Source organism: Ambystoma mexicanum, chromosome 3q, assembly GCF_040938575.1.
Source record: "Ambystoma mexicanum isolate Mex_15411 chromosome 3q, UKY_AmexF1_1, whole genome shotgun sequence".
NCBI classification, from domain to species: Eukaryota; Metazoa; Chordata; class Amphibia; order Caudata; family Ambystomatidae; genus Ambystoma; species Ambystoma mexicanum.
The window spans coordinates 1187728716-1188017073 of NC_090926.1; positions in this window are offsets into that span (position 1 = coordinate 1187728716).

Below are 288358 nucleotides of genomic sequence, written 5' to 3' on the forward strand. Positions count from 1 at the left end.
CAACATTCAAACAGGGCCCCAAAGTGATCGTGTGCAGGGCATAAGTAGGTGCACAAAAGTCAATCAGCCTGATTGATGAAATCATTCCCATAATAAGTAAAGAAATTTGGACCATTGTGGGGTGAAATCTATGTCTGAAGTATGGTGAATTTGGGGCCGAACGTCACAAAAATGTCTGTTAATCATGCAAATGATTCCATCAATCAGGCAGAATGAACAGGAAAACAGTATCAACAATTTTGTGGCAGGATGGCAGTTGAAAGGCAAGTGCAGTAATCAGGTACAAATTGTTAACTGCGGTCAGAAGGGATACTGTATAACCCAAACCCAAGGCCGGGGGATGGTTTGGACGCACTACATGCTTGGCCCATAGGTATCATGACTACACAGCCTCACCTTGCACTCAATCAGAAAACATCACCCAAGCAACATACACATGTTTTGCACACACATGCATGGCCACTCACCGGACATTGCCTCAAGATCTGGTAGGTCTCCCACGCCTTGGATCTGATCCTCTGTGATGAAGCCTCCAGCGATTGACACATGTTCTGTGAGTACTTCCTCCTCTGGTGGAGACCCACTGCCAGTCACCAGAGTAGAGGCATGATTGGAAGCCAGCTTGTTTTTTGCTCTGCGTTTGAGGTCATTCCACCGCTTAGAGCAATCATCGGCTGTGCGCCTCACGAATCCAAGGGAACTAATATGGTCCATGATGTACTGCCAGTGGGCTCTACATTGATCAGTCGTAGTCTTGCACCATGCAGTCACCAGCATTTTGCGTCCATGGGCCGACACATACCCCACAAGTGCGTCCAGTTCCATATCATTGAAACTCTGCTTCCTTGACATGCCGGAGGGGGGAGCCATGTCTGGGGTCTCAGCCTGTACCGCAAGAGCACCCTTCTTCCTCTTGAGAGGTAGTGCGGACCCTGAGTGGCTGACGCCACTCTGGTCGGTAGGGGCTGAAGTGCAGGTGGACTGGGCACTGGAAGGAGCCAAAGGCACAATGACCAAAGGTCTCACTGCAGGCAGTGGCTGCTGGGTGATGTTGGCAGGACCAATGTTGGTGTGATGTTCTTGGACCAACACTGTCCCGGCTGGGTGACTCGGAGCTGGGGTGGATTGAGCTGCAGCTGCCCCTGCAGCCTCCTCACCCTGGCTACTTGGGCAGCAGATGATATTGCTGCCCCAGATCCACGTGGCGTGGTGACAGAAACTTTCACTGCCACACATGGCTTTGACTTGGTGACACGGAAGTCGGCCTGTGAGTCATCCCGTGCCAGTTCAGTGAACAATATGGACCGGGTTAACAGGGCCTGAGCTGGGATGGTGTCAGCTGCATCTCCCCGACCCATTGGGGGGAGGGGGGCATAGGTGTCCCTGATTGGTCCTTCACACACTGTCATCTTGGACCACCCTGCACATCCTGGCCACGTCCCCTACCGTGGACACCTCTTGGAGGTCGGCCAACTTTGCCTCCCTTACCACTTGGTCGGCTCCCAACCATGGCACTGATGTTCTTGTGCGAATGGGAGGTGCAGTAAACAATTGTCCTGGGCAATTAGGGTGAAGGGGGCAAGGTACTAGATGGAATACATACCCTAGTGCTCTAGCAAGGCTGTCTGTGACCCCTCGGAGAAGATGATGGGTCACGCATCCCGAAAACAAAATTCAACGTGCACGCGACCCCTGGTAACCAACGTGCATGGAATAAAGGACCTTCACTACGCTGTGGCACCCAGAAACACAAAAATAAGCATACGCATGGTATATGCAGGCTACAATCACCTCTGAAGGGGTACGCAACACACGGGGGCAACCACAGTTGAAAAATACGTGCGCGACTCACAGTCTGCCTGGAAAAATTCTTCTTTGGGCAACACCCCCGCCAAAAGAAGAATCGAACGCTATCTGAGTATACAAGGAGTACGAACTGGAACCGTTGTGAAGTAATCGTGTGTGAATCGACAAGAAGTACAAGAATCACCCACTCGCTCTCCACAAAAAGCACACACAAGAAAATGGCATCCTACGCATACCTTTTAACCCTGCCCACACGTGCCACGTCACTTACGCGCTTACGCGCTAAGGGCCTTTCCTCCAGTTACACGCAGTGACACCCGGACGTGCAGTTTTGGCACATGTAGAATCACTATGTAGAATCACTATGCACCCGTGTGGAGGGAAACGCGCATGCGCGTTAAATCACAGACGCGCTTACAAGAGCCTTTCCCCGAATTACACGCTGATGTGCAGTTTTTCCACAATCCAAATCCAAATCACTCTGTATCAAGTTGGCCACGCGACAACACACGGAAGACCACGCTCCTGCCCAGAAGGCCATTTTCCTGCCCCCAGAATCCTGTGCCTGCTCCCACCTGCCATCTTCTGCTGCCTGCTTGCCTGCTGGCCACGTGCCCTGCTATTTGGTGCCTGCACGTCAGCCATCGGCAGGTGTCCAGTTGCTGTGACCACCCCTGCTGGAACAGTAGACTCCAGACTGAAGTTCCATCGCTCCACAGCCCAGCACCAGGACCCAGTTGCCCACCCACAACTGTGGGTTGCCATGTTGGGGGGAACACCATCACAGACCACTGGCAACCCCCAGGCAGAGGGCTACCAGCTTCAGTGCCGCAGAAGTTGGTATCCTGGTTGAGCAAGTCCTGGTGCATTATGATGCCCTCTTCGGAAGACCACGCACCGACAATGAAGGACGGAAGAGGATCTGGAAGGACTTTGTGGCTGCCATTAATGTGGAGGGGTTGGCAGCCCGCGACATACAACACGTCCGGAAGCGCTGGGAGGCAGGTCCAGGTCCAGGACCCTCAGCAAAGCCCAGCATCTCTTGGAGGCAGCGCATGCAGAGGGGTGCCGGGTCTGCCTTACCAACAACCAGATGAGGGTCCTGGAATGTATACTGCCAGCACTCCACCTCCAGGTCCTTCAGAGGCAGACCCGTCTGGAGTCGAGCGGTCAGTGTCCATGCGTACTGATTGGATGCAGTGCATCTTGAGGTGTGCCAGGAGTGTGCAGCATGGACATATGGCTTGAAAGGCCCATGTATGGATGTGTATGTACAGGGACATGAGCCTGCCACATGTGAGTCCAGTCATGTGTGAGTCACATCAAGCGTGTATGTGTTCAAATGCATGATGCCCAGATGCATGTGGGGATGCACACATGTTTACAAATCTGTGTATGTACTATGTCATGGTTCGGGTGTGACACATGGATGTTGGTTACACCTTCATGTACGTGCACAGCATACATGTGCGTGTGTGTGTGTGACATGTGCGTGAATGTGATACGCCATGGATGCATGTGACACAGACATGTAGGATGCTGATTGGCAGATGTGACATAGTTGCTGATGATTTCACTGTGACAGGTGGTGGAGATGTACAGATGCAAGTATGCCCATGCAGTTGTATGTGTATGGATCTTGCTGTCTGCTGCAACATTCTTGTTAATTTGCGCATGTGTGCGGGTTCAAATGATATGTGTGTTGGGAAGTGTGATGCCATCTGTGAAGTTTGACACTGCCACTCATGTGCAACTGTCATGTGTGTATCAGACCATTGTACAGTGCCCTGATGCCTGTGTTATGTCTCTCCCTGTCTGCAGCGTCAACTGATGAAGAGGGCGGAGACAGTGCTGTGGAGCACAGCGGCAGGGATCCCACCGCCAGCCGGAGACGCAAGGCCCAGCTCCCCTCCCGGGTTGTCATCTCTTTGGGGAGTGAGGAGTCTGGTGCCGTATCCTCAGCCACAGCTGCCGAGGGTAGGTCCAAGAAGTGGGGGTGGGAGGTGGACTCCTCGGCAGCAGAAGGGGCAGCTGAGCCCCCACAGGGGCCTATGGAGGAAGATGGCACAGAGTCATCCAAGTTGGTGGGGGGTTGGTTGAGGAGGAGGCCGTGGAAGGCCCATGCATGGGGTCTGGAGGGGGGCATTCCACTGGTGCTAGTGGTGCAGTACAGGGGCAGGGACAGGAGGCAGAACAGGCCGCCGCGGAGGTGCCTGTGTGTAATCCTGTCCCCAATCCTGTGACTGCATCATCCCGCACCAGCAGGGATGCCTCCGTCCAGACCCGTTTTCAGGGAGGGGATGCGCGAGCAACAACAGGCCTTCCTCTACCTGCGGACGTGGCTATCCGGGACTGGGTTGAGCCTGTCCTGGCTGGGGTGGCGTTGCGTCAACGTGGCATTCAGGATGACATGCAGGGTTCTCATGTGGACAATGCACGTCATTTTGAATGCCTCATTGACCGCGTCAACCTACTAGGACGGGTCAGCAGTGCTGGGTTCCTCCATGTGCTGCAACTTCTATCGACCCCCTCCTCAACTGAACCCCCTATGCGCCAGTCGTCCTCCGTGCCATCTTCCTGCCCATGTATCACCTGGGCAACCTGTGGAGCTGCCCCTGGCCCAGCGGCCAGGCTGGTGGAGGAGACATCCCTGCCACAGTCGGGAGTCAGAGGTCCAGCAGGGGTGGCCACCCCAACAACTGGACCCCAGCAGGAGGAAGATGTGCAGGCATTGACAGGCAGGGCACATGCACAGCAGCAGCAGGCTCAAGGTGGGAGCAATGATGGCTCGGGGCCATCAACATCACAGGGGCAGGCATCAGCCGGAGAGCAGGAGGACCCTGGATTGGGTGTGTCTTCCGTGTGGCAGCAGTTGGGCCGGCAAATAGACACGGAGTGGCGGTGGGTGGAAAAGGCACAGCTCACTATGGTCAGGGCGGAGAACTCCATGCGCAGGGCGTTGAGAAGTGCTGAGTGCCTCGAGGCAACTCACAGGGAGTTGGAGGAGGCCATGGCTGCATCCCTGCGAGACCTCGGGTCCAGGGAAGAGGCCCGCCTCCAAGACGTTGAAGAGGAGTTTGATGGTTCCCTGGCCAGGGACATCAACAAGTGAGCCGTTGGACTTGCCCGCCGCCTTTGTACATAGTTCTTTAGGATTAGGTTTCCTTTGTTTTTTCTTTATTTTGGAATTCATGGACTTTGCTCCACTTTTTGTATATAGTTATTTTTATAGAATGTTTGTTAGGTTTCCTTTTGTTTGGGCATCATGGACCCTTCGGACTTGCAGTGTATATAGTTCCAGACTTGTACATACTTTTGTTATTGTTACATCCCATGGATCAATGTTTTATTTACATTTTTTCATGTACTTTTTTTGGACATTGGATATGGACCACTTCACTTTTTTGCTCTTGTGAATTTTTGTTTTACATTGGATTTTTTTTCTTCTATTTCATCATTTCTTCTTTACAAGTTTGATATTTCATTATGTTTTTTCATTACGTATTTTAATAGAAATCATATATATTCATTATTGGTGTTGTGTACTGTCACTGGTTTTGTGCATATCTCAATGAGCATTTCCTCAGTCATGTGTTGGCACTGTGTGGCTCTGTTGTACATTTCTCCATGGCCATGGTGTTTTTTTTAGGCTCTCATGGCATGGGTAATTTGGGAGTGGGTGCAGTGGATGGTTGTGTGCTTGTACTGGAGGGGAGAGGGGATTTGTGTTGGCATTAGTGTTTTGTTAGAACATGGTTTTTGGCAGGCCACATATCGGGGCCTGCCGGCAGGCGCCCCTCAAAGGATTGGGTGGGGGACATGAGTTGGGGCCTGCAGGCATGTGCCCCTTATTCGGGGGACATGAGTCGGGGCCTGCTGGCAGGTGCCCCTCAATGGTGGGTGTTTGTAACGCTCACCTGGTATCCACTGGGACGTCACTCAGCCTGTTCTGACCTTTTACGACCTCAAACCCTTCACTGGAGGCTATTTGACTGGAGAATGGGCCTGAAACACAGGATTGGTAGAGTTTAACTCCCTATTGTCTTTGTGTGCTTGAACCGCTTCTTCCCCGGGGTCCAACCCTTCCCTTTGATCCACAGCTCACCTTGTTTTCTTGGATAGTGTGCTCTCCGTCCTGCCTTCAGCGCAGGGGTGCGTTGATTGATGCGGGCTCATTGTTGCCTAGTTACTTCACTGGCAAGAGTCCGACAGGTAAGTATAATGAGTCTTTTGAACAGTTCTCTGACTTCGTTACTTTCCTTCCTTAGATGATGGCCGGCGTCTGGGGATGGCGGCGTGCTGCTAAGATGAGTAGCGCTGAAGGTGAGTGAGAGCGGGATGCGCGATGCACCCCTTCTGTATTTGCATTGAACTGAGTTCTTTTTCTGTGTCTTTTAGGTGCCGCGACGTTTTCAGCGTGGATGCAGGTTATGAAGAACAAATGCGGTGTGTAAGCGCGGTATGCAGCGCCTCTAGATGTTTCCACGCTAACCTGGAGTGTCTTTTCCCTCTTGCAGATGGATGAGAAGTTCCGGAGACAGAGTTCCCCCAGAGCAGCTGGGATTCAGGTAAGCGTTTGAAGCTCGGACAGTATTTAAAAATAAGCGAAGGTTTGCAGAATGCTTACTAATGCCTTTTTTCTGTTCTTTTCCCTTTTCCTTAGGAAGCGGCGTGCCGGGATGGGAATGACACCGCCGAAGATGCCCGCAGAACAGAAGGAGCGATGACTGATGGGCAGAAGTGCCGCAAGGTAAGGCTGTTCCTAACGGTGTTCTTGTTCTTGCAGGAGCTGAGTGCGGAAGAAAGATGCAGGCCTACTGGAGACTGATCTGAACACGGTGAGTGTCACACTGCAGGTGCAGAAAACGCAAAGCATGTTTCTCAGCCTGGTTGTGGCTTAAATAGTCTCTGGGTATCCCAGGTGCCTCTGGGCTGAACCACAACCAAAACACTAGACCGCACATGCAGTTCTGGGAACCGAAATATGTGGGGGCATCCATCTTGTCCCCATCAATGCACTACAAGTCCAATCCCCAATGTTATCCTATGGAAGTGAGTGAGTCTGGTGTCACAAGCGCCAAGTCTGACTCCAAGTGGGTCTTTGGAGGGATGGAGAGGCCCTTGAGAGCCATGTAGGTGATCGTGGCTGGCTCCAGCCTGACATCTTGGAGGGCTGGGGCCATGAGGGGCAGGAATCATGACAGTTGTTCTGGGGGACACGAGTCGGGGCCTGCTGGCAGGTGCCTCTCAATGGTTTGGGTGGGGGACATGAGTTGGGGCCTGCTGGCAGGTGCCCCTCAATGGAGGGCGGGTAGGTGGGTGGTTGGGGGACATGAGTCGGGGCCTGCTGGCAGGTGCACCTCAATGGTGGGTTGGTAGGTGGGTGACATGAGTCGGGGCCTGCCGTCAGGTGCCCCTCAATGGTTGGTGGGAGGGGGACATCAGTCGGGGCCTGCTGGCAGGTACCCCGGAATGGGGGACATGAGTCGGGGCCTACTGGCAGGTGCCCCTCAATGGTGGGTGGGTGGTTGGGTTTCGGATGGGGGACATGAGTCGGGGCCTGCTGGCAGGTGTCCCTCAATGGGTGGCTGGGGTACATGAGTCGGGGCTCACAAGTGCATGGTGCCATGTGGGCTGCCTGCAGGGCATGGTCAGGGGTGTAGGTTACTTCCCTGTGGTGTGGGCTGCCTGCAGGGCATGGGGACGGGGGGAAAAGGCACACCCGGGAGGGCCGACAATGCCAAATCACATGTGAAACTCCCCGCGCACCCCTGAAATACACGTAGCCCGCTTGCGCCAGGCCTATCGCGTGTGAAACTCCCTGCGTACCACCGAAATACACGTAGCCCGCTCGCGCCAGGCTTTTCGCATGTGAAACTCCCTGCACATCCCCGAAATACATTTAGCCAGCACGCGCCAGGCCTATCGCATGTGAAACTCCCTGCGTACCCCTGGAATAAAAGTAGCCCGCTCGCACCAGGGCTATCGCGTGTGAAACTCCCTGCGCACCCCGAAATACACGTAGCCCGCTCGTGCCAGGCCTATCGCGTGTGAAACTCTCCGTGCATCCCTGAAATACACATAGCCCGCTCGTGCCTATCGCTTGTGAAACTCCCCACGCACCCCCGAAATACACGTAGCACACTCGCGCCAGGCCTATCGCGTGTGAAACTCCCCACACACCCCCGAAATACACATAGCCCGCTCGCGCCAGGCCTATCATGTGTGAAACTCCCCGTGCACCCCGAAATACACGTAGCCCGCTCGCAACAGGCCTATCACGTGTGAAACTCCCCACGGACCCCTGGAATACATGTTGCCCGCTCGTGCCAGGCCTATCGCGTGTGAAAATCACTGCGCACCCCTGAAATACACATAGCCCGCTCGCGCCAGGCCTATCATGTGTGAAACTCCCCGCGTACTCCCGGAATACGCGCAGGCACCCCATACACCCTGGGCATGCCCCACAGGCAGCCCACTCACCCTACCCATGCCCCGCAGGCAGCCCATCCACCCTGGGCATGCCCCACAGACAGCCCACACCACAGGGGGTACTTTTTCTATGTAATTTACCTGGCGCGAGCAGGGTACGAGTATTCAAAGGAGTGCGTGAGTACATTTTCATGCATTTTGACTGCCGTGAGCGGGGTACACATAGTATTTTCACGCAATTACAGTGTAGCAGCCCTGTAAGCTGGTCCAGGGTTAGCATGGCCCTTTGCGCCTCATTGGGGATTTCAATGGCTTTTCCTTGTGCAAGGGGCGTTCTTGGGTATGTAACTGGCGCTGCGGGATGTTCACTGCACCAGCACTCAAAATGGCTTGGAGAATCCATGAATACGCGATGCGCCAGAATGCTGTTTAGCGCACAAAGCTGGCACATGCTGGCGCAGGCTCCCTCTCTGCGCTGCTCGCGTGTGCTGCCTCTGTGCTGAAATCTATGAATTACCCCCTTAATGTTATCTCTTTCAGCCATTTGGCAAAAGATTTTGAGTACTGTATCATCTGATTCAGCTCATGATTGGTGATTAGTATCCGGGTAAGTACCCGGTTGTGCGCATGGCACTTTAATTTTCTCACCATGTCATTTCAATGTGTGAGCACTTCCCCTCATGAAAGGCTTCTCTCAACTTCAGCTCAGTCGAAGATATTTGCAAATGTGGAGACTTTACCCGGCAATAAATGTCATGCCACTACTAATATGCACATGTGAGAGGTACACACAATTATGGCATGCATTTTATGGCATGCAGTATATGGGGACCTATAATTGAGTGTGGGGCAATTTTCCAGCTGTCTTGCATGCTTGCTTTTCCTGGGTGACCCACAGCACTGAACCCTCCAAGTTGTTCTGGTGCATCCTTGCACATAACAATGGAACTCACGCCATGATAGGTTTTTATAATTAAGGCTGATGTCCATTGGATATACTAATTTGTGGTCCATTGTACATAATTTGGATTCTGATCCTGCTTTCTGTTGTTTGAAAATTTGGTATGTAGACATCATTTACTGTCTGTTTTATTTCCTGTAATGCAGATGACATTTATTGACACCTATATTTCTGTTATGATTTGGTAACATAATTGTTTCTATCACTTCTGTATTGTGCATTTTGAATGACAACCAATTTCATCTGCACTTGGGTTTATGGGAGCCTTGAAAAAGACCTAGGGTCGAAACACACGTTGGCTGCAAATTTGTGTGTTTTTGAGACTGAGCCATCAATCAGTCTCTTTTGGATTAAACGTTTTTGGAATTTAATTTTCCTCAAGCCTTCACTACTCAAGCATATGTGTTTTTAGAATGTATTTGCACTATGTGCGATAGATCAGCTGCATTTCTTTCTGTTTACTAAAGGTGGTTTATCGTATTGTCTCCAGTTACTGAGAAATGCTGCAAGCAACCTTATACTCTAGTACACAAACCACAATGCACGCTACACAGGCTATACCCCATGTCTTCTTTATCTAGTCAGAAGCCGGATTGGTGCCAGCTAAGGCATTTCTCTTGACAAGCATGGCAGAGTATCTACTCAACAGAGATTCAGAGCGTGCTGCCCTTTTTGTGCCATGTGATAGCACTGACAACGATTCTAGTTCCAATTTTACAGCGTCTGAGACTTTGCTGGACAAATGTATACAACTTGATTGCTAATCAAAAAAATAAATTAATAAGTACTGGGAACAAGCATCTATGAGTAACTACTTAGAGAATGATAAAATCCCAGGGGGGCTTTGTTTTATGATTTTCCCAATTTCTAGAATAAGTATGATCAAGATCTAGCTGATCAGTGGGAAACCAATGTAAATCAAAGTTCTAAAACTATGATATAATGTTTAGTTGAACACACTACATGAGAACACAAGCGAATTCAAGAACAGATCGAGAAACTCAAAGAGGAAATAGCTAACATTCGTAATGCTGATACTGTTAAACAGAATAACCACACCAAAATGGATGAGATTCTGAAGGTTCATCAGGACAAGATTAAACTGAGGAAAGCAAGAAAATATTTCCGGGATGATTGGGGCTATCGGGATGATCGTGTATACACTTCCCAACCGAAATGTGATGTTATACACAAATCACGCTCTACAGATAGTACCCCCAACACCACACCAGGTACCTCTGATGTTGAGTATGATGGGGATTTCACCAAATCTTCCACATCAATGGCTTCCATGACATTGACAGGCACTATCTATCAGAGAAAAGGTTTTTTGGAACAAATTCAATGGTACAAGAAAGTCTCACAGCGTAATCTTCTCAAACAAGTATGGTTCCAAGATCCTGTCACATTGTTTATCTCAACTCCAAATTGCCACATCAGGGGCAAGAGGGTGGCCTGATCAAGCTCAGATGAAGAGCAAGGGCAATCCAGCATTCTGACCAGTTCAGGAGCCAAGAACCAGCTGAGGCATTGACAACAACTAATCTTGTCTTCAACCTATCTGATAGGGAACTTTATACATCAGAGGAACGAGTGTTAAACAAGACATCGTCCTTCGCTCCAACACGGAGTGCACATTTTATTGATTTTCAAATTGTTGTTTTCAAATTTGTTTAGCTCCATCTTAAAAAATGCTTTGCTACTCAAACAAAAACATATGTACCTAGAACTATAGAACAACCACTTAGCACACTAACTATTGGAGACATTGAGAATGTCCACTTATTGATGTCTCAGAAGCCATTCTTGAGGTCGAGACAGCTCTGAAAAGTACATTTCTGTTGTCCACTAATGCACAGTTAACTGGGAGACATGACTTTAAAGGTTATTTCTGCTAGCTGTGTGAAGTATTGTGTTATCAACAATTCCCACAATTTTGATCTAATTCTCTGTTATTTCTTTGTACTTCAATCTGAATCAGGCCTGTTTTTCCTGGTGGGCCGAGCCCAGGTCTTGAGTTCAAGGTTTCAAAGGCACAGACCTTTCAGTTCATTGGGGAAAACACCAGCTTCATCCATACTTCAGAAAATACAACTTTAAATCGACAAGATGTGCTTACATGTAATAGTTAACATTATATCTGGACATGTTGTTTATAATACAATCTTTCTTGACATACGGTTTGGACAGATTTAAGTTCCCCTTAGGTATTATTCACACATAGGGCACAGTTACATAGACAATCCTACAAGTGGACCTTTCCATTTGAATGTCAGTTTATTTGTGAAAAGTGGGGGTCATTATGAGGTTGGTGGTAGCCATGCCGGTAAATGCAGGAGTCATTCATTTTATGGCACCGGGGATTGGGCAATTACCGGGGCATTGAAGCCCCAGCAGACCCGGTAATTGCCCATTCCCAGGCACCAGAAAAAGCTACTCCCCATTCCCATTGAGTCCCATGGGACTCAATGGGAATGGGGAGGACAGTAGCACCAGCACCATCTAGAATGGTGCCGTTGCTACTGTCAGTGTCTGCGAGCAGGTTCCGTTCTGCCCGCCAGGTCAGACCTGGCAGGCTGAAAGGCTCCCACTTGCAGAACCCGTAGTTTGCCGGTCTGGAAACAATGGTACCGGCAAGCTTATCGGTACCATTGTTTCCGAACCGGCAACCTTGTAATGAGGCCCTCCGAAATAAGTCACTTGGCTTCACTTTTTAAATGTAAGACACTATTTTTCATATGCCTATCATTTCAATGTATCATTTACCTGTCTGTACTGCTGCAGTTTTGAATTTGTCAAAAGCTGCCTTTTCCCAGTTTGCACAAAGTCAACACCTGCAGCTCCACATGTTATTTCCCCTTCATTGCACATATCCATCAGTTTTAAGCTCTCATATAGATTCCCCTTCACTTGTGCACCTGTCCGTTTAAGTGGACTTGACTAGCCCCCTTTCTTTCCATTTCCCTAGGCCTTATGTCGGAAATCACTGTTTTGTACTCGCTATTATATTTCAATGGAACTCTAGTCAGCTTCACTCTCACAATAGGGGCCTAGCATGGCCTCTCCATCTCTATCACTCTGGGGCTGTATTTGCACCCCACACACAGCCCTGGCATATGTCAATCATCAGGGTGGGAACACATCCATAAATCTGGAATGTTTCATATTTGCTCCGTACCTATGGACAGAGAAAAACCTGGTGACCCCTCTCAGAGATGCACACCAGAGAAGTGGAGAACATCCTTGTGGATCTTCAAAATCTCACACAAAATGTCAGTTCACCCAATATCCTTCTGAGAATTTGCTAGTGTCTTTGGGATGCTAAAAATGAACGTGTTTGAAGCCAGCTAGAACCCCCTCCTTCCTCAATACTGCTCAACATACCATGGCCTGAGGGTGTGGGGCATGGATGTGCTGGCAACGTCCTGTATAAATGTATAACTCTACATGTTACCACACAGTCTTCTGGGACCAAGGATAACCTTTCGAGGAATGAGAAACAAGAGTGCCAAAGTTCTACTGAAAGCCCCTTTCTTCTAGGTCATAAAAACTTGGTTCCCTCTCCTTATGGAATTATTACCTGCTCCTTTATCCTACCCCACCATCTTTCACCTAACCAGTTAATATGTTCCTCCCAGATGTGCAACAACTGGAGCAGAACAGAGGGGTCCTTGTAAGGGATTGGCTTTCAGACATCTCAAAGGCCTTCCAGGGATACAGACAATGATTCACATTGAAATCCTATGTCAGGGTTTGGCATTCTATCATGTCTTGATGTAGGGGTAGTTGGCTCTTTCCCATGGTAAGTGAGTCCCAACTATTAGCAGTACATTTTGTGGGACTTTGAGCCAGGGCTGGGACACTCCTTCCACAGAGCTCTGTGTGCTGCCTTGCTGCCTCCTGCTGGAAATCAGGGTGATCCAGAGTCCCCTTTTGAACTCCTGACCCAGACAGACACTAAATTCCTGTCCATGAAAACAATTATCTTGGTTGATGTAACATCAGCCTGATGAATTGAGGAACTGAATTCATTCCTATGGTCCGTGCTTTAACTTGCCATACCTTTAGAAGGTTCTCACCCTTATATGTAACCCTACCCTCAAACCAAAGGTAATCACTTCCTTTCATGTGTTCTTTGACATCATCTTACTTGTGATCCCTCAAGATCTTCCTGATGGGAAGGGTGTGTCGTTTTGTGGATGTCAGATGCATTCTTAACCTACCTTTAGTGATCAATGTCATTCTGTATAACTAACAGCCAGTTGATCACCTCTGGGGCCCCTGACAGGAGTTGCAAGGCCTCATTGCTAGCTTTCATAAACCACATGGCTAAACGCACAATCACATTGGCTTATACCTAGCTGTCTGACCACTACAGGAAATGTTTCAGGGTTGCCCCATAAGGGCAGACAGACATGGCCAGACATGTGTAGGGTGGCCACATGGACATCGGCCTCTTCCTTTGTTCATCACTGTTCATTCCACCTTCCACATTGGGCTGATCAAACTTTGACACATACTGTGCTACATGAAGTCCTACCTTGAATACATTGATATTGGGTAGTAACATTCACTGGGTTTGTAGAATCCATTGGTCTCTTCTTCCTTGTGATTGGTTGGACTGATTCAGTTATTAAGGACACTTAAAGAAGGTAAGTACTGAGACAAGGAAGTGGGACGTGGTGGCAATGCTAAGATTACTTGCTGGTAGTCACCATTACTCCTAGTCCTACTATTCCGCATAAGAGTACTCACACTCTCTGCACCCAAATGGGCCTTAGATGGCAACTATTTCTTTGCTACTAAACATGAGATTAATGTGTAAGGACTGTTCCTTCACACCCGGAATGGAGATGAGGTAAAAATAAAAAAATACATCTAAATAAGGGGATGTTTTGATAGAAGACACATAATCTTCACAAAAGTAGGAACTGTTACGGGGAAGAGTAGGTCTATGAATAATGAAAAAATGCTGTTAATTCTACTAGCACAGCCGGCATCCCCAAGACAGGGCAATCACCCTCAGAGACTAAGATATGTTTCTATCCCTTAAACAATGTTTTGATACCTGTGACCAAAACATTATAATCATGGAAAACGGTCTGACGACACCCCGAAAAAAAATCCAATAAACCTGAGATCAAGTATTTACTTAGAGTTCTAGATGTGGAAAGTACTTGCTTCACAGAGTGGCAGAAAAGAAGCACTATTTAATGGAGTTCAAATGCTGATCTCAATGAAGTAATTTTTTGTCATTCTGCCTGAATCACCTGCTGTCGATTGCAATGTTATCTCCTGCCCAAAGGGCCCTAGGTTTCCTTGTCATCACCCACCCACAGGGCCCTAGATTAATAAGACTGGTGCAATTTGAAAGAGTATTGCATGTCTTACTTTGCTGAACCAAGCTTCAGATAGGAATATATATGAGACCCATGGTTGAGCAACCATCCTCTTGTTGGATGGCGTGGTGAATAAGTTGCTCACTGAGCCGAAGGATTCATAAGGTATGGTGTCTCTGTGAACCACAGACCCAGAGATGATTCACATCAAGGGCAATGATGTGAAAGCTATTAAATCTGTGCAACTGATTGATTATATATATATATATAGCTATATCCTTAGAAGCAGTCTTATTCTACCCATGGTATGGAACCTCTGGTAAGTCCTGGTAGACATTGACAGACTAGTGTTAGTGACGCTGATCCTGCTGGTTCCTACATACCTTGTGTGAAGGCCTACACCCAAGCACTGTACCCTATTCTCCAGATACATCCATCTTTCTGGGTGAAAATAACATACATAATATAGATCCCTTTCTCTGCCCAGACACCTCCGCCTCCGCATACTTCACCCAACCTTTCTCTTCCCAAACAGTTATTTAGGGCAGCCCCAGTACCCCGCTGCCCTCTGAGCTCCTCACAGATTCCTGTTGTTCTGGTGTTTAATTCTTGGCTATATCTTTGCTCCAGGGATTTAAGATGGGGGGAAGTCCACCTGCATTGCATCTGTTTACAAAAAATATATTTCTTTTAACTCCTTATGTCTCTATTCCTCTCTCCTACACCAATTTTCTTTTTCCTAAAATGTCTTCCTAAAAATGTTTTCCATGTCACCTTTTTTCTATGTCTATGGTCCCCCTAATTAAACTCCTTCCTAGTTGTTAAAGCCTTCTGGACTATCGTAAGGCAACTGACTTTTATACACTGTCAGATATAAGTACCCTTAAAATAATTAAAAACTTTGTGTCATATTAATAGCTTTGATTGCTGCATTACTTATCAATATAAATTGGGTGCGTATGCCATGCAAATGAACAGTTGATAATAAAAACATTCTGAGTACAATCATAATTAAAATTGACAGTGTTCCTTTTATGTTTCTTATGCAATATTACTTAGCTTTCATACCTCTTCTCTGTAAGTTGGTTTACTGAGCCCCCACCAGGGAACTCCAGGTGGGGGACTGCATAGGAAAACAAGGGAGAGGACCAAGTGTGGGATTAGTGGTTAAATATAAAAACAAAAAGGCATTCAAGCGCAGGTGTGTCAGATAAAAGAAAGGGGAGGATGTTATTGGTAGTTTGTGGTCATGTTCATCCAGCCCAGAGTGGATTGTGACTCAGGAGTCTAGCAGATTGAAGCTGTGCAGTCAAAGGTTTCTGCAGGAAAAAGGGAATATGTTCTCAAATGTAGTTATAAATAATGATAGATAAGTATTAATAATTGAAGAGGGGGGCTGTGTGATTAACTTGAGATTTGCTCAAGCGAACCCCTTCAAGGCTGGAGGCATATTGCTGTCAGGAAGCAGACATTTTTTCTCACACCAAATAAACTCCATAATAGGAATTATGATACTTCCAAGCTTAAAGGCCAAGAAAGGCCGAGTCAAGAATATACTGTTTGATAGCAATTTTGTGTGCAATCGTTAGAGGAGCAATGGGGTGTCCTCTTTTTTTAGGGGCGTGTTGGGAGAGGACTCAGTAACATGTCAAAACAACTAAGGTCCACAACAAACTACCTGCTAATGTCGTATTTGGCTGAAGATTGCATAGCACCAGAGACAGGCGAGGTCAACTATCATCTTTCAGAACAAATATGAAGAAGATAGGGTTGGTGTATACAAAAATATATATCAGGTTTTATTTCTTAAGACATAAAAAGCAAATGGACAAAAAAGAATGATGTCCATTTGATGAAACCTTAACAACAAATAACATCAAGATCACAACAGAAAAGCATAAACACTGGTACTGTGTACCAAACAAAGTACTTGTCCTAGACCCACAAGGTGGTGTTAGTAGATAATGAGTGACTTAATAGGCATTTCCTTTTACAAAAACACAAGTTCCCATTACAAATGTGTCGACAGTAACAAATCTGTTTCCAGCCTTAAAAGGGGGCCCCAAATGACCAAAAACTCGGGGTCAATAGCAGATGTATATTTTTCCCATTAGGCTTTCATCAGGACACTTGGAATCCAAAGTGAGACGTTTTTTGGATGTCACTTTGATGGTCTTTAAGCACTCCCAACCAGTGTTTCTAAAAATAAACATGGAAAAAGATTTTTAACGATCAATTTACAAAAGTGATGGTTTTCGCCATATCATACAGAAGTGACAGTCTCAATTCTAAAACAGCCAAAAAGACAAATCTTTATACGCATCAGCGTGCTTATTTATGTATAGGCAAGCTCAACAAAAGTGGCATAATTTTGGCCCATGTGACTTCAAAGTATCATCACCTTATTTTGTTTAATTTATGAACCATGCATAATAATTTACAAAATACTCGTGTGGGGGAGGGGAGGGGGGGAAGGAAAGACAAGAAAGGAGTTAGTGACTTAAACCTTTCCCAGACAAATCAATTCTGTGCAAAAAACTAAAAGAATCAATATGTACCTATCAGTACTTTCCATAGTCATCAGTCGCGGTTATTCTATTTCAACGACCACTTCTCGTGCCCAAAAGAACTATGTGTCTATTGCGCATTTAACTGGAGAAATGAAAGGGAGAGGGCCCCTTTTAGTTATTTTACCCAGATTTAATTTCCTATTGTGTGCTCTGTTTGTTTGAAAATTCTAAGAGCCTACCTTAGCCACAACCAAAGAGGTGTGGGCTACATGCCGCTTGGGAAACGCAGTGTTTCGAATCTCAGGTACTTATTACTTGAATGCGGGGATACAGTGTTTCCACGTGAGCTGTATGTCAACTGCATCAACTTCAAAACGTCTCAAGGCACATATGAATTTCATGTCTCTCAGAATTTTGTTTTCAAATGCCAAAATTTCCGGGGATACCATGGATTGTATAGGTGTAAAGGAAGAAGGAGGTTTTTTGCCTAAATAGTTATCCTCCATCGTTTTTGGATTGTCTTTATCATGGAAGAAATACTTTAGCCTGATTAGGCGAAAGAAATTCTGCATTTCAGTTTCTGTCTGGAAAACATCCGCCCTGCATACTGGAACAAAATACAGACCTTTAGTGAGCACAGTTTCCTCAGTTGGTGATAACACATGTGTACTGAGATTAAAGATGGGATTTATTGTGTTTACCACGGTTGAGGGGGGATCCATTGTCGAGTCCGCATTGCGTGATTGCCCCACTGTATGTTTTTTTCCCCGATTTCCTGGCCGTGGACTAAACTGTCCCCTTTGTGGCGGGTTGTTCCCGCTAGTATTGGGGAGTGTTAGAAGTAGTGGTATCAGAATCACTACTATTGGAGGAATTTGAAAAGGTAATGAGCTTCTTGTTCCTTTGAGGTCTGGTGTTTGTCTGCCCTTTCCCGCCTGTTTGGTTGTTATTGTACAGTTGAAAGAAGCCTGGGACCAGATATGGATACATAATTTCTTCTTTATCATTTGAAATGTCTTTTTTCAACTTCCAGATTTAGTGCTTCCATTTTAAAGGCTTTACACACCTCTGCTGGGCGTTTGGCACAGCCAGTAACTGTGTCTTATTGAGTGCTCCCCCGTGAACTCTGTTACACTTCTGTCAGGTGGCAGCCTATATGCAGGGTAAAAACCCTGTTTTTTGTATCACCGCCTCCATATGGCAACACACCAGTGGGTCACTGTTATGCCTCCTCATCTAAAATGGAGGAGCGCTTCATTTGTTTCGAAGCGGAGCTCGCACAATCAGACGCGCTCCAGTCATTCATCACGCAGTCACGTGACTGGGCTTTTAAACACCAGATCACGTGACCGCAGCGGACGAACGTTGATTATTTCTTCGGAGACGCTACCAACAGACAGCGACACGCTGTGTTTGGTTTTCTTCGAAATTCCAAGTAAGTTTTACCCGACGCTTGTGCATACACGTTTAGCCAGGAACCTCTGGTGGTCTTGCATGCGTGGCTTCTATTAATGCAAGCATGTCTTGTTTATTTACGTCATCTGTGAGACTGTGAGACGTTTTGAAGTTGATGCGGTTGACATACCGCTCACCTGGAAACACTTTATCCCTGCATCCAAGTAATGAGTACCTGAGATTCGCAACACTGCGTTTCCCCAAGTGGCATGTAGCCCACACCTCTTTGGTTGTGGCTAAGGTAGGCTCTTAGAATTTTCAAACAGAGCCCATAATAGGAAATTAAATCTGGGTTAAATAACTAAAAGTGGCCCTCTCCCTTTCATTTCTCCAGTTAAATGTGCAATAGACACATAGTTCTTTTGGGCACGAGAAGTGGTCATTGAAATAGAAGACCCACGTCTGATGACTGTGGAAAGTACCAATAGGTACATATTGATTCTGTTAATTTTTTGCACAGAATTGATTTGTCTGGGAAAGGTTTAAGTCACTAACTCCTTTCTTGTCTTTCCTTTCCCCTCTACCCCTCTCCCTACCCTTGTCCTTTTCCCCTCCCTTCCCCCACACGGGTATTTTGTAAATTATTATGCATGGTTCATAAATTAAACAAAATAAGGTGATGATACTTTGAAGTCACATGGGCCAAAATTATGCCACTTTTGTTGAGCTTGCCTATACATAAATAAGCACGCTGATGCGTATAAAGATTTGTCTTTTTGGCTGTTTTAGAATTGAGACTGTCACTTCTGTATGATATGGTGAAAACCATCACTTTTGTAAATTGGTCAGTAAAAATCTTTTTCTATGGTTTTTTTTAGAAACACTGGTTGGAAGTGCTTAAAGACCATCAAAGCGACATCCAAAAAACTTCTCACTTTGGACTCCAAGTGTCCTGATGAAAGCCTTAATGGGAAAAATATACATCTGCTATTGACCCCGAGTTTTTGGTCATTTGGGGCCCCCTTTTAAGGCTGGAAACAGATTTGTTACTGTCGACACATTTGTAATGGGGGACCTAGCCTGTCTCTGGTGCTATGCAATCTTCAGCCAAATATGACATTAGCTGATAGCAATTTCGAACATCGATACAAAGGGAAGAAGAGTAGAAAAGGACGGGTGTCTGCCCTTCTGTGTACAGTGCGAGGCTAGCACCCTAATTGTATGAAATGTTATAGCCCAGTACCCTATTGGATGATGTGCTAAGGGGAAACAATAGTAAGTTATTGCCATGGGTCCCAGTGGGGCTTGCTTAAACAGTGCTATGTAGTTTTAGTCTAGCCAATGATAATCCTGTCTTGCTCTAGCAGCAATAAACTAAGCATGCCTAATTGACTGAGTGCTGATGTGGGAAAGACACTTTTGAGAGTTATCTAATCTCATGAATTGTTATTAAACACAGTGTAAACATAGGAATAGTGTCTCCAGGTGTGTTAGGTACAGTGAATAGTTCGACCATAACTTAAGGAGAATATCCACAAAAAGTCAAGCCGTTTTTAGTATATACTCATTTTAACACAGTTTATCAAATCAGATATTGTCCTCATTCCTTTAGAATTCTTTATTTTAACAACGAAAATATCACCTAGTAGTGCCAGCCATTCTATTAGTGCACATGAATAAGCAACATAGAAAAAAAAGACAACATTAAAGCAAAGAAGGACAAAAGCAGGCTGCAGGTTTTATAACCCACAAGTACATTAAGCTTTGATTTTAAGCTTCGAATGCCACCCCCTCCTGCATGCCCCTGATGCACAGAGGGGGGGGGGGAGACAGGCCTGGTGACCCTGGAATTTGTGGGACAGGACCAGGGACGCCATTTCACCAAAATGCCAGGTGTAGCCGAAGTGACATCACACGACCCTTGACCACTGATGACATCACAGGAAGTGATGACATTTGACCCCATCCCGAAGTGACATCATGGGAAGCGATGGAACATGACCTTTGACCCCTTGAAAAATAGGAAGTGGCATCATATAGCATTGTATCTAAGAACACTACGAAAAACATGCTTACGATATCACTGTAAAGTGACATACATTTCATACAAGAATGGATCACCATATGCATTGTTAATATCAGTGCGTATAGGCTCATATTACTTTGAATGCAAGCAGACCTCCAAGGCCAAACGATAATGATGTGTTATTATATAGCACTTACGCCTGAGCGTAAGTGCTATATAATAACCATAACCACGTAAGCCCCTATGGCTCGCAAAGTGCTCTGTTGCTCCGCTAAGCTAGGTCTGTACTGAATAAATACCCTAATATTATTTGTATTATTCATGAGCTCTTAGATTCACTAATACTTCTTGAAGTATCATGCATATGTTACTGCATAACCATCCTTTTTCTTAAAGTTATAGCGAAACACTTATTGGTTGACCTTTACATATACAAGAGTCGTCTGTTTGGAAGGTCCTCTTACCTCACTTAAGATATGAAGCAGACCTGAAATTCTGCACGGCTCCAAAGATCATGTTGAGTTTGGCACGAAGCGTTACATCATAAAAGGAATTGGATAAGCATACAGCAGAGCATGAAATCGACATTGCTTGTCTGTCAGAAGCCTATCTTTAGCCGGTTTCCTGCCGGTACTTGCTTAACACTGCCCCTGACTGTCTCTCCGTCTAAAAGTTTGGTCCACCTAGATCCTTCCTGTGCTTAAAGGATCGCCTTATAGGTCTTAGATATAACATACTTTCTATCGACTGTATGGTACTAGTTCACAACTGTATTAACAGCAGGAGATTCAGCCTGTGTTCCTAGCCTCCTGATTGGCTGGCTCGCCTGCGCCGAGGGCGCTAATAAATGATAGTCCTTAACACCTTCACACTTGTGCAATGCCACCTTGTTTTCTGTTGTTTAGAGTCAGCAATAATCAGCTGCATGCATTGCATTCCAAAAACTTTAAAATAACATACTTAAGCTGAGACCCACAGAGCTTGCTCAAATCAGCAGCCCAAAATATTTTGGTGTGCTCAAGCTAACGTCTGCCCCAGGGCTATTTAGGAGAGGTTAAGGCCCCCATTTTAAGTTGGCCTATCAATCCGGCTGAACACACCACATGCACAACTGGGTCCACGTTTGTCGTTTGCTTGGCTGGATTTTCATGATTTCCCAGCTTGGGGGGTGGGGTGTGCTCAACAAGGCATGGGAATCAAGGAACCACCTTGGATCCTGAGTCTTTTGCCATCTCAACCGAGAAATTGGCTGAGTGGCGTGGCATCCATTAGCTTGCATGGTAGCCATCATTACAATGAATCCCTATGGACTCCACCCACACTTCTCAGGTCTATAAATCATTAGGAATCCACGTGAATCCAATATTCCCCACTGTGGGCAGACTCTTTACCATAGGGGTATGCAACCTGTGGCTCTCCAGATGTTTTGGACTACAGATCCCATGATCCATCATCATTGACTATGCTGTTTAGGGCTGATGGGATCTGTTGACCACAACATCTGCAGAGCCAAAGGTTGCAAAGCCTTGCTCTATTGGTTCCCCACAAGGAGTAGGGAAATGTGCAGAGCTTATTTCCTACTCCCGGCCCCTCTCCATCAGGGGATTGGAGCAGATAGGAGAAAAAGAAACTCAAGGAGAGCTTGTCTCCTAGTGTTTTCCCAACCTCCATGTAATGCCTGTATAAAATAAGGCTCCTAATGCACAGTTGTCGAGTTTGTTTATGCACCAGACAGAGTAATGAATTCACAGGATCGCTTACTTGCACGGCACAGCTGGGAGAGATGGGAGCTATTACTCCACAGGGTCTAAATTTCCATTGCCTACAAGAGCCGTAATCTGAGGTGCATACAGTCTGTCTTTTAAGACAGGTCTGTCAAGTTGCTGAGATATCCCTGCGGTATAAATTGATTCAATAAAGCCCATAAATACTTTCTAATGTATTCATTAAAACACCTCGCAGCTGCAACACTTTCCTAAATCGTTCTGAAAATGTAGCTGTATGAGCAACATGGGAGAAAAACAGTGATTCGTAGAAAGTGAAGCTGAACCGGCAGTGAATGTCAAAGCATACACCATCTCCTTATCAGGAAAGTTCTGCTCCACTATAGTATATGGCAAATATTACGCAGATGTCCAGTGGTAGAAGTGTACCAAAAAAAGCAATGGAGCTGTGGCACTTGCAGAGGACAGTGTATTATAGTTGGGTATTTATAGAGGTTTCTAAGCACGGACCCAGGGATCAAACCTGGGCTGCCCCGTTGCCCGTGAGCTATCCTCCCGAAATAAGAGTAGTTAGGAAGGGAGCAAAGTGCAGCACATTTTTCAAGGTTTGCAGCAATGTTCGCTTACAGCCAATTGCGTTGAAGCAGATCTAATTTTAGCTGTAACTGCTATCACGCGTTAAAGTGGAGAAGTGTGAAAAAAGTAGTGGAACTGTTAACAGTAAAAATACAGGTAGAGGAATGCCTCTCCTGACCATTACCGCTCACTTCAACCACTGCAGATGTCAAGGTATTAGTTCCTTTCCCCGCCCCTTCTCTGCTTACCCTAGTGGTGAAGTAGCATGGCAATAGGGTGGTCCACAAGGGGAATGGCCACCCTTACTCTCTTGGAAGCCGTACCAGCACAGGAGTGGGCACACCTAACCGTGTCTCAATATTGGGTAGGTATCCCTATCAGGTCCTAATGAGCCCCTGTATTTGAGGGTGATATCTTTAAAACATGGAGTGATGATGCCTCTTGAGAGCCAGGCATGTGGAATCCTGGATAATCTGAGATCTTCATGGAAACAAAGCAAATTGAAAGGTCCTGTATCTGGATGAACAAATAACAAAATGTTTCCTGTGTAACGCAAACACTTGCATTGAATTACATTGTTTGAGCTCTATGCTATGGTAACACTTAAACTGTGTTCTTAACTTCACTGCATAGCCTAGTGGTCTGCACATCTCAACAGAAGCTCAAAAGAGTACCTATGCAGAGCGATGGCCACCAACCACCACCACTAAAGCGGTGGGGAGGTTTTCCTTTGTAATTCTGGACAAACATATACGTTGTTAGCACTTAATGGGTTAAAGCCGTAGTCATCATTTCCAGGCTCTTTATCAGAGCATTGCCCTTACTGAACTCCCCCGCGCCCATCTCCAGAATCAGTAGGGAGTAAATCTTACATGAGAGTAGACCTGCTCTCCAATCTTGACTCTAACATCCCTTATGTCCTCATCCTACTTGACCTCTCTTATGTCTTTGACACGGTCAACCATGCCATCCTGCTCAACCGTCTCAGTGATAACCTTGGTATCACCGATCAGGCCCTTGCTTGGCTGACCTTTTTCCTCTCTGATTGACCATCCGAGGTCCAACTTGGGTCCTTCCATTCCTCCATCTCACTCTCTAGTTATGGTGTTCCCCAAGTATCTAACCTCTCTACCTGGCTTTTCAACAAATACCTGGCACTCCTCGTACACCGCATTGCCACTCTCTGTTCAAACTTTCATTGTTATGCGGATGACACTCAGCTCATTTTTCAAGCTTCCCTTCGCCTACTCTCTCCCTCCATTATCTCAGACTGTCTGTTGGCCATCCAGGAATGGTGTGCCGCCAATGATCTCTGCCCTAATGCCAATAAGACTAAAACTCTTCTCATCGGCACACCTGCACCCTCCTTTCCTGTCACCCTCTGGCCGGCCTCCCTTGGGCCTCGCCCTGCTCCCACCTTTGAGGCTAAGAACCTCTGGGTCATCTTCGACTCCACACTCTCCTTTTACCCCCACATCTCTAACGTCTCTAAGAAGTCAAACTATGAACTGCACCTCCTCAGAGGTTTTCTGCTTTTCCTCTCCTTCCCCCAGAAGCTTTCTGTCTCTAGAGCTCTGGTTCTCTCTAGGCTAGACTACTGCAACATCCTCTTTCTAAATGGTTCCATGTCATTTCATTGCAGGATGTTTTTTCACAGGGTTTTTTACCCCAATTTTTTTTACGAATAAAACCATCAAATTTGTTTTTGTTTTTTGGGGGCTGTTCCCCCCAACCCCCTCGATTTTCTTAAATGTGGATTTATACCAAAACACTGACACCCCATATATATAATTTACTAACCCCCCCTAAAAAAGCAATGGGTTTTTTCAAAAGATTTCACAGCAAAAACCCTGCGAAAAACATCCTGCGATGAAAGGACGTTGTGCCTTATAAATCTACCTACCCTCCACCCTCTGCAACTCATCCAGAACAGGACTGCGAGATGTGTCCTTGGCTTCAAGCCCTGGGATCGTATCGCTCCAGCTCTGAAATCTCTTCATTGGCTCCAAGTGGGTGCAAGGGTTACATTTAAGACCCTCTGCATTGTCCACAAGGCTTTCTGGGGACTGGGCCCTAAATACCTTCAACTCTCCCTCCGTAAATGGCCTCCCACTCGAGCTCTTCGCTCCCCCACCTCCAACTCACTGACGGTCTGTCCCTTCTCCAAGCAACGAGTTGGGGGTAGGACTCGTCCTCGGCTGGGCCCTCCCCCTGGAACACCCTCCCTGCCACTCTGAAACTTGAAGATTACCATCTCCAGTTTCGGATCTTAAGACTTTCCTCTTTGCTTCTACCTTCGCTCTTCCTCTGCAGTGCTGATCTGTTCTTCTTCAGCTTTGTGCTCCTGGCACAGGTCCTGCCCACCCAGCCAAAAACCCACACTGCCTCTTGGCAACCCCTGCACTTGGGTCTGTTTATGTAAACATACTGCCCCCTTAACTGCACTTACCAGACACCCCTTGCCCATGCCTGAAGCCCCACACTTGCCACCCTGCTGGATGCACTACCATTTGTTGTGTTATACCTTGCTTAGCACTTTCCCCGTTCCTCTCCCTTGCACTTGCGCGTTCTCAATGTCACTTGGCCTAGTAAGATTGTTGTTTTGTTCTCCCTTGTTCCCTTCCCTTGTCTCATCGCGCCCTGAAACACATGTGTATGAGTGTGATACAAATACAATATCATTATCAATTACAGTTTATCTTTAAAGAAAATGCTCAAATAAATCATAGATGTTACTTCACAGGCTTAAAATGTACCAAGCATACCTAATTCCCAGTTTTATAGCACAAATGACAGGGAATTCATAAAGGTATACAATGAAAAACATAAACCCACTTTATACCACTTGTTTTGGCTTGTACCCTGAGGAGACCTGTGTATTGGAGACTGGACGTACGCACAGCCCTTCTAACCCTGAATCCTGTCAAGGGTTTTGACCCATGTTGAATCAATAGACTGGGTAGATGTGGGGACGAGCTGTAGCCGCCCATTATTCTATCCCAGAACAAACTAAATCAATAGACTGGGTAGATGTGGGGATGAGCTGTCGCCGCCCACATTCACGCCAGAATCCAGGAGAACTGCGCAGTTGGCACATGACCACTCCAAAGATACAACCTTCTTGTGGGGGGTTCCACATCACCACTCTACTGTAAGGATGCCATCAAAACAATGTTAAGCAAGGGTCCTATACTGTCAAGCAAAAGACCACTCTATTGAAATGCAGTAATTCAAGACAGATCCCAAAAATGGATGCAATACCGGTACTCACCACTATCAGAAAGCCAGCGTTTTAAAACCACCAGACTTTTGTGTAAAACTGAACAGAGGAACCCAAACCAGGCCAAGGAAAGACTTGCTAAGAGGTGGATACAATGTAAAACTACATTCTGAAATGACTTGAAGGAAGTAATTATTTAATGTATATGTAAAAATTGTAAGTTTGATTTAAACTGGGAACTAAAGTGACATTTAGCTTAATTCTGCCTGACAACAACCCCCGACAGGAGAAACCTGCTCAAACTGCATTCCCAGGCAGAATTATATAAGTAATATCATTATTCTTGTGATTTTTCTGTGCACGTTTTAAGAGGCGTTAGGACCCTGTGGTGTATTCTGGGGGGTTGCTAGCGGAAAATAGGGTCTTACTCCAAATGTATGCATGTTAAAAATCTGACACTTCATCAATTAATGTCCATACTCCTTGCGCACATTTGTGTAATTTTTGGTAAATGTCTGATATTGGTAAACCGACCAAAAAGCGCAAAATGTTGTCCTTTTTGAATGCAAGCCCCCAGGAAGATCAGAGGCGGACAAGCATGGACCATAAGGAATATATAATGTGTACATGTAATTTCAACAAATTGTGTATCTGGGAAATATGTATTTGGATCAGAAATAGATTTGTGTGCACATTGACAAGGGGAGTGTCTTTCTGTAAGCCATAAAGATGACACCCAACCCAGCTCCCTAATCAAGGGAGAGGGGAGAACTGGGCCAATGACATGTAGAGAGGGGCAGGCTCAGTTATGCCACGCACACACCCACTTCCAAAACACATAAAAAGAGACTGCTGGGACAGGTAGAGACATTCATTTTCCATTTCTGCGGAGCATTTTGACGGCCGACACCCCATCCAGACAGAGACCAGAACGAGGGACCCATAGACTACAGAACTTTGAACCTAGAAGGCCCACTGCAAACAAAAGTATTCTCAGCAGGCCTTCAGAATCCAGCAAACCTAACCAAACTATTCAACAGCCTGGCGAGCTGTTTGAAATCTTTGCCAAGAACTTTTGCCGGAACCGCAGACCGGACCCAGACCGCTGTGAGCAGAACCAAAGATCTGGATCACTGTGAGGAGAACCGGTGCCTGATTGACCCGCCGAGCAGAGAGAGCCGCCGCTGGACGTGTTGACCAGATCCTTGACAAGGCCTATTTCAAATTTAATTTATATTGTGAGTACCTAGCAGAACTGTGCAGAACCAATCACTTAGTTAAAATAATAATCTAATTCAAACTATTTTAGCCTATTAGAACTGCCTCCTACAAAATCGTGTCATCTGTCATTCTACAGCTGCGAGCTGTCATCTGTCATTCTAAAGCTGCAAGCTGTCACCTGTCATTCTGAGTTTTACTTTAAATCCGAAAAACTACCTTTACTCAATTGTCCGTATCTTCGGAGCCGTTTGTCCTAGGAACGTGGTTTAACTTTCATTTTAAAGCTGAGATTCTAGAACCGACTTGCTACTTCCTCCGTAATCACGATTCACGCACTCGTGAAATTTTACCGCGATTTGCGATTTGGCCTGATTTCTTCACCTGTAAAAGTCAGCAGCTCCTTGCTTTCCTTGGCTAAAATCCGTTTAACCTGCTAGTTAGTCATAGGGCATTGCTAAAGTGAGCCTGAACTAATATAAAGTATCTCTCCCTCACCCTGAACCTCCTGCAGGGAATTAAAATCAATTTTAGCATCTTTTCACTTCATTGCCACCACATTTCAAAGTAATTTGCCTGTGTTTAAAACTCATACCTGTTTTCTCTAAGCTTGCTGGGGGAACTGGAACTGTGTATTGCATTATAAAGTGTGATTTGTGGGATTCTTGAAGACTGTGTGATCTCCTTTCCATCTCCTTATATTGTATAAAGGGGGGGAGTGAGTTGCCAGAGAAAGGTGATTACATTGTTGCTGGTTGAAATCCTATCAAGTTTATTTGCTGTACTGCATCTTATTCCACCTTTCATTTCCTTGAAACCATCAAGCATTTTCAGCTACCTCATCCTCTATACTACTCCTAAGTAATCAAGTATACCACTGTAACATTACCCATTGTGGATCCACATCATATGTCTAAGTATACTATAAGATATTAATTTATTATAAAAGTGTGATATATATATATATATTGTTTAATTTTTCAAATAAACCTTTTAATTTGCAAAACAAACCTACTTCTTGGCTCAGTGGGGTCAGGGGGATTCTAAGAGGGGGGTGTTATACAAGGGTTGTCATGCAGAGTACTGAACTGGACATAAAAATACATCAATAAGGGTTTTCCTCAGCATCCCAGACTAGGCATTGACTTAGCTGTAGTGTTGATTGAATATCGCTTACAGAGTGGGGGCTCGATCCCGGGATAGTCTGGGTTAGGTTTACCACTTGTGCAGCTTAATACAGTGTGCCAACTGACCAGATACACATATCCGGTTAGATCACCACGCTGTTTTACACTGTGAAAGCACCCCTCAAAGGAACGCTCTAAGGAAATGGTCTGTTTTGCAAAATAAAATACAAACTTCTGTAAGTCAGGAAGGAACTCAAATTCCAGAATGACGACACTGGTAGACATCAAAATAGCCAGAGAGCATCTCCCACATAAGCTATTTGTGAGAGGTGAATGGATTGAGCAGGGCCAGGATGCCTGGTTGCAGGCAATCACGCAACAGGTCACTGCAACTGGGTTAGATATCTGTAGAGATCAGGGTCCCTTACATGTGGCCCTGAGTGAACTATACATGGCTCCTAAAGCTAAAGATGAACACAACAAGATGGTTAGGATAGCGGCATATTTTTATCTATATATGGGAGCCATGCAGGACAAATGTGCTGAAGGCCAAGATCTGGCAAATAGGCAACAGATCGCGTTAGAGAAGGCCCAATCTGACCTGGTCTCTTCTGAGCAGAGGATGCACAGAAGCCAGGAGTCAGAAAATGAGAGCAGACAGTATCTCATTAAAATCAAAGAGGACATGTGTATCCTGCAACAGGAAAAGTCTGACCAGGATACCACATTTCTGGCCTTGCAGAAGGAGTACCAAGAAGGTTTGGACTCCATACTGCAGAGCCAGAAAAAGCTGGAGCAACAATTAGATTTCAATAGGGCATGTGCTGAGCAGGGAGCCACCCTGCAAATCCACCTAGATATGGAAAAGGCAGAGAGCAATAAACTGATCCTGAAAGACCTGGATACCCAGGCAGAGTTTGATCAGGAGCGCCAGAAAGCTGGTGCCCTTCAAAGGCAAAGGGACGACCTGGCGGCACAGATGCAGACTCTTAGTCAGGAAAGGGACACCTTAGGCCAGGAAGTCTGCCATTTAAAAAGAAAAACTGAAGAAAATCACTTGGCCCTCCAGGGGCTGGGTGACCTCCAAAAAGAGCATCAGAACCTGTTAGAGCACACCAGGTGGGTGGAAGAGGCTCTGGCAAGAAAGGAGCAGGCCCATAGGGATGTGACGCAGGAGGTAACCCTCCTGCAGCAAAGACTGGTCCAGTACTTCAGGACCAATCAGGAGGCACAGAGAGAGAATGAGGCTCTCTGCCAGCACAATGATAGGCTCCAGCAACAGGTAGCGATGCAGGAGAGACTGATAGAGTCTAGTAAGGCCTTAACCGAGGAACTGAAGGCGCAGGCTCTTGCATTGCAACAGGGAGCAGGGGCTGATAGAGATGAGGTTCGCTGGGAAGGGGAAATACCTGAGCATAACCACAGGAGCCCTACTGCCAGAGGCCTTCATCCCTCCCAGTCCCTGGACTCTGCCACCCCCATGTCCCCTGGTGCACATGAGCCCAGGGCCACGGGGATGGCAGATTACTATCCAACCAGAAGTATGGGGCTCATAGGCCAGGAACTCCCAGTAATGGATGGGTGGGCATCCGGGTATGGGCACCCAAGCACTGTGCACATTAGTGGGGAACCCCAGGAGAGTAGGCCCATTAAGGGCATCCTGAAAACCTCTGCCCAGTTAGGTCAGTAGGGGGGTACCCATCAAATCCTGGCAGCAAGGAGGGATCTGAAGACTCCTCTGAGCGTTACAGGACACAGGAGACCAGGTCCCCACATTCTACCAGCCATTCCCAGGCTCGCAGAATCCGGGAAAACCTGGAAGATCAGACGGGCACCTCTGGGAGCAGTGCTTCGGAGTCAGAGGATGAATGGACCAGGGTGACCCGAACCAAAAAGGCCAATAAGGCAAAAAGGGTCTTGCTTAAGGACCCATTGAAACAAATAAAGGCAATAAGGAGTGTCATCACGCCTTATCATGAGAAAGCCAAGTATTCTGTTTGGGAAAACTTGGAGCTCTATGAACAAATGATGGAGACTTTCCATTTGGAGGACAGCAGTAGCTGCATCCAGTACGTCAAATGGACATCCTCCCCTGAATACTCCAGTTTCTTTGCGGGGCTGGAGGACCAAAACCATTCAAGGTGGTCCACATACAGGGCGGCCATCTTGAAACATTTTTCTGTGCACAGAAATCCTCAAGAGGCTCCCAAGGCAGCCTACAATTTGCAAAGTGGGGAGGATCAGGCCCCACAAGAGTTTGTGCAAGAATTAAAGTGTGCTTTTGCGCAGACCACCAGAAGGGTGCGCACGGATAGCAGAGAATTTATCAATACGTTTTTCCATGCGTTACCCAAATACATAATGACCCAGCTCGTGAGAGATTTTCATGAGAAAAGATCTTTAGACTGGGTCATTGAACAGGCTACCCGGATCTACGAGGTGCAGAAGCCCATCAAAAATAGAAATAATGAGCAGAAAAACCCCAAAACCAACAGCACCCCTGCTGCTGCCAAGGTTGCAGAGGTAAAGGTCACCCCGTTTTGGATTTGGAGATGGGGGGCCTAAAAACCTACCTGCACCTAATAATGCCAAGCCCAGAAGGCCCTCGGGCCAGTCACAGACAGGGAGCCAAGGAGGTAGTCCCACAAATGGGGTCACTCACTCCCCTGATTATGTCAGTCCCCGCTGCAAGGGAAACCGACCCATCCTGGGTTATGTATGGACTCCTCCAGCCCAAGGGGGGGATCCAGCCAAGCACCTGACCCGGGGAACTTCCCTCCTAACGTCCCCCAGGAGGGGAGAAATTCACCAAATCCTGGGCAGAACTTTTTCCCCAAGTATCCACCCAATACCCAGCCCCAAAATCATCCATCCTTCTTTCCCCAATTCCCTGAGCCCAGACAACCTAATCCGGGAGAGGGGAGGCCAAGGGTGGAGGGGTACCCGAATCTTCCCAACCCAGGGTATTACCCGAGAAGAGATAGCTACCCTTCCTGGGATCAGCCCAGGGGAGAAAATAGAGCCCCGTATCAGCCTGAGCGGGTTTCCCAACTTGAGCGCCAGGTCCAAAATATGGCACGGGATCTGGGTCACATACTGAGGGCTCAACAGAACCCTCAGATGAGCATGCCACCGCAGAATGCCCCAAACTCTGGACCTGGTGCTCCAGAACAATGACGGGGCAGCACCCTGATAACCCACCGGTTCCCAGGGAGGAGGCACAAGGGGAAGGGCGGTGTAAAGCCTTGGAGGAAGCTTCCTTCCCAACTTGTAAACAGCCCCTAGAAACCCAGGAACCGGAAACGAAATCTCCTGCCCCTGAAAGTCTGCCTCCAAAGGAGCAGAGGGGGGGTAGGAGAACAAAGTACCCAAAGAGGCCCAGTTTGTGGAGGAGGTACAGATCTTCCAATTGGAGGGAGAGGAATCCTCAGAGGATCCTGGGAAAAGGATCTTCTCCTTTAGAGACGGGGGAACTCCTCCCAAAGAAAAATGGGTCCCAAGGGATTCCAATCCAGACTGGGGAGATATGGAGACTGAGCTCCCGCCGCCCATCTCACCCAGAACCGACAATACCAAAATCCCATGGGTCAAACCCATGCTGATGACTGCCTCCAAAAAGGGGGGGGCGGCCCAGAACCCGAAACCATTTCCAGTTGCCAACTTTTTCTTTCGGATTCCCCAGGTTCTCCACAGAATTCTGCCCAAATCTCTTCGCTAGCAATGTCCAAAACCAGAAAGTTAGCCCACCAGTTGTCCAAAAATGTGCATTATCTGTGCCCCCTTGAGGAGGAGGAGGGAAGATATTATGCCCCGGTACAAGTACAGGGTACAATTTTGGCACTGGTGGACACTGGATCCCAAGCTACCCTTCTGTCCAAAAGGGCCTTTGATGAACTAAATGCAAGAAGGTGGGAGAATTACCGTATTCCTTTCACCTCTCTTCCTGGACAACTGCAGAACTTTGACTGGAAGGAAATTCCCGTTGAAGGGACTGCAGACTTGGACATTAAAATTGGGCAACACAAGGTGAAAAACCCGGTCATAGTAGTGACTCCAGAGGTCACCCCTTGTTTACTAGGGAATGACCTCCTGAGAACGTTGTCACCCCTAATAGATTATGTAAACAAGGTCCTCTAAACCCAGACTAGCCGACCAAAAAAATTAAAACAGAGTGTCAACCATGTTAGTTTAAACGGCACCTGCCACATGGTTGAACAAAAATCTGACCAAGTAGAATTTCACTTCCAGAACAACCAAATTCCAGACGTGACAGTAATAGCAGTAGGACAACAGACTGGTGATGGGGGGTCCTCTCTATTTCTGAAAATCAACCTTCCTTCCAGTTTAAAGTGGTACTCCACACTGGAAGGAAACACTGTGAAATGTTATACTTATTCACAATCAGACACTCCCACTCCTATAGTCCAGAAAGAGGTGAAATCAGCTCAGAGCCTGGTTGATATTCAGCAAATTGGAGATCAGTTGTTCATCTCTGTTCAGTTAAATGATGGGAAGGACTCTGTTCTCGCTCGCGTGTGTCTGAAAAACGGTAAGAGCTTCATCAGCGAAGCCATGTTCCGCCAACTCCCAAAAGATCCAGCCATTCCCACATTCAAACTGATAGATAAATGGGAAATGGACCTGGAGGCACCCATTTCCAAACATCTCCGGCCAAGCAGGTATATGCTCAAAATCTCCATTGGCAACAAGAGCATAGTATGTTGACTAATGGTGGCATAGTCCATAATTGTTGGGTCGTGCGAGACGTCACTGCCTCCTTCTACTTAGGCGGTGACATTCTCAATCGCTTTGCCATTAGTTTGGACCTAATAAACTTCAAAGCTTGGTCAAGATTAGCGGATAATCCCATGGGCTTTGATGATTCAGAAAAAGCATTTAGGTCAGCTCAATTGCTACCTTATGCAGTTGAAATTCAGAGTAAAGAGGAAGTCACCATCCCAGGAAGGACCCGACAATTCTCCCTGGAAGAGAAAGTTAAAAGAGGACAAAAATTGAAAAACCCTGATGCTTATATTCATCTAAATGCTTCTCTCCAACAGCAAGGGTTAGGGGTAAACCCAACACCATTAGTCAACATAGAACATGACACCATTCCAATAGAGGTGGATAACAGCGACTTACAGACTATTACTCTAGCCGCAGGTACCATCATTGGAATGGCGGTTGATGACCGACATTTTTGACCGACATGACCGACATTTTTCCATTGATCTAGGAAATGAACTGTTAGGACCAATCCCCAAGGACTGTTTTGACAGTGACAGTGATGACAACACAACACCAGACAGGATTTTCACCCGGCATGGGGGGAAGTTCCTGGTGTACACTTCTTGCCCTTATGGTAACGAAGATGTGACTTGTGACTTCACGAGGGATGAGGTGATTTTCCAGGTCCATGAGGGCTGCCTTTCCCACCTGAAGCCTCCAGTCCAAATCAGCACTCTGACCAGGGACTTTTCCACCCAGCTGGAAGAGGCCTCTTAGATAGGCAAACAAGAAGTCTTTCCAGGCTTCAGGCAGATGGTGGAAGAGAGGGTCAACCTAGCTGATGCCTGCGTGACTCTGGAATAGAAGCAAAAGTTGAAACAAGTTTTCTTGGATTTCCAAGATCTCTTTGCGGTAGACTCATATGACTGTGGTCGCACCAACATCCACACAACAACAATTCCCACGGACCCTGTCATGACTCCAGTCTTTGTGAAGCAATATCGCTTGCCTCTCGCATTCATGGAGTCCCTTACTGAAATAATTAAGAACCTTGAGTCCCGGGGAATAATGCGTCCAGTCCACAGCACCTTCAATAATCCGGTGCTGGGAATATTGAAGCCAAACGGCCAGTGGAGACTCTGCGCCGACCTTAGGGAGCTCAACAAATGGGTCCATACTTCCTGATGGCCTCTGCCCTACATTGACCAAGGGCTGGCCCAGATTCGAGGGTCACAGGTATTCACAGCAATAGACCTGATCAATGGATACTGGACCGTGCCTGTCAGTAGGGTGGACCAATACAAACTGGCTTTTACCTTTGGGGGCCAGCAGTACACATGGACCCGGACTCCCTTCGGATACCTCAACTCCGGCAATGAATTCAACATTTTCCTACATAAGGCCATGCCCGACCTGGGTGCGAGGGGTAACCTGGCTTATGTAGATGATGTCCTCATCAAAAGTTAATCGGTGGAAGAACCCATAGCGGAGATCTGTTATGTTCTGAGACAGTTGAGGGCCGCAGGAGCAAAACTTTCCTTCCAGAAAGCACAGTGGTGTAGAACCCGTGTTCATTTCTTGGGGCATGAGATTACTCCTCAGGGTCTCTGTCCCCAGGAAAAGAAAGTGGAAGCACTCCAGAAACTGAAGGATCCCACAACTCTGCGGGAACTAAGGAGCCTCCTTGGACTGACTAATTACAGCAGAAAGTTCATTGAGGGCTACGCAGAGATCACTAGACCCCTGATTCATCTCTTGAAAGGGGGGGTCAAGTGGGAATGGGGTCCAGAACAATCCGAGGCAGTAAGACAACTCAAGAGAAGCCTCTCACAAGTGCCTTGCCTAGCTTACCCTGTCAGGAACAAGGAGTTCTTCCTGGAGACAGGGTTCTCTAATACGTGCTTGACGGCAGTATTATACCAAAAGCATGACAAGGTCAATAAAGTAATCTCCGATGCGAGCAAAACTTTATCCTCTGTGGAGGAAAAATTCAATGATTGTGAGAAGGCACTCCTGGCAACGGTGTGGGCATTGAAGAATTACCGCCCTTTTATCCAGGGGGAACACATCATAGTGGAGACTCCACACCAGCCTCTGCAATATCTCCAAAGTGACAGAATCCGGGCCGGAAATGTGAGTAATTCCCGAATTACTTCCTGGATTCTGTCAATGCAAGGCTTTCCTGTGGAGGTCAGATATGGCCAAAACAAGAAGAGTCCCCTCGCGCAAGGTCTGGCTGACTTGCATGATTGTGCCAGAGAAAACTGTCTTGAAGACGAAAGTCTAAAAATCAAGGACAACATGGAAGCATACCTTAATTCCCCACACAAAGTCTTTGAAGAAGACAAGTGTGAGGGAATGCCCATTGTCTATGTAGATGGATGCTCGTACCATTTTGACAACAACGGGGAGAAAGAACTGGTAGCCGGCGTAGGGAATGCATGGGTGAAGGAGTTTCCAGAACCCTCCGCTGGATACAAAATTGGTCCCCGAAGTAGTCAGGTGGCAGAATTGATGGCTGTGCATCAAACCATCCTCACTGCTGTCCAACATCAACTCCACGAACTGGTCATAATCACAGATTCGGATTATGTACGGAACGGGTTTGTGGAGCACCTGGTTAATTGGAAAACCAGATGCTTGTTATGTGCTAATAACAAACCCCTGAAACATGGGAAGCTAATCCTAAATATTGATGATCTGGTCACATCGAATGGGATGACCATCTACTGGAAAAAGATCAAGGGTCATTCCAAAGTAGAGGGACCAGACAAAACGGGAAATGACTTAGCTGATCAGCTGGCCAAAACCGGGGCCATCCAAGGGGATCTAATAGAAATAGAGTCCCTGTTGGGGGAAATCCAGGTCACTGCTATCACTAGGTCCCAGACAAATGCTCACAATGATCTTTCAATTGCATAATGGAGTAAGGAGACCCCTGATGCCGATTTAATTACAGCTCAGAAGGGGGATCCAGTCATTGGAAAGTTTTACCAACACATTGAGGACCCTGAGAACTTTCCCCTGACGGATACCAATTACATTGGGAAAGAGGACCTAAGAGTGTTGATGAAATGTCCAAAAATGTTCTGAATCCAAGATAATGTTTGTTGGTAAGGAAATCCCAAGCTGGCCATGATCAGTGGGTGGTTCCTACCTCATTCCGAAGCCTGATGTTAAGTCACGCCCATGATGCGGCCACCGCCGGTCATAGGGGGTTTCATACAACACTTGAAATCTTAAGAGAGGTTGCATACTGGCCACACATGGAGCAGGTCCTCGACCAATACTTGAAGGGGTGTCTTGCGTGTGCACAATTTCAGCCAGCATCCCTCACACACCGTGCGCCTCTCCAAAAGAGGGGGATGACACTGCCATGGTCAGATTTGCAAATCGACTTTGTTGGCCCTGTAATTCGCTCGTCTAGAGGAAACAAGTACATGTTGACCGTTACATGCTTGTTTACCAAGTGGGAGGAATGTCACCCGGCCCCAAACTGCAAGGCAGAAACAGCAGCTGCCCTGATGATTAACCACATCTTCTCCCGTTTTGGTCTACCTCAAAGGATTGAGTCAGACAGGGGTAGCCACTTCACCAGTGAAGTAATGACAAAGATGTGGGAGATACTGGGGGTCAAAAGAAAGCTACAAATTGCTTACCGACCAGCTTCTTCTGGGGCAGTAGAACGCTACAACAAAACCATTGTGAGCATCTTAAAGAAGTTTGTGGCAGATTCTGGGCCAAGTTGGGATATCCGATTACCTCTGGTCCTAATGGCCATCAGATCTACCCCTTCATCTTCAACCAAAATGTCACCATTTGAGTTGATGACCGGACGCAAGATGGTGCTTCTCCAGCATCTGCTCTACAGGACCCAAGAGCAGACACTGATACATGCCTCCACGGTGTGCAGTCATAATGTCGACATCAATAATGTCGACAGTCAAAATGTCGACAAATTAATGTCGAAAATCTATAATGTCGACATACAAAAATGTCGACATTATTTTTTTCGACATTAATTTTTTCGACACATAAATAAATACATAAATACATTCATTCAATACATGTAATAATTAATAAAATAAGCAACTCAGAAGGTAATTTAGTTTCATGTTTATTAAATAGTAAAAATTAATTATAGGTAATATTTAATTCAAACATAACTGTGCAACGTATTTTTTTAAATAAATTAATAAATAAATAAATAAATGTAACAATGCATTTTTTTCAGATAAATAAATAAATAAATGCAACATTTGTTTATAATTTAGTTCAACATGTAATATACTAAATAACCAGTTGATGGCGCTAGCGCGTTAAAAATGTATGTTTATCATTACTAACATATTTTTGTTTTGGTTTCCTACGCATGATACGTAGTACAACGTAAACGTGAGCGCCATTTTTAAAGCTCACTATCGATTAGTTTCTACCTCGGATTGTTTTTTTTTTTTGGTTTTTCACCATTTTCTTCTGGTTTTTCATCGGATGGACCGGGTCTACTTGGATTCCTTGGATTTTGCCTTCTGGATGTTGGACTTTGCATTCCTGGATGTTTCCATTTTTTTGGATTATGGTTTTTTTGGTAGTCGTTTAGTATCGAGTTTACCTGGAACAGATATTTGGATCATGGATTAATGCGGATTACGGATACTTTACGTGGACTTTGGACAGTTTTTTTACTCAAGCTGTGGATTTTAGCCTGGAATCGGCACTTTTTCATGTTCAATGCAATTTCGTTTTGCACCAGGATTTATGGGGTTTATTTTTCGGAGTTTTCACCTGTTTCAACACGGATTCCTGAGGACCATAAACTGTAAGTGTTTTTCTTAACATTTTAAGTTAAATGCAATAGAATCTAAGTAACTGTCCTTGTTCTCTATGCTGAATGCGTGTACTAGTTGCATTAATTTATTGTCATAATCTCTGTATTTTTTTGTTTTTGGCGCTTGATTTGCCAATGAAATTGTTTGTGAAATTCGCTATTCCTGGTGCTGTTCCTCTAATTTTAAGTCTCGTAAGAAATGCCATAAATTTGGATGTAGGGTGTTGACATTTTTATTTATGCGGCTATGCCAGCCTTCTAACGCGTTATTTGTTCTTGGTTTGTTGTCCATGGTAGACTGGTAGCAGTTCCACAAATCAATTGGGTATTTCGGTCTGCGTCTGTTGCCACTCCTAGTTAATTGGCCTATCCAGGTATTTTCGAAGTAGTCCAGTAAATTTGTACATTCATCCTCATGATTTTTATAGTATTGACTTTCAATTAAATGTTCGTAATAAGTAATAACATGATTTTCCAGTACAAAAGCCAAAGCAAAAAGTTTCTTAACGTTAATTTGAAAGTAACTGTCCTCCGTATATTTTGATCCCAAACCTAATTTTTGTATTTTTCTCCAAACACTTTGTGTGAAATGAAAAAAACATCCTTTTATTTTAGTTTCTCTGTACACGCTAGAAAATCCCTTGATTTGAGCTGTTTCATAATCCATGATTATTGTCTCTGGTTTTGAATCTGGTGTTGTTTCCTTAATTTTATTGTATATGATTTTGTATGCATCCTCTGTTTTTTTTGGCATCAAAAAGTAAATTAGTGGTATTATTTTGTCATTGATTGTTCCATGTAAAATTGAAAAAACGGGTGAGGGCATACCTTAAAAGTGGCGTCACTCTGCCAATTTTTGCTTTGACTCAGATGTTGAAAGTTTTTTGCGGTAGCGAACACCAAGATTTTGTCATTGTTTATTCCAATTGAGTCACAGTAAAAATGTTCTCCTCGTGCAGTAACTTTAAAAATGTCCGGAATAGTTATATTTTCAAAGGATGTAGGTGGAGGGGGTAGGTTTTCATTAGTATGTTTGGCTCGGTTAATAGTGCGCTGCATTAATTTTTCAGCCGGTACTTGCGCTGTTACATGTGTTGGTAATTGGCCACAAACTTCTCTGAGTACAGATCCACTAGCTTCCCCCTCATGTTCAATTGCTTTTCTTTTTAGTTCCGTTAAGGTTTTCCTGATTATTATATTCGTCTGATCAGGCATATGATTGTGTTCAGCTTTTCCCTTTACCTCTGTTCCGACTGTTACTGCGCGTGCTGTACATTTATTTTTTGCATATTCTGTGCAGCGCCAGTAAATCCTCTCTTTTCGCTGAAGCTCCTTATAGAATATGTAACCATTGCAAATTAACTGCTTTCCTCCTTTTTGGCTTTCTATAAATTCTACTTTGTTTTCCATTTTATCACCTGAAACGATACATAAAATTAGTTTTTTGTGGTATTTTATACTATGTGTTTTATAGTACACATTATTTTTTATAATGGTAGTGTGTCTTACCTTTTCTCCTGTTATAAGTATGAATGAAGTGTAATCAATTGCCCGAAGTACCCTCTCAAGAGATGTTCTGTCAGGTAATGACGGTTTTCCACAGCCGTTACTGGTTTCCTGCTACCAAATCAAGGTGCTTTACTCAGGAATGTCATCTACTGTGTTAACCATTTCGTAACCTATCTTTATCTAGTGTAACAGACAAGTGGGTGATTAAGGACGAAGGGAAGGGGAGGGGTTGCTGGGATGGTTCGTGATGTAGGTTGAGGTTGGGGGGTTGGGGGGAGGGATCCCCCCCAATAATTACTTCGGGTTATTGTCTATGTTAATCGATCATTTTTTTTTGTCGACATTTTTTTTTTGAAAAATTGACTTTCTCCATTATATGTATGGGATGCCGACATTACTGTTTTCGACATTTTTTTTTCGACTTTTTTGCTTGTCGACATTTTTTTTCGATATTATGACTATACTCATGAGTATGTGGAGAATTTAAGGAAACACCTTCAGCATGCTTTTGCCTATGCTCAGCGGAATCTAGAAAGATAAGCTGATAGCATGAAAACCCACAACGACCTGAAGACCACCAGGAAGGAATATACTGTGGGGGACCGGGTCTATCTATACAATTTCCAAAGGAACCAGGCCAAACAGCGAAATGTGTTGCCTACATGGAAGGGACCGTTTGAAATTATAGACAAAATCTCCCCTGTGGCCTACAAGATCTGCATCCCCAAAGGCGGTTTGGCGGAAGGGGAAGACAAGTGGGTACATATAAATCAGCTAAAGTGTTGCCATCCCAGGCACACGCTGCAGCAACTGGGGGAGTCCTCTGCAATACCAGAGGGGACCGCTCCAGATTAATTCAGTTCCAACCCTAAAATATCCCACATATAGTCTCTAAAATATTATGACGCTTGTAAGCCACTGTCTCTGAATTATATCTTGTTTTTCAAAATTGGAATGCTATTTCTATTAAAGTATAAAATGTATATGTCGCCCCACTATATCAATAGCGGGGGAGAAATGTCTATGAATAGGTATTGCGGCTTTCCTTTGTCATCCTATGAGAAAGAAAACCTGGGCACTGGCCAAGGAGGACGACCGGGGACCGGGAGCAGAGACCCGAGGGGCCCGGGATACCGCCCAATATTCCCATCAGGACCGGCGAGGAGAACCGATCGATCCAACTGGGTGGAGGTAAAGATGCTGAACTGTGCCATCTACAGAATTGGAAGAAGATAATGCGGACATACCAGCACAGAGCTCAAAACATCCTTTGCACCCAACCTCCCCTCGACTCGAATCAAAGCGCAGTCGGGCGGGGGGGTTTGTCAAGGGTTTTGACCCATGTTGAATCAATAGACTGGGTAGATGTGGGGATGAGCTGTCGCCGCCGATTATTCTATCCCAGAACAAACTAAATCAATAGACTGGGTGGATGTGGGGATGAGCTGTCGCTGCCCACATTCATGCCAGAATCCAGGAGAACTGCGCAGTTGGCACAAGACCACTCCAAGATACAACCTTCTTGTGGGGGGTTCCACATCACCACTCTACTGTAAGGATGCCATCAAAACAATGTTAAGCAAGGGTCCTATACTATCAAGCAAAAGACCACTCTATTGAAATGCAGTAATTCAAGATAGATCCCAAAAATTGATGCAATACCGGTACTCATCACTATCAGAAAGCCGGCGTTTTAAAACCACCAGACATTTGTGTAAAACTCAACAGAGGAACCCAAACCAGGCCAAGGAAAGACTTGCTAAGAGGTGGATACAATGTAACACTATATTCTGAAATGACTTGAAGGAAGTAATTATTTAATGTATATGTAAAAATTGTAAGTTTGATTTAAACTGGGAACTAAAGTGACATTTAGCTGAGTTCTGCCTGACAACTACCCCCGACAGGAGAAACCTGCTCAAACTGCATTCTCAGGCCTGCCTGCCTCCTGCTTCCCCACCAAAAGGAGATGACACCTCTCTGATTAGATTAGGGGTGGGGCACCTGCAGAGGGCAGAGACACAGAACAATGCACTGTCCTGGGCTCAGGCAAATGTTATATAGGGGGGGTCGTAAAATAGCTTCCTCTTGGGAGAAGTGGGAGGAGGAGTGCCTCTGGGAGCCACCTGAGCTGGAGGCGGGGACAGACAGAAGCTTCCCCCATGTGCTTTGGAACCTAAACCACACCCATCTGGGCCAGAGCATAATTTTAAAAAAGATGGATAATTCATAGTACGGACTTATATAAGTAATATCATTATTCTTGTGATTTTTCTGTGCACGTTTTAAGAGGCGTTAGGACCCTGTGGTGTATTCTGGGGGGTTGCTAGCAGAAAATAGGGTCTCACTCCAAATGTCTGCATGTTAAAAATCTGACACGTCATTAATTAATGTCCATACTCTTTGCGCACATTTGTGTAATTTTTGGTAAATGTCCGATATTGGTAAACCGACCAAAAAGTGCAAAATGTTGTCATTTTTGAATGCAAGCCCCCAGGAAGATTAGAGGCGGACAAGCATGGACCATAAGGAATATATAATGTGTACATGTAATTTCAACAAATTGTGTATCTGGGAAATATGTATTTGGATCAGAAATAGATTTGTGTGCACATTGACAAGGGGAGTGTCTTTCTGTAAGCCATAAAGATGACACCCAACCCAGCTCCCCAATCAAGGGAGAGGGGAGAACTGGGCCAATGACAAGTAGAGTGGGGCAGGCTCAGTTATGCCACGCACACACCCACTTCCAAAACACATAAAAAGAGACTGCTTGGACAGGTAGAGACATTCATTTTCCATTTCTGCGGAGCATTTTGACGACCGACATCCCATCCAGACAGAGACCAGAACCAGGGACCCATAGAATACAGAACTTTGAACCTAGAAGGCCCACTGCAAGCAAAAGTATTCTCAGCAGGCCTTCAGAATCCAGCAAACCTAACCAAACTATTCAACAGCCGGGCAAGCTGTTTGTATTCTTTGCCAAGAACTTTTGCCGGAACCACAGACCAGACCCAGACCGCTGTGAGCAGAACCAGAGATCCGGATCGCTGTGAGCAGAGCCGGTGCCTGATTGACCCGCCAAGCAGAGAGAACCGCCACTGGATGTGTTGACCAGATCCGTGACGAGGCCTATTTCAAATTTATATTGTGAGTACCTAGTAGAACTGTGCAGAACCAATCTCTTAGTTAAAATATTCTAATTCAAACTATTTTAGCCTATTAGAACTGCCTCCTAGAAATCGTGTCATCTGTCATTCTACAGCTGCGAGCTGTCATCTGTCATTCTAAAGCTGCAAGCTGTCACCTGTCATTCTGAGTTTTACTTTAAATCCGAAAAACTACCTTTACTCAATTGTCCGTATCTTCAGAACCGTTTGTCCTAGGAACGTGGTTCATTTTAAAGCTGAGATTCTAGGCTTTCCAACGAACCTAGAACCGACTTGCTACTCCTTATACTTCCTCCGTAATCACGATTCACGCACTTGCAAAATTTTACCGCGATTTGCGATTTGGCCTGATTTCTTCACCTGTAAAAGTCAGCAGCTCCTTGCTTTCCTTGGCTAAAATCCGTTTAACCTGCTAGTTACTGATAGGGCATTGCTAAAGTGAGCCTCAACTAATATAAAGTATCTCTCCCTCACCCTGAACTTCCTGCAGGGAATTAAAATCAATTTTAGCATCTTCTCACTTCATTGCCACCACATTTCAAAGTAATTTGCCTGTGTTTAAAACTCATACCTGTTTTCTCTGAGCTTGCTGGGGGAACTGGAACTGTGTATTGCATTATAAAGTGTGATTTGTTGGGATTCTTGAAGACTGTGTGCTCTCCTTTCCATCTCCTTATATTGTATAAAGGGAGGGAGTGAGTTGCCAGAGAAAGGTGATTACATTGTTGTTGGTTGAAATGATATCAAGTTTATTTGCTGTACTGCATCTTATTCCACCTTGCATTTCCTTGAAACCATCAAGCATTTTCAGCTACCTCATCCTCTATACTACTCCTAAGTAATCAAGTGTACCACTGTAACATTACCCATTGTGGATCCACATCATATGTCTAAGTGTACTATCAGATATTAATTTATTATAAAAGTGTGATATATATATATTGTTTAATTTTTCAAATAAACCTTTTAATTTGCAAAACAAACCTACTTCTTGGCTCAGTGGGGTCAGTGGGATTCTAAGAGGGGGGTGTTATACAAGGGTTGTCATCCAGAGTACCTATCTGGACATAAAAATACATCAATAAGGGTTTTCCTCAGCATCCCAGACTAGGCATTGACTTAGCTGTAGTGTTGATTGAATATCGCTTACAATCCCAGCCCCTATTCTTCTACACTTCTGCAAGGCACTTCCCACACGGGAGAGGAAACATTATCACCAAGAATGAGAAGCAAGTTTGACTTCAGAACGCAATAACGTGACAGATGTAAGAGCCATTTTATTCTCGCATCTAAATCCTGAGGCTGTCTGAACGAGTATACGGGGTCTGGGGTTACAAACACTTTAAAGTTCAGTTGAATATTGTGGAAAAGTAAATAAGCACCACACCCAGCATGCATTATTCCTTAGAGATTAAAGGATTCAACTCTTTTATCAAAACCTATTTCTCAAATAATATCAACAGTTACAAAAATGCTTTTTGATTGTATGCAGAACAGCCAGGAATCCTCATTAGTGGTATTTTCCCCATTCCATTTTTCAATAGGTGAATTTAGAAATTATACAGCATGAGTTTACCACACTGTCCATCCTGAAATAATAAAGTTCTTTCAGAAACTGTTTGTATGCTTCTTTTAGTTTGTGATACTGTGCTTTGCTTGATAACACCAGTTTTACACTCTTATGACTGCAGTATATACTGGATGAGACGATTATGAAAACACATTTACAATGTTAGTACAATTAAATAATTTCTTTTTTAAAAGCTTCTTTTTGCACACAAAAAATATTTTCTCCATGAACATATTCTTCATTCTTGAAAAGGGTCAAATTTACATTAATACCAATGATTGGTTCCTTCTGTAAGCACCACGATAATGTTTAATTGTGTGTGCTGGCAAACAAATTGGTTGGTAGTTCTGCAGAACATTGGTTGGTATGCACAAACCCTAATAGCTGAGACTAATCATCAGTTGGCAACAGCAGTATGCAATGTGCAGTGGAAGACGAGTTGGAGCCGGTGTCAGTGCACGTCATCTATAGTCTGTTTTCTATCTCCATTTCGAGGCAGACTTAAAACCACCATTACCCAGCGGAATGAAGCGGAGTCTAGCTGAGTCTAATCAGCAGTTGGCAGCAGCAGTGTCCAGTGTGCAGTGAGTGGCAAGTTGGAGCTTGTGTTGATGCACGTCATCTATAGTCGGCTTTGTATCTCCATTTCGAGATGGACTTAAAACCCCAATTACCCTTTGGAGCAATGCAGAGTCTAACTGAGTCTAATCAGCAGTAGGCCGCAGTTAGCGGCTGGAGCGGATAGCGGCAAGGACTGTTCTCAGAAGCTCAACCCCGCCTTTTTCACCGATGAAGGAAGGGGATAATGAAGCAACTTTGGGATAATTTGGGAAGCAACAACCGGAAATAACAGATAAGGAAATGCTGATTTTGCAGGGGGATAACCGTCCGGCCTGAATACTTCGATCAGTGCCATGGATCTGGTTCCTGTTAATATGGGTGTGGAAACCTGTGCTTTGTCAGTACTTTTGCGAGGCCCCCCAGATATCTACTATGTTAGGTCCCCAGACCAGGCAATTGAGTATGCAGTCATCGTCCATTGTTTTAGGCCTTGAGCTAGGATATCCTGTTTAGCCACTGAGTGAAACCCTGGTTAATGTGGACAAAGGGGGCCCTACCTTGAAGAGTCCCCAGGTGGCTGAGAAGGTCGTTACTTCTAGAGATCTGTGTCACTCGGCTCTGTTATCTTCAACGTTAGCACTCCATTTATCCCAGGAAATCGCCCTCATTCAGGCTCCTTTAAACAACATACTGGGAAAGGACCAATCAATCAGCCAAGGTGAACAAACTGATAAAGGAATTGGCATCCTCTATTCGCCCAGGCTGGCAGATAAGCGCAAGTGTTTCAGAAGGGCCCAGTAAAGCGTTGTCTATGCTGGGAACCACTATATCAAATAGTGAGATTTCCACCCCTAAACCTAGGGTTGTGATTGAGGCGAAGGCGATAAATCAGTCTGTTACTTCCCTGAGACCGGATTGTCCGGCTGGGCGGTCACCAGTAATTTTGCCAGAGTCCACGCAAGCTTCGGAGGAATCAACTTTGAGTGATTCTCTTTTCTCTCCCAATATGCACAATGAAATGCTGTATGCTGGTGGCCAATATCTTGAACAAATCCGAGCTCTTATTATGTCATTGTTATCAATTTCTCTGGCCCCTTTAATACAGCTTTGTGAGACTGTCAGCGATGACTCTAAGGACCAAGCCATTCTGCTGGCTATGGTCCATTCAAAACTGATTTATCTGGAAGCAATTCTAATAAAATGCAGGCAAGACTAGACCAAGAAACGGAAGCCTCAATTCAATGGCTACGCGATTTGGCTAGCGCGGAGCAGGCCGATAAAATATACCTGATTGAAGCAATTTTGGAATCACATAGGTGAATGCGCAAGTATACGGAGCAGAGAGACAGGGCCGCAATGGGGAGTGGGAGCTGCTCAGTAAACATCTGGCCTCTTTTAAAAAAACAAAGCAACAAGGGAGATAATGGGAGTTTGCCTGGTGGTCCGGACTCCCCGAATAAGGATGGTGGAACCCAGTTGAGGGGAAATTATCTACCCAAAAGCATGGCAACTTCTTGGAGGCTGGAGACCCCATGGTTGTGGGGTACTTAATCATGCCCCCATTGTGACTGCATGCAAAGAGGAACCTGCTCCTTCTTCCGGGTATTAGATCCGCTGAACCATCGAGTTATTAGATCAGGAGGTGTTAGTGCCGGGGCCGAGAAATTAATTAGCGAAACATCTAGGGGCCTGGAGTCCAAAGATTTAAACTATTCTATCTTCAGTAAAAAATAGAAAGTTAAACAGGGAAGGGCGCTCCTCCAAAGGAAAAAAACAAAGGATATGGTGTTGACCCATAAGAAGAAGTCTAACACTTCGAGAGTATTTATAAGGAACCTGAAATCCCAGGAGAATGGTACCCAGCCTCTTTCCGAGCAGAATCGGGTAAAGGAGACCCTACTGGTGGTTCCAGCACGAGAGCCCATATCGTAACACCCCAGAATTACTGAAGATGGACATGAAGATAGCGCAAGAAATTTGATTTCTATCTTAGATCTATCAACCTATACGGTTGAGTGATACGAGGAAGATATTCAACCAGCACAGTCTAAGTCCGTTCTTCTGTGGAAGCTCTTAGGCCGGGTGAGTCCGCCTGTCCCTGTCCTGTCAAGTCCCCAGCAGCAAAGTGAGTCTCCTGAGGCAGAGGAATAATTTTATGACCTTGGAAGCAAGAAAAGCTTCACTGGAAAAAGAAGTGGACTGACATGAGCCACCTCCGTTTGTTAAAATCCCAATTCCTCAAGGGAAAAAAAGTCTGGAGGTGGCCAAACTGGACATACGGAAAGGGTCTCCTAGAATATTATCACTGGAGTGGCGCAGGTTTGAACGTGATGGCCTAATTTTGAAACACTCTAATGTGAAAGTTCTTCTCCATCATATAACGACCTTGAGTTGTCTGTCTTCTAAGCAGATACTGGTCATGGAGTATGCCCAAGAAAAGAGAACGGACTGGGTTTTGCTTCACCTGAAATCAGACCAGGTTATGACAACACTTTGGAGTCCTTCCATGGCTTTTCGATCACATGGCTTTGATTTATCTCTTCCCCCCACTCAAGAATTTCCTAACACTGAACTAATTGAAAAACCTAAAGGAATTTTGAAAGGAATCATGGAAAGAGATGTTATGGGAACTAGAGATCATAACCAATGCAATGAAATATAGCAACACCACTGCTGGCGCAAAATAAGTGGCTCCTGCACGGGAGGTGAACCTATTGTTGAAAATGACTTTCTCTGTGAGGTCGTAGAGTGAACGGGCGGTGGAATTTCATTCTCCGAGGATGGCACCGCCTCATATGGAAGAAGACTGGTCTTGGATCCATGCGGCTCTGGTGCCTACAAAAAAACATTAGTGCAGAGAAAAGTTAGGGACAGACTACTTGAAAGTCGGTTCCTGGAATACACAGGGTTACCAGCAACTTATGAACACTGTTTTTATAGTCTGGTGCTATATGAGGTACTTTTATTTCAGGAAACCTGGCTCAGACAATTTCCGGTTTGTGACAGATACACTGACCTTTTAAATTCACCACAAAAGAGGTGGAGTGGCCATCCATTTTCGACACTTGTAAAAACTGATACCCATATAAGAATCCTACATCTCGAAACTCCCAATCCTTGGGTGCAGGTCACAATGACCCAATTGCCTATTGGGGCCTCTGGGGCTCTTAAAATATCTGTTTGGATTAATGTCTATTGGGACTCGGTGATAGTGTGATACGTTCATAGCCTCTGTGACGAAAGCAATTGATGAGGCAAGATTGAATAATGATGAACCCCATATTTTTCTAATGGGTGATCTTAATATCAATTCTGTGAGTGCTCTGGGGGTGGAATTTGGAGGAAATGGGATAAATCATGCTAAAATGTCAGGTCGAAACTTGGCTCCATGAAATGAAAGTGAGAGACCTGTTTATGCTAAATAACAATACAGCTGGTGATATTGCAGCTAAGCATACCTGGAGTCGACCTTCAGTGAAAGCAGTTCTTGACTATAACATTGTCTCTCACAATGTTCAGGAGACAATAGAGTCGCTGATGGTCCTGGAGTCTGAGCAAAGTGATCACGATTTGTTGCGGGTGAGTTGGGATGTTTTGTCGATAAGAAGAGGATTTCCAAAGACCATACAGGTCCAGGTTTTGCAAGGAAGAAATCGAATTTGCCTGGTCCAGCAGAATATTACTAATTTAACCACTGAAATAGCCAACAATAAGAAGCAGGGCATTGACATCACTAATTATATACCACTTCTAGGCAGCTATGAGCAGGTAAGTTACAAGGGAGATCGACCAGAATGTGTCCATAAACACAGCTTCAATAAACAACTGGTCACTGAGCGGAAGAATTATAGGGCTGACACTAATAAACTCAAGTAGATACCCCTGATTAGCAGAGTGGTGGCGATAAAAAGGAGAAAGCAATGATATAAGTACTGGCTGTGTTTCTTTATAGTGGCTAGAATGCATACTGAGGATGAACTGATGCTCAATGTCCTAAGTAAAAAGAACTGTAGGCTCGCCTGGGAATGGTTAAATAAAATATGAACTTCCCAGAGAGCTGTGCAAACACAATGGTAGTGGAACAGGAATGGGTTTCCCGCTTTGAGCTTCTCTTTACCTACAACACTACTTATCCACCGGTTCCTCAACATAGAAAGGCAATGGTCCTGGAATCTGAATAAACAAGAAGTGCTAGATGCCATCCTAGGACTTAGCGCATCTAGGAAACCCGGCCCTGACGGGCTGTCCAACTATGCTGTAAAGATGGAAGTGGAGGAAAGGTCAGATTTTGCTTATGTTCTTTTTGGTGAAATATTGAGAGGAAAAAAGATTCCTCCAAGCTGGGAAAAGGCAGTGATTGTCCCTATTTTTTAAAAAAAGGATCCAGTTTGGACTCGGCTGATTACTGCCCCATAGCACTGTTGGACAACCTGGGGAAAATCTTTGGTACTATCTTTCTGGGCCTATCTTTGGTACTATCTTGCATTTGACAAAATGGGCTAGAGATTCGGGCCATCAAGACCCAAGACAATCAGGCTTTGTTAAAGGCATAGGCACTAGTTTGAACCTGTGTTTGTTAAATATATAAAAGCTCCAAGCAATTGAGGGGAAAACTAAATTGTGTGTAGCCTCAATTGACTTGGCAGAGGTTTTTGACAATGTAGATCACGGTCGATTGTGGGCCTAACTGAGGGAGTGGGGTTGTCTGGAAGATCTGGTTGAGCCAATGGAGGCATTGTATGAGGATACAACAATTCAGGTGTGTCTAAACCTGGGGTGGGGGGGAGTTTATCGGAAGTTATTAAGGTTGATAAGGGATTGAAGCAAGGGTGAGCGCTTGCGCTGATCCTTTTCAATCTATATATCTCAGATTTGGGCGAGCAGCAAAACGGTCTTTGGGGATTTCCACCTAAAATCAAGCGGATGCCGATGCTGGGGATTATCTACGCACATGACTTCCTCTTGTTTGACCAAACCCCAATTGGGTTACAAAGCTACCTGGATGCTTTACACTCTTACATGTCCCAGAGCAAATTGACAGTTAATGTTGGGAAAGCTAAAATTCAGATTTATAATGGGAAGTTAGGAGAGAAGCATATACAAGCTTACAAATTGGACATACATTTAATTCCCTTAGTATGCGTTTATACCATCACTTATTTGGGAGTCTGCATAAATCAAAGTTTAGCAGAAAGTCCCTGGGCACAGTTGCTAATGTCAAAGACTAAAAAGTTTACATTTAAATGTTTGATATTGCATAGGAGGTTTGGAAAATTCTCTTTGGCCCGATTTATTATCTTCTATATGCAAAGTGAGATCCCAATAATAATGTATGGATCAGAATCTACTTTCAAATTGACATGGCATCTATGGGAGATTTTAGAGAGTGCATTTTGGAAGTGAATATTGCGTCTTCTGAGAAGTCTACTGGCTTCGTGTATAAGAATTGAATTGGGCTTGCCATATTTATACTCTGACTGCCTGTGGAAATCTATATCTCTTTTCCGCAAAAGCTTACTCTCAATTGAGCATTTTGGGTGATAACCCTGTATTTCTGGGCATTGACCATCTGAAACTGTTGAAACTGAAATATGTAAATATCCTGCAGTACTTGGGCTCTTCTGTGAAGCCTTAATAGCCAATCCCGTATCTGGAAAAAAGAAACTATGTAGACAGGATTGTATACACAATCAAAATGAAATGGGTGGCTCTGATGAAAGACTATGCGTTTGAATGCAAGTCGCTGAGGGTTATAACCAAATATCTCGAAAGATGTACCTGTCCATTTATTAGGGCTAACTTTCTAAGAGTTTGTTTGAACCTCTATCACACCAAAGAGGTTCTGATTGCCCAAACGCTGCTGTCCCGCAGGGAGACGACATGTAGATTCTGTATGAAACATAGTCTTTGAAACATCTGTTAACTTCATGTACAGGCTTGACCGGTAGGTGCACCCAATACCTGGGGGACAAAATAACATTGGCTCCTACATTGTCTGGGTAGGAATGGTGGCAGATCTTCCTGCAGGGCACCCATCTACCCTTGACATTTGCTGTGGTAAAATGTCTAGAGGGCTTGATGGAAGAGAAGAATGATGATCAGGAAGGACAATACATGTTCAGCTTCACATGATTCCAGCCTCTGTTTATTCAGCCCACCAATACATTCCTGTCATGCTCTGGCCACATCCTTCTGCTTGGGCTTGAAGAGTTCAAAGTTATTGTTTAACAACTGGGAAGGCCTGAGCAGAACCAGGAATGTGGGAACTATGTTTTGAATCTCTGTGTTGCAGTCAGCCCCACTGTCCATTAGAAATGTAGCTTTGGCTACTCCAGAGTCTTTCTTTTACTTTGCAAACAGCAATCTTTATTAAAGCGGCAACTTTAAATGAAGTGCTGCTGTTCATTTTGGTCACTCACAAATATATATTTATGTATCTGCTGTCCTTTTTGATAGGAACCTCCTGGAAGGAAAAATATCCACATGTCTCTGAATTCCACCTGCAAGGCCAACGTATTTAAACTAAAGGTGGACAGCATTTTGATGTTTGACAGTTTCAATTAAATTGCTGCATTTATCTCCCACTCAACAATGTGCTATTGATTTTGCAATCCCTCTTATGTGATCTGCAGAAGTACCAATCTTTGGATTTGCTAGGCATCTTTAGAACGATTACAGTTTTAAGGTTAGCTGCCACTCTTTCCTTCCTTCAGGCGCAAGCATTTTGCATAGGAGGTCTCACTTGACCTTTCCTTTTGTGTGCTGGGGCTATCATTACACCCCACAAGCTATCAGCAACTGCAAGGTTGACTCTAGTTAACACACACTGGAAACTTACCTCACACCCATATATAGAGAAACACAGAAACATGAAGACAGAAAGAGTGCAGAGAGAGAGAGCAAGAGAGAAATAGAGAGTGTGTGTGAGAGAGAGAGAGAGAGAGAGAGAGAGAGGGGGGAGAGGGTGTAGAGGGAGAAACATGGGTAGATTGAACATAAAAGCACCACGATAAAATGTGAAATGCTGTCTTATGTATGTAGTATAAAATGTACTTGGCTGTGTGCATCTTACACTTCCACCCCCCTCCGCGCCAAAAGAAAACTAGTTTTTTTCTCATTTTTTAGGGAGCCTTTTGAATCTCAGGAAACTCGGATTCCTGACCTACAATCCCTACCAAATGTTGTTGGGGGGCAAAGGGGAGAAGGGGAGTAACTAAAAGGTCTGTGTCATCTGTGTTTTCTTGGCCATGGCTTCAACATGCCCCAGCTCACCATTATACCGTGGAAGGCTCACACGTCTGACTACAGCTGAGATTAAGCCAGGCTTTGTGTCCATATGCACCTTCTACAGAAGCACAAGCCTAGGGTCTGGGCAAGTATTACATATTTGTGGTAACCATGACTTCAGATGCAGATACAATACTGGTGGTAGTTTAATGTCATTGTTATGGTCATCTTGTCTATGAATGTGATTCTTTCCATCGTGTTGCTGGTGATGTTGACTAACTTAATTGGGTAGAACAAAGAGTAAACTTGTGTTGCCTTAAATTAATAGTTAATAGATATCCTTGTCATTTGGCCATGGAATCAGCATTCATTAGAAGGCAAATCGCCCTACGGTTGCTTTCGGTCTGATCTTAAGGATAGTACTGTGGGATATCTAGTAAGTCTTGGTGTTTATCCTGCAGGATGCTATTGTCTTCCTAGCTTGAATAGCTGGTAGCTTGAGCTTTTTTTTATGAAGCTCATAGCTTACATAACCCAATGTTACTGGAAACCAGTCCATCATGTCTCCTGCTCTGCTCCCCTACCACTTACCCCATGTTCTTCCCAGGCATACTTCTATAAATCTCCAACTCTTGGCGCCAACACTCCTGTTAGCTGACTCGGCAAGCCCAGTGCTCTCCCTTGCTATAGGGAATGTTTCTTACAAACTAACCTGGTGAAAGCCTCCATTCTACTGGGGTCCATTTGAGCAGCATCGTTGGTTCTAGACATTACTAACAAAATAAAACCCTGTTCGAATCCGAGCTGTATCCTCCTGAGTCCTACACTCATGCTTACCAATAACTTATCACATTTGATAAACACACATCCCTACTTTGACAAGCATATCCCATCCCACTCATCCCGATTGTTGTTCCTCTCTGTTTTTGGTCCTTCCTTTTCCTAGTTTCTCTTTCCTATCACCTCCTCCACATACCTCCCATTCTTTTCCACAGATTTGGTGTCTTGTGACACCCTGACATGGTCATAATGTGGCATGTTTCAGACAAGGGCAGGCGCAGCAACACCACTATGGCGATGATGAGTGAAGTATACATATTGGAAATATAATATAACATTACCTGTGAGTTTATAGAGCTCTCCCTGACTATGGCCCTCTCTCCTTCTCAATGCTGCTATATCATCAGAAATGATACATTCGAATGATGACTCACGAACCTTCTTAAATTGGGTATAGTCTTGAGAGGAAGGCCTTTGAAGCTTACATACCCATAACCAGTGTCTCCATCCAATTCCTAACCTGCTTATACCCTTCTTCATTCCTCAATAAGCAAGGATTGTTTCTATTGTAATTCTTGGTGTGGTACGTGAGCTGGATGAAGACTTTAGTCGTAACATCTGTGATCAAACCCCCTTTTCATAACTGGTCACCCTCTACCCCTTCCCAGGTACCTCGACCTGCTTCAGGGTGTGCAGCCCCTCTCAGGTTATAGCATTTGATCTTTCATATTGGGGAAACTTGGTCCTCCACCCAATAAGGGTCCGAATGAGCAGATAGCCCTTTTCCTATGAATCGTTCCAGCAACAGGTGCCCAGGCACATACATGCCCAGCTCACTAATAATACGCAGCTATGTTATCTGTTATCTGTTGATGACTTCCTCTAGATCTCTTCCCTGGTCTGGCATCACTGTCATCAAAGAGATACAATCAAAGTAGTGACTCATTGTCTGGAAGAAAACATCCCAGGCTACGTTTTTGGAAGATCTTCAGGAGGATATGCTTATTTACCCATGCAGGTAAATCAACCTCTCGCCCCCTGCTGCCTTCAAATACTGGAGCAACCTTTACCAGACTCCAAACACATGTTCTCCATAATTAACATATCCTCCATTCCCTCAGAAGCAACCATCATCAACTACCATTATGCAGTCAAGATCAGTCAACCAGCAATGAACAACCTGCAGGCAAATGTACCAACATGTGCCCCTTTCAGCAGGATTTAGTCTCCCTTGCCTATGCCCCGAGGAACTAACTCAATGCACAGTCACCCGGACAAAGTGAATGTTGCCCAGGGCAGCCCTCAAAAACTCCTCCAATCCATGAAACACAATAATACATAGGTGCCAGTCTATTATGCAAGTCAAGCAAAAGGGACGGTCATACTCGTCCTTCGTACTTAAGTGGTTAAAATAAAACCTCAAAAAAGAGGAATACCTATGTAATTATTATGTAAAGTCCTCCGTAACAATGTGATGATACATGTATCAGCTTTTTCCCACTGCATTTACATGTGTTTCAACTGCCCTAAAGTAAGTTATTATATAGTTTTGCCATTGCATGCAACAGTCGTCCATACAATTTGATACTCTATGGATTTCATAAAGAATTGACTCATTCCATAGTTGTTTCAGACAGTTTCCTTCACTTTATTTGTCTTGTTGGCATCTGTGTTCTTGAAACAAAGAATATCTTATAGGCAATCTTTGGGTTAGTTAGAGTGTAAAGAGTGTTGAAGATGATTCCCTGTCTCGCTGGGATACTTTACAATATTTTCAAGGACATCGCTAAGGGGTCACAAAGTTCAAGGGCTAATATATGTCAAGAACCCATGTGTGTTGATGTTGCAGCTGTTGGTAGGGGTCCTTCATGGGGCGAGGTAAGGAAAAAGGGGACCAAAACCACTAGACCAAACAGACTGCAGCAGAATGCTTGACACCCTGAGACCCCATCACGTCACGGTGGAGGGAACCTAACAGTAAGATGTCGAATCAAAAGCAAGCTGTTAGTCTTGACCCAAACCACACCAGAGATGGGGAAATGGGGCGTGGCTCTGACATGCAAACCCCGAGTAGAGAAGAGAATGAGATTGGTCCATGATGTCAGGTGACCAGAGAGAGCCAGGCGGAGTAACAGGACGAACGAGGCCAGGCTATCAAAATCCAGTGTGACAGGAAATTAATGAAATGTGTGTGGATGTTGTCAGAAGGGGAGTTGGTGGACCAAGAGGCCAGGCGGAGGAGAGCGGAAGGTTGAGAGGAGTGCTTAAGAGATTGTGAGTGTGTTGGGAAATGGTAAGGTATAGTGTGAGAGATAATGGTACCAAGTTTGATAGCACAGTGTGGATTGTGAGATTGACTAGGGGAAGAGCAAGAGATAGCTGGAGACAGAGACTGTGAGTAGAAGTAGAAGAGTGTTTAGCTAGTCTGAGGAGGTGATAGAAATTGTGTGTGGAAGCAATGAGCTAGTGGAAGTGGTGAGAGTGAAGAATAGGTGGGGGGAGGTAGAAGGATGAGAAGGAGTAGATGGAGAGAGTGTAGTGTGAGAGGGAGGAGAGAGGGGGAATGCAGACGGGATGAGAATATAAGGGCACAGAGCGAGAGAGATAAGGAAGATAGAGGAAACAATGAGGGAGAGAAGGATGTGTAAGATAAAAGGCGGGACAAGTGTGGAGATAGAGGGATTAGAATTGTAAGAATTAGGTGGAGGACAGCAGGGAGAGGAGAAAGGTGTGAGAGCGTGAAGGAGAAAGAGTAGTGGAGACAATAGCTACACGCGGTACTCTTAACACCCAACAGAGTGGGAAACCCCTTAGAAAGTCTCAGAGGAAGTGAAACAGAGGCCACGGCATGAAGGTCCACACTTACTCATAGAAGTTGATCATAGGCATTACTTGGTGCTAGTAATACATCTCCTGGGCTAGTTTGGAGGGAGACCTTTAAGGACCCCACAATTCTGGCCCACACCAACCTTCCGAGAACTATGTCACACACTTCGATACATTATAGTAAACACGTTTTCCTTGTCTGTGGATGCTTGAGGGCATCTGTGAGCCAAGTAAGTAGGTGGATAGGTTGCCCATTATGGGGCATTATGGTACTGTTGGAAATCTCTATATTAGAGGATAAGGGAGCAATAGGTTTGACTAAGGGGTCTCCTTTTCTTTCCCTCCATTTGTTGTAGATACCATTGGAGTACTCACTTATTGATTTGCAGACATTTCCACAGTTCTCAGTAAATAACACAAGGGTGTGTGGGCTCCTACATTGGGAGGTAAGCCACATGGTTTTGGTAATCTATGGTAATATATGCAAACATCTGAGTTTTTGGACAGTTAAGATCGCTTGATAACCAGGATTGGGAATCCTTGTTTATTTCAGAAATGCGAGAGGGTGATTTATTATGACACACTTTAGGTAATGAAGGTAGCGTGCAAATCAATTGATGTTGAAGGAGGTCTGAAGAATTTTCTGAGACACACCAGTAAGATATGGAGAGGTAATGTCCCATATGTATATACTTGGAGGTTTCCTAGAAAGTTGTGGATCAATTATAGACCATTTTTAACTATATATATTTGGTTCATGTAATTAAGGAACTTTGGAAGGAATATGATGCACTGATGGAGTCAAGTAGACTACACTTACATACTATAAAAGCCCCTGATGAAAGTCTGGCAGAATCAAGCATTGAGGACAGAATCTTGGACAGGTTGGGCTGGAGGAGGAGTATAGAATGTCATACTGTCTGTATATCACTCCCTCTCTTTTTCAGAAAACAAAGGAGTGCCTAATGGCACATTTGGTTTTAATACCAAAGAAGTCCTGGAAGCGAAGTTTAACTGTCATTTTAAAGCTAAGATCCTCAGCTTTCAAAACGACATTCCAACTCCTTATAGTTTTTCCATACTCGCTATTTACGCACGGGGAAAAAGTGCAGCGAATTGCAATTTAACGCCATTTCATTTTCTGTCAAAATAGCTGGCTCTTGCTTTCCACTGCTGAAATTCGTTTTCAATCTGATAATCATTCATGAATCATTGCTAGCGTTGACCTGCACTAATCCAAAGTAGTTATCACTTATCCTGAATATCTTTAAGTGAATTAAAATCATTTTTAGCATATTTTCGCTGCAATCACATTTAAAAGGAGTTTGTCTGCTTTAAAATCATCCCTGTTTTCTCTAAGCTTGCTGGGGGAACTGGAATTGAACTTTATAGTGATTGTATTCTTGAAACCTGTGTGCTCTCAATTCCATTTCTTCCTATTGCATAGAGGGGGGGAGTGAGTAATCACAGGGGAAAAAGTGACCATATTATCTTGTGATTGAAACCATACAAGTTTATTTCTGTGCTGCATTCTTTCATATCTTGCATTTCCTTGAAACCATACAAAGTATTCTCTGCTACCTTATCCTTTCTATACCAACTCATCATTGATTAAAGAGAGTGTGCCATTGTAATATTACCCATTGTTGATTACTATTATATTCATAAGTGTGCTATCAAATATTAATGTATTCATAAAAGTGTCATATATATATATATCAATTGTTTAATTCTACAAATAAATCTTTTTATTTGCAAAACAAACCTACTTCTTGGCTCAGTGAGGTCAGGGGTATTCAAATAGAGGGGAGTTATATAAGGGTTCATCATCCAGATTTAGGAACTTGACATAAAAATATATAAATAAGGGCTTCCATTGGGCATCCCAGACTAGGCATTGACTTAGCTGGATTGCTGGATTGAAGTCACTTACATAGTGCTTCCTAGACTAGACTATTGCAATACCCTATACAGGGGAATCCTCAGGAACACCATCTGGCCGCTGATTCGTCTCCTAAAAAAGGTTCCCAAGCGCTAGTGCTTCCTAGACTAGACTATTGCAATACCCTATACATGGGAAGCGCCATGAACACCATCTGACAGCTGATAATTCTCCTAAACAAGATTCCCAAGCTCTAGTGCTTCCTAGACTAGACCATTGCAATACCCTATACAGGGGAAGCCTCAGGAACACCATCTGACAGCTGATAATTCTCCTAATCAAGGTTCCCAAGCTCTAGTGCTTCCTAGAGTAGACCATTGCAATACCCTATACAGGGGAAGCCTCAGAAACACCATCTGACTCGCCCACACGCTCCTACAATTCAGAAAATAACTCAAAACCCACCTCTTCAAGGAGTCTCTCCTCCTCAACACCTAGGACATTATGTTGCCCCAAGAGCAACCTGACCTGCCTGACTCTGCCGCCACCCAGTAAGCTGTCCCCTCCTATGCATCCTACCACTCACATTATATCTGTTCTGATGTTAACTCTGAAAAGCTCTCTGTTATGCATCTGTATTGTTGTATACCTTTGTAAAATGTTCCGCCAGGTCTTTGCGCATTAAATTCTGTAATAATAATAAAATAATAAATTCCTTGAACATACCATTAACATGAAAACATTTTTCCGTCTTACAGCATCCTTTACTTTAAAACTTTGACCAAGAAGCAGCTAATGAAAGTATAAACTTTGACACCGTTGCTTAGAGGTATCAAAGTCAGGGTGAGGGTCTCACATTGTTCCACTCATTCCGCTTTTCAATGAAAAACAAAATGCAAAACTGATTTATTTTTAGCTGCCACTTTAAATTGAAATTTCCTTGGAAAAGTAAAATATTATTTGAGAATATAGTCAGTGGTTTTGAATCGGTTCAGAGTCACGTCGGGTCATCGTATAAACGCATGGTACTATTACATGGACTGACATCACAGACTTAATGCCACAGAGAAGAACAATACTATGGTATGGATATTTGCCCAATGAAATGTATGTTGAAAGAATTAATTATATTCAATAAGAAGTATGCAATGTTCAGATCCTCTGCATGCTCCCATCTGTCGGTGCCTAGGCAGTCAGCTTTAGTGTGGGAGGGGAGACAATGTTTAAGTAAATATCTGTCACTGGAGAACAGTACACCTTCAGGCCCAAAATGTAACTAGACAGAAAATCTCACATACAGGCCCCTTTAAACTTGTATATCATTCTGGATAAACAGAATTCCATTCATGTGCCAAGAAAATCACACACACACACACACACACACAGACACACCCACGCATACATATATACCGATAAATGAAAGAACAAATCTTGATTTAATGAAAGTCACATTTACATTTCTGTATGGAACTGTATCCACACTTGCAGGAAATATCGTGTTCATGTGAGTTCATAACCCAAAATATAGATTCCTACCGAGGGACAGCATATGTGAATGTAAACAAACATGAGCCAATGCAACTTTTTGCATGTAAATGACTTAACATCCCTATGTTAGCAGGTCCTTTAATATAAGTCAAGTGGCCTCTACATGGTTAATATATTCACTACCTCACACCTACACAGGGGAGTCGGTGCATATCTATATATTCTTTATTGATGTATTTTTTTCTCCGGTGCCATACTTGCCTTCATGCTGGGGAACATCAAATGTATAACCATATTTGCATTGTGTACTTGGGCTTGTAATACTGAGAGTTATACAGGCATGTATATTTTTGTTTTCTATGATAATATTTATACTACATTCCAGTGCTCTCTAGTGTAAAGCTGGAGACCTAGTTGTATAAAATGTATCTAATTATTTTAAATACATTTCAATCTTTGAGTACCTCACTGTTCAGTGCCCTTAATTGTGGGGTAGGATTTCATAAATGGTGTTAAATTGTTGGGTCACATATATTTGAACCCAGGCAAACATATATGAAATACTCTTAAAGGGGAGCAATCCAAACGCCATACAAAGGTGCCACCTAACAGAAGAAATACAGTCCTTACAAATTAAACAATTTAGCAGCTGACCTACACAGGTAAAAGGTCACACATTGGATGTCACTTTCTATGGGTGTCTTTATGGTAATTTGTGGGATTCAATTACTAGGGTGTGTCAAGGGTTTTGACCCATGTTGAATCAATCGACTGGGTAGATGTGGGGATGAGCTGTCGCCGCCCCTTATTCTATCCCAGAACAAACTAAATCAATAGACTGGGTGGATGTGGGGATGAGCTGTCGCCGCCCACATTCACGCCTGAATCCAGGAGAACTGCGCAATTTGCGCACACCAAAATCGTCACCTAACCTGCCACCCACGAGTGCAAAGAAAGGTGGTTCTGTTCAAAATCCGTTTTTTAATGTCAAAAAGTTGCTAAAATCATGGGCACAAGACCACTCTAAAGATACAACCTTCTTGTGGGGGGTTCCACATCACCACTCTACTGTAAGGATGCCATCAAAACAATGTTAAGCAAGGGTCCTATACTATCAAGCAAAAGACCCCTCTATTGAAATGCAGTAATTCAAGACAGATCCCAAAAATGGGTGCAGTACCAGCTTTGTCCACAAACCGGCGCTAGCGGTCTAAATTCTAACAGGGAAACTGTATTTAGGAGTTGCAAGAGGGGCAGGGACTTCAAAGCCTGTTGGTTAATTAAAAATCTTAGCCACCTGCTGTTCCCAGAGGCCAAGAGACTGAGAACTCTTAACACCCCAGAGACTCACAATACGAGGCAGGATATCACATGGCCCTTCTGAGTGAGAGGGAGGGGGTTTCCCCTTCAGCCTGGAGGAGAGAGACAATAGCCCCTTTCAGTTGAATGGGGTATGTTAATTTTGAATGTTGACTGTAATCAGAGAGCTGCCTGTGAGCAGAGACATGTGATCCCTGACGCACCCAGCTTCAAGGGGCGGGCCAGACTTGAGTGTGGATTCCTATTGCAGCAAATATATATAATGACAGGAATGTACAACTTTGAGATTCTTAGTATGAAAAATGCCCTCACGATTTGAGTCCAAACTCCAATTTCTACGGTGTTCTAGGACCAAACCCTGCTATTTATTGATATTACAGACACCGGGTTTATGCTAGAAACCTAGTAAATAGCTGGAAAGTGTGTAGAAGGCGGGTGTACATTGGTGTAATTTTTGATACAGGTTTAACATTGGTAAACCAATTAAAAACGAAATTAAGTTGTCATTTTTTAATGCAAGCCCCCAGGAAGATCAGAGTTGGACAAGCATGGACCATAAGGAATCTGTTATATGTACATGTAATTTCAACAAATTGTCTATCTAGGAAATATGTATTTGGGTCAGAAATCATTTTGTGTGCAATTTGACAAGGGGAGATTCCTCTGACCATAAAACCTACAGCATCACTCTGACACTCCATTTCTTCCCCCCAATCAAGGGAGAGAGGAAAGCTTGGCCAATGATAAGTGAGAGGGGCAGGCTTAGCTAGGCCCAGGCACACACCCATTTTCAAAACACATAAAAGGAACATTGAAACCCAGGTAGAGACATTCACTTTCCACTTTCTTGCGGGACGCTTTGCCGGGAGACTTCAGACTTCACATCCAGAGATCCATACTTCAAATCCATCAATCTCCAGAGACCAGAAATTAACTCCAGAATTTGTAGCAGAGAGGCCTGAATCCACAAGCTGAATCCTCTTCAGCAGGCCTCAAAACCAACCAACTATTCAACAGCCGGGCGAGCTGTTTGTATTCTTTGCCAAAAACTTTTGCAAGAACCTGTAGCAGTATCCATAAAGCAGTGCTGTATCCTGAACCAGAGAGAACCAGAGACTGTCATTTTAAAGCTTAGAATCAAAGCTTTCCAACGAACCTAGAACCGACTTGCTACTCCTTATAGGGCCTCCGTAATAACGCTCGACGCACGCGGTTAAATTTGCCCTGATTTGACATTTTGCACAATTTCAGCCACGTGTAAAAATCAGCAGCTCCTTGCTTTCCTTTGCTAAAATTCGTTTTAACCTGCTAGTTACTCATAGAGCATTGCTAAAGTGAGCCTGAACTAATATAAACTAGATATCACCCACCCTGAACCTCTAGAGGGAATTAAAAGCAGTTTTAGCACATTTCTCACTTCATTTTCATCACATTCAAAGCATTTTGAGCCTGTGTTTCAAACTTCTACCTGTTTTCCTCTAAGCTTGCTGGGGGGGAACTGAATTTCGTATTGTACTTGATTGCATTCCTGAGAACTGTGTTCTCTTATTTCCATCCCCTTATATTGCATAAAGGGGGGGAGTGAATTGTCAAGGAAAAGTGATTACATTGTCTTTTGTTGAAGCCATATCAAGTTATTTTCTGTACTGCATTTCATTCATCATTGCGTTTCCTTGAACCATATAAAGCATTCTTTCCCACCTTATTCTTTTGTTCCTATTCATAAGTAACCAAGAACTGTGCTACTGTAGGATTACCTCTTGCTGATTACTGCTCATATTCACAAGTGTACTATCCATTATCAATTTATTTATAGAAGTGTGATATATATATATATTGTTTAATTTTTCAAATAAACCTTTTAAATTTGCAAAACAAGCCTACTTCTTGGCTCAGTGGGGTCAAGGCGGATTCTAAGAGAGGGGTGTAATACAAGGGTTCATCATCCAGATTATAACTTGCCATAAAAATACATAAATAAGGGCTTCCCTTGGGCATCCCAGACAAGGCACTGACTTAGTGGGAATGCTTGATCGGAGTCACTTACAGGTGCAACCATTTTGCCATACTTTTGAGTTTAAAGCCTTTTTCAACAATTACCCAAATACTTTTTAGTTTGAAGCCTTTTTCAACAATTACCCATATCCCCCAAACAAATGGTGGATCATGGAACAAATATTTCTTCTAATCAAATAAGCAACTTCTTGGATTTGCATCCTCTCTCATTTCATTGAAATCAAATGCTCACTGATGCAAATGACCAATTCAAAGGTTGTCTGAATCAGTGTTGTGCCATTGTTATGCTGAAAACTTCTTTTACACTTACAATCAAGTCGACAGATTTAAAATGTTTTCTGCTCAAATTAAAGAAATTCAACTTAAAAAGACAGCTTCAAAAACCTGTGAGGACATCTTCAGAGCCAATAGCCAAGAATAATCGTGTCCTTCATGTAATACTACAAAACATTATTAAGATAGAGAAACAGCAGCATTATAACAATGGCCTTTACAAGAGTAACCAACTACAGAAACTCATTTTTAAAATAATTAGTGAGCTGTGTGACACTCAAGACCTGGCTACAACAATTCCTTCCTCTTTAGAAACGCGACAACTGGACGGCAACATTAAAATTAAGCAAATAGCTAACATGACATCCCAGATGATACTACAACTGGAATTTGTACACATCAAAAGCTTGCTGCTTTTTTTACCCAGTTTACGTGACTAGTAAAAAAAAGTCAGTGGCGGCTGGACTGTTGGGACGAAAGGGTGCTGCCCTGCTTTAAATGGCAGGTCACACCTGGCCTGGGGTGGCTAACAAAATTGCTGCTACTGCCTAATTCATAGATTAAGAGGCAGACAGAAGAAGCAATACTTGGCCACACCAGGCCACCCAAGGATGTGACCCTGCCATATTTGCTTTTATTTACAGCGCACATAACCCATAGGTATCTAGGCGCTAGTTATTGTGGAAGGGCAGGTGATTTGTAACTCACTTTTTTTTGTCTCCCTTTCCAAGCACGGGTGCGAGATTCGAACCTGTGTTTGCTTAGCGTGGTCTTGCTTCCAAGATCCGCGCATTGCCACAGAGCTATCCCCCCACCTTATGGAACGTATTTCTTGCACAGCCTTATGGGCACTACGGAGAACCTGCACTGCTGTGTACACCTTGAGATCTCGAAAGTCATTCAATTGAAAAACCTATATAAAATGCGTGAATTCTTTCCGTATGCTATCTAAAAGGAAGGTTTATAACACAATCACTCCTATGTCCCTGGTGTCAGACTATTGCAACAATGTCCTGAAATATATTGCAACAATGTCCTGAAATAATGGACTTTCACAGTAACAGTTTACTGCAAAGAAACCATCCCAGTAGAGACTGGTGAAAGGGGTATTGTTACTCGTTTGCATCCTTGTTCCAAGAATCCAGTGTATTTACAACTAATGAAATTGCAACTATGTGGATATGATATGTGTTGTATACACTACAGTTGTTAATAAGTGTATCCTAAAAAATATGGATTGTGCCATGAGATTTTATCAGACGTGAAACAATTGTACTTGTTTATACAATACAAGTTGTACTTTTTTATTTTTGGAGTAAACTGTTAAAGTTAAAATCCATTATTTCAGGACATTGTTGCAGTGGTCTGACTCCCGGACATAGGAGTGACTTATGTTATAAGCCTTCATTTTAGATAGCATACTATTCCTATTACCAGTGGGTAGGAAGGTTAAATATCCCCCAATGTGCTGGTTTAGCTATATGTGTACTGGGATTGCTTCACGTCATCACAATTACATGTTCAATATGTTGCCACGGTGCCTCTGCACCCATAAGAACTGGTGAATTGCAGAAGTGATGGCCGAAGGGAAATTACAAGCAAAAACGGAAATGTATAGTCAATGGTGCACTTCTGCAGAGGGTGACATCCGGATTGGGCGTCCTGGCAGTTGATCCTGTGCCTACTGGTTCTACACTGATATTTGGGTTGGTATTTTTGAAAGTGATAAAGGAAATACTTGCTTAAGCTGCTTCCAGCAGATAGTGTGTTCATGGCTTCAGGAGACCTAGTTAGCTCTGTAAATGAACATATATTAGCTCATAGCTCAGGGGTTAAAGGTGAGAAATTGACCAGGCACATGACTTACTGCCATAGACGAGGGGGTTATACCATGCAATTGGGTTCGTGCCATGATGGGGTTGGGAGAGAAGGTAGGGAGGAGACTGATACGCCTATAGGGAAGGACCATGTTCCATGAAGACAGAAATTAAGTGTGGATTGGACGTGGATGTTGGTGATATTTTGCATCACATTGGTGAAGGATTTCCGGAGATCTGGGGCAAGCAGAGAGAAGGTTGTTGCCTTTTGCAACAAGTAGTCAACCCTCTACGCTAAAAGTTACAATATGCAACATATAAGGGGCAGAGTCACAAAGTGATTTTCAATTTTTCAATGGACATACAACTTGCCAATATTTGCACATCACAGCCCACTTTGCTTTACAAAATGTCACAAATTGAGCACACGTAACCTAAGCAGCCACTGAAGTCAGTCATCTTGAGTGGGTGTGTTAGTGAATGTGTGTGTCATAGTACATCTGTGGGTGTATACTAAGGGGGGGTGTCTTCATGAGATGGACACACCCTCAAATGTGCAACATAGAGAGTATTCACAGAAAGTTACTACTATCTGCAAAAAGCCTACTTATTGCTTTGCTCATACTACATATGGTTTGTTTGAATGCAGGTTGAGAGGTGTGAAAGGTAAAACGGTGTCTTTCAAATGAACATCTGTTAAATGGGGAATATTATATGTGATTCCACCTAACACTGCACTGGTGCAGTGCTTGCTGATTGACAGGTGTATCGACCCACGTTCAAGTTATTATGCTGCAACATTTGGTGCTGTGGGCGTAGAAAATCCAAGATGGCTGAAAAGCCCACATTTGCTCCAGAATCCAGGAAAACCGTGCAGTTTTTGCGCACACCAAAATGGTCGCCTGACCTGCCACCCACCAGTGCGAGCGTGATGGGCCAGAAGCGCCATGAGCGAAATCAGTGCAAAGGAATATGGTGCTGTTCAAAATCTGTTTTAATTAATGTCAAAAATTGCTCAAATCATGGGCATGAAACCACCAAGCAAAAATCCAACTTCTGGTTGGGTGTTCTACATTAATCCACTGCAGAATCCACATCAATACAATGTTAGCCATGATCATATGTTATCAAGTAAAATCCCCTTTTTGAAATGGATTGATTCAAGACGGCTCCCAAAAATAGGTGCAGTGCCGGTGCTTGACACTAACTGGCGCTAGCGGTCTAAACTCTGACAGGAGACCGGTATTTCAGGATCTGCAAAGGAACCTGAGTTAGCTGGAAACTTCAAAGCATTGCTGGTCAATGGGAAGCCTTCACACCTCAGAACTCCTCACAAGAAGACAGTCTGATTCAATTAAAAGTTCAAGAGGCCTCTGTCCATGGGAAGCCTAGACACCTGCTCTTACCAGCAACAGCACAGGAGATCACATGGTCGTGTTAATCAGATGCAGAGTGGCACCCTGATCTGCTGACCTCAGTCAACACAATAGACTCTTTCTACTGAATAGGATATGCTGACTTGAGGTATAATTGTCAACAGTTGCTCTGGGGGAAGGAAAGACATTTGATCTCTGAGTCAAGCCAAGTTCCCAGGGCGGGGACAAGCACATGGGTGTACTGAAGGAGAGGCAAATGTATGTTTTATTAAATTGCTTATATAATATTGTATCTCCTATACAAAAATGTACAATTTGGAGATTCTTAATATGAAAAATGTTACCTACAATTTGAGACTAAACTCAATTCCGTACGATGTTCTGAGACTGAACCCCGCAATTTATTAATGCTGCTGACACTGTACTTACACTAGAGAATTGAAAACTTATTGTAATGTTCCCAGAGAGGGGGTGTACCTCCGGGGAAGATTTGATGAGAATCAATATGGCGAAACCTACTTAAAAGCACAAAATGCTCTTAGAAAGACCAGGGTTGATCAGAGACCGGTCTTAATTCATCTATCATGTGTATATGTATTATGAACCACTTGTGTATCTGGGAAACATGTTTGATTATGAAAAATTGGGTTCTAAGTAAAAGCAAAGGGGTGTTTCTTCAATAGATTTTAAACTGTAGCAACACTCTGACTCACAACTCTGTTCTCCAGTGAGAGCACAGAAAATCCTTTAACCTATCAGGATCCTCAGAGGGTTGGGTATAGAAAGTCAGCCTAAACACCCACTTTTAAAAGACATAAAAAGAACTACTGAAAGCCAGATAGGGACATTCACTTTCCTCTTTCATGCGAAGCACTTTGACATAAGACATCCAAATTCAGGCACTATCCAGAGACCAGAACTTAGAAAACCAGACTCCAGACTCCAGAACTTTGAAGCAGAAGGCCTACTGCAAGCTAAAAGTATTCTCAGCTGGCCTTACAATTTTGCAAACAGATTTACCCCAGACTTCCAAGGGGCACATCAGAATAAAACAGCCGGGCTGTGCTGTTTGATTCTAGCCAAGAACTTTTGCTAGAACCAGAACCAGACCCAGAAGCAGAACTGTATCCAGAACCGCAGACCAGACTAGACCAGACAGCTGTGCAGTGTCAAGAACTTTTGCCAGAACCAGAGACCCAGACCAGCAGAGAAGATAGAACCGCAGCTAAACCTGTTGACCAGATCTGTGACGAGGCCCATTCCTTCCAAAATTAGGAGTGAGCATCCAGACAGAACTGTGCAGAACCAATCTCTTAGTTTAAAATAATCCTATTCAACCTATTTTAACCTGTCCAAACTGCATCATAGAAATCGTGTGTCCATTCTGTGATTTCAAACCTGTGAAATTGTCATTTGTCCTTCTGAGCTTTACTTTAATTTGAGAAACTACCTCCACTAAACCGTACGTATCTTTTGAACCATACATGCTTTCATTGTAAAGCTAAGATCCTCAGCTTTCCAACACGCCCAAAACCGACTTTCTACTCCTTATAGTTTTTCCGTAATCGCGATCGACGCACTCGGAAAAAGTGCCGCGAATTGCAATTTGACTCAATTTCTCCACTTGTCAAAAATAGCTGTCTTTTGCTGCAACTGCTGAAATTCGTTTTCAACCTGACAATCCCTCATGAATCAATGATAGTGTTGACCTGAACCAATCTTAAGTAGCTATCACCTACCCTGAATCTCCTATAATGAATTAAAATCATTTTTAGCATATTTTTCACTTCATTGCAAATCACATTTAAAAGTATTTCTGCCTGTTTTAAAGCATACCGGTTGCTCTAAGCTTGCTAGGGGGGAACTGGAATTTGTATTGTATTTGATTGCATCCCTGAAAACTGGGTGCTCTCCTTCCATCTCCTTATATTGCATAGGGGGGGGAGTGAATTGTCAAAAGAAAAAGTGATCATATTATCTCTTGTTGAAACCATATCAGTTTATTTCTGTGCTGCATTCTTTCCATCATTGCTTTTTCTTGAAACCATAAAAGTATTCTCTGCTACCTTATCCTTTCTATAACTCCTCACTGATTGAAAATAGTGTGCAATTGTAACATTATCCATTGTTGATCCACATTATATTCATAAGTGTGCTATCAAATATTCATTTATTCATAAAATGTGTGATATATATATATATATATATATATATATATGTATATATATATATTGTTTAATTTTTCAAATAAATCTTTTAATTTGCAAAACAAACCTACTTCTTGGCTCAGTGAGGTCAGGGGGATTCAAAGAGAGGGGCGTTATACAAGGGTTTATCATCCAGATTTAAGAACTTGACATAAAAATATATGAATAAGGGCTTCCATTGGGCATCCCAGACTAGGCATTGACTTAGTTGGAGTGCTGAATTGAAGTCACTTAACATGATATAGATTGTCACTGGTGGAAACACTACCAAAATAGACCTAAGGGGCCACTTTTGAGGATTCTAGTGTAATTTACACTATTTTATTTTTTTGGTAAGCCGAAGTAGCGCCAAGACTCACTTGCAAACTTTGCGAATTCCATGTCCAGGCAAGTAAATTATAAAAGGTACACGTTTTGCGAGATAATTGGACATTTTTGTGATTTGCCCCAAAGGATTTATCTAAGCGTGTGTTGTTTGCTAAACATGTTGCTCTAATCCACTTCAGAGTGCCTCAGACCTACAGGCTTTGTGGAAGAGCGGTCATTTTGGTGTATGTCCTATGCCTTATCCATTATGTGTCCATTAGCTTTACTCATTATGTGGCCATCCAGAGATAGTGGACTTCAATTCCCATCATCCTTAACCAGCATTGTCAGTGGTGAAGGGTAATGGTTGGCATAGTGCACACAGGGCCTGCTAAAGGTGTGTCACGGCTGGTGGGGGCCCACCTTGCCTTGCAGCTGGGACAAACGGTCCAAGGTACCTGTGGGGGTGCTTGCATTATAATGAAGACAAAAGAATCCAACGAGGTGGTTAATAGCTGCAGATTATCACGGGACAGGCATCGAGCAGGCAGCAGAACCAGTAGAGGTCTGCTGAAGAGCTGCATATCCCTCTTTGAAACTAGATAACATGGTGATAACAACAGTGCTGGGTTGCGAGGTGACGGCCCGAGAACACCAGCAAACACAGATTGTAACGTGTGTGCTGTGCCAGTTTAATGTCCCGAATTAAAGGAGTATGTTTCTGTGGCCAATGCGAGGGCAGATGCTTATGGGTGTACAAGAGCCCATGGAACCATTTCATCTGAAAAACTTGAAAGGCCCTGACACCATCCCTGAGTCTAAAACATCTGGATGCGAGTAAATACGCAGCTGGAGCAATAGGCCAGGGGGTCATTTTCGCTACCACAACTACAGTAAGAAAAAGCCCCACCCGCCTCTTAAGAAAGAGGAGATCAGTGGAAATGTGGCACTTGCGTCATTCTCTGAACATTGTCAGCTCTCAGAGGCAGTCACCCTGTAATGAAGGTACCTGAGTGGCATTTCAGCATTGACAAAGCCCGCCAGTAAGGGCTCCTTGGCACACACTGAATCCTGCCTGGTATTAATCACAGCGGACAGGGTCTGACTTACTCGAGTACCGTAATGCTCCTGGGAATTGCTGTGAAAAGCAACACGTTTTTTTTTTTTAAATTATTATTATTTATTTATTTATTTATTTATTTTAAAGCGACACACACGCACACGTCGAAATGTTCAAGGCAGAGCGATGTTTGATGATGCTGTGGGGGAATGAACCCGTTTCCAGAACGAGCAATGCCAGTGCCCAGAGATATATGAGCAGTGCCCGAGGAAATGAGCAGCGAGTACTGGGGGCATATTCACAGGGGCCTTGTAAATAGACACGGCGTCACAGATACGCAGAAAAGGAGCGCGACATATTCATGAAGGCCCTGTGAAATATGAACAGGGACACACAATATCCATGGAGGGATTACGAAAAATGCGCGCGGCGGCCTAGTGAAATGCGCAGGCGGACATGCGCGCGGGCAGAGCGAACTATTCAGAGGCGCAGGGAGATATGCAAACAAGCCCTGCTGAAATATCTATAGAGGCAGAGAGACATATGCATGAACTGTCAGCGACATATGGACAGAGACACAGTGACATATGCATGGAGGCATAAGGAAATATGGAAAAGCCCCTGTGAAACATGCAGAGACACAGCGAAATATGCATGGAGGCATAAGGAAATATGGAAAAGCCCTTGTGAAACAGGCAGAGACACAGCGAAATATGCATTGAGGCATAAGGAAATATGGCGAAGCCCTTGTGAAACATGCAGAGACACAGCGAAATATGCATGGAGGCATAAGTCGAGCATACTCCGGTCAAGTGGCACTGTGAGTAGAGTCTGCTAACGCAGGTTCGAATCCCGGCGGGGCCAAACTCAGCCTTTCATCCTTTAGAGGTCGATAAATGAGCACCACACATCGTGGGTAATAATAAGCAGCGATCAGATACCTGAGGGTTCATAGCGCTATATAAATGTGAAATTATTATTATTAAGGAAATATGGAACAGCCCATATGAAATAACTTTTGAGGCAGAGTGAAATATTCATGTAGGTCATCGACATATGGAACAGCCAGTGTGAAATAAGCATAAAGACAGTGACATATGCACAGAGACACAGTGAAATATGCATGGAGGGTCAGCGACATATGGAGAAGCCCTTGTGAAATATTCAGAGTAACAGTGAAATACGCTTGGAGGCACACGGATACACGAACACGCCCTTGTGAAATATGCACAGAGACACAGTCAAATATGGATGGAGGGATACGCAAATACAGAAAGTCCCTTGTGAAATATGTATAGAGACATTGAAATATGCACCGAGACACAGTGAAATATGGATGGAAACATAAGGAAAGATGCAAAATCCATTGTGAAATGTGCACAGAGACACAGTGAAATATGGATGGAAACACAAGGAAAGATGTCAAATCCATTGTGAAATGTGCACAGAGACAGTGAACTATGGATGGAAACACAAGAAAAGATGCAAAATCCATTGTGAAATGTGCACAGAGACAGTGAACTATGGATGGAAACACAAGATGCAAAATCCATTGTGAAATGTGCACAGAGACAGTGAACTATGGATGGAAACACAAGGAAAGATGCAAAATCCATTGTGAAATGTGCACAGAGACACAGTGAAATATGGATGGAAGCACAAGGAAATATGGAAAATCCGTTGCGAAATGTGCACAGAGACACAGTGAAATATGGATGGAAGCACAAGGAAATATGGAAAATCCGTTGTGAAATGTGCACAGAGACACAGTGAAATATGGATGGAAGCACAAGGAAATATGGAAAATCCATTTGAAATGTGCACAGAGACACAGTGAAATATTGATGGAAGCACAAGGAAATATGGAACAGCCCGTGTGCAATATGCACAGAGTCACAGTGAAATATGCAAGGACGGTCCACGACATATGGAAAAGCCTGTGTGAAATATGCATAGCGAGAGTGAAATATGCACAAAGGCACAGTGACACATGCATGAAGGTATAAGGAAATATGGAAAAGCCCATGTGAAATATCTTTTAAGACACAGTGAAATATGCATGCAGGTGAGCGACATATGGAACAACCAGTGTGAAATAATCATAGCGACAGTGAGGTATGCACAGAGACACCATGAAATATGCACAAGGAACAGTGAAATATGCACAACAACACAGTCAAATATACATGGAGGTATAAGGAAATATGGATAAGCCCTTGTGAAATACGCACAGAGACAGAGAAATATTCATGAATTGCCAGCAACATATGGAACATCCCTTGTGAAATAAGCACAGAAACAGTGAAATATGGAAGGAGGCATAAGGAAATATGGAAAAGCCCTTGTGAAATATGAAGAGAGATGTAGTGAAATATGCACAGAGATAAAGTGAAATATGCATGGAGGCACAAGGAAATATAGAAAAGCCCCTGTGAAATAGCGTTGGAGGCACAGTGAAATATGCATGGAGGTCAGCGACATATGGAACAGCCAGTGTGAAATAAGCATAGAGAAAGTGAGGTATGCACAGAGGCACAATCAAATATGCACAGAGACAGTGAAATATGCATCGAGGCATATAGAAATATGGAAATGCCCTTGTGAATTATGCACAAAAGCACAGTCAAATATGCATGGAGGCAAAAGGAAATAAGGAAAATCCCTTGCAAAATATGCATAGACACAGTGAAATTATGCAAATATGAATATGCAAATGGGGTCCTGACAGCATGGGGGAGACATGTCTGGAAAAAGGGGCTAGAAATAAACTGTGTTTCAGAATGACGGATGACTGTGCAGTGTCCACCTTACACAGGGCACTGAACAAAATGCCAGTGGAAGGTGTAGTGTCAGGTGAATACATGTCAGAGATTGTCAAATCGCAACAGGACGCTTTCAGGGCATGTGCACCAGAGAAGGACATTGACAGGCCCACATATAAAGAAGGTGGTCAGTGTCAGTGTCACCTAATCATGTTTCAGGGGAAGAGCACCGTATGGTGAATTGCAATCCGTGGTGCTGGCTCTGGGAAGAAAGAAGATACCTGCATCTGAGCCTGAGCAAGAGTGGCCCATGACATCTGACAATGACCTAAAGGGACAGATAAGGAGTGGCATTTGATAGAGGGCCAACAGCTGGAAGTGGTGAAGATTATCCTACAGAAGAGCAATAAGGAGGATCGAAGGAAATGTGAGCGGCTCCTGGCCAATCCAAAAGGGGAAGATGAACAAATGATGCGACATACCAAAGAAGAGAAAGGGCAAGACAATGCATTTCAGTGCCTGGCAGAGATGGGCTGGTGGAGGATGGCAAAATAATACTGGCAGGAGCACATGGACATGTGTGTGGCTCATTGGAAGAAAAAAATAGAAAGAGTAGCGAAAGAAGGAGCAGCTCAAGCAGATGGATGTGAAAGGCACACAGTGGGAAGACTTGCTGTCGTTTGTTCTCCATGGACTACTGAGAGAGTGGTCACAAAACTGGTATTAACCATGCAAGATGCTACTTGGGAGAAATATGACAAGCACTGACAAGTTGCTGCTGACACTGACTGCAGGTACACCTAGGAACTGGGAGGTACTAGAGGATTACTATATACTGGTAAGTAAGAGAAACATTGACTTTGACTTGGACAGTGCAAACAAACATGACAGACACATGAAGCGGGTGTTGCAGAATGTGAGAGTAACAGGGATGCTCAGAACTAGAAAAGTGAGGACATGTAGTTATTACTTTTTTTGTTGTTTTAGATGCACCATAGATTATGGCTGATGCTAATAGGTGGGGGTGTTTATGCAATACAGTGCAGTGAATGATAGGATTTAGATGAGTTAAGACATACATAATTTGTCTTAGTTTGATAATGTTTTTTTATTTTTTTGTTTCCTTATTGAGTATGTATGTATCAGAATAGTTTTATTGCAGTGTGCTTTGTGTAGAAGTAGTGTAAGGCTTTGGTCAGTGATTCATAGATATAATGAGAAGAGAGGAAAAAAAGTGGGCACATTGTAGAGAAGGAGCCAAGTAACCCCACCTCAACCATCTCCCCCATTCTGTCTATATGTTGGGAACCAGAGTGTGAGACACATGCAGTACCAGTGAAAATACAGATACCAAGGAGAATCCTGGAGGCAAGTTTCCCATTGAGAAAGCCATATCTGCATATGAGACAGTATGATGGCCATTTGAATGAAATCCCAGAAGAAGCAGGACCAATGAATGAATGGGCAGATTGGTGACATCAAACAAAGCCATACTATAATCTATATGAAGTATTCTTGAGGCTATCTTTATAGTGAATAGATTGTGGCATGCGCCAACGTATACATATATAGGAGTAAGTAAAGAATGGATGTTACCACAACGTATTACAGCAGAGCTGGACCAGAGAAGGAAGGCCTTCTCCAGTGTGTCGCAATTCAAAAACAATTAAATTACAGAAGTGAATCTCAGAAAGGCGGGACTGGATCAGCCCCAAGAAACGAAGGTCTTTTTGAACTGGGATGAGTAGACATTAGTTACAATCGTGTAAAAGAATAAAACTCCTGTTCAGAAGGCATGAACGAAAACAAGGAAGACGTCAGAGGTCTATTGAAAAATAGTATTTTAAATACACCAGAGCTCAAATTTGTGGTCTTCAGTCACGTGAATGGATGGAACTGGACAAATAGGACAAACTACTCCAATGCAGAAGGGCAGAGCGTCTCTCTACTCCCCCATATTCTCCAGAGCAAAGAACATTTCCAAGGCCAAGTTCATAGCCTTAATTGACGTGCAGACCACTTAGGTGATGATAGATGATATGCTAATTGGTGTGAAGCAATGGTTATGACCAGCTCACCAGCACCTGGAAGTTCATACTGCGTGCTGCTAACGTGGGTGGAAAAGTACTGACGATGTAAGAGTGCCAACCATTTGTAGGCGGCCACATGATTAAGAGCACTAGAGTTTGTGTAACCAATGGGACGCTGTGTATTTAGTGATGTTCATAGTGACTAGTTTGAGCGGAGGTCTTAGTAGTCCCACCTGATGTTAAGGAGCCTATTGCTTTCTTAGATTAATATGGAAAATATACTCAGATGTTCCTTCTAAGCCTATTACATTTGCCACTAGGTTTATGTAGCTTGCCACGTAGGATGACGTTAGTAAATACGTAGGTTAACGTCATCAATGATGAGTTTTTTACTATAAGTATGTTGTTTTTATGAAGCAAATGAGAGACCATGCTATGAGACGTCCATTGATGTCCGTTGTACTCCCTGTTTTACATAATTGATAATATAATAGTCAACTTTGCCAACTTCCTGAGTCGTTTGATTATAGATGTTTGAGTAACTTCTGCATCCCCATTCATCTTAATGTATTGCTACATCGTCTTAAAGGGCTAGTTTGGCTGTCTCGTTCAACATGTTACATGCTACATTTCTGATTCAGCACTCTTTTGGGTTCTTTGAGATTCATCGGATACAAATGGACTGGCCTAAAGACTTGCCTAATAGACTGACTGGCCTAACATCTTAACAGCTGTGCCAAGTGATGTCTCAGAGCACAGCACAGCTGATCTGTACAATGCCATCAGACCTCGGAGATGGGCATGAGAACAGCCCATCCTGAGAAGTACGCAGTGATGCAGTTGGCTCAAGTCCCAAGGCAGCCAGAGGATGCCTCGCAGAAATAGCTTGCTGTTACGAAATGTACTTTATTTCCCCCTGTTCAGTGAAATTACTTGTTTTCTTATGATACGTGGTGTTAATGGGTGGACAAAAGACCTAGCTGCTCCATTGTACATAAAGATGACCCAGCCCTGGGAGGGCAGAACCAAATTAAGCCCTACCAAGCACCGGTATATGTTAGCATCACAGCACTTTTCACCCCACTTCTGACCTTGTGTATTATTTGAGTCTGAGTACCGAGTGCCTGGAATGCCTGAGACGCTGTGAGGGAGCTGAATGAGCACTTGTATCGTGGGGAGCAGGAAAAGCCTGTAACATACAGTACAGGGGATTTTCCCACACTGTGCAGCAACCTGAAGTATACAATTTGTAGTACATTTGTGCCATCAACATCAGCAACAAAAGTAAATAAAAATCATCTTTTATGCCATGTGTTTAACTTTTTCATTGAATCAAGGACACACTCACATGTCCTGGTAGGGCTGGCAGGGTACACTTCAAAGGTATCTTCTGCACAGGGGCCATTGTACACATGGCCTCCTCTGACCCAGTGCGTCTGGGCAGGCTCCCATGAAGCAGGCCGCGCCCCTGAAATTCACATAAGTGTGTCTCCATTCTGCAGTTTTTCTGGTCCTTTTCTGCATGCCCCATGACCCTCCATCCCTCCTCCAGTGTCAATGTCAGTTTGCACCAGTGGCCGTGCCCTCGAAGAGGGCTGGCAGGGTGGGAACGGCCAAGATGCCAAACACCATGTACACCTCAAAGGTATCTTCCACACAGGGGCCATTGCTCACATGGCCTAGCCAGACCTAGTGTCTCCAGGCTCCCATGAAGCAGGCCTCGCCCCTGCAATCCACATAAGTGTGTCTCCCTTCCGCAGTGTTCCGGCCTTTTTCTGCATCACATACACACCCACTTTTCTAATTCTTTATAAACCCCTTGATAGTTATCCTGAGAAAATGTGTGAGGACGGGAAGTCATCTTGAGATCATGCTCCCTGTTCTCCTGCTACTAACTACCCAGCTTGATGAAGCCAATTATTTTTTAGTCAAGGTAAGGGCAGGTCACCTAATAAGCTCTTTCTGAACTCAAAATTTCAATCTATTTCGGATGAATGTACCTAGTAGAATGACGTTACCATTGTCTACTGATTAAAGTGTTGATCTCGATATATAGCAATTTTCATCATTGTCAATAGTGATAGAATAGCATCTTTCTCAAACCATGTCTATAGAAATGTTTCATCTAATCCCATCAATCTCATGTGTTCTGTAGATTTTTTTTGTAATTATGTGTACTTGCGTATACAGATTTTCCAAAAATGCATGCTTGTATGGTTTTTGGTTGCGGTTCTAGGAGCCATGTCAAAATTATGGGCACTACCATGCATAAATTCCCAACGAATATCGATTTAATAAGAGAATGGGTTTGACGTGTGGATTTCCGGTGGACGAGCTTGAAAGTAAAGTCGAGGAAGTTGGGAGACTCAGGGGCCAATGAATTCCACATCTGCAGCCTGCACTTTACCCCGGATATGTACAACCAATCGCAGTACACAAAAAAGATTGACTCAGAACGTCTCGTAAATTGCTTCCCAATGCAATTCCAACTCTATTCGTGTACACGCTGCCTCAGGTGAGTCCCAGATGATGAATTGCATATTTACCATATTGTATTACTTTGTAACTATACCACATTTTACTACACATCTGTCCCTGGTTTATGGAGAATTATAGAAAATAATTATGACCGTATAAAACAATGCCATAGGGCCCTTCAAAAGAAGCATAATCTTTTTGTAATCTTGATATGTCCTTTTTTTTAGGAGAGCATACTGACTGGAGCACAGTCCCTCGCAAGTGATGACAACACTGACACTTCCAGTATACCAATGGTGAGCACTACAGATTTTCAGGAGATCATATTATCAAGAGTTGGATCATCCCACATGTTTAATGCAAATCAAATTTTCCCTTTTGCGACTTTGTGACAATGCACTGAAAATGAAGGAACAAGAAACTGCATCCATTTCCCTTCCTGAGTCAACAACAGCTTCTAGCACCTACCATGGATTTTTTTTTTACTTTTCAATTACGACAATGCATTATGCTTTGAATTTCAAATAATATGAATTTGTTTATGTATCCGGTTTTTCTTTATATGTTCCATTGTCTGTGTTCCATTTCACGGTTCTCATCCATATTGAAACAAGTACTGTGTTACAGGGGGATGCTGGTACCTCTTCTACAATCTCATCATCCTTTAGAGCTGGTTAAGAGTATGAGGTATGCGTACTGACAGTACCCAAGAATGAAAGAAAGTAAGTCCTACATAGAATACTATCAGACAGTGGCATTCATATAAATGTGCATTCTTTCATACTTTTATCATTTCAGTCCCAACGTTACTAATTCTCCCTAATGCTGAATACATTTTAAAATGTTTAATGGCAACATTAGAATCACTATGTTTGGCACACTGATCTCAGATCGAGTACATTTGCCATCAATCAGGTGAAAATCGAAATGTATATCTTGACTAAATGATGTACACTGTTTATGAGGTTATGTATGTAAGCCTGTGTGCTATGAACGATTTTAATTTAAAAAATGTTGTATTCCTTTTTTTTAATTCAATGTCCTAGTCAAGGAATGTGTACAAGGTCGGGAATTAGAGGAGGAGGGACCAGCTTGCTGGTGCGTTCGTTACAGAGAGGACCACGGTTTCACAGAAAATCAAGAAAACAAGGGTAAATAACAAACATTTCTTACGTTTTCTCTAAGTGTTTTGGGCCAGTGTTTTCTCCATAACATGTTTTTTTTTATTTAAAGTGCTATCTACTTTATGTTTGACTCACATTGAACATGTTTTTACAACCCATCTCCTAGAGGCCTAAAAGGAAAAGAAATATAAAGACAAAGACAACAAATGAAACCAAAGATGCAGATTTCACCATGGAGCAACTACTATTTGAGGCGCAGTTTGGTCCAGTCAATAAGCAGACTCGAGATGCTTATGTCCAATGACCAGAAAAATAATTGAATGTGACTGGCAAAGCCAGCAAAGTGTTGTTGGACCATTGCTACAATGTGAGAGCTCTACAAGATGAAGATGAAACTGAATATAATGAAGATTCATTGTGATTTCTCGAGGACCACTTGACACAATCTGCACATGCAAAAAAAGGTCCACCCAATAAATTAATTAATTGTTGACGGTTTCTCCAATTTCGCATGCAAATAACACCAGCTCGACTAACACAGACTGAAGTTTCAACACAATTGTCTGAGGAACTTGCCTAGTTTAGTGGAAATGTCCACCACAGTTGAGTCACAATCCACAAACATGCAGGACGATTTGTTAATAAAGGAGCATAAACACATTGTATCCGACAGCTGCCTGGTGGAGATTGTTCTGATGCTGAAATGTGTGCATGCAGCAAAGGGCAAAATATGCAGAGAGCCATTGACGATTGTGACTCGTGTAGTACAAGGCACTAACCTCAAAATCCAAGCCACCTGTGCCCACCTGCATCATACATTTTCATGGTCCGCTCAACCGATGCTGGGCAAAGTGCCAGCTGGAAATCTACTGTGTTTAGCACCTCTACTTTTCAGTGGCTCTACTTTTAGTAAGTTGTCCAGTTTCTGTGAATTTGTGGGAATTTCTATTTCAGGCTATTAGTCAAGCCTGGAAAATTGAACAAATGTTAATCGAAAGGACATTCTCTGGGAAGCGGTTCAGGCTAGCTGGCGATGGACAGTGTGACAGCCCCGGATTATCAGCAAAGTACTGCACATACCACTTTCAGGACATGGAAACTAAAAAATGGTTAGTTGTAGGTTGTGCAGGTGTCCGAATGTACATCCTCAGTGGCCACGGAGGAACATGGTTTAAAAAATATCTGTTGAACATCTGCAATATAGGGGAATGCAAATAGACCTCATAGCCACTGACAGACATGTTTTGATAGCCAAGGCCATGCAAGAGCAGTTTCCAAACATTTTCCATCAATTCAATGTATGGCATGTTGCCAAATCAATTAATTAAAAAATAACAGCTGCAGGTAAGCAAAAGGGTTCTGAAAATATTTTACAGTGGTCCCAGTCTTTCAGCAAGCATCTTTGGTGGAGCTCCAAAACTTGTGATGGGTCTGTGGAAATTCTGCAAGAAAAATGGTGCATATTTATGCACCACTGTTCCAACGTTCATTCAGGGACAGAAAACCAAGATTTTCATCAATATGCACATGGTCATTTATCAGAAGAAAAAGAACGCAAGAAGAAGTGGTTGGTTCCATATTCACCTCCACACAAAGCTCTTGAGAAGATTGTGTTTGATAAAACTCTTTCAAGAGACCTGAAGGGACTCACAGAATTCTGTCACACCGGAGATTTGGAGGTGTTCCACAATATGTTCCTAAAGTACAGGCCCAAGAGGTTGCATTTCAGCATAGACGGTATGCAATATCAAACTTTACTAGCGGTATTAGCGCATAACGAGAATATAGGTAGACAACAATCGAGAACTGCGGGAAACTTTGGGATGCTTCGTTACACAATGGCATTTGCAAAAAGAAGCAATAAATGGGTTGTCAAGCCGATATTCCAGGAAATGGAATTCCATTTTGTGAAAGATCTCACTTTGACTGTGTAAAACATGCACACTCATGGAATCGATCATGATTTCGTTCCTAGGACTCATACATTTCCACAAAACATTGCAAAGGTGCCATGTTCACCAAAAGAGGACCTTGTTGAACAGTTGATTTCCCGTTTTAAATTATTACCAACAGTGTGTATCTTCCACAATGTTTGTATAATGTACATGACCACTTGAAATCTATTTCACTTGAATTTCAAAGCTAATAAAATGTCCAAATTGCCTTTTCAAATGTATACTCTTTGTCATTTTTTTGTTGTTGCATTTGTTGTTGCAAGAAGTGACTGTTGGGGGATGTCATACAGTGTAACTCTGTGTATTCCTGCTTCCCGCTTTCGGTCTGCTCTTTTGGATCCTTCACTGATCAGGGCATGGAGGGTCAGATGGATATCAGCATGAAAAATATGCAAAATAACAAATTTGGCATGTAAGAACTAATGACTGTAAGCAAAACACCACATGAAAGGGTGCTATTGGTGTGAAATAGGTGCATTTTGACCGTTATTTTTATGGGGGCATATTTTAGGGGTCATTGCTTTCGGATGCCTTATCAGAAGGGCTAATCTTTGATTTGCGGCATTTGGAGTCTTACATTTTCAAACACAGTGGGGACAGGTGTTAGTGCTACCAAAATATATGCCCACTCTAGATTAGGTAAATGGTAGGTGAATTTGAGGTGGTTCATGGGTAGGGTTTACTGACCAGATGCATTCAAAGGAAATAGGGTTCATGGGTTCAGGGGACCACGGCCTGGTAAGGAGGGGTTGGAGATGGGATGAGTAAGTCAGCAGAGATTGATGGGGTACTAAGGTTGGAGCAGGCCGTGGTGTAACATTCTTGGATGAGCACAGTTTGTCAGGGCTCGATAATCGCAACTTGAAAAAATGAAAAGCTGCATTTCTGTGAGAACAGGACACACACTGAGCTGACAGTGGTGGTGGGGACTGGCTGTGTGCAGCGCTGCGAGAGGGTGAGTGAACAGTTCACCAGAGGGCAAGAGGAAATGAAGGCGGTAGGAAGGATACAAATGGAGTTCAAAGTATACCCATTAGCACAGCGTTAATACACTTTTACGAAACATGGGTGTTGCAAATAGGTGTTTGAGGGGTGGAGATGTCTCCCACCTTAGTTTATACATCATTTGCCAGGTACCAAAATGGCACACAGGGGCGGGATATACGGCCTCACCTCCAACATTTGTTAGTGCATGGGAAGTTCAGTGGAGATGGAAGGTACTTGGATTTAAGACTTGTCAGTTTCTCACGTTATCCGCAGAGCACATTCCCCCACGAAATCAGGGCGCACGCAGATGTGACAATGGGGAGGAAAATAACTGCAACTGTTCTCAGAAAATAACGAAATCACTTTCAATGTACAAGAGTAAAATAGTATTCACGGTAGCGCAGCATTGGTGGATGCTAGCAAACCATTTGTTTGTTTCTCAAAAATATTTCAAATTGCATGTTAGGTGGCAGGCAGGGCTAATCGCTCTCATGGGAGTGAAGGTCACTTTGTTTGAAGTTGCTTGTGACCTGTTCACACCGACACATCATGTACAGTATGTTTTTGATTTGTGGCTTTCCTTCAACAAAAGTTAGCATGGGTGCTCCTATGAAGGTTCAATTGTTGTTCGTCCTTGGAAGAAAGGGAGTATTGACTTTGGAATGAATGACGGGAGGTTTGTAATACTGGCAACATTGATAACATCCACCATTTCTAAACTGGAAAAAGTAACATGTAATTTCATATTATGAAACCGTTGATCTGAGAGGACACCCTGTGTTATGCCAAGAATATGGAAATACTAAATATAATGTAACTTTTACTGTAGACGAGTTCATAGACGAACGAGCCAAGGTTTAATTTTTTTGACCGTTATTGCTGGATTACATTGTAATGGGTTGTTGGTTGGGGCAGATTGTGACGACACGTAAACACAACCTGTATAAATTTGTCTTTGTCCAGGACACATGGGCAGTCCAGCACCGAAATGCATGTAGTCCACGTCTGAGTTCCCCCATGTTGCACCAACGCCAAGTTTGTTGCTAAAATGTCGTCTATGTGTTGTTCCAATTCTTCTGTCACCTTCTGCATCCTCATCCCATTGCGAGCTAAACATACTCCACAGCACTAACCTCTCAAGCACATTGTGTACTAAAACTTTCTGCAATGTTTTCTCTGTGTTTCCATTGCTTCTGGTTTGTGTTCATCATTAGTTTTCACATGGTGTAGAATTAATGTGTAAATGGATACATTTGAATAAAGGACGGTTATTGAGACACATTTCTGTTATGTTTTTTACACAGATACATCCTACCATTCTGTGAATGTCATCATTTCTAGATACCAATTGATGGCTTTTTCAGCAGCCAGTGGCAGATACACCTAAATGGCTGGCTAACCATCACGTTGTTGTGGGACGATCGCCCCGGGCTGATATGTCCTTTTGCGGTACCAGCGACCAGGAGCAACTTGACATCGTTTACGGTGGGCTAGCAAAAATCTCATACCAAAGCCTTGCGATTCATGGTGCGTACAATGCGCTTCTTCTACAGAAATGAACACTTGGGGCCTCATTACAACTCAGGCGGTAAGGGGTTTACGGCAGCGTTAACAGCGCCGACCCTTACCGCCTGATTACGAGGTCCCCTAGCGCCATGGTGCTTTTAACACCTGCTTTTAGCAGGTGTTAAAATCCATGGCGCTAAGGGACCATGGAGTTAATTACGCCACCGTAATTTACGGTGGCGTAATTAACGCCTTCCCCACTCCCATTATGCCCTATGGGGCAAAAATGGGAATGGGGAAGGGTAAATGGGGATTGGGGACTTACCGCCCGCCTAGGTCGGAATGGGGCGGTAAGTCCGCCAACCACCATGGCGTAAACGTAGTTTACGCCATGGTGGTAAAGTCACGGCCCAGGCGGTAACTTACCGCCTGGGTCGTAATGAGGCCCTTTGTGTCTCATGAAAAGCTATTGACGTTAAAAAAAAAGAACTTACCGCCTGGGTCGTAATGAGGCCCTTTGTGTCTCATGAAAAGCTATTGACGTTAAAAAAAAAGAAATACAAAATTTGGTTGAATATGGAAATTGGCTGATGTTCTCGGAGCGTTTATTGTGAAATAAAAGCACATTATAAATTGGAGAATAATAGTGTTACTTTTAAAAATTGTATTTTCTATTCCGATTTGGGACGTGCTGTGCTGTGAGAGGATGTTTGTGTTGATATTTCGGGTTCTGCGTCAACTAACGTTAAAACGTAGGTAATGACTGGGTGCGTTTGGTTATGCTGCTCACTAGCATCCTGAAAATCGGTGGAGAATAACGCTAGGAATAGTGATGTCAGCTTCAGGGGTGGGGGATATGAATTAGTGCCGCAGGGGCACTTCAACTTAGGGCGATGCAGCAACGGATAAGATTAGCACAAGGTGGCTGCGCCCAGCTACGTGATTTCACATGTGTAAAAGTGCAAAAAAATATAGTAAGGTGCATAGGAAATGTTTCTACGATTGTTCAAACTTTCCTCAAAACCACATGCCCAAACGCTCGAACAATACAATCTTTGAGCACACTATTCCTTTAAATGCAGCCCCTATGCTGCAGAGACTTGGCTGTAGCTGTGGCTGTTGAGATGACACCTTTGCCCTCTGAACCTGCTCTGTGCAACTGGCAGAGCAGGGCTGAGGATCAAGCTACTGATGCAGGAGAGCACAAGTGCGCTATTCTTTTGGCATGGAATTACCCGCATCATTGTATCTACTAATAAACATTTCATTTAAAAAGCCAGGGTTTTGCACCCTTGTCAGATGGCAATTCCTCACAGTAATGTTTCCATTTGTATCAGCATTGATTTCTTATTTCCCCATTTTTAAATTGTTTGTTGATTTATTACTCATTAGTTGTATACTATTGAATCTATAATATGTTCAAATTGAGTTGTATGCAGCCAGATCACCCCATAGGTTTAATTTAATTGTTATAACGTTCTTAAAATTATTCAAATACTGTTTCAAAACCTGTGAATGAATTGGGAACAGAAACAAACCTTTTGTTTTAATTAGTTGGTTGTTTGATAGCATGAACTCTTTCCGAAAGCAATAATGACATATTAATGAAAATAGATCCATTTATCAGAGAGGTGAGATTCCATGGACCTGGGGCATGGATTTCACAAGGAAAGCTGGAGAGTTTATGAAATTATAACTCTCAGTCACCCAAAGCTGGGAAAGACATTGGCACATTGACAGCAGAAATGATGTCAATGTTGCTTCACCACCACCAACATGGAAAGCTTCAGATAACAACATAAAGGAAGCAGGAGGGGAATTGCCCAATTTGGAAAATATTGATTGAAAATATTAAATCAGTCTCAGAATGTCAGCTTATAATATAATGAAGTTGCCCACCAGCTTTAGGGATATAGAGAATCTACGGTGGCAGTATTTTATTTATTTCAAATACGCCGGCAGCCCGCAGACATCAGGACGCACACATATACACAAGACAACATAAGCAGGACAAACATTCATTATTCAAGATTCACTAAGACTAGCGAAAACTGATTACCTCAATAGTAAAGTTTCTAGGACCTTATGAAAGGAAACCAAATTCTCTCCAATTCTTAAATTGGGTCAGGGGGAGTTGCATAACTGGGCGGCCCTGATGGGAAAGGACCTTCCCAGACCTTTTGATTTTTTGAAAGCGGGACATACAATCTGGATGGAGGAGTGCAACAATCTTATTGGTGTACAGCGGGTGAAGGCAGCTTTTAGGTAGGATGGATAATTGTCATAAAGACAACGATGGACAAGGGTACATAATTTGAAATCAATGCGCTCCTGTACTGGTAGCCAATGGCAACCTCTGCTATATTTTGAAATGTGTTCTTTCCATGGAATGTTTTTAATTATCATTAACTTTTCTTTGCACAAGAGATGTTTGACCCAAGCAACAGGTAATTACAATAATTCCATCATGACAGGATAGTGGCTCAGGCAATGGTAGTGCAATTTTCCTCTGATAGCAAAGGTTGAATGATCCTTAAAAGGCGAAGTTAATGATTACAATTTATGTCATTCTGGTTGTTATGTTCTTCAGTGTTAAGAGACGCTTCCAAGATAACACCCAGCGTTTTTACTTTATGCTGGACTGTGATGGTTTCGTCATTTATGAGGACATTTTCATATTTTACATCCAGGTTTTGGCATGGAACGAACAGAAGATCAGAAGTCTGTTCCTTCTTCCATTAAGGCACATCCTGTTTTGTGACATCGAGCACTGAATCAGATTATTTTCAAAAAGAAGCTTTGATGAGTCCTGGGAGAAATCACCACTTAATTCTGTCATCCGCATAGTTGGTAAAAAATAGGCCAGAGTCCTCAAGCAGAGTGCACAGAGGCCTGACGTAGGTGTTCAACAACACTGGTGATAAAGGGGCTCCCTGTAGCACACCACATAGGATGGAAGAAAGTATAGAGAAAGCATTGCCCCAGTGTATTCTTGGCACACAGTGTGTAAGTAAGGATTCAAACCACGCAATCGCTTCTTTAGAGCAGTTCCTTATGTAGTCAAGTGTGCTCAAGAGGCACTGAGGGTCTAGCACATCAATAGCTGCAGAAAGGTCAAAAAGGACCAGGAGGTCCGTCTTGCCTTTTTCCATGATCCCAAGCATGTGAGATTGCAAATCCACAAGAGCAGTTTCTGTACGGTGGCCAGGAATAAAGCCAGTTTGACTATGGTGAAGTATCTTGTTAACCTCCACAAAAGAATAAATTGAAGATTTGCGACTATATCTAAGATTTTTAACAGGAAGTTGCTATTCATGATTGGTCCGAGGGGGGTCAGAGTGACTGCCTTAGTGGACAAGGGGATATGCTTGTCACAAAAGGAGGAGTTGACTATGCGAGTAAGAATCAGTGCAAAAGCGGCTCCATATTTGAAGATGACTCTGAAGGATGTTTTCTGTACATGACGTGGGTTTGATTGATGAAAGTAGTTTCTCCATCGGAGATAGAGCTCGATGATATACAAAACTGTGGGCGGGAGGAGTGATCTTGTAAGCATGTCATATGATTATCCCTAGGTGTCAATGAATTTTGAGCAATCAATGTCTTAACCCTGGCCTTGGCAATTCTCTCTTGGAAGGCTACCTGAACTTGGGCACAATCTGATGCTGAAGGAGAGTGCACAGAGGATATCGCTTTGGGCTTTTCCCATGATTTGAAAATCTGGAAAAGTTTACACGGTTTGTTTCATGCTCCTTCTATGTGGGCATTAAAACATGTTTTTTTTTGTTTCCATTATTTGAAGTCTATAATGTTTATCTTGTGCCCTCCAAAGTTCCTTATTAACGCAAGTTGGTTATTTCAACCATTTTGGCTTCAAGGGCGCATTTGGCTTTCTTAAGGATACACAATTCTGGGGTAAACCAGTTTTGATGTTTAGGGTTGGTTCTGACTAGCTTAAGTTGAAGTGGCACAACTCGATTAATAATTTCCTGAAAGGTGGAAGTATAAGAGTTCACTAGGGATTCAACGGAATCCAAGTCCGAAGTAGCTGTAAGAATTGAGTCTAAGCGTGTTTGAATGTCCATGGGCTGTATCTTTTTAAGATTCTGACTCATGACCTTCTTGATAGTATTGGAGGGTTTGGAGCAGTGGAGCTGAAACTCTATGGAGAACTCAATTGCGCAGTGATCAGACCAGATACACGGGCCGTTTGATCGATATGTGCTGTAATGTTTTTTGTCACCACCCAATATAGTATATTATTCTTGTTATTTGTGGGGTCCCTGGTTTTGACATGGGAGTCTATGTTAAATAGAGCTTGTTCCAAATCAATTGCATCTTGATTCAAGGAGTTTCCTTGCCAACGCTTCAATTCAACTAGAAATATAGTGGACCCTTTGGGGTCACCTCCTGTTTTTTATTGGGAAGGTGGGTCACAGTGACTGTCTTAATGGACGAGGAGCGAAGGAATTTACTCACACATTTGATAATGTCTTTGTTGAAATCAGGCATTGAATGAGGAGGTTGATAAATCAATATGAAATTAATACACAAGTGATTGGGTGGAGACATTTAAATGTGCAAAATTTCACAGCCTGAAAGTTGCATGTTACAGTGAAACGTTTTAGTTCAGATTTTGCAATAAAAGCTACTCCTCAACCTCTACCCTTCTCTTTATTTTTGTAGAAAAATTAGGAACCTTCCGGGACAGCTACGTTTATCATGGGCCCCTGGCCTCATTAATCCATGTCTCGGTGAGACACATGATATCCAGGCCTCTCTCTGTGATGAAGTTGGATATGTTTTGAGCATGATTGTTGAGTGACTTCGTATTCAAAAGGGCCATTTCTAATGTTTTATTAGAGTTGGCTTGGGAGGAAACAGTTCTCACAGTTTCCATGTCCACGTTAGTTGACATAAAGGGAGTGTCCTGGGGAAAGTTAATAATAGAAGAGTAATGGGATTGACTGTGGGTGGCGGAGATTACCATAGAGCGGTCGGTAGGATCTTTAGTATTAACTTCTTCGGAAGTTAGACCTTTTTCCATAGGTGCCTTTGGGACTTTAAGCACATCCGCCGAGTCTGTCTATACGTATTAGTGAGTAACTCAAATTCACCATCTCTGAGGGTTTCTTTGGCAGTTGAGAAAGTCGAGGAGGGCGAGTAGAAGTTACTGAGACAGAACTGGGTGGAAGAAGTAACAAATCCTTAATCAAAGGCTCGGAAGACTCCAGTTTTGTTTGAACATTTTTGTCAACAATGGCAAGCCACTTTAGTCTATGGGCGGCCAGAAACAGGTCCATCGAGGCAGACCAACCCATGTTGGAAGAACAGGTATTTCAAAACCCATGTTCAGAGAGTACTTGGCGGAACTATTTGAGAAACAGTAAACCGCACTTACTTACTGATAGCCAGCACGATTGGATCTCAAGAGTCGATGTATGTTGCTGACCAGCGAAGACCGGCTTGCCACTGAAGCCCCGGCGTTGAAGACTGACGTTTCAATTAATAGACAAGGGATGCTGGAAAATGTAGTTCATAAGGACTACAATTTCGGTACAAAAAAGAAAAACATATTAGAGTGCTTATCTCTCTGCAATATCTCTTCCACACACACACAAATGTCTTTAGCCCATAATTGATGTTACAAAAGGAACAAATGATTTAAACCGCAGCATGAACACAATGACAGTGGGCCTCATTACACGGTAGGCGGTAAGGGTTTACCGGTACCGGTATTTTAACCCCCTTTGCGGGTTGGGGAATTTGCAGGCGTTAAAAACCAACCCGCAAAGGGACCAGGGAGCTAATTACGGTACCGCAATTTGCGGTACCGTAATTAGCGCCTTCACCATTCCCATAGAGCCCTATGGGGCAAAAATGGGAATGGGGAAGGGCAATGGCAGAAGGGGGAATTACCGCACCACCAACCTTGGAATAGGGCGGTAATTCCCCTTTACACCAAGGCGGTGCCAGTATTTTACCGGCATGGACCAAGGTGCTAATAGCACCTTGGTCCACCACCATCCGTGTAATGAGGCCCAGTGAGTCAAAACTAGCTGAATGGAGTTGCACACAGATGAAATGGAAAGAGAGAATATGATTAGCCTTACTCGTTCCTTCATATACCGGCTAAGACCGGCTTGTCACTGAAGGGCTGGCGCTGAAGCGTCTGACGTTTCAATTAATAGACAAGGGATGTTGGGAAAAGTAGTTCTTAAGGACTACAACTTCGGCAATGTTGGTACATAAAAAAAAAAAACATATGAAGGTGCTTTAGTAAACCACATTAGCCTCTTGTGACAAAGCAGCTAATAACAGATACAAATTCCAATATATAAAAAAGAAAATATTGACAATCATATGTCTTTTTTGACATTCCCCTCTTGTACATGTCTGGCATCGAGCCATTTCTTACTACGCTGACTAGGATGCACCCCCAATCAGAAATCTCTGTGACGTGGGAGTATGCAGTGTCCAATGCTTACCTTCCTTGATTTATTATGTCACATACATGTCATGCTGTGCCCAAGTGACTCCATAAAACTAGGACTGGTGGTGTTCAACGGAGTCATGGATCATTCCGGGAAAGCGGGAACATCAACAGGTGATGCAGAGCGTTGCATTGCAGGATATTTGCACTTTGATGGCGTGTTGATGCTGTTTGGTGTTCCTGAACAGATGTGTTTGGTTGGGCTAAAGTAATGTGTGAGCAGTTCAGTGCCCCAAGCACAATGGTAAATCAATGGCCCTTCATTGATTGATGTCTTGCTGTGTTGTGGGGAGAGGCATATGGCTATGAGTGTAGGACAGGAAGGTCTTCAGGACCTGGCTGATCAGCATGGGAATTGTTGGCTGAGACATTCCTTAGAGCTTGCCCTTTAGAGGGAATATTGCAGCCCGTAAACTGATGCTGCTGATTCTGTCATCCTAAATAATCCATAGGATCGTGATGATGGTCTCCCTTTTCAACCTTCGTAAAGGCATTGCTTTCCCATCAATGAGCTTCCAGGGAGATACACATGGCTTTGGGGCAGGGTCCTGCTTCCTCCCTCAAGTATCTCATACACAGAGTGGTCTGCCACCTATCGCTTGAAGATCAATATCTGATCCTGCACATACCTGTCAATCTGGCCCGCCCCATACATGTTGCTTCAGGCAGTACTGCCTGGGCCCTAATCTTTTACACCCTTTTACATGTGATTGTCTGCACCTCCGTCTGGCCTGCTCTCACCTTCCATTGCCTTTAGATGTTGCTTTGCTTGTTAGGGTAAATACACATTGGTTCACTTTCTGTAATATGCCGGCAGCTTTTCTATAGAATATGTGCGGTTAATGTGTTACTGTCCATTTATGGTGTGTTGATGGGGGCTTCCTTTTTCTAAGATGATATGTACATCATTTGTTTACGCACTCATACATACTTGGTGCAATATGCGTCACATATATGCATCACATGGAAGCCAATACCACCATACTTTGACTGGATTAAAAATGCATAGATATTGTTGCCAGTTTACATGCAGCTATAACTCATTATTAGTTGACCCATACCACATGTAGATTTATATTGACATGACCTAAAGTAGTATCAGCATGCAGTATCAGCAAAATAGCTCATGGAGATCTGTGAGGATGATCAATACTCAAAATACTGCATGTTAAATTCACCCTCTAATGGGACAATCAAGAAACACAGGCACTATTACACATATAGGATATTTTTTAACATTATCAACAGACTCATAATTAGTGCCTCTGCTATTTTAGGGTTCTATGTCATTCCATCAACAGGTTTTTGTTTGCTGAGTTTTTCGCCCCCGTAATTTGGCCGAAAAAACGAATTGACATTTGCTGTTTTATTTACATTTTTTGGGCTTACCCCAATCCCTACCTTCCCAGTTTGTTGCTGCCTATTCCCCAGACCCTCGACCTCATATATCCGTTTACCCACCCCCTGCATATTTTTCGATGAGATTGTTCAGCCAAAAATCAGCAGTGTGTGAATACCCTGGCTACCAATGCCATTGATTTTACTATCATGCTCCACCATTGCTTGTAAGAGTACATTTGTGTGCTGATCCAATGCATAGCTATGAAAACCCTGACAGCATAAAAAGATTAACCAATGTAGGATGCAATCAGCTCCACACGTAGGCTTATAAAATACTAACACCATGAACATAGTCAACATCCCAGCTCAGCGGGCAGTGTAGAGAACCCTGGGCTAAATCAACAGATCAACCAAATACTTGGACGCACAATCTGGGCTTTATCCTTTCATAAATGTAAGATATTCTGTCATTGGGAGGACATTGGCAGAATAAGATTGTTCAAATGACTGTGATTCCATCAACTGAGCACGGTACCTAAATAAGACTGCTTGATCATGGAATTTCTTATGAACGTTGACTCCTCTATTCAGAACTGTATCCACTTCATTATGTCCCACATCTGCTTGGATACAGAGTTTAAAATGGCAACTATCTGGCATTGTTGGCAGGCCAAGACTTGTACACAAGACAAATTATTTCAAAATGGATCCTCAGAACCAAGGGGAGCCATAGAATGGTAACACATCTTGGTTGGACTTTGGACATAAAAGGAATCAAGAATGATGGATAAATAATGTATATACATTTAGAAGGTTGGAGGACAGAACATGTATTTAGTACATTTATTTAGTGAATACCTGAAGGAGGTTAATCAAACAAGAGCTCATTTAGAGAATCAGTATTGCTCAACTTACTGGTACTCAATTTTGAAACATGAAAGGATGATGAGTGAGTCCTCTCTATTGGGATGTACACCTGAAATTGTGATTACACACAGATCAGTAAGTGAGAGCTAAACGTCCTCATTAATCCAGGAATTAAAGAGACGAGCGGCTGGAAAATTCCAGCATTTGTGACACTTACGAGTGACAGTACAGAAGTGATACGGAATGAGTGGGGGAGGTGAAGAAAACACAAGACCATCAAATATGGTAAGTAAGATGAGACAGGAAAACAGGAGCAGGGGAAGTGGATGAAGAGATCCAAAAACAAGAAAGAAAGAGAAAAGAGACATGAGACAGTGGTGGGACTGGTGCCAGTGTCATAAGAACCTGGGAGACTGTGTGAACATTATTTTCTTTTTAATGGATCATTAATAGGAATGGGCAATTAGTCCAAAGAGGTTGATATTATATTTTGCAGCCACTGTAAAAGTATATTTTGCATGATTACCACCTGATAGTAATCGATTGGCCTAAGGACATTCCCATCGCACTACAAATTGCATTGAATTAACCTGAAACAGGATGACTACTCCGCCATTTTGAGTTATCCACCATTTTGATCACCTCTTGCTTTCTTGAATTATCCTGAAACAGGATGACTACACCGCCATTTTGAGTTATCCACCATTTTGATCACCTCTTGCTTTGTGTCCCATGTTTAGAATTGTGTTTTTTGGCTCCAGCAGAGCAAAATGAACTTTGTACTGTTTCTATGATGTCAACGTAGATCAGAATGATGAAGCTGATAAAGTGGATTGTTTGTCCTACACTGAGAAACCTTGGTGTTAAACAAAAGCTGTACTAATCAGTAATTTAGATACCATCTGTTCCAATATTGCCTTCCCCGTTCAAACAGCAAAGTAGACGGATGACTAGTTGAACGTTCTCTTCTTGCAGAAATCTTTGTTTTCGCTCCTTGAAACTAAGCTGACTTTAAACTCAAGAACAAAGAATAGACAAATATAGGCGAGCAAAATAAGAAATGTTACCTTTGTGTCTTATATTTGAAAAACATGTGAAATGTTTAAAGGAAAACAACAAACTATTCAAAGACGTTTAAGCATGACCTAGTTATGTGGATAGGTCATGAACCCTAGGTAAATGTATTACACGAAGAGGGACTGGACGAAGTGTTCAGTATTGTGGAAAACTTGTATAAATATTTGTGTTTTTTTAAATGTCCAGCACTCTCTCATCTCACAGTGTCAGCTTGCACACATTGCGGGATGTTGAGAGCCAGACAGCTGCCTGTTAGTAAATGTACATTACACTTTGACCTTGTGAACGCTGTATTTCTATTATATGTTATTAAGCCTCGATATCTTTTAATCTTTCAGATGGCGCCTGAACAGGGACCCCCAAGATTGATGCCACATCGCTAGACGAAGACGAGGCTACCAGAACGGGATCGAAGAGTGAAGGGGCACCCAGCAAAGTGAGACGTGATTCCTCTGCAGTACTGCACACCCGAACCCTGGATGGTGAGCAGTGTTTAGTAGGGCATCAAGACGAGGGTCCCTGTATTGAGGCCTGTTTTGTCAAAAACACCAGCCACAACGATCGGACCCTTTGATTTGAAATCAAGTGAGTCATACCCCAATTCTTAAAAGTCCTGATATTTGTTGCAAGTGTTGTCTCTGCAGAAACAAGCATAGTCAGGTGAGATTGCGATATAACAATGCCTGGGCAATTGTAATCCTGTTTCAGGGTATTAATCGAACAGGGAAAGACAATCTTTGAAAAATTACCAACTGGCGCCACCCGTAGGGTTGCCGGCTTATTTAATGTATTGTAGGTATGGCCTGGGAGCTATCGTATTTAATGAAATTTGGCACAGACAGACCAGACATGTTCCCAAACTTCAGTGGCCAGTTTATGGTAGTTTTGAAATTGCCCGCCTAGAGCATTTAGAATCTGTACTGTTGAGAAAAAAGACTAGGCCTGCAGCATTTGATGCATTTAGAGATTGGAGGAAGGAACCAATGTGGCAACTCAAAAGTAGAAAAAAGCATGCACGTAGACACATGACGGATGTTGAGAAAGCATGATCAACAGAAACTGTCTGAATCCATTAGAGGTGTGGATAGGGCTTTCGAGCTAGATGTGCAAAAGATATATCCCTCTCAGGATTTTCATTCATCAGACAAATTAATGAATACTTTATTGAATGAATGTAGGATTGTTTCAACTGCACCACCTCCTTATGTGCCTCCTACCATTGTTGTTCCTCCTCTTCCCGTTGTTGTTACCCATCCTGCACCTCCACCCATGCCAACAGTTGCCATCCCCATAATTCCATCTGCACTGGCAGTGGTATTGCTTCTGCTACTTATTGAACAAAAAATGTATTAACCCTCTTTGCCAGGTGGTTCTTCTCCACCTGTAGTGGTTGAAGGGCGGGAGCGGATCCAAGAATAGTGACTCGTGGCCTAGTATCCAATGACAGAAAGAGAGAATTGTATATGTGGGCTAAAAAGTACATAGAAGAGGGTGATGAATTGGCTGTTTTAGTTGGGATTTCTGATCAAGAGGGTATTCCTGAAAAGAATATTTTGATAGAATGGATAGGAGCGTATTTAGTTGATATATGGAGTGATTTGACTGACATGAATGTCCCACAGAGGTTGAGGGATTTGAATGTCCTTGCCTGCTCAAAGGACACTGCAGAGAAAGTATATGAGCATGCAGAGAAGGTATTTGAGTTTAAAAGGGAGTTAAATCGGTTACAGAAGATGAGAATGATGGTAATAAACGGCAAGCTTCATATGTGCAGAAGAGATTTCTTCCTTCATTGAAACCAATGAGTGAAGAAATATGCATTTGCACAGCACAAGAGACACTCTTTGATGGATTTCCGATGTTTCAATTTCTCCCATTGAAGTACATGACACATTTAGTCAGTATGCTCCGGCAATGAAAAGGACAGTGTTACAGGTGATGGTTGAGTATTTATAAGATGCATTTATGAAGAAAAAGGTATGTTGTCCCATAAATTTGATCGATATTTATAAAACAACATTTTTGCCCGGTACTGCATTGACTTCTTTGTCACTTGATTTAGGCTTGTTGCTTAATAGATGTTCAGATTTGCCTTCTTTATAAATGCTGATGAGGGAGGCATTTGTTCCGAAAGTAGAAATTCCTGCTAATGCTGCAGCAGGAACACCTGCCACCACTATTGAAGCACATTATGTCTCACAGTTTGTCCATGTCCCATTTGCTAGACAGGAAGTGAATACCATTAGGCAATCAATTCCAGATATTAAGAAGATCACGCTGAGTGATATAGATTTGTTGTTGCCTGTGATCCTTCCTGCTGATTTATGGAAGCAGATAAGAACTGTAGATGATCAGGCAGGGATGGTTGATACATGGGATGCCTACGAGCAGATGGGGAAAGGAATGCCGGTGAAAAACCGCCACAGGTGATATTGATGTTGCCAGACAGAATAGTGACTAAATTAAAAACTCTGGTTCCTGAAAAAAGAATTATATGGGATAAGCTTACGGCTTGCATGCAAGGGAAGCCAGAAGGTGTGACAGAGTATTTTAATAGATTTGAGTAAGTATTTCTGGATTTTAGTGGTCAAGATTTAAGTACAGAGCCAGGAAAGAGGCTTTTTGTTGATAAGTTTGTGCGTGGATTGTTGCCTGAAATCCAATCACAGATCATGACTTCTGAGAGTGTGTGGCAAGCGAAATCACAATTTAAAGTGTTACAAATGGCTCAGTATTATGAAAATAGTGTAGAGGAGATCCCAAGCACAACCCGTACTCCAACCGTTCATTTTGAAGTACCAGGAACATTCACACCAAAATATGTGATGTTTGATGAGCAAATAAACCAGCAAGGAGCCGCAGTGGGGCTATGTCCAGTACCTATCAAAAGAACAGCTCCTGTTGAAGTACCGACACATGAGAAAACCTGGACAAAGCCATATTGACAAATTAAACAAAAAGAAGAATGTCAGAGCACAGTCTTTGAAGAAGCTAAACAGATACTGAAAGAAGACAAATGGTGACATCACAAGAACCCAGACTGATTCACATATAGAAGATATAATGACCTGCGAATGACGAAAAGAGATTAAACACCATGGAAAAGGGACATCATGAACCTAAAAGTGAAATAACAATGTCAAAATGTTAGACGCTTGTGCCACAAGCACGATGAAGATATTCAGTTAGTTTACTAAAGACAGAAAGAAACTCAGACGCATGTAAATCGTGCCAAGAAGCCAAGGTCATATCGGCTGAAATAGACCAACAGCGGATAGCATGAAGCAAAGAACAGAGTATCCTATTCTGAAAGGTCAAGATAAGCCACAGAAGGCAGATGATTGCCAAAACTACATCAAATACATGAATTGCATGAAGAATAAGACGATTTGAATCAAGTGACCAGCCAAGCGAGAAGGGATGAAACTTTCACACCTACACGTGGCCTTGGGCCATGCACAGATATCTTAACTTTTACAGACCGAGAAGCAGTCTCGAGGCCAACCACAAAAAAATAATTGACACATGACCATTGAGGTGATGATACCAATAATTGGAGGAAGGCTACGGGTGCAGACGACTTCCCTGCACCTGGCTGGCTATACTGCACGCTGCTAAACTAGTGGAAAAGTATGAGTGGGGTTGTTGCCAACCCAATCATAATGGACCAAGTAATCTAGGGTCCTACAGTTAGTAGAACCAATGAGATGTCATACTTTTAGTGACGTCTACAGTAGCCATTTTGAAGGTAGGGCTTGAATGCCCCACCTGACAGTGTTTGTCGAATCCCCTCACTCTGTTACCATATACAGATATAATACCTATATTAAAGTTACCTTTCTATAACCAATAGAATTGCATGCAACATTTTAAGCATTACACGTTAGTGATGATGAGTTTTTAGTATAAAAGATGTGTTTTTTTATGAAGTTTGGTGGAGATGTTGAAGCGAGAAGGAAGATCGAGCAATTGCTGATATTCATGAACTCCCCGTTTTTTGTTCTTGTCATTAAACAGACTGTCATGATGCCCGCTCCCGGGGAGCCGGTTCAAGCCCTGCGTCCCCGAAAGCGGACATCCAGTCCCCAAGGAAGGATCCAGCAACCCCATATAGGGGCCCTTTGGACAGTGTCCTGGCGCCTATGGCGCCAGGCTCATAAAAAACATCAGTCCTGGCGCCATAGGCGCCAGGCTCATTATGGGAGTGCTTGGGTGCACTTACCTGATGCTAACCATGCTGCAGGATCCCGGCCTCCTTGAGGCCTGAAAGGAACTACTTTACCTGTGGGACTAATTTTCCATCCGGGCGTGGTCGGGGAAGGATACATACCTGATTGGAGGAAGGATACATACCTGGAACTTCTTCCAAGGCTATTTAAACCCCACCCGAACAGCCACACGTGCTTCGCGTTGTTCTGCATCTATCAGCTGGACGCTCACCGTGTCTGCTCCTGCATCCTGACTTCTGCCACGCCTGCCAGCATCCTGGATCACCTGCAAAGGAAGAGAAGAAGAGAACAGAAGAAGGAAAAGCCCTTACCTGCTAAATCTGTATCCCGGAGACATCTCGCCGACAATCCTGAAAAGGAAGACTTTTATTTAAAAGCTCATCGCATCGATCGCTGCAGCGCCGCATTCCACTCACCTTTACAGGGCGCCTCCATGTTCAGCAGCGATCATCCTGATTCGCAGTCACGCCCCAGCGCCTAGGGAGAAAAAGACAAGAACAAAAGGTGGGAGAGAGAAGGGAATAAGGAAAGCTAAATCTCCATGTTAAGACTTACCTGTTGATTCATTCCCTCTTCATTTCGGGTCCGCGCCGCATCCTGGCATTTCCGGACCCCGGCCCCTAAGGGGAAAAAAGACATCAGCGTTAATGAGAGAATGAAAAGACATTACCAAAAAACACTCATTAAAGACTTACCTGATTTCTACAAGGATTACACCTCTCATCTCGGGTCGGTGCCTGTTCCCCGGCATTCCGTACCCCGGCCCTTATGGGGAAAAAGAAACTAGCATTAGTACATTAATGCATGGACACAAGGGGAACCTCTTATCAAAAAACTTACCTGGAAGCCAAGCAAGTTTGGTTCTCACCAATCCGAAAATCCAGTGAAGTAACTGGATACCAACACGCCCCTGCATCAGAAGCAGGATGGAGAGCTCGTCCTTCCAGACCCTAAGGTGAGACGCTACGAGGAATCACAGAAGGGTTTCGAGGAGGGTGAGAGGGGAAAGTGGGAGGCCGATTGCATTACCCCGCAGACAGTTAATCTCCTATTTTCGCCTACAGAAGGATACTTCTGCGAGCCAGACAAGCCAGATTAGGGGGCCCGGTCCAGTCCGTCTTCCGAACCCTGCGCATCACCTTAGAAGAGGTCACAGCAGCGCGAACCAGGCCAGCGCCTCCGTGGGAGTCAGGTGAGCGTCACACAGACTCCCTTTGCCAAACCATTGAGTTGTCATTATTGATTTCATGCTAGAGTATTAATCTGCATCCCCATCCATCTCATGGGTGCTGCTAATTATCTTAAAGTGCTATTGGGCAACCCCCAGCTTTATGGGCCGGTTGGGGTCCTACTGCACAATAGTGTTAGTACAGAGAAGGAGAAGGTAGAAAAGAAGAAAGGAGACGTGAAGACTTGAGTGTTAGTGCAGCAGATAAATAGAGGAGCCAGAGGTGGGAATGCATAGTTCAGATGCCAATTTACACCACAGGGTGGCACACAACTGGGTCCCACACACATAAACCATTATGCATATTATAGACAAGAGGGTCATTGGCGAGCACAATGCCCGATCCTACAGCAGAAATCAAATAGTACTCATGGTGCCATGGGTAGACAATGCAGGGGTCATCCTGGGATAGGGGGTCCTGGTAGAAATCATTTTGCAGAGAATCAACAGATAATCAGCAACAGAGAGTTAGTAGTGGGAATATTTTTTATAATTCTTCGAATGGCTATTCTTCTGAGGATTTTGCATCTAACATACAGTTCCGTTAGGACAGCCAGAAGCAGGGTCTGGAACCGATACCGAATCTGGTTGATCAGAAAAGGCCCTATGTTGAAATTAAGGTGTGGAATAGGGAGCAACTCTTTTTGATAGATACGAGAGCACAGAAGTGTTATATTGATCATTCACGGGTTCCAGATATTCCACTGTCAGGGCAGAACAACATTTCTGTAGAGTTCTCTGGTACTCACACACTAAAGGGTACTGTGTGAACAGTGTACAAGGTGCCGCCCTGACTAACAAGTATTATAACATTCAAAGAAGGGGCAGAACACAACTGTGTATCAATTTATTGCAGCATAAACACAATTTCACAGTCAGTGAGTGAAAAATGGAGAATAGGACTGTTGATTGAAGACAGAAAGATAGTACGATTTTCTAACTAGTCTGCCTAGTACCCATCTATGACTAGAGAGCCCTGGTGAGCCAATTATCTAAAAGGGATAGAATAAGACGGCAAAGAGAAATTGTTTTTGAATAACCTTTTACAATCTTATCGATTGTTTCAACCCTATTTGTCCATTGCCACTCACATCCATATATATGTGTACATGAAAGAAGGTATTGTTAAAAAGGCAACACCCATGTTAACCTAAGGTGACTTTGGTTAAAAACACACACATGTGTCTGGTTACCCAGCCATGGAATGCTACAGAATGAAGTAGCGAGCCATATTCGGGAAAAGACAAAGACACACAACATACATCCACGCTTGCTGTCCTTGTTATTTAAAGCTAGGGCAGACCATAGGAAAGTTAAAAGGTTGTTCTGAGTAGCGCTAGGGTTAGTAGGTACATTTCAAGAGGAGCACCTTGTTTGAAAGGACCCCATCAGATCCTTTTGGCTACGCTAACTGCAGTACAAGTGACCGGAAAGAAACAATGGATCCACGCGACACATGTGAAAAGGATTCCTTTTCCTCTGCCCTATGACTAAGGGCAGGAGAAGGGAATTGAAGATCCTGACGCTCATTACCCTCCTGCCTTGAGCGACACAGGGAGCGCCACGAAAATTCTTCCTATGCCCATGAGGCCTGGGGAGATTGTTGCTTCCTCTTCGAAAGTCCTTCCTGAGCTCATGGGACCTGGGGAGATTGCTTCTTCTTCATCAATTTCTTCTTCCACGTCCATCGATCTTGTTTCTGCATCTTCATCTTCTTCAGGAAACGACAACGCTTTGTTCCCTGATCATTCTGTACCTGGAGTTTTAAGGAACAATCTGCTAACACATAACAGGATTTAGGTTTAGGGCCTGCTGACATTACATTAATGTAAATAGAACAGGAAAGTGCAGCTAGGATTCTGTACCCACAAGAAACCCACAAGAAACCAACGTTGAGCCAGTCCCTCATCACGTCTCTGCTGCATACGATAAGAGGCAGGGACCAGCAAAGCTACCTTCAATCAAGATAGGCCATGTGGTCAAGTGCCACCCACGGATGAACTAAAAGAGCCTAACAGTGAGGCTTCTTAACAGACAGTGAGAAACTATGCCTCTGTTTGGGGCCACTCATACTAATAAGGATACTGATCATTTTGCTGATAATGAGTCCGCCCATCGAGGGCCATGGTCCCCTAGGACCAAAGGGATACTGATCACAATAACAGCTTGTATTGTAATTACATTGACACTCGTATTTTGGTATCTGGAGAGTGCACATCCGCTTGATATTTTATTGCCAACTGCAAGTGTCTCCACTGTTTCTCCGCCTTATGTGCATTTGCACACCCTTCATCCTCGAGACCTCCAACACAGAGGGGGTTATCATAACAACACCCTCTTGATAATTATGAACGTCACACATGCCATTCTAAATAAGACCAATTGTTGGATATGTTCACATCTGCCACAAAATGGGGAAAAAGGATTGGGCTGGCATATACATCCTCTCCCTCTAACTACTGCTTGTGATGCTTCACTGATGGCATTATTCTTTGGCAGTTGGAACGATATAAGTCACTGGGAATTTTGATTGGACTAATCTCAACGAGTTTGAAAAATGAGTTTTAGCACCTTTAGGATGTACTCTGCAAATAGGAGCAAGCTAAATGTTGCTTCTACTAGCTCTTCTGATAGACTCTCCAGACCTTTTCCAATCTATGATTACCTTTAAAATGGCTCCCATAGGTAATAGGGTTGCCATGCCTCTTTCCTATACCATTAACCATAGTCCACACTCTGTTCCATTTTGCATACGAAGAGAGGGTTCCCAGCCAATGGGTACATATTAGGGATGTATGAATAATGCCGTACTAACCAGTGAGGATAGACCTCTGCATGTAGGAGATCCCGTTTACTTTATTTACGGTAATGAAGCATATCCATGGTTGCCAAGAGACTGGGAGGGTACTTGTTATTTAGGAATACTTTTACCAGGTGTATATGTTGCCAACCATGCTGAAGTTTCTAGAACACATCCCAGGCGGGATGAGGATGGTGACACTCCTTCACAGATTCTGGGTGACGTTGCTAAATCCTTTGTACCATTTTAGGGACAGATAATAAACTCCCAAGATATTAGAAAATTGGTGAAGGTTTTGGAGAAAACCATCAATGAAACCACTGACATCCTATATAACACGGGATTAGAACAAAAGGCTATTAGATTAGTGGCTCTCCAAAATAGTATGGTGCTAGACATCATTCTAGCTGAGCGTGGTGGAGGGTGCAAAATGGTGGGATCTGTGTGTTGCGTTGTTGTACCCGATTCCTCTCCCACCATATCTAAGGCAATTAAGATATTGCACACCTTGAGTATTGAAGTACACGTTCCAGAAGGAAATTGGGATATTGGCACATGGTTCTGGGACTTGTAAAAATCTTGGGGCTGGAAAATCTTTGCAGTCCTAATGGTGATCCTTGGCATTGTACTGTTTTGCTGTTTTTGCATCTGTTCCATGATAGGAGGGAAGTTGTGCACAAGTAGTTGGTAAACTAGAACCTAAGACATATAGGCCTGGAAACATTACCAATGCCTTGGTAATGCAGGACATCGCCATAAAGGAATTAATGGAAATCAATGTTTTTGAAGATAGCGATTCAGGATGTTCTGATGATGATACATGGTTTTTGGATGATGCTAATATTTGAGTAATGCTCTTGGCTCAGGCCAAAAGGAGGGTTTGTAAATACATGAATACTGCCTGATAGTAAAGGATTGGCATAAGCACATTTGCATCACACTATAAATTGCATTGAATGAACCTGAAACAGGCTGGCTACGCCACAATTTTGAGTTGTCCACCATTTTGATAGCCTCTTGCTTTCTGTCCCATGTTTAGAATTGTGTTTTTGGCTCAAGCAGAGCAAAATGAACTTTGTACTGTTTCCATGATGTCAACGTAGATAAGAATGTCAAAGCTGCTAAAGTCGATTGTTTGTCCAACACTGAGAAACCTTGGAGTTAAACAAAGGCCGTACTAATCAGTAATTTAGATACTATCTGTTCCAAAAGCACATTCCCCGTTCAAAGAGCAAAGTAACATTATGAATAGTTGAACATGCTCTTCTTGCAGAAATCTTTGTTTTCGCTCATTGAAACTAAGCTGACTTTAAACTCAAGAACAAATGATAGACAAATTTAAGCAAGCAAAATAAGGAATGTTACCTTTGTGTCTTATATTTAGAAATCATGTGAAATGTTTAAAGGAAAATGACAAACTATTCAAAGATGTTTAAGCATGACTTATGTGGATAGGCCATGAACCCTAGGTAAATGTATTACACGAAGAGGGGCTGGACAATGTGTTTGGGATTGTGGAAAACTTGTATAAGGTTACGTCTTGCTGCCCTATTTTGGATTAGATGGTTTCATACAAAAAGGACATCTACCAGCGCAAATTTAGGACATTTCAGCGTGATTCCTCGACTATGCACGTGACACAGTCTACACATAGCAAGACTTTAATAACAACGCAAGACCAGCACCAACTAGACCACCAGGACCCACCAACAACAGTGATAGTAGTGACGTCACTAGTGGTGAGAACAATACCCCTCTTCATACTCGCCAAATGTCACAGATTCCTACCCCTCTTCAGACTCCTCAAACATCACAGACTCCTCCCCCTCTTTAGACTCCTCAAACATCACAGGCTCCTACAACCACACAGACAGACATCTCGCTTGAAGAAATAAGAACACCTAGTACAGCAACAGCACCAACTCCCACAATGGAAGTTCCTTTTTTAGGAGGATGTAAGCACAAAGAGGGCAAAAGAAAACAATGCCAGAATCCATCATCCTGAACATCTCAGCAAAACAGCTCACAAAAACACAAATGGACACCCTTATTCTAGGGTTATCATTTATTCCAACCAACAACATCATTAAATTTGAGGAAGAAGTACATTTGTTCAAGCTAATATGAAAAATGGAACTAAAAGTCTTCTTTGACTCACTTCCTGATCCGGTGAAACAACGTAAAAAATGTAAATATCTGTAATTAAAAAATAAGGGCACATTCCACCCACAGATTAACCATCCAGTCATTAACTTATTTAAGCTAAAACTGACCAATGACTTAAGGTGCCTTAAAAACACCACACAAGCTAAAGTAAACATCAGAAAACATCAACTTAAGTTAATTAGCTAGCGGATGACCCCTCAATTACGATTAAACCAGCCGACAAGGGGGGAGCACCGGTCCTAATAGATACTGACTTTTGCAACAAATGATGCCTCAACCTGCTAATGATCAAGGTACTTACCTGATATTGGACTCTTCTCAATACAAAAACTATCAAGGAAGTGGTGGAAAAGGCAGACAACATGGTATGGATCACGGAACACACAAGTGATTTCTTGATGAAAATGTTGTGATGTTTTTCCCAAGTAGCAGGTAGCCTGCCTGTACTAAATGCATGTAGAGAGAGCTCTCTGATGCACCATGTTCTATATGATGTCATAGAACCTTGCTTGCTTGTATTTATGTCAGATGGAGAAGTTACAGAGAGGAAGGGAACCTCTGCGTTTGCTGGGGGTCCTTTCCCATTTATTAGCTATAATACAGGAGACCCCCAGCAGCACTGCTAGCAATCCGCTCCGCCTCTCCCCGGCATTGAAGCGGCGGCCTGGAGAGAAGCAGAGCGGCCATCCCTGCGGCGTGAGTGGCTGCCCCTGCGTTGTTCCTCGTGGGCTGCTAAGCTAATGCCCGGCGTCGAGCGGCCTGAAGAGCCCAAGCAGCAGCGCCGCCGATAAGCTCTGTTGTGCCCCTGCCGTTTAAGCGGTGGTCCGGGGAGAGGAAGAGCGGCTGCCCCTGCAATGAGAGCAGCTGTCCCTCGCGGGCTGCTCCGCCAGTGCCCGGCGTCGAGCGGCCTGCTGCGAGAAGGTTTCTTCGTGGTTCTATGGCAGTCCTGAGAGTGGTTTGCCCGAGTGAGACATCGGTACGGGAGGAAGCAACCCAGTTTTCGGGAGGCTGCTCCGCTCTCCCATAGCGTCGAGCGGCCGCCAAACTGACTCAGCAAGTGCCAGCAATTCTCACAAGTAAGTGTTGTCTCCCATATTTACGCCGCAACCTGCAGTCCATTCCCCAACCAGGTTTTGTGCCCTGCCCGGACACGGAAACCTGAGGACCCGAAGATCGTTTTCCTTCGCTAGAGTAGAGGGGAAGCCAGAGCGACGTCTGTTACAGTAAATCTTCTTATAGAGGCGCAAAGCAAACGGAACTAAAGGAAATCATGTTCGGTAAAGCCACTTTCTGAGGCGCAAAGTGTACGCTTGGGAAGGCACAAAGTTTGCCGTGGTGTGCACACATATGGGAGCACGCGTCTTGGTTCAATGACATTCGCAAAGTATTATTGAGGAATTTATTACCACAAACCCTGTTGGAGAGGCGCAAGGCGAACATGGAGGGAAGCGTCTGAGTCACAGTGGTGTGCTGGCATATCAAAAGGGGAACTTGAAAGGAAGCATATAACGTATCCCAGTGAGTTGCAGTGGGACCCAGCGTGAACCTTGTGTCAAAGGACCGCGCCTACTGGATCCTACACGCATAAAGCTATGGCAGCTCTACCAGGCATAGCGGGCCCACCTATATTCATGCGGCCCCCAGGAGCAGCAAAGATAGCTTGGCCTCAATGGTGCAAGGGGTTTATGCACTATATGAAAGCTGCTGGTGGAACGTCATATTCCAGCGAGAGAAAAGTGGCATTATTGTTAGATTTCCTAGGATACAAGTGTCAAAGAATTTTTGAAACCCTTCCTCAGCAGACTGGTGATGGCAGCGGTGATGACCTGAATGAATTTGAATTGGCCTTAGTGAAGTTCGACAAGCACTTCAACCCCAAAACCAGTACCATCCTGGAGCGATACAATTTCCGCATGCGAGTACAAGGCCATGGGGAATCCGTTGAAGATTACGTGACAGCACTTCGCCATCTGGCTGTCACATGTAAGTTCCAAGAGGCATTTGATGAACACATCCACGATCAGTTCATGACCCACTGTCAATCCAACAAAATACGGGAGGAACTTTGGTTAAGAGATGAGCCAAACTTGGACGAAGTGCTAGACCTGGCCAAGCGTGTAGAACATTCCCTAGCGTGTGTAGCCAAACTCTGGAAAACAGAGGGGGGAGAGCCAAAGGAAAATAAGCCAGAAATATTAAATGTGGGTGAAGCGAAAAACAAAAGAAGAGGAAGAAACAAACAGACGGGTCGGAGTAACGCTGAAGAAAAGAGGAATCAAGAATCAATGCAGAGAAATGAAAAGAGAGACGATAGAAAAGATGAGAGACTATGCTATCGCTGCGCTACTGCATCACATTTTGCATCTTCTGTAGTGTGTCCAGGGCGGAAAGCTGTATGTACCAAATGCAAAAGGAGAGGACATTTCGCGACATGCTGCAAGAACTATCAATTTGGCTAGGCAGGCCAAAGAAAGGTCCTCTATGTAAATGAAGAAGAAGACGGAAGGTCGTCAGAAGACGATATAATGATGCCGTTGCAGAATGTTATTGTCAATACTGTCAATGTTGTTACCAATGGTGGTAGCTCAGATGTTTGTGAACGTCCCTATGCTGTGTTGACAGTGAATGGATTTAAGGTATCGATGATGGCTGACTCTGGGTCAAAAATTACTCTATTGTCCAGGAGTGCATTTGAGACTGAAATGAAGGGGGTGTTGTCAGCATTGTCGGAACCCAACATAAATCCTGGTGGTTATAACCAGGATAGAATTGAGTTACTGGGATATGTGTGGAGTAAGTTTGAGTTCAAAGGATGCAAATGTGAAGGCAAAGTGTATGTTTCCAAGAGGGGCCAATCATTGTTGGGATGAAGAGAACAAAAGAATCTTGGCATCAGACTTGATCCCAACCATCCAGAACAAGTGTTACAAGTATCAGAAATGTCCCCAGTTTCCAGCAAGTATGCTTCAGAGTATGGTAGGGTACTTGATAAGACGTTGGGAAAAGTGAAAGGTTTTCAACACCAAATAATCTTAAGAAGGGGCAGTACGCCCATTGCGGCAAAGCTCATGCCGGTGCCTTTTGCCCTACGGGATAGTGTAAAGAAAGAATTAGAGAAGTTGTTGATGTCGGGTGTAATCGAAAGAGCTGGGGGGTTGAGTGGGTCTCCCCAGTAGTGATTGTCAAAAAGAGTTCAGGAGATCTGAGGTTGTGCGTAGACATGCGCGAGTTAAACAAGTGTGTGATGGTGGACAGGCACCCTCTGCCCAACATGGGTGAGATGTTAACCATGGTGGGTGGGGGAAAGTATTTTTCGAAACTTGATATGACATCAGCTTATCATCAGGTCGAATTGGAGGAAGCATGTAGGAAAGTCACGGCTTTTGTGACGCATGAAGGAGTGTTCCAATTTAGAAGGATGCCTTTTGGGTTGGCATCAGCCTCGTCAGTGTTTCAGAAAATCATGGATCGTCTTGTGAGAGGAGTGAAGGGTGTGTTCCGTTTCCAATATGATGTGTTAGTGAGTGGAGTGACATTGGAAGAGCATGATAGGAATTTTTGTAGGGTGTTGAAGATATTTGAAGAGAGGGGCATTACATTGAGAGAAGAGAAATGTAAGTTTGCTGTGACAAAAGTGGATTATCTAGGTCATGAGGTATCGGGCGACGGTATTAGACCCAAAGAAGATGTGATAAATTCTATAAAGAATATTGAGAAACCGAGTAGTAAGAGTGAACTTCGCTCCTTTCTTGGTATGACTGAGTTTTACAAAAGATTTGTGGTGAACTATGCAGACAAGGTGCAGGAAATGAGAAAGATTTTGAGGAAGGGTGCCAACTTTGTATGGAATCAACAGTGTCACCTGGAATTTGCCAGAATAAAGGAAGAGATAAATATGGCTCATCCTGTAGGGTGCTTTGACACAAGAAAACCATTGATTTTTACAGTAGATGCGAGTGAAGGTGGACTAGGTGCTGTGTTATCTCAGAAGCAGGAAGATGGGTCCGACGAGGTAATAGCTCATGCATCAAGGGGTATCAAGGGAGCGGAGTTGAGGTATTCGGTTATCGAAAAGGAGGCCCTGGCATGCTTTTGGGCTGTTGAACGCTTCAGAAATTTTGTGTGGGGCGTAGAGTTTGTGATCCGGACGGATCACAAACCTTTGAAAGCTATCTTTGAAAATAAAGGCCTAGACATGGTTTCACGTAGAGTAGCAGGCTGGGTCACCAGGATGCAGACACATTGTTTTAGAATGGATGTTATACCTGGAAAGGACAACATACTAGCTGACAGTTTATCAAGGGTAAGAGTAATTGCTCCGGATGTTGTGGAAAATGAGGAGATGGAATTGGTGTTCGTGAACACTGATGGAGTTGTATCCAAGCAAGAGTGGTTGGATGAGATGAAAAGAGATGATGAAATTAGCAGAGTAATTCCGTATGTATTGTCCACATCATGGCCCAATAAGTTGGAATTGGCGGAGGGGGTGAAGCCATATTGGGAGGTGAAACACGAATTATCTGTCACTAGTGACATTTTGTTCAGATGGGGAAGGGCAGTGTTGGTTTGCGGAAAAAGGTGATAGATCTAGCACATAGTGGTCACATTGGAGTTACCAAAACCAAGGGAGTATTAAGAGCCGACTATTGGTGGGCGGGTTTTGATAAGGAAATTGAAAAATGTCTAGCTGATTGTCAGCTGTGTATTAAGAGTGGGAAAGGAGTTGTGGCTAAGAAACAGCCATTGGTGGATATTGGTCTCCCATCAAGGATAAGGAGTGATCTTGCCATGGACATACTAGGCCCGGTGGATTTAGGTTATGGGCATGGAAAGTTCATTGTTTTGGTTGTGGATCTGTTCTCCAGGTAGGTAGACTTTAAATTTGTGAGAGACATCATGAGAGAAAGCATGATTAAAGTATTGCAGGAAATATTTGCCAATGAGGGTCTGCCTGAAAGCGTGTTGACGGATAACGGTCCTCAGTTTGTAGGTGGAAGCTTTATAATTTATTTAAGGAAGTGTGGGGTTTGCCACAAAAGGACTTCATTATACCATCCAGAGACAAACTGAGTAGTTGAAAGGATGAACAGGTGTGTGATGGAGAGCATCTGTATGGGAGAAGAGTGTGGATTTGATAAGCTAGCCACGATACAAAATGGGATGTGGACTTTGAGGATGGCGCCACATTCCACAACTTGTCTGTGCCCTTTTCAACTCATGAGGGGCCGAAAGCCATATTCCCTGGCGTGTCCGCCATGGCTTGGTAGGAGCAGGGAGACGGATGTGGTTATTGAAGAAGTGAGAAAGTCACTAGAAAAAAAGAAGACTGAATGGGTCATGCGTGAAAACAGGAGGAGAGGAAGGAAAGAATTGCATGTGGAGTGTAGGGATTGGGTCAGGATAAAGAAGGGGGTTGTTAAGAGGAAAGGTGATTCTCTTTACTCAGATCCGGTCAGGGTTGTAGCAGTCATGAAAGGGGCTGTGCGCGTGGCCGGAGGGCAAGTGTGGAATAAAGACAGAATTGTCACTGTGAAGAGAGGTCATGTGTGAGGTGGTTCGAGGAGGAGAAGAGTGCTGTTGAATTAATTTGATGTTGAATTAATTTTTTTTAAAAAAGGGGAAGATGTGTTGTGATGTTTTTCCCAAGTAGCAGGTAGCCTGCCTGTACTAAATGCATGTAGAGAGAGCTCTCTGATGCACCATGTTCTATATGATGTCATAGAACCTTGCTTGCTGTGTTTCTTGTTTATGTTCTATTTATGCCAGTTGGAGAAGTTACAGAGAGGAAGGAAACCTCTGCGTTTGCTGGGGGTCTTTTCCCATTCATTAGCTATAATAAATACTTCCATTGAACCTTACCTGTCTCCTCCTGCATCTTCATAACAGAAAACATTTCCGGTTACTCCGTTTTTTTACTTGCAGTAACCGAAAGTGTGTTTCATCCTCTGGCCCTCTACCTAGAACGAGCTTTACAACTATTGGCACAACAGACGTCCACCTACCGTAAGGACAACGCCCAATTCCTCAGCCTGCTCAAAGAGACTCATGTCAAAAATTCATCTATCATCCTATTTACACTTGATGTAAATAGCCTGTATACATCAATCCCTAATAATCAGGGGATAGAGCACCTGAATGGTTTCTCTTACAGCATAGAGAAACCCACATCCAAAAATCTTTGCCATAGAGTTAATGAACCTAATTCTCTACAACAACTACTTCCGCTTCGAAGGAAAGTATTACTTGCAAACTGTGGGAACATCAATGGGGTCAGCAGTAGCCCCATCATATGCTAATATCTTTATGTTCTACTTCGAGCAGACCTTTGTACTAAATGAGAACCCTTGGAAAATTAAGGTTGTCTTTTGGAAAAGATTTATCAATTACATCTTTGGTATTTGGCAATGCACCATTGAAGAACTACAACAGTTCTTCCAATACCTTAATGGTTGTCATGAGAGAATTACCTTCACTTTGGAAATAGGCCAACCGAATATTCACTTTTTGGATGTGAACATTGAGAAAATTGGGACTCAAAATTGGGACCTCGTCACCAGTGTCTACAGAAAACCTAATGATACCAACAGTACATTACACATTGGAAGCTTTTACCCGGCTCATCTCGAGGCTAATTTACCCTTCAGCCAAATGTTACGTCTGAAAAGAATTACCTCAGACACTACACGATTACAAGATGAATATGACGATATGAAGTAAAGATTCAAAAAAAGGCGCTTCTCTGAAGAAACTTTGGACAAGGCAATTAAAGGTACAGAAACATATACCTGTACTAAACTGTTGGAAGTACAGCCCAAAAAAGATACTACAAGACTAATCCATACCTTAAAATTTTCCAATAAAACTATCGGATTAAAAGGATTTTTAACAAAAATTGCGATCTTATAAAATCGGATCCCAACCTGCACAAATTGGTCCCGGAACCCCCTATTCTTGCATATAAAAGGGGACAGAATTTTAAGGACAGCCTAATAAGAGCAGAATAGGCGAAGAAATCCAACCAGACTACTTTGAAAAAAACAGAACAATGGCACACACCCTTGTTTAAACTGTCAACATTGTGCTAACATTATCAAAGGAGACCACATTCAACATCCCAATAGTGGTAGAAGAGTTTTCCTGAAGGATTTCACCACCTGCGACAGCAAGAATGTAATATACGCACTCAGATGCCCATGAGGCAAATATTATGTTGGAAAGACCATTTGCAAAGCAAAGGAGCGATGGACGGAACATAAGTCAAACATTAGAACATGCAACACCAAATCCCCGGTCTATAGACATTTCAAGGAAAATGGACACATTATCACCCAACTAAGATGGGTCATCCTAGAAGTGATTCACACCTTACCAAGAGGAAGGGACTTGGCCAAAAGATTGGCCCAGACAGAACTCTTTTGGATGCACAAATTGGATGCATTAAAATCTCATGGTCTCATTGAAGACTATTACTTAGGACCTTTTCTCTAACTACCTCCTACGTTTGTAATTTTATCCCTCAGGTACACTAAATTATGTATGACATCTAAGGAAAACCACAGCGAAAGTGTACTAGTACACGTTCCTCTTAACTTTAGGTTGTGAGCTCCCTGAAGGAGACAGACATTGTGATCGAAAATACAATGACAAAACATCAAGATTTATATTTCAAATCTAACAGGTGTCATTCTGTAGACTATTTATCGACCATTCCAGATACTGAACTGAATTGTCCAAGCTCAATCTACCCAGACATGTTAGATAGACATAGTATGAATTCATACTGATGCTTGGATAGCCATTTCAGTGTATATTTTAAACATGTTAGACCGACTACACCTATTGTGTATGAGGTTGACTCTACCAACAGAAATACATTGAACAGTTCAAATATGTACAAGATTGTGAACTCTCTAAATGAGACAGACACTACATAAAATTAGTCAATGTGTACATCACTAGATATGGTATGGCATTACTAGTAATTTGGTTAATCTTTGCAGTTTATCATGAATTGATAGTGACTCCCCTAAAATAATGGGTATTTTTCCCCAGATTCTCTTCCTGAATATTCGCCATTTATGTCCATTTCACCTAAGAACAATGGTACTTCTATACCAACCCATCTTTAAATTTATAGTTTGATTCGAACCTTGACATTGGTATTATTATACCCGTTACAGCAGAGTATCAATATTCTACATCCTATACTTAACGAATACATCACAACAACAACATGTTGTTTGTAAACAAAAGTGACATCATCCACGTCATGAACGTGATGACGTCACATCCGGTTTTCACGCATATAACCAGCCATTTTGTATTTTGCAAAACAACCGTGTTGGAGCTGGAGATGTCTTGTTAACTCCTACAAATCTTTTCACCATCCTGAAGTAAGTATGATTAGGCCATTTTTAATAACCACCTCGGCTCCTTATAATAAGGAGATATCTATTAAACCATACCCTCTTTTCCTTAGGACAATTACTATACTGCTGGCTCTGTAGTGTCGGCTACCCTGATGACCAGCAGTTTCTAATTGCTTACATGTGAGTAGCACAGGACCTTTCATAGTAGTTTTTTTAAACCTCTAAACAATTCCTATCGGATAATTAATGGTCCCTTCTTTTTCTCCATTAGAGAGGATCTAGACAAGTTCTAAGCTCCTTCTACCACAAGTCCCCATGGCTCAATTACCTGTTTGAAGACACTAATGCATTCATCCCACAAAGCACTAGATATTTTGTTGGTATGTTACCTTCTTTCTCTACCAGATTACTTGTACAATCATTCCTGATTTGACTTCCTTTGATTCGACACACATGCCTCTCCATGTTAATGAATGCTAACTACTATCCTGCGAAACTAACCAATACCGAAAGTATATAACTCTACTTGAATTCAGGTCTGCTTTAATATAACCACTGGTCCCTGATCAAGATTAGGGACTCCATCGGGCCGATTCATGGAATAAACATGCGCCGAAAATCCCAGCGCAAGCAGGTACAAGGTGTCGCAAGCGTGAGAAAGTAAGCACACGCGCACGCGTGCGATTCAAGGAAGGTGCTGCGCTTGTTTCCCACTGGTTGTGCGCCAAATCGGTGCATGTCGCACGCGGGCACACACGTCATCAAACAGCACACGCTACGCGCACGGCAAATATTCTCATAGCGCAGCACACACAACAAAAGTAGGTGGAACAGTGGGCGTAACACGCAGAATGGGGAATAACGCGTGAAAAAGAAGGCGTAACTGGGGAAGTGCTACAGGTAACTACACGGAACGCCCACAGGCACGCAAACAACCCATATTCATGGATACGAATATGGGAAACCTGCGCACGGCAGAAGACGCACACAGGCGTGAATGCGTCCACCACACGAAGGCAGGCGGAAGCGTCCCCGCGCACAGTATAAAAGTGCACGCAAACAACAAACAAATATATACAGCTACGATGAATGTCCCATTTGTCGCAGCACTGATCATGGGACACCCCAGGAGGAGGAGAATAGCCAGGGCACGCATTATTTCACCACGAACAAGTCTTTTTGGGATGCCTGACAACCAGGTCTATGGCAGGTATAGGTTTCCACCCCGTCTCATCCTAGACCTGGTCAGGGAGTGGGAAGATGACCTTACAACCCCCACCCTTTGCTCCCAAGCATAGAGCCCCTTGGAGATCGTGCTCAATGTCCTGCATTTTTTGGCTACTTGGTCATTTTAGCGGACTACTGCCATAGTGGGAGGGTCTCACAGGCCACACAGTCACGCTGCCTACACCAGGTGTTGGCAATCATGACTGAACACCCCTCAGTCCGCAGGCACATATACATGCCCAGAACACCCACAGAAAGGCAGGCCGTTGTCCAGGACTTTTACAGGGTGGCACACTTCCCCAAAGTGCTTAGTGCCATAGATTTCACCCATGTGGCCCTACGTCCACCTAGGGCCACTGAGCACATCTACCGAAACCGCAAGCACTGGCATTCCATCAATGTACAGGTGGTATGCGATGCAAAGGGAATCATCACCTCGGTCTATGCAAACTACCCTGGCTCCACCCATGACAGTTTCATATACAGAATGTCTCCCCTGAGCCGGGCCCTGGAAGCTGGGCAGCATGGCGACAGATGGCTCCTAGGTTAGCACAAATGCCCATGCACATGCATGCATGTCACATACACACACACAAATACACAAACCCCAATAATAACAACCATTATCACCTCTCCAGGGGACAGTGCCTACCCTCTGAGCAACCACATGATGACGCCAATCCGGAAACCCACCACACCACCTCAGGTAAGATACAACGCGGCCCATATTGCAACAAGGGCCATAGTGGAGCGCACATTCTGAGTGCTCAAGTCACGCTTCCGCTCCCTTGACTGCTCTGGTGGGCAGCTACTCTATGCACCCCAGTAGTGTGCAGGATCATTGTGGCAGCATGTGTCCTGCACAATGTTGCAACACGGCAGGGCATACCGGTGGACATGGTGGTGCCTCCACATCCTCCACAGGCACAGGTGCTGCCCATGGGTGGGGATAGGGCACGTGGCGAGGATGCCCGGACCCAGCTTGTGGGTACATTTTTTACCTAAACTCCCACCCCTGCGGAGTGCACACAGGCCTGGCACATACCAGGTGGTAATCGATGATGACAAACAGACAGTCAACTGTCACAACCTTACCACCCTGAGATTGTTGCCATGGAAGTGCCACATTGTGTGCATCCCTAGCTACTTAAACACAAGCAACCCTGTGTGACCAAAAGGCATGCATGCAAGGTGTGAATCACACACACCTGCAAAACAGGCCATGACTATCACTGGTATGTCACTCAACCCCTCCCAAAGCACAACATGACATGGCAAGCAATAGCCATACACCAACACAGTACCAATAAGGTACACATTGCCATGAGAAAAATTTAAATTGGCATCAGACAATGATGCCTGACATGGAATCAGATGAAATGACTGACCAACCACCTCCCACCCAAAAGAAGTCATAGCCAAATGCATTCCAAAAGTCAAAGTTGTAACATAACAATGAATGCCTGTCTACATGCACATTGTGCATTGAAAAATCAACACTGCAGCTTCTGTGTGCCGTGTCCACCTCCTGCAACACACTGCTCAGTGCACAGCACAGTTAACAGCCATTGCGTGTGATGCACACCCTGAGCATCACATCTAAGCGACAAACCACATCAAAAAGCAAATTAGGGATGTACAGGATCTCCAATTGGTCATAGGACATGTGCTGCAGGGACACAGTGGGCACCGGAAGGAAAACAGAGTGTACACGTGGACATGGAAGGGTGGTTGTACATGTAGTGCATTATAGTGCGAGTGTGTGGGTCAGTAGGCACATGCACTCAACATATGCATATGCAATCAAGTGACCATCAGTGTCCTCTACACATCACATGTGAACATTCACCATGTGTACACCCCAGCATGTCAAACCACAACTATCCCCTCACACCTGAAAGGTAAACCCAACACATGAACAGGCATTGATCAGCAGAACACATCATGTACATAGGATACCACAATTACAATGTCAGGGCGCCCATCACACTGCAGGGCAAGGCAACTATCACCAACCAAGCACCACCTCTCCCTCACAAATCACCATGACCCACTGAAAAACTGCAAGGGGGTTATGGAGCCTACATCCTTGAATTTCACCTGTCCACAGGATCACCCTTCTCCTTTGTCACCATCTCCCACCTTGTTTGTAAAAAGTTGCCTACACCCTCAGAGTCCACCTTGATTTGCAAAAACACTACATCCAAGACATCTCAAAGCAGGCCAACACAGAAGCCAAGCAAAAAGCTTGCAGGCAGAAAAACTAACCAGAACAGCCTCCAATAGATGACTTGAAGTAGTAGTATCTCACAAAGGCCAAGTACTACCACAATGACGTAACAACCAAGGTAGCACAGTAAAACAATGTCACAACAGGATGTGTACCATGTGTGGTACATAACATAGAATGAGGCACCACAAACGGATGTGTACTATCACTGCTCCCGTGCACAGGTGCAGGAGTGGCACGAACCAACCACCCCCACCGTGGTCTGGCTGGCTGCAAGGTCAAACTCACACAGGCCTCTGACACCCTGGTGGGGAAGGAGGGTCAGGTATATGGAGTCGGGACAGGCATTGGCATACTGGATAACCGGAATGAGGGGCAGGAGAGGGGAGTAGGATTGACACAGGAAAGTAGGGAATGGCCAAGAATGTAGTACTCACATTAACACATACACAATCATGCCAAACTTGTTCATCATAAACATAGCAGCAATTCACTGAAATGGAAGTCAAAGAGAAACTTATCTCTGGGGTGAGTGCTGGCCTCCTGCCTGCACACTCTCAGGTCCGGTAACAGGAGCACCTCAATGCTGCAAAGAGAGCCACAGTTAAAAATCTGTGCGTGCCCATAACACACAAACACACCACCAAATATGCCCCAAAGTAACAAACTACTCTACAAACAGACAATCTGGTGTGGATGCTTTGTACCCATACGTAACATTACCCCTGTGATGGTTCATACACAGTCAATGCAGTAAGTCAGGCGCCGGTGGGGTGCGTGGCAAATGGAACACCAATGTGTCACGAATCACACAACATGCAATGTTCCCTGGGTAAGCAGACAGACGCATATAGCAAGGTATGACTTCCAAACAAGTCGTGTTCCACCACGACCCAAATAAAGTAGGCAGTGTATGTTTCAAATTCTACATGGAAATGAAATGCACTGCACCCAAGTATGTCCCTTGCCGTCTGTCCCTGTCAGCTGCTTCTTTACATGTCTCGGAACGCTACTTGGGTGATACAAGTGCCTCAATGGACCATGGTGGACCAGAGGGAATGTGCCACTACCCCTGCAGGTGCCCCAGACAACCTTACAATCAACTAGCCATGAGTCCACCAACACATCTGAGCTGTATTGTGCTTTTCAACATCAATATTTGTCCAAGCTCACCCTCAGTGCTGCTACTAAAGATGCATGTGCAACTGGCCTGGTGGAAGGTTTGCTGTGTTGTGGCCCCCCTGTGCTGCTCACCTTGCCTGGAGTCCCTTGAAACACATCGGCAGATTTCGGATGTATGATTGCAATCCCTGTGCCTCTGCTTGCGCACACATGTGCATGCGGGCACCACCAAACGTGTCCAGATTCCAGACGTCCAATGGCCCATGTCTGCTGGCAAAGGTGGTCTGGAGGCTCATCCCCCTGCAGAAAGGGCATGAAACACATGATTAATGCATTAGATTCATCTACCGGTTGTCTCTTCAGGCATCACATCACTGGACCATGTCAGAGATGTACATCAGAAATCACACCACAGTCCGTCTTTCACAGCCAAAGTGTGGAACACAATATCTACGGCATAAATTGCAACAAGCACATGTACAGTAAAGATAAGAAGCATCTAGCAAAAGCAGAACAGTGGTCAATAACACCCCAATCATCCCCACTAGGGGTGTTAACACAAGTTCCACAGCATCAGACATGCCACAGATATGGCAGTCCAAAGCCCTTGTGTAATAGGCTGTTACACCGAACCATCCTTGCGAGCCCATGGATAAGGGAGGCAGGAGTGGCATATGTGAGTCAAGGACCCCAAGCAGCAAACACATACACAAGACAAGCCTGAAGGGCCCAGCTGGAACAGACAGTGGATGCCTTCAAAAGCCACAAAGCACCACACCATCACATGAAAGCACAATAGACAAGCAATTTTAAACTATATTAACTAATTACACTAACTACGAAAAACCTACTTTACCTAATTAAACTAACTATCAAACAGAAACTTAACTAACTAAACTAAAAGAAAAATCAAAAATGGCCACATACGACCCGGGGGAGGGGGTCACCCAGGAGGAGGGAGGTACAGGGTGCTGCTCAACACCCAGGTGCGATGATGCTGAGCCAAAAAAAAAACTCCAAGGGCTCAACGCCTGCACAGATAAAGGAAAGGAATAAGTGGGCACCACTTTGTATGATGATTCTTGAAATGAAGTAACAAATTAAACAGAAGAATAAAGCTTCTCAAAAAATACTTTTAGGGAGCTGGCTGTGAAGAGTCTGGAGACACCCTCACTCGAAAAGTAACAGTGAAGGAAAAGACTAAGTATGGCCAACTTAGTCACACAGCCGCTCTCCGTTATACCCAAAACAACGGGTTATGAAGTTAAAAAGACTTCCTTCAAAATATTCCTGTATATAGGTAAACATGCTTGTATCCAATTTCAAAAATGATAGTCAGAAATAAATTCAATAATAATTTATCAAAAGATCATTGATAAGAGCACAACACTAATGGAATCTTAGTGAGGCTGCAGCTACACATCACATGTTAGGTATGGACTTAATATGCCAATGCATTTCGGAGTATACAAACTCCTTCATCAGGGCAAGTCTGTATTGAAATAATGTGAACACACAACATAAAAACACATGTAAACACATGCATACTTAGTCTTTTCCTTCACCTCAACGCCTGCACAGCCCGACCTATGTGGGAGATAGATGGTCGTCTGAGTCTGGCTCATCCTGGAAAGGAGGATGTGGCACTGTAACCTGGCCACACCTAGCCGCAGCTTGCCCCTCATCGGCAGCAAGTCTGCCGAATGGGTGAGCCTGGTTCTGTGTGGCAATGACACGTAGGTCTGCATGCAGAACCTCCCCTGATACACGTGCTTCCTCTTGCAAGGTAGCACGTGTAACACGGAGTTCCTCCTGCAAGGCCTGGCTTGCCAATCACTGCACCTCCCAGCAAGCCTGTAGCTCAGCCGAGATGGTACGCTCAAGCTGTGCAAACCTCTCCTCTGACCCCTCCCTCTGGGACATCAGAAGGACACCCAGAGTGGATCTGAGGGAAGCATTCTCCTCCCTCAGGGCCTCCATGTGTGCCTCTGCGTGAGCAGCAATTGCTTGACACAGAGACGCCATTTCAGCCTGGCGTGCCCTGTCTGAGGCCGCCATGCCCAGCCTGAGCAAGTGGGCCATGGACCGTGCCGCCTGCTGCTGGAGAAGCACCTGCCTAGCAGGGGGAGCACGGATCGGGCCACATGCTCCATGTTCTAAGCGATATTCTCCATTGCTGCCCCCTGCCGTTCTGAATTGGCAGTCATGTCTTGCTCCCACTCAGTATACAGCAGTTGCGCGCGGTGACCGCGTTGCTGGGCTTGACCCCTGCGGGACCCAAGGACCGGTTGTCCTCGTCGTGTTGGCACCACCCGCGGCTATACGACTACATGCCCCCGTCGACGTGATGTCCCAGGCACATCAGTGACTGGTGTAGAGGGTGACCCTGCGTCCTGATCCACCACGGGCGGAGGTTCCAAGACAGTCTGACCCCTCAGTGCAGGTGGCGTGGACAGAGGAGTGTCCACATCAGAATCACTCACCCCCGACACATGGATCTGATGCTCATCCAACTCGACATGGACGTCAGAGTCGTCATCAGGGCTGGACTCATAGGCAGCCAGAGACAAGATGGCCTGTAGCACTTGGGGTTTTTTGTGGCCTGCCACCCCACGACCCTCACTTGTGCCGGGTTGATGTGTAAGGTCAACTTCAGGCATCACGTGCAATGTGCATTCAATGGGTAGCATATCTACAAGCAAAGCACCCCTCCACCCAAGTGCAAAAGCAGGGATGTGTAGCATGGTATCAAAAGGCTGACCATAGACCTGTGTATTGACAGACAATGTTGACTGGCATCAACAGCTTCATGTGAGTCAAGTGACAACACTGCAAATGATGATGGGACAGTAAGCAGGACACCTGATGAAACCTCTGGAGGCCACTCACGTGTGAAGAGGACACTACACCAGTTGGATAGAGTCATTGGCCATTAAACAGGCTGGGACCCACCAAGATTGTCAGACCCTAAACATGTGTGCAACACAGTACTGAGCCACAGTAGACATGGGAAGGCTGATGAAATGCCATGCAATGTATGTCACCCAGGACTTGTATTACAATGATCATCCAGTCAAGGACACATAGGGGCATGTGTGCAATGCACATGGAGCATGAATGGGCACTCGTGTCCCTCCTGGGCATCTGACCTCTGCACAGTACAAGTGAGATACCCTGCATCAAGCTCTAAGGCTGTACCACACAGCATATGTCTGGCAGATTGGTTGCGGGAAGTTAGCATGTACACAGGAAGTATTAACAGGGAAGTACCCAATGGCAATATTGAAGCAAACTAGTGCAAAGGTGGAATTGGGGTGCAGAGCGGGGGGTAGAGGGGCAAGGGAGCATTCCTACATGGAGTACCCGCATGCAGGCAGAGGACACATGCACATCAGTCATGCTATGACATCGTGCCTGAGCTGAGAGGAAGGTCACCCCAGGCTACATGCAGAAGGGCCAGTGAGCTGGGACATGGACCGGAGGGGCATCCTGGTAACCAGCATGTGAGTAGGATGCAATAGTGTTGATGCCGACAGTCCCCGTCTGCTCCAAATGTCCACTATCCTGCAGAGCAGACATGCATCACGGAAGCATTGCATTACTTGCACATCTGAACAATGTACACCTCACATGTAGTGGCAATCATGCACAACACATCCCACAAGTAAAACCCACACGTCCTCAACAAACACGCATCAACACTCACGGACTGGGCATCAAAGTCCGGCATCTCTCCCACTCCTTCGACCGATTCAGATGGTATGAATTCCGCAACAAGTGACTCATGCAGAGTGCGGACTTCCTCCTCTGGTGCAGGCCCACCGCCTGTCACCAGAGTCAAGTTGTAATTAGAGGCACGCTTAGCCTTAGTGCTGCGTTTGACATTTTCCGCAACATGCTTCCAGTGGGTATCACATTGGGCAGCAATAGTCTGACTATTGGCACCCACTAGCATGTCACGGCTGTGGCCCCCCATGTAGCCCACGAGGAAGTCCAGTTCCTGGTTGCAGAAAGGCTTCTTCCTCGATGTGCAGGAGGTCGTGGTTGTGTGTGAGGTCCTAGCCTGTGCTGCAGGTGCAACCTTTCTCCTCTTGGAATGTGGCTCAGACCCTGGCAGGCTAATGCCGCCCTGACCAGTATGGCCAGTGGGTTTGGTGGATTGAGCCAAGGGAGTGGCAGGTGGAGGGACGACCAAAGGCCTGACTTCTGTCAGTGGCAGCTGGGTGCCCTCTAATGGACCCTGTGCAGCAGCATCCGTTGTTGCAGGGTCATTGACCGCAACTGTCCTGGTTGGCAGACTCACAACCGGGGTGTTGTTGGGTGCATCTGCCTGTGCACTTGCCGTGCACTTGCCAACACCTGGCTGTTTGGGGCAGCAGATGACATAACTGCCCCAGGGACACGTGTCTTGGTAAGGGCAGCCCTGTGTGCCCCTACGGTTTCCCTCCTGGCCTGTTGGAAATCTTCCAAGGGCTCCTCCAGTGCAAACGCAGGCTGCGCTGGCAGACCCTGAGCCTGGGTGGCGGTGTCCACAGCTGCACCTGCAGCTACCACTACCCTTGGGCCCGTGGCAGTCGATGGTTCGGACTGCCGGGTCACACGGGTCCCAGTGCCAGATGCAGAAGCTGCATCTCCTGGAACCACAAGGGGTGGTGGCATGACTGCACCGACACATGGCACGACATCGTGCTCAAGTGGCGCACCCCTGCCTCTTCCCCCTCTGCGGCTGCCCTAGACACCCTGGAGTCCCCCTACTCCCTGGTCACCCCGGCCACGTCCGTGACCACGCCCGCCACAAGGAGTACGCCCAGCTGGGGTGCCCCTCACCTTTTGTGGCCTCCCAACCATGGCACAGATGTAGTAGTGCCGGCACGGATGGAGTTGTGCCAATGGGAGGTGTACACCACAATTGACCTGGTCAATTGGGGTGAAGGGGGTGGGAAGCAAGATGTTAACAGCCCCCCTGCACCTGCAAGGCTATATGTGACCCCGGTGATGTAGTGACGGGTCATGCGATGCTCAGGCACCCCAAAACTGCTGGAAAACCGTGCACGCAACCCTGCAGCCTACGTGCGTGAAATCAACCTCCCGCAGTACCAGTTGGCACCCAGTAACACGAAAATCGCATACGCGTGGGACACGCAGGCTACTATGCCATCAAAAATGGTGTGATACACAGGGGCACCCACAGTGGGAAAAAAAGCGTGCGCGACTCACCGTCTGACTAGCGCGATGCAGAAAAACACGCGTAGCCAATCCCTCTGACAAAAGAAGAGATACGTCCTTGATAGTTGTGAAGTTGTGATGGCGCGCGAAACAACAGGAAGCAGCAACACACGTCAGTCTCCACGAAAGGCACGTACAGCGAACTGCTGGCCCCGCTCACCTTTAACCCATGCTGAGGGAAAGCCCGTGCGTGTCACGTCACTTACGCGCGTAGGCCCTTTCCTCGGATTACACGCATTCACACGGGGACGTGCATTTTTTTTGCACGCGCGCTAATCCACTATGCCCACGTCACGGGGGAAACGCCTGCGCATGCCCCCGCGCCTCACGTCACAGAAGCACTTACACACGAAGGGCCTTTGGTCCAATGAAATCACTGACGTGCTCACGCGCTAAGGGTCTTTCCTCGAATTACATGCTGACGTGCAAGATTTTCACGTGCCAAATCACACCGTATCAAGCTTGCCATGCGTTCACACACGGAAGACCATGCTCCTGCCCAGAAGGCCGAATTGCTGCCCCCTAGAGCCCCGACCACACTCCCACTTGCCATTTGCTGATGCCTGATTGCCTTCTGCCCACGTGCCCTGCCATTTGCTGCCTGCACGTCAGCCAGGGGTGCTGTTGCTGTGACCACCCCTGCTGGAACCGAAGACTCCCGACTGCTATTCCATCGCTCCACAGCCCAGCCCCAGGACCCTGTTGCCCACGCACACCTGCCTCGGAGTTTGCCATGTCGGGCACTACACCATCTGGCACCACTGGCAACCCCCAGCCAGAGAGGCAGAGGGGCACCAGCTTCACTGCCACTGAAGTTGGTGTCCTGGTGGAGCAAGTCCTGGGGCAGTATGATGCCCTCTTCCGAAGCTTGTGCGCCGACAAGGAAGGACGGACTTGGATCTGGATGGACATCGGGACTGCCATCAACACGGAGGGGGTGGCAGTCCGCGACTTCCAGCATGTCAAGAAGCGCTGGGAGGACTTCAGGTCCAGGACCCTCAATAAGGCCCTTGGATTTGATTTTTTGAACTGTGACTTTGGACAACATTTCTTTTTGGATTTCTTTTGCTTATGTTTTCTTGATTTTCATTATTTATCGGACATGGACCATTTCATTTGTTATTCCCATTGTTGTGTGTTTAATTTGATTTACGTTCATGTTATCTTTAATATATTTTTTTTATACTTCCATTTGTGGTATCATCTCATTGGTTTCATGCATGTCATGATATGGGTTTTGACATTCACTTGCACCCATTTTGTGTGTGACGGACATGTGTTCATTTACATTCTTGCCATTGGGGTTGTATCATGTAATTGCCATTTCTATGTGGGTGGATGCAATACTTGGGTGGGTCTTTGGCATGTGGAGGCTGGCCATAAGGGCCAGCGATCTAGATTATGATGACGTGTTGGCTGGGGGACATGAGTGGGGGCCTGCTGGCAGGTGCCCCCCACTGCTGGGGGTGGGTGTGCAAGTGGACATGAGTGGGACATGAGTGGGGGCCTGCTGGCAGGTGCCCCGCACTGCTGGGGGGTGGGGGTACAAGGGGACATGAGTGAGGGCCTTCTGGCAGGTGCCCCGCACTGCTGGGATGTGGGAGTGCAAGGGGACATGAGTGGGGGCCTGCTGGCAGGTGCCCTGCACTGCTGGGGGATGGGGGTGCAAGGGGACATGAGTTGGTGATCAGTAGTACAAGGAGACATGTGGCTTTGCTGGGGGGCATGCCCATGATGGGTGGGCTGCCTGCGGGACATGACCAGGGGTGCAGGATAGTCCCCTGTGGTGTGGGCTGCCTGCAGGGGCCATGGAGGGTGTACAGGGAACACCTGGGAGGACCCACACTGCCAAATCACGTGTAGGACTCCCCGGCACCCCCGAAATACACGTACCCTGCTGAAATCGCATGTGAAACTTCCCGCGAACACCATAATACACGTACCATGCTCCAATCGCGTGTGAAACTTCACGCAAACCCCAGTTATAAACGTACCCTGCTGAGATCGCGGATAAAACTTCCCGCGAACCTCAGTTATACACGTACCCCACTCGCACAGGGCTTATCGCGTGTGAAACTTCACATGCACCCCTGAAATACACGTACCCTGCTGAAATTGAGTGTAACACTTCACGCACACCCCTGAAATACACGTACCCAGGCCAATTGCGTGTTTAACTTCCCGTGCACCCCTGAAATACATGTTCCCTGCTGGAATCACATGTAACATTTCACGCGCACCCCTGAAATACACGTACCCAGGCCAATCGCGTGTAAAACTTCCCGCGCACCCCAGAAATACACGTACCCTGCTGAAATCGCATGTGAAACTTCCCGCGCATGCCTGAAATACACGCACCCTGCTGAAATCGCGTGTGAAACTTCCCGCGCACCCCTGTAATACACGTACCCTGCTGAAATCGCATGTGTAACTTCCCGCGCACCCCTGAAATGCACGTACCCTGCTCGCACAGGGCCAATCGCGTGTGAAACTTCCCACACACCCCAGTAATACACGTACCCCGCTTGCCATGCTGGTACAGGGTTAGCGCAGCCCTTTGCTCTGGATTGGGGATTTTGATGGCTTTTCCCTGCACGAGGGGCGTTCTTGGGGGCGTAACTGGCGCTGCTGCAGGGTCGCAGGGCCACTGTGTGCCACGGCTGGTTTTGGTAGCTGAAATCCATGAATACGAGTGTGCCACTTGTGCGCTAAATTCTATGAATTACCCCACCATGTCAGTACCCCTAAACCATTTAACATGTTACTGGCCGCTTGTTCAACTTTTCTCAAGCATGAAAAGATTTGCTAAATTAGGACTGAATTTGAAATGGTTACACTAGACATTATTGTTGATGACTATGTGGTATTTTGACAATTGCTCCCGTTTGTGCTGCTCATGTCTGATTATTTCATTTGCACACTATAAATTGAAATAAGTAGATCTCTAATTAAGAATTATGTTTGACTGTTTTTTTATTAGATTTAACGTCTGAAATATCCATCAGCCCCTGAAGAAGAGAATACATCTTGAAACGCGTTGGGCAACTCTCGTATTGATCAAATACATTTTATGTATGCAACTGTATAACTGGTCACTAATTTATTCACATTTAATTAATGTTTCCCTCCCATTGGACGGTATATATGTAAATCATGATTAGTTCTTTTTTAACAAACTATGTAGCATACAAATATGATGACTAAAATTGTTTGGCTTACTTAGCCCTAGACAGTGCGCAGGGGATGGGAGTTCCCTAACTGGGAATTTATCTTCCTTCTATTCATTCCACAGCCCATATGCCAGAGTTGTTTCTCTTCTCCCACGCACCTTTAATATTTTAAAATCACTATTATACCCTTAACACTGATATAACTTCAATCAAATTACACCAGGTGTGCAAGTGGCTGACCTTCCTTTGAATTCTTTATATCATGTAATTGAGCTGTGCTACATTATCGGTCCAACCAGGAACTCACTGACATCCCTATGTACTTCTCCCCCAATGTGAAGAGACTTGTGGTAATGCATTATGACATCGCAATATTATATGTGCAACACTTAAGTAATAAGTCCCGAGCCGCGGGGAGAGCCTTACAGGGTCAAGTAATGCCCCGGGGTGGTCCATAGTTATATGCCCGAGCTAAGCAAGTGCTTTAAAGAGGGCCCCGAAGCATTACCAGATGCGGTAATGCCACCTTGGTGAGGGACTTATTGCTATTAGTACCCCCACCTGTTAGACCGGGGGGGTACTGATAGTTACTTTTTTAAAGGTATGTGACGCCTTTGTTGTTGCGCAACTGAAAAAAAAAAGATTCTGCCACAGAACAGTGAGACGGGCCTGTACATAGTTCCTTTTTTCCCTTTCCATGGTGTAAATTGAAAAACAAATTAACAAGTAAACAATAAAGACGCATGCCATGGACGGGGAGAAGGGACTACATGTAGTCCCTTCTCCCTTTGCGTGGTGGCCATTGCAAAAAGTTCACAAAAAAATGGCCACCAGGGAATGGGGAGAAGGGACTACATGTAGGCTCCTCTCCCTTTCCATGGCGGCCAGGTTGCAGACGCGACAGGCCCGACAAAGGTTTTTTATCTGGCCGGTAACGACCGGCGAGGGCCAATGAGTTTGCTTGTTACAAGGTCATTGACACTCACTGGCTACTAATAACATTTCATATTAGGAACTGGTAGAAGCCACTGCATAAGACTGCCAGTGGGTAGAGAACTATTCTACTGATGCCTTATGACAGCACACCATCTGCTATATTAACATTCCTATCCGGTAGACGAGAGGAAGTCTGAAGCTCTATTTGATGTATGCTCATTTTAATGGCAAACATTAAATTGTGAGTTTCATTATGTTTCTCACAATCCATCTCAATTAACTCATGCAGAAAACATTCTCTACTGCTCTGTCTGTTGAGCACTGTTGCAGATGTAGCTGTCTGCTGGAATGCAAGGAAGCCCGTCAGAAGTCGTGGCAACCCGTAGCTTGTATTTCCATGGACGGTTTGTTCCATACAAAGCTAAAGGTTCCCATTAAAGAATCGTACATTTAGCCAGATGCCCCCACTAATTGCTAACAATATCAAACCATCTGCTGCTAGATATACATATTCTTGGGTAAAATTCAACATGCAGATGTATGCATGGAATTCAAAAGAACAGACTGTTTTCGAATAGCACATTAACCACAGGGTGGGAATTGTGTGGGCATCTTCATCCCGACACCTCTGCCAATGCTGTTTATGGAATGTAAGGGAGGCATTGACACTCTGTGCCCTGTCGTCCATGTGCCTCTTTTGCAATACACAATAATAATTATGCTGGTGTTCCTTGTACTGAGTGAAAGGTTTGTACATACTAGAACTTGGGCCTACACCAGCCACTTGCTTAAGAAATCACTCAGATACACTGCCTAATATTGCTTTGTGTAAAGCCTATCGTAATGCAAACCTCTGCATGTGAAATGGAGTGTAATCGACAGTGGCCGATTTAAATCAAAGGACCCAATGTGTAAGATTGACAGAGGACCTGGCTGGACAGATAATGGAAGAGGGACTTAGGGTGGTCAGAGTTCACAGGTATTGTGTTTGTTACAATGGCAAAACACATTATTTTGATCCCTGTGCCCACAAGATGCCAGCACTGCTGCTGTAAATTATCTGTTCATACAACCTATGTCCCTATGCATATGTTGTTATTGCACCTGTAAAACACTTGCATGCTGCCTGTGCTTCTGGTATATGCCAGCACTGCCACCATAATGCACTTAATGCCTGTGATCAAAATATATACGCTAGAATTGAAATGGAAAAACACATTCATGATCCTGGGATCATGATGTGTTTCCATAATATATGTAAGTATTTCTACAAAAAGCATTCAATGATGCTGGTGACCGCTATATATGTCATTATTTACACTGTATAACACCTTAATATGTGCCAATGCTGCTAAAGCTCCACAACATTAGGTTGGGTTAGACATGGGCACATAAATGCACACATACACATGCTTCCATGTCCACACACACACGCACCTTCTGTTATTAAACAGGGTGGATAACCTTTTAACAGGAGGTATTTGCTGACATCCTTTTGTGTGTTTAAGAATGGCAGACTAGAGACTAGAGATCAAGCTGTTGTAAATGCTCAGACAGAACAATATTACCCCACAAAAGCACTATCTCTGCTATAATTGCTGAAGATAATCTTTAACCAGAGGTAAAGTTAGAGAAAGAAACTGCAATTATGTGTTATTAAAGGAGACTAGAAAATACTTAAAAACATTTCCAAACAAAGGACTCCGAATAACACTTTTGAGAGCAAGATTAAATCTTCTCAAAACAAATGAATTACTGCATCGTCGTAATCAATCCAAAACGGACAGATGTCGCTTCTGCGAAAATCCTACATCTTCTGAAACAGTGCGTCATCTTCTCACCCTCTGCCCAGGAACCACAAACCTTAGACTTATTCACCATCAATCTTTTAGACTTCAAGTATCAACATTCTCAGAAGAAGACGGGTGGTTCTGGTCTATGAGTGGAGAGAACGTATCATTGTCTATAGCTACAGCCAAATTCTTCCAAGACCTCGATTTGGACTCAAAACATAATACACAAACGTAAATAATACATGATCTCACAAAAGTAAGGAATCCAAATCTGGTAAATTGAAATCCGAAACATTGTAAAAATTGTCTTGTTACAATAAAAAAAAAAAAAAGGTTTGTTTCAGAACAGGAAGGGCAAGAAAAACAACAGAACAATGTAAACCTCAGACTATGCCGAGTGCATTGTAAGCCACATAATGTAGAATATAACATTTCAGAAGATAACACTCTCCGAAGAATTGATGGCAGTCCTGATGCATTACAAACTAATGCCCCTTCTTGGGGTTGACTTCTTAACCAAAAGTGATAGGGTAGTTGGTAAATAATTGATAGAAAATGGCATTACTGTAGTGCCACCCGTTACCATCAGTTGGGTCTGAACTTGTACCAGACCCAACTGATGTCTGCAACATCATGTCCCGGGAGGATAGCTCAGCGGCAACGTGCGTGCCTTGGAAACAAGATGACACAGGTTCGATCCCTGGGTCCGCGTTTAAGCGCGTTATAAATACGCAACTAAGAGAAAAAAACAAAACAATTACGAACAAAAAAACAAACAATTCTGTAACAGCGCGGGCTGTGTGAGCGCTTTAAAAAAAATGCAAAAAAATAAATGCAAACTTTGCTACACATTCCCTTTGAGTTCTCTCAGTGTTATTTCAAATTCATACTGTGTGGTTGCCCAGTGCCTTTACACTTATTAAAGCCCCAGAGTCTACAGCTGCCAAAGCATGCTGAATGGCCTCTGAAAGGGATTGCTTCTAGCAAGGCTACACCCATTGTGAGGCCCTTCCGACTGTCTCTGACCCAGCTTTATTTACCCCCTACATGGTCCAGAGGAATCAATACTATAGGGACCAATGACTGATGTCAATCAGACACAGTTTCACTGAAATACAGGTATATATATATATATATATATATATATATATATATATATATATATACACACACACGCACACCCTAGTCGCAGCATACTCACACACACTGTCACGTGGGATTAATCTCACACCCATGCTGTCCATCAGTCACAAACCTGACCTGATTCTGCGTTTTATTCCAAACACGTTAATGGTTGGGGTCTATATATCGTAGATATTTCATTCACAGCCTAATCCATGACGCAAACCAATAGGCTGTGGCTCTGCGCCCTGGGCCTCCTGATTCCAATGCAGCAATCTCTCCCTCTAGTTCTATTCATGGTCAAGGTGCAGAAGTCTCAATTCCGGAAGATTTGCAGGCAGGTGAGCAATGGCTGACTGCATTTGGCTCCATGCTTCCGAGAGGGAGGTCAGCAGAGGAATCATCCAGACAATCACAGTTTGATAAGCACTAAAATGAAAGAGACCAAGCTGGTCTATGTATAGATGTGTCAGTCCTTACTAAACACAGTTATGAGTCTATTGAGAATGAACATGAGTCAAATACCCTCTTCTGTGGAATTGCTTGTACTCAGGAGGGTCTACACCAAGTGTTAGCTCACTGCACCCTTCACAGAGGAGAAATATTCATTTGCATATCAGTATTTGTCCCACCCATAAGTGCAGTCCAGCAGCAAAATAGTAGGAAAATATCTTCTGAACAAGAGTAGTATCAGCAAACCCAGACACATGTTTCAAACTAATCGGTGGGTCTCATCTGTGAAGTGAAGCTGAGCCTCTCTAATACACAGTGAGCAAGGGGTCCATGTCTGGATTCCTCTGACAACTTAGGGTGAGAGCCAAAGTTTCTTAATATGCAAAAGATGGAGGGTTCTGGGAGTCCCTCTACGACTTGACACTGCAGTAGAGGGACTCCCATAATCCCCCTTGTTTTGCATATTAAGTAACTTGGGTGTCACCCAAAGTTAACAGGGGAATCCAGGCGTGGACCCCTTACTTACTGTTCTTAGAATGGCACAGCTCCACCTATGATGTGGCTAAACTAGGCAGAGACATGTTTCTGGCTTTGCTGTTGGTACTCTTGTTCAGAGGAGAATTGCCTAGCATGTAGGTGCTGGACTTCCCCTGGGCAGGACACAGACTGATATGCAGGGATATTTCATCCCTGTGAAAGGGAAAGTGAGCTAAAGACTTGGTTGAGACTCTCCCAGGGGCAATCCTCCCAAGAACAGGTCAATGGACTGTGTTCTTGCTGGTAGAGAGACTCCCAAAACCCCCCTTGTTTGGCATTATAGTTCTGGGCTGGTTTGAGGATCTTTGTTGTCTACCTGAAGGAAAACAAGATTTTGACCATTTCCAGCAATAAAAAGCTGAGGTATTGCCCACCTCATGATTCACCGTTAGCTGTGGAGAACCCTCAAGCTTAATCGATGGAGTAACATGTCGGCAGGACATGTGGGGTCCGATTGGCCCATAAGAGTGTTTAAAAGGGGCAAAGATGCCGGGCGTCGCCGTTTGATCATAGGGTGGCTGCAAGCAGCAGTTGTATTCCTCCTTACTTTGAGTTTGAGACAGGGTCCTGCGCATGAAGTCGCTGGCTCTTCAGATACGTATTCACGACTGACAACAGCGAAAACACATTTAAGCAAATGAGTAATTCAGCTCTTACATTGTTGCTGAAAAGGATACTGCTCTCTGTTTATCATGTGCAGACAACAGAATTATGTATAACAAGAATGCAAAACCAAATTGCAGACACAGTGCAAAATGCAGTTGGCAATTAAACACATTAATAAACACATTGCTGTCTCTCTTCTATGTATATATCACCTCTCCTCTATTCTTTCCTGTCTTATTCTCTCTTCTTCTCTGACAGTTTATTTTCCCTCTACTTTTTTCTTACCAGGGCTCTACTGTGTTTGCTCAGCTACCCTCTCACACCAGCTCTCACCTCTCCTCTCTCCTTTCCTGTCTTCTCCTCTCTTCTTCTCTGACAGTTTATTTTCCCTCTACTTTCTTTTTACCAGGGCTGTACTGTGTTCGGAGAGCTACCCTCTCCCATCAGCTCTCACCTCTCCTCTCCCTTTTCCTCTCAACCATCTGATATCCCTCTCGTGTTCCTTCGCCCTATTTTCACACTTCTCTTTTGCCTACTCCTCTCCTCTTTCTTCACTCCTTTCAACTCCCCTTCTATCCTCCCTCTAGTCTGCATTACTCACCTCTTCTCTCCTCGCTCTCTCCTCTTCTCTTCTGCACTGTCCTCGCCCTCTCCTCTCCTTTCCTCTCCTCTTCTCTCCACTCCTCACCATCTCCTCTCAAATCGTCTCATAGCATCTCGCCTTGTCTTCTCTCATTTGTCTCTTCTCCTCTCCTCTTCCCAGTCCTCGTATCCAAAATCTCTGCAAGAACCGATCAAACCAGATACTCCAGACACTGTCTGCCATTTCACCAGTACGAATTATTGTGTCATTCAACAGACCTGTAAATGCATTCCCTTTCCACAATGTGCCCCTTTGGTGAACATTTCTCAGGTAAAATCTGCCCAGGTGCAGGTCATGGGCAGCAACAAGGTAGACTAGAGGTGAGGGCATTAGCCTGGGGACTAAAAGGCCATTAGGTCTTACAAGCCTCATTATTGAAGTGTTTAATGGGGGAAAGGTGGAATGTAACAGAGTCTGCTGAATAAAATGAGATCTTTAATTGTTTGTGTGCACATTCAGTGTTGTTTAATAGTTAAACTTTGAGTTACCGAGTTACAGTATCCTTGATCTGCCCTGGGAAGCTGGCAAAGGGATGATTTAGTTTTGCTACCTGTCAAAACGGGCCATGGCCATGGGTCCTAGTCACCGAAATGCTATTTGCATTGTATTTGCTGTTGCAGTCAGCCAATGTGTTCTTACTGGATTCCATATTCCTTTCATATTCATGTTTAGTATACTTAGTTGTGGCTTGGTTTGAACGGTTACTTGCACGCAGGGGCGTTGCTAGGGGGGGGCTAAGGGGGCTATAGCCCCTGATCTTTTGGTTGTAGCCCCTGATAGAATCTCAGGAGCTACAGCCAAAAGACTAGCTAGCCCCCAGTCCCCACAGTTCCAACATCAGCTTAGCCCCGGGTCTTTTCCAGACCTAGCAACTCCCCTGCTTGCACGGCCGGCATCCCGTATTTGAAGCAGTTAAGGACTAACGCTGACTGTCACAGTGCGTATTGCCAAAGGGCTCCCACCGCCTCTTATTAAACAATAGATACTAATGCCACAACACAATACGCGCCAGAGTTTCCCCAGAAAGCAAAGCAACAATTCATATCCGTAGAACATTGCTAACCCTAAAAATGAATGTTCGCGCCAGTTGAGACTCAGTTTATTCGATAATATGAGTACTGTCCGTTAGCAACACGTGTTTCGGCCCATTGCCATCTTTACAGATGGACATATACTAATTGGTGAAATACGGTAGCACTTCTCCACAGTGTTTGTAGAAACCCATCAATGGGTATAACCTTGGGCCTTGTCCCAGGAGTTTCGTTCTGCCAACTTTTCCGTTCAGTCCCTGGGAATGAGAAATGTGCCCCTTTGGTGAGCATTGTGGATAGGTAATACTTTTACAGGTCTGTTGAATGACACAATATGGTGGAGAAGTGCTACCGTATTTCACCAATTACTATATGTCCGGCTGTGAAGATGGAAATGGGCCGAAACACGTGTTGATAACAGACAGTACTCATATTATCGAATAAACTCAGTCTCAACTGGCGCAAATCTTAATATTTATTGTTAGCAATGTTCTATGGCCATGAATTGTTGATTTCCTTTCTGGGGAGAATCCTGCAGCAAGTCCTGGATCAAAGCCAGGCTTTCCCTAATCCTCCTATGCTTCCCTCCCAATGCCTTGAGCAGTGGCACAATTAAGACATAGCCAATGCTCGTGCGCTCTTTCCCCCACACAAAAGGGAATTTCAGAACCAAGATCAGGTAAAGAGCCCTGCTATGATCACAGCTGTCTTAGTACAAAGGTATGAATACTCATGTGAGGGCTCCTTCTGCATCTCTTGTACACAAGAATGGCTGACATGGCTTGCCAACGCAAACTCTTTCTCCAGTGGGTAAACTGGTAAAGGGACATTGCTGGATGCTGGAAGTGTTTAAGTTGTGGCCACAGGCGCTGCTGCTAGCACCATTCGCCATGCGCAATAAACTGCAGCGTAAACATGGTCTAGCCGCACATGAAGCCTTCTGAATGTGCACCCGGAAGGTGAGATTTTTCTTAATCATTGCCATGACTTGTCAAGACAGTTCATTCTCTTCATGCACAGGTCCGAGCTGCCATATCAGAACCGACGGCGATTCCCTGCTATATGTTTCAGCCAGGTCAACTTGATTGTCATGCATGTACACCATTGGAAGCCTGTCCTTCAGCAAGGGCTACTGACAACCCGGACCACTGTGAAGTACTCCGGATGCATGTTGCCCACTGCAGCAAGATCCGAGCACCTGTTGACATCACTGTCTCCATTTAGCCCAAACCCCAGAGCCCTGGTTCTCTCTAGGCTGGACTACTGCAACAGACTGTTTCTAAAACTGCCTGCCTCTACTCTTCGCCCTTTGCAACCAATCCCGAAGAGGACTGCAGAGATTGTATTTCTCCAGCCCTGAAATTTCTCCACTGGCTCCTGGTGGCTGCAAGGATGAAGTTGAAGACACCCAACATTGTCCATAAGGCTTTCTGGGGCTGGGGACCACACTACATCCAACTCTCTCTTCCTACGTATTTTCAATCTTGAGCCCTCCGCTCATCCACCTTCAAATCTCTGAGGGTCAGATGCTTCTCCAGGCAGAGAGTGGGGGGTATATCTCTCTCCTCGACTGGCGCCTTTCTCTGGAACAGCCTCCCTGCCTCTCTCAAACTTCAACAGGACCACCTAATGTTCTGGAAGCAACTCAAGACCTTCCTGTTCACTTCTGCTCTCTCTCTCTCTCTCTCTCTCTCTCTCTCTCTCTATCTCTCTCTCTCTCTCGCTCTCTCTTTCTCTCTCTCTCCCCCCTCGCTCTCTCTCTCTCTCTCTCTCTCTCTCTCTCTCTGTCCCCTGCTAATACACCTGTATTCTGCACTCAATGGTTACCTGGCCAAACTCTGACCCTTAACAGGCACCATGCTCATTCACGACCAGTAGCCCCTTGCACTGCTTCCGGGCTTACCATGCACTTAGGGACTGTATCTGCAACCCTACAGTCCCCTGCCTCCTTGCACTTACTTGAGTTGGCCACCCCGGTGGCACTTACTTGAGCATTGCCTACTGCACTGCATTGCCTACTGCACTCTCCCCCTTGCCTCCACCTGGCATTTCCCCTCTCCCTTCTCCCTCACACTAGCATGATCTGAAATGACACAAGGCCTAGTACGATTGTTTGCTTTGTCCCTCTTTGTCTCCCCTTACCTCTCTTGTCGCGCCTAGAAACACTTGTGTACAGGCGCGTTATAAAGGACTTATCATATCATTTCATACCCTCACACGGAAAGAATGGAAAGATGTGTGCATGCACCATTGGATATCATGTAACACTGAGTGAAATCTGATGAGGGCAAAGGGATGTCATGAAGAAGATATGTGAGGATATACTGAAACAATATGAAAATACTTAAGAGTGACTATGTAACTGAAGCGACAAGAAAAACATGTATGAAATAATAAAGTAATCATGCATGCAAAAGAAGATAAAGTAACTTGCTGGCCAATAAGTGTACATGTTTAGTAACGCAAGGTAGATGAGACATAGAGAAGCTTGCTATGGAGGAAAATATAACATGGCAAGGACAGCCATGATAGGTAAATGGACATCAGCTCATTCCAGCTATCTCAGAAACAGACCTGGTGTGCAGAGTCAGGAGATTTTCGAAAACAGCTTTGTGTGCAGAATAAAGAGGAGTTTAGGTTGGCTTTGGATCAAGGATGCTATTTAAAGGAATAGCCTCAATGCACAAAGGGAGGCAGATGGATAAGCCATGAACACGTGACATATTTCTCTTAGATTAAAGAAGAAGAAATCATTTAAAAGAGCCAAATATTGGAAAATTAACAATGGATAAGGCTCCTACAAGATAGAGTGAGCATGTCTCTTGAGGCCAGATGGAGCAATTACACCCAGCATAAATTAATCAAATAGCAGTAACTAGGAGGTCGAAATAGAAACATTTGTGGTCTCCTCACACGTGATGCAGAAGTAAAAAACAAGGGCTATTCATTAAGCCTTTGGTTGAAGATAGTGATGTTCTCATACTCCCTAGAATGTCCCAGAACAAAGAGAAGACTACAAGGTCAACTACAGTTGGGGAAACTTGGACTTATGGCTGGACTGATAAGAGATGATGGACTAATTGGGAAAGTGGGAAGTAATCTGACGTGACTCAAGCACCTGCGTTTCTGTTTCCTTGCCTGGGGCTAGCCGAGCTGAAAGTCCAAGGTTAGGGGGGAATGCCAACCAATCAGTGGGTCTGTGTGGGGGTTCCATGTAATTTCATCGCGGATGAAACAACACTGGGTTTTTCTCTGTGGATATTTCAATGCGAAAACTCATTGTTTTAATTTATTTTTTATTTTTGGGGGGTTCCCGCCTCAACACCCCATCCACTTTAATTATTTAACTGTATGACATTTGATAGATATATAATGTTTATTGTTTATGGTCTTAACATAGCATCTTGATGAATCTCCATAATTATAATTGTAAATAATATTTTATGATGATGTGAAATACTTTTGTAAAGGTTTTTTTAAACCAAAAACAAAAAAAAATGAAAAAAAAAATACTATTCCATCACACCCACACCCCATCTATATTTTTTTTTAACACCACTACAAAATTTGATGAGTTTTCACATTGAAATAACAACGGAGAAAAACCCAGCATCCTTTCATCCCATGATGAAAAGACGTTGTACCCTCTGGGGCAAGCTACTTACAATGTTGCATACCCCAATCTTCTGCCATTTTGTCCACTAAAATCAGTATTATGCATATTTAGAGGTAGATCAAGGCATGCCCTACGGCTAAGGGGCAGCCAATGAACTACTAAAACATATGTATTCTATAAGTAGATATGTTCCAGTAACCAATCCCTTCCGCCAAGAGTTTTTGCAGTTTGCCACGTAGATAACCTCATAAAAGTCATATATTGGGGTACAAGACTTCTGTGTAATCAAGTTTGTTTGTGAGTGTGCGAGCACCAGTCTGATGTCTGCCAGTTTACACTGCTGTAATAAATTGAGAATAAAGTAGTAGTTTGCCATATTCTTTGTGTCTGTCCAGTTATTTGGTCTGAGATCTTTATGTGTAATTCCATCCATCAAGACACACTTCAAGGTGCTAGAGCACAATCACTTGGTCATTCTCTTTGTCCTGATGTTCACTGTGCGTTTATTGCTCTGGTACTAGGGATATCCCTAGCTGAACATTCATCATAGACTGCCTGGATACTGTCACAAACATTTTGAACTGCTTGAACATTCATCCATTGCAGTCTAAGGCCCGCATGTTGCTGAGGCTCTTGGAATCCCAGTCATGTGTGTTCTGAACTGACAAGACAAGCTGGATTACGCCATGCGCACAAACCTTCCCCATGCCAACTAAATTCAAATCCCCTTCAGTGAACTTTGTTACTACAGCACAAACTGAACTACCCCATGATGAGAAGACACAGCTCTGGTCCCGGGCCCATACAGCATGCCTGGCTATTGTGATTAGTATTGTTTGTTCACTGATTTGTCTAAAACTCACTATAATTGTTAATTTTAGAACAACATGACATGAATCTAATGGTCCATCTGCTCACCTTTGGGTTCATATTGAGATCAAATACGTTCACTTTTCCTGGCAGCATTCCTGCATCTTTAATGTATCAGATTGTTGGGTGTGCACACATCTTCACCATGATTTATCTCCAAGTTCCATGTAGCAGGTATTCCATTTAACTGGGGCGGTGTTTGCCTGGATCTCAAGTTGGTTACCCTATCCGAAGGTCCCAAGACCCTGTAGTGATTCACATTCCCAGATGGGGTTTGCTGGTCCTCCATATTTCCCCAGCCCAGACCAGGTAACAAGGAGACCAGCAGCACTTCTCCTTTGTTCTCAGGCTGCTGGCCTTCGATGCTATGTCAACTAGGGTGCACTATTCATGGGAAAGAGTAAGTGTCGATCTTACCTTTTAATCAAGGCCATAATAGTCATCAATAATGTCACATTTGCAATTGATACTGATTTGACGTTCACCCAGTTTGGGTATCTTGTATATCACGCGGCATATTTCATTTGCAGGGACAAAACCTACCCATAGTTTCCCTATAACTGGAGCGGTAGTTGCTACATGGGCTATGTCCTGCCTGCCATTCGGCATACCAGCACCTTCCAGATGAACACACAGCCAAACAGAAGCTTCGAATGGGCAGGTTTTATTACTCGGATGGGTTACCCCAACCTCATATCATCCCTTGGGGATAAGCTAAACCAAAGTCGTCTGACCCGGTTACCTTGACTGATTTTAGATATTGAAAATGCTACAGCAACATCCCTAACCTTACTGTTCCATGGTCAGGTATCCATCAGGGTGATGACACTCGACACTCTTCTAGCCTCACAAAGTGGTGTATGAGCAATTGTAAAGAGCACATGTTGCACATTCGTACCATGTTACACCAGTACCATTGCCAACATTGTTGCCCACACAGACAACAGACTGTAAGCACTCTCCATATCAGCCCTGAGTCAATGTGGACCATCTACTTCTGGGTAATTAATATTCTGGGACCCTTGGGAGCATACATTGTACAGGTCATATCCAAATTACTGGGCCTGATCCTGAGTTTATATTGTCCGGTGGTAATTTGCAGATGTCTCTATTACCACATGGCTGCCTAATGTCAGAAGGCTTATGGAGTACTGTATTTGAATACCACCGAAGTACATTTTTATGATTTACAGAATTGTGATGTTTGTTCCCCAAATGATGTGGCTGATGAAACTGGAGTGAAGGTCTCATAGGAGGAGATTGTGGGGAAAACTAAGAATTTAAATTGGTCAAACTCCTCAGATACCCCTATTTCTCAGCTAGTTATGATAAGTCCTTGCCCTGTTTAACAATGCTTTATTGCCGTAACAGTGTTTGTCCTATGTTATAATGTACATGTTTTCACACACTAGTGCATTAAAATGGCAATAAGTCGAGCAAGGTCGTGCCATGGCAGGCCGTAATATGATCAGGATGCCACCCTCTTTCTATGACCATTGACCAGTGATTTCTGATCACGCCGCAACACAGGCGCGAAAACAAACGCATGTAGCGAATAGAGCTGCCGCGAGAAAAACCTCTGCAGGTATGGGCCAGGTTTTCTTCTGAATTTATTGCAATTATGTCCGAAACAGACAGATTTATAATGTAGCATTACAGCGACAACATACTTCATTGTTTGTCTTGTGTCGAGCAACAAATGGGTATGGTAAGTGGATTGAGCACTATATTGCTAACATGGATGGATACGGCATGCAGTATTACTGTGGCACTATATATAAAAGTGTGACTCGTGTTTCCCATTTCTATAACACAGGAACAGTTCTGTCATATTGGGGCAAAAGATGGAGGCAGGCCAGTTGGAGATCAGGAACACAGGGTATACAATTAATCAGTATTCAAGAAAAAGAAGTACAGGACTCGGCGCCATCAAGATAAACGTGTATTTGTCCTTAAAGCATAGTTATACATGAAGAATGGAGCCCTTCTGTGATAACATGTTTTGGCTCCGCTGAGCCTTTTGCAAATCCGGGCTACACATAATTATCAATTCAAGCCCAAAATAATAGTGTATGCGATGATCATCACAACATTGAATATTTCCAAAGATCAAAAATCAAACAACCACACCCCATTTGTGTGCAATTCAAATTGCAGTAACAAATTGCCAAAGCATTAATTCATCATGCCACAGAAAACGTGCATCAATACATATTACAAAATAAATACCAAATTTAGACAGAAAAACAAGGATGGGCGAAAGGAAGGATTCAAGGGTATTAGAAAGAGACAAACATATATCATGTATATTATTACGTATGTAAAGTACATAAATGAACCGACAAGAAAAAGAAAAAGGGGAAAAAAAAAGATAATCAGAAAGTTAGTCTTGGTTGCTACATTCATTATGGCTCTAGTCATATTCATGTTAATCACCTATTCCAGGGTTCAACAAACAAAAAACACTATGGTGTTCTTACCCAAAATCGAAAGTAACCAATTCTTAGCACTGCTGTGACTATAGTAATAACAGGGTATTATCCCCAGTCACAGTCTGAAACAAAGTTGGGATGAAAAAATGGGTATAACTTATAATGCCATATCCCAAAGTATACATCTTCAATACTAAATCAGTTTGCTTATTATTCATTAAGTGATAAAGTCCCATCTTGGTATGATGGTATAACGAACAGTGCTCATATAACCATGAAAGTGTAAATGCAAAGAGATAATGTATCCGAACTCTACCCAAACATTACATGTGAGAACACACGTAAGCCTCTGAATAATTCAATCGCACAGAATTATCCTTTGTGCCCTAAATACCATTGCTGTATAATGGCGTGGTACGAAAGTATTGTGGTGCTGCAAAAATTACAAAAAATAGTAATGGGGACAAAACACAAAATCGTGTATTTTTCTGGTGCTCTCTCGAGCTCCCTATTGCACTGTTAATCAATGATTTTAAGAAACAGCAACTATATTCTTAATGCGCAGTCCTGTTCTTACCTCTGTTCCTCCGTTCGATAATCACACGTGTCGGCAAGCAATACGAATGTCAATGACATTCGTATTGCTTGCCGACGCGGGTGATGTTGAATTGATAATTATGTGTAGCACGGATTTGAAAAAGGCTCAGCGGAGCCGAAACATGTTATCACACAAGGGCTCCATTCTTCATGTATAACTGTGCTTTAAGAACAAATACACATTTTTCTTGATGGCGCCGAGTCCTGTACTTCTTTTTCTTGAATACTGTTTCAGGGACGGTTAGGCTTTCTTTGCCGTCCAGTTACAGTGACATCCCGGTTCACATCTTTAATGACCAACAAATCAATAGAAATTCCCACTCGATATTTTTCTGTTTCATTAATCCAAGGGATTGGACGGTGTCGCCCTGCAGAGCAACGGTCTACAAAGCCACATTGTATACAATTAATCATCCATTTGAAATGATGTACTAGGTGTACATGTCTATTATGTGCCAGTGTGTCCCAGACTAAAAGTTGGATTCATTTTTGGCCATAGGTCTGAATCTGTAGGAGAAAAGGAAGCATGAGTCATTATACAAGGTGCACAGAGTTGAGGAAAATATACATTCAATGGGTAGTACTACTGGTAAGCAGGGTTCTGAGGCACCCTTTGGCCCTATCAGTAGAAGGGAAGTCTGTTTTTGATGCATTGTTTGTATGCCTTGTCTGCAGGCACCTATGGTTTGTGAAAAGGAAGTAGCTGGGACTGCTTTACAATTGAGTACGGTTATTTGAAAAAAGTAGAGTAACTGATACTCCTGTATACATATGTCGAAGGTAGGGTACATATCAGTACCCCTATTAGGGTAGGGCACCTTAGGGTTGTCAATTCTAGACATTTCTGTCTTTTTGACAGGCTCTGCCAAAGGTTATCCAGGAGGGTGAGCATTTAGAAGTTGTTGCATGGTCGTGAACTTTTATCTAGAAACCTCTGGGTTAAGGTCATGTTTGGTAACTATTTATTGGTTACATTCACAAGTTGATGTGCCCAAATGGAGAATGAGTGGGGGTGGCTTGAACACATTTGTGTTAAAATGCTTTTTATTTTTATTTTTTTCATGTAGAACTTGTTTTCAACTCCATGAGCCTAAAAGGGGTGCACAGCAAGGTATCCACTTCCATCCCGAAGAAGGTTGGAGAAATAAAAGGCCACATTATTTGAGCCTGCCTTTTCCGACTCAAACACGTGTTGACAACATTTGTTGCATAACAGAGACAAACACGCCAGTATGCATATTGGGTGTAGGGGAATTTGTTGAATACGTATTTAGAAGCCTGGTGAGTTACAAGGCCATTTTTGAAATGTATAGTGAATAATTGTTTTGAAGGTATCTATGAATGAGTATGAATGGAGTGTGACAATGATGGATACTCGTGATGATCATTTTTAATGTATTTGTGTGTTTACCACTACTGAATATTGGTAATAAATATAGATTATTTGAAAGTTATTGAATCATTGTTTGCCATCCCCCTGCTCTCGTTGCATTGTTTTGTTTATACCTATTGTTTACCTGGGGGCTAAGATCATACCAGGTACCCTTAATAATGTTCTGACTGTTATTTCGTAGACTTTATTTTTATACAAATAGCATATTTAGAAATAAGTACAAAATTGACAACTAACGTGAAATAAAGGAAGCATCAGACTATGCGCCTCATCAGAGGTTGAGCGGTATCCCGATGGTAAATCTGCCAGGATACCACCCAACACAATTACTGTTACCACAACTCGGTCCAGCGCGATTAGCGCCAGGTGCCAAGTTGCAGTGGTGGTGTAAGTCCCATTATTTTTAGTCCATAGAACTCAGTGGGGAATTTTCGGTGCAATTACGGTGGAAGTAATTGCGCTGCGGTAATTCCACCAAAAACAGGTGGAAACGTTTTCCCCCAAACTCAGGATTGGGGCGGAGTGGTAATGCGGAATTAATAGTGATAACACTGCATTTCTATTGCACCGGTCAACCCCTGGTGATGCCCATTTTTTGTTATGTTATGTTACAAGACATTTGTTCGGCACTCTTCAACACCGTAGTTGTTTTACGACACCTAAACCTTGTCAGACAACCAAGCATATTGTGAACCTGCATGGTTATAACATATGTAAGGCTTCCAGGTTTCCGTTTTTACTGATTTTCCCACATAAATACAAACGGAAAGCAATCTGCTTTCTGTCTGTATTTATTTATAAAAATGGAGGAAAAAAACAGAAAAACAGGTCTTTCTGTCTGGTTCTCTATAATGTCACTCATACATTGCAGGCCAATCACATTAGAGATTGGCAGCATGGAGAGTGTAAATGTTGTATAAAAATAGCATTAAATTACTTTAAATTGCTGACAGCATACATTTTAAGGCAGCAGCAGTCACAGGAGCAACAGTTTGTTGTTATGGAATACATGGCGCTAGCATTTATTTCCCGTACAGCTGCATTTGTGCTTTAATAAATGTATTTTTATTAGAATATATGCAGAAAAATACGGGTTGCAAATTCTATTTTCATATGACAAAAAATAAATGTGGATAAATACAGAAAAAAGGGCCCAAAAATAAATATGCCTAAATACAGACACAAATGGTGGAAGAATAAATATCATAAAACCGGAAGCCTTGAATATATGTCAATTCCATCCTTGGAAATTCATCAAACTTGCACTGAAAAGACAAATGAAGTGTTCAAACATGTATTCAGTTTTCCACTTCTGAGGTTGTCTCAGTAGAATTCTATAATTGTTCATGACACAGAATGAAATATGAAACCTCCTCGGAGCAAAAACATTAAGTGTAGCCTATGTATATTGAAAATGTATCTCATAGCATCAGATTAATACTGAAATCAAATAAAACATAGTAAACAACATTCCTCCCAACTGGTTCTACAGCATTTATTTTGTCTATGCAGAATTCTTCTCTTTGGTTAAATACTTGTGTTATGTCCCTGTTGTGTAGTACCATTAAAATGTGGGTCATTTACTTATTATATTTTTTAAAATGTTAGGTTACAGAAGATTTGTTTTTGTGTGTGAGATTAGATTGATGTTCATTCCAATTTATATTAGCTTCATGGCTCCACTGGCTGACAAAATATATTCCACAAGGGCAACCTATGTCACAGATAATGTTTAAGTAATCAGAAGTAGCATATTGCTTAATTAATTTTACCTGTACATGAATGAAAGAGTATATTTTCCTTCAGTTAGTGTAATGTAACTGGGACAAGTGACTGTCTTCCTCCAAAGGTTTACATGTAAATGTCCTGGCTATGGTTTGACTAACATGTCTGTTAAGTTGTTGCAACATTTGTTGGCAAACATGGTAGCAAAATTGAATACAACATGTAGTTTCTTGTCATGTTCAAATATTTTCCAGTGTTTAAGAATAATCTTTTTTTTACCAGTTCTTCTGTACAGATTTAAGCAAAAATATTACTAGCTAGTATGAAAGCTTGTGTACACTGGCCAAAGTGCAGGTTTTCAATAACATAGTAGGACCACTATATATACTATGGCAACAGCTCCCTCTGGCGGTGACTACAGGTAAAGTTATGTGAATTGGCATGGTTTCCATATATTTTAAGGCAACAGCCCTCTCTAGCAGTGACAAAAGGCAATGACTGCATCAGACAAACATACAGGACAAACTTACGTCTGGCCTTTTATTTTATTTAAATTTTTTTATTTGTATATCCTTTAAAAAACCTTTACAAAAGCTTTCACATAAAAAGTACACAAGTAAATATAACAAATCAGATTCATAAAATAATACAAAATCAATTAAAACACTAGGCCAAACAGTAGAAGTAAAATTCACATTAACTCAAGTCTGCGAAAAAAATTATACAACATATAGAACTCAAAACAATCTGAGTAATTACATTAGCAAGGCATTGTAAAACCAACCACTCAACGATACATATATCTCAGAGGCTACCACTAAAAGTTTAGGTGAAACTGACACCACAGAAGTCACATGACATCCTCAGTTGACCTGCTAAAAAAGAAGTGCGAGCTCCGTACTACTTGACATCTGTAGCTGGCAAATCAGAGGTATTTGGTCGTCTTTCACTCCGTTCTAGGGATTTGAAGAAAGCTGTGACGGCTAAAGTGCCCAAGGTGACTCTATCACTTAAGCATCTGTGTCAGATAAGTGTCTCTTGGGGCAACTGATTAATAGGAAACACTATGCTCAGAAAACACAAACTATTTTTCATTTAACTCTTTGCAAAACGAGAGCAAATGTGCCCTTCAGACCACAAAATCTTCCCCCAGTGTCTTCAGATGTAATTATACCACGCCGTGTGAGAACTTCTTTGGTTAACAATAAAATCCATCTAAAGTTTAGAAATATTTTTCTGAAATATGACTAATAGGCAATTTGATGAGATATGTTGCAATCTCAACCCTGTATTTATGTTCATGGGAGAGATGTGACATGGATGTGTATCCAAGTCATATTTCATGTGTCTCAATCCAATCGTGGCCATTGTCGCTCGCATATGCGGAGAAGGACTTGAGGAGTCTTTTTAGCCCACCTCCTGATTTAACAAAAAAAAGAAAGTCATCTGCACATGCGAGCCAAAATACGTTCTGAGAGCCCACCCTAGGTTCAATTAGCGCTGCTGGGGTCAGGTAGTTACTGGCATCGGACACATAGAGGTTGAACGAACATGCAGCCAAGATGCACCCTGTCTAAGACTAGAATGCATCAGGACATGGCCCCATCTCTGTTCAACCTTACCCGGAATGAAGAGTTCTCATGGAGACCTATAATGAGATCTAGAAGGCCACTAAGAATCCCCAGTTTTCAGCTTTCCCCGACGCTTTCCCCAAGTCTGGCATGATCAACACAGTCATAGGCTATGTAGGTACAGGCATCAGCAGTAGCCCAAGTAGTTTTTTGAATGTACCTAAGCACAAGGCCATTTATGGATCTAGAATGTGCCTACTGAAAGCCACTCTGAATTTAGATAGTCTAAATTTTTCAGTTGCCCATTTTTCCAAATGCTGGAGTAGGATGGATGAAAAAATCTTACTGTCAGCATCCAGCAACGAAATTGGTCTATAATTTGCTGACTCGGACCACAAGCGTTTTTTGAAGATGGGAACAATAAAGGCAATTTGCCACAATGAAGGATAGGTTTTAATGGAGATGACACCCTCAAATAGGATGGTCAGGGCATTGGCCCAATTTCTCTGGCCTTTAATTATATTGTTAGATTCCTGTTGTTCTTTTTTTTAGTGGGAGTCAATACAGTGTGTCTTTTCTGGTGATCATTATTTAGCTTAAAATTCACTGTGTACGTGAATATAATTTGGCTCGATGATGCACTTCCTGAAGTGCGCACTCCCGGATATGATTTCTGCGAGCCCTCCTCCTACAACACTGGCACATTCAAATGTGGGTCCATCAGGTAAACTTTCAATATCATCTTTAAATCCATTTCCAATAGATAAGTATACAAGGTTGAAAACAGGTCTCTCATCAGCTATGCCTTATCCACAGCAAATACAAAGATGGGCCCTCACCATGATGGAGGGAGAACCTGAGGTTGCTATGCATTGAGACTGCTAACACGCTTGTTGGCCTCTTTGAAAGTTGTGGGATGTTTTTACCGATGCATCCAAGCCATACCACAAAAACTGTGCAGTACTGGCATTGAAAACATCATGATGGCCAGAGCTTCCCAGAAAATGCCCAAGGAAATGCATGAAGAATAGGCTGCCACCCATTTTTGCCGATGTTATGGGCACAGAAGGGCGCTGCCTAAAAACCACCATTGGACTACCCACACAGTAGCCTGAAACCATTGGGAATGGCAATGCTGATTGCCAAAAGCAACCTAGAACTGTGGGGAATTCATTTTCTTGAATCCCAAAAACGGTTGCATTACCAGTACTCACCACTATCAGAAAGCCGGCGTTTTAAAACCACCAGACTTTTGTGTAAAACTGAATAAATGAACCCAAAGCAGGCCAAAGAAAGACTTACTGAGAGGTGGATACAATGTAAAGTTATATTCTGAAGTGACTTGAAGGTTTATAACAAAACTGGCTGCGCTGTGGATCTCAGCAGTTTAAGTAAATTTGGACTGAAAGACACTAAAAATCTAAATGTTTAAAAGAAATGAGTGACCTACTTTTGAGTGTCACATAGGTTGCAATTGTTTAAATGTCATTGTTTTAAACTTAGAATCAGCATTCTAGCTGCATGCGTAAAAATTGGAAGTTTGATTTGGACAGGAAAACTGGCAGCCAAAGAGACATTTAGCTGAGGCCTGGCTTAAAAAGAGAGGAAATTTTCCCCACCAGCTACCCCCGACAGGAGTTGAGACTTGCACAACAGCTGTGTTCCCAGGCCTAGCTGCCTTTTGCTGTTCCCACCAAAAGGGATATGACACTTCTCTGATTGAATTACCTGGGCTCTACAGGGAATGAAACAAAGCCCTGTCCTGACTCAGGCAAATGTTTTATTGGGGGTGAGGGTCGTAAAAGTGGCTTCCTCCTGGAAGGAAAGTGGAGGAGCACTGCCTGTGAGAGAAAGCTGGCTTGGCAGAACTGGAAAAACCAGAAATTCAACTTTGTGCTGGGGGGAAACCCCACCCCTATGGGGCCAGAACATAAATCTAAAAAGATGGATCATTCATAGAGCGGACTTGTGAAAATTTTAAAAGTGATATTATTATTCTTGTGATTTTTCTGTGCACATTTGAAGACGTGTAGCCGAAAAGAGGATATTACTCTAAATGTATGTATGTTAAAAATCTGACACTCCACCACCTAATGCACATATGCTTTGCGAACATTTGTGTAAATGCGGAGACAAATCCAATATTGGTAACCCGACCAAAAAGTGAAATATGTTGCCATTTTTGAACCCAAGCTCCTAGAAACGACAGAATTGGAACAGGGGCTACCATCAGTAAATGCATGATGTGTGTATGCAATGCCAAACAACTGTCTATCGGGGAAGTATGTATTTGGATCAGATATAGATTGTGTGTAAAGTTGACAGGGGTGGGTTCTCTGTATCATAAACAGACCTCATCATGATGACACTTCATTTCATTCCCCCAATCAAGGGGAAGAGGAGGAAGTGGCCAATGACAAGTGGAGAGGGGTAGGGCCTAGAAAGATAGCCTCTCCACCCACTTTCAAAACACATAAAAGCAGACAGTCAGGACAGATAGAGACATTCAATTCCATTTGCTGCGGAGCATGCTGATCGACGACTTCACATCCAGAGATCCAGACTTCAAATCCATCAATCTCCAGAACCTGTAGCAGTACCTAGAAAGCAGAGCAGTATCCAGAATCCAGAGAGGCTAGACCAGCAGAGCAGAGCTGACCCAGACCGCTGTTAGCAGAACCAGAGAGCTGACCCAGATCACTGTGAAGTGCCGAGACCAGACCAGAGTCCAGTCCAAAACCTGACCAGATCCGTGGCGAGGCCTATTTCTAAATATATTGTGAGTACCTAGTAGAACTGTGCAGAACCAATCTCTTAGTGAAAATAATATAATTCAATCTATTTTAATCTAACCAGATCTGCCTCCTAACTGTCACCTGTCATTTGCAAAGCTGTCACCTGTCATTTTCTATCTGCAAGCTGTAACCTGTCGCTTTGAACTTTTAAAATTTCAAATCCGAAAAACTACCTTTATTTAATCGTCCGTATCTCTGGAACCATTTGGGCTAGGAACTTGGTTTAACTTTCCTCTGAAAGCTACTCCTCATATTGTTGCCGTAATCACGATTCTCGCACTCGCGAATTTTACCGCGATTTGCAATTTGGTTAAAAATCCAGCCACGTGTGAAAACAGCAGCTTCATTGCTTTCCTTTGCCAAAAATTCGTTTAACCTGCTAGTTACTCCTAGATCCTTGCTAAAGTGAGCCTGAACTCATCCCAAGTATATTTCACTCACCCTGAACCTCCTAAAGGGAATTAAAGCCATTTTCAGCATATTTCTCACTGCATTGTCACCATATTCAAAGCATTTTGCCTGTGTTTCAAAACTCCTATCTGTTGTATAAGCTGCTGGGGGGGAATTGAACTGAATTCTACTTGATTGCATTCCTAAGAACTGTGTCATCTTCATCTCCTTACAGTGCATAAAAGGTGGGGTGAATTGTCCAAGAAAGTTATTACATTGTCTTTTGCTGAAATCCTATCAAGTTATTTTCTGTACTGCATTTCATTCCACATTGCATCCATTTGAAACCATAAAAGTATTGTTGCTATCGTATCCATCCTATAACCACTCATCATTGATTATAAAGAAGTGTGCTAGTGCCTGACTATCCATTATTGATTACTGCTCAGATTAAGTGTGATATTCAATTATTAATTTATTATAAAATGTGATATATATATATATATATAGATTGTTTAAATTATCAAATAAACCGTTTAAACTTGCAAAACAGAACTACTTTGTGGCTCTGTGGGGTCAGGGGGATTCCAAGAGAGGGGTGTTATATAGTGGTAGTCATCCAAAACGCATGAACTGGACGTAAAGATATATCAATAAGGGTTTCCATTCAGTATCCCAGACTAGGCATTGACTTAGCTGTAGTGTTGAATTGAATCCTCTTACAAATTGGGGGTTCAAGCCGGACGTTTGGGTTAGATCTATCACTTGTGCAGATTAATACAGCGTGCCAGCTGACCACATACACATATCCGGTCGGATCACCACGCTGTGTTACGCTGTAAAGCACTCCTCAAAGGAACGCTCTAAGGAAAAGGTCTGTTTTGCAAAAATAAAATACAAACTTCTGTAAGTCAGGACAGAGACCAATCTCTAGAATGACGACCTTGGTAGATATGAAAATAGCCAGAGAACACTTCTTACATAAGCTATTTGTGAGAGGTGAGTGGACTCATCAGGACCAAACGGTCTGGTTGCAGGCAATCGCGCAACAGGTCACTGAAACAGGGTCAGATACATGGGGAGATCAGGGTCCGCTACATGTGGCCCTGAGTGAACTATACATGGCCCCGAAGGCCAAGGATGAGCACCACAAGATTGCCAGGGTAGCGGCATAGTTATATTTACATATGGGAGCCCTGCAGGACAAATGTGCTGAATGCCAAGATCTGGCGAGTAGTCAACTGCTGGCATTACAGAAGGCCCAATCTGATCTGGACTCGTCTGAGCAGAGGCTGCTCAGGAGCCAGGAGTCAGAAAATGACAGCAGACGGTACATCACTAAAATAAAGGAGGATATGGATGTGCTGCAACAGGAAAAGGCAGACCAGGATACCAGATTTCTGGCCTTGCAGAAGGAGTACCAAGAAGGTTTGGACTCCCTACTGCAGAGCCAGAAAAAGCTGGAGCAACAGTTAGACTTCAATAGGGCATGTGCTGAGCAGGTAGTCACCCTGAAAAGCCACCTAGATAGGGAGAAGGCAGAGAGCAATAAACTGATTTTGAAAGACCTGGATACCCAGGCAGAGTTTGACCAGGAGCGCCAGAAAACTGGTGCCTTCCAAAGGCAAAGGGACGACCTGGCGGCACAGATGCAGGCTCTTAGTCAGGAAAGGGATACCTTAGGCCAGGAAGTCTGCCACTTAAAAAGGAAAATAGAAGAAAATCACCTGGCCCTCCAGGGACTGGGTGACCTCCAAAAAGAACACCAGAACTTGTTAGAGCACACCAGGAAGGTGGAGGATGCTCTGGCAAGAAAGGAGCAGGCCAATAGGGACACAGCTCAGGAGGTAACCCTCCTGCAGCAAAGACTGGCCCAGTGCTCCAGGACCAATCAGGAAACGCAGAGAGAGAATGAGGCTCCCTGCCAGCACAATGATAGGCTCCAACAACAGGTAGCGATGCAGGAGAGACTGATAGAGTCTAGTAAGGCCTTAACTGAGGAACTGAAGGCGCAGGCTCTTGCATTGCAACAGGGAGCAGGGGCAGATAGAGACCAGGTTCGCTGGGAAAGGGAAACTCCTGAGCATAACCTCAGGAGCCCTAGTACCAGAGGCATTTATCGCTCTCAGTCCCTGGACTCTGCCACCCCCCTGTCCCCTGGCGCACATGAGCACGGGCCACAGGGATGGCAGATTACTATCCAGCCAGAAGCATGGGGCTCATAGGCCAGTACCTCCCAGGAATGGATGGGCGGGCATCCGGGTATGGGCACCCAAGCACAGTGCAATTTAGTGGGGAACCCCAGGAGAATAGGCCCATTAAGGGCATCCTGAAAACTTCTGCCCAGTTAGGTCAGTGGGGGGGGTACCCATCAAATCCTGGCAGCAAGGAGGAATCTGAAGACTCCTCTGAACGGCGCAGGACACAGGAGACCAGGTCCCCACATTCTGCCAGCCATTCCCAGGCTCGCAGAATCCGGGAAAACCTGGAAGATCAGACAGGAACTTCTGGGAGCAGTGCCTCTGAGTCAGAGCATGAATGGACAAGGGTTACCCGAACCAAAAAGCCCAATAAGGCAAAAAGGGCCTTGCTCAAGGACCCATTGAAACAGATTAAGGCAATCAGGATTGTCATCATGCCTTATCATAAGAACGCCAAGTACTCTGTTTGGGAACACTTGGAGCTCTATGAGCAAATGATGGAGACTTTCCATTTGAAGGACAGCAGTAGCTGCATCCAGTACATCAAATGGATATTCTCCCCAGAATACTCCAGTTTCTTTGCGGGGCTGGAGGACCAAAATCATTTAAGATGGTCCACCTATAAGGCGGCCATCTTGAAACATTTTTCTGTTCACAGAAATCCTCAAGAGGTTCGCAAGGCAGCCTACAATTTGCAATGTGGGGACGATCAGGCCCCACAAGAATTCGTGCAAGAACTGAAACGTGCCTTTGCGCAGACCACCAGAAGGGTGCGCACAGACAGCAGAGAATTTGTCAATACATTTTTCCATGCCTTGCCCAAATATATAATGACCCAGCTCGTGAGAGATTTTCATGAGAAAAGATCTTTAGACTGGGTCATTGAACAGGCTACCCGGATCTATGAGGTGCAGAAGCCCATAGAAAATAAAAGCAATACCCAGAAAAATCCCAAAACCAACAGCACCCCTGCTGCTGCCAAGGTGGCAGAGGCAAAGGTCACCCCCGTTTTGGATTTGGAGATGGGGGGGCCTAAAAACCTACCTGCACCTAATAATGCTAGGCCGAGAAGGTCCTCGGGCCAGTCACAGACAGGGAGTGAAAGAGGTAGTTCCACAAATGAGGTCCCTTGCTCTCCTGACTATGTAAGTCCCCGTTACAAGGGAAACAATCCTGTGTTATGTGTGGACTCCTCCAGCCCAAGGGGGGGATCCAGCCAAGCACCTGACCCGGGGAACTTCCCTCCTAACTTCCCCAAGGAGGGCAGAAATTCTCCAAATCCTGGGCAGAACTTTTTCCCCAGGTATCCACCCAATTTCCAGCCACAAAATCATCCATCCTTCTTTCCCCAATTCCCTGAGCCCAGACAACCTAATCCGGGAGAGGGGAGGCCAAGGGTGGAGGGGTACCAAAATCTTCCCAACCAGGGGTACTACCAGAGAAGGGATAGCTACCCTTCCCGGGATCAGCCCAGGGGAGAAAATAGAGCCCCGTATCAGCCTGAGCGGGTTTCCCAGTTAGAGCGCCAGGTCCAAAATATGGCACGGGATCTGGGTCACATACTGAGGGCTCAACAGAACCCTCAGATGAGCATGCCACCGCAGAATGCCCCAAACTCTGGACCTGGTGCTCCAGAACAATGACGGGGGCAGCACCCCGATAACACACCGGTTCCCAGGGAGGAGGCACAAGGGGAAGGGGGGTGTAAAGCCTTGGAGGAAGCTTCCTTCCCAACTTGTAAACAGCCCCTGGAAAACCAGGAACCGGAAACAAAATCTCCTGCCCCTGAAAGCCCGCCTCCCAAGGAGCAGAGGGGGGTAGGAGAAACAAAGGACCCAAACAGACCCACTTTGTGGAGGAGGTACAGGTCTTACAATTTCAGGGAGAGGGATCCTCAGAGGATCCTCGGGAAAGGACCTTCTCCTTCAGAGATGGGGGAACTCCTCCCAAGGAAAAATGGGTCCCAAGGGATGCCAATTCAGACTGGGGAGAGATGGAGACTGAGCTACCGCCGCCCATCATCTCATCCCAGAACCCACAATACCAAAATCCCCTGGTTCAAACCCATCCTGATGACTGCCTCCAAAAAGGGGGGGGCGGCCCAGAACCGGAACCAGGGGAACCCACAATGGCTCTGATCTCCAGTTGCCAACTTTTTCTTTCAGATTCCCAAGGCTCTCCACAGAATTCTGCCCATATTTCTTCTCTTGCAATGTCCAAAACCAGAAAGTTAGCCCACCAGTTGTCCAAAAATGTGCATTATCTGTACCCCCTTGAGGAGAAGGAGGGAAGATATTATGCCCCGGTACAAGTACAGGGGCAGGGTACGATTTCAGCGCTGGTGGACATGGGATCTCAAGCTACCCTTCTGTCCAGAAGGGCCTTTGATGAACTGAATGCAGGAAGGGGAGGGAATTACCAAATTCCTCTCACCTCACTTCCTGGACAACTCCAGAACTTTGACGGGAAGGAAATTCCCGTCGAGGGAACGGCAGATTTGGACATTAAAATTGGGCGACACAAGTTGAAACACCCGGTCATAGTTGTGACTCCAGAGGGCACCCCTTGTTTACTAGGGAATGACCTCCTGAGAAGGTTGTCACCCCTAATAGATTGCGTAAACAAGGTCCTCTGGATCCAGACTAGCCGACCCATAAAATTAAAACGGATGTCAACCATGTTAGTTTAAACGGCACATGCCACATGGTTGAGCAAAAATCTGACCAAGTAGAATTCCACTTCCAGAATAACCAAATTCCAGACGTGACAGTAATAGCAGTAGGACAACAGACTGGTGATGGGGGGTCCTCTCTATTTCTGAAAATCAACCTCCCTTCCAGTTTAAAGTGGTATTCCACACTGGAAGGAAACACCCTGAAATTCTTTACTAATCCACAATCAGAAACTCCCACTCCTATAGTCCAGAAAGATGTGAAATCAGCTCAGAGCCTGGCTGATATTCAGCAAATTGGAGAGCAGTTGTTCATCCCTGTTCAGTTAAATGATGGGAAGCACTCTGTTCTTGCTCAAGTGTGTGTGAACAACGGTAAGACGTTCATCAGCGAAGCCATGTTCCGCCAACTCCCAAAAGATCCAGCCATTCCCACATTCAAACTGATAGACAAATGGGAAATGGACCTGGAAGCACCCAATTCCAAACATCTCCTGCCAAGCAGGTGTATGCTCAAAATCTCATTGGCAACAAGAGCATAGTCCACAATTGTTGGGTCGTGCGAGACGTCACTGCCGCTTTTTACTTAGGCAGTGACATTCTCAATCGCTTTGCCATTAGTTTGGACCTAATACACTTGAAAGCTTGGTCCCGATTAGCGGATAATCCCATGGGCTTTGATGATCCAGAAAAAGCATTTAGGTCTGCTCAATTGCTACCTTATGCAGTTGAGATTCAGATCAAAGTGGAAGTCACCATCCCAGAAAGGACCCGACAATTCTCCCTGGAAGTGAAAGTTAAAAGAGGACAACATTTGAAAAACCCTGATGCTTATATACACCTAAATGCTTCTCTCCAACAGCAAGGGTTGGGGGTAAACCCAACTCCAATAGTCAACATAGAACATGACACCATTGTAATAGAGGTGGATAACAGCGACTTAAAGAGTATTACTCTAGCCGCAGGCACCATTATTGGAATGGCGGTTGGTGACCGACATTTTTCCATCGATTTAGGAAATGAACTGTTAGGACCAATCCCCAAGGACTGTTTTGACAGTGACAGTGAGGACAATACAACACCAGACAGGATTTTTACCCGCCATGGGGGGAACTTCCTGGTGTACACTTCTTGCCTTATGGTAAGGAAGATGTGACTTGTGACTTCAGGAGGGATGAGGTGATTTTCCAGGTCCATGAGGGCTGCCTTTCCCACCTGAAGCCTCCAGTCCAAATCAGCACTCTGACCAGGGACTTCTCCACCCAGCTGGAGGAGGCCGCTGAGATAGCCAAACCAGAAGTCTTTCCAGGCTTCAGGCAGATGATGGACGAGAGAGTCAACCTAGCTGATGCCTGTGTGACTCTGGAACAAAAGCAAAAGTTGAAACAAGTTTTCTTGGATTTCCAAGATATCTTTGCGGTAGACTCATATGACTGTGGTCGCACCGACATCCACACAACAACAATCCCCACGGACCCTGGCATGACTCCAGTGTTTGTGAAGCAATATCGTTTGCCTCTCGCATCCATGGAGTCCCTTACTGAAATAATTAAGAACCTTGAGTCCCGGGGAATAATTCGTCCAATAATCCGGTGCTGGGAATATTGAAGCAAAACGGCCAGTGGAGACTCTGTGCCGACCTCAGGGAGCTCAACAAACGGGTCCATACTTCCCGATGGCCTCTGCCCTATATTGACCAAGGGCTGGCCCAGATCCAGGGGTCACAGGTATTCACTGCAATAGACCTGACCAATGGATACTGGACCGTGCCTGTCAGTAGGGAGGACCAATACAAACTGGCTTTTACCTTTGGGGGCCAGCAGTACACATGGACCCGGACTCCCTTCGGATACCTCAACTCGGGCAATGAATTCAACATTTTCCTACACAAGGCCATGCCCGACCTGGGTGCAAGGGGTAACCTGGCTTATGTAGATTATGTCCTCATCAAAAGTTTATCTGTGGAGGAACACATAGCGGAGATCCGTTATGTTCTGACCCAGTTGAGGGCCGTCGGAGCAAAACTTTCCTTTCAGAAAGCACAGTGGTGTAGAACCTGTGTTAATTTCTTGGGGCATGAGATTACTCCTCAGGGTCTCTGTCCCCAGGAAAAGAAAGTGGAAGCACTTCAGAAACTGAAAGACCCCGCAACTCTGCGGGAACTAAGGAGCCTCCTTGGACTGACTAATTACAGCAGAAAGTTCATTGAGGGCTACGCAGAGATAACCAGACCCCTAATTCATCTCCTGAAGGGGGGGGGTCAAGTGGGAATGGGGTCCAGAACAAGCCGAGGCAGTAAAACAACTCAAGAGAAGCCTCTCACAAGAGCCTTGCCTAGCTTACCCTGTCATAAACAAGGAGTTCTTCCTGGAGACGGGGTTCTCTAATACGTGCTTGACGGCAGTATTATACCAAAAGCATGACAAGGTCAATAAAGTAATCTCCTATGCGAGCAAAACTTTATCCGCTGTGGAGGAAAAATTCAACGATTGTGAGAAGGCACTCCTGGCAACGGTGTGGGCATTGAAGAATTACCGCCCGTTTATCCAGGGGGAACACATCATAGTGGAGACTCCACACCAGCCTCTGCAATATCTCCAAAGTGACAGAATCCGGGCCGGAAATGTGAGTAATTCCCGAATTACTTCCTGGATTCTGTCAATGCAAGGCTTTCCTGTGGAGGTCAGATATGGCCAAAACAAGAAGAGTCCCCTCGCGCATGATTGTGCCAGAGAAAACTGTCTCGAGGACGAAAGTCTAAAAATCAAGGACAACACGAGGCATACCTTAATTCCCCACACAAAGTCTTTGAAGAGGACAAGTGTGAGGGAATGCCCACTGTCTATGTGGATGGATGCTCGTACCATGTTGACAAGGACGGGGAGAAAGAACTGGTGGCTGGCGTAGGGAATGCATGGGTGAAGGAGCTCCCAGAACCCTCCGCTGGATACAAAATTGGTCCCCGAAGTAGCCAGGTGGCAGAATTGATGGCTGTGCATCAGGCCATCCTCACTGCTGTCCAACATCAACTCCACGAACTGGTCATAATCACCGATTCGGATTATGTAAGGAACGGGTTTGTGGCGCACATGGTTAATTGGAAAACCAGAGGCATGTTATGTGCTAACAACAAACCCTTGAAACATGGGAAGTTGATCCAAAACATTGATGATCTGGTCACCTCGAATGAGATGACCATCTATTGGAAAAAGATCAAGGGTCATTCCAAAGTAGAGGGACCAGACAAAACTGGAAATGACTTAGCTGATCAGCTGGCCAAAACCAGGGCCATCCAAGGGGATCTAATTGAGATTGAGTCCCTGTTGGGGGAAATCCAGGTCACTGTTATCACTATGTCCCAGACAAATGCTCACAATGATCTTTCCACTGCACAATGGAGTAAGGAGACCCCTGATGCTGATTTAATTACAGCTCAGAAGGGGGATCCAATAATTGGTAAGTTTTACCAGCACATTGAGGACCCTGAGAACTTTCCCCTGACGGATACCGATTACATTGGGAAAGAGGACCTAAGAGTGCTGATGAAATGTCCAAAAATGTTCCGAATCCAAGACGGTTTGTTGGTAAGGAAATCGAAAGCTGGCCACGATCAGTGGGTGGTTCCTACCTCATTCCGAAGCTTGATGTTAAGTCACGCCCATGATGCGGCCACCGCCGGTCATAGGGGGTTTCACACAACACTGGAAATCTTAAGAGAGGTTGCATACTGGCCACACATGGGCCAGGACCTCAACCAATACATGAAGGGTTGTCTTGTGTGTGCACAATTTCAGCCAACATCCCTCACACACCGGACGCCTCTCCAAAAGAGGGGGATGACACTTCCATGGTCAGATTTACAAATCGACTTTGTAGGCCCTGTGATTCGCTCGACTAGAGGAAACAAGTACATGTTGACCATTACATGCTTGTTTACCAAGTGGGTGGAATGTCTCCCAGCACCAAATTTCAAGGCAGAAACAGCAGCTGCCCTGATGATTAACCACATCTTTTCCCGTTTTGGTCTACCTCAAAGGATTGAGTCAGACAGAGGTAGCCACTTCACCAGTGAAGTAATGACAAAGATGTGGGAGATACTGGGGGTCAAGAGAAAGCTACACATTGCTTACAGGCCAGCTTCTTCTGGAGCAGTGGAACGCTACAACTGGACAATTGTGAGCATATTAAAGAAGTTTGTGGCAGATTCTGGGCCAAGTTGGGATATCCGATTACCTCTGGTCCTAATGGCCATCAGATCTACCCCTTCATCTGCAACCAAAATGTCACCGTTTGAGTTGATGACTGGACGCAAGATGGTGCTTCCTCAGCATTTGCTCTACAGAACCCAAGAGCAAACGTTGATAAATGCCTCCAAAACTCATGAGTATGTGGAGAATTTAAGGAAACACCTTCAACATGCTTTTGCTTATGCTCAGCGGAATCTAGAAAGATCAGCCGAGAGTATGAAGACCCACTATGACCTGAAAACTTCCAGGAAGGAATATCAGGTGGGGGACCGGGTCTATTTATACAATTTCAAAAGGAACCAGGCCAAACAGAGGACATTTTTGCCTACATGGAAAGGACCCTTTGAGATTATAGACAAGATCCCCCCTGTGGCCTACAAGATCCGCATCCCCAAAGGCGGTGTGGCAGAGGGGGAAGACAAGTGGGTCCACATAAACCAGTTGAAGTGTTGCCATCCCAGGCACACTTTGCAGCAACTGGAGGAGTCCTCGGTAATCCAAGAGGGTACCGCTCCAGAGTAATTCAATTCCAACCCTAAAAGATCCTACCTATAGCCTATCAAATTCTGTGTTTCTCAAGTTTATGTGTTCCTGTCTCTTAATTTAAAAAAACATGTGCATGTTCATATCTGTTGAGTTCTAAAATATATATGCCACCCCACTATATCAATGGTGGGGGAGAAATGTCCATGAATAGGTATTGCCGCTCTTCCTTTGTCGTCCTAGGAGAAAGAAAACCTGGAGACTGGCCAAGGAGGACGATCCGGAGACCGGGAGCAGAGACGCAAGGGGCCCGGGGTACCGCCCAATCTTCCCATCAGGACCGGCGAGGAGAACCGATCGATCCGACCGGATGGAGAAAAAGATGCTGAAATGTGCCATCTATTGGAAGAAGATGAGGAAACATCCCAGATCTTGCGAGTTCCATCAGTGAAACAGAATGGCCATCGCAAGAGGGGGGCTTGTGGGATGTTTTTACCCATGAATCCGAGCCCTACCACAAAAACTGTGCAGTACTGGCATTGAAAACATCATGATGGCCAGAGCTTCCCAGAAAATGCCCAGGGAAATGCATGAAGAATAGGCTGCCATCCATTTTTGCCGATGTTATGGGCACAGAAGGGCACTGCCTAAAAACCACCATTGGACTACCCACACAGTAGCCTGAAACCATTGGGAATGGCAATGCTGATTGCCAAAAGCAACCTAGAACTGTGGGGAATTCATTTTCTTAACTCCCAAAAATGGTTGCATTACCAGTACTCACCACTATCAGAAAGCCGGCGTTTTAAAACCACCAGACTTTTGTGTAAAACTGAATAAATGAACCCAAAGCAGGCCAAAGAAAGACTTACTGAGAGGTGGATACAATGTAAAGTTATATTCTGAAGTGACTTGAAGGTTTATAACAAAACTGGCTGAGCTGTGGATCTCAGCAGTTTAAGTAAATGTGGACTGAAAGACACTAAAAATCTAAATGTTTAAAAGAAATGAGTGACCTACTTTTGACTGTCACATAGGTTGCAATTGTTTAAATGTCATAGTTTTAAACTTAGAGTCAGCATTCTAGCTGCATGCGTAAAAATTGGAAGTTTGATTTGGACAGGAAAACTGGCAGCCAAAGAGACATTTAGCTGAGGCCTGGCTTAAAAAGAGAGGGAATTTTGCCCACCAGCTACCCCCGACAGGAGTTGAGACTTGCACAACAGATGTGTTCCCAGGCCTAGCTGCCTTTTGCTGTTCCCACCAAAAGGGATATGACACTTCTATGATTGAATTACCTGGGCTCTGCAGGAAATTGAACAAAGCCCTGTCCTGACTCAGGCAAATGTTTTATTGGGGGGGTGGGGGGTCGTAAAAGTGGCTTCCTCCTGGAAGGAAAGGGGAGGATCACTGCCTGTGAGAGCAAGCTGGCTTGGCAGAACTGGAAAAACCAGAAATTCAACCTTGTGCTGGGGGGAAACCATACCCCTTTGGGGCCAGAACATAAATCTAAAAAGATGGATCATTCATAGAGCGGACTTGTGAAAATTTTATAAGTGATATTATTATTCTTGTGATTTTTCTGTGCACATTTGAAGACGTGTAGCCGAAAAGAGGATATTACTCTAAATGTATGTATGTTAAAAATCTGACACTCCACCACCTAATGCCCACATGCTTTGCGAACATTTGTGTAAATGCGGGGACAAATCCAATATTGGTAACCCGAAAAAAACTGAAATATGTTGCCATTTTTGAACCCAAGCTCCTAGAAACGACAGAATTGGAACAGGGGCTACCATCAGTAAATGCATGATGTGTGTATGCAATGCCAAACAACTGTCTATCGGGGAAGTATGTATTTGGATCAGATATAGATTGTGTGTAAAGTTGACAGGGGTGGGTTCTCTGTATCATAAACAGACCTCATCATGATGACACTTCATTTCATTCCCCCAATCAAGGGGAAGAGGAGGAAGTGGCCAATGACAAGTGGAGAGGGGTAGGGCCTAGAAAGATAGCCTCTCAACCCACTTTCAAAACACATAAAAGCAGACAGTCAGGACAGATAGAGACATTCAATTCCATTTTCTGCGGAGCATGCTGATCGACGACTTCACATCCAGAGATCCAGACTTCAAATCCATTAATCTCCAGAACCTGTAGCAGTACCTAGAAAGCAGAGCAGTATCCAGAATCCAGAGAGGCTAGACCAGCAGAGCAGAGCTGACCCAGACCGCTGTTAGCAGAACCAGAGAGCTGACCCAGATCACTGTGAAGTGCCGAGACCAGACCGGAGTCCAGTCCAAAACCTGACCAGATCCGTGGCGAGGCCTATTTCTAAATATATTGTGAGTACCTAGCAGAACTGTGCAGAACCAATCTCTTAGTTAAAATAATATAATTCAATCTATTTTAATCTAACCAGAACTGCCTCCTAACTTTCACCTGTCATTTGCAAAGCTGTCACCTGTCATTTTCTATCTGCAAGCTGTAACCTGTCGCTTTGAACTTTTAAAATTTCAAATCCGAAAAACTACCTTTATTTAATCGTCCGTATCTCTGGAACCGTTTGGGCTAGGAACTTGATTTAACTTTCCTCTGAAAGCTTAGAATCACAGCTTTTCAACAAGCCTAGAACCGACTTCCTACTCAGCAGCTTCATTGCTTTCATTTGCCAAAAATTCGTTTAATCTGCTAGTTACTCCTAGATCCTTGCTAAAGTGAGCCTGAACTCATCCCAAGTATATTTCACTCACCCTGAACCTCCTAAAGGGAATTAAAACCATTTTCAGCATATTTCTCACTGCATTGTCACCATATTCAAAGCATTTTGCCTGTGTTTCAAAACTCTTATCTGTTGTATAAGCTGCTGGGGGGGAATTGAACTGAATTCTATTTGATTGCATTCCTAAGAACTGTGTCATCTTCATCTCCTTACAGTGCATAAAAGGGGGGGTGAATTGTCCAAGAAAGTGATTACATTGTATTTTGCTGAAATCCTATCAAGTTATTTTCTGTACTGCATTTCATTCCACATTGCATCCAATTGAAACCATAAAAGTATTGTTGCTATCGTATCCATCCTATAACCACTCATCATTGATTATAAAGAAGTGTGCTAGTGCCGGACTATCCATTATTGATTACTGCTCAGATTAAGTGTGATATTCAATTATTAATTTATTATAAAGTGTGATATATATATATATTGTTTAAATTATCAAATAAACCGTTTAAACTTGCAAAACAGAACTACTTCGTGGCTCAGTAGGGTCAGGGGGATTCCAAGAGAGGGAGGTTATATAGGGGTAGTCATCCAAAACGCATGAACTGGACGTAAAGATATATCAATAAGGGTTTCCATTCAGTATCCCAGACTAGGCATTGACTTAGCTGTAGTGTTGAATTGAATCCTCTTACAAACTCCATAGCGCTGCGCAGACTTTATACACTAGCTGTCATTGACATGGTGTAATAAGTGCACCACTTAGAGTTTGCTGTGTGTGTTGCAGCCAGTAATCTATGGTATTGCACTTTACTCATAGTCTGTCCAACACGTACAAATGTACGATGCAACGGGTGCACTTTGGTAACTTGCAGTGCACTTGCAATTGCTGCGCTGCTTGTTTGGCTTAATAAGTTTGGCTGAAATGTGAGCTAATATTCTGTGGCACAGCAACCATTTATTTCCACAATGGCAATTGTTGATCAAGTGTGTGAAATCAGGGAGTGGGACATGTCCAAAGCAAGGATTAGGACTCGTCTTGCAAATTCATAATGCAGCTAGGATAGTTGATCCATTGTCTGCTGTGAAAAACCCAAATGTGCTTCCACCTTCCTCACCTTCTTCCAGATGACAACACCCTTTTTGGCTTTTGCTCTCAAATCTTGCATGCAGAATGCTGATCTGCATCCACCTGCTGCCCCTTTGTAATACCCCAGAAGTAAGAAAAGACTACACAGTACTCTGAATGCCATGTAGTCAATTATCTGAACACTGGTCCACATGTCCATGCCAAAGTGTTTTTCCCCATGGATTGCTGTGGTTCCTGCCCACCATGACTATAATCTCGCCATACAGTTCCAGTACCAAGATGCAACATATACATTGGCAGCTGGAGTCTGGGACTTCACATTGTGAGTCTCGGGAGGATAGCTCAGGGTCTTCATGCGGCCTTGGAAGCAAGATGTCACGGAGCAACACAGGTTCGATCCCTGGGTCTGTGCTTAGAAACCTCTGGGCATTAAACGCGTTATAAATAACCAACCATAATCGTGATCGTCTTTTCCCACAAGCCATGTGAATCCAGTGTTTTCCCCTAAGGTGCAGTGTGAGAGGTATTCTGGCAATGACATAGACATGTTGAGCAGTTGCTGTCTGCCATGCTACTTGAAGTATTTTTGTTCCTGGTCAAGCGATTTTGCAATACTGGCCTGACTCAATGGGGGATCACTGCTTTTCTTCTCTGGGGCACTAATTGCAAGGCATTCTGTCCCAAGCATAGCGAAGTCGACTGCCAAGCCCATGTCGCAGCTATTACTATCAGTACCAATTACTACCTTAAAGTGCTTAGGCAAATTGCTCCTCTAGTCTCGGTCGAGAATCGCACGAAACTTGTGAGAGCCGTTATTTTGCCTCGCATTGATTATTGCAATGCACTCTTGGGTGGAGCAAGCAATGCAGACATCAAAGAGTTACAAAAAATCCAAAATAAGGCTATTCGCGTCATTTTTAAAATGAAGTACTCCGAACCCACATCGATAGCCAGAAAAAAATTACACTCCCGGTAAAAAATAGAATCCAATTTAAATTGATGACCACATGCCACAAATGTATCTTTGGCAGCGCTCCGGCATACCTCAAAGATATCATTGGCATTTACCAGCCGAAGAGAAATCTCAGGTCAGCAGACGCCAATCTCCTTATACAACATTGAGTGAAACGCACCCGAGGTACGGGTAGAGCCTTCCACCTCCAAGGAGCTAAAGCATGGAATGCTCTGCCAACATTCTTGCGTAAAACTTCAGACCTCCTTACTTTCCGCAAACAACTAAAAACCTATCTCTTTCTTTTAGAGTAATCCCGTGGTAGTTCTTGCTACAGTATTCTGCTCTCGGCGTCTGGATGCCTACGGGCTTTGACGCGGTACAAATATATTAACATAACATAACATAACAAGCATGGACACAGATGACGATTTGCAGGGATAATTGTGAGCACTTCTCGTGGTATGCTTCTTTTATGATATTATTGCGAGTGTTGCACCTCAGAACATTTTACTTGTGGCCATGTCTGTCCATGGTACCTGACCGATTTGCATTTGGCTGGACGCCTTTTTGCAATGGCGCAGATGGGCTAAAATCCTGTGCTTGGGAGGGTTGCCCAGAGCAATGCCAGTGGTTCAAATTTATTCAACACCTTCCACCCATCACTTTTGTTCCCATAGTGGAGCAATGCAATGGCATAGATCTGTAACCTGCATTCGTTTCTAGCTTCCCTTGGCACATAGTCTTCCAAAAGAGTTTGTAAATGGCCAGATTCAGATGCTTTTCCTTCTGTTCTGAGTCACGGACACACTTTTGATTGTGGGCTAACAACACACATGCTGTGCTTATCTGGATGTAATTGTGCTGGTGGTGGAGGGGGTTGTGTTCTAGATAACACAGTATTTAATGTGTGTATGTTGTGATCTGTGACAGAAAGGCAGTTTCTCAAGGAACATAGCCAAACAGAGACAAGTTTCTATTACGGCTTTGAGGAGGCTTCTGATCACATGACAAGGCCCTGCCACTCAGTTTCTCTGCTCACCACCTATTGTCACACCTTCCAGGCAGCTACTTAAGGACTCCAGGCCACCTCTAGGCAGACAGCTTTGAGGAGGCTGCTGATCACTTGGCAATCCCCTGTTATGCAGTTTCTCTGTCGACCACCTGTTTTCTGGTTTGCCGTGCAGCTACTTAAGGACTCCATGTTAGCTCCAAGCAGACAGCTTTTAGGAGGCTTCTGGTCAGGTGACCTAAGCCCCACCCAACCACTTTGCCCTGTCCCCCTTTGTTTCTAAACACTAAGATCGAGGGTGGCCCAGGCATCCGAAGTGAAGGGCAAATGAAAAATAGGGCAATTCCTGTTGGACCTGTTCAGACTGGGAGGACCAAGGACCAGAACCCCTGCTCCTCTAACATCAGATAAACTCCTTTGAATATGTTATGTGTTTCACCCATCTCTCTCCCAAAAACCAATCTCTACCATCACCACTCATTGGCAACCACGCTGTTCACCAGCAACATAAAGGAAACAACATTGCAGCAATGTAACTCATGCCACCATAGACTAGATCAGCACTCCATCATGCACAACTACAAGAAATGCTTTCCAATGTCTGCTTAAAAACTAACCATGCAGCACACAACCAACCTCATCACTACACCTGACTTGGATGGCATCTTCATTACTGAAACCTGGATAACATACACCTCCAGCTACATCGAAGATGCCCTCCTCCCCAACATCTACAACATTCTACAAGAAGACCATCTGAACAAGATGGGTAGAGGCCTTGCCATCATTCACAAATCATCATGGAAATGCACCCAACTGGATGCCACCACCATCATTCTGAAACCGTTCTTGCCACTTCCCATTCTCCTCAATGGGCTCAGTCACTTTTCATCTCATCAGGACACACAAGCCCAACACCTCCCGCATCGATGACGATGCGTGAGGTCATAACCAGTGTAGTGTGAAACAAGAAAGATAAAGGGGTTAAAATAGGAACAAGGTGTGCCGCGTAAAAAAAATGTGCTGAACCCTTCTCTCAACAAAAAGAGCTCTGGGCCCACTCCCTTGTGGAACTAAGTCCCTCCCATCTCCTGGTCATTTGTGTTCAAAGAGTCTCACTGGTTAATGGTTCTCCCTGTGTGACCCCTGTTAAAGCGGCAGGTCTCCCTTGAAGTGTCACATTCCGTCCCTGGAAACGCTGGAATCAATGGAGATTGGGGAGCATTGTTCGCTCCAACCGGCTTCAGCGGTCCAGTCTACACCTAAGATGGCTGCCGTAATGACTAAGGAAGTCACTTCCGGATACGCTTTGTGTTGTATTCGTCTCGGACCCTCGCTTCTGTGCGATTGCTAAGTACAGCGCTCTGTTCCAGTTTCCCGTATCTTCACTTCTGTTCCTCGTTTTCTGCCTGGGTTATCACTCGCTCTTCAGTCTGTCTCGCCTCTGATCTCTGCTCTGCCTTTTGCCACCGTGCTACTTTCAGTGCGGACGGTAGGCTGTGTCTTTCGCCCTTCGTTGTGCCTTTGGTACACTATACTCACCTTTTTCCCCTATCCAGGACTCAAGCGTTACTCTTTTCATTTCATTTCTGTTCCACTTGTTATCCGTATGGTCCTCTTGCCGTACTGTATTCAGACTATTCTTTTCACCTCTGTTAATCTGATCTTGTAATCGTTCTTCTAGCCCCCACTTCCACCTTTTCTTTTTCTTCATGGTTGTATTGCACTCTCTCTGTTCAGGATAATTGGTTGTTTCCGGTTGTTACTTTACTACCCTCAACTCCTTTGTGGTGTACCTTTAGTAACTGCTCCCTCAAGCTTCTTTCCTAAACCTTTCCGTGCATACAGGCTGTCCTTTCCGGTTCTGGCCCTTCTGTTACTGTATGTTTACTTCATACACTGTGATCATCTGCCTTTCCAAAAGGAAAATACCGAACCATCCAACCATCCACTCTCTAACATCGGGAAGGTTGTGCCAGTGTTGTGAGACACTGGAAGTATTACCTTAAATTGGACTCCTACTACTCTTCACATATTATGGAGGATGATTTTCCATTCAGCAAAAAGGAATCTTTAATTCAAGACTTCTGCTTCTCTGACAAACCGGAACTCTTATCTCACCCAGTGTTTTTTTCCGCCAATTCAGGCTATTTCCCTGGACTTTTTGTGGGAGCTTGCTCCTTGAGGTTCATCTTGATCCTGTTCCTTTGCACGATAAAAAAGAAAGGAAACCAAAGGAAAACCAAGAAAGCCCGTAAGAAGAAAGTATCCAAAGAATCCAAGGCCTCTTTAGAAGACTAAGTTGAGGAGAAGGATCGGGGAAGTACCACAAACTTTGACATGAAGCTGCAGTGAGACCAGACTCTCTGGCTCCTGGAAACCACATTCTCTTACCTTATGAAAGGGACCCCCAGTGGGGTGGCCTGCTCTAACAACAGACCCAGACATGACAGTTCATTGCCATCGATACTGAGAGGTGAGAAGCTGGCTTCAGGTTGACACAGTTACATATGAAAGTTTGTTGGGTTTCATGTCTCCATTGTTATTCTCTGCAGCCAGGTCCTGTGTGCGCCTGTTTGAAGTACCCCCTGTTGATATGATCATCTCTGCCACCAGCTGCAAGGCCTAACAAAAGAGCTTGGTGGTTGCATGGAACCTTTGTCAGTTAATCTGGCTGACCATGGTAGGGGGAAGGTTGGTCCTCCCCCTTCCTCGGATGACATTATGCCCTCCTTGGCTGTTACATTCCAACTAAATATGACAGGGGTGGACTGTGCCTGCACAGGCGGTGTCTATCCCGGAGGACATTGGTCTGTGCTTTTGTTGTGGTGTGAGTATAGGAAAATATGTTTAGATTAGCCCCACACATTGTCCTGAGGTTGGTCTACCACCATTCCATTTAATACAAATGTTCAAAAAAAGCCCAATCAAACACATGCCCACCATGCCGATGGTCGAATTACTCACAAATAGTAATAATAATAATAATAATAATAATAATAATAATAATAATAATAATAATAATAATAACTATTATTATTATTATTATTATTATTATTATTAGAGAATTTGTATCTGCAATGTCATGCATCTAATCCTCCTCAGTAGCAACAACACACAATTCTGCATGAATGCCGATGCACCTTTAATGTGTCACACACATCAACAAATCCTACCCTAAATCTATCACACACTATCTCTACGCACCCTTCTTCCTTCTCGATTACTCTAATTACACTCCAGTTTATTAACCTTTCCTTTAGTTCAAATAATCTGTACCTCTTTATAGCCCATGAGGCCGAGTCAAGTCAAAGAATGTTTATTCGGTACGCAAAAACCAAATATGAAACCACAGTACATTAAATAAACATAACAGATATAATAAGATAAAGGCATAACTGCCCTAAAATCACAATACCTAAAAAATATAATTGCTGGTAATGTATGTACACATACCCCAGTATTTGCATCACCTGAGGTAGCTGATGGTAACCCCACTAATTTCCTCAAGAAGGCGTTTTGTAAGGTCTCCAGTGCTATACAGAAAGAAAAGCCCCATATCTCACTGCTGTATAATGTTGCCATGTGGGTCTTAAGTTTTAAAACATCAAGACACTTATCCAGCCTTTCCCCCCATACAGATGATAGAAGCTTTGAAGTCCCATGAGACTTGCTCCCATTAGCTTAGCTGCCATTTTTATATGAGGGTTCCACCGTCCACCATTCAAAAATACTAACCCCAAGTATCTATATGTTGGAACCAAGATCTGCATTCCCAAAGACCACTATCTTTGATTTGGTTACATTTAAGGATAGGTTGTGGTTCCTGAAGAAAGTGTTGGGATATAAAAGGCACTGCTGCAGCCCCCTAGCAGTGAGATCTATCAGGGCTGTGTCGTTGGCATATAACAATGCTCTACACTGAGCCCTGCTTAACTTTGCTGTATAACTTTATAAATAGAGTTCTGTGGGTTAACATCAGATAAAACCAAAGTGAGTAAGAACTGAGCCAATGGACACCCCTGTCTCACTCCTCTGTTTGTGCTAATATCTTGGAATACATATTTGACCCAGCACAACCAATCACTATTGTAGTATCCTCATAGACCTGTTCAATCACCTTTAACAGTCCTGCAAGAACACCAATTGTGGGTTAGCTTCCTCCATAAAAGATTCCTGTAATTTTAATCAAATTCTTTAGTTAAATCGAGAAAGGCTACATATACTTTGCTGCCTCTGATCTTTGTATGTTTCTCAACAATAGTTTGCAATATGAGGCATTGCTCCAATGCAGAGAAACCTTTCCTAAAACCTGCTTGGTTATCCAGCAACGTATTGTTGTCCGTGGCCCAAGTCTGTATTCTAGAGGCCACGCAGCCTCTAAATATCTTACTCGCAATATCGAGTAAGGAGATTTGACAGCTGCTGTGGGGATCGGTTGCCTTACTTTTTTAAAAAAGACTGGGATTCATAGGCCCCTATTCCAGGAGCATGGACAAGTCTGCTCTTCAGTGATTGTGTTAAAAAGGGGTGACAGCACAGAGGCCCATCATTCTGGCATCCAGACCGAAATGTCTGTCCAGTCCTGCTGCTTTACCTGTTTTTAACCTAGAAATATGAAGGCATGCCATTTGGGGGTTGCCATGGGTATCAGGTGCTATCACTCTGTCTCTACTTCTGCTATCCCTAGACCTGTCCTGGCGTACCCTGGGCCACTGGACAAAGAGGCAGTGCCAAGAGCAGATGTCTGTGTTGCACATGAACAAGGAGGTTGTAAATGCAGCTAAATGCGGCACAGCTTTTTTCACCTGGAATCTAGATCTCGTTAGCTTGAGAAATAGCAGAGATGCAGTGAAGAGAAAGTGTCAAGTATCGCCCCCACTCCAGTTGACCCCTCGTAGTGCCCGGTACGTTAACACCAAAGTAGGTGACGTATAATGAACAGATAAATAAACAGAGAGCAGTGCTTGGGCTCTGCCTAGTGCCTTTCAGAATAACAGCACCTATTGAAGTACCGACAGCTAAGAAAACCTGGACAGTAAGGTATTCATTGAGTAAGCCATATTTACAGTTGGGTCAAAATGACGGTTGTCAAAAGGGAATACCCGAAGAAGCCAAGAAAATAATGAAGGAAGACGAATGGTGACATCATAAGAAATCGGATTCACACACATATAGAAGAAATAATGACTTGAGAATGCTGACAAGAGACGAGAGACTATGTATAAATTAAATTTTGAGCCTGCAATGAAGAAGTTGATGTTAAAATAAAGAAACCTATGCTACATACATGATGAAGATATTCAGTCAGTTTAATCGGGTACAGATGCAAAGTAACCGCAAGAAGCAAAGAAATCATGAAGCTTGCTTATGTTTAATAGTAAATAGATTGCGGCGAGCGCCAACATGTACAAGTATATACCTCAAAAGTACTTTATATATAAGTATAATTAAACTACGCAATGAGCAGAATTTATCAAAGGTTACTAAAGGCCTTAAGAGGAGTGTGTCGCAGCAAGAACATCGAGAATCAAGGCAGAACGAAACCCAGCTGAAGATGATCATGCCAAGAAGCTGAGGTCTTATCTGGCTTGAAAACGCCCACATTGGATACAATTAAGGAGAAACAAACAATATCCTGTTCAGAAAGTTCAAGATAAACCACAAATGGCGGAGGACTGGTAAAAACAAATCAAATACACAAAAAGAGACCTAGAAAAGCAGATTTCACAGTGTCCAGTCACGTGACAAGGCGGGCTGGAAGAGTGAGACTTTCACATCTATGCATGGACCTCTGCCATGCCCATACTCCTTAAAAGTTCTCAAGACCTCAGAGCAGACTCAAGGCCAAAATACAAAGCAGTCATTGACACATGGCTACTGAAGTGATGATTGATTGTAACATAATTGGTGGGGAGCTGGGGTGAAGGCGAGCTCCTCAGCACCTGGATGTTCTTTCTGCGTGCTGCTAGACGTAGATGTAGATGGAAAATTATGAGTGGGGTTGATGCCAACCCAACCCAATTATAGTGGACCATGTAATCTAAGGTTCCTATAGTGAGTAGAGCCAATGGGATGTCCTATAGTGAGTAGAGCCAATGGGATCTCATACTTTTAGTGATGTTCGTAGTGGCCATTTTGAATGGAGGGCTTAATTTCCCCACCTACACTGCCCTAAAATCCGACTCTACTCCAGTCGCCTCTAAGGTAAGCATTGCTAAACGTGCTCTTCAGCTAACTGAATCAACTACTTTTTCAGAACCTTTGCTTGACTTATTGTCGGCTTTATTACCTGCTCCTTCCTTGGAAACAAACAATATAAACTCATCTCCACTCACTCAAGCATCCATGCTATGTTTGCCTGAAGGGAAGAGGGGTGAAAGAGTTAAAGCTCCCTTACCTGGCAGCGATGCAGCCTTGTGCGCACAGGAACTTACGCTCCCGGAAGCTCACAGCCTCCAACTAGTGGGAAACGAAAATTCAAATCAATCAGTCCACGCAGAGGTTGATATCATTTCGGAAGAGTCCGTCGAGCCTTAAATGATTATTTTGCCTGATGACGTCACTGTGATTACTGAAATTCGACCTCCACAAAGCCTATTAACACTCTCTGACTTACCCTGCGTAATCTTAAGTCCTTCAGGATCGTCTCCGTTAACCAACTACTGTCAAACAGAGCAAAATCGGATAACCTCAGAAATGGCAGATGAATTCTTCTCAGCATTCGAATGTACGGATGCAAAGCTGATGGAATCCTCTCAAGTAGACAACATTATTAAGAGCGCAGACTCCCCAGGTCAGAACACACCGGCTGTTAACTACACAAACAACGAAGCTGCAGCAAGTTGCGACCCAACAATCGATAAACGGAATCATTATGAAGTCAAACCTGGTGGGAGTGAAACGATTAACTCCATAAACTCGGAAGGCTATGTAAATCATCGGACTCCACAGATAAAGAGAAACATCACAGTCCAAACAAAGCCGATTCCCATGGAGGCTCTTAATACGGTGCACATGCCTAAACTCCCTCAAACACGTACTCATCCAAATTCATCAATGGATTCCGACCAGCGATACAATCATCTGTTTGACACTGGCCCGGAAAAGCTGCCTTGCCATGTAAGTGATAGCTTACGTAATGTAAAAACTAATCGATTTCGAACAGACGCGACTTCGGTTGTTGGTGAAAACTTTTGAGGTTCTGCTGTTCACAGCATGAATGAAATTCACACAAACCTACGTGTACAATTGAGCCACAAAGACAATTCCAGCACACCGAGGATTGTAAACTCACGTGCGAAAGTTGTTCAACCATGGAGCGATACTACAGTCCTGCCAGTTGTGAACACCTCGGGATTGAGTGATTTCCACTCTGAGTCCGCAAACCATTCACAGTCAAGCACAGCATAAAAACCTGGTCCAAATTCTAAACCCAGTGTTTCGTCTGCTGCTGCGATGAAAATCTACAATAACGTTCTGGCCGCTTCCTCTACTGCATTGCTACCATTCATAAAGATGTATGAATCGCTGCATGAAGCCTTTAAAGATCAGACTTCTCTAATCGTCACTTTGAAAAAAAATATGGATACATTCGAAACTGTGATACACTTTTTACAGACTCAGCTATCTCATGAGGCAGAACAGACAATGCGTTGGTAAGAGCGGCTGAGTGACCTCGCCGCACGACATCATTGCCAAAATGACACTTTATCAGACGGCTTGCTCGAAGCGGTAAAGTGGATGCGCCATTCAACCTCAATGTTGGGCTCAAACTTGGAGCCAACTAAGATGCCTCCCATACCAGCAGCCAACATTAATAATAAGCTCTTGCTCAAACCCATTAACTGCACGATTGATCCCATGATATTGAATGATCGATCAAAAAAATGACAAGCATCATCCATCTCCTCTGCAATCAAGGTTCCAGATAAAGCTACCCATGGCCCAGCTGTCCAAATTGGAACAATAAATCTGGACGAAGATTCTCTTGACGCTATTTCAAATCCTACACCAAAGCAACAAACAAACTGCAAAGCCTCATGTGCTCCTTCTTCGAAAGCTCCAGTTTCCTTTGGCATTTTTGACGGTCTAGCAAAATCAATTGAGGCTGCCCCAAAATCGGCTCAAGAAATTCCACCGCTAAAGGTGTCCCGCATGTTACTATCAGGAAGAACAAAAGATCCAACAAATCGCCAACAGAAAACAAAGCAAAGAAAATTCATTAGAAATGTCATGCCCTCGACAAAAGCAGGCATGATCTCTCGAGCAGAGCTACCGATTCCTTGTGGCCAGAACGGTGTTCCCTCTGATGAAAATCTGGAACTAAAACATCCAAAGACAGTGGCTCCTGCAAAAAAAAAGACAACGCCTTAAATCCGAATAGAAAGCACTGTGAGCAAGTTGTCGGGGTCCGAGATCGACCTTGGCGACCTTTCAACATACTCAGACGACTCTCTTATTGACAAACCAACTGATCAAATTCATATGTTTCCTAAAACTTCTGGAGCTGATCCCTTGCCAAATTCTAAACCTGAAGCATGGAGAGATAGGTATCCGGATTCCAGATCGAAGGGCCTGAATCAAGGATCTAGAATACCTGCATTATTGAATTCTAAACAGACGAGACTCCAATCACACAGACAACCTCGATTCTCTTCACAAGTTCATTCCTCTGCAAACATTGGCCCAGGAAACGTACATTGTAAACTGCGATTACAAAATATACACCACAAAGATCGCAACCTAAATTTGAATCGCCTTAATGTGATGAAACTCTTTACTTGCATACCTTTTCTCCGCACTATCAGATCAGAAGACATTAGAATTGTGCAGTACGCCACCGAGAAATGCTGTGACCAAGTCCTTCTACACATAACTTCTGCTTCAGTGAGGAACATCATCCTGAATGCTGCAGAAGACTTGTTAGTCTTTGGGTTCGACATTTCTGTCGAACCAATGAACGCCGGGTCCCACACGCCACCATCAAGCCCCAGGAGTAGCTTCCAAGGAAATCACGAACAAAGATGTGCAGACCTGCGCAAAGCAATGTCAATCCCAAAAAACATAATAGAATATTCCACGCAAGCTTCAAAAGGCGTAAATCGCCATGACACAGCGCCGCGCGCTAGCCATCAGTTGTTCCATCTGAATATAAGCGGGAATTTATATCTTGGAACACCAGGGGGTACAATCACTCATTTAATAATTGTGATCTCCACTTGGAAAAAGTATTCATCATCTGTCTATCAGGGATGGCTACGTATCCTTACTAAATCCAGCCATCAAAAACACATTGGGACGACCATCTTCGGGCCTATTGACATTGATTAAAATAAATCTGTGGTGGCGCCTTGTGGACTCATTCAACCCGAATCCATTTGTTCAAGGAACCCTGCTACAAACTGCCAACGAAAACCGTCTTGCAAGAAAACATTTGCTTGTCTTAAATGGATACTGGAATGCAAATAAAATCAGCACAAGGACCTTTATAAATACGGTAACCTCAATCATTGACAAGGCTCTTATGAACTATAAGAATTTATCAATCATATGTGCCGGCGATCTAAACTGCACTTGGTTTAACTACGACATTAGTTCTGGAAACTACAAACTGTTAACAGACGATGAGCTATCTACACGGAGCTATCTGTGGAGTCTTGCACTGGGAAACCGTAACTGTCAGATGGTAAATGGCAAAGTTCAAGGAGATCAACCACCTCACTCAACCTGGTCAAACCATAAAGCACACTCAATAATCGATTACTTTTGGGTTTCTTACAATCTATTCGAGGGAGAGATGAGCCTGGCAATAACTGACACGCCTTTAAGCGACCACAATCTTCTTCATTTAACTTGCTCTGTGGAATGGCACACTAATTGCGAACAATACACAACCACAATTTCTGTGAATGCAGGAGGGAACCGTCTTATGATTGACGCACCTAAGATCGAGCAAATGAGTCAAAAATGTCTCCATGAATCAGCTTTGTTGGTGAATTATGCTCCTCTACTATGTGATTTTGTCATACCAAAAGCCCAGAACTGCAACTCAGGCATAAAACACAAACATCTAGCCTCCACGATATTAATGCAAGCAAAAAAAGCCATGAGACGTGACATCCGTGCCTTAAAAAAAAACAGACACAATATCAATAACAGCTCGATTATTCAAAACAAAATTCGCCAGCGTCGTCAGGAATATCGTAACTGGCTAATATCTGAAAGAATCATAATCGAGCAAGACAAAACTGAGGCCTTAATGAAAGAGTTGGTAACAAAGAACACCTGTGAAACCTGGGCAATGCTAAATTCAGGCAATGTTCGGCAAGCTTTTATGATGTTGAATGTAATTGACGCTGGAAAAAGGGAACAACACTTCTCAAACACCTTTAGTGATTCACCTTCAAACACCTTGACAGGTTCGAAATCTGACCTGTCTTCATGGGATCTATGCATCAGCAGGGATCACATAGAGACAGCAATTCAAGCCTTAAAAAGATTGCATGCTGCAGGCCCGGACTTAATATCGAACATGATGCTCAAGGAAAACGAGGCACAATGGGCCACTTTTATTGAATTGTTGTTCCGGCGACTGTCTACATCGATGTTGACTCCAGACTCCTGGCGAGAAGCAATCATTGTGCCAATATATAAAAAAAGACAATTGGGCCGATCCAACCAACTATCGCCAAATTGCCTTGCTGGACACTATAGGAAAAATCTTTGCCTCCTTTTTGAGCCAAATGTTAGCAGCATGGTCTGTGGCCCATAACATTCTCGACATTAGACAAACCGGATTCACCAAAGGTGTTGGCGTGGAAGTCAATGTAATACTACTGAATGTATTAAAACTGGAAACCCTCAAAGCAAAGACCCATCTCTACTTGGCTTTTATTGATTTGCGAGGTGCCTTCGACAGCATCAATCGCGATAAGTTGTGGTAAAAATTAAGCAATTGGAATTGTCCCTGCAAATTAATCGACCCGATAAGAGCTTTACATTCACAAACTACTGTTCGCATTAGACTAAACAACCAAGGTGCTCTATCCGGGCAAATACCCATCTGTAAAGGAGTAAAACAAGGTTGTCCTTTGGCAGCCAAACTGTTTAAATTATTCATCTCCGACCTACCAGAGCATCGAAGAAATGTACGATGTTTTCCACCAAAATTAAATCATAATGAAATCGGATGCATTATTTACACCGATGACGTGGTTCTTCTCGATCGTACCCAAATAGGTCTTCAACGGCAGTTAGCGAACTTACAAGAGTACCTGAACATCAATGACCTTGCCTTAAATACTGAGAAGACAAAGATTGTCATAATTGGTCAAGGAGAATCCAAAAAACGGAAAGCCTTCACGTGGAGAGTTGACGGGAAAAACCTTGGGGTAGTCAACTCCATCAGATACCTGGGGATTACGTTCAACAAGTACCTACATGAACATCATTGGAAACTTGAAATTGAAAATGGAATGATAAAACTCACTATTCAAGCTCAGCTATTAAACAAAAACTACGGCAAATGTACTCTTACTCCCGTTTTAACCTTTTACACATTAAAGGTTGTCCCAGCAATCACTTTTGGGTCAGAATCTGGAAGGAACATTGACATCTCTTTCTGGCAGAAGCTGGAAGTGATTTTTTGGCGGCGAGTTTTGAGGCTCCCTCCATACATCTCGATGATCCAGCTTCGATACGAACTGTCAATAAACTCACTCTACACTTGCGTTCTGTGGAAATCATTAATGGCAGTACGCAAGATGAGCTTGACCCCTGTAGCACCAGCATTTCAAATTTTTCATTCATGCCCAGGATTGGGATCATCGACTCTCCTAGAGGAGTGGAAGCAGAGGATGAACTCAACTCTAGCTACCGCCGATTTAAATTTGAATGACCTAATTATGCGTCCACAAGTAACAAAAAAGAAATTTGATCTTTGGTGCTGGACTCAGAATTTCTACCGTCTACGAATGTCGACCACGCTCGACTCAGGAATTGGAGCTCACAAGCTAAATGTGCCATGTTTATATCTAACAAACTGTCCTTCTCACCATCATTGGGACCAATTTCTGAGATTCCGGCTAAATGCTTTAAAAACAAAAGAAATGCTGTGGCATCGACACATAAACGAAGGAAATGACATGTGTCGTTTTTGCAACAGCGAAACAGAAACAACTGAACATCTCCTAACAAAATGCAACATTACATCAAATCGGATGAAGCATTTGAGTGGCTTTTGACCTGCGGCAGCAAGTAAGCGAGACTGGTGGTCCTACGCGTGTGCTGGGCACTGCATCAAATTGAGCTGCGCAGTAGTAGATTTCATGGATTCACTAAAGCTCGACAAAAAGTGCTGATTGTCTAAAGATTGTGAGCCTATGTGGACATTTCTTTTATGTATAAGGACTCTTGTGACCTAATGAGTTGACCATTTACAAGATGTAACAAAAGCTTGAAGTTCCAGTGTTACATTGGGCCTTCGGGCTGAAGTTTCAAAAAAAATAAAAATAGATAGTACCTATGTTAAAGTTACCTTCCTATAACCAATCATGTTGCATGTTAGGTTTTTACGAATTGCCACGTAGAATGACGAATTATTGCTATAAATACTGTGTTTTTTCTAAAAGTAAAGTGAGCAAGAAGGTCGAGCAGTTGCTGATGTTCGTTGTACTCCCCGTTGTATTAAGTTGTCATTAAACGGATTCCCTTTGCCAAACTATTGAGTTGTCATAGTTATTTGATGCATGAGTATGAATCTGCATCCCCATCTATCTCGAGGGTACTGCTACTCATCTTAATGGGCTGTTTGGAAATCCCACAGTCAGAGGACTGGCTGGAGATCATCCAGTTCAGCAGGAAAATCTATGAAGCCCCATAATTAACAGGTGGGAAGTCCATTAGTGATGAATGCCTGAATGATTGGGTTTAAAGGTCGGGCTGTCTGTGCAGCTCATACCCAGAAATCTAGGAAGGTTATAGGGGCTAGTTCTAGCTAGCTGGGTATGGGTAAGAGCAGCCTGCAGTACTCAGTGACAGCACGGCATGAACGCAAATCTCATCAGTGTTTCTCGTTGTCTGCTTTACACACCCAGTAAGCCACTGGGCCTGTGATGAGAGAATTGTGCCCCTGTGGCTTCTGCCACCAATCCTACCTGGACAATGTGTGACCTGGCCCAGATCTGCCAGACCTGCATCACAGGGACACTGTAGATAGATGCAAGGTGAGATAATTATTGTACATGAAGTTGTCCTCCACCTTTGAAGTAAACCATCTGTTGCTTCCTCAAGCAAGAAAATATATATTTGGAAGGATAGCTCACGGACACGCACTTGCCTGGGGATCAAAAAGATGCAGTACAACATGGGTTCAGTTCCTGTTCATTTATTTATTTGTTTATTTGTGTACTGCGCTGAAAGCCTGCAGGCATCAGGGTGCAACAAGTACACATTCAAGAACGGGACAAGAATGCCTTAGGTGGTAGAAGCTGGAAAATAGGAACTGGCAGAAAGGTTTCAAAACAGGAATCGGAAATCCATCATCCAAAGAAATGAGTTTTCAAAACCTTCCGAAATAACATCAGGTCAGCCTCTAGTCTGAGGGCAGAGGGCAGTCACTTCCAGAGCTTGGCAGCTCTTACTGGAAAGGATCTGCCCAAGCCTCTGGAGCGTTTGAAGCTAGGGCAGAGCATGTGCTGTTGGTTTCAGGAATGAAGCGCTCTACTTGGCATATAGCAGGAGATCCAGGGCTTCAAGTACAGAGGCAGCTTTCGAAAGAAGCACCAATGGATCAAAGTACAGGCTTTGAAGTTTATGCGCGTCTGTACAGGGAGCCAGTAAAGATCACTTCGGTGGTTGGAGATATTGACCATTCTTAAAATCTTTTTAACAATGCGCACAGCATCATTTTGAAGTACTTGGCATTTTTTTAGGTGAGAGGAAGAGACTCCAATCAATAGCGAATTGGAATTATCACCCCTTGACAGAATGGTTGCTCGGGCCACCATAGCACGGTTCTTTTCTGTGATTTAGGGGTGGATGCTTCTAAGTAACCAAAGATAATAGCTACAATTTTGACTCACCTGATTGACATAGGCCTCCACATTCAGAGAGACCTCCAACTGAAATCCAAGGGTTTTAACCTTGTTTTGTACTTCGATAACACTGTTCCCGATTTGAAATGTACAATAGTTTACACTCAGTTTAGCCAGTGCCTGTGTGGAACCAAAAACAAGGAGTTCAGTTTTGCTGCCGTTCAAACAGAGCCAATTGTTTGACATCCATGCTTCAATTTGGTCGTGGACCCTGGCTAAAATAGCAGAATCATGGGTGTTATCACCGCTGATTTCCTGAACTAATTGGGAATAATTTGTGAACAGTATATCCAGCTTGTCAAGGAGAGAACAGAGGGACTGGATATATAAACTGAACAAAACCGGCAAAAGGCATGCTCCCTGTGGAACCCCGCAAAGGGATGGTGCAGATGTAGAAAATGCAGAGCCCCACTGGATCCTGGATTCTTGATTGGTTAGGAATGAGTGGAACCAATCAGTGGCCTTTTTAGAGCAATGTCCAATGTGATGTAAGGATTGCAAGAGGCGATCGTGGTCCACTTACTCAAAAGCCGTTAACAGGTCCAACAAGACCAACAGGCCAGGCTGCCTTCGTCCATGATCTTCAACATATGGGACTTTATGTCAACCAGGGCTGTCTCTGTACTATGAGAGGATCGAAAACCTTGAGTGTCTGCTGTGCAGGATACCATTTGCCTCAAAGTAACTTTGGAATGGAGACGTGGCCAATTTATCCAAGTTTGTAAGATGAAATTGCAGTTTGTAATGGGCCTAAGAGGTCCTTAGGATGTAGATTAGGCTTCTAAAGAAGGGGGGTGAGTGACAGTAACATCCTTGATAGAAACTGGAACCGAGCAGTCTTTAAAAGATGCATTAACAAATCTAGTCATAAAAGGGGCAAAAAGATCGATATGCTGTAAAATTATTTTTAAGGCGGAAGAATGTTTCTACACATGAGGTGGGGTGCAGTGACTGCAGCGGTTCTTTCATGTCTGATATGGAGATTGGTGAGAAAGAAAAAGCTGGATATTCAGACGACCTGGTGTCCATGGTCTGGGGGAATAACAGATATTTTTGCCGACCTCAATGATTGAATTAGTCCCTTGCATTCACGATTTTAGCCTCAAAAGCAGCCTGAATGGCTGCACAGTCCTGATTGGTAGGAAGGAAGGTAGTTTGAAGGGCCTTTGGTTTTTCTAATAATGTAAAATCTTAAAGAGCTCTCCCATGCAATTAGTGAATTGTCCAGTGCTTAGAAGCTGGAGAAGGCTGGCATTAACCAAGATATAAAGGACCAAAGAAAATAATAAAACAGTGTTTGAGCAACGCATTAGAGGTGTAAGGTGTTGGAGGGTGGGAGCGGGTGCCAGACATTTAAAGCGGCTGACATAGGGCCCTTAGCGACTCGCAGTAGATGGTGGAGTGCTTGTGGTGAAAATGGATGGGGGATATTCAGGCTCTGGGTGACTGGCAGGAGTGGGTTGCTGTGTAATGGTCCTATGCTGTGTAATGGTTCAAAGTGCACTATTGACAAGAAAATCCCTGCACATATTGTCCAAGTGTAAAATCATTAAGTAGTACAACCTCTGATTGTTTTCTGGTTGGACTTGTGTTGGTCAATTGCTATTTCCAGTCTGTGGCCAGACACTTGGCAGGCACTGGATGTCTGCACTTTGGGGTTTAGGCCTCTTTGAGATGCTCTGTCTGTTTACAGTTAAGTCCGAGTGATGTACAATAGTCCTGGATGTTGAGTTGGATGTCTGCTTACATTCACAGTAATTTGGTAATATGGGCCTATACACACTGATATTTACCCTACATCTGGTGATCCATTCTTGTATGAAATTTAAATAATATTATAGGGATATTGTAAGCATATTTTTCTTAGTGTACTGAGGAACAATGCTGTGTGATGCCACTTCCTGTTTTGTCAAGGGTTGAAAGGTTGTGTGACATCACTTACTGTGATGTCACGCGGGTGTGGGTCACATGACCACTTTTTGTGATGTCATCAGAGGTCAAGGGTCATGCAATGTCACTTCTGCTACTCCTGGCATTTTGGTGAAATGACCTCTTTGGAAATATGCATCTTAATTTCTTCCTGATCAAAAGCGAGGCCAAACTCGTGTACACTTCTTAAAAGGTTTGACACACATGTTGGTGACTTGAGCTTCTACTAAATAGGTTTGAACAGGTTGGGAAGGGTCTTAGTGGTTTCAGTTTACATGGCGCTGATAAACATTTCTCTTTATTTGTTTTTTGGTAAAAGGGTAAATCATTGCTTTCGGTTTATAATAGCAAACATGTATAATGGCAAAAATACCAGCCATAGTGCAATGAACCAGGCAGCTAAATGTTCCATCTGCAATCAATAATTTATTTACTCAAGTGACAGGTGTTCCTAAGAAGAACACTGCTATGTTGCAAACGTCACTGAAAATTAAACATGTGTAGAGAATTTATAATTGCTGGTATAGGACCACTACCTCAACATTCCTCAACCAGATATATCAATCAAGCGTTTAATTTATTTATTTATTGTTGCATTTATAGGAGCGTACAAAGCTTGTGGGAATCTAGGCGCTAGTTGCAGAGAGATCGGTTGACAGATAAGTAGAGTGGGATTAGTTGAACAAATAGGCTTTGAGCTTTTACCTGAATAGGTGGAAGGAGGACTCCGCACGCAAGGAAAGAAATGGGACAACAAAAGCGGCAAGTATTGACACACAGTGATTGTATACAAACATATTACACAATGAACACTGAGGGCGTCTGCATTTGCTACGAGACAGCCATTTGCAGTATTTGCTAATATGCACAGGTGATAGGGTTGCCTGTGCGAGGATCACAGGAGTGGGGCTCTACCACCCGGGAGCTTTGATGGCCTTACTAGGGAAAGGGGGCTCTGATTAGGATTCTGCTTGAACCTTCAGAAAGACCTATCAGTTACCTAATTGAACATTAAATCAGGCGATGCTCAGAAAGTGCTTAACGCTGTGGCCAAGGCATATCTAGGCGCTATGAACAGACACTCCTGTGCTTCCACAGATTGCACTCAGGAATCAGACGCACCTCTACAGGATGCTAGCGGCTTCATGCTTGCCCTTCGATTTCTAAAATACATGTTTTATTTTTGGGAAGTGAAAACCCCAACTACAGAAACCTTTTACACCCAGCACAAGATTGAAGAGGGAATGAGTATTACAGTGTTAGGCAGTGCTTCATTTGTAAAAAAAATAAGTGCCAGTGCCCAATAAATATTGGCCCATAATGCTGGGCGTGGCACCGACCTCAGTGCGGGCGCGGCATTGCCCTCAGCGCGGGCACGTCGGCCGCGCCAGTTCAGTGCTAGACCTACCTAGATCGGCCCACCACCAGCCCATCACACTGCTGCTGCTCGATGTCACATGTTTGGTGCTGCACAGGCTAGTAGTAAATACGCAACTAAGACATACTCCTCCTGTAACTGCGCCTCAATGCCCCCAGGCTGTGTGAGTGCTTTAAAAATGCAAATAAATAAAAAAACATTCTGTTTCATTCACTGTTGCACTGTATTTGTCTCTACCCCTTCTGCCCCATATGACAGTCTGTTAAAGAACAGCAAGTATTGTTAATCGTTTACCTCCAGGAAGAAATAATTTATTTTGAGTGACGGCTGTGGCCCATCACTCCGAAAGTGGTGGGCCCCAGCTGCCCAACTATACGTTTTTTCTTTTAAAATCTTACCTTCCGTGGGGCCGCTGCGCCGCGCACCTATTGTATTGTATTGTATGAGTGCCGGGCAGCTGGACAGTTGATAATGTGTCTGGTATTGTCAGTTCTGGACCCAAAGCACCAGAGGAGACTCTAGGATGGACTTGAAGAAGAGTTATGACAGGTATAAAGTAGTAAGGGCAAGGAAGTAAGCAAAATACTGTGCAGCATAGTTCCTCAAAGGAGAATTTGTTGCATTTTTTTGGACGAATATTGCTGCATATATTAAGTAAGCCTCCTTAAGCTCTGATTCAGCGCCTCAATGTCTGCGGGCTGTTTGTGCTCTCTACAAATACAAATAAATAAATATATAAATATGTGGTGGTGGGTTTAGGGAAATAATGATTGTAGGGAGTGTATGGGGAGGTTGTGGGGGTCTCCCCTTGCATATATATATATGCACCAAAATGAACGTGTAAAAAAAAAAAGGCTGAATTCTCCTTTGACCAAATATATTCGATCAAATCACCCTAAACCTAAATATCAAAGTAAAAGAGGGAGAATGAGGATTAGTCAAGAACGGGTGCCAATTATATTGTCTATAGTCTCGAGAGTGACGTCCAATCAGAGATGGATTCCCTACCACGAGAACTCCAAACAAGCAGTTTGTGTATATTTCTTATAAAATTCAGCAGATTCGAAAATCGCGCAGGCTCCCGGGACATGCTCCTCGTTCAAATCGTATTCCCGAGTCGTTTGTCAGCAGTATTTTCATCACTGACAGTTCGCCTCCTAACAAGATAATGAGGTGGAAACAAGCAGCAATTTGCATGCAGAATTTGAGAGACTACATTAAGGTTTAGACAATAAAAGTGAAGCATGAATGATAAGAAAATTACCAGGAGAGATACCGGGTGGCGGAACGGGAGCCCTCTAAGGATTAACATTGCCACCTACCTAAGGACAGACCATATGAGAGAGCAAGGGAACGAGGTCAAAGATTGGGAGGAGAGGGGGCGTCTGCACGGTGTGGAACCTTCCGGAATGGTGCCCTTAGGACTGTGAGAGGGAAATATTGAGATTCTCTGTTCACAGAATCTATAATGCCACATGCCCAGAGAACCAAGTGGGGCATGTAGGCACCCTGAGGTTGCAGACTACAAGCCTACAATGAGATACAGGGGTTAATGGGTCAATAGAAGCCACGCATATGTTTCATTTTCTTACACTGGCCACTAGATTGAGTATTTCTAAATCCGTATTTAATACCACCCAATATCAGAGTGCTTAGCAATGAAGTTATTCTGGATCAAAGCACTCAATTTTGACATTTGTAGATATTACTCTTATTTTATTCAGCCACTATAACTATCTCACCGACAAGTGTGGCCTATACTGGATTACTGTGAAATGCTAAAAAAAATGGCCTACTGAGAAATGACTTAATTTTTGTTAATCTATTTTTTTTTCCTAATGCAGGAAAAAACCCTGATTTCCCACCGCACTTCCCCCTACCTTAACCTATCGCCTTACCCCACCCCACATCTATTTTATATAAAAATGAACACATTTCTCATTAGGTATTTTTGTATTCAATAATTTCTGCAGATACTACCTATACATGGCCAACAACGCCTTACAAGACGCTGTCTATAATTTCAGCAGAAGGTTTTTCCTTGTCATTCAACAGAGATCAAGGTACCTGCAGCTCTATGCCCTGGCCACAACATGTATGGCTGCACCACTTTCAAGCAAATAGGTATTCAGACTGGTTGGCACTCCTTAAAAATACCCAATAAACTGGGACTAGGAGCTGTTGGTTTGATTCCCATCTCCCAGCATTGGCAATATTGCATGATTTTTCAAGGTCCGTCATAAAGGTGTGGCAAATGGTTTTAATTAAGCAATATAACTCAAGCGGGGGAGCATTACCGGGGCAACAGAAAAAATAAAAAAAATGGCTGTCATAGATCGGGGAGAAGGGAATAACACATGGTCCCTTCTCTCTTTCCATGGCTGCTATTCACATGTCTGGGAAGCACACTACTGTTTCCCGGTACAGGTGAAGGAGAAAGAAGCGCAAAATAAGTGGAGTGGTGGTTGGGGGGCAAAATAAATAGAAAAAGGGTTTGGGGTGGGGGGATGAGGATGCAGGGGCAAGGAGGATCACTTACCTTACACCAGGCAGGGGAATATGGCAGCCTCCAGCTCAAGGAAGCTCAAAGCGAGGGGCTTTACAATTTGATAAAAAACCCTGCTTGGAACCTCCTAATTGGCTGGAAGGCCTAAGACACTCCCCCACCATGTACGAATTATTCTTAATGATTGATTTTTCATACAGTTACAAACACGTTCTCAATTCCAATGAAACTGTATAGCGTAGATATATTATTAATTTTTTAATTGTTTGTATTGTGTTTATGGTTCATAAGGCAATTCCTACACAGACAAATCATACACATATATACCAATAATGAATAACAATACATAACTTGTCAAACCTATACACAGTACATTCTTAATATAATTTCATAAAACCAAACCTACTCTGAAACTGGACTATTTCTTTATTCTAACTTAATCTTCTGATTAAAGTGCAAAAGTGCCAAAATCAATGCATTGGAATTAGTATTAAAAAATCTTTCCCATACATCTCCACTCATTATAAAATCTATACTATGCACAACATGCTCAAAGCATAATATTCTGTGCACATGCACTTCCTCATAACACAAAAGCAGGGGCTACCTCTCTTTTTTATTCCAAAGCATTACATTATCTCTGGATTGCACCAGATAAAAAGGAAAGAGCATACAAGTCATTCTAGCTTGAGGACTGGGAAAATGCACCATATGCAGGGGCATATTACCAACTGTTTATGAGTTGCTGCCAAGTTCATAATTCGTTAAACAAACGGAGCCGCTGACTCAGACAGGCGCTGTGAACTGTTAACAAAGAAAGCCTACTAATTAATGTTGTTTATAAATCTTTTAGAAACACCCAACACAGTTTTAGTGGGGCACAGATGATGTGTGTTATTTGCAATCTGAATTGTTTACATTCTTTTTTCCTGACACAACATATCTCCTTTTGTTTTTTATGTACACCCGTACACCCTATGTATTGTTTTTGTTTTGCTACATTACCCTTTGTTAATTACCCAATGTTTCTTCTGAGAACACTGTTACAGGAGTATATTATTTGCAAGCTAATAATCAACAAACCTACACAAAGCACATCTGTGTAAGTGTGTTCTCCTCCTGTCTGCCTGTGAGCATGGGTGCAGGGGATCAGACATGTGACAAAACAAACACACATTGGTGATGCCAATAGTTTTGGCGTTTTCTGTTGTTCTTTGCACATTGCATTAATAGGCACCAGGGCACGGAGGAGAGTGCAAAGTTTGAAAGGAGGTTGCGATAATGGGTGCAGGTGTGCAATAGAATGAGAAGGGGAATAGAGCAACTGAGGAAGCCATTGATATGATATGTGACATGATATGATATGGCATTTATAAAGTGCCTATACACAAGTGTTTCAAGGCGCAACGAGACAAGGGAGGGGAAACAGAGGGAAGACAGAGACAACAATCCTACTAGGCCAGGTGACATTGAGATTGCGCCAGCCCAGGGGAGGGGGGTAGGGAAAAAGTGAGGGGGGTTAGGGGGCAGTGCAATACATAGGATAAACAGTAAAATATAAATGCAAGTGTGGCCAGCTGGTGGAAAGTGCAAGGGTAAGTGCAGACATCCGGGTCAAGTGCTGGTAGGGGCTGTAGGGCTACAGAAACAGTTCCTGAGTACAAGGGTTGCCAGGGGGCAGAGCAGGTGTGCAACTGGCAGGGAGGGGACCTGGGCCCGAGATCAGAGGGTAGCAAGGTAACCAGTGCAATTTCATATTCAGTCAGGAGATTAACAGGGGAGAGGAGGAGAGAAGGCAGAAGCAAAGCGGAAGGTCTTGAGGTGCTTCCGGAATTGGAGATGGTTCTCCTCAAGATATTTGCCTGCCTGCCTCTCTTGAGGAGCAGCTTGAGTGGCACCCTCTGCATCTTGCCCCCTGATAACCTATACACCTAATGGAAAGAAAACACGCCTACTGTGCACATTTCACAGCTCCTTGCATTAATTGCAGTATAATGATTTTGTTTATCTGAATGACACTCTATTGTGGGCAGATGAAAGTGAGCAGGACTAATGTGTCCGATCCACGGCTGTGCAAGTTATATCTTGAGGTACACACCATCAGGAAGCATGATACATATGATATGATATTTTATTTATAAATATCGCGTCCATACAAAAGTGTTTCAGAGCGCGACAAGGCAGGGGAGGAGTACAAGGGAGTACAAAACAGCGATCTTACTAGGCCCTGTGACATGGAGAACGCACCAGCTCAGGGGAGAGTGAAGGGAGAAAGTGCAAGGGGCATGGGAGGAGCGGAAAGTGCTGAAAAAGTGATCAAAACAACAACAGGTAGTGCGGCCAGGAGTTGGCAATTGCAAGAGTAAGGTGCAGACAACGGGTGTCTAATAAGTGCAGGAAGGGTACTGCAGGGTTGCAGATACAGACCCAAGTGCAAGGGTTGCCAGGAAGCAGTACAGGAATGTGGCTGGGTCGGCAGGGATCTGGGCACAAAATCAGAGGGTAGCTAGGTGCCCAGTGCCGAAACAGACAGATATCAGCAGGGAAGAGACAAGGCAGAAGCAAAGAGGAAGGCCCCTTCCAAACGGAGGCCCCTGCGGAAGAAAGAGATCTACCACCAACTCGTTGCTTGGAGAAGCGTCTGACCCTGAGGGAATTGGAGGTGGAGGAGCGAAGAGCTCGAGTAGAAGGTAGTTTCAAAGGGAGAGTTAAAGGTATTGCGGACCCAGGCCCCAAAGGATCTTGTGGACAATGCAAAGGGTCTTTAACTTAATCCTTGCAGCCACTGGGAGCCAATGAAGAGATTTCAGGGATGGAGAGATACGATCCCTGGACTTCAGGCTAAGGACAAGTCCTGCAGTCCGGTTCTGGATGAGTTGCAGAGGGCGGAGTGTAGTAACAGGCAGATTTAGAAAGAGGCTATTTCAATAGTCAAGCCTAGAGAGAACAGAGCTCTTGAGAAAATGAGCTTCTGGGGGAAGGAGAGGAAAGGAAGAATACCTCTGAGGAGGTGCAATAGGTAGTTTGACTTCTTATAGATGTCAGAGATGCGTGGAGAAAAGGAAAGCGTGGAGTCAAAGATGACCACTAGGTTTTAGCCTCACAGGTGGGAGCAGAGAAAGGGTCAAGGGAGACCGGCCAGAGAGTGACTAAAAAAGGAAGGAGCAGGAGTGCCGATGAAGAGGATCTCTTAATGGCATTTAGACAGAGGGGGTTGGTGGCACACGACTCCTGGATTGCAACCAGACAGTCAGATGTGAGAGGGAGAGGAGGTGGTAGAGGGGAGCCGGAAAACGAGCTGAGTGTCATCCGCATGGCAAAGAAAATTGGAGCAGTGAGCAGCAATGACATGGGTGAGAGATGTTCACGGATGTTCAGGATAACAGTTTCCGTGCTTCTGGTTGCTCTGAAACCTGACTGATGGTCATGGAGACAACCAACAGAGTCAGTGTGAAGATTAAGTTGGGAGATGGGCAGCTTTTCCAGGAATTTTCCCAGGAAAGGAGTGATAGCGATCGGGCGATAGTTAGGGGGTGCACAAGAGGGTGCTTCAGAGGGGGGGAAGACTCCAGGGGCTAAGGAGTGATTTCAGAAGAGGGCCAGGGCAGGAGCGAGGGTGTCAATCTGGTCCTTGATAGTTTTGGATGAACAGGGAAGTAATCTGTTTTGATGAGACTTTCATAGATCGGACTTGTCTCGAAATTGCGTCAGGGGAGAACAGAGGAAAGAAAGAGAAAGAGGGAAGAGAGGACGCGAGGGTGGACAGTATGTCCTGGGATTTGGAGATGAAATGAGAAGCTAGGGCCATCCAGTGTGCTTGAGAGGGGACAGGAGAAGTAGAGACTGCAACAGGATTGGCCTGCTCCTTGCAGATTCGGCCGAGTTGTTAGATGCCGCAGAGACGCTGGCTTAGATGCATGCTCTCTTCTTAGTGCAGAAAAAGAGCCGGTATTGCATTTGGAGCAGGCCAGTTTGTCAGAGGATGCACAAGATGCCCGCCATTTCCTCTCAGCCATCCTACACTTGTGTTTAAGGCTGACTAGGTCAGAGTCATGAAAGATGATTCGAGTGAGCATGTGTCTCTAGCTTGGCTTTCAAGCACATGTGAGTGCACTGTGTCACGCTAAAAACACATGTTGGGCCACATAAAGAGTGGGTCATGTGTCTGCTGCTTTCTAGATGAAAAGAACTGGAATCTTTAATGGATTTTCTCTGTCAGGCAGGTGCAGAAGTGTTAAAAAAGAAGAAAAGGGGATATTATTCAGTGAATCTTTCTCTCTCGATTCTTTCGTAAAGGTGGGACCCTCTGGGTTAATTGGTTTAGGGATCCATAGTCCAAATGCACTGACTCTGGGTGATCTTATTGTCCTCTAGGTCAGGTCATTATATAGCCGACCGGTTTCTGTGGAAGGGGTAGTTAAACCACATTCATCAGGGCTTAGATTGTGGGCATGTGGGTGAGTGCCCTCTTCGTTACTATTGCAGCATTGTCTGCATTAATACGGTTCCTCTACCTCTAAGGATGACAGGAGGGGAAGGGGGAAGAGAAAACAGGGGAAATTCCCAATTTACAACCTGAAGTGTGGATATAGTATAACACACTGCACATGCAGTATAAGAAAGGAAAGGGGATTTTACCCTATCCATGTAGATAGTAGTTTTTGCACGGAGGGGTGAGACGGCCTGAGACCTAGGGGCCAAATACAATATTTAATACAGTTGTACTTGTGCATAGTCACAATAGCTACAGCAATCACTAATGTTATACTATTCTAAATAACCAGAAGTTGCAGTTACATCACTGCGGGAGTGGCCGCGCAATGGCATACCAGCTCCCATTTACAAATACACCTCGTGGATGGGATCCGATCTTGCGGTCCCGTCCGCGTGTTCATCTAAGTCAAGTGAGGGCTGTCTCCCGCTAGTCGGGGACAGCGCTGGCTACATCTGCAGGGGCTTACCTGCTGCTCGTGTCTGGTGGGTCTGGCGGGCCGCACGTGAGGAGTTCTCAACGCTGCGGCTCGCCATTCCCTAGTGTTTCTGGTTGTCATGGTGGCGTTTGGCATCACGTGTGCATTCCCCAAAAGGGCCGGCCCGAAAGAGACCTAGGTCCTCCATTTTGGGGTCAGGCCAAATTGCAAGTGTGCAAGGCCACCATGTACAGAACCAGTGCCTGTCTATTGTACCAGATGTTAGAGTACTTGCAGGCCGTGTCTCATCATGGTACTTTAGTAACACCGTCTGGCATGAACTCGTGATGATCAGTTCGACATCATATACCACTGGGTAGGGTGGTCAGGATCGTGCGGGACTGTTCTGATTGCATCTCCTGCTGGGGAACATGTACAACAAGTCTTGTTCCAAGGTGCTCTCCTTCTTCATAGTGTGGCCAGGGTTTGCCAACTGGTGGGTTCGTTAAGGCCAGTCTTGTCCGTCTTGAGGCAGAAGATCCAAAGCTGTTCTCTTTTCAAGAGGAGGTCATGTATGTTGCCACCCCTTGCAGGTACTTTTATTTTCTCAAAAATAGACCATGTGAAATCTGTTGGATTGTGGTGCTGTTCAAGGAAGTGTGCCACCATTGGGGAAGTGGTTTTTGAAGTTTGTATGCATGACCTGTGTTCAGCAAGGCATGTTTTAATAGGTCTCATGGTCATGCCTACGTATCGTTTAATGCAAGGACAAGTAATGATGTAAATAACGTTACAACTATTACAGTTGGTAAGGTTCTTTTGTGTCCATGGGAAGTGCTATCCAATGTCTATGCTGGTTGATCCTGTGGTGCTGGAGCATGCACTACACAACCTACATGGTGTGTGGCTAGTTGCTGGATTCTGGCCCCACAGGGTATTGAGTCTTGGTTCAGTATCCTTGTATGAGTGCACCAGGGAGTCTCTCAGGTTTTTTTGTCTTTTGATGGCAAATCTAGGGATGTCCAGGCATGAGTTTCCGACGTTCAGTATGGGTCAGAGTTTTAAAACCTCCTTCTTGACTTTGTTGGTCAATGGTGAGAAGCTCAACACAGCTGTGATTTGGTTAGCTGATTCCCTCTGCTTGACATGCTGTTCCAGGGTTACCTCTCTAGGGATGTTCATGGCTCTTCTGCAAGATTGTTTCTAGACGTTTTGGATAGCCCCTCCATCTCAATTTGGTGACCAAAGCCGATGATTGGCGGTTGTAGTCTGTCAGTTGTGAGCAGTTCCTGCGGTATCGGAGGAACTGTCCAAAAGGTAGGTTTTTCTTGAGGCTGGCTGGGTGGTAACTCTTATATGTGAGCAAAGAGTTTCTGTCTGTGGGTTTGTTGAAGACAATGCTCATGATGGTGTCGGGGGGAAAATTCTGCCGGGGTTGGCCGGGCCGTCCGCAGACCTCCGGGCAGGGAGGCCCCAACTCCTCCCGTATATCCCAGAAGAGATAGAGTATGAGACACACGCAAGAAGCAAGGTGACTCTGCTGTTTATTATACAAAAACGGCAGGGATGGGTCAAGGATCGTACGCGTCCGTCCTGACACACACACAATCGTGGGGCTCGCAGGCCCTTTTTACCTTAGTATGACGCACTACTTGCGTCACCTTGGAAAGTTAGCAAAAAACCTATCGCCACTCTTAATTGGTTGCTCGAGTGGTAGGGTTAGTATAGCATACGTATAGAGAACAATATTAGTGGACAAGGGTTAGTCAGGTGATATATCTGGGTTGTCCCTACAATTAGATACATGAGAATTGTTACATGAAGACCCCTGATGATTGGTTAATGTTAATGGCGTCAGTGATAAGAGCCCCATGTTCTGATTGGTGCGCCCGCGAGCTTCCCAGCCTGGGACCATCGCTGTTCCCAGCTCTCGGTGTACCTGTCATTTGCAACAATGTTTCACTATGAGTACGTGCAGACAATGTGAGTACTTATTCATGAGCTGGAAGGCCGACTACTCCCACTGTCGCAGATGTCCATTGAGCCTTTTATGTGTATCTGCCTGTGTCTTGTAATGAGGGATCCAGACGCCTTCTTCCTCCTGGGCTTGGCATCCTGTCAGGTTCGGCTTGGTCACGTGAGGTGGGACCGTGTTTGAGGCAGAATTCTGCACAATTAATATTGTTTTTCCACTGTGTGCCTGGTTTAATTTGCAGGTGTGATTTTAACGTTGGTGCGCGGCGTGCGAGGTTGCAACATCGTGCCCTTGATGGTCTGCTTTCGGAATGTGGGTTTGCAACATTGCGACCTTGGCTGTCTGCTTTCGCCAGGCTCATTCTGCAGGATCAGCAACCTGACTTTTGTTCTTTTAACGTCCATGGGAGCTCTTGCTTGCGGCCTACTTAGGCCTGGTGTATAGGCGGAACCGTTTGGTGCACAGGTGCTTTAGGTTATAGTATCATATTGTCTTATGACCAGTATCGTGTCTTCGTTATATTTCTCATTACGGCACCTGGTTTTAGGAGAAGCGTAAGCAAGCTCTTTAGATGAGTTCATGATGCGTCTTGCGTTTCTGCATTTTGAGGGCCTATGTGGAAAATAATAAAGGTGCACGTCCGTGAGTATGTCTTTCGCCTACGTCATAGCACTGAGTATATTCTTCGTGTAGATTGGTGCGGGAGTGTCCAGTGTGTATATTTGCACAGGTGTGCTGACCGTTGGCTAGGTCGTCATAGCATCTCTAACGACGTGTCGGTTTTAGTCTAGTTGATCCGTGCCGCAGGTGTCGGCATGGGCAGGTCGGCTGCTGGGCAGGCAGATGGACACAGACGTATGTTCCTGTACCGGGGTATTTGGTCGTCTGGTAGATGGGCAAACTCTTCTCGTGGCGGGTGTCTGGGCCGTGATCCTTTAGGACAGGCGCGAGAGGGGAAGGACGGGAGCCTGTTTTTCCATTCTCCCACTTCAGTCCCCCCTCTGGTCGACTTGTCAACCACAAACATATCCTTTTCGTTATCTCCTCTTACTCTCCATATCTTAGTTATTCCTCCTAAATGTCCATAGTGGTTAACATGATCTTCAAATGACCAATACATATATTCACAGGTTCCTCCAGGAGTACAGTATACCCATTTCCCTGTGTAACTCCTGGGGTTTCTTGGGTTCTCGATCGTCACCGATGGTGGGTCCAGGTGGTTGGTGATGATCTGGTTGCGCAATTTCTCTCTCTCTTGTATTATTATGCCTTTGTGCTGGCCATCATCTGCTGGCATCAAGGGGTGCATACCGACCATTTCAAGCAACTCGTCAGTGGTGCGTGCCTTCCTGGCCTTCCAAAATCTTATTATGATCAGTGTAGCTCCAGCCAAAATAGTACAACCAACTATAATTTTCAGTCCATCTGACAGCCAAGATGGCATCCATGACCATAATAGCGAAAACCAGCTCTCATCCTTTTTCACACCTTACTTTCATCCATCATTTTGGAGTGCATCTGGGCCAATTGTGAAACTGCTTCTGTCAGTGTACCGTTGTCAGCATCGTTGGCAGGAATGAACGCGCAGCATGATTGTCCTATCTTTGCGCAGACTCCTCCTTCCATGGCTGTGAGGAGGTCCAATACATATCTGTTCTGAAGTGCTACCATCCTTATAGCTCGCAGCTCCTCTTTTATTGCGTTGAATCCATTTGCTGTAGAATTGATGGTCATCATTAGTTCCCATCTAGTTATCTGGAGCCATTTTGCGTTTGCGTAAGCCTGCAGTCCCGGATGGATTATTGAGGAGAAGAACATTGCTGCTCTGCTGAATAGTCTGTGTTCTGGCGGAATTGAAGTGAGTGCTGTTTCCGACCATCCCCATAGGTAATTTCCTGTCAGAGGTTCTCCTTGTCTTTTCCTTCTATTTAGGACAGTATTATTGCCGTTGGTCCTGTTTCCTGGCTCCTCCTGAGGTGGTGCAGATCTCTTCTTTCTCTTGTCCCCTTCATCAATTTTGGGAAGGTTCGCCACATTCACATGCTTCTGGGGTACCACTAGTGATGGTACATTGACGTGCACCATTGTGCATACACCATTCCACAGAGGGGGCAGTGTGTGGTATGCCTTTTCTCCACAGGCCCAGTAATGGTCCATTATCACTGCTGTTCCTGCTCCCCCCTCAGGTAACTCCATCACGCTTGCACAGTTGGTGTTGTATCCTACGTCCACCTCTCCTTTATGTTGGTAGCATACCTTAGGCGCAGTCAGCGGCAGTATTGTTATTGGGTCTTCATCCGTTTCTATCCACGTGAGCATGGGCACGTACTTGATCCAAGTCGTCCAACATCTGTGGTTGTGTGCATCGATAGTTGAAATAGTTTCTTTTGTTACCATGTTGCTGCCAATCACTCCTATCTCCCATTTGTTGTCCAAGTACACCTTCCCCGTTATTGTCACCAGTGGCCTCTCCCAGCATCCTGGTTTACCAGGAACTTCAGTGGTGTACCAATCACATGGTAAATACTGCAGTGTTACTTTCTTTGTTTCCCCTTTTGCAGGACCACTTGTTATGTATCTAAATGCTTCAGCATGTAAACTGCTCTTGTGGTAACTCAAATAAGTCTTGAGGAAGTTGTTTTCGTATGGGTATGAGTCTCGTGTTTTCCACACCATATGCACCACTGTCCCTTGAAATCTTCCTTCCGTTTGGAACAGTGCCAAGTATATTATGCATCGTGCTGTCTTTTCATCTATTTCTGTGGCAACAAATGTTCGAGAAGCGCTCATGGCGTATGGTATTAATGAGCAAACGTAGCAGCTGTCTTCGGTTGTCTGCTTACCAATGCGGGTCATGTGTTGGTACCATATGTTGTTTGAAACGTGTGCTGAATCTTGTATATAATTGTCAATACCTTTATTATCTGAGTATGTGCTGCGTTGAACTCTATTTTGCTTGTGCGCAATTTTACTAGTATCACCTGACGTAACACCTGTTGCAGCTGGGGATGGGGGTGGATTAGGGTTGGGTACAGCAATAATATTGATAGCATAGCTGTACTGCCATACAGAGGCAGCCAAGAACCCGGTGATCATCAAAATCCCTATTATTTTTATTACACATGCTAATTTCACTGGCATTTTGCTCTTACCTTGCTTCAGTCCGGCAGCGTATTCTTGCGACGTTAGAGTTGCCCGCCTGAAAATTCTCAATATGCTGGTTATTAAATGTTAGTTGTTGTTTTTTTTTTTAAGCTCTCCCTATCAAATAGTCATTCAGTGCCCAGATGAAGAGCTGTTCCCACGCTAATCTAAGCGATCTATATCTTAGGACAGGCAAGTATGGGTGGAGGTGGGGAATTGAGTATTCTATGGCCAAGAGGAATGCTGTGTGGTAGACACGTACCCTTCTCTTTTTCAGGTACGTTGGCCTTTTTATTTCATATACAAATTGGTGTGACAATTCTTCTGGGTAGTTATCGTCTGAGGGTACCATCTACTCCTGGGCAGTGAATATGTTAGTTATCTATTTTCTTAGCAGTACAAGAATACGCAGTTCCTGCATGTGCGAGAGAAAAGAAAAGAGAGCATTCACATGCTTACATGTGTACGTGTGCAAGATAATGTCCTTCAGTTCAGTTATTACTGCAGTGGGGGTAGGGGTCAGTGGGCAGGGGGTTTGGGCTCAACTGGTGGAAGTATCTTTACTCTTTGAGCGTGTGACCATGGGGTGGGCAGTATGGGGATCACCCCTTTCTTCTTCAGTTATTGTTTCTGGGGAGTCTGGGGAGTGACAGGGTATGGGAACACTTGGGCCGTTGGCTGTGGTAGAACTTTCTTCCTCCGTTGGTGATGTTGTTGTTGTTCTCCCAATGGACCTGTCGGTGGCGCTGGGGCGGGTCTGGAGTTTGTAGATCTTTACATCGTGTAGGTGGTTCCAGGCACGCTTGTCCTGTAGCTTTACTGCTCTCGTTGATACCTCCTCTACCAGATGGGGGCCAGTAAATCGTGGACTATTCCACTTCCTGTTGAAATTGTGAAGTAGTACGTGGTCACCTTTAGCAATTTTACACAGTCTTTCCTGTTCCAATTCTTTATCCGCGGCTTCTTGTTGATTGCTGTTAGACCCGCCCCGTGTGCGCTCGAGCTGTTGAGACACAAACACTACACTAGTAATCAAAGAAGACACATATTGGTACATTTCATCACCAAGAACACTCGCTGTACTCTCGTGGTCAGTAAATGCTCTTGACGTTGGCGTTAGGGGAAGGCGCTTTTGACGTCCGGTAACCACCTCGTGAGGGGTGAGGTGGTGGTCGGACCCTGGTCTATTCCTTAGCTCAAATAGGGCTAATGGAAGGCAATATAACCAACTCTTCTTTGTTGTTTGCTGTATCTTTGCAATTGCCTCCTTTAATAGGCCATTCAGGCATTCACATACACCGTTGGCCTGTGGGTGGTATGCACATGCAAATTTATGCTTGATGTTCAGCAAGGATGTGATGTGCTGGAACATTTCGTTTGCGAAATGTGGGCCATTGTCTGACCTTAACACCTCGCACACTCCCCACCTGGGGAAGACCTCCCTCACTAGGAATTTAGCTGCTCTAAATGCATCTGGGTGTGAACAGGGCCCTGCCTCAATCCACCTAGAGAATGGGCATACTACTACAATCATATACCTATTTCCTTGACATATGTTGATCATATCAACATAGTCAATATGGAGATGCCGGAAAGGGTTCATAGACATAATTTCGAATACAAAATATTCGAAAGTCAAAAAGTCGAAAAAAAAAACGTCGAAAAAAAAAATGTCGAATTTTTTTTTAATGACGTTTTTTTTCGAAATGGGGGGGTTCCCCCCCCAACCCCCCTTTTTTTTATTTTTACCTATTTTTTTCACAGAAACTAGAGCCAAAAAAAAAATATCGAAAAAAAAACAATTCGACATTTTTACTAATTTTTACATAATTATGACTGGACACCGTCGAAAAGGTCCCTCTGGCCGGGGTATAGTACCTCTTATCACCTTTAGAGTATGGCCGGCCGTAAACTGTTGACATGTGAGACAATTACTGATAAAATTTGACACATGAGAATTTAACTCGGGGCAGAACCAGTCTTCCCTAATTCGTGCTGCAATTACTTCCTTGCCTGTGTGGGCTGGATGATGTAGCTGGCTCAGGGCGGTGTTCAAAAGTGCCAATGGTATTACAACCTTTCCAGTGCCACCCTGGCGCCATAGTGCGTCGGTTGGTGACATTGTGCATCCTCTTTTTACCCATATTTCTTTTTCGGCCATTGGTGCAGCCGCTTGTAGCTCCATAATCTGTGTGGCTGGGAGATGGGTGTACCCTTCTCTTATCAACATCTCCTTAGCCATTCCCCTCCCTCTCCCTCCCTGTGACTCTGGGGGGTTCCATATCTCACCAAAGTATGCAGCATACTTCGCATGTGCCTCTGCTGCTGCATTCCCCTTCGAGACGTGGTCTTCACCATTGGTGTGTGCGGTGCATTTTACTAAAGCTAATTCTTGGGGGTCATTTATTACTTCAATTAGTTCAGCTAATAAGAGGGCATGTTGCACTGGAGTGCCATCAGCTCTCTTAAACCCTCTTCTTCTCCATTTCGACAGCCCTGAGTGGACAGTGGATGTAACATATGCGCTGTCGGAGTATATGGTCACCCGTTTGTCAAAGCTTTCCTTTAACGCCAAGATCAGTGCAACTAATTCCGCTGCTTGCGCGGAGTAATGCTGTGGTAATTGTACACATTTCATTGCCACACACACCGGTACCTCCATCATTTTTACCACTGCAGCCCCAGTCCTCCTTACACCATCCCTTTGATCGATAGTTGATGACACATCAATAAACAAGAGCTCACCTCCCTCTAGTGCGTTTTCTTCAACCTTTCTAGTACATGAGTACATTTCAGTTATTTGCGTACAGTCATGGGCATAATCTCCCTCCTCAATTACTTCTTCTAGGAACCTTGCAGGGTTGACCGTGCTACATCTAACAATTGATAGTTCAGCTCTGGATAAAATGATCTCATAACCTGATGCTCTTTGCGTGGTTAGGGTGGATTTAGGTTTATTCAATATCGCAAATAGTGCATGTTCCACAAACAGTGTAGTTGGGCACCCCATGGTGATTGCTGATGCTTTTTCCACCGCAAAAGCAGCTGCGGCGAGACCTTGTTTGCAAGGGAAGAGACCTAACATCACAGGATCTAAGTGGCCGCTGTAAAATGCTACTGGTTTGTAGCCCATGCTTGTTTTTTTGAGCCAACACTGCTTTCATTACTGCTGAGTCGCAATGTGAAAATATAAAGAATTGTCGCTCATAGTCTGGGGATGCCAGTACCGGAGCAGTTGATATCGCATCTTTCAATTCATCAAAAGCCTCTTTCATTTCCATCGTCCACCCCAGCTTTTTCTCCCCTTTATTAGCTTCCCTTAACGCCTCAAGCAGGGGTCCTATGTACGAACTGTAATCAAATACCCATGCTCTACAGTAGTTGCACAGCCCCAGGAACTGCTGCAGTTCCCTCACAGTTTGTGGCATTGGAGTGTTTGAAATGGCCTGTGCTCTTTGTGGTGCAATCTTTCTTCCATGTTGGGATATAAGTTGACCAATGTAAAGTACCTGTTCTTGACAGTACTGTATCTTTTCCATGTCTACTTTGTAACCTTTTTCAGCCAATATTGTCAACATCTTTAAGGAGTCCTCTCTGCATGTTCTTTCGTTTGTACTGCAAATTATTATGTCATCCACATACTGCAACACTGTGCTTTCCACTTCAAGGTTACCCAAATCCATCTGTATTACTCTATTGAACATTGAGGGTGATTCGCAATACCCTTGTGGCAATCTGGTGTGCTTCCACTTTGTGTTTCTGTAAGTGAAGCTCGTCAGATCTTGTGAGTCTGGGTGTAATGGTATTGAGAAAAAAGCATTTTTAAGGTCGATCACTGTAAATCGTGATGCTTCTGCTGGAATGCCACACAATATTGTGGCCGGGTTTGCTGCTACAGGGTATTCTGCTTCTACTATGTTGTTCAAGGCCCTGAGATCCTGTATGAAGCGCCAAGACCCCCCTTTAGCCTTGCGCACTGGGTACACAGCCGTGTTACATGGTGATTCTGAGGGGACCAATATGCCATTATTTATAAGGGCCGTTATGGTTTCATATATGCCCTCATCTGCCTCTTTAGATAGTGGGTACTGTTTTACTCTGGGGAGTATTGCACCTTTTTTCAATTTTATCCTTACTCCCCCTATACTTTGTATGCATCCCACGTCATAGGGGCTAGTAGTCCACAATGATTTGGGTACCTTTGACATATCCTCCTTAAAGAAGGGGACTGGGGTGCATGCGGGTGCCTCAAGTGCCATTGAAATTTTCTGTGCTACTTTTTTGTAAGCCACTCTTAGCCATATTTCCACACTCATCATAAACATCATTTCACCTTCCTCCTTTTCATCTGAGAACAGCTCCTCATCTGACACCTGGGTGAGCCTACATCCTTCTGCTAATGCTATCACGGCCCTCCATGCTCTTCCTTCTCTGTCTTGGGCATGTATAGCAATGTAATCAGCTGTTGCAATAATGCTCTCAATGTCCATTAGAACCACCTTTCCTTCTGGTTCATTAACAGGTGTTTCTGGCCTGAACAGATAGGCTGCTGGCCTCCTTCATATTTTCCCTTCTATCCCTGGCATCCATGCAATTGCCATATCTGTTCCATACTGGAATAGTTCGCCATCTACTGGCTCCGCCCTAATCGCTGTCTGTCCGCAGTATGCTTGCATAATCTGTCGTGCTGTGAGCATGTTAATCCCTGGAGTAGAGCAAATTATGCCATCCTCAGTAAAGGAGATCGTCATATTCAACCTGTTCATTATGTCTCTCCCCAGTATATCTACTGGTGAGGCACTATAATATAGAAGTGGAACTGTAAGATCATAATCTCCAATAGATAAGGGAATGTTATCAGTAAAGGGAACCAACCCTCTAGCCCCAGAGAATCCTTGGGTGTTCATGGCTTCGCCTGACATCTTAAATTTACCTTCCCTTATGCAAGACCGGGTCGCCCCGGTGTCAACAAGGAATGATAATTTTTTGTCACCTATCGTTACCTCTATCCGTGGTTCCTCCGCACTATTAGGTGTTACTGACAGGATGGGACACACCAAGGCCGTCTGTGGGCTGTCCTATTGAGGGTACAACGACTGGCCATTTCCTTTGTAAGGGTTGTGTCCCAAAACCGTCACCCTACCCAGTTGTGTTTGTTGTGCTTGGGGTTGTTGTGTAATCGCTACCTGTTGTTGTGGCAGTGAATATGTTTGTGGCTGTTGTTGTATTAATTGTTGTTGTTGTTCATTTCCCTGTTGCAACGTCTGCTGTTGTTGTAGGCCCTGCTGTTCCTGTGAGGGCCTTGGTTGTCCCTGTTCACTCCATGATGGTGTTCCTGGTCTAACTCTACACGTGCGTGACATGTGCCCTAATAGTCCACAACTCCAACACACCGGTGGTTCCCTACTCTGCCATGGAAAGCTCCCTGTGTTGTCCTGGTATACTGGTTGACCTGTGGGGTAGGAATTTCTAAGTCCTCCCACCTGCTGTTGGGTGTTATATCCGTATCCTCTCCCTCTCATAATTCCTCCTCTCCCCCTGTTATAATTATAATACCCAGCTCCTGCCATTGTATGTCCTCCTCCCATGTTGGTCGTGTATGGTTGGATTGGCGGTGCCTGTTGTGTTATAGTCTGTGAAGGTGGTATTTGGGAGGAATCTTGTGCCGCCACTACTTGTGTGGGGCTTTGGGTCATTGTTGTAGGCGTAGTTATTAGTGCCCCTTCCATTGTGTATTTAGTAAGTTTTTTCTGTACTAGTTTAGCCTCTTCCGTTTTCCTGTCCTCTTCCTTTTGTTTCATTTTTCCTTGCCATGTCCTGCAATGATGCACTATAGTCAGTTGTATTTCTGGCCATGGTTTTGCTTCCATTCCCACTACTTTCTTTAGTTGTTTCTGAACTCCTTCTGGGAGCCCTTGTACCAGTATATGGTAAAATATTGCTGGTGTTTTATCCCATTGTTCTCTAGTTTCCATGCGCCACTTCTCTTGGATTTCCTGGATATAATCAACAGGATCTTCGTTCTCACGCATCTTGCGGGAGGTAATTGCTCCTATGTCTGATGTGTCTGGGTACTGTACCCTCAGTGCCTGCCATAGTGCATGTCTGCAGTTTGCGAATGGTGCCCCATCATGCGATGTGTTTGTTATTGTTACCCCATGGAATCCCGCTCTCTTCCAAATGTCATCCGCTCTATCCCCTAATATTGATATTAAAAGGCCCTTTACATCTCCTACTGCCAGTTTCTGTCCTGCGGTGTGTTTTTCCATTTCATATATCCACTTACCCGCACCTCCACTTAATGATGGGAGCCTGCATTTTATATTTTCTTTATCGGTATGTTCCAAGGGACATACTGTGGTCTAACCCCTCCACTCTCCAAAAGTGGCATTAAGTTATGTCTCGTTTCACCCTTTGTGTTCCATAATATCGAGTCCTCACACCCTTCCTCCTCTTCCCTTTCTTCTACATCTTCAATTTCGTCCATATTTCCCCTGCTCGTAACTCTTTCTCCTCCATCTTTTCCCATTCTTCCATCATTTCCTGTATTTAATGTGGGCATGTGTATTCGTCTTTCCTGCCTGCGACTAGGGAGGTCTCTAAGCCGACATGCATAGGGTGTCAGTTCGTCTGTGAAGGGCGCGAGTTTTATTTTGCGTAAGGAGCGTGAGGTGGTTGAACATGTAGGGTGCGATGGGGGAGGGCGTGATGGGGATGGGGATGGTGCGGCCTCATGTGTCTGTCTTTCCGCTATTCCTTTCTCTCCCTCCTCACTTCTCTCCAGCTCATCCTTTCTCCTACTGATCCATGGTGAGTCTGTGTTGATCCGGGTGATGTATAGTTTATCTAAGCTTTCCCTTTCACTGTTTCTTCCTTCCTTCTCCACTCCTTCTTCTTCCTCACTACAAAAGCCAGTCATAAACGGTACCACCCACTCGGTCTTTTTCCCCTTGATCGTTACTGTTTGTAAGTCTATTAGGTCCAGTTCTCCTTTTCCTCCTTTATCAACCACTCCCCTTTGTGCTGATGTTGTTGCTACTTCTGTGTTTCTATATACATCCCCCCATGCTTCACTCTCCCTTCTCCTATCTTCTCCTTCTCCTTCATTTCTCTCCTCCATCTCCCTACTATTTTCCTCCCTTTTCCTTTTTAATTCCTCCATCACTTCAATTCTCATCTGTTCCAATATTCTTTCATCCTCTTTCTTCCTTTCCCATTTCACCCTTTCTCTTTCTACTATACTCTCTATCCCCCTCCCTTCTTCGTATTTTTTAGTTGTTTCTGATAGTAACCTCCTCTTCCACATTGCCATTTCTTTTTCTTTTTCTTCTTCTTCCCTTTTCTTTTCTCGCAGCACTACTCTTGATACCCTTTCTGCTGCTGCTTTTACCCTTTCAGCTTCTCTCCTTTGCTCCTCATTTCGTTCCCTTATTTTTTCCAATTCGTTCTTACCTTCTTTCCTTTTCCTCGCTCTCTCTCTCTCCTCCCTCTCGAGCTGCTTGATCAATTCATTCTGCTCATCCCTTAATTTTGCTAGTCGTTCCTCCAAAATCTCTTCCTTTTGTCTTAACAGCTCTTTCCCCCTCATTTCACTCTCCCTGGCATTATCCTCGTCTGTTTTCTTTACTACCTCCTTCTCTTCTCCTGTTAATGAACCTCGTAATTTTAATAATATCTGTGCAGCTACCCACTCATCATTTCCTATTTCCACAGTCTGGTCTTCTCCAGTCCTCCCCTCCCCTGCTGGCATCTTCCTATGAGCCACATATGGTGGAGGGCTGTATGCCGGGTTCGAGTATCCCTCAGCCGCCCTTAACTGTCCTCTTTCTATTTCTCCTAATTCTCTTAAAGGGTACAACCCCCCTCCCTCTGTTTTCACTCCCTTTGCTAGGGGTATATTGCTGCTCGGTTTCTTTTTTATTTCATCTGTTGTATTATTCTTTTCTCCTCCCTCTCCTCTGTTCCCCGTGTTCTTTGGGTCCTCACTCCCCTTTTTCCCATCCTCTCCTTCCTCCTTAATCTCCTTTTCTTCCGGTATTTCCCCCATAGTGAACATTCCACTTGGTCCTTGTCGGGACCCCTGGAACATCCTCCATAAGTTAAACACCTCCACGTGGTTTGCCAACTTCTTCCCTTTATATGTATTGTGCAGATGGTTTAATAGTGAAAGTTGGGCATATGGATCGAAGCTACCATTAGGCGGCCACGGTGTTAGCATTTTGTTATCCGTCCCCTGGGTCCATTCTATGCTATACTTAATCAGTTTCTCCCTATGGGGTGGCAGTGTTGTGCATATGTGTTGTAGTGGGGTAGTGAGGGTGTTCCCCCACCCTCCCGATCCTGTCCCGTATGACATAGTAGCGCTCCACTTGTTACCCTTCCCCTATCTGGTAGCAGTTTATTTCACTAGCAGTTTACAATATACAACCTTATATCGTTACCTGGCCCCGTAAGTTTGGGGACTTACGATAGTCCGCTAAGGAAAATTATAAAAAATATAGTATGTTACATTTGTATATTTTCTTCTGTCTTTCTTTCTTTATACAACACCCTTACGGCCCCCTGCGGCCGAGGCGCACGTAGCCCCCTGCGGCTGCGGACCCCTTATGACGTTCTTATACAGTCGTCCTATTTTCACGTGCTCCCCCCCCTTCTACACTTGCCGTGGCCGGCGTTCTCCGTGCGCAGCCACGTTCCCTGTTTCGCCTTTCCCCGATCAACTCATTTACCGCTTATCTCCGTTTCCACTCCCTTACCACACTTCTCTTCCCCATCACTCTCAAAACGGAGATGCCTTGTGCTCGCAATATCCTATGAAAGCCCTACTGGTGACGTCACCGACCTCTTCGAGCTACTGGTAAGTTCTTCATATATTCTTTAAGTTCAAAATACACTTGCAATCTACCCCCGTTAACCTTACAGCTGTCTTCCTGTCTCTCCTGGAACAAGGTAATCAAATCAATAATATAATCAGACTGCGCACACTGCGTCACCTCGCGTGTGATACGCCCCTCGACAGGAGGGCTTAACCAGCCAATTATTTTCCGTATTGGGCAACTAACTAGCTACCGCCTACAGGGAAACGTCATCTACCTATCGAGTGTCTTGCTCGTACAATAGGGATCCTCATCTACTCATTGATCAATAAATGCCAAATCGTAGGAAACCACACACACCCACCCTTGCACGTAGTCGTGACCTAGGCCAATCAGTTTCTACGAGCGGCCGCACGTGATGTTTTCGTGCTCCGCCCCCCCCTTCGCGTAACGTAGCCGACTGCCCTCGCACTTGTTCGGCTACCATTCATTCCATTTCCAACACTAAATTGTCAAACCTTCGCCGCGCACCTGTGCAACACCTCCCACCTCCCGTATTTAATTCCTCCCCCCTCCCTCACAATTTCACATTGCTTGTTGTGCGTGGCATGCTCACCAAGTTCTCTTGATTCGGGGCCGCTCGACTGCGTGCACCCCTCCAAGCGGCTCGTCACCTCCCCTCGTCTGGACCACGTCTGGACACTCGCCAACCGCGGGCGGGATACTTCTCAACCAGCTCCCGAGCGCCAATATCCGGATTGCGCTGTCCGGTCTTCTCGCAGCTCCGCGATGGTCCTGTAGTCCTCAGAAGGGGGCGACGGCAGAGGGGGCCGCGCCGCCGGGCCTCCTCGCAACTGGAGTGCCTGGAAAAAGTAAAAATAAAAAGGGGGATCTTAAACAGATCTCAGCAGTGCCTCCAACTTGTCGAGGGGAAAATTCTGACGGGGTCGGCCGGGCCGTCCGCAGACCTCCGGGCAGGGAGGCCCCAACTCCTCCCGTATATCCCAGAAGAGATAGAGTATGAGACACACGCAAGAAGCAAGGTGACTCTGCTGTTTATTATACAAAAACGGCAGGGATGGGTCAAGGATCGTACGCGTCCGTCCTGACACACACACAATCGTGGGGCTCGCAGGCCCTTTTTACCTTAGTATGACGCGCTACTTGCGTCACCTTGGAAAGTTAGCAAAAAACCTATTGCCACTCTTAATTGGTTGCTCGAGTGGTAGGGTTAGTATAGCATACGTATAGAGAACAATATTAGTGGACAAGGGTTAGTCAGGTGATATATCTGGGTTGTCCCTACAATTAGATACATGAGAATTGTTACATGAAGACCCCTGATGATTGGTTAATATTAATGGCGTCAGTGATAAGAGCCCCATGTTCTGATTGGTGCGCCCGCGAGCTTCCCAGCCTGGGACCATCGCTGTTCCCAGCTCTCGGTGTACCTGTCATTTGCAACAATGTTTCACTATGAGTACGTGCAGACAATGTGAGGACTTATTCATGAGCTGGAAGGCTGACTACTCCCACTGTCGCAGATGTCCATTGAGCCTTTTAAGTGTATCTGCCTGTGTCTTGTAATGAGGGATCCAGACGCCTTCTTCCTCCTGGGCTTGGCATCCTGTCAGGTTCGGCTTGGTCATGTGAGGTGGGACCGTGTTTGGGGCAGAATTCTGCACAATTAATATTGTTTTTCCACTGTGTGCCTGGTTTAATTTGCAGGTGTGATTTTAACATTGGTGCGCGGCGTGCGAGGTTGCAACATCGTGCCCTTGATGGTCTGCTTTCGGAATGTGGGTTTGCAACATTGCGACCTTGGCTGTCTGCTTTCGCCAGGCTCATTCTGCAGGATCAGCAACCTGACTCTTGTTCTTTTAACGTCCATGGGAGCTCTTGCTTGCGGCCTACTTAGGCCTGGTGTATAGGTGGAACCGTTTGGTACACAGGTGCTTTAGGTTATAGTATCATATTGTCTTATGACCAGTATCGTGTCTTCGTTATATTTCTCATTACGGCACCTGGTTTTAGGAGAAGCGTAAGCAAGCTCTTTAGATGAGTTCATGATGCGTCTTGCGTTTCTGCATTTTGAGGGCCTATGTGGAAAATAATAAAGGTGCACGTCCGTGAGTATGTCTGTCGCCTACGTCATAGCACTGAGTATATTCTTCGTGTAGATTGGTGCGGGAGTGTCCAGTGTGCATATTGCACAGGTGTGCTGACCGTTGGCTAGGTCGTCATGGCATCTCTAACGACATGTAGGTTTTAGTCTAGTTGACCCGTGCCGCAGGTGTCGGCATGGGCAGGTCGGCTGCTGGCAGGCAGATGGACAAATCCGTATGTTCCTGTACCAGGGTATTTGGTCGTCTGGTAGATAGGCAAACTCTTCTCGTGGCGGGTGTCTGGGCCGTGATCCTTTAGGCCAGGCGCGAGAGGGGAAGGACGGGAGCCTGTTTTTCCATTCTCCCACTTCAATGGTCTCATTCCTGATCTCCAATGTCAAGTCAAGGAAGTGCACTGAGCTTTTGCTGTGCGTTTCAGAAAATCTCAGAAAGGGATTTTGGGTGCTGAGCCACTCCATGAAGGAGGAGAGGTCTGTTTCATTGCCTGTCAAGATCAGTAGAACGTTGTCGATGTACCTTGACCAGAGTTTGATTTTGGTCAGCCAGGGGTTATTTGGATTGTACATTTTTTCTTCTTCGAAGTTGGCAATGTACATATTGGCGAGGCTTGGAGCGAAGATGGCTTCCATTGCTGTTCCAGACACTTGTTCATAGTACGTGTTGTTATAGATGAAAAAGTTTTTGGTTAGTGGGATCTCCGCTAGTTGCATCACAAAAGTGACCGGGATCTTCATCGGTGGTTCTTTTTCCTGTAAGATCTTCTCTATGAATCTCAAAGTTGCAATCTGGGATATTTCATGTACAGGGATTCGATATCCAGTGTCACTAGTAGGTCGCATGATGAGTTGAAGGGCTGTTCTTGTATAAGTTTGATGACTGCGTGGTGCTTTTAGATATGATCTCATTTTGGTTACTTCTGGTTTTAAAAGGAAATCTTCAAATTGAGATAGGGGTTCCAAAATGGAGCCTATTCCAGTGACAATAGGTCTGCCTGTCGGGGGAGTGATTCCTTTGTGCATTTTGGGGAATGCATAAAAAGCTGGCTTCCTCTGAGTTCTAGGGTTGAGAAAGTTGTATTCTTTGTTGCTGATTAGTTCCTCGGCACTAGCTTCTTCCAAAATTGGCACTATCAGTTGTCTGATCGATTCTGTTGGATCTTACGAGCTGTCTGTAGCTAGATTTTGGACAATCAGGTTGTAGGCCGAGGTGTCCATGATGACTGTTGCTCCACCTTTATCTGCTGGTTTAATGGTGATGAGTTCATTATTTGCTAGTGATTGGAGTGCTAGTCTGTTTTTCTTAGAGAAGTTCTTATAGCCAGGAACTAGCTCTGATTCTAGTTTGTCGAGTTGCTTCAGCAGAGCCTTTTCGAACATGATAGATTCAGGAGAGATACCATTGGGTGGAGGGTAAAAGGTGGACTTGCCTCATAGATTGGTAGCGACCTTTTCTCCTGTGGTGGTGATTGAGCCGAAGTATTGTACAAGCCATGACAACCAGAAACACTAGGGACTGGCGAGCCACAGCGTTGAGAACTCCTCGTGCACGGTCCACAAGACCCACCAGACACGAGCAGTAGGTAAGCCCCCGCAGATGTAGCCAGCGCTGTCCACGACTAGCAGGAGACAGCCCTCGCTTGACTTAGATGAGCACGCGGATAGGACCACAAGATCGGATCCCGTCCGCGAGGTGTATTCGTAAACGGGAGCTGGTCCGCCATTGCGCGGCCACTCCCACACTGATGTAACTGCAACTTCTGGTTATTTAGAATAGTATAACATTAGTGATTGCTGTAGCTATTGTGACTATGCACAAGTACAACTGTATTAAATATTGTATTTGGCCCCTAGGTCTCAGGCCGTCTCACCCCTCCGTGCAAAAACTACTATCTACATGGATAGGGTAAGATCCCCTTTCCTTTCTTATACTGCATGTGCAGTGTGTTATACTATATCCACACTTCAGGTTGTAAATTGGGAATTTCCCCTGTTTTCTCTTGCCCCTTCTCCTCCTGTCATCCTTACAGGTAGAGGAACCGTATTAATGCAGACAACGCTGCAATACTAACGAAGAGGGCACTCACCCAAATGCCCACAATCTAAGCCCTGATGAATGTGGTTTAACTACCCCTTACCACAGAAACTGTTCGGCTATGAAATGACCTGACCTAGAGGACAATAAGATCACCCAGAGTCAGTGCATTTGGACTATGGATACCCAAACCAATTAACCCCTAGGATCCCACCTTTATGAAAGAATCTAGAGAGAAAGATTCACCAAAGAATATCTCTTTTTCTTCTTTTTTTACACTTTTTAACACTTCTGCACCTGCCGGACAGAGAAAACCCATTAAAGATTCCAGTTCTTTTCATCTAGCCACTCTTTATGTGGCCCAACATGTGTTTTTTAGCATGACACAGTGTACTCACATATGCTTGAAAGCCAAGCTAGAGACACATGCTCACTCGAATCATCTTTTTTAACAAAGGAACTGTGTGTTTCCTAAGTGTGACTATTGAATTGGGCAACCCACAGTAGACAATCCCGAAACTGTCCTTGTTGTTATACACATAGGTCAGAGTCATACCAAGAGTTGCACTTGGCTTTGGGCTTCAAGTGGATCCTCATGACAGGGGCAAGAACATCGAGGGTGTCAGAGATAGCCAGCCGAGTGGAACTTGGAAAGGGAAGTGTCAGGATGAGTCATTCAGAGATGGAGGGGGGGAGAAAGTGGCAGCAAAAGCCTCAACAGACATGTCGACCTCATGCGCCAGATGACCGAGAAGGTAGGTGGCAGTGCTGGAGCAGGCTTGGCCTGTGGGTTAGAGAGAAAGAGATGGGAGGAAAGGAGAAAGTGATCACTCCAGGAGAGAGGAGTTGTGAGAGAGTAAGAGAGGTGGAGATCAGAGGAGATGAGAACATCCAGAGTGTGTCCTGCAGAGTGAGTGAGTTGGGCCAGATGGAAGAAAAGAAAGAGAGAGCGAGTTGCAGAGGTTGTGAAAGAGTACAGAAGAGGGACAGGAATCTTCCAGGTGGATATTGAGGTCTCGAAAGAGAAGGAGTTGAGTGGTTGAGGCCAGGAGGGAGGAGGAGAGGTCGGACCACTCGAAGAGGAAATAGGTAGTCTGACCAGGTGGCCAATGGATAGTAGCAATGGTGAGAAAGTGGCCGGGAGAGAGAGAAAGCCCATAGACAAGGCATCCAAAGGAGGAGTAGGGCTGCGTAGGAATCACTGAGGCAGGAATCCACTCTGGGAAGAGGAAGGCTAAACCCCCACTGGAACAGTTGGATCAGGGCGGGCGTGGAGAGGATCTTGTAGCCATCAGGGAGGAGAGTGTCAAAGCTCGCTTCACATTGCCGGCCGTGAACCATGTCTTGTTGAGACCGAGGACATCAGGTCTAGTTCTTCCAGGAGGTGGCAGATGTCAGTGGAGTGTTTGACAGCCCAGCGAGAGTTGAGAGTGGCAATATGGAGAAGGTTGCCAGCCTTGAAAGACTTCTTGGGAGGGGTACAATGTATAGCTATGTCCTGCGGAGGTGTAGAAGGAGCCCAAGGGGGGGGGGGCAGAGGAAGAAGGAGGAGAGGGTGCGGTAGCCAAGGATGAGGCAGAGGTGGGAGGCAAGGAAGCCAGAGAGGAGAGAGAGGGCACAGCAGGAGAAGGAAAAAGTTGATGAGGCAGGAGATGTGTCTTTCGAAGAGGAGAAGGTTAGCCTGAGGGCCTTGGACCAGGCCGTTGTCATTCAGGTAGACATTAATGATTACCATAGAGGAGTGGAAGGGGTCCAGAAGGGCCTCCCAACGGGTGCCACCATCAATGGGTGAAGAATAGAAAGGAGAGAGCACAGAGACCATATTAGGAGTCCAAAGATCTGGTGAAGGAACAACAAAGAGGATGTCGGTGAGGGTCTGTCTAGAGGATGCACTGGTGTAGGTGTCAGCGATAGGGAGACCGGGCTAGAGACCAAGATATCCTTTTTGAACTTCTTCCTACCAGACATAGTGAGAACGGTAAGATAGTCAATGGAGACACAGTTAGAGAAGATAGGAGAAACAGAGAGTGCCATAAGTGATGTGGAGGACGGTGAAGAGGAGAGAGGGGGAAGTGAGAGAAGAGCGGAGGTGGGACAAAGCAGGAGAGGCAGAGAAAGACAGGAACAGCAGGACAGAAGAGCACAATGCAGTCACTGGGCGTAGCCAAAATCAAAAACACAGTAGAGCCACAGGGCACAGCTAGATGCACATGTTAGCAAAAAGGTGAAACAGTACAGCCACAAAGCACAGCTAGATGCAAGTTTTCGTGAAAGGTGAAACTTGAATCAGTAGCTGGGAACAACTTAATTCATTTTGGGCATGCTAAGGTGAAAACAATGCAGCTGGAGGAGAGAGGTGGGACAGTCACAGGAGTGGAGAGGATGGTCAGTGGACTTAGAGACGGGGAACTGATCTTTGAAAAAAGAGAAAAGAGAAAAAGTTCAGTGTTCCACAGTTTCAATGTCACATACGTTTGGAGAACTCCTCAGCCTCCATGTGCTCTTGGGGGGGTGCAAGAGGACCCTGAGACCCTGCATGGCAACGGACATGGGAACAGATAGAGCCCAGGAAGTTGGCCTTTCGAGAAGGTTTTGGTCTTTTGGTCAGTTGTGATTTCTCAGGCACTCCTTTCTCAAGACTTTCTAAATTTCCTGTTTCTACTCAGTTGATGCAACATGTTTTTGTTTTGCTTTTTGCCTTTCTGACCCATGCCTTCCACAATATGAAAAACCCATTTGAGGTTGATTTGTTGTTTTCTTAAATAAATAAGCATACATGTCTTGGTTTTTGCAGTCTGCCACCCATAACACGGTTCTGCTTCTTGCCCTCCACAATATCCATGACGGTTTTGTGATTTTTTCCGCAAATAAGCTCCATCGCGCTCATTCATCAACACAAAATCTTTCAGTAATTCCCTTCTAAGTGCCTTTAGATTTTGTCTCTTTCCTGACCTGGTTTGTAACAGGTCATGTAGACTTTGAGGTTACATTCAGCGCTTTCTGACAATTTTAGCGCAATCTGCTTAACTCTCTTTACCTCTTTAACGTAGAGTGAACACCTGCCTCGCAGTAAGGCTTGCAATTGAGGTCACATCTAGCGCTACATGCATGCATTTTTATCTCTGATAAACACAGAGGCTGCATCTAGCGCGGCCTGCTTAACCTTCTTTACCCTCCTCAAAACATAGAGTGAGCGTGTGCCTCACAGTAAGACTCCCGTTCACGGAGGTCATGGTAGTTACGGCTGCACTGAATCAGCACGCCAGTACAGAGAGGCTTGGTGCCCTCAACCAATCGTGATGCAGACGTCGAGATAGACGTCTCTAGTCATCCTATCAGAGCATGACTAACATGTAGTCCAATCACAGGCGTCCATACAGCCTGCCCCACCTTTCCTTCTCTTCGTCCTTTGCTCTTACAGTGCGCTGACAACTCGCCGAAGCTTTCTCTGCCGGATTGACTCGGCCATATTGAAGAACCTTGAAACATTCATTTGAAAACACGGTAAGAAGGATCCACTCAGAGGCACTTAATTTCATTTAACTCATCCGGCACCTTACACCTTTAAAACTGAGGTGTATTTTGCCCGCGTTTTGTTGTCTTTTTTCAGACATCTCCGGCGAAAGCAACTCCAGGGACATGAGGCTATCCGCCCGCTGTCTCCCATTCTGTCCTGCACTTGATTTTGGGGGAAGGCCAAAAGCTTCTAACACCCATTAGAGAACACTATCCCACAACAATTTGGATATTTCAACATGAATCCAGGTAGGCGGACAGAAATGACCAATCACCAGACAACATTGTTTGTTTGTTCATTTATTTATAACATTTGGCTCGCTAGCAGCCAGTGACACATGCATGATTTCAATTTATTTTATTTAAGGTTTGGCAACACGGACTGACATTATGAAATCAAGAGTCTCAAGACCATTTTTACCAGTGAAATCTTTCGTCTAATCCGGCATTGCATTGACCTATCCTTCTGGGAAAAGCACAGCCAGACAGCCAGGTATTTCGGGTATTTCTTCACCCTTTATTATTTGGCTAGATGGTAATTTTAACAAGTAGCACCCTCATTCCTACAGGTTTTTCTAGAAAAAACGTGTTCACCACTGTATTATGACATAGGCTCCAATTACTTTTTTCAGAGGTTGTTTCCTTGCCTCACTGCTTTGTGATGATGCTGCGCTGTTGAGGTAATCCCTGGCCTATTTCCCAGATGTTCTGCCCCGGTTATCTCGGTAAGCACCTCATCTGGCTGCCCAAACTAAGTTACAGTCACATTATTTGGCAGTTTGCCTTATGGCATAAACTTACTCTGTAAGCAATCTTGATAGAACCTAACATAGAATCAATTTTTCTCAAACTAAAGACCTTTCATGATTTTTTGTGTTTGCTTCCCCACACGGTCCAGTTGTTGTTTTTTGCCCTGAGGAAGTCAACTTTTGGAGTTAATTGCCAGACAGGTGGCTCATTTGCCGAAGAAACGTGTCCCAGATGTCTATTCAAATTTGTTCATTATTAAGTTTTGAAAAATGCTCATGAAATGACACTTACACGTAGGCAGACCTTTTTAAAATTCAAAATTTACAATTTTTTTTTCAAATTAATTTATTTTCAAGATTTTCAAAAAACAAAACATATTTCACCAAAAGTTTAAATAGATTATCAAACATAACACTCAGTGTTTCATGAATACAGAAACAATAAAAGTTCAATTCATGAATAAAAATTGAAACATTTCAAATAATACAAGACACATTTTGTACCATTTCCAACACAAAACGCACATATGACAATACAAAAACATAAAGACCGCACATAGACTACATAAAACAGAACAAAAACAAAACAATGGAGAATCCTCAACTGATGCACATAAACAACATCGGATAGTCGGATCTAATAGAACAACTAATCCCCAGATACACAATCACCATATAGATCAGTAAATGGCTTCCAAAGATGTTGATACTTATTTTCCTTACTTTGTCTCACAAACATCACCCGCTCAAAGTTTGACAATACCAACAAATCATTAATCCAATCCTCCACTCTGGGCTTCTTCCTCGTCTTCCACACCATCAGTATTTGTTTCACTGCAACCACAAGTGATTTATCCACCAATTGCTCATACTGACGAGCAAACACACAACGCCCCCTACCCGAAAGCAACAACACTTGCATAGGCATCCTGGGAAAACGTATGGACAAGATCGCTAACACCTCTACCCAAAATTCTAACACCCGAGGACAATACCAAAACATATGGACCAACGTTCCCTTCTCTTTCCCACACCCCCAACATAAGTCATCAGCAATCAATCCTAACTTATACATACACAATTGGGTCCAGGATAGATGCCCTAACACTTTCAAATTAATCAATCTGAACTTGAAATCCAACCTGCTTCTATATCCTACATTCCACATAAATTCCCACTCCTTTTCCGTACTATCACAGCCCAACTCCTGCTTCCACCTCTCCAATGCTTTCCCGTCAGCATCAATATCCTTAGAACATATCGGCATCAAGCTGGTAAAAGTGCATACCATTCGCGGCGATGACACAAGAATCTGACCACCCCCCGATACCACCTCCAAGGGACTAGACAGCCAACCTTTCACTCAATAGAGGTTTCAATCTCATAAACCTATGCAGCTCTCTACCTGCCAAATGAAACGTCCTGTGCAACTCTTCGAATGATAACACACGACCATCACGCACCACATCTCTGATGCAATAAATCCCTTTCGAGATCCAACTTCTCCAACAAAAGGATTTATTGGCAAATTGTAAACTCGGATTAAGCCAAATAGACGCTCCATAGTGTAAGTACAAGTTCCCTTGAAAAAGACTCAACCACTACACCAAAACCTCTTTAGTGAACGCACTATCCCTCCAGGCAGACATCCCATTGAGGTAACAGCATGCAACGGAAAACCATTCAATTTACACCTTTCAATAAGCACCCACAAGGGTTCTGGTCCATCCCCCACTGAAAAATAAATACGCAGCCTTTTTCAAAATAAACCCTCTATAGTAGCGTTCCAAATCCGGGTATGCAAAACCCCCATTTTTAGTACTATGTGTCAAAATAAACTTAGGAATTTTAGGTCTCTTTTTATCACCCCACAGAAAGTTCTGAAGAACACAGTCAATACTAGCCAGCATCTTTTTTGAAAATTTCAGAGGCAAACACTGCACAACATAAAGAATCTTTGGCAAAAGTGTCATCTTAATAGCGTTGACTTCAGCCCAGATCTCCATCGGCAATCATTCCCATCTTCTAATATCCTTACTCAAGGCAGCCACCAATTTACCTACATTAAATTCTACAATTTTTTTAACATCCCTAGTCAAATAAACACCCAAATATTTTACATGGGACGTAGTCCACTTACAATGCCAATCCAAAAAGAAATCAAGCACACAAGTACTAGCAATTGGAAACACTTCTGTTTTGTCCCAATTAATTTGATGCCCCGACAACCCACTCATCCTATCAAAGATATCTTTCAGTACTACACTACCTCGCTCAGGATCTACAAGAACCACCACCATATCATCCGCATACGAAAGCACTTTAACTTCCATATTACCATATTCCAAACCCCTAATCCATCGCTCCACACGTATATACGCCAACAATGGCTCCAAACCAAGATTAAACAAGAAGGGTGACAACGGGCATCCCTGCCTAGTTCCCCTAGTCAATCCAAATGCCTCAGACAAAACACCATTAACCCAAACCCTAGCCTTGGAACCACTCTAAAGACAACTGATTATCCCTAGAGAATCATTCCCAAACCCCATCTGCCTCATTGTAAACTGTAAAAATCTCCAACTCACCCTATCAAACGCTTTCTCAGCATCCGTAAAGATCAATGCTGCATCCGATAGATCATCCTGTTCTAAACTCATGATATCAATCAAAGTGCTGATATTATCATAACCAAATCTATTCCGTGAAAACCCCATTCATTGGGATGAATGAATTAATGAATTTCCCCATACCTGTTTCCAATCTATTAGCCATCATTTTAGCAAATATCTTCACATCCACATTTAGTAAAGAGATGGGACGATAATTGCTACAACTCTATCGATCCTTCCCCTCTTTCGGTAATAAAGTATCATTGCTTCACACATCGACTGGCACAAACCACCTTCATGTAAAAACAGATTAAACAATCTACATAAGACAGGAGCCAAATAAGTCTCACATTTCCTGAAAAATTCCACAGGAATACTATCTAGACCCGGAGATTTACCCACTCCCAGTTGCTTAATAGCCAGTAAAACTTCATCCACCTCGATATCCGTTTGTAAATCCCTGCTTTCCTCAAACGACAACCTAGAAAGATCCAAATTCTCAAAGAAACTTTCCAATTCCATCTGAGACGGGAACACATCCTCTGAATACAATGTCCCATAAAAACCTTTAAAACATTTACAAATATCAACATTTTTCATTACCACATCGCCATGTTCATCAACAAGACTTTGAACAAAAGGCTTCTCCGTCATACCCTTCAAACTACTTGCAAGCATTTTCCCACTCCTATCCCCACACTCCCAGAATTTCTGTTTCATATAGAAAATACCCATCTCAGTCAATAGGTCATTCTTACTAGCCAACAATCTCCAAGCCTGCAACTTCTCCTCCTTATCCTCAACCAGCTTTGATTGTGCATATATCCGTTGCAAATCCGAAAGCCTATCTTCCATACATTTCAATTCATCCAAATACTTAATCTTCAAGTGTGCAATCTTATTTATAAATTCCACTCTTAATACAGCCTTAAAACTATCCCACACCACCCTGAAGTCTGTCGACCCTTCATTTTCTTCAAAATATCTCTCCATAAACGTCTGGATGCTTTCACAAACCTCCCTATCTCCCAAAACCCCTACTTTAAGACGCCACCTAATAAAAGTGGGTACCTCCCGATCCACAACCACCTGCAAGTCCATAAGAGCATGGTCCGAGATTTCTCTTTCCCTAATGTTCACAGCAATCGTTTTATCCAAAAGTGAATCAGATACCAAAATATAATCTATCCTAGAAAACGTATCATGAGAACAGAATGTAAATTCCCTAGAAGACGGATGGACTTCCCTCCAGACGTCCACTAACCCAAACTTCTGCAGGAAAAAATCAAATTCCTTACAAATAACAAAATTAGTATACCTACATTGACTAGTTCGGTCAATTTTATAATCCCTAACACAATTAAAGTCCCCCCCTAAAATAACCATCTCACCATGCATTTCATTAAGCAAATGTGAAATATCCTCAAAAAAGCACTTTGTCGAAGAACACGGCCCATATATACACCCTAACGTGAACTTCTTTCCACAACACTGGATATCAACAAAAATCATTTGACCCTCCCCATCCATTACCACTTTATCAACACTGAATTGCAAACCCTTCCTAAATAGGATGCTGACCCCTCTCGATTTAGACAAATAATTCGAGAAATTGCTACGAAATCTCAAATTAAGTAAAAGATGATTATCCTTATCCATCAGATGAGTCTCTTGCAAGAACACAATATCCGCTCTGGCCCTCCACAGTCTTGTCAAAACCTTCCTACGTTTACGTGGGCAATTCAAACCCTTAACATTCCAAGTCACCACTGACAGCGAACCCATCTCCCGATAGTAACCTACTCAAAAGAGCAAACAATCTGAAACAGTATCACCACCAATTGAACTCCAAGGCAGCACTAAAATGAACAGTGATACATATACCTACACTTCCAACAATCCGATTCACCATATTATTCAACCGAGGGTCTCCAATGACATGCAATTCACAAGGACAGAGCACAGTCCAACCCATCTCCTCCAGGATCTGAGCCCGTAAAATCAGTATCAACAATAAGTTTCTTCTCAACAAATAAACCTTCTAACCCAACTAACATATGGAACTCTCCAAGTAAACCCACAAAACCCCCCATCCATAGTGCATCCACATAGAGGCAGACACGTTACCAAAATCCTACATGTAATTTACAGCACCAAAAGGGACAAAACAGTGGTGCCACCCCACACTATAGTAAACAAACTCCCCACCACATCAGGGCAGAACTCAACCATGCTAATACTTAACAAATGCAAATTTCCAAGAATATTCTAAGCATATACCAAAACAATTACCAAACCACCAAAACCACTGAACAATTCCCACACCCACCCAATCACCAAGTTCCACCACCATCGCACCACAAAAGCAGTGCAGCAAACATGAATGAGCAGCTGCAGGATCCATCCCTCCTGTTGCATAAATAACGAAGGATGCACCCAGTCACTGACAAATTCCAAAAAATGGTCATGCACCACCGTTGTATCAATCAGATCTGGATATAAGGAAATACTCAAGACATTCGTCTGCCACAGATCTCCACATAACTCATCTTTACTCCCTAAGGAACTCCACACAAAAGACTTATGCAGTTCCATAAAGCAAACGTTTCCCATGCCCATTTCGCTATACAGTACCACCTCCTAGGGCAGAAAGCTCTCTCCCTCCAAGTCACCAATCCGGAGCTCCTTCCCATGCTGCTACCTTGAAGGTCGAAATGCATGAGGAGCAATAGGTATGGAAAAGATGACTACATATATCCATGTGACTGGAAAGAAAATGAGCGAACGTGCAAAAAGAGCACCTCAAGTGTCAAACGTGGTGCTCTTGGTGTTGCTCCCATTCTTCCAATTCTTCAGGACCAGTGACTGCCCCAATCCGTTCTCAAATTGGTGCAAAAAAAAACAAAAAACAAAGCCAAAAAAAACCCACATGCAAGCCATGACAATCACATCAAGGCCCCAGTGACTGCTGGCAAAGTAAAGCCTAGACCAATCCCTATCAGCACTGTACACCCATTGACATGACAGCCAGTAATAATACTGCAAAGGACAAAAACACTGCGCACAGTATAGTTAACGATGTAGGACTCGTGAATGCCCCTTTCACACTGTTCTCACTGTTCCTCCACTGCAGTTGATGGATCAACCCTCCAAACAGGACAGTACACCCCCATGTAAGGCACATTAGCAGATCCCAAAGGCTGGTGGTACTACGGGAGTTTCATGATCAAATCGAATGACTAAATGCGCACCAAATAGCACATGCAGAAGTAATAATCATGGCTCGGGTAGAATCAACGAGAGCACATAGTATCTCTGCTGCCAGTCACTAGTAGAGTGTCACGATCATCGACATTGCATGAGGGCATAACTATAAAGTGAAGGGTCCTCCCGACTGCAGAGCTGGAGCTGAGGTCGGCATGGAGATAGCGAGTATAGCCTATCACCATGGGAGTCCAAAGAGATCAACAACTTGAAAGGGGTGGAGATGATCGACACAGTGAGCCAAGCTTTACTCTTTTTAAAGTGAATATCCTGCAATCCCGAGCATCGAAACAGAGCTGCAACAGTCAGGAACACAGAGTGTTGCAGCCGGGGTACATAGTACCAACAGAATTATACGTTCATGGCTACAAGGACCCCAACCCCACTACCACACCACACGTCTGCGCCACATGTGAAGAGGGAAACGTGACTGCTGCATGGAAAGGTAAACGTTCAGCGCACAGATACAAAGCAGTACAGCCGTCCATTGTCCGCCAAAGACAACAGCTACATCAACCGTAGCGCTGCACTCATTACAGGACTTTCGCTCCCACACCCATACTCCGCTTGCCAAGCCAGTGAACGTACGCAGAATAACAATACGTTCCGATCCTTGCAAGCCATCCTCCTCATGTACGGCACGTCACGTACCTCACATTGTAGCACGTTGTTTCCCCAAGAGCAGGTGCTTTACTCCAGCATATCAGTTGAAGAGTCCCGTGCAATGAAATACGAATCCAAACAAATACAAATACAAGTTGCAACGGTATTTGCATTTGATTTGATGAAGCTATGATTTTAAACAGATGAAAACTATAAAACTAGCCAACAACAAAGAAATTAATTAATAAAACAGACAAAATGAATTATACAGTAGCAATTTACACTCCAAAGTGATCCTCTTTTCTTCTTTCCATGAAAGCCATTTCTCTGTGCACTTGAATCCTCCATGGGTTCAACGTCCAGATCAGTAAGAAAGGCTTCTGCACTCCGAAAGTCAGTGAAGGAATGTGTCTGTCCATTTAAAACCACTCTCAACACTGCTGGGTAGAGCACATAATATTTCAAATGTTTACTTCTAGCTTTATCCTTGGCCACATTAAACGCTCTCCTCTTCTCCACAAAGTCCTTACTAAGGTCACCAACGATCATAATTTTATTACCTCCCCAATTTAAGTCTTTCAGTTCTCGAGCTCTTCTTAAGATTAATTCACGCACTGGAAACCTCAAAGATTTAACAATAAAATGTCTTGGTCTCTGTCCAACAGCAGGTTTGGGCCCCAAGAATCTGTGTGCCCTCTCAATTTCCAGCGGGGTCTTTGGATCCAATTTGAGCATCTTAAATGAAGCATTTTCCAGAAACTCTGCAACGCATCCTTGCTCAATATTTTCTGGAAATCCTGCAATACGCACATTGTTCCTGCGTGAGAAATGTTCATGTTCAGAGCATTTCAAGTTCAATTTCTCTGTCAGCATCTGCATCTCCTTATCTGCTCAGCCATCCTCCTTGAATCCTCATCCATTACAGTTAAATGGGTTTCTACAGAGGTAACTTTGGAAGTAAGTTCACCATACTTCTCTTCTGAAACGAACAGCTTTACCTTGATTTCAGCAATATCAGCAGTCATTATGGTCAGCATGTTCAATAATTTATCTTCTCTGCTCTCACCATCCATTTTGTCACCTTCTCCCTTCTGTCTCTTAGATGGTTGTAGTTTCTCAGGTGATTTCTCAGCCATTTTAATGAGAGATAAGTGTTGGCTGAGTATAAATTAATACTTTGTTGTTTATCCGCTGTATCCAAGGCAGATGCAGATACTGTTTTTTACTTTGCTGTTACTAGCAAACCACTGTTTTGACTCATTGTCCTTTGTTTTATTGTTTCATTGTCTAACTTCAGACCTGTTCAACAATTGTAAGACTGTTTCTATTTATTTATTATCATTTTTTTTGTTTAAAATCTTGAACCTTGAACCTTGAAACACAATACACACGGAAATTAATTTTGCTTTTTTACCATGAGACTAGCTCGATTCCTTTCAGAGTCTGACACAGCCACTAATTAGTTGTTTAAGTGATATTGTAAAAGATACACTCAATATTGAAATCATTATTCTAAAATAATTTATAATCAAATTACCAGCAGTCTGGACTTTATTGTTATTGGTTAATTGCAGTCCCACTCCACTGTTGTATTTGGGATACTCCCCCATTTCTGTTTTAAAGGCCTTTCGAGAAGGGGCCAGCTAAAGCCTGACGGTCCCCGATAGGCCAATTAGGTGCGCACACAACCAATCAACTGCAGCAAGATGGGAGAGAGGACTCCAAAGGTCCTTTTAAGTTGCGGGTGAAAATGTTGGCCATATTTTATTGCCCTCGAGGCCCAACAAGCAATGGCCCAGTCCTTAACAGGCTTCCATATAGCCCAAATGCAGACTGCCCAGATGTAAGGGCAATGAAAGGAGGAGCGCAATCAAAAAGGGGCGCATTACATGAAATAAAATGTCAATTTTTAAATTATTTTTATTTTTCCCAAAAACGAAATCTTCAGAGACCTGACTGTCCTACCTCACCTGCAGGTGGTGGATGAGGGAGGAATGAGGCCGCAGGGGAGAGTAAAGGCGCGTCCTCAAGGACTGTAGGTGCGTCAGTGCAGGGAGACACGCCCTTGTTTATCGCTGTAGCGAAGGAGACACTGCAACTTCGGCAGTACAGCAAGGCAATTTTATAAAACCAACATGTCCCTGTAACAAAATGCATGCATTAAACAGTATGGAATGGCATGACATCTACAACTGTTTCAATATCTGCCAAGCATTGCAACAGTAAAACACCTTACTGTACATCATCCTAGGCTACCTCATCCCAGGACCTATCTGGACTCAGATGCGTCAACAGCACTTTCCGCAGAAGTGGATATTATGTGAGCAATGGGAGTGAGTGAACATGACATTATTGCGAAGTTCTTTGATCAGCAAGGCTAATATGCATGTATTTGTTTGGACTATTCGGTGTCGCTTATGACAAGCCTAAACTATTCCATTAGAGGACAGTTAGGGAGAAATGGCATATGGGGACGGACACACAGTTTGTAGGTGTTGTTTGGTGTATTTACCTACCCATTAACTGCCCCTGGTCCTGCCAATCCCTATGCCAATCCACCCAGTTCCTGCCCCGCACCATCCAAAACACTGCCTCATGGGTACTCTTTGAGCTCGCTTTATTCAAGCCTACCCATCAACCTCACTCAAGTGCCAGCCCTTGTTTTTTCAAAGCCATCTTCTCAGAGTTAATGAGTTGTAAAGCTGCTACTGGTGTAATGCAAATGTCTTAACCAGGTCTGCCTTCAGCCACTCGTTTTATAAGCACTATGCTTGTCCTTCACGGAAGTCCTGTCAAAAACAAGCATTGGCAAATCCCACAGTTTTGGCTTGTGTATACATATATAAATCAGGCATTTTCCAGGCACTGCTATTAGATGCCTGCACCATTTTGCACCCGCTACCATCATTGGCCAGTTAATACCACTATGGCTGTGCCTGGCAAGTGTCTTTCCTATGACAACACAAAAGCCCAAACTGTTGGCATCACCAATGCATCTTTTGTTGGCCGCTGGCCCAGAGAAATGTAATGCTTAAGTGTAAAGTCTTGGGACTCTGGCCGCAACATAGGTGCAGTTATCCTGCCGCATGTGCTGGAGCTGCCGAATGTGACCAATGCGTGAACACAGTTGCATTGTTTCATGAAACCTCTGTAAAAGGACCTCTATGAATATCCTTGTCATATTCTCAACCCTCATGATGCCGTCACTCCCCTCATAATGCCTATACGCACCTATATAGTATGTTAAAGGGGAACGTTTTGTTCATTTCATGAGAGAGTCGATGAGGGAACATGATAGATGGTGTAATACATCATTTCTTCACTCAACAATTACATTTCCCAGGTGTGACATGATCCATGCACCACTGAAGATTACAGACTGAAATGAGACAAGATTTAATGTATACAGTTAACTCAGTCAAGCAGCTCTACATTGAAGGTGTATCATTATCTATCCTAAATAAAACCTGTCATTTTAATTAACTCTTTGAAAGATCCATTAGGACGGTTTATAGTGATTGCATCAAATGCAAAAGCATGGAATGCCTAGGCAATCGAAAAAAAAAACAATGAAAAAAAAGCATTGAATGCATTTTTTATTATTTTTTTTTAATGGGGGGGGGCCTCCAACCCTCGTTTTTTTATAAAACCTTTACTGTTGAAAAAAATGTATTTAATGCTTTTTTTCGTTGCATTATTTCTATGCTTTTGGCATACAATAGGTTGCATTCGCTGCAATGACTGGATACTATTAGGACAGACAGCACTGCAGTTCCACCAGCAATTGCTGAAAAACAAGTTATACACTAGGTACGCACACGTGGCATTAAGATCCAAATCTATATAAAGAACCTGCACAGCTCCTATCAAATGGACAGATACAAATCAGGAGGGACCAATCCAGAGAAAACAACAGAGCACCTCTCTGGACATTTAAATTGCCGCTAAACTGGCAGCAACGCTTTTTCACATGAATTTAGGCATCAAAAAACGTATTGTGCCAGTGGCTAAGTACCCAAGATGGACCTTTAGAACATGGTCTCGGCTCTCAGAGTTAAATAGCATGGGAATTAACTACAGGTTTGGGGGCCTCAATCTCCCAGGTATTCACTTGTATTGGTTGTTTCCTACGTGCTGTATTGTTTGTCCATACTTGGTTCTGAATTTTCCATTGTAAATGGGCATGGGAATATTAACTAGATTAGTAGCATACAGTGAGCCTAGTAGTTAAGGAGGGCCCCTTTTTTCCAATGTAACATTTTTGACAGGTGGGAACGCCCCGCGGTTGTCCTTATCCCCGACCACTTTTGATATCAATTAATCTATTTATATCAAAATGTTTCATTATCGAATTTGATATTGATTTGATATCTGTTTTATATAAATGGATATGTAAAGTGTGTATGATACGGTTTGATATAATGTTTATATAAAAATTATATAAAGTGTATACCGAAGTGTTCTTAATATGGGAGAGCGCGTCTGCGCTGTTGCTTGGTAGAGGACAAAGTGAGTTGTGAGGAGTTAGACTGTGGGTGTTAGGGTTTGGTGATGCAGCGATGATGCAGGAGTTGGTTGTACCTTATTGACATAATCAATTATACAGATTTTATATAAAACAAAGGGGGGGTCTGGGAATCTCGCTACCAGCACAAACACAGCCCAATGACCTGTTCTTGGGTGAATAACCCCTGGGAGAGATTCTACCAAGTCTTTAGCTCACTGACCCTTTCACAGAGAAGACATTTCCCCCATATCAGTCTTTGTCCTGCCCAGGGGCAGTCCAGCACCGAAATGCTAGGCAATTCTCCTCTGAACAACAGTACCAACAGCAACCCCATACATGTGTTTCAGTCTTGTTGGGCATCATCAGTGAGGTGAAGCTGTGCCTTTCTAAGAACAGTGAGCAAGGGGTCCATGTCTGGATCGCCCTGGTAACTTAGGGTGAGACCCAAAGTTAATTTATCTCTCTACCAGCACGAACACAGCCCAATGATCTGTTCTTGGGTGAATAACCCCTGGGAGAGATTCTACCAAGTCTTTAGCTCACTGACCCTTTCACAGAGAAGACATTTCCCCCATATCAGTCTTTGTCCTGCCCAGGGGCAGTCCAGCACCGAAATGCTAGGTAATTCTACTCTGAACAACAGTACCAACAGCAACCCCATACATGTGTTTCAGTCTTGTTGGGCATCATCAGTGAGGTGAAGCTGTGCCTTTCTAAGAACAGTGAGCAAGGGGTCCATGTCTGGATCGCCCTGGTAACTTAGGGTGAGACCCAAAGTTAATTTATCTCTCTACCAGCACGAACACAGCCCAATGATCTGTTCTTCGGTGCATAACCCCTGGGAGAGACTCTACCAAGTCTTAAGCTCCCTGACCCTTTCACAGAGAAGACATTTCCCCCATATCAGTCTTTGTCCTGCCCAGGGGCAGTCCAGCACCGAAATGCTAGGCAATTCTACTCTGAACAACAGTACCAACAGCAACCCCATACATGTGTTTCAGTCTTGTTGGGCATCATCAGTGAGGTGAAGCTGTGCCTTTCTAAGAACAGTGAGCAAGGGGTCCATGTCTGGATCGCCCTGGTAACTTAGGGTGAGACCCAAAGTTAATTTATCTCTCTACCAGCACGAACACAACCCAATGATCTGTTCTTGGGTGAATAACCCCTGGGAGAGACTCTACCAAGTCTTAAGCTCACTGTCCCTTTCACAGAGAAGACATTTCCCAGCATATCCCCGCATGTTCAGTGCTGATAGAGAGATTCCCAGAACGCCACTTGTTTTGCATAAATTAACTTTGGGTTTCACCCTAAATTATCAGGGCGATGGGCAGGACAAAGACTGATATGCAGGGACATTTTTTCTGGAAATGGAAAATTTTTCTCTGGAATCTGCCCGGCGCGATAAGGTCATTTTGTAATCCACATTGTATGTTGTTTTACTGGAGAGGGTCTTTGACACGTTGGCTTTTAGGTAATTACATTTTTTTTAAATGTCGAGCTGGTTTATGAAGGTTTCCAGAAGCAGGGACATAAAATGTAAAATGAAAGCCTTGGGCGAGGGTCTAATACCACATACAGTGCTGACAGTATGCACAATAATATGACAAGCCATGTTGTTTTATGTCATTAAACTCTGACTATGCAAACAAGCGACATGGGGCATTTTGCACTGGCGCACAGCACATGTCTGAATGGGCCTCTCTGTGAAGAAAACACCACTTTTTGATGACACAGCCCAACAAAAAAAAAATGCTGCTTTAATCAATGGTGCAAATGAGCACATTTGTAGAAGAAAAAAAGACATTGACAAACCCAACAGACAGGGCATTTACATAGCCACAGGAAAGGTTGCTTAAAGCAGCCCCAGTTTTAATTTATAACACATTTGTTATTTTAAAACAAATATTTGTTTTGGTTGGAGAGTGTGTTAGACATGTATAAATATTTAGAAAATGCACAACACTTTAGGTTCTAGGAAAACAGCTGTGCACACACGCTATAGGCATTTGTGTGGTGTAGTTTTTAACTGTGGCCCGTGACAAAGCGAATAGGTGTGGTGAGCCTTGATTAAAGTAACCTGAGTGACACAATGAAAATGATACATATGCACTTAGGGCCTGAACCTGTATACACACACTTAATAGAAAAAGACATTGGCAAAGGCAATAGGCAACACCTTTTATATAGTGATGCAGAAATATATTTTGAAGTAGCGTTTATACCAAATATATTCACTGCAAGCTCTTTCAAATTTGTTGGAGATCACAGCTGACCAAAACAGACAATGCAGACAGTGGAACCACACAAACATCGACAATGATGCTTGTGTGGGTCCACTGTCTGGGTTGTCTGTATCAGTTGTGCGGGTGCACAGGGGTGTTTTAAAAACATGTGAAGGCTGAATTAGAGCGTTAGTATTTTTAAATATGTAAGAGTTGCACTGTGGATTTATTCATTGTGACAGGAATTGAGAATATAGTTGCAACTTTTACAAAATGGCGCTTCTGCCAATGTGTCGCAGATCACACAAGAAGCTGACATTTTGAAAGCCGCTGAGACTCATGATCTTATATTCTGCCTCTGATTAATTATTTCTCTGTTTTTATAGAAATGGCCTACAACACCCGGATGGCACATGCGTCGCGATTTGTAGAGCGATTTATTAAGCAAATTACGAATGACAGGATGGAGCGGTAATTATGCTTTTGGCAGCCAGTGCAACAAATCTTGGATGTCCCGTGGTGCATGGAATGATGTAACCTGTTTCTACTGGGGCTTTTGAGGGTGTTGGGACAGGGTCTGTTCTGCACAGATCAACACATTTGGAATGTGTCAACGACCCATGGATGGGTTCCGACAATGCTGTTACAGCGGTAAAGCTCAATGGATCTGGGAGGCATATGCTGCAGAGTACTTTTGTAAATTCAACACTAGGCACGCTTGGGTCTGGTGTGTTTACTACGCCCTTTGGTGTGTCTGTGGGGGACACTGCACAGTTCTTTTGTAAATTCAACACCATGCCCGCTTGGGTCTGGCATGTTTGCTATGCCAAATGGAGTGTCTGTGGGGCAGATACCGCAGAGTTCTTTTTTAAATTCAACACCAGGCCCTCTTGGTTCTGGTGTGTTTGCTACACCTAATGGAGTGTCTGTAGGGCTATTGAGCGGTAAAGTCTCTAAAGACCTGACATATGTTTACGACTATTGCACTGTTTCAGCACTGAACCGTATGAATGAAGAACTTGACAATGGACAGACACATGCATCTACAACCAGGGGTCCTGTCATAGTCGCTATCCCAAAGGGTTCTACCGGTTCAAGCAGGTGTTTAACATAGCAGCGACCCTCAAGTAAAATAGGGAATGCTCCTGTTCCAAATCCTGATCATGGAGTTATTCCCTCAGCGCTGGGGGGCTCAAGGGCTTTGATGGATATTACCGGCCATTGAAACATTCAAACACCTGGTTGCGGTGCGCCAGTGGGCGTTCATACATTTTCAGACAGATCGGGCACCGGTCCCGGGCTACAAGCCTCCTTTAAAACTGTATAATCACAATACAGTACAGTGTGAAACGGGTCCATGGGGTTGATGGTGTAAATTGTGCATGTTTTAAGCTGCAAAATGCAAAACATAATGTTGAGAATGATCTGAATGGGGTGCGACAAAAACGGGGGTATCTGGTGGTAAACAGCGACTAAAGAAAAATAATGTCAAGAGGATGGAGTGTGTAAACAGATCTGCACTGCTGGGGGTTGACACGAGCGATATGATTATGATGTGCTGCAGAATGTAGATGTCCGTAAAGAGGTGAATAATGCAACCAGCATGGCCGGGGTTCAAAATGTAGATGCCCAATCTAATGCAGCAGTGGGCCCCAATGAGATTTCATTTTTGGAGCTTTCACCCAATGAGCTGATAGTGGTTCTAAGGTTTATACATAAAAGCATAGTGCTGTGAGTGAGTACGGGCAATATGGCAGATATGCCAGATGGTGCTACAGCCACTATTTTGTATGCCACGATATCTGAATTGGAAGCGCGTATATTCGATATGCAGATGAATCCAGAGTTTACTAATGACCCTATATCTCTGGTGGCGCTTCTAGCGGTTGCGGATATTGTAATACGGTTGATGAAGCAGGTATACATACCAATGTGGCTATCAGTCAAAATATGGGGGTATTAACACACCTCCCCTTGATAGTCAAGATGCTTTTGTGTACTGTGATGGAAGCAAGTACAGTGTTGGCCATGTTAATATTTCTGTTGATGTTTATGGAGGGGTAACGCACAATGTTAATATTTCCAGTAGTGTCACTGATGATGTTCAGGGCATGGGTGTTTTTAATATTCTTGTTGACGCTGAAACAGGGAGTGGCCACAAGGAGGGGGGACAGAGCTTCTGTCGGTGTTCAGGAGGGGTGCGTGAATAGTGATGGGGACACTGTTAATATTTCTGATGATCAAGTGGGTGGAGTAAACAATGATGAAGGGGTCTACAATAGGGATGTTGTTAATATTTCCAATGTTCAGGTGCAGAGTGTTCGAAGATGGCTTGCTACTCCCCCAGCGCGTCCATCAACATCAGAAAATAACACCAATACACCTGTTGAAACATCGAGCGATGAGCCCATACTAATTCTGGATAGCGATACATACACTCAAGACATGGTTGAACAGGGTATGGGGAATGGTTGTAGGATCATGAACTTTTCAAGCTTTGTCAACCATGATAATACTTCTGCGGTGCCATGGGTGCATGTAGCTTTTATTCAAAAGAACAAGCAAAAAAAAGCCCACTTTAATAAGAATTATAAAAAAAATACTGAAGATCGTCAAACGTTTAAAACCCCACTCTAAAAATAAGCACGTTGTGCAGTCTATGATTCAGCGCGTTTTTGAAAATGCAGAAGCAACAGTTGTGATGCTAGTAAAACACCTGGTGGGTGATATTACGTTCTTGACAGCACCGTCGTGTGGGGCATTGCATCAGATGATGGCCCGGTTGTTCAACACACCGCCTTGGTCGGGGAAGGGTCTAGCAATGCAGCTTCTGAAAACACTCACAGAATTGCACCCCTCTACAGCGGTAGACAAGACCCATGGTCTTACACACAACGCACTAATCGCCTGTCTAGCCAGTTTTCCACAAGCATTTGTGTGACCTAGTATAGATGCGTCTCTGCCAGCGCCCGCTCCTGAAATACCCCAAATATCAAACATGTCAAGCGCAACCCAAAAGTTATGTCTAGCAACTCAGCGACACCCGGCAAAGCCCCCTATTCAAAAACAAACCCCAACAGACATCTGCTCTGAGAGATTGATTAAAATTAAAAACACAGACAATGGTGGTGCCATTGGTACACATGGTGTAGTTGTTCAAAGTGGTGGCAGTCATCTGTTTCAAAACTTAAAATGGGCCAGATCTCGAGCCAAAGACGTTGACCATTTAAAATCTTGAAAAAGACCTGTTTGGTTATAGACCAACATGACCAAACTACCCCACCGTTGCTGTAACTGCCCCAGACACCCGACATCAGTGTATTTGGAAACGGTGCCGGATTATCAAAGAAGTTATAAAACATTTGTGGCCTTGGAGCAGTGTGCTAGTTCACCAGATATTGGAAATTGTCAGCCCAAGTGATTGCGTTCAAATAAGAATGGAGGCTGAGGGTTTAAACAGACCCTTGTTTACAAGGCGATCACATCATGGTACTTTTTGCATTTTTCAGTATTTGGAGAATTTGCAGAGAGTTCTCCAGAATAAGACTGAGATTTTGTGTTCTGCCCCACAGAAAATGGTGGTGTTAGTTGTCAGACCACACTCCGGCAGTCCTTATATTCCATTGTGCCAGGTTCTGCACAGTCACATCATACAATCTAAAGCCTGCTGGTTATTACATTTTGATCACGGGCTTTTAGATCTCTGCCTGGCTTCTAGTCTTATAGGTTTAATCGAACCACGCAGCATAACAGATGCCAATATAAATGCACAATCTTTGTAAATTCAAGTTTGGGACTCCCGATGGACACAGAGGTAGGTTTTGGACAACTGAATCTCTTTGAGGAGTATTTCAATAGACCCATCAAGATACTCTATTTCAACCATAGCGTGTGGCAGTATTTCCTGCTAACGGCTAAAACAGGCAAAACCACCTTATATGTTTTACACCACAACAACCATTTCTACGGTGTATTGAATGTAAAAGGTTTTTTGGGGGCTAAATATCTATGTCAGCATTGTCACCACATTTCCAATAACAAACATGACACAGTTGCCAATACCACTGTTGGTTGTGTCTGAGAGAAGAATGCCAAACGAATAAGGAATAACCTACAAAATGCCCTTGTTGTCGCACATTTGCAAGGTCTTGTGGCTGTCTAGACACAAATATTCAGAAGGCGGCATTAGGGGCTATTGTGTGCGAGCAGAGGGTTGCTTGTCCAGCATGCCAAACATTTCTTCCTGAGTGTCACAGCTGTACAGGGCTGCGTTGTAGCGTGTGCAAAGCATCCATTGCCAATACGGCTGAACAACTGTGCTAGTACTGCGGTCATGGCAGGGAGGTCGCAAAATAAAACTGAGAGCTACATAATATATGACATGGAGGCCCACCAGGAAAATATAACCTGCCAACCAAACTTTATCTTTGCCAGACATTGAACTGGGGACAGCTAGTTGGAGTTTACAGAGGACATCTGTGTGACTGCCTTTCGGAGCGCTTTTATAACGGGTATATTCAAGGGTTTCACCTTTCTAGCCTGTAACACCAAATCATACGATAGTTACTTTGTGTTGAGACAATCGGTTCGGGAAAAAATGCAAGTGAAACTTATCATCCAGGGTGCCAAGCTTCTGCTGATCTTTGCGGTAACTCTACAGATACACTTTATTGACTCCTTGAATTTTTTGCCCATGAAACTCAGCAAGCTTCCATAAGCTTTTAGTTTTCCTGTTTCAAAGGGTTTCGCCCATTACCACCCTGTATCAATACGGGGTTCAATACATGTTGCCCGGTGAAAAAGAGCAGTTTATGACCTGGTATAAGGTGAAGGAACGTGGTGTGTTTGACTTTCACCAGGAGTTAGGGGCCTACTGTCAAGAAGATGTCAACATTTTAGGACAGGCATGTAATGTGTTTAGGTACGGCATCATTCAAATGACGCATCATGAAACCCCTATAAAGGGCAGGGTACACGTGTCATACGTTGACCCTTTTCAAAGTATCACCCTGGCTAATTGTTGTATGCAGATCTACAGACACTCTATCTAAAACCTAAAACAATCACGCTGCTGCCCCATGATTCATATCATGGTTGACAAAGACGTTATTCCACACGGTCTATTCAGTGGCTCTTATGCATCTCAAAAACAGAGAACATCTCTATACAACACACCCAAACCGGGGGTGGTGAAAAATGCTACAGACAATATTGGTTAAATGGATATGCAGTGGTTAAAGAGGTGGGAACAGCCTATGAGTTTAACAGCTGCTTTTATCACGTCTGCCCCGGCAGCTACCCCGCCGGTGGCTACAACACTTTAACAAGTACTACTTATGAACAGTTGTATAGACACACTCTGCTGAAACAAACTTTTCTAGCCGGACGGGGTGTTCACATTGTCACCATCTGAGAACACTAGTGGTGCGCTATGGTGCAAAACAATCCTGATGTGTGCTGTTTTCTTAAAGAAATTAATCTGGCCAAGTCCCTGATCTCCGAGACGCTCTATACGGGGGTCATACAATGCTTTAAAGTTACACCATAGTGTCTCGGAGATGGAGCAGATACACTACCCAGATTTTACAGTCTGTATCCCTACATAAATAATGACAAACCCTACCCGGTGGGACACCCAGAGACCATCTGTAACAATTTTGGCAACATAGAACAATATTTTGGTCTAATCAGGTGCGAGATCTATCCACCCAGGGGTCTCTAGATACCTGTGTTCCCCTATAGGTGCGACGGTAAACTAATGTGTTTCCACTCTGCCGCACATGCGTCGAGACAAAACAGCCCCGCTGTGAACACACAGATGTGGAGAGAATCCTGACCGGCACTAAGGGCACAATCGAGTTACAGGTGGCTCTGAAACAGGGATATCGCATAGGGCACATACATGAAAAATGGCATTTAAAAAACATCACCCTGAAACTCTTCTGTGAATATGTTTCCATGTTCCTACAACAGAAAAGGGAGGCCTCTGGTTTTCCGGCCAAGTGTGTGGATGACGTTGCTAAACATGCCTACATCGATAATTATTATAAACACCATGCCATACGCTTATGTATGGAGAGCATTGAGGACAACCCCGCTTGACGTCTATTGGCAAAATGATACCTTAATTAATTGTGGGGCAAGATTGCGCAAAGAGTACATTTTTCCAATAAAGCCATCATTGCAGACCCTGATGTGCTTCACGCCTATCTATTTGATCATTCTTACGACGTGAGCAGCTGCATGTTCATAGATGATGAAACTGCCTGTCAGTGTTGGCGCTATGCCACAGAATATCCAACGACTTCAGACAACACCAACATATTCATATCAGCATTCACAACCGCTCACGACCGCTTAAAACCTTTGCTTGAATGGAGCAGTTACAAGAACAGGTATTGTGTATCATGACACTGATAGCATTATTTTTGTCAGCCATACTGGGGATGCCAACGCGGGATTTCGGGCATCTGTATCTTCATGTTTATTTTTATTTGCCTTAAATTGTTACACTTTTATTTTTCCTTTATGCATTGCATATATGTTTTTTATAAATAAAATATTTTTACACTTTGCATTTTTCCTTTCGGTATTAAGTATATCTCGTCCGCATCGCCGCCCGCTTTATCCGCTGGAGAGGCCAGACCGTAGACGTGCCGAGGAGCATACACTGGTTAAAGTTCTCTGTTAAACAGCCATTGTCCTTTGACACATCGAAAGCTCTGTTGCAGGTTGGCTATATTTACTCGCAACGTGTGTTCCACCAGCGATCGTAAATCAGCTAGGCATCCTTTGTGACGATTTTGCCAGTAGTTATCCATTAGTGGGGGGATTGATGTTGATGTTGACGCAGATGTTTGCGATGCATAAACGATTGTTACATTTCCTCTGTAGATCACCATTGCTGCTTCCAGATAACACATCAGCCTTGGACATATAGTAGCCAGACGTGCTTTAGGTAGATCTAGCAATGATCGCTGTACACATCCAAATGCTGGTTCCACATTGAATTGATCACTTTTCGCCAGCTGTTTATTTTTTTTATTTCCTGTAAATAAGTGTAAATATTTATGAAAACATCCATAGGCTCGGTCCTCATAGGTCAGTTTACGGTGCTCCATGCAGAGTGCTCTACCATACTGCTTTTGATATACTTTGTCCCCCCAATTACAAACTGTTCTCTTAATAATGCTTCTAACACAAAACTGAGACCCAGTCTAAATTGCTTCATTTTCAAAAGGTACGCATCGCACAGACCCTATTCCGACCCTTAGATGTGTAAACGCCTTCATCAACCGCATCATTTCTACAATGCGTTTAGAGCGCAGCATGTGACATATTTTACATCAAATTATCCGCATAAGCTTTTTCCAAATACCTGTCGAGGACATTTTGTGCCCCGAGCACCGTCCATGAAAGTGTTGTTTTAAACATATTTTAACAACCATGGCTGTATAACCTTCGATAGCGATAATATCAATCCAGGTCACAGCTGATGCAGGCGTGTCACATTTAATGCTATTGATTTCCATAAGTGAAACACACGTCTTACACACAATATATTCAGAATCCCCCGCATTTTCAATTTGGCTTGAACAACAAACACAATAAATATTGATAGTTTCTGCTACAGCCTGGTTCTTCTCACCGCCATCCACTTAATCAGTTAAAGGCTGTAAACAAAACAAATATGCATAGTTTTAACTATGGCTACTTTGTATGCCTTATAAAATAAACACGCCCGCTTTAGAATATACCTACCGGATATCAGGTCATCCGATACATGGGGTTTTTGGCCCCCTGTTTCCTCTGCCAATGCAATAGGGTGTGATCCGGCTCCGTTGTCATTCCCGCATCCGTCTGAGGAACCATAGATTCATATCCACTGTCTCCAGGCCCCGCATGCCCTGTGGCTGGTTGCTCCATGATCACGTTATCGCCATTCCAGCTCGCCATTCACAGATTAGCAATTATTACAGTCACATGTTCCTTAATGTTTTCAATACAATCTCCAACAACATCCCCCATAGCCGTGATAGTAAGAGCCGGTCAATGTCAACAGTGGATTTAGCCATCTCATTGCAGAGCTCCCCACTCTCGTGATCCGCCAACAGGTCCTGAACAATCTCCAGGTCATCATTATCCATAAAACAATATGGGGTATAACTATCCTGGCAACCAATGGGACTTCCTGGCAGTGTTTTTCCCTTGTCGTGATTGTAGCTGTTCATAATAGCTGTTTGCGGAATAGTGCCTGAAAAGCTCAAAAAGTGCAGTGTTTTCCAGCCCATCGCAAAGCAGTATATATCCGGGTTGTCTGAACCACCTCTGTGTCACCATAGCGGTCATACACATTTTATATTAACATTACATAAAGTTAATATAAAAGGTATTATTTTGATATTCAGATATTTTGATATAAAAAACGAATTATGATACAAAAATGACTGACATCATTTTGATTTCAAATACAATTTTATATTAAAAAAAGCATTATGCTATAAAAAATGACCGATATAATTTGGATATAAAAAAGCTTTCATAAAAATAAGATATTAAAAATATCCGATATAATTTCAATATCAGACTTTTTTATTTTTGATGTTTTTGCTATATACAAATAATATAAAGTTTATATAAAATCTGTTTTACAATTATATCAAATCTATATAAACTGATGAGGTCCGTAAGGTGCAACCCACTTCCAAGCCATCACCGTGTCTCCAAACCCGAACACTCGCCAACTAACTCCTCACAACTCACTGGGACTCATTAAACGGATGGCGGTAACCATGGCGCTATTAGTGCCATGGTTGCCACCGGTATTTTATCGAGTCCGCCATGGTGAATGGCGGAATTACCGCCCTATTCCAAGGTGTGTGGGGGCGGCAATTCCCCATTCACCATGGCACTTCCCCGTTCGCATTTTTGCCCCCATAGGGCTCAATGGGAATGGGGAAGGCGGTAATTACGGTACTGCAAATTGCGGTACCGTAATTACCTCCTAGGTCCCTTTGCGGGTCCCTTCCTTAACGGCTGGTAAAACCAGCCGTTAAGGTAGGGTCCCACAAAGGGACCTCGTAGTAAGGCGGAAAGGGTTTACCGGCACTGGTACCCTTACTGGTACTGGTAAACCCTTACCGCCATCCGTGTAATGAGGCCCACTGTGTCTTCAACCAAGCAACAGCGCACACACGCTCTCCCATATTAAAAACATTTTGATATACACATTTATATAACATGGATATCAAATCGATATAAAATTTGATATCGAAACATTTTGATATAAAAAATGAATTGATATCAAATTCCATATCAAATAGAAATCAAACCCATATCAAAAGGGGGCGGGATAAGGACAACCAGGGGCGTTCCTGGCAAAAATGTTACATTGGAAAAAAGGGGCCCCCTTAACTACTGAGCCTCATCATTGATATGCAATTGTGCATATTTGCAAAGACAAATATTGATTTATATTTGTTTGAATAGCCTGCCTTATCATTAACTTCTATCATGTTTGTATCAAAACCGTTAGGATGGTTTTAATAACAGCACTGACTTAGGGTTTAAAGAGACCAAACTGGAGTGGGCTTGCAGGGTTTCCGCAAAGGTTAGACCAGCTCCCACTAGTTGTGTCACTGAACAGTCAGTCCTCACTCTTAGGAGGGTTTAGACAAGGGTGTATTGCACAGATCACTCATAATGGAGAACAAGTAAATGAGTGTCCACACAGTATATCATGAAAAATATATAAGTATTCATTTGACAAGGATATTTGACATTTGACATATTGATGCCTCGCTCAATTTGACCCACCAGATCGTTCATCTCACTTCCACAGCAGCCTATGTAACAAAGCTCATAGGAGCTAGCAAACCTTTCCCATCCTCTGACAATCGTCTTACTGCTGACCGCACCCTCCATGCTTCAAAGGTGGACTATTGAAATGCCCTGCTGTGCAGCACTACTGAAAATTACAAAACAGGCTCCAAGTTGCCCAAAACAATGCTCTCCATGCTGCATTACCCTTGAATCATTATGAAAATAACTCTGAAGCTAAAAGTTCAATGCACTAGCTCCCGGTACGTGAAATAATCAAATTCAAAATCCTCTCAAGGACCCATCGCTGCCGGTCAAACAAGGCCCCTTCTTACCTAGTACAGAGACTTAAGAGACGGACAACATCTAGACACCCGAGATCCATCCACAGCCACTGCCTCGCCATCCCAAGATTCAGATGCAAAAGAGCCGGGGATCCAGCTGCGCGGTGTTGGCAGCCAAGCTCTGGAACAATCTACCACTTTCCCTTTGTGCTGAACCTTATTACCCTTTTATCATAAAAATGCTCGACATACATGTTCAACTAACCTAATGCTGTATGTAACCGTTGCATTTGGCTGTTCCTAGATGCCCTAGGGATTTGCATGCTTCTACAAATGTAAAAATAAATAAAATTACTAAAATAACGTGTGTTGAGTTCAGGACAACTACAAGATAAGTAAAACTAAATATATTTACTTGAAAACAAAGTGATCATCCCGCCATTTGTTCCATAGCAAACATTATTGAATAGTATTACAATCTGAATAAGTTGCAAAAAGAAAGTGGGGAGGAACATAATGGTTATAACATATTACAAGTTATGTAAATTATCAGTCACACTAACAAAATCAGCAATACTGACTAGAAACGTCGGGCCACAGCCCACAGCCTATAAACAATGAACCAACAAAGGTCACTCTTTTCAGAGAGTTTTTTGTCAATATGAAAAGTTCTCAAATAGGCTAACGTAGGACAAAATCAAAAGGCTAATGTGGTCATTGTGATTATTTGCAGGTTCATGGAAGACAAGAAGGACAGCCACCAATATGGAAAGTCAGATGGACCTCACAGAAATTCCTATGTCCAGGCTCTAACATCAACCAAACACAAAGCCAAAATGGCTGCAGTGAATGACATTATGCGCTTTGAAGAGTTACACAGGCAAAACGATTAGGCCAAAGATGGCTGCAGGTAAGGACATACTTTTCCTTGAAGAAATAAGCAGGCAAAAAGAGTATGCAGAGGGAAGAGCATGTCACTTTGACATACAACGTTGAGGCATAGCCTCACACCTGATATATTGTTGACTCTTGTTTGTGCCCATCACTGTCTAGCCTCCTCCTTAAACTGAAACACTAAGATCTATGGCATACTTCACATCCTGCAATATCTGCATACTAACATAGAGAGCACAAATGCCACACATGACATAATAACATAAGCAACATATATAGTGAAACACTAATAACCATATAGCAGTTGGATGGTGCAGCAAGTAGCAGAAGCCATTACATATGCTTGTAGCGAATCGTGACAACATATAGCTGCAGCAAGCGGCTTTGGAGGTATATAGAAATACGAAAGCCACCAGTTTCTGCCGATAGCTCTAACAGTCCATGCTCTTGCGATAATCTGTTTTTCCTCACAGTCTACCTTTGTACCTGGCACCATGCTCCTTTCCCACTCTAGAAGAGAAAAGGTGCAACTTGTATATGCATGCACTCATTACCCACCAACTCAACTGTCACCACTTACCTTTGGTCCCGGACCACGCGGCTGCAGTTTCCAGGGTTTCAAGTTCACAGTGTCTGTGAGGTAGTGAACACCAGAGCAGCGTGCAGGGAGGTAACTCCGTAACAGTGGTATTTTAATTTGTGCAGCAGTGTTCTGCCTGAGAAAAAGGTACCGGTAAGTAACACTGCCCCGTGCTGTAGGTAAGCATGCTGAAGGTGAGCTGTCCAAGCAGAAAGTGAATATAAGTAACACTGCTGCCGCGGTGTATGTAAGTGTGCTGCAGGTGAGCAGCTGAAGTGGGAAGGGCAGGTAAGTAACACATGTGCTGAGGTGAAGGTAGCGTTTTGCCAGGAGGCCACCAAAGTGGCAAGAGCTGGTAAGTAACATCACTGCTGCGGTGTAGGTAAGCATGCTGTCAGGAGTCTGCCAACGTGGGAAGTGTGGGTAAGTAGCACTGCTGCCGTGGTGTAGGTAAGCATGTTTGTTTGTTTATTTATTTGGTAATGCGCACCAAACCCTTAGGTAGCCGGGTGCCACAGAACACAAGAAATCTTATAGCTTAGTACGTAGCAGAAATAAGTACATCAGGTGCATAAATAAATAAAATACAAAGCATAGCCTTGGTGAGTCAAGGAAACACTGACATGTATATCTATATATAGATATACACATGTATAACCATACACAAATACAGCATCATATATCTGTAGTACATACATATACAAAATTATAGATAACCATGCGTGCACAATTGCCTATAGTACAGTGTGATTTAGCGGAAGCAAAGGTCAGGTAAGGGCCAGGAGTGGTAGAGGTGGTGTAGATCAAGTTAGGTGTCGTTAGTGCGCAGCCATAAGAGTACCTTATGCCTAAATTTAGGGTAGGGTTGTTCTAGTCTAAGGTCAAGTGGTAACTTATTCCAGCATTGCGCAGCTTTAACAGGGAAGCTGGTTCCTCCCGCTGTCGATCTTTTGAACCTAGGAATCTCCAGCATGAATGTGTTAGTAGATCTCGTAGGGCGGGTAGCTGTTCTCCTAGTGATTCTTTCCACTAAGTAGGGGGGTGCTAAGTTGTTCAGGCATTTGGAGGTGAGGGAAGCTGTTTTGAGGAGGATTCTGTCCGTTATTTTCAGCCAGTTAACTTCTTTCCGGAATTTGGTACTATGTTCTCTATAGGGGATATCCAGCGCTGCCCTCAGGGCGTTATTCTGCAATCTTTGAATTTTATCTGTGATATATTTGTTAGCTCCTGAGTACAGAGCGTTGCAATAATCTAATCTCGACATAATAAGAGCATTAGCTAGTGTGATACAGCTAGCACTAGCGAGGTATGGTCTGGGTGCTCGGATTAGTTTGAAAGTGTAAGTTCTGGATGAGGCAAGGGAGTTGACTTGCTTTTTAAGTGTGAGAGAGGAGTCCGAGTAGAATCCTAGAGTTTTAAACACAGACATCACCTTGATAGAGTTGTTATCAATGTTGAAAGATGCGTAGTTTGGGCTGAGTTTTTGGATGTTGGCTTCAGAACCTAGGATTAGTATCTCAGTTTTATCGTCATTCAGGCAGAGGCCATGGGATGCCATCCATGCCTGAATGAGGGTGTAGATCTTGTCACCAAGGCTGAGTCCGCCTCGAAGTTGCCCGAAAGGAGTATGAGGATCTGGGTGTCATCTGCATTGTTAGTGTAGGTGACACCCAGTCCGTCCAACTTGTCAAACAGAGGCTTGGTTAAGATGTTGTACATGGTAGGGGAGACACAGGATCCCTGTGGGACACTGCAGGATATTTTGATGGGGTCGGCGGAGGCTGAGGTGGAGAAGACTCTCATAGTGCGGTTAGCTAAGAAGGATTGGACCCAGGCTATAGCATCTCCGGTGAAGTTGGCGGCAGATCAAAGGTGGTTGCATAAAACTGCATGATCCACCAAGTCGAAGGCTGCCGACATTTCCAGTAGGAGTAGCAGAGCTGTTTTCCCGTTATCCTTTAGTTCTTCAATTTGTGTCTTAAGGTCTAGCAGAGCTGTTTCCGTGCCATGGAGGGGGCGGAAGCCAGATTGCTGTGAGCCAAGTAGGTGGTTGGCTTCCAGGTAGTCCTGGATTTGTATATAGGCAGCTCTATCTAGGATTTTAAGTAGAAATGGCACGGTGGTGATCGGTCTGTAATTGGTAGGGATGGTAGGGTCCAAGGTTTGTTTTTTAAGTAAAGGGAGGACCCAGGATTCTTTGAGATTGGCCGGTACCGTGTTTGATTTAAAGGAATCATTTATAAGCTTGGAGATAAAGGGGGCTCGGTCCTTAGCTGCATCCTTTATTATTTGTGCTGGGCAAGTGTCTCCCTTACAGTTAGAGGATTTAAGGGAGAGTACTATTTTTTCAGTGTCGATTATGGAGATAGTCTTGAATCTAAAGGTTGTAGTTGAACTAGTCTCCAGGGGTTGAGTTGTTTGTTGATCAGAAGGTGGCAGTGTGGCCTTTTTATTTGCAATTTTGCATTGGAGCAAAGAGATTTTGTTTGATAGAGCATTTTGCATGTTGGTGCACGATACTTTGTCCGTAGGGGCATTGTCTACCGGTTGGATTGGGGATTGCAGTTTGCGGAGGATGGCGAATACTTCTTTGGTATTAGAGTTAGCTTTCGTAATCCTGTCATTGAAGGTGTTCTTTAGTTTTGGTTATTTCTTTTTGTATAGTTTGGCAAATTCAGTTAGATTGTTTTTATCATTTTCAGAGGGGGAGTGACGCCAAATATTTTGGAGCTTTCTTTTTTGTAATCTTAAAGGTTTAAGTTGGGGAGTAAACCAGGCATTCAAGTGCGCTTCCTGCCTAGCTTTGCAAAGTTTGACAGGAGCAATCATGTCCAGTGCCTTGGTCATAGCATTATTAAAGGTATTTACTAGAGTGTCAGGGTTGTTACTTTCCAGTCCAGAGATAGCAGGAAGGAGGAGAGGGATACGTTTTTCAGCAGTAATATCCTTCTTGCTTCTGGTCGGGAGAGGCGGTACCATGTTGTTGGTCTTAGGGCTGAGAAGATCTAAAGTGGCGGAAAAGGTTGTTAAGTAATGATCCATCCATGGTTTTGGGACAATATTGGTGATGTTAATATTGCAATTTAGTTCAGATACCCAGTCAAGGGTCCTTCCTTTAATGTGAGTTGGGGAGAGGACTTATTGAGTAAGACCATGATCATTTCGTAAATCCGCAATTGATTCAGCATGTTTGTTGTCTGTGCCATTAATGCCAAGATTAAAATCTCCCATCAGTAGTGTTTGAGAGTGGTCTTTTGTATTGTTGGCTATAAGACTGGTTAAGTCGTCTTCAAAGGTGCCTAGTGGCCCAGAAGGTCTATATATCAGGTGGATTGTTAGAGTACGGTTATTAGAGATGGGCAATTTGGCTGTGAGTATTTCACCTGATGAGTAGGGTGCTGAAGTGGCAAGTCTAATGGGGAGAGTTGTTTTGAAGATGATGGCTAGGCCACCACCTCTGGCATTAGGCCGGCCTGCTCTAAGGATCTGGTAGTTGTCAGGCACCGCTAGCATGAGAGAAGGCCCTGCTGCCTCATGTAGCCAGGTCTCAGTTATGGCCAGTAGGTCCAGGTTGTCATTATTTAGGATGTTTGCAATTTAAGTAGCATGGGCTACCACTGATCTAGCGTTGATGAGGGACCCTGTTAGTGTTAAAGTACTGTTGGGTTTGGCTATTAGAGAGGTTTTGGGTGAGAGGGTACTTTGGATAGTATGGTTCTTGGTAGGAGTTCGACCACAGGTGTTGGTAGTCTGCATTGATGTGGGAGGAGAGTTCTTTGGCTGGGTGTTTGTACGTCTATTAGCATTGTTGGGTTAGTTTCTTTTAGGTTCGTAGATGCAGAGCAGTCTAGACCTGAGTCTCGAATTTCTATCCTTAGGAGGGCTTGTTTAATAGCAAGGGCCATAATGGTAAGGATAGCAAAGGTAAATAGTGCAGTCTGAACTAATTTAGTGGCACAGGCAGGGGACATTTTCAGGCTATGCCAGGGGCATACTATGTACTAACATCTAAGTATTATTTCGGTATGGACAACAGGGTAGGCTTCCGTGCTATACCTAGGGGTGCTGTGTGCTGGTATCTATATTTAATTTTAGTGCCAAAGACCAGAAATACTTATGACTAGAATATGCTATGTGCTAACATCTGAGTACAGTTATAGTATACAATGCAGACAAAATTCTATCATGCTAGGCCTGGGATGTACTAATATCTAGAATCGATTTTAGTCCAGAGGGTCAGAAACGCTTATGACTAGAATATTCTATGTGCTGTTATCTGAGTACAGTTATAGTATAAAATACAGTGATAATTCTATCATCCTGAGCCTAGGGTGTATAAAAATACAATACTGAGATACAAATACAGTTCTAATGCAGGGGCCACAGACACTCTCATGCTATGCCTACAGTATGCTAGCATCTGAGTAGTGTTGCAGTTCAGGAACCAAAGTTGGATGCCGTGCAGGATCCAATACAAAGAGCCCTGCCTTGCCGATGCTGTGTGCGTCAGTTATCAAAGTCAGGCACGGGCCAAGAAAGGGCCTTAAATAGAGCCTCTGGTTGTCTTTTTCAAGCGTAAGAGGTTCTGGGAAATGTATTTCTGGGACCCAAAGACCCACATCTCTTGTTAACATTGCAATGAGGGAACATGCCACAACAGTAGGCCCCCAAGCCCACTGTTTCCTATAATCCTATAATCCTGAGATCAGGCCTTATAGTACCAAGGGCCAGACCTGCTATCCTGCGTTTCACCTACAAAGTAGTCGCTACTCAATTACATGCCAAAAGTATCACTATGTGTCTCCTTCCTCCACAGTTCATCCCCACCCACAATAGGGTTTGAACGGCCAAACACCCTGAGCAGATCTGGCAAGCTATCCTAGCGAACCTCAGTATATCGCTATTGACCCCATCTAACACCTATGGAGCACACTCACAAGCCACCTCACACTGATCCATGCTTGCTTAGCATTTGCTAAAGCAGCAGATTTGCTGAGCTCATGTTGTACAACACATATGATGCCCTCTTTATCATTGAAGCATGGTTTACCCCATCCTTAACCCATGTTTCCGACATACTCTTGCCCTCCGGATACTGCATTCAGCACACTGATCGGCAAAGAAGGGCAAGAGGCATAGTGGCAACCATCCACAGGAGTGTCTGGCCATGCTCCATATCGCCTCTCCCAGAACATGTTGCTTGAGTCACTCACCTTCCGGTTCCTTTTATCTCAGAAGGAATCTGTCACCTTCCACCTCATCTACTGATCGTCTCACTGGAGTTACACTTTTATTGACTCTGGGTAAGTCTCTCGCAACCAGGACTAATGTCTGGCAGAGGGACTCCCAGGACCCCCCTTGTTAATTTACACTTTCATTGATGACATCTCTAGCTTTTCTGTCTTTCTCAGAGATTTTAATATCCCTGATTCTCATGCTAACAACCACACTGGAAACACACATTTTACACCGACTAGATCCATTAACCAGATGAAATTTGTGCGCTACCCCCATGCAAAATACAGACAATACCCTAGGTCTAGTCTTTACTTCCTCCCCCTCATCATCAGTGCAGACCGTATCCCACTCAATTGTTCTGACCAACCCACAATCCCACTATTGGTTGCCCACTCTACTAAGGCCTACAAAACTCTAGGCTAAATGCACCCTCAATCAGAATCAAACTTCGAATAATTCTGCACCACAGGGAATGTCGTGATGCTCCTAAAAATTATTCAACAGGTCTGCAATAAAACTGGTGGATAAACATGCACCCATAAAAACTGGTCACACTAATACCAAACCATCCGCACTTTGGTACACCCCGAGCATGCCTCCAACAAATTCTCAATCAGAACCACACAGAAACAGTGTCATAAGAACCATAACCCTGGAGATCTCACAAATATCACACCTCTCTTTGTAAATAATAGGATTGTAATCACTGAAACCAAAGCTGCTTACTACTCCACCAGCATTGTTGCAGCCTCTAACAGTAGCAAAGCCCACTTCAGAGTATTAAAGCATTGTACCAAACTTTCATCCGACCTGTGGTTTAGGAAAAATGCGATGAAATAAAGTACATTTTCATTGACAGACAGATCACTGAATCAACCTCCCCCAGCATTAGCCATCCGCCCCCACACTCCAGCAAACACACACTGCTCATCTGGATCATATTCTCGCCTGTCGTTCCCCCGAACCTCCTAAAAACACTTTGCTCCCTCAAACCTCAAGGGAGGAGAGTAGGAGACAGCTGGAGATAAGAGGAAGTTGATGAGGTGAGGGAACCGCCTAGCAAAGAGAAGGAGATTGACTTAAGGGCCTTGCACCATGACAGTGCCATTTAGGTAGACTCTGGAGCAGTCAAAGGAGTATATGAGGACTTCCCAGCGGGTGCCACCATTAATGGGATAGGAGGAGACAGGCAGAGCACAGAGATCATATGAGGGGTCCAGAGATCTGGCGAAGAAATGACAAAGAGGATCACAGTGAGGGTGTGTCTGGCAGAAGCTCTGGAATAGGTATCAGAAATGGGGAGGCCTGGGTTGGATGCTAAAATGTCCTTTTAAAATGTATACTGACCTTTTCACATGCATGCATCACAAACCACACACATGCAATTCAGGTGGGAGGTTAGTGGGTGATAAGACCATTTAATTTCCTTCTCTTTATGCAATAAGCTGATTAAAGTTATATTTTCATAATTCATATTTGAAGTTGCTTATGGCATAAAATTCCAGCTGATGAACATGTGGGCTATACCTTACCAAATGGTGATGTGCCAAGCTCAGGATGGCATTCATGGGGCATTTAAAGGTGCACTTGACACAGGACCGCAACATGTTAGTGGATTTGATATGGATGATTTCAATTTGCACATGTTTATTTCCTGGAGCCATTCATGAAACTGAGTGCAAATATGGGTGGTGCTGGACAGGGTGGGGTTGGAAGGCTTCATATTTGTATTTTCATGTGAGTACAATTCTTGGGTTTACTTTGTACCCGGCTGAAACACAGGGGTAGCAGAAGTGACACTTGATATTGGATGACATCACAGGAAGCAATGTCATTTGACCCCGCCCCCAAGTGACATCACAGAAAGTGTTGGCCCACGACCTTTCACCCCTTGACAAAACAGGACGTTGCAACACTCAGACCACTGTCCTGGAGGCATACATCAACAGCAAAAACAAAACATTCACTAAAAAAAGTTATGGTTAATCTTCTGTTATAAACATTTTGAAATTCCCTGAAAGCATTGTAGCTGGACGTTTGCCATGGTTACAATGTAAAAACCTAAAAAACATTGAAATTCTGTGCATAAGGTTAGCAATGCAACTTGCTCATGATATTGCTCATAACAATACAAAGACATCCCAAAATGGTATCATTAATGCCTTCAGTGATGTGAAATGATACACCATCAACGTACAAATGCCATGATGGAAAAGGTGCAGTGGGAATATGTTTGGGGCATGCAAAATGTATGTGCATGTTCTTATTCCATGCCCAGTGTGTACTGAGAGGATGAATGCAATGTTTAGGGCATGGAAGCAGGGCATGACTCATTTGCAGTAATCACAGAATATGACCGCATTGCATGCACTCTAGGTACAGTGGAGGCAGTCAATGGTACATACTACGGGCCTGATTCACAGAGAGGTTTCCTCTGGGATTGCACCATTATAAAAAGCTTCCATGAATCAGGCCCATGCCCTCTGGAGACTGTGGTTATGGCGTTTGTGTTTGGGGCATAATTGTGGTCTGTAGCCCATGCCCCGTGCACACTTTCCATATCCATGGGTATTCGGGAATGGGTACTGCATCTAGTGCGTTGGCACAGGCCAATCAGCAGGTGCCATACACAACCTGCTGAAACTCAGCAGGCACAGCAGAGAAGACACAGGAAAGACCCAGCAGCTTCTCAGAGGAAAAATGGAAGACGGGGCTGTGGTGTGTGTCAGGGATGCGGCTGGGTTTGTGAGGCTCAGGTAGGGCTTGCCTTCTCGCCTTAACTGTGCATGCGTGCAGTGTATGCCTGCAGCAAGGCAGAAGGCAGGCAGCCCTGCCTGACCCTCACAGCCTCGCCTCACTATTGTTGCTGTGTCTGCGGGCAGCAGTGGCCCCCGGCCCCTCTGTGCCACTGCCGCAGCCCGCAGCTTCCATTTTTAAAACCCCCAAAAGACGTCCCTGCTTTATTCATGGATCCCTTGATATTTTGTGTGCATTTCTGATCTTCTATGTACACAGAAGTCATGCCCATCAGTTACTGTAGTACAGACTGCTGGTCCACTGCAGTCACCCCACCCAGCCCTCTCCCGCCAGCCCCCCAAGTCCTGAACAATGGCTAAAATACATGGAATGATTTCTCCTAGGATTACTGTTCCATATAACACAATTCTATTGGCTACTGTGCAGGGAATGCCTGTCCATCAATATCCACCCCTCCTTCACCATCTTCTATTCCAGCTGGTCTCTCATCTGTCAGTGTCTGTTGCCTTCCACCCACACTCCCCTTCATTGGGCTCTCCTTGTATTTCCTGTTGCGCCGGTAGTCCCATTCCCCGTCTAACATACGGTCTTCTTCCATCCCTCTCCATTTCAGCCTCTTCCCATGTCATTTTTTTTCTCCCACTCTTCCTCCCTCCCTACCCATTCAGCTTTCTGTTCCTCTACCATTCTCAATCTCTCTTTTCATTTTACTTCACTACATCCATGTGCCCCTTCCTCTCCTTTTGCCCATCTCTCTCTCACAATCACTTTTTGTTTCTTTTCCTCTCTCTCCCAATCCCACTCTGTGCTCAACTGGCTGCTCCTCCTAGGCTCTGTGTTCTGCATCTCTCTGTGTAAAACACATCCGACTGTGAACTTCTCTCTGCAGATGTCACCCCTTGTCAGATTGATGCAATGTGATAAGGTGGGTGAGATATCAATGCAACATGCTGTTCAATCATTCCTTAAATAGAGACCTCTTCTTCCAGCTGCCCCCCTCATTGGTGTATTTGCCACCGGTCCTATCATGTTACCCAACTCCTAGGTCAATGCTCTCAGACCTTCGCTCGTTCGGCAGGATCCAGTATATCTGGCGTTAGGTCAGTAGATTTGGGCTCTTTACTCATAGATCGCCCACTGTATCTGACTACAGGGCCATAACACATATAGGCTGGTTGATAATCGTCCAGTAAAAACATTGCAGGATGCCATCATACTTAAGCACACAGGGCCAGATGCCATATTGCCACAGCTAGCACCTATATCAGAGTCCATGATGCCACATGGTGCACTTATGGCAGGTACCATATGACCAAGCATAGAGTTTCACTTATACTCCAGTGGGTGCATGCAGTAGCTTCCACAAAGCACCACGCCGTGCTCATCCAGTTTTCCACAGTGCTCAAGTTACAGACTGATTACTTATTTCCCCAGAATGCATTATTGTACGTGGATTACTGGCACAGATAATCTTTAAATGGAGGTGACAATGTCCCCCTCCATGTTGTGTCTTTGCAGAAATGAATGCATTGATATTTGTGTATTCTATGTTGAGCCGCCATCCACATGCAGTGCACCAGAATGGTCATGTTGAGGGGTTTTATGAGCATGGTCTGCTTCCAACATATGGAAACTGTCAATGGACTCCAAATGCCTGCCACCACCACCACAGATTCTCCACTCCACTCCTTCCTCACGGCGAGCAGCTCTCGCCTGATGGACACACGCATGGAGCCCATACAGTATGTCCCGCATGGGCTGTAGACATGAATTATTTATTTATTTATTTTATTTTTTACATTTATAGAGCGCACTGCAGCCCATAGACATCGAGGCGCTATTACATGAAGGCGTAAGCAGCAAGTTTGTGTAAACATAGGAAACATAAGGTACTTAGTTACAGAGAGAAGAGCGGAGCATAGTTACAAATGACGTTCGTAAGCCTGTAAATATAAAGGCAGGAAGGTTTAGACAAACAGCCTGGTTTTTAAGGCTTTGCGGAAGGCTAGGTGAGAGTCAATCCCCCGGAGGAGCGAAGGTAGGGCGTTCCAGTGTGAGGCTGCTAGGGCTGAGAAGCTCGAGCCGCCCGCACGTACTCTACAAGTCTTGGGAGTAAAAATCAGGTTGGTGTAGGCAGATCTGGTGGGCCTGGCCGAGGTGGGTCGTGAAATTCTCTGGGCAAGGTAGGGGGGAGCAAGGTCATGGAGGCATTTATGGGTGAGGGAGAGGATTTTAAAGATGATCCTCTGCCTAATGGGCAGCCAGTGGACCTGCCTCCTAAGGTCAGAAATGTGGTCTTTCCTGGAAAAACCTGTAGCGGCCCTGAGGGCGTTGTTCTGGGCAAGCTGGAGTTTAGCGATGTTTTTTCCGGAGGTCCCACCAAGGAGTGCGTTGCAGTAGTCCAACCTAGATCCTATGATGGCCCTAGCAATAGTGAGGTCATTTTGTGAGGATAGGAAGGGTCTTGCTGCGTAGATGAGCTTGGAGTAGTATGCTGATGAGGAGGCTATGGCATTAACATGCTTGTCCATGGTGAGATTAGAGTCGAGGTAGACTCCTAGAGTCTTGACTGATTGGGATACCGCAATCGGTATGTTGTCGATGGTAAAAGAGGTGTATTGTTTGTCAAGGTTGCCTAGAATGGTTGGTGACCCAATAAGTAAAAGCTCGGTCTTCTCGCTATTGAGACAAAGCCAATTGTCAGCCATCCAGGCTTGGATGGTGGCGTAGATGGAGTTGAGGGTGTTCTTGTCCAGCTCATAGTCACCTGTAAGCGGGATGAGTACTTGGGTGTCATCCGCATAATTCGTGTATGAGATGCCCATAGAATCAAGGAGATTGAAGAGAGGACGTGTGAACAGGTTGTAGAGGGTGGGTGCTATGCAGGAACCCTGGGGCACCCCACATTTGATGTGACTAGGAGATGCACATGCTGAGTCCGAGAAGACTTTCATGGCCCTTTCCTGTAGGAATGAGGTGATCCATGCGCATGCTTTTGGGGAGAAGTTGGCTGCTATAGAGAGATGGTGGCAGAGTGTGTTGTGATCAACGAGGTCGAATGCTGCTGATAGATCAAGGAGGAGCAGGAGCGCTGGTTTGCCTGCGTCACGAATGTCATCCATTTGATTTTTTAGGTCAAGTAGGGCTGTTTCCGTCCCATGACGAGGTCTGAAACCAGACTGCCGAAGGCCGAGAAGGCGGTGCTCTTCGAGGAATTTTTGGACTTGATGGTAGGCCGCTTTGTCCAAAATTTTCAATAGAAAGGGGACAGTAGTGATGGGTCTGTAGTTCCCTGGTACTGATGGGTCAAGTGAGGGCTTTTTGAGGAGCGGACGGACCCAGGCTTCCTTAAGGTCAGTTGGAACATGGCCAGACTGAAAGGATGCATTTATGAAGGCTGTGAGGAAGGGGGCCAGGGTAGGACCGCAGTCTTTGACTAGCTGTGCAGGGCATACATCGCCTTTACAGTTAGATGGTTTGATGGTTTTTAAGAGCGTAATGACCTCAGATTCAGTGATGTCTTTGAAGTCGAAAGGCAGGCAGGAGTGGGCTTTGGTCTCCTTGTTGGTGTTAGTATTCTGGTTGGCGATTAGGAGGGTCATAGCTTTTTGGTGTGCCTGGATTTTAGTTTGCAGGGTATTTAGTTTATTAAACATGGCGGTTTGGATGTCATTACACCATTTTTCATTTTTCTGGATGGTGGATGGTGGGGTGGACGGAGTTTCAAGTTCCCTGAAGATGGTGAAGATTTCTTTGGTAGTAGATTTGGCGTTGACAATCCTATTGTTGAAGGAGTTAGCTTTAGCGAAGATAATAGCTGTTTTGTAGTCCTTAGAGATAGTCTTAAAGGAGGATTTGGTAGCGTCGTTTGGTTTATTTCTCCAGGCTGAGAGGGCAGCTCGTTTCTTGGAGCGAAGCTGAAGAAGCTCTTGGGAGAACCATGCGTTGGTATGCTTGGCTTTCTTAGATTTTCTGAGAGTGAGAGGGGCGACGGCGTCAACCGCATTGGTGATTGTCAGTTTGAAGGCGTTGGCAAGGGTGTCAGGGTCAGTTGAAAAGGGGGCTTGGAGAGCCGGTACCTCAAGGAAGGGCGTGATCCTTTCTACAGTTAGTAAGCGGGAGCTTCTTGCGAGAGCTGCAGGAAGTGGGATGGTGGGTTTGGGGGGCCCTTTAGAAGTGTCCAGGTCAAATTGGATGTGATGGTGGTCTGTCCACGGGACAGGAGAGTTACCAGTGATTAGCACTGGGCAGTTGTGGTGGCCAACCCAATCCAGAGCGCGCCCTTTGAGGTGGGTAGGATTCGAGATCGTTTGTGAGAATCCGAGAGTGGCGAGGGCTTTATTTAGGGCGGCCGCGTGGGCGTCATTAGGGTCGTTGAGGCCTAGGTTAAGGTCACCTGTGAGAAGGACTTTGGAATTTTTCTTTAGGTTCGCTGAGAGTGCTTGGATGAGGGATTCCTGGAATTCGGCAATGGGACCTGGAGGTCGATAAACAATGTGAAGGGTCAGGGTGAGGTTGGGGGAAAGATTGATTCTAAGGGGAAGGTAGTCACAGCTGCCAAGTTCCCCTTCGATCCTCCTAATGGTGAGGTTGTCTTTGGCGATGAGGGCTACTCCCCCGCCTCTGAGAAGGTGTCGGTCTTGCCTGTAAATGGTGTATCCGTCTGGGATGGCCAGGGAGAGGGCAGGCCCTGATGAGTCATTCAACCAGGTTTCAGTGATAATAAGGAGGTCAGTGTTGTTTTTGAGAATTAGGTCATGAATGTCTAGAGCATGTGCAGGAACAGAGCGGGCATTAATTAGGGCACACTTAAGGGTGGAGGTAGGAAGGGCCGTGGCTGAGATGGCCATGGGGTCATGCGTAGGCAGGATAGTTGTGTCAAGGGCAACAGGCACAGGTGTGTTCAATATAGTGGGAGCAGCAGACCCAGCAGGCAGGTTCAATACAGTGGGGGCAGCAGGCGCGGCAGGCAAATTCAATACAGTGGCAGGCAAATTCAATACAGTGGCAGGCAAATTCAATACAGTGGGAGCGGCAGACCCAGCAGGCAGGTTCAATACAGTGGGGGCAGCAGGCGCGGCAGGCAAATTCAATACAGTGGCAGGCAAATTCAATACAGTGGCAGGCAAATTCAATACAGTGGGAGCGGCAGACCCAGCAGGCAGGTTCAATACAGTGGGGGCAGCAGGCACAGCGGGCCAGTGTGCAACATTGGGTGCTCGTGTGGAAGCTAATGGGTGGTTAGATTCATGGCAAGCAGTGCCAGTGAGGCAGAGGGTGGTATTGGCCGGAGAGGTATCACACCAGCACCTACTGCCGAGACGCTTATTGCGAGAGCTTATACTTTGAGTGCGAGTCCGTTGGGAAATTATGGTACGTGAGTTAAGTCGTGCATTTCGGGCAGTGCAAGGTAGGGTGTTGAGGAATGTGGATTGGAGGCAGCTGGATGGTTTACCTAGATGATGGAGTCTGGGAGCTCCGTCCCGCGACGTCGAGCAGCGGAGAGCTGCAGAGAGAAGCAAAGGCCTTTTCCATAGGCCTTTGCCAAGTGGCGGCTTTGCCTGGCGGCGGGCCTCCTCTCCCTTTAAAGCGGGAGAGGAGGGACAGCAGGCCGCGGCGCGCGAGTCAGCTAGGACATGTGTTATCATCAAGTACATGCATGTCTATGACATACGACCACCACACGCATCCGAAGTTCTACATTGGGGCCTGATGCTACAAAAAGATGGGTTAGCGGATGGAATGCGTTCATACAGGGCACAAATCCAAATTCATTAATAACGCTAACACGAATTTTAGATACTTTCCACGGAGCTACACACAATTGCTTCAGTGAAGCTTATATTGTCGAATTTCGAAGCATGAAGGTATGTGCTGTCCCCCCTGCTAGTACGAACACAGAGTTGTTAGTATATATCTGCTGGTCTCTCCTCTGCTCGCTATGAACATCACTGCTGCTATGTTACTTCATCTTAAACCCCTTCACCCCCAGAGACACTGATTAGCAGCCTCCCTTTACCCTGTGTGGTTCCAGAGTGGCTAATCATATTGATAAGCACCCTTTAAGGGCTCTATGTCATTCCATCTCCTTTATTTTGGCCGTAAAAACTCATCTTTTTTTTTTAATTTGGGGGATTCCCCAAACTCCCTCTTCCGAGTTTTTTTTAACTACCTATTCCTCACAAGCCTTACCCCTTATATCCCTTTAGCCCCCCCTACCCCCACCATATTGTTCGATTAGTTTTTTCAGCCGAAAACCCGCGGCAAAAAACTGGGGGGGGGCAAAGCTGCCAATGAATGAACGGTGTACCTTGTAGGCAAATTGACACTGTATGTATGCATAGACAAAGGCATGAATGTATGTATGCATGCACACATGCATGTACATATGCATGTAAATAATGTTTCATGCATATATCTAGGTACACACACCTAGCTTGATACATGAGTAGAGCTGCACAAGGTGTCTCACAAGACACAGTATCAACACTGTTTGCCTGCACTGGGGGTCTCCAATCTGACACCTGGGGTGCAGTTGAATCCAGTCTCTTTGATGAACAGAGGGGAAGGGTCAACTTTGTGAAAAAGGTTTACCCTACTATGCCATTGCCCACTGTATGCAGACCGCAGCTTCCGTTTAAAAATAAATAAATAAATAAAACATCTCTATATATATTTATTTATAAATACAGGGGTCGTGAGCCAGATGGCAGGGGTAGTGGCTGGAACCACAGGGGTCACAAGAGTCATGGGTGGGCCAAAGTGTCCTTCGTGACCCTTCTTACATTGCAGAAACAGCAACAACAGCACAAAATCAGCTTTCTGAAACATATATCAACCCCTTCATTATGGGAAGTTTTTTCTTTCAGAATTGCATTTCTCCTGGTGGCGCTTTCAGGTCTGTAATGCAGAATTACACTCCCAGCATGACAGTAATACGATTCACTGACAATCCTCAGCCGTGATAGTGGATGAGAACCAAATAAACATCACACCGCGCACACACCACAAACCTCATGGAGGCGGCTTTCCCACCAAGCCATTTGGTAATTCACATAATACATTAGTGGGCAAGGTGAGTTGTGCATTGCGTGAAAATCTGTGAAGCATTGCACGGGTGTTAGTGATTCACCAACCTGGTGGATGAACATTGCTGGAAGAGAATGCCTTCCTAGGGGAGTGGACCCTACTCATTAAAGTTAACAACTGTTACAGACTGGGCTAAACGTAAAGTATATAAGCGTCTTCCAAATGAAAAGAAGTTCCTTACCTTTAATGCGTAAAATTTCACTTTCCAGATTTCCATCAATCTACTGAATTATTTAGCAAATACTTTTCTTGCATAGGTTTTACGATATTTTTTAACTGCCTTCTATTCCTGAAAAGGGAAATAGGAGGAGCGATGTATAATGTGTAGATGCATTGTAGCATCAAAGATGCAAAGTAACCTTTTTCATGTTCCTTTAATTTCCATGAATAATTATACATATGTACACATCTTGTATCAGCATAAATTGCAATACCAATAGTGATAATAATTCTACCAGTATTGGTGGTGGTAGGTGTGCTAGGGATAAAGGCTTGAAGACAGAAGCCATAGTATCACAGTTCTAAAACTTCAACATACTGAACAAAAAATACATAAATAACGAGTCTTGAGGAAGCACCGAACTGATGCGAAACATGTCTACTTGTTTAAACGCTGATATAGCAGCAGGACTTTGTGTTAATAAAATCAAGTATGCTCACAAATATATGTTGAAAATGTAGACACTAATATTTGAATGATTAACATATCTAAAAGTGTAATTGATATTTCTGTATATAATCCATAATCCATGTCTGACACAATTACCTTTTTTGAGTTAGCTGAGTGGGTGCATGTGTTTCCTTCAACAGGTACAATTCTAGTGGAGCAAATCAGTGTTCTCATCTTTCTAAGACAAACAAAATAAGTCCAACTGGTTCCAATTTTGAAGTGAGCTGTGTGGTTATTAAGCCATATAGCGAAAATTCCACAAGAGCTACTTTCACATATTAGTACCCGGCGAGGGCTCAATCAGAATGAAACAAGCATTTTGATTGGCCCCTGCCTGGGCATTACTCGGCTGGGATCCCTCAGCCGGGATTCCACGGCCATTGTTCCCGCCGGGGGGGGCGTGGCAGCCCCTCAGCCATTGAGAAGGCTTGAAGCGGGGCTATCTCCGGTCTGAGCCTCCACACGGCTGAGAAGCTGCCTTTGCCCCCCCCGCCGGAGATTCAGGTATGTGTTTTTTTATTTTTGTTTTTTCCCGCTTCCTCCCACCTCCCCGCCTTCTCCACCCCACTTACCTTCTGCCTCCTTTGTCCACGGCGGGTGGCGTGGCAGCCCCCAGCCGTGTAGAGGCTCAGATCAGGGCCATCCCCACTTCGAACCTCCACACGGTTGGAGGCTGCCTCCATCCCCCGCCGGGTATTCAGGTACATATTTCTTTTTCTTTTCCCCTCCCTCTCCCCGCCCTCCCAACCCCATTTACCTTCTTCTCTGTCGTCTTTCAGGAGCGAGCGCCCTGGGAACATTTCTGTTCCCCGCACGTCCGCTCCCGATGGCCGCCATGGAAAGAGAAAACGGACTCTGTTTCCCTTTCCCGGTGGCCATTTTCTTGGTCATTTATTTATTTATTTTTATTTTTTCTGTCCCGGAACGCTGCAGCATTTTGGACTGAAAAAACAGCTTTTAGTACCCCGGTCACACAGATTTTGTGGGCCGGGGTACTAATAGCAATATGCCCATCACGGCGGGGGCATTACTGAGTCAAGTTAGTTATAGGCCAGAGCGTAATGCCCCCGCCGCTCAGGGCATATTGCTTAAGTATGCTGTTTTCTGGCATGATGAGATACCGGCCTAAATGGCAACTATGCCCCAATTGCGTAAGGTAACTTAGCAGTACACACAAAGCACAAAAACATTTCAACTGAAATTCTGGTCGCAAACTTGTTGTTGCTAATGTGTTTACTTGAATATGTTACCTTTTGTGGCAAATTATCTTTATAGAAGGAGATGCACACTATTCTGTCTCATATCCTTAGATGGTAAAATAGTATTATGTTGTTACAAGGATAATGGAAATCTTTGCGTGTGTTGTAAGGCTTGCAAAATGTACAGGTTATTTTGGTCATTTCGAAAACTGCTTGCCCGTACTTTCATACGTGTTAGTCCTTGTCCACCTTGGGACCATTTTCACCCATTTACAAAATAAAATGTAGCATATTTGTAAAAGTGCAACAGCTTTCAATCAACTTAAAACAATCTTAAAACTAACAGGCACTATTTATAATTTGATGTTTTACTCTACAGTGGATTCGGTTGGCCACTACCTTCACTCCCTTTGTTATGACCCTGCTCTTGGTGTTCTGCACTGTGTCCTGGATGATCTGGCGCGGGGGCCTGTGTGTCCTGGCACTGCGACCTGAGCAGGGGAGTTGCTAGGTCTGGAAAAGACCCGGGGCTACGATGATGTCGGAACTGTTGGGACTGGGGGCTAGCTAGTCTTTTGGCTGTAGCTCCTGAGATTCTATCCGGGGCTACAACCAAAAGACCAGGGGCTATAGCCCCCTTAGCCACCCCCTAGCAACGCCTCTGGACCTGAGCATTCTGGTGCCATAGTCGGTGCACCAATGAGTGATGGTTTGGATACATCTAAGGAAAGGGTCTGCAACCTGAGGCTCTCCAGATGTTTGGACTATGACTCCCATAAGCTATTAGAATTGTTCATACTGACTAATGCTGAGGGGAATAGCTGGAGAGCCAAAGGTTCCATACCCCTGAAAAGGTAATGACAGATGAACATGCGGATGAAGTACTCCCCACTGTTCTTCTTGGAACACAGTACTACGAACAGGGCAGAGCATAGGAACGATGGCTTGAAACTGCACAAACAATCACTCCACCAGCAGAGTGTTCAGCTGCACGTGCACCACCCACAACTTGTGCACAGGTATCACCTCAGGAAGGTCCATTAACAGGAGATCAGGATCCTGGAAGTGACGTAATGGCTATGTGCCACTGGGGCAGTAGCAGGATTGACAATTGTAGGGTAGTAGATAATAGGTATTACAATATAATATATAGTAGTTCATTTCTGGCGTTCACATAACACAAGCAATTGTTGCACAGTAACTGGTATCTTTGGTCGCATTTTGGCTTTTTGGCTTTCTCAATGCCAGTAATGTGACATGTAATATAGTATTTCCTGCATGAACAGCACTTCACAGATACAACACTGCACATTACCCTTTATGTAGCACATTGCCACACCTCTGAGCATGACACGCAGCAAGTCCCATGCACTTACTACACTTTGCCTGCACGACAATGACAGGAACTGTATGGTGCATGGGGCCATATTCCCTCATATTCCCGCATGGATCACACTGCATAGAAAACACACAGCACATTATGTAACACATCTGCCCAATAACACAGTCGCCATCTGGCAGAACACACATAGCTCACCACATTATATTGTAATGCATGATAAGCATGTGCACCTTTTGGTTTTGGTAGTTTCAGGACACCTAATGCGGGGTGTGTGACACAGCATTATGGCTGTTAGGTACTATGAGCAAGAGCGTCACCATTTTGAATAGGCCTCCATTAGAGGCACTGAGCTGCTCCTATAGTTTAATGGGCCATAGTTGTTAGCTGAGAGCACTTGAATCAATTTTATATTGTCCTGAAAACATTCTGAGAGCTCAAGGGCAGGTGAGGAGGGGAGTGATATAGTTGCCAGCTACTTATTGCGAGGGAAGTATTTCTCAAATAACGAATGCTCGGTCCCAGACAGCAATCACTGCCTCATCAGATAGGTAAAGAATACAACAGGTTTTGAAGTCCGCAGTGAGGGGCAGGGCTGGTTCTCAGGCAGCCAGTATCTAAAATGGGCTGAACAATATTGGGAAATTAGCAGAAATGATTATCTAGGAGAGATGTTTAGCAGTGGACCGATCACATTTTTTTCTAGAAGGCCTTTAATTGCAAAGAAGGTATTAGAAGATGGTGTACCAGGACTGGCAACATGTAACGAGGTTGGGAGTTGCGTAGTGAGCAAATTAAGATGTGGGAATGGCAAATGAATAGAGTAGGTATGTGCCGTGTGGGTTCGCTGGTCCATCTTGGTGGGACATGCAGCCCCAATTGTCTGAGGTGGCATGGTCCAATTAAGGTGTGCTTGTTGCATTTGTTGGGTTGACCAAAGGGGGTGCCATTATGATGGGTGGGTAATGTTAATTTGCAAGGAAATGGTAACTGCCAATAGTGTTTGAACAATTTATAGTATTGTTTAGGGGACAGGTGATTACCAGCCAATGATAATGTTAGGCTGATGTTTTTGTTACATTTCTTTTGTGATATGTTAATGTTCTGTTTGTGGCTATGAAATGTCCTGCCCACAAGGGGAAGGTTGACGTTGGCGATGTTCGATTCATCTTTCCGTCTGTGATGTACAAATACATGCAGTGTTTTTTTCCTGCATGTGGTGCACTGCTTTTCGAGTTTTTGTGGATTGTTTTTTTCCTGAATTTGGACCTGTGCTGGCAGAACCTCTATCTGTACATTTAGAGGCCTCAGCGACATCGCCAGACCCTGAGGGGCTTGGGGCTCTCTGTTGCATGCCCAGGAATTTGGAGCCAGCCTGCAGACACCAGTTCCAGTGCACACACATGAGGAGGTATAGCAGAGCCTGAGAACCCAAAAGGTCAGCCTGATCCTTTGGGACGGGCCACCTGCCATGGGTGGTGCAGGCATTTGGGAGAGGTCCACCATTGAGGTGTTGGAGGACCAACAAACATGTGAGTGCACCCTCGCATGAAAGCACAAGGAGCAGCATGTTTCTTTGGTCTTGTTGATTTAACTTTCCTTCTCTCTTTGATTATTGAACAGTGCAATTAGTGCAGGGCCATCCTAGTAGCTGGGGGAAATGCTGTGTTGTGTAGTAGTGAATGCAGATTGGAAAAGGGATTTCTACAAAGGTGGAGAAAGATGGCACAGCACAGTGTTGTATGAGGATGTGGGGAAGGGATCTTCTACATTGAGAGAAAAGATGACATGAGTAGCATGGTATTGTAGTATAGTTTTGGGGATGTGTATTTTTGTATTGCTGACAACACATCTAAATACATTTATAAAGACACATTAATAACCTCACAAAAAAAAAACATACCTGTTAATACTATATATTTGGCAATATTTTGATATGTTTCCATCCTGGCACTGTTTTGTACCCTATTCATTTGTGTATTTCATTATTATCACCACTTTATTTAGTGTGTATCTATTTTCTTCCTGCAACATAATCACTGGTAACCAGTTTTGCATGAAAATTATTAAAGGGTTATTCCTCTGTTCGGAGGAAAGATGACACCATAGGTAGACTAGTTAAGGCATATTAGTGTGGAATAATTGTGTGATAGTAGCTAGCACGCTTTGCAGAAGGGTCTAGGTGATTTATAAAGGAAGAGAAGAAGTACTTGTGTCCTTTAGAAGTGTATAATTTGGAGTTTTATTTAGATTTGTAGTGGTTTGAGCAGAAGTGTTTTGGTTGTATTGAAGGTATTATTAGGTGAGGAATTTGGTTTGGTTGGAGTGGGTGCATTTTGGTTTATTCTGTTTAGTGAAACTTGGGTGATTGGATTATAATGGGATGTGTGTGTATGTGTAGTGTGTAACTGTATGTGTTGTGTAGACATGAAGAAGAGAGAGGAGTGAAGTGTATGGTGGGTGTTGAAGAAGTATGGGAGGGGAATCAAGAGAAAACAATGAAAAAGTTGGGGTTTTAATTTGGCTATTGCGGCTTTAAGGGATATTTGAATGTTATTGCATTTGATATTTGACAAGGGGGAACACACAGAGGGATGAAGCAGCAGGCACTGCTGGCACAGTGTCTAAAAGGGATAATGGGCAGAAACATCAGCACAATGGTGAAACCATTGGAGCACATTTGCAAGACACTTCCACTGCAGTGGGATACGATATTGAAATATAATTTTGAGTGGAACATAGCGGGCCAACTTTTCACATGTATACCTATCTAACATCGAAATGCAAGGGGCAAATGTTTAAGAACATACAAGGTGTTTTGAAATTGTGGAAATTATATGAGGAGGAGGGAGCACCCAGTAACAAGGGGAAAAGGTGAAGGATGGTGGGAGCACTCAGGCTGCCTATGTCACTGCGGCAAGCACAGAGACTGCTGCAGTACTATCTGCCCTACCCATAGCTGTGTATAGGCCCCCATCGGTCAAAAAAATGAAGTGAAAAGAATAAGTCATAGCAGACGTGTGTTCAGGGACTCTGATAGTGCTACATCTATTATGGAGATAGGGTAGAACACACAGAGACAGATTTATGAAGTGTTAAAGGAGGCATAGACAGAGCTTGTATGCACACCGAGGGAGGAGGAAAAGGCGTGGCGATGTATGACAATGCCCCCCTACCAGTAGCGATCAGGGCGGATAATGTTTAAATTAAATTGCGAGCCAGTTGTCGATGAGAGTTTTCCATCTCTGGGGCAGTTCAACACCGATTTCGATTGTGGGGGCAGAGGAGAGGAGGCGATGGGGGAAATATTGGAACATGAAGGGGAGAGTGGGATGACATACCCTGGGCAGAGAGATTTAGAGAGAGGCTGACCTGTATAGCTGTGGCGTAAACTATATAGAAATGGGGAGAAGGGAGAAAGTAAACAGCTGAGGACACTGATCTCTTTATTACAGAAAGGTTGAGGGTGAACTCAGTGTGTACCTTGGCCAGGTATGGACAAAGAGAATCTGATGAGTAGTTTGCCATCCCTCTTCGCAGGTGTGGGGAAATGAATGTATGTAGTGGAAAAAGAAATGGCAGGGATAACATTGGCATTGGGTGAAATGTAGAGTTTGTTTTCCACCCTATTGGGGGAACAAGCTAAAGACTTATGGTGGAAGGGGGGTTATGAGGGAGTGACACTACAAAGTGAGGCACACAATGGTGTGCTATATAATAACTGCAGGACAAATGTTTGGAAGGCACTGAGGGAGTTGTACCCGGACTGCATCAACATGCATGGGCCACACAATGGGTCCAGATGAGGACCCAATACAATAAATTCAGGAAATTAAGGAGATGTAGTGTTTAGAGACGCTCCAATCATGGGTTAACAACATACCTGTTTTCTACCACATCCTACTGAGTTGCCTCCCAGCGGAGGTTCAAGCAGAGTTAGGGAAGGTGGAGGGGATAGAGAATAAGGAGTCATCTGAGATACAGGTAAACCTAATACATCACTGTAAGGGTAAACAGGACAAGGGAAGAAATAAGTTAGAGGACTTTCAGAAGGCAGAGACCAAATTGGTGCAAAACAAATTGGCTAAAATAAGTTTGGAAGGAGCTGCCTTAACTGCCCTTCCACAGGGGGGTTCGACCCACAAGAAGGATTTCCACCACAGTGTTTCGAGCAGTAAGGTGGGTTCCTCCCACAGGGAGGGGGGATGCCATAAGCAGGAATGGTTCAACAGGGATGTTTTGCCACACAAGAAGGTTTTGCACCACAGGGAGGGTTTGCACAACAGGTGGGGGCTTGCCCCACAAGTACGGTTTGTCCCATCAAGGGAATATTTCTTGAGGGCAAGAAGGGGGTTTCAAAGAAGAAGGGAGGTTTGTAATGGAGGAGCAAAGGCACAATATGGAGGACAATGTTGGGCGTGTGGAGGGATAGACTATTTTGCAATGGAATGCAGGAATAGAAACAAAATGCCATACTACCCACAGCAATACCTGTGCAATAGTAATTTCCCCAGGACATTCAGAGTATGCTGCAGCAACCCATACAGTACACAGTGCCCAATCCTATAAGTAACAGCAGACCCGAAACAGTAACTATAGGCGGCAGTGAGCATGAGCGGCAAGACATTCTCATTTTATGGCCGACCTGGGGGTTACCAAATCTTGCCTTTGAGTAGGTAGACAATTGGCATGCAGGGATTCACTGGTGCTGTTGTAATGGTTAATTTGACCAAAGACCCACCCCTTACCATTGGCAATCAGGAAAAGTTGTGCCTCTATACTACAAAGATACAACAATTAACATATTGAGCAGAGATATTATGAGCAAATTGATCATGGCCAATTTTTTCAATGAAAAAGGAATAGTGTGTGCCACTCCTGGGGTGTACTACAACAGAGAATGTGCAGTGCTCCAAGCACACTGTGCCCACAGCGCACTGTGAAATGTCTCAATATACCCTCAGTTATTCCTCTATGGGATGCAGGTGTTGCTAGGATGTGTACCTTGAATAAGAAATTGTACCTTTCTATTACCCACAGAATTTTTGTTCAGATCAGTGGCACACAAGGAGGTAGCGCAAATAACTGTCATCACTATACAGTCAGTTGTGGAGATAACACAACATTGCAAGGTGGTCTTACAAGGGGCAGAGGAAGACAGTATTGAATAGCACACTGTCTTGTGTATTGACCCCACCGAGTGCTTATCTGACTTGACCAACTAACAACTTTTTGATGACAATGAGGAGGTAAGAGAGATGGTGTTGAGATCAGTATACCATGTCACCTGCATGTGCAGCACAGGGAGGTTCACCAATTAGTACTCGTTACAAGGACAATGCCAGCATACTTGCAGGAGGACTTACAGAATGTACCAGCAGAGATTAGGACCAGCAGGCTCCATGATGTGGGTCTCTTAAAAGGGATAGGGGCAGTTTCCATTAAATTGATGGAAGGGGCGATACTGCCCCAGGTCAAAAAGTATCCACTGTCCAGGGAGGAAGATGAAAAATATGTGACACCATTGCAGCATTACGGCAACATGGCATAATACTGCATTCAGACTCCCCATGTAACACAGCTATGTACCCTGCGAAAAAGGCGAAGGGGGGTCCCGGAGCATGGTACAGGATCTCTGACCATTGAATAACATCTTGGAGGCGGAGTTTCCACTGTGCCAGATCGGCTCCTATTTTGTCTAAAGTTCCCAAGGGGGCAACTTATAGCACAGTGATTGATCTCAAAAATACATTTGTTTCAATACCATTACACCCCGATTCCCAATACCTGACTGTGTTTACCTATGGCAGTCAGTGATTTCTGCACACCAGTCTCACAAAAGGGTACTGAAAGTCCCTAAGTATATTTAACAGGCTGTTTCAGGCAGATTTGGGAAACCCACAGACACAAAGCACAGTCATACAATTTGTGGATGATCACCGATTGTGTGGCACCACATAAGAGCAGTGCAGAGAAGATTTATAACACTTTTTTAAATTATTGGCAGGCAAGGGGTATAAAGTGGACAGAGAGAAGCATCAGTATTGTCAGAAAGAGGTGGTATACCTAGGGCATATACTATCATCAGAAGTGAGGAAGTTGACATTTGAAAGGGCAGCACCTGTACAATAGACGCCCCCACCGAACACATTAAAGGAAATTCAGCAGTTGCTGGGCTTTTGCAACTATTCTCAGGCTTGGGTGTTCGATTAATTCCAATTCAACAAAGCCCCTACTTCAGGGGCTCAAGGGAGGGCAGAAGGTGAAGGGTCCCATTACCTGGACAGCCAAAATGATAGACTAATGTAAAGAGCTAAAAGGTGCACTCACCAGTTCCCCAGTGCTAGGAACTCAAAACTACAACAAGGAGTTCTTTCTGTTTTCCTACTCCAATGGGGAAGTGATGACGTGTCCTCACCCAGAAAAAGCCAAAGGACACAAGCCTCAGCTGTTTATATTTTAGATCAGTAATGCAGGGGCGTTGCTGATGCAAGCAAGCACACATTATGTAAAGCATACAGTATTGGTTATCCTGGCAAGTGTCAGGGTATGATCTTATAATTTGGAATTCAGTGATTCACATCGTGAGGTGCCATGTTGTCAATCCTGCAACTTTCGTTGCCCAGCCAGTATAGGAGGGTGATGATGTAACATGATTGAACCACGTACAAGAGGGACTAGAGGGTGTGCGTACAGTGGGAGAAGAAGCATTAAAGGAGGGAGGAATAGTTGTTGTTGATTGGACATCAATGATTGACCAGGAAACAGGATGTTGCCACACTGGGTCAGTGTTGGTGCGCTTTGAGGGAGATGAATTTCAGGTGCAGCACACATAGGATTACCATCAAATTACTCAGCAGAGCCTGATGAACTAGTGGCATTGATATCAGCTATGGAGATGTGTCAGGGATGCTCTGCCACTGTTTATTTGGACTCAGCCTATGTTACCTCCACAATAATTCTCGACTGCCTAGATGGAAGAGGAGGGGTTTCATGAAATGTGACAGGGTACCAGTGCAGAATGCATGCTTGCAATCAAGATTTATAGAGATGTTGTCATTGCCCTTAGCTATAGCAGTGATCAAGTGTGCTGCACAAACAGGGTGGGGGAGTAAAGGAGGGGGCACACTTTATGTCATGTGGCAATAAGGCAGCTGAAATGGCAGCCAAATAAGCAACTTATATGTCATATGTTACCGATTTACTGAACATCTTCGCAAGCATGATGCAGTATCAGGTACAGTAAGCAGCATGCTTTAATGCTCCATAAATAACACAGATAACAGAATGACAGGACAGGGCATCCCCATAGGAACAGGAACTATAGAAAATGGTGGTGTTCCTTGTCCCCCACCAATTTAATTTGGCATTGGAAGCAGTTATGCCTGTAGATTTACTTAAAGTGCCTCTTGAACAGTTGTGCCACCCAGCACACACATTGAAAGAAAGCATTGCATCAGATCTTCAGTCAGAGTGGTACATCCCGAACTTGCATGAGCACATGCTAAAATGTATGGCAAATTGTGTCAGCGTTTCACAGTGGGGCACATACTGACAACTATCAAAGCAACTGTACATCGTCCATCAGGGCCTTTCTGCATTTGCATATAGATTGCATTGATATGCAAAATCGGTATACCAGCGATCACTATTTAATAGTTTCGGCTTGTCCATTCTGCTGTTGGCTGAGGCATTAAGATCTGACAATAGCCTGCACTTCTCGAACAATCACTTTAGAGAAATAACCTCCCTATTAGGCATATAACAAAAGCTTTGTTCAGTTTATCACCCTCAAGCCAAAGGTCTAGTGAAATGCCTCAACGGCCTGCTCAAAGAGTGCTTTGCAAAATAATGCGATACACTTTTTGCAAGAATTGGCTCCACTGCTTGCTGCTTGCCCTTTTCAGACTGCAAATCAGCCGGGGTCCGTTCTCCGATCACCATCTCACGCCTCATGAGATTTTTACTGATGGGAAGATGTTCACACTGTATGCCCCTGCTATACATGCTCACTCTGTCTCTGATGCACACAGCTCTGCTGACATCTTGGGGGAGGAGTTTAGGGGCTACTTTATGGAGCTTGCTCGATCTCTCAGATTTATCTACCTACAGACTGGGGCCGGAGACACCGGCCAGCACCACCATTTATTGAGGCATCACCAGAGCAAAAAGAACAGGACTCACTGCCTCCACTGTAACTGAACCCGGGGTTACAATTTTGATTCAAAACTTTACCAGGAAGATGCAGAGGGAGGTGCACTTTCTGGACCCCTACAATGTCACATTCATCAACCACACCACGATTAAGATTGAGGGGAGAAGGCAATGGATCCACGTTACAGATGTCCAATGGAACAAAATCAGGTCCCACCCTGCAGGAGAAGAAGAGGAGGGTGACAAAAGGGGAGTACCTGTCATTTAAGTATTTCCTTGTTGTCTTCCATTTTCAGCTTCAGAAGATCAAACTGTCTTTCAGGGTGCTTTAACACAGAGGAGGGGAAATGCTGGAAAATGTGATGTACTACTTTGTTTACCTCTTCCTTTTCTCTCTCCTCTTTCTTTACTTCTCCTCATTTCAATTCACTGGACAGGGGTTTTTATATATAGCAGTGGAGAGGATGGTCATGCACCCCCAGCATTTTCTCATAAGGGGGTGAGAGTTAAAATACCACTAGCCACTGTCCATAACATGGCACGAGCTAAGAGAGACGTTTCCCACTATGACCTGTTTTCGAACCAACCTCAAAACCGATGCTGGTAACATGTGGTATGATCACAGGGCAGCACTGGGGAGAGAAAGAGTTACTGGATATTTTATGTCTGTTACCTGATTCTGCATGGGATAGGAGCATCCAGAACATTTCTTCCAAGGTTGGTGCAACCACAAAAGGCACAGTGTTTACTTCACATGGAGTTGTGCTGAGTTATAGGCCTTTTCCAGGTACGGACAGTAACTGTGCAATGGGTGGACGAAAGGGAGATAGTACATGATGACAACTATATGATGATGAAAAAGATGACAGTGGATCCAGACACAAAGGACATAGTGCTGCATTACAAAAGGGAGGGGACACAGAGAGGGGAGGTAATGTTTACAACCTATCACATACTTACATTCCTCAAGGACACACACTACCTCGGTGCAAGATGAGAACACAAATGCACGTGTAGAGGGCCGTTTTCTTTCGGATGAATGGGTGGAAGGGATGATGAGCTGGAGGGCATAATGTTTAGAGGGGTTTGAGTATAAAGTGGTGACTTACATTAACGCAACCTGTTCGAAGACATGGGAGGAAAATCTGCATGCCCTCACTTGGATCACTGACAACAAAACACATTTGATGATAGAATTACTCACACATCCTTCTTTGTGTTTCAGGTCATGGGAGACCATTCATATAGGGGAGAATGTGGGCCGCAACAAGACAACTGAGTAAGCGAGAGGGGACCTCTACCATTATGGACTATTGGTAGGCATGTGGGCCCAATGCTTACCTTCAATTGCCACCACGTTGGGCCTGCCCATGCTCCACTGCAGCACTGCACGTGCTAGCTTTGGTTGTGCCCCACAAAGGTGTTACCACACATAATGGCTATACTGTTGTCAGATAATCCATCAATGCATAATATTGTAATGAACATTCCAATGAAAATGGCTTGCCTTCCTGGGACAATATTGGATGTTCGTGACCTATCGAGTGCTAGGGACATTCACCTCCCAGGCAACTTGTCAATAACTTTGGGAATTACAGTTTGGTTGGCGCTAGTAATGGATAGTAACATCCTGAGAAATGTGTTGAAAACATTATGAATTACAGCTGTGCTTGTGCTAAAATGGGGAAAAGGGGAGAGGTTTTCCGCAATATGAGTGAGCTAAGTAGGAGGAGGAACAAAACCCTATACACAGCTCCACCTCACTGATGATGCCCAACAATGCTGAACAACATGTATGGGGTTGCTGTTGCCACTCTTGTTCAGAGAAGAATTGCCTAGCATTTTGGTGCTGGACTGCCCCTGGGCAGGACAAAGACTGATATGCAGGGATATTTCTCCTCTGTGAAAGGGACAGTGAGCTAAAGACTTGGTTGGGACTCTCCCAGGGGCCATCCACCCAAGAACAGGTCAATGGGCTGTGTTCATGCTGCTAGAGAGACTCACAGACCCCCCTTTGAGTTGCATATTAATTAACTTTGGGTCTCACCCTAAGTTACCTGGGGAATCCAGCCATGAACCCCTTGCTCACTGTTCTCAGAGAGGCAGAGCTCCACCTCACTGATGATGCCCAACAAGGCTGAAACACGTGTATGGGGTTGCTGTTGGTACTCTTATTCAGAGAAGAATTGCCAAGCATTTCGGTGCTGGACTGCCCCTGGGCAGGACAAAGACTGATATGCAGGGATATTTCTCCTCTGTGAAAGGGAAAGTGAGCTAAAGACTTGGGTGAGACTCTCCCAGGGTCCATCCACCCAAGAACAGGTAAATGGGCTGGGTGTGTGCTGGTAGAGAGACTCCCAGACCCCCCTTTGACTTGCATATTAAGTAACTTTGAGTCTCACCCGAAGTTACCAGGGGAATCCAGACGTGGACCCCTTGCTCAGGTTTCTCAGAGAGGCACAGCGCCACCTCACTGATGATGCTTAACAAGGCTGAAACAAGTGTATGGGTTGCTGTTGGTATTCTTGTTCAGAGAAGAATTGCCTAACATTTCGGTGCTGGACTGCCCCTGGACAGGACAAAGACTGATATACAGAGATATTTCTCCTCTGTGAAAGGGACAGTGAGCTAAAGACTTGGTTGAGACTCTCCCAGGGGCCATCCACCCAAGAACAGGTCAATGGGCTGTGTTTGTGCTGGTAGAGGGATTCCCAGACCCCCTTTTGATTTGCATATTAAGTAACTTTGGGTCTCACCCTAACTTACCAGTGGAATCCATACGTGGACCCCTTGTTCACTGTTCTCAGCGAGGCACAGCTCCACCTCACTGATAATGCCCAACAAGGCTGAAACACGTGTATGGGGTCGCTGTTGGTACTCTTGTTCAGAGAAGAATTGCCTAGTATTTTGGTACTGGACTGCCCCTGGGCAGGACAAAGACTGATAGGCAAAGATATTTCTCCTCTGTGAAAGGGACAGTGAGCTAAAGACTTGGTGAGACTCTCCCAGGGGCCATCCACCCAAGAACAGGTCAATGGGCTGTGTTCGTGCTGGTAGAGAGACTCCCAGACCCCTCTCTGATTTACATCTCAGAAATCGTCACAATTGCTGCATGAGATTCCAGCTGAGTTTCTTCTGTTTTCCTCAACCGCAACAATTTTTGCATCTCTTTTAGCGCCAGATTTTAAGGCAGCTGCGAATGCAAAATGGCTACAGTTTGCACGATGGGAGGTGTTGCAGCTAGCAAATGCACCAGAGAGGGGTTTTAATTCTATGTGAGAGGAGTTTAGGGTGGTGAAATTGATTACCCTGCTGAACAGGTATGTCTTGGACCTCTTGACAGCTATGGGGTGGGGGTGCAAAAATTGGCACTAGCTGCTGCACCCTATTGATGAACAAAATATTAGTTTAACAGCAGTAATAAGTGCTTTTCACCAGTTACATACAAAGATGGTAGAAGAAATTAGCAGGGCCATCAAAGAAGATTGGTATGACTCAATTTTTTTCATGGCTGCCTTCGTGGTTGGTGCAGATAATGAAGGTATTGATCCCCAACCTCATAGTGGTGCTCATTGTTCTTTGCACCAGCAAGTAGCATTGGGCTGTTATGCAGGAGCTTGAGTGAAATGTGAGAAACAGGGAGGGAGGAGACTGGGGAAAATGAGGGGTAGGTTGTTTTCTGTCCAGATAAAGGGACCAGGGTGGTGAAGGACGATGGAAATGAGGATCGCAAGAAAAAAGGAAAAGTAGGGGTGGAAAAAGTTGCTGACTTCCCATAGTTGCAATTTCCAGAACCTCCGGATCCTGAGAACTATGAAATGCACGAGGTAAGTTGCGTTGGGAAAAAAGATTGTTCCATCCGTTCCCAGACACCCAGATGAATGTGGAGCGGAGGGTACTGCTTGAAGGATGCCATATCAGATCATATCATATCAAAGGAGGGAAAAGGTAGGAGTTGTTGGTACTGACGTAGCAAAATGGGAAGTGTTCAGATGCAAGTGCTCACCCCACAATGTGAGCGCAGGTTTCGCCTGAGAAAGGTCTACTAACAGGATATCAGGACCCTGGCAGTGACGTAATGATGTCCCCGTGCCTCAGGGGCAGTAGCAGTATGGAAAACTTTACGGTAGTATTAAGAGTTAATACAATATAATATATAGCACTACCTTTTTAGCTTTCACAGCTTGTAGCTTTGGTTGCATTGTAGCTTTGCTTTCTGCCAGTATGGTGACATGTAATATTAAATGTTCTGCATGCACAGTACCTCACAGAGAGAACACAGCACATTATCATTTATGCAGCACATTGCTACACCTCTAAGTAAGACAAGCAACATGCTGCAGAGCACCATACTTACTACACTTTGCCTTCACTAGGATGGCAGGAAATATATGGTGCATGGCACCTTATTCTTGCATGCTCCATGGAAAACACACAGCACATTGTGTGATACTCCCGCCAATAACACAGTCACCATCTGGCAGAACACACACACACACATACAATCCAGCACATTATATTTTCACGCATGATAAGCATGTGCACCTTTTGTGTTTTGCTAGTTTCAGAACACCTAGTGTGAAGCACATGACACTGCATTATTGTGTCTTGTGGCCGTAGGGATGTTAGGTACTATGAGCAAGACCATCACCATTTTGAGTAAGCCTCAGTTAGAGGCACTGAGCTATTATAGTGTATTAGACACTTGTTAGCTGAGAGCACTTTACTAAATGTCATCTTGTCCTGCAAACAGGCTGAGAGCTCAAGGGCAGGAGAGGAGGAGTGTGAGATAGTTGCCAGCTACTTATTGCAAATGAAGTTCTTCTGAAGGGACAAATGCTTGGTCCCAGGCAACAAATGCTGCCTCATGAGCTAGGCAAAGAATACATCATGTTTGTGAAGGCTGCAGTGAGGGGTAGGGCCAGTTCTCAGGCAACCAGAATGTGAAATGGGCTGTATAATATGAAGAAATTAGCAGAAATTATGATCCAGGAGAGGTGTTCAGCAGTTGTCCGATCAAGCTTTTTCTAGAATGTTGTTCATTGCAAGGAGGGTACTAGAAGATGTTGTACTAGGACGGGCAACATGCAACGAGATAGAGAGTTATGTAGTGAGCAGGTACATATGGTTGAATGGGAAATGAATAGTATGGGTGTGTGCCATGTGGGTTAGCTGCCTATTTGTACATCTTGGTGGGACGTACAGCCCCAATTGCCTGAGGTGGTATGGCCCAATTAAATTTAAACCCTTTATCAAACTTTTTTCCATAGTCCATGGTGCATTCTTTGGGCTGAACAAGGGTTTTGTGATCTTAATGTTCTTTTGTGATGAAATAGTAGCTACCAATAGTTTTTGAACAATGTTAAGGGACTGTTGATGACCAGCCAATGCTAATGTTAGGATAATGTTTTTGTCACATTTCTTTTGTGATATGTTAATATTCTACATTTGTCTAAAAAATGGCCTGCCCACAAAGTGCGGGTTGAAGTTGGCTATGTTCAGTTCATCTTACTGGCTGTGATGTATGAATAAATACTGTGTTTTTTCCTGCATGTGATGCACTCCTTTTTGAGTTTTCGTGGATTGTTTTTTCCTGCATTTTGACCAGTGCTGGTGTTAGGCGGAAACCTGTGCAGTTCCCTCTGGGACCACTTCAAATGATTTAGGACTACAGGTGTTTGGCAGTAAACCCACTTGGTAGCAGTCTGTACCACACAGATACACTTGGTAGCTGTGGTTGAGCAGTCAGACTTCCCTCAAGAAGAGTTAAGCAGTATGTGGAGTACACAAGATAGGGCAATTCTTCACAGTAAGACAAGCAAACACGCAACAAGGCTTCAGTGTAAAGATATAAAGGTATTTATTTATAACGGTACATCTATAGAAAACACTTTGGCACTATCACGGCAAACACTTCAATTACAATTTCTCTACGAAGAGAATGATCAGTCCCCCTAACAATAGTTCGACAAGTCTAGGTTCTAACAGCATCACTTATTTGCAGACAGAGGTGTATGCCTCAACCTAGATGGCACTCTAATATTAGTTAGGACGGGAGAGAAAAATAAGTAGGTTACGAAATCAACACAGTTCAATACTTCAGGGGAAAAAAATGCAAGGCAAGAAATCAAGAACCACAATAGATCATAAAGTTCAGAGGCAAGGCCCACTCGGAGAGAGGCAAGGCGATATGTCCAAAAAGTATCGTAGTGGAAATGCGTTCGAGCCTTTGAAGCAAATTGTTATTGGAAGATTGGACCAGTTCAGAACAACACGCTAGAGAAAGCTTGGAGGCGACCCTATGGAGAGGCGAGGATTAAGACACCTCACTCTATTCGGCAACGAGGGAAGCCAGGCGGACACAGTACCTTGATTGTGGAGAGACAGCTCCGGCGGGGGCAGTTGTTCCTGGTGGTGGATGCACGTCCGGTCTTTGCCAAGAGAAGAGAGGATCTCATTGTCGAAGGAAATTTGAAGATCGCTGCACCACCAGGGAAGAGACCAGCCGCGGAGTGCTCCGTCACAAGGCACCACCTTTTGGTCACGGTACAGGGGTAGTGGCTATCCGGTTGCCGAGGTGCTCTGCACGGGCAGTTCGACCACTGTGTCTTGAGGCGAAGAAAAAGCAAAGGGGACTGGTTGTTCCCACCAGTCAGGGGAAGAGACTCTCCGGCAGGGAGATCTCCTCTGTCGTCGGGAAGTGGTGAGTCGGTTCAGCAGGGCTCCACCGGAGGTGTCGTCGTTGCAGGTCGGCTCAGCTTTACCCTCGTCGGATTCTTAGGTCCTGTGGCGACTTCTGAAGATCCAGTCCCAAAAGCCCTGCTTTTATGCAGAAAACCCCCATTCATTCAGCCTAGCTGTCAATCAACACACGCTAAGTGGTGAGCGGGGAGGCTCACCACTTGGGCCAATCACACCAGAGTGCGACCGGAGTTGGCAAGGCAACTCGGTCCAGGGTGCCTAAACCCCCTCCCACGCCCCTGTGGTAACCCAGACAGAATGGCACCACTTTGGAGGGTCTCTGTACAGAGCCCGCCAAAAGTGGAACAAAGGGCTCGACCTTTGGTTTAGGAGTCACAGAGACGAACACAGACGCCATTTTAAAAAACGAGTTCTGGCAGAAAATACCATCCGATAGACTTATTTAAGATAAGTAGACTGGTGGTATGTTAGAGATTAACGAGAAACAGTATCAATCTCTAACAATTGGGAAGAATCCCATAGGGTTATATTCAGGGTTGAATATAACAAGTAGTTTCCACTGCCACCAGCCAAAACTTGACGAGAGGGGACGGGACAGTGCCCCCTCGAATAACAGACCTAGGAATAATCGAATTACCCCTACTAGTACATCCACAATAGGATGGTTTGTACTAGTTCTGTTAGTAAATTTAGGTCTAGTAAAGCCAATGGTGACTTTACATGCCCGGGGAGACAGTAGTCAGTCCCCGGGTATGGAGTCTATGATGGAGGTCCGCTAGGACGCCCCAGTGTTACGGCACGTAGGGTGCGGTGTAACACACATAGAAAAACATATGAGACCCTATGGAGTAAAAGACCCCATAGCCCATGGAACACATTGACATTCAAAGGAATTACACACATTCATGTCCAAGAGTGGGAGAAAAAGAGTCTCACTCTTGGCAGGATGGAAAAAAAACAAACTCCAGAAATCCAGCAAAGCTGCTGGGGGACTCACTAGGTTAGGAAACTCAGCCTAAACAGAGAATTCTCCCTAACACTCGCCCCCCCCAGACTAAGGGACAGGAGGATTTAATCCACTCCTGGATGAATCTCATACCTCTAGTCGATGACATACATCCTAGAGAGACCATCAGCATTTTGGTGGTGACACACTGACCTGTGCTCAATGGTGAAATCAAACCCTTGCAGGCAGACCGACCATCTCAATAGTTTCGGGTTTTCCCCTTTCATTTGCATTAACCATCTCAAGGGTTGGTGGTCAGTCTGTATGACAAAAGTAGAACCATACAAGTACGGCCTAAACTTCTTCAGAGCCCACACGATAGCAAAGCACTCTCTTTCGATTGTTGCCCACCTTGTTTCAGGATCCTTCAGCTTGCGGCTCATGAAGCAAACGGGGTACTCCCTACCTTTCCCATCCAGTTGACTGAGTACGGCACCTATTCCTACATTTGAAGCATCTGTCTGCACAATGAAGTGTTGGCGGTAATCAGGAGCTCTGAGTACTGGGGCTTGGCAAAGAGCCTTTTTCAGGTTTTCAAAAGCCTGATTGCACTCCTCGTTCCATCTAACCTTTTTAGAGAATTTGGGCGAGGAGATGACATTCAGTGGAGAAGCTATGGTCCCATAGTTCTCTATGAAATTCCTGTAGTACCCAGTGAGGCCTAGGAAGGCTCTCACTTGGGTTTGAGTAGTAGGTGTTGTCCAATTTTGCAGAGCTTCAATCTTACTGAGCAAAGGCCTTATTTCTCCAGCTCCTACCTCATGTCCAAGATAGACTACCTTACTCTGTCCAATTTGGCATTTAGTCACCTTTATGGTCAGATTGGCTCGTCCAAGAGCCTGCAAAACATCTCTCAGGTGGGTTACATGTTCTTCCCAGGAATTGCTGAACACTGCGATGTCATCCAAGTATGCCATGCAGAAGTCCTCCATCCCATTCAGAACCTGGTTTACCATCCGTTGAAACGTAGCAGGTGCATTCTTCAATCCGAAAGGCATTACCTTAAACTGGTATAAGCCAACGGGGGTAGAAAATGCAGTTTTCTCCTTGGCATGGTGTGTCAGGGCTATTTGCCAATAGCCTGACGTCAAGTCAAATGTGCTAAGGAACTTGGCGGCGCAAAGTTTATCCACCAACTCATCTGTTCTTGGCAAAAGGTGGGCATCAGTCTTGGTGACTGCATCAAGAGCTCTATAATCCACGCAGAATCTAAACTCTTTAGATCCGGCCTTTGGTACTAACACAACTGGGCTAGACCATTTACTAGTAGAGGGCTCTATTACCCCGAGATTGAGCATCTTGCTGACCTCACCTTTGATGTGGGTTTGTACGTTTTCTGACATTCGGTATCTTCTGCTTTTGACTGGCAGACAGTCACCAGTGAGTATGTCATGCTGGCCCCAAGGGGTCAAGCCTGGTGAAAGCGAGAACAGAGAGGCAAACTGATTCAACATAGATTTGCACTCTGCTTGTTGCTCGGGTGTCAGATTGGAGGAGAGATTTACTCCTTCAATTTCTTCGTCTAAAGGTAAGCCTCTGAGGAGATCCGGAAGAGCTTCACTCTCTTCTTCTTCCTCGGATGATGCTAGAAGCAACGCTCCTACATCGGGTCTTGAGACATACGCTTTGAGTCGGTTGGTGTGAAAGACTGTCGGAGCCTCCTTGGGATTGCCCAAGTCCACCAGATAGTTGACCTCTCCGAGTTTACCCACAACTCTGAAGGGTCCTATCCATTTGTCTTGCAAGGCCCTCTGCCTTGTTGGGATCATAACGAGAACAAGCTGGTCTTGAGCGAACTCAACCATGTTAGCCTTTTGATCGTGCCAGTGCTTGACCAATGCTTGTCCAGCTTTCAAGTTATCGCTTGCTTCCGTCATCATGTGCGACATTCTCCTCCGGAGACCTATCACGTAGTCAGTCACTCTGACTGGCTTGGGGGAAGGAGCACTCTCCAACCCCTCCTTAATCAGGGCCAATGGACCTCTGACGGGATGACCATAGAGAAGCTCGAAGGGAGAGTAACCTACTCCCTCCTGAGGGACTTCTCTATAAGCAAAGAGAAGGCATGGCAGTAGAAGGTCCCACTTACGCTTAAGGGGTTCTTCTAAAGCACCTATCATGCTCTTCATGGTTCGGTTGAACCGTTCTACCAACCCATTGGTTTGTGGGTGGTAAGCTGTTGAGAACTTGTAAGTAACTCCACAGGTTTTCCACATGGCTTTCATGTAGTGGGACATAAAGTTTGACCCCCTGTCAGAGATTACTTCCTTAGGAAAACCGACCCTAGTAAATATACCAAGGAGGGCCTTAGCCACAGCCGGAGCTGTAACAGTCCTCATAGGAATTGCCTCAGGATACCTAGTAGCATGGTCTACTACAACAAGTATAAACCTGTTGCCTGAGGAGGTTGGAAGATCAAGGGGACCAACAATGTCAATCCCTACTCTCTCAAATGGGACTCCCACAACTGGGAGAGGCACTACAGATGCCACATTATTGGAGCCAACCTTACCAGAGGTCTGGCAGGTGTGGCAGCTCCTGCAGTGTTTTTCCACTTCGCCCCCCATCTTCGGCCAATAGAAGTAGAGAGAGAGCCTTTCCTTAGTCTTCTTGAAACTCAAGTGACCAGCCAAAGGAATCTCGTGGGCTAACTGCAAGAACTGTGGTCTGTTCTCTTGGGGTACTACAAGTCGTCTGTAGTCTCCAGGTGCAGACACGGTCGGTTCACTGTAGAAGAGGCCATCTTTCCAGTGCAACCTGTATTTCCCAGGCTCTTGCCCTTCAGCCTGAGCTTCTGCCTGGTGGCGAAGACCTTCCAGAGTGGGACATTCTCTCTGTCCCTTACTGAAGTCTGCCCTGCTGGGTCCACCTTCTGCCAGTAAAGACGGCAGCTCAGGATGGTCAACAGGATCCAGATCTCCTATGAGTTCCTGGCCTTCCATTAGCTCTTCCTCAGAGTCTAATTCTACCACACAGGGTTGTACCTCCCCCTCAGCCTCGGCTGGAGGTGGAGTTACGGGTGTAACTTTGGACAACCGCGGGGAAGTCCGTGTTGGCTGCACTGTAATGCTGGCTGCTGGTTTCGGGATAAAAGCCTTAGGTTTCCCTTTCGCTTCTGATTTCTTGGAGACAGCGGCTGACATTTCCAGTGGAGCAGGAGTGATTTCTTTCTTCATCATCTCCTGGAGAGTACCGCGCATGGTCCTCTCTCTTGCGGGTCTGGTTAGCTCCTGTAACCGTTTACTAGGAGGTCTGGGAGTATGCGATACAACTCAGAGAGTTTTCAAATCGTTACCAAACAGTACGCGTCCTGGTACCTCACTCTGTATGCTGACAGGTATCTTCACAGTCATGTCGTTACACTGGATGAGAACTGGTAATTGGGGAAGCATCTGCACAGGCCCTCCAGCTAACTTGGTGAGGCGTTTGGGTGCCTTAGCAACATCCTCAGCCTGAAAAAACGATTTATCCACCACAGTTATGCTGGCCCCAGTGTCCTTAATGGCAGGAGTCTCCTGACCATTCACCTGGACACTGTCCTTATAATACTCTTTAGTATTATCGGGGATAGAATTATAGACATCTAAATTCTGTTGTTCCCACAACCCCAGAGATACTAAAGAAACGCTGGCTGAGACTCCAATGGGTTCGTCAGCTAGCAGTAGAAAGTTTCCACTTGCCATTTGGACTTCCTCCTCTGGAGCGAAGGCTAAGGAGACAAGCTGGACCCCTGAAGGTTTACCCTTACATCTGGGATCTCCTTTCACGTGGTCAGTCGAGCCACAAACAAAGCATTTGCCGAAGGCTTTCTGGAATGGTGGCTTGTTCTGACCTCCTTCCGGTTTGGCACCAGAAGGCACACTATTCTGCTGTGGTTTTCCCGGTGGCTTACCCTTCTGGTTTTGTTTGGGGCCCTCTTTGGAATTTGAGTTATTCGAATTCTCTTTTGAGTCTTTTTTAGGCTGTTTTCCCTTATCCTTTTTCTGAGTTGCCCCAGAATCCTTATGAGTAACCCTGTTGGCAACCCATAAATCAGCAGCCCTAGCTAGCGTCCGGGAATCCAATTCCTTCGAATCAGCCAAGTGCTTTCTGAGCTCAGGAGAACAGGCATCATAAATCGACTCCAACATAAAAAGATTCTTCATACCCTCATAAGTGTTCACTTTGTAACCCTTAATCCATCGCTCGAGGTTTGTCAACCATTCACTCACCCAGGTAGCCCAAGGGGTACCATCATGCTTTTTGAGGGTTTTAAACCTCTTGAGATACTGGGAAGGGGTCTTCCCGAATCTAGCTATCAAAGCTAGTTTCACACTTTCGTAATCCGTCTTATCCGCCTCCCCCAACTCCATTACCACATCAGTCGCAACAGGAGGGAGCCTAGAGAACAACCAGGGAAGTAAATCATTCCCGGTGATGTCCTGGAGCCCATGATTGTATTCAAACAGTTTTAACCAATCCAACACATCCAATCTCGGTTCATACATACCCACTAATTCCTTCGGCATGCGGGGTCTTTTGGGACTGGAGCTCCTAGAGGAACCAGAGGAGAGAGAAGCATTTTCCATAGACAACGTTTTCATCTCTAACTCGTGATTAAGTTCTATTTCCCTGAGTCTTAACTCAGCCTGCTTCTGCTCAGCCTGGGCATTCATCCGTCTGAACTCGAGCTCTTGGTTTCGTTCAGATTGAGCCAAGAACCGTTTGTATTCTAATTCGAGCTTCATTTTTTCGAGTTCAAAATAAGCAGATTACATGTGGGACCTGGTATGGGCCCCGTAGGTACAGCTGGCAAAGCAGGTAGAGGATCAGGGGAGACAGTTTTGTTAGCCTCTCCTTCCTTTTCAGCCTCTTCATCACTAACATCAGAATTATGATTTAGATCAACACCATCACTGTTATCTACATTTGCTGGAGAAATTGGTTCCTCTGAACCAGTACCCAGACTTTGGTACGCCAGCAATCTCACTATTAGTTCTAACTTCTTACCTCTTACAGAAAGATTCTCTTGCCTACAGAGAGCTCGTAAACTCTCAGTATTTTCACCTGACAAGGATTATTGACTGTAAGTTTCCATCGTAGACATGTTTTTGAAAGTTGCTTTTTTTAGTGCTAAGCTTTGTGGTTAGTTATCCTAAAGTGTCGAAAAGCACTCTAAATTGTATACTCGATACAAATCCCACCGCTGTACACCAGTGTTAGGCGCAAACCTGTGCAGTTCCCTCTGGGACCACTGCAAAAGATTTAGGACTACAGGTGTTTGGCAGTAAACCCACTTGGTAGCAGTCTGTACCACACAGATTCACTTGGTAGCTGTGGCTGAGCAGTCAGACTTCCCTCAAGAAGAGTTAAGCAGTATGTGGAGTATACAAGATAGTGCAATTCTTCACAGTAAGACAAGCAAACACGCAACAAGGCTTCAGTGTAAAGATATAAAGGTATTTATTTATAACGGCACATCTATAGAAAACACTTTGGCACTATCACGGCAAACACTTCAATTACAATTTCTCTACGAAGAGAACAGATCAATCCCCCTAACAATAGTTCGACAAATCTAGGTTCTACCAGCATCACTTATTTGCAGACAGAGGTGTATGCCTCAACCTAGATGGCACTCTAATATTAGTTAGGACGGGAGAGAAAAATAAGTAGGTTACGAAATCAACACAGTTCAATACTTCACGGGAAAAAAATGCAAGGCAAGAAAGCAAGAACCACAATAGATCATAAAGTTCAGAGGCCAGGCCCACTCGGAGAGAGGCAAGATGATATGTCCCAAAAGTATCGTAGTGGAAATGTGTTCGAGTCTTTGAAGCAAATTGTTATTGGAAGATTGGACCAGTTCAGAACAACACGCTAGAGAAAGCTTGGAGGCGACCTTATGGAGAGGCGAGGATTAAGACACCTCACTCTATCCGGCAACAAGGGAAGCCAGGCGGACACAGTACCTTGATTGTGGAGAGACAGCTCCGGCGGGAGCAGTTGTTCCTGGTGGTGGATGCACGTCCGGTCTTTGCCAAGAGAAGAGAGGATCTCGTCGTCGAAGGAAAGTTGAAGATTGTTGTACCACCAGGGAAGAGACCAGCCGTGGAGTGCTCTGTCACAAGGCACCACCTTTTGGTCGCGGTACAGGGGTAGTGGCTATCCGTTTGCCGAGGTGCTCTGCACGGGCAATTCGACCACTGCGTCCTGAGGCGAAGAAAAAGCAAAGGGGACTGGTTGTTCCCACCAGTCAGGGGAAGAGACTCTCCGGTAGGGTGATCTCCTCTGTCGTCGGGAAGTGGTGAGTTGGTTCAGCAGGGCTCCACCGGAGGTGTCGTCGCTGCAGGTCGGCTCAGCTTTACCCTCGTCGGATTCTTAGGTCCTGTGGCGACTTCTGAAGATCCAGTCCCAAAAGCCCTGCTTTTATGCAGAAAACCCCCATTCATTCAGCCTAGCTGTCAATCAACACACGGTAAGTGGTGAGCGGAGAGGCTCACCACTTGGGCCAATCACACCAGAGTGCGACCGGTGTTGGCAAGGCAACTCGGTCCAGGGTGCCTAAACCCCCTCCCACACCCCTGTGGTAACCCAGACAGAATGGCACCACTTTGGAGGGTCTCTGTTCAGAGCCCGCCAAAAGTGGAACAAAGGGCTCGACCTTTGGTTTAGGAGTCACAGAGACGAACACAGACGCCAATTTAAAAACCGAGTTCTGGCAGAAAATACCATCCAATAGACTTATTTAAGATAAGTAGATCGGTGGTATGTTAGAGATTAACGAGAAACAGTATCAATCTCTAACAATGGGAAGAATCCCATAGGGTTATATTCGGGGTCGAATATAACAAGTAGTTTCCACTGCCACCAGCCAAAACTCGACGAGGGGGGACGGGACAGTGCCCCATCGAATAAGAGACCTAGGAGTAATCGAATTACCCCTACTAGTACGTCCACAATAGGATGATTTGTACTAGTTCTGTTAGTAAATTTAAGTCTAGTAAAGCCAATGGTGACTTTACATGCCCGGGGAGACAGTAGTCAGTCCCCGGGTATGGAGTCTATGATGGAGGTCCGCTAGGACGCCCCAGTGTTACGGCACATAGGGTGCGGTGTAACGCACATAGAAAAACATATGAGACCCTATGGAGTAAAAGACCCCATAGCCCATGGAACCTATTGACATTCAGAGGAATTATACACATTCATGTCCAAGAGTGGGAGAAAAAGAGTCTCACTCTTGGCAGGATGGAAAAAAAAAACAAACTCCAGAAATCCAGCAAAGCTGTTGGGGGACTCACTATGTTAGGAAACTCAGCCTAAACAGAGAATTCTCCCTAACAGCTGGGAGCCCCCTAGCTTTTCAAGAGGTCTCAATATTCGGCGGAGGCAGGTGCTTTGGAACTAATGCTATATTTGCACCACTTTATGGATTCTCAGTTATTTTGGTTTATCTTGAAAATAGCACAAATGCAATATCTGCAGTGTTTCTGCAGCACAGTTTCCAGGTGTGGTTTCTCCATTCCCTGCCAAAGCAACAGGCAAGAGCAGAGGTCTGCAACCTTTTGCTCTCTATGAGTTTTGGACTACAACTACTACCATCATCTATAGTACAAACAATCTGGAGAGCAATGGTTACAGCCGCCTGATCTAATAGGCAAATACGACTTATTTTAATGCTGAATAGCATTATTTTTACACTAGTAGATGGACATAATGTATATAGTAGTTTGGAGGTAATCTACACACAGGGCAATCTGTTTTGGGAACAGTGGGGGACTGTTGTAGGGGAAAATGTGTTTTGAACACTGCCAAGCCTGGTGCTGGCAAATATGGGGACAAGTGGCTGTGTGTATGTCAGTTGGTTAGAGCAAAGGGCGATTGGTATGTCAAGTCTGTGGGGTGCACCTCACAAGTCCCTCTTCTATTTCCATCACATTGACAACTCTACTCCTTTGGTGGAAAAAGGAGAGGGACAAAGTGCCAGCTATAAAGGAAGGGCAACCGCCCAGTATCCGACAAACAGAACTAACTCTGAATAAACACACATCAAAATGTTGCAGAGAATGTTGGCAAATGCAAGAGAATAATGTTTGTTCCATATTTTTGTGCCTGTCGAAAACGCATTGCTCTACTCAAAATTGGGGTCGGCAAGGGTTATTTCGCTGATACTTTTCTGTACACACATGGCTGCACCCTTGCATTGAGGACATCATGGTGACCATCACGTGCCAATGCACGAACACTCATTTTCAGGGCTAGTGCAATTATGTAGGGTGCCCGAAGCAGCAGGCCATTCAGGTACTTCCCCTGACAATGGTGTTTTTTAGGCAGACAGTGGAATCCGCAGGTGCCACTCCGCTGGTCGCGCCATAGGAAGCCACGCAGAATTGGCTGATTGTTGCAGCGTCCCTGCTATTGCACATATGTCCTTCTTAACATGGCAATAGAGAGCCCCAGGAGGCGGCCCTGTCTTCTAGTTTCTTCACCCAGTTCCTGTCCTGTAATTGTTTATTTGTACCGCGCTTATAGACAAGTGAAATGTTTTAAAGCCCTTCAAGGTGGGAAGGGAGCAAGAGTGTACAGTAATAATTCTTAGGCCTTGAGGTTTCCGAATGATCTAACAGTAAAGTAACTAGCGTACTAGCCTGACGGCATTTCTCCTAGTGCAAGTGTATGAAGTGTTTCAGGCACAACAAAACTAGGGTGGGGAGACAAAGGGGGGACAAGATAGATCTTACTAGGCGTAATAAATTCAGGTCATAGAAGTGTACAGACGGAAGTGCAAGGGGGGAGGGCAACAAGTGCACCCAGTCCAGCAGGGCCATGGGATAAGTGCAGAGAGGTTACCCCTCTCATTGAACATATGCTGAAAGTGCAGTAGCGCTGAGCATAGTGCAGATGCACGGTGCAAGTGTAAAGACTGGCAGGGGAGCCTGGGACCTGTGAGGCTCTCGAGATGAGCGAAGCGACCAGTCAGCAAAAGCTAAGCAGAGTTAGGGGAGAGATGGAGGAGTGAGACAGAGAGAGTGTAGATTACCAGGGGAGAGGGAGAGGAAAAAGAGGAATAGAAGAAGAAGGTCTTGAGGAGTTTCAGGAACTTAAGGAGCTCTGGCTCAAGGAGGAGAGCGGCAGTGAGGATGTTCCAGAAGGGGGCACCTGCAGAGGATAAAGATCTACCCCCAAATCTCTGCTTGAAAAACAGCTTACCCTCAAAGAGTTGAAGGGGGACAAGTGGAGGGCTCTAGAAGGAGAGTATTTAGGAAGAGAGCGTTGTAGATAGTGCAGGCCCCAGCCCCAGAAATCTTTATTGACTATGCATAGGGTCTTGAACTTGAGCCTAGCAGCCAGAGGGAGCCAGTGGTGGGATTCTAGCGCCCGAGGGATTTCCTGCTTGTTCACTTTCCACTATTTACAATGTTTTAAGAACAAGGAGGATAATTTAACCTTGTAGCTGATCAACTATCGGACTGATATAGCTCAGCAGAAAACTGCTCAAGAAATCACTGTGCGTCTCCCTCAGGAAGACAAATTGAAATGAACGATTCTGATCTTTTGGAGGATGAGTCTGCCAAAATGTCCATAAGGGACTCTACCATTAAAGGTTTCTAGTACAGTAATACCTGATTTTCTAAGGTCCACAGCTGGGCATGTGGAGCTTAGTTCTTACCGTTTTCCCCCTACTTCTTTCACCATCTCCAGGCTATTTGAGGATGACCTCTCGCCCATAAATTGGCATGTACTGTTCTATCTATTTTTGGCATCTACCAGTGCTTTATGTGTTACAGAGCAGTGATCTGGATTATGTTGAACATATGGAGAGATATTGCTCTGTTCTAACCAGGGTACATTGAAAGGACAAGGAATTCTAGCTTGTGTTAAAAGAAATGTGACATCAATTCTAAAAGGGAGCTATGACTTAGATCAGATTGTAGTCATGAGTGAGAGGCAGCTGTCACAGTGCCAACCTGCCTGTGCTGCCGGGTTTGTGAGTGTCTCTTACATAGATTTGAAGTGTAAGGCTGTCTCTCATTCCTCTAATCTTAGAGCACCAAATGTTTCTGAAGAGGTAACTGCCAAATCTCACTGGGAATGGCTGATTTCTTTTTTTACCAGCTCTCAGAAGGCATTCCCAAAAGTCATCTAACACTGTGTATTTGGATTACGCATGGTCACCACCACTTAATCCGAGAGGGTGGCTCTCTTGGTCTATTTAACGGCTCAGACATAATATAATTCCTAGAGACAAGCTGATGGGGGAGGGTACTTTTGATGGATATAGGAGTTTTTGTAAACTGGCTAGTAAAGGTGACAATGGTCGCCTATATGGAGGTTTATTGACCCTATGTTCTAACTTCCTGGTGTCAAGAGCAACTGATATGTCCAATCAAAACCCTAATTTCATGTTGGTAGATGTTAATATCCATGACGCTCAACATATATTGGTGCTAAATCTTTATGAAGCTCATCGGGGTGTATTTACTGAGGTTATCCAAATGGTGATCTATGAATCTATCATCTCTGATATTATGCATTATCAGGTAATAGATCACATCATTTAAGGTACTTTTAATTCCCACTGTGTACATTATACAGTCAATGAGAAAGGAGAGGTGCTGGCATCGGCAAAAGGTTATAAACAGCCTGAACTAAGTAGATCTGCGCATCTGTGGACAACCTTTTGTTTTGATTTAGGGCTACAAATGCTTAATGGATCCATTACCTGTAATGTCCCAGGAGCCAATCCTAGTGCAACCATATTTCCCAACTGACTATTGATTATTTTGTTAGGCTCATCACCCTATATAATATGTCTCAAGAAATATCTTTACCTTTTACCGATTTTAGGGTTCACGCTGTATTAAAACTTAAGGCAAATATACAGCCCATGAAAGCCTGAGAACAAGACAGGTTGTGGAAGGTGAAAGTGAACAATGTGCTCAATAGAATAGGCTGGTCGGATAGAAACATAGAGGCAATTACAAGGTATCTGAGTGGTTTAGAAGTTTTATATAAAAACTTTGGTTGCCCTAATCAATTAATAGAGTGGCTTAGTTTGATTACTAACCATTTTCTGTGTAGAGGTTGAGGTACTTTGTCTAGGTTGGGAACATTGAGTCAGGAGATTAGAAAGGTGAAATAATTATGTATAGACATCCGGATTAATCATGTTCTTATCAGGAAGCTTTAAAATTGTGTTGGCTCCTGGTTAAATTGGTATCGCCTCTCCTGCCGGACATCAGTTTGGAGGGACCTGTATGAAGTCATCTGTAAACATGACACAAAATGTCTGTGGCTTCTATTTAATAGCAATGGATCTCAGCCAGAGCCTTTTATGGCCAAATCCATTGCTAGTAATATCTACGAATCGTACTTATGTTGTAAATTTGCTGTATAGAGTCCTATTACCACTATTCAATAAATGAATCCTTTGGTATGGATACTTTAGTTGGCATCATAAGCAAGTTGAAACAATCCAGAGCACCGGGCCCAACTCTGTCTCTAATGTAGTTATCAGAGCCAACCCGGAACTCTGGGCAAACATATTTTCTAACCTTCTTTAAGGAAATTGTGGAGTCTGTTCAAATTCCCAATTCCTGCAAGGAATCTCATTTCATTCCAGTATTCAAATGGGATAAAATTGATGATCCTTCAAATTATAGGATAATATCTCGTTTGGATGCTCCGAGAAACATTTTTGCTAAATGTTTATTTTGAAGATCCAAACATGGATTGGAGAAAATCATGTTCTTAGTTGTTTTCAGACGGGAATTAGGAAGGGTCTCTCTGCAAATTATAATGTATTTATTCTCAATTGCCAGATTAGACAAGCCTGTGTCAAATCTACTGTACCGCTCAATGTATAATTTGTGGATTTAGCCTCTGCGTTTGAGAGGATTGACCATTCATTATTGTGGGACAAACTAAAGAAGTCGAAGATGCCTAAAGATCTATTATCAGCCTGTCAACTATTACATGAAAATAATATCACACAGGTGAAGTTGAATGGTAAAGATGAACTGTCTGCACCAATTGATATTGTCATGGGGTGAAGCTGTGGTGTATATTGCCCCATGCTCTGTTTAATTTCTGTATGCCAGAAAAGGGGAGTCTTTAAAAAGCGCCCATAACTTTCCTCCCAAGTTGGATCATTTGAAAGTTTTATATCTGGCATACGCTGATGACCTGGCTATTTTCTATCCTGCTTACTTTGGTCTATGTAGAAGTGCGAACGCAACGATTGAATATGCCAAATTTAACAACTTAGTTGTCAACCTAGATAAATCCAAATGTATGCACTTTGGAAACGTTAAGAGAAATAAACAGAGGAGATTTTGCACTGTGTTTATAACGATTGTTACCAAGGATACAGGGTTGAATCACATCCAAATGAGTTAATGCCTCTAATAAAATGTCATACTAAAGCTATTGCAATAATGTTAGCGATGAAGAAATGTGTTATTTCCAGTGCGGGTGTTAGTCTGATTGGGATAGTAAAGCCCTACCGTGAAGAACTAGTAACAAGTATTTCATCTGCACCGGGAATCTCCTGTAGCAAACGTATGCAATGGGCCAATCAGTTGGAGGGCCGTATTTGATGCCGTATACTGGGGTATTCAAACGTGACACCTATACAAGCTATACAATTTTATTTGGTCTTAAACTCCTTGATCATGATTATATATGTGAATAGATGGAATCTTTTTATAAAAATAATGTGTGATAAATCATCATCTGTGATAGGTCTGCTAAGTTAGATCTGCTCAGGGGTACCAGTAGATCTTTATCTGAGTTTCAAGTAAGGAATGGTCTGATGGTCTGGGCTCTATATTAGTACCATTTCAAAATAACGCCCTGGAATGTGACTGGGTCTGCTGCCACAACCACATAGGAAGGATATCTACATTATTCCTCAAATCTCTCCATTGGCTCCCAGTGGCTGCAAAGATTACATTCAAAACCCTTTGCATTGTCCACAAGGCTTTCTGGGGCCTGGGCCCAAAATACCTTCAGCTGTCCCTCCGTAAATAGCTTCCCTCCCAAGCTCTTAACTCATCTACCTCTGACTCCCTCAGGGTCAGCCGTTTTTCATAGAAACGAGCTGGGGGTAGATCTCTGTCTTTGGCTGGGGCCTCCCTCTGGAACAGTCTCTCTGCCCCTCTGAAACTTGAGGAGAACCATCTCTGGTTCCAGAAGCACCTCAAGACCTTCCTCTTTGTTTGTGCCTTCGTTCCTCCTCTCCCCTTCTGATCTGCTCTCTCTCGGCACTGTGCACCTAGCCTACCCTCTTACCTTAGGGCCAGGTGCCTGTTCACCTGGCCACCCACCTGCACTGCCTCCTGGCGATCCCTTGCACTGGGGTATGTATCTGTAACCATACACATACAGCCCCTCCCTTTTCTTTTTGAACTGTTTGTTCCTTTTTATGTATTTATTTATTATTTATCTGTATTCTTTGCTCAGCACGTTCCACTTCTCCCCGCCTCCCATGCACTTTCCCCTTTCCCTCTCCCCTGCACTTGCGTGTTCTCAATGTCAGTGGGCCTAGTAAGATCGTTGTTTTGTACTCCCTTGCTTCCCTGCTTGCCTCGTTGCGCTCTGAAACCCTGGTGTACGACCGCGATACAAATAAAATATCAATATTCCCTTACGCCAACTATTTTTTCCTTACCGAAAGTATATAGGTGGATAGTGATGCTGTGGAGGTTTAATAAACTTCAGGTTATGGAAGTTAAAGGGGCATGGTGGAATCTTCCCATGGAAGAAGGGGGCTGCCATCTCTGCAAGGGAGAAAGAGTCACAGAATCTCTCTGACATGACCTTACATCGTGTAGTAATATGATTAAGTATTATGTTAAACATTATATGAATTTGGCTGACAGTTTGCAGAATGTACAGTTGGACGTGTTCTGGGTAAATAGCATGTCTGGCTGTAACATGACCAGATCTCATCCTCTGGACAAGGTATGGCAGGATTTGAGTTTGGAATCATTGGGTTGGGTGAAGAGCGTGCTTAATTTGTGAACTAAGAGTATCTCAACTTTTCATCGACCCATGACTTGACTGCTGTTATCATGTTGATTGTTTATAGTAACCTATGCTCATTTACTAGACGTGCAGACCAAGTGGGGCAAAATGGAATTGACATTTTAACATGGTTTTGGATTCTGTTTTGTTATAATGATCTAGATCTTAATGTTCAGTTTTCTAGGAACGTTGATGTGTGTGTGATTACAGTGTTGTTTTGTTACCAGATTGGATGTTTGTCTTTAGGTTCTCTTGTATACTGATTTGCGAATTTCGAATCTGAAAGTTGATTTTGTACATTTCACCTACTACGTCCTCCAAGCAGAAAGGACTGCAATGTAGATGTAGACCCTGGGCCTCATTACGACCCTGGCGGTAAGGGGTTTACGCCAGCGTTAGCTGCGCCGACCCCTTACCGCCAATTACGAGGTCCCTTAGCGCCATGGCGCTTTTAACACCTGCTTTTAGCAGGTGTTAAAATCCATGGCGCTAAGGGACCATGGAGTTAATTACGCCACCGTAATTTACGGTGGCGTAATTAACGCCTTCCCCACTCCCATTATGCCCTATGGGGCAAAAATGGGAATGGGGAAGGGTAAATGGGGATTGGGGACTTACCGCCCCCGCCAACCTCGGAATGGGGCGGTAAGTCCGCCAACCACCATGGCGTAAACGTAGTTTACGCCATGGTGGTAAAGTCACGGCCCAGGCGGTAACTTACCGCCTGGGTCGTAATGAGGCCCCCTATCTAACTTCAACTCTAATTTTATGGGCATTTTCTGACTTCATTGTGAAACCACTTAAAAGCCTGGTGATTTAGCCTCTGCCTGCCTTTCCTTGCCGCATCACATGCTGCATTTCAAGAACTACATTTCCCGGACCTCTTTTTCACTTTGGCAGCGCATTAGAGCTGGCGTGTTTGAAGAGGCTGGTTGTCACTGGTTTGCATCTGGATTGCTTCTGGTGACTTCTTCCTTCCTCCTCGCTGGCTGGTTCTTAGGTACTGCATCTATCCTTCTCTGAGCCATTATGGGAGACATACATACCATAATTGCCAACCTACGCTCAACGTCAACTGCATCCATGAGTCACAACTCTCACACGTTGCAGCACAAACGCGTGGCAATCTTGGCTAAATACAACCATCTTGATGGTGTGCCCACTATTGCTCCTGTCTGTCCCAGGCTTAACTCCATGCCCTTATTCTCTGCTAATAAGGGCACACCTGTTAACACTGTTCTACTGCCTTCTCCCATTCCCATCACCAGCATGGCCGAGAAGCCATGAGGGGGGAGTCAGGCGTGTTTCTGACCATAATCTCCCAGCTCCATGAAGCTCAGACTTCAGCCCAGGTGCTTTGCAACACCAGCTCGGCTATGTTTGCCAACCACGACACGTCAGTTAACAACTCTGACAAGAAGAAAATTGCTCAAAAAACGTTATCCATTGTCTCTCCATTAAGCTTTTCTCTTCTTAACACTTGTTCCATGTGGCAGCACAGGGTTGAAGTGCAGCATCTACTTACTAACACTAATCCCGACTTCCTTGCAATAACCGAGTCTTGACTTAGTGAAACCACTCGATCGCAGGCCACATTAGCGATCCCTCCCAATTATCAGATTATTCGGGCTGACCGTGGGAACAAAAAAGGTGGGGGGTTGCCTTACTGTAAAAAGCCCAGCAGGGCTGCCACCTTTTGCCTCATGACTCTCCTGATGACTGTGATAGGTTGCTGGTAAAACTGTGAATTACTCATAATGTCTCTCTTACTACTGTGATTATCTATAGACCTCCAAGACCTTAGCCTCCCTTTGAGGAACAGTGTTAAACGTCCTGAATAAAATCACCAATGCCAACTCCACTATCATTGTACTGGTGGATTTTAATATTTGGGCGGATGTGCCCCCTGATAAATCTGCCCTCTCCCTTCTCTCTGCACTGGAACCTATTGGAATTTCCCACTGGGTTGAAGGACCTACCCAAGTGGTGTGCATACCCTAGATTGGGTATTGTCTCATCCGCTTCCCATTAACAACTTGTCTGCTAAACTCTGTCCTTGGTTTGACCACCATCTGGTGACCTTTAGTACCACTTCCCCGGTGTCTCCCCCTAGAGTGGATGCCACTCCCAGGATATTCACAATCCTGAGAGAATTTAATGCCAAATCCTCCATCAAGGCTGCCCATTCAAAAGACTCCACCTGGTGCACAGGAATCCATGATACCTTTGTCTCCAAAGTAGCCGAAAATGTTAATTCTGTTCACTATGATAGGGAGACTTTTAGCGCTACAATGGGCTCACCAGAGCTGGTTGCACTTCCCCCTTTCCTCCCTTCTTAAGGTGCGACCAACCTTACATTTCTCGCAGAGTACCAAGCACAAAGTCACACAGATTATTGCCTGTTCAGGCTGATGATAGGCTGCTTGGATGTTTTAGACCCCTGGGTGACTAAATTCGTCAAACTCTCCTTTTCTGAAGGGTGCCCTCCGCTTCTTCTTAAAGGGGCGTGGATTACCCCTCTATTAAGAAAGGACAACCTCTCCCCAGAATTATTGTCCCATCACTAATGTGCCCCTCCTAAAGATCATGGATTGGGTGGCATTTCTTCAGTTTCAGAAATGAATTGAAAACAATAACATCTAAGGATCACAGCATATGGGTTTTCGGGCCAGATATCGCACAGAGACCACTCTGCTTGACTTCAAATCTAGTCTCTCTGGCATTGTGGAGCAGGGACACCCCGCCCTCCTGATGTTGCTTGAACTTTCCGCAAACATTGACCTGGTTGATAACGTTTTATTGGTGACCAGGTTAGAGTCTTTGGTGGGATGCTCAGGGTTGGCAGCACAGTGTGTGGCCTCCTTTCTGGGCCTCCTCAATGCTAGAGTTGCAATCAATGATGCCAGCTCTATGGTGGCACCTATCGCCTACAGGATCCCACAGGGCTCTTGTCTCTCGCCTACCCTTTTCAACATCTACATCTTGCTGCTTTCTGGGGCTTCTTGATGACCTGGGCATTCTCCATACCAACTACGCAGGTGATACCCAGGTCGTCTTGAAGCTTTCAGGACTCTACTCAAGACGCACTGGCCATTAAACCCATGTATTCCACCATCCAGACCTGGATGGCAACCAACTCCATGGCCTCTGGCCATATGCTAAGAAAGCTTGCCTCCGACTAGAAAACCGTTAACATTGTAAGCCCTGGGCGTCACTCTAGTTGTCGAACTAACAATGAAACAGCATGTCATCAGGATTCAGTCCTCGTGCACAAACATCAGAGGAAATTATATTTTTAAAAGTATTCTTGTAAACATGGTATGGAAACCATGCACATTTTTGGCACATTATAGGAAGCCACCAGCAACATCGGAAGATCAAATGTTGTAGATTTGTTGTCAAACAAGGCGGCATCTCCAATGCCCTCAGACCATAACCGCAAGGATTCCATCTCGCAGGTTAGTGTGCACGTAAAGTTGTATTTTATAACTGTATCACACAATAAATAAGTAAATAAATAAATAAATAAATATATACTCGTTATGTTACTTGATATATGTGTATCACCATAGTGCCGTTGTTATGGCTCTGAAGCACTGTCATCTCGTTTCCTAATTTGCACAAAAATCCCACCCCTCGTAAGGCCTCTTGCGGTTAAACAAAACTCGCCAAAATAAAAATAAAAACATGTGTTTTAGAACATTTGAGAGCCATCAAAAATGATCCCAAGCAGTTTGAAAGGGTGCGGACAGGGGGTAGCATGGATTCTTCGAGGGATCTACCTCAGCTGATATATGAGGGTGGATGCCTCATGACGTAGAAGGTGGCAATGGGCCTGGAGACGGTGGTGGCAACAATTCAGGAGCTGGTGCAGCATGTGGCTGATGGTGAGGGCATCAGGAAAAGGAAGAACATGTGGCAGTTGTGGGGCAGGAGAAGGAGGCAATAGAGGTTCAGGAGGTGAAACAAGACGTTGTGTAAACTGATGGACAGTATAAAAGGAAATTGATTCACTGAATGCTGAGCAGAAGAAGGGACGCAAGCAAGAGGCTGTTGGGCAGGAAGATGGGCAGCGTGAGGTCAAGCACAAGAAGGCCGAAACTGGGCAGGAGCAGGAGGGCAGCACATGAAATAGGAGGAGGTGGATGAGGGGAAGAGTAGACAGACAAGAAAGAGGAGGACGCTGTCTTTACAGATGCTGGTGGCTCTCCAACTGGGTCTGGGGTTTAGGCATCCTACATAAGTACAGGATAGAGGGCTTAGAACTCCCCTTTTCCATATCTACAATGTACTTCTACTGGGTATTGAAATACTTCTCACTGCATGAGGAACAAAGGTGCCATGAGAAGCTGTCCCAACCACAGGCACCTGCCTGAGGGTCACTACTTGAAGATGTATCACCTGTGTTGTGTAAGCAATATTCAATCAACACTACAGCTAAGTCAATGCCTAGTCTGGGATGCTGAGGAAAACCCTTATTGATGTATTTTTATGTCCAGTTCAGTACTCTGGATGACAACCCTTGTATAACACCCCCCTCTTAGAATCCCCCTGACCCCACTGAGCCAAGAAGTAGGTTTGTTTTGCAAATTAAAAGGTTTATTTGAAAATGTAAACAATATATATATATATATATATATATCACACTTCTATAAATAAATTGATAATGGATATTACACTTGTGAATATGAGCAGTAATCAGCAAGAGGTAACTTATGAATAGGAACAGAAGAATAAGGTGGGAAAGAATGCTTTATATGGTTCAAGGAAACGCAATGATGAATGAAATGCAGTACAGAAAATAACTTGATATGGCTTCAACAAAAGACAATGTAATCACTTTTCCTTGACAATTCACTCCCCCCCTATGCAATGTAAGAAATGGAAGGAGAGCACACAGTCTTCAAGAATCCCAACAAAATGCAATAAGAAATGCAGTCCCCTCACCAGCAAGCTTAGAGGAAAACAGGTAGAGGTTTGAAACACAGTCCCAAAATGCTTTTAAATGTGATGGCAATGGATGGGAAAATGTGCTAACTGATTTTAATTCCCTCTAGAGATTCAGGGTGAGTGAGAGATGCTTGTTGGTATTAGTTCAGGCTCACTTTAGCAATGCTCTATGTGTTATTACCAGGTTGCAAACGGATTTTAACAAAAGAAAGAAAGGAGCTGCTATTTTGACAAGTGGAGAAATCAGTGGAGCCAAAATCGCAAATCGCGGTAAATTTCGCGAGTGCGTAAATCGCGATTGCGGAAAAGTATAAGGAGCAGGAAGTTGGTTCACAGATTTAAAATGAAAGTTACATTTCATTCCTAGGACCAACAGTTCCAGAGATACAGACGATTTAATAAAGGTAGATTTTCGGATTTAAAGTAAAACTCAAAATGACAGGTGACAGTTGTGCAGCTTTACAAATGACAGATGACACGATTTCTAGGAGGCTGTTCTAATTAGGTTAAAATATTTTGGATTAGATTATTTTAACTAAGAGATTGGTTCTGCACAGTTCTGCTAGGTACTCACAATATAAATTTGAACTAGGCCTTGTCACGGATCTGGTCAACACGTCCGGCGGCGGTTCTCTCTGCTCGGCGGGTCTATCAGGCACCGGTTCTGCTGACAGCGATCCGGATCTCTGGTTCTGCTCACAGCGGTCTGGGTCTGGTCTGCGGTTCCGGCAAAAGTTCTTGGCACAGAATTCAAACAGCTTGCCCGGCTGTTGAATAGTTTGCAAATGATTTTAAGGATGCTGAGGCCTGCAGAGAAGAGTTCTCAGTTTGTGGGTTTAGGCCCTTGCTTTAATTTATGAAGATTGATGGATGTGAAGTCTGGAGTCTCCCGTCAGAGCGTCCCGCAGAAAATGGAATTGAATTGTTCTACCTGTCCCAGCAGTCTCTTTTTATGTGTTTTAAAAAGTGGGTGGAGAGGCTAGCATCACTAAACCTGCCCCTCTCTTGATTTGATAGGTCAATAGATTCTTTGGTCCCTGATTTGGGAAGGGATAGTGTGTCAGAGTGATGTCATTTTTATGACCTGCAGAAATGACACTCCCCTGTTCAATGTGCACACAAATCTATTCCTGATCCAAATACATATTTCCCAGGTACACAGTTGTTTGACATCACATACACACATCAGATATTTCTAAAGATAGTCCCTGTCCCGACTATGGCATTTCTAGGAGCTTGCATTCAAAAATGGCAACTTATTTCCGATTTTAGTGGGTTTTGCAACATTGGTTTTTCATCAAAAATTATACAAAGGTACATTTCCCTTCCACATATATCCAAGTAACTTTCCATGTCTCTAGCTGAAATACATTGTCTACAATATTCATAATTAGCAGGGTTTTGCCCCAGAACATGGTACAAATTGGAGTTTGGACTCAAATCGTGAGGGCATTTTTTAAACTAAGACTCTCAAAGTTGTACATTCCTGTCATTTGGTTACAATAAGTTATCACTGTTTCTATAAAATATATATTTGTTGCAATTCAACTCCCCAAAGTGTTTGGGTCCACCTCCAGAAGTCTGGGTGGGTCAGTGATCACATGTCTCTCCTTGCTGGCAGAGGGCTGTTGACAGGAAACACTCAAAATTAACATACCCCATTCAACAGAAAGGGGCTATTGTCTCTCTCCTCCAGGCTGAAGGAGAAACCCCCTCCCTCT